A 286,969-nucleotide genomic window follows, 5' to 3' on the forward strand; every position below is an offset into this window, starting at 1 on the left:
CTGAAACTTTGCTGAATTCATTTACCAGTTCTTGGAGCTTTTTAGATAAGTTTTTAGGGTTTTCTAGGTAGGTGATCATATCATCAGCAAAGAGTGACAGTTTGACTTATCAATTTGGATGCCCTTTATTTCTTTCTCCTGTCTGATTGCTCTGGAGAGGACTTCTGGTACTATTTTGAATAGAAGTGGCAAAAGTGGGCATCCTTGTCTTGTTCCAGTTCTCAAGGGAAATGCTTTCAACTTTTCCCCATTCAGTATAAAGTTGGCTCTGGGTTTGTCATAACTGACTTTTATTATTTTAAGATATGTCCCTTCTATGCTGATTTTGCTGAGGGTTTTATTCATAAAAGGATGTTGGATTTTGTTAAATACTTTTTCTGTGTCTATTGAGATAATCATATTAGTTTTGTTTTTATTTTTCCTTATGTGGTGTATCACATTTATTGACTTGTGATATTAACTTGCATATGTTAAACAAACCCTGCATTCCTAATATGAAACCCACTTGATCACAGTGGATTATCTTTTTGCTATGCTGTTGCATTTGGTTAGCTAGTTGAGGATTTTTGCATCTATGTTCATCAGGGATACTGGTCTGTAGTTTTCTGTATTTTGTTATGTCCCTGCCTAGTTTTGTTATTAGGGTGATATTGGCTTCATAAAATGGTTGAGGGAGGATTCCCTCCTTCTCTATCTTTTGGAATAGCTTCAGTAGGACTGGTACCAATTCTTCTTTGAATATCTGATAAAATTTAGCTGCGAATCCATCTGGTCCTGGACTTTTTTTGTTGGCAATATTTTTAATACTGTTTCAATCTTGCTACTTGTTATTGGTCTGTTCAGTTTCTATTTCTTTCTGGTTTAATATAGGAGGGTTGTATATTTCCAGGAATTTATCCATCTCTTCTAGGTTTTCTAGCTTGTGTGTGTAAAGCTGTTCATAGTAACCTTGAATAATCTTTTGTATCTCTGTGGTATCTGTTGTTATACTTTCCATTTCATTTCTAGTTAAGTTTATTTGGGTCTTCTCTCTTCTTCATTCATCTCACTAATGGTTTATCAATATTGCTTATATTTTCCAAGAACCAGCTTTCTGTTTCATTTCTCTTTTGTATTGTTTTTCTTGTTTCAATTTCACTTAGTGCTGCTCTGATCTTTTTTATTTCTTTTTCTCTGCTGGGTTTGGGTTTTATTTGTTCTTGATTCTCTAGTTCCTTGAGGTGTGACCTTAGATTGTCCATTTGTACTCTTTCAGACTTTCAATGCAGGCATTTAATGCTATAAACTTTCCTCTTAGCACCACTTTTGCTGTATTCCAGAGGTTCTGATAGGTTTTGTCACTATTATCTTTCAGTTCAATTGTTTAATTTTCATCTTGATTTCATTGTTAACCTAGAGATCTTTCAGCAGCAGATTACTTAATTTCATGTATTTGCATAGTTTTTAAGGTTCTTTTTGGAATTGATTTCCAATTTTATTCCACTGTGGTCTGAGAGAGTACTTGATAGAATTTCAATTTTCTTAAATTTATTTAGACTTGTTTTGTGACCTATTATATGGTCTATCTTGAAGAATGTTCCATATGCTGATGAAAAGAATGTGTGTTCTGCAGTTGCTGGGTAGAATGTTCTGTAAATATCTGTTAAGTCTATTTTTTCTAGAATATAGTTTAAGTCCATTGTTTCTTTGTTGACTTTCTTTCTTGATGGCCTGTCTAGTGCTATCAGTAGAGTATTGAATCCCGCACTACTATTGCATTGCCGTCTATCTCATTTCTTAGATCTAGTAAAAATGTTTTATAAATTTGGGAGCTCCAGTGTTAGGCACATGTATATTTAGAATTGTGATAATTTACTGTTGGACTAATCCTTTTATTGTTATATAATGCCCCTCTTTGTCTTTTTCAACTGTTCCTTTAAGGTCTGTTTTGTTTGATCTAAGAATAACTACTCTGGCTCACTTTTGTTTTCCATTTGCAAGGAATAGCTTTTCCACGCCTTTACCTTAAGTTTATGTGAGCCCTTATGTGTTAGGTGAGTCTCTTGAAGACAGCAGATACTTCGGTCATGGATTTTTATCCATTCTGCCATTCTGTATCTTTTAAGTGGAGCATTTAGGCCATTTACATTCAACATAAGTATTGAGATGTTAGGTACTATTCTATTCATCATACTAGTTGTTGCCTGAATACCTTGGGTTTTTTTCATTGTGTTATTGTTTTATAGATCCTGTGAGATTTATGCTTTAAGGAGCTTCTATTCAGGTGTATTTCAAGGTTTTATTTCAAGACTGAGGACCCCTTTTAGCATTTCTTGTAGTGCTGGCTTGGTGGTGGCAAATCTCTCAGCATTTGCTTGTCTGAAAAATACTATCTCTCCTTCATTATGAAGCTTAATTTTGCTATATACAAAATTTTTAGCTGATAATTATTTTGTTTAAGGAGGCTAAAGATAGGGCCCCATTCCCTTCTGGCTTGCAGGGTTTCTGCTGAGAAATCCACTGTTCATCTGATAAGTTTTCCTTCATAGGTTACCGGATGCTTTTACCTCACAGCTCTTAATATTCTTTTTTTCATCTTGACTTTAGATAATTGGATGGCTATGTGCCTAGGTGATGATCTTTATGTAATGAATTTCCTGGTGCTCTTTGAGCTTTGTGTATTTGGATGTCTAGACCTCTAGCAAGGCTGGGGAAGTTTTCCTTGATTATTCCCTCAAGCAAGTTTTCCAAATGTTTAGATTTCTCCTTTATCTCAGAAACACTAATTATTCTTATGTTTGGTCATTTAACATGATCCCAAATTTCTTGGAGGCATTGTTCACTTTTTAAATATTTTTTCTTTGTCAGATTGGGTTAAGTCAAAAGATTTAACCTCAAGCTCTTTCTTTCTTCTACTTGTTCAATTCTATTGAAGCTTTCCAGTGTATTTTGCATTTCTCTAAGTGTGTCTTTCATTTCTAGAACTTGTGATTGTCTTTTCTTTATATCTACTTCTCTGGAGACTTTTTCATCCATATCCTGTAGTGTTTTTTAAATTATTTAAGTTGGTTATCACCTTTCTCTGGTGCCTTCTTAAGTAGCTTAATAATCAACCTTCTGAATTCTTTTTCTGGCAATTCAGAGATTTCTTTTTGGTTTGGATTCATTGCTGGAGAGTTAGTGTGATCTTGCAGGTATAGAACATTGTTTTGTCATATTACCAAAATTACTTTTCTGTTTCCTTCTCATTTGAGTAGACTGCATCACTGGAAAGATCTGAAACTCAAGGGCTGCTGTTCAGATTCTTTTGTCTCACAGACTGATCATTGGATGTGTTGCTCTCCCTCTTCCTCTAAGGATAGGGCTTCCTGAGAGGCAGACTGCAGTGATTGTTACCATTCTTCTTGGTCTAGCCACCTAGCAGGGATACCAAGCTCCAGGCTGGTGCTGGGGAACATCGGCAAAAAGTCCTGTGATGTGATTCATCTTCAGGTCTCCCAGCCATGGTTATCAGTACCTGCTCCATTTGAGGTGGCAGGGGAGTGAAGTGGACTCTGTGGGAGTCTTTGGTTATACTTTTGTTTAGTACACTGTTTTTCTGAAATGCTGGTTTTGCTAACAGTTAAGCTGTCATGTAGACAAACTGAAGACCTCTGATTAGCTAGGGTGTTGCAGGTAGCAGAATTAGCTATTGTTTTCTCCTTTATTGGAGCAGTGTTGTTCTGTTCTAAGTTGCTGTAATGGCTTGAATTGGTTGACCTCCAGCCAGGAGGTGGCACTTTCAAGAGAGTTGCAGCTGCAGTAGTAGTGAGACGTGACAGCATGCTGGCAGCATGCTGGCAGCCCTCGCTCATTCTCGGCACCTCATCAGCCTTGGCGCCCACTCTGGCTGCACTTGAGGAGCCCTTCAGCCTGCCGCTGCACTGTGGGAGCCTCTCTCTGGGCTGGCTGAGGCCAGAGCCGGCTCCCTCCGCTTGTGGGGAGGTGTGGAGGCAGAGGCACAGACGGGAACCGGGGCTGCTCATGGCACTCACGGGTCAAGGCAAGCTCCAGGTGGGCGTGGGCTCAGTGGGCCCTGCACTTGGAGTGTCTCGCCAACCCAGGCAGTGAGGGGCTTAGCACTTGGGCAAGCAGCTGAAGAGGGTGCACCGGGCCCCCCAGCACTGCCAGCCTGCCCACGCCATGCTCGAATTCTCATGGGTCCTCAGCCGCCTCCCCGCTGGGAAGGGCTTGAGACCTGCAGCCTGCCATGACTGAGGCCCCCGCCTTGGGCTCCCACATGGCCCGAGGGTCCCCGACAGGCACCACCCCCTGTTCCACAGCACCCAATCCCATCAACCGCCCAAAGGCTGAGGAGTACAGGTACCATGCATGGGACTAGTGGGCAGCTTGGCTGCGGCCCCCAGTGCAGGATCCGCTAGGTGAAACCAGCTGGGCTCCTGAGTCAGTTGGAGACTTGGAGAACTTTTATGTCTAGCTAGAGGGTTGTAAATGCACCAATCAGCACTCTGTGTCTAGCTCAATGTTTGTAAATGCACCAATCAGCACCCTGTCAAAACGGACCAATCACCTCTCTGTAAAATGGGCCAATCAGTTCTCTGTAAAATGGACCAATCAGCAGGATGTGGGTGGGGTCAGATAAGGGAATAAAACCAGGCTGCCTGAAGCAGCAGTGGTAACCCACGCAGGTCCCCTTCCATGCTGTGGAAGCCTTGTTCTTTTGCTCCTGGCAATGAATTTTGCTGCTGCTTACTCTTTGGTTCCACACTGCCTTTATGAGTTGTAGCACTCACCATGAAGGCATGCAGCTTCACTCTTGAAGCCAGCAAGACTAAGAACCCACCAGGAGGAATGATCAACTCTGGACACACCACCTTTACAAACTGTAACACTCATGACTGAAGGTCTACAGCTTCACTCCTGAGGTCAGTGAGACCATGAACCCACTGGAAGGAATGAACAACTCCAGACATGCTGCCTTTACGAGCTGTAACACTCACCGTGAAGGTCTGCAGCATCACTCCTGAAGCCAGCAAGACCATGAACCCACCAGAAGTAACAAACTCCAGACACACCATCTTTAAGAACTGTAACACTCACCATGAGGGTCTGCAGCTTCATTCTTGAAGTTAGAGAGACCAAGAACCCACCAATTCCAGACACAGTAGAAGGGGGATATGATCTTGTCCTACATTGGCCAGGATGAGTACTCTAGTTTCTCAGGTGATGGGCAGGGCCACAGACTTCCCAAGACATTATGCCTTTTGTCTTCAGCTACCAGGTGGTAGAAAAAAACCATCAGGTGGGGGCAGGATTAGGTGGGCCCCAGCGCAGACTCTCCTGGGTGGGACAAACTGTGACCACTGTAGGGGGTGGGGGTTGGTTCTCAGGCTAATGGAGTTGTGTTCCCAGGGGAGTTATGGCTGCCTCTACTGTGTCATAGGGAAGTGAAGGAAAGCTAGCAGTGACACACGCAACCAGCAAGGCCAGTCTCACTCCTGCCATGCCTCCCTAATCATTCTGAGTTTATATCCAGGCAGCTTTCAAGCAAGGCTGAGACCTTGCCCCAGGCTATAAGCCTCCCTGCTGAGAAAGCAAGCAGGGCTCTCAGACTTTGCCCCTCCATCCCTGCCCACACGTTTGGCTGTGGCTTCTGCACTCATATCTGTACTTCCTGTCCACCCCTCCTCCCTACCAATACTGGATACTGCTCAGGAAAGTTCATGCTCAGTTGAAATTATTACAAACTTTAGCTAGGCGCTTCCTTTACCCTGTGGACCCTCCCAAATTCCTCTGACTGCCTTCTCTTCCCCAAGGACTTCTGTGAGATAAGGCCAATAATGACTTCCCTGGGCTTGAGCTGAGAACTGGGAGTGCCTACAGGGCCCTTTCTATTGCTTCCTGTACTTTTACATGTTGTTCAGCCCCCTAAATCCATTCCAGCTATAGGTAAGGTTAAATCCTTCTCCAGTGACCTGGATTTTCAGGTTCTCCAGTGCGAATGTGTGTTTGGAGGCTTTTTCCCCTCACACATTGGGAACTCACAGGTTTTTGGCTGTCTCACAGTGTTCACAGCAGCAAGCTGCTGCTTTCAGAGGATCTGTGAATTCTTTCTATTTTCTTGGTATGTTCTTGCAGTTGTTCTTGAAGTAAATGTTCACAAGGTGAGTCTTTAGATTTTGTTCTTTCCATCAAAGTGGGAGCTGCATGTTAGTCCTGTCTCCTATCTGCTTTTTGTTTCTCCTATCCTATATTTAATATATGATTTAAAGCTATGAATTTGCTTTTATGTACAGAGATGGCTATATCTGTGAAATTTTAATGAATAGCCTTTTCACATTTAATATTGTCTATAAAATCAATTTAGAATTACAAATTGCAAGTCTTTATTTAGTAAGAAAATTGTAGAGTAAAATTCATAAATCTTGAGTTTTAAAAAAAGTAATCTTTTGGAATAGGTGGGAATTAGGACAAGAACGTAAGTGGTCTCTAGGGCTTAATGATACTTTTTTAATTAAAAGGAACGTTGGAGGGAGCCTTACTTTAAGATGATTTAAAAAACTGAATTTTTCTAGTCTAATTATCTAAACAGACTTGATTTGCTGACTAGTGAAGGTTAGATTTTGGTATGCTCTGCTATTTATTGTAAAAGATTTTCTCTCGTGTTTTGTTTTCTCAAATGTAAGATATAAGATGTTCTTCATGCATCTGAAATGTAATCTTTAGTTTGTAGGCTGGTGGCCTTAAAAATTCTTTTGTATAATCCCCAGAAAGAAATGCATTTTACCTCACAACTCTGTGAACACATACACACACACAAATTAAATAACAGTTTTACAACAAAACACTTACCTTTACAAAATGCACTGATATTCAGTGGAGCCTTGAACAACAAGTGTTGTTGTTCTCTTCCTTATCATTTTCTAAATAACATTTCTCTTCTCTAGCTTACTTTATTCTAAGAATACAGTGTATAATATATATAACATACAAAATATACATTAATCACCTTTCTGTGTTACCAGTAAGGCTTCTGGTCAACAGTAGGCTATTTGTGGGTAAGCTTTTGGTGAGTCAGAAGTTACACAGGGATTTTCAATTTCTCAGGGAGGTCAGCATTCCTAACACACAAGTTGTTTAAGGGTAAACTATATTTTTATTCTGTTCCATTTTATTTTATAATTTTTAAAAATAATAATTTTGAGTCACTAAGATCAAATAATTATTTAATTGTATAAGACCCTTGATTTATAAAACACTACTCTAGGCCTTGTTAACACTTAAATTTTTAAGCCTTATTCATTGGAAAAGTACATGGTATCACAAAATTTTTTTTAACGTATTTGTTTGTTTTACAATGTTGTTAATGTGTTTGATAATAGGTCTATGATCATCATTTAAATGGAGAATGGCATTACCATGATTTGTTTCTTCTACTTTTTTGTGTTTTCAGAAATATACAGTCTGTGATGCTTTCTGAGCAATAACAAAAATTGTTCAACGTGCTCTATTGTCTTACAATTCTAAGTTCCTAGAAGATGATATTTTATTAGCACTGCTAAACCTTAAACACATGAAAGCATTGATTTTTTTTTCATTATTGCCAAATGTGGCAGTATTAGCTGAGGATTTTTCCTTTGGCTTCACACAGGATCTTTCATTCTCTTCCCCAGTAGCTTGAGAGCAGGGCAGTAGAGGGAGGAAAGAGACTTCAGTTACAATGTTGAGTAATCTTTGTTAAAAGGATCTGGGCTTTGAAGTTCTTGCATCAAGTTTCACTCCACATGGCAAAGTATTATTCTCTGAGATATGCTTTCATATTTTGGATCAGGCCCCAAATTCATTGTTAGTTCTGAAATTTTTACTTCTCTCAGGGAGGGGCAGCCCTTGTTCATTGTACCTGAATCATTAATTTCAAACATGGCGACTTCCCCTAACTCCAGTCAGGGCAAATATAAGGTCACGACTCAGGTCGCTTCTCTCCAGCTGGGGGAATGTAAGACAAAATTCTCAGGAATTTTCCTACTTGTCACTAGGGCTCCTGAGGAGTGGGTTGGGTTTAAGAGATTCACCATTCCACAGTCATGTTTCTTTCCTTAGCTATAATTCTTTAAAGCACTGGGTTTTGTCCCATTCTGGTTTTAATTGCTGCTGTGGACTTTTTTATTTGTTGGAGGGGAAAGACGTGGGGGTGCTGATTTGTACTTTCTTATTGCCTTTCAGTTCATTATGAATTGGAGTAGGGATATTCTTCAGGGCAGCTTCATTTCACTCTTATCCAGGAAATTTCTATTAAATTTTGTAACCAGCTTTATGAAGTTATTTATATCTAACTTTATATTAACTAGTTTTTTCTAATTCAGTTACTCTGCTGAAATCTAGTTATACAATGTCTTACACACATCTAAATTAAAGGATATAGCATTCTCATCTTGAGAGAGAGAAAAAATCTGTAACCACAAATGTGATTCTCCTTTAAAAAAAAAAAAGTCAGTTTTGATTAAAAGAAAATTATGAACCCACTCATCTATTTATAAAGCATGTTCTCACTCATAGGTGGGAACTGAACAATGAGATCACTTGGACTCGGGAAGGGGAACATCACACACCGGGGCCTATCATGGGGAGGGGGGAGGGGGGGAGGGATTGCATTGGGAGTTATACCTGATATAAATGACGAATTGATGGGTGCTGACGACTTGATGGGTGCAGCACACCAACATGGCACAAGTATACATATGTAACAAACCTGCACGTTATGCACATGTACCCTAGAACTTAAAGTATAATAAAAAAAAAAAAGAAAGAAATTTTTATTTGTTTATTCCAATACTGTGTTCTACATATATTCTCTTTGCTGGTCAGAGAGGTTAGAGGATACACAGTACTTGTGACCTGATGAGCTAAACTAAGATCTATTTTATAACTGTTTTCTGATATAATGAAATTATTTTTGTTGTTTTTCCACGATTCAGTGCATAGAAATAACGACTATACTACTATTAAATTCATTTACTATAAGGGCCTGTTTTTAGCCATATGCACTGTAGACTTCTAAATGTTTTCCAAAAGTTAAGAATTATGAAGTATGATTTTAATGTGATTGTGGTAATTCATAAACCAAACAAATGTAATTTTTGAATTTTTTATTTTCCTCCCCAAAGCTGTATTCTTGTTTCCACCAGAACCAAAAACTGTTACCAAAAAACTGTTAGTTCCAGTGTTTGAACAGCAGTTCTTTGTCTCTGCTGTAGCATGTTTAAAAGAAAAATTGCTTCTAAAGTCACAAATCCTGCAACACAATTCAAAACTGTTTATTCTTCAACAAGGAACCTGTAGAAAGAATGTGCTATTAAACTGTTAATCTTAATTATTTTCTTCTTGCTCCCCTGTATCTTATCTTCTCATCTCTTTATTTTATGCCTTTTTCATTTTATCTGAGTTCTTCAATGCCTATAATTTTCTGCTCCTTTTTCATGGCGGTCAGGTCATTGTGCACCCTACCAAGAACACCAAATAGCTTATAAACTTTTCTGTGATTTCCAAGATAAATCATTTTGAGCAACATGCCCTTCCATGAGCCTACACATGATTTTTTTTTTCCATTCTCCAATTGTATTTCTATTGGCTCTGTGTAAGTTTTGTTCTGTTTACTTATCTTCAAATAAGAGGATCCCTATAAAGATGTGGTATTTCCAAAAGACTAGGGAAATAGCAGGTCATTGGCCCTGCTCATTCTTCGGCTGGATGACAGTCAAAATTCCATTTGAGGCTTACTGCAGGTTAACATGTGCAGTTTCTAATTTAATTCCCAGTGTCTTCCAGGCTTTCATGTGGTTCAGCTAAATTTAGGTGAGATTGTCTTCAAATTCCACCTCTTAGGTGTCTGATAATCCTAAGAGATTGTGCACAATTTACAATCCATGGCATTTCCTGAAACCAGGACTCTTCCTATTTTTAGACTACTTACCTCTGCTTTAAATGTTCTAGGATGCAATGATCACCTCAGTTTCTCCCTACTTCCTAGCTGGTGAGAGTTGAAAACACTTGCATCCACAGAGCTTCACTATCCAAACAGAGAAGTCAGGACACCTGTGTCAACATGACTTAACTATTTATACTAGGACATTATTAAAGGAAGATAAGGATGTCAACAAATACATAATTTCATTTATTGCTTTACAAAATTCCTGAAAACAAGTTCATAAAAAAAAAAAATCTAAGCAGCTTGCCCAGGAAATATTTTACTTATTAGGAATCATTCAAGATCCTCACACCATTGTAATTGTCAATCTTAAACTATTATGTTACGAACTTTGCTCAATTCTAACATGTTTCCACCTTGAAATACCAACCTTAAGCCACTTAAGTCTGGATAACCTTTATGAAAATCCTCCTGTGATCTGCCTCTTCTATGACACTTCTAAGATGATCAAGGTGGGCTTCTGCTTTATGGCATTAGGTCTAATAAATTTAGTTCTGATTGGTCAACAGGTTTTCTGATAGTCTTCTGAAGAGTTGACATCTCCTAGATATATATATCATCTTGATGAGCTCACTTTATTTTAATATAGAGGAAAAAATGGGAGCATTTTGACATCCTCCATGAGTATGAGTAGAAGACTCACTTTTCTAGTTGGAGGAATTGCAAATCAGCTGATTTGCCCCAGGTCTAAATCAGAGATTAGTAATTGAGGTAGATATCTTCCATTATTTCATGTAGGTAAGATTTGATGTGGCAAAACACAGTTAGGCTAGGATAATAGTTGTATTGTTTCAATCCAGACATTGGTAATATTGGTCTTTGGAGTTTCTCCAAGACTGTACCGTAGGTTGTCTCCAAGAATTACATTTAGACTGTTTTCATTTTCACTACATTTTTATTTTTTTAACTATTTTAGAAGATGTTAGAAGATAGTCCATGGAGGACTTTTAGGCAGATGTCATTTTAAACCACAAATATGTGATGCTTTTCAAAGGAAAATATTTGAGTCTATCATTCAAATTGGTCATTCTTTTTTTTTTTTTCACTTCTGTTTATTAAACTGATATTTACTGAGTATCTACCCTGGGCCAACGATTGTGAAAGGCATGGAAGATTTGTATTCCTTACCTTCCAGGATAACATACTAAAGTAGTCTATTCAATGATAGCTTTTATATATCTATTCCTTATGTGAACATAGATTTTTCTCCCCCTCAAAAAAAAAAAAACAACTATTCCCATAATTTAAAGTGGGATTAAATGTTAGTGAGGAACAAAAGGTATGAAAAATATATACAAATTATTTAAATTAGGATCAAGAGTTCTTGCCTCAAATTTAGAATTTTGAAAATGCTGCATTTCAAACAGGCTTATTTTATCATGTATTTTTCTAGAATAGTCTGGTAAAGGGTCATTTATATAAATACTTGAGAAAACTTGCAATTTGCTCCAGGCTAGAAGTGAATACTAACCTAACTCCTCCATGTTGGAAGGCAGCATGTGAACATAGATTTTATATATCTATTCCTTATGTGAACATAGATTTTTCTCCCCCTCAAAAAAAAAAAAAACTATTCCCATAATTTAAAGTGGGATTAAATGTTAGTGAGGAACAAAAGGTATGAAAAATATATACAAATTATTTAAATTAGGATCAAGAGTTCTTGCCTCAAATTTAGAATTTTGAAAATGCTGCATTTCAAACAGGCTTATTTTATCATGTATTTTTCTAGAATAGTCTGGTAAAGGGTCATTTATATAAATACTTGAGAAAACTTGCAATTTGCTCCAGGCTAGAAGTGAATACTAACCTAACTCCTCCATGTTGGAAGGCAGCCCCATTAAAAAATTATAGAGAACTGGTGGGTTTTATATTTGTTGGAAATGATTTCCAAATAAATTCAATAATCATATCCTGAAATCCAGTTATACAAGGTCTATATTATGTGTACTACTGAAGTGAAAGTGACTTCTAAGAATTTTTAATATGTGCTAGTTTTCCCATCAACATAACTTATGGTCGACCGAGTTTATATTAATAGTCTACATTAGTCTACTGTTAACTAATGGCTAACAAAAAAATGAAAAGGTCATGTTACGCCAGATTTAGTCCTAAAATTACTACAGCAAAACAGAATTTATGAAGATATGATGGGTGATCTCACTAGTGTGCAATGATCTTGTGTCTTAATTTTTCCAGGACAACCTCTACACCAAATGTTTTGTCTTGTCATTCCATAAGAACTATTCAAAATAATTAGGTTGACTTCAGGTCAAATATCATGGTCCAATTTTCTCTGTGGTATAGTTTCCATGGAGTAAAATCTACCATACAGAACTATATCTCTCACACTATAAATTCATTAATATTCCACAGAGAGTTTTATAATTGATTGCATTCAGCTATGCTTGGTGTGAATAGTGCTGGTAGTGCTGAATAGTGTGAATGCATTTTTACCTTTTCTTGAGTGAAAGTTTTTAAAAGAGAAAGTAGGAAGGACACATAAGAGTGTTGGGTGCATGTGGGGTATATGAATTAGTATTAGAGAATATTAATGAAGATAGGAGAGGTCCCAGATAAAGAGATTTAAAAAATAAAACTTTATATTTTGTTATCTCTGAATTTGCCTGGATTTGGCCCTACATACAATGGCTTTTCCGCTCGTGCACAGTAAGAGTTACATGTCACTTATATACACAGTTTGATTCCGTTAATTATGCTTATCAATAACTATTAAATGGAGAATAGCTCTCCATTTAATTTAGTTAGTTGCTCTCCTTTCCCTGATTATAGGGAGAAAATGTATGTTCATGATGATCTAATACCAAAGTGATTTTGGGGAAAGGAAGGTATTGTTTCCACCCCCAGAAATTATGCAAATTCTATCCTGGCCTTGGGGATATTCACTGAAGCCAAGTTCCACAAGGAAAATTCCGGTCTTTGCACACCCAGCATAAAAAGCCTCTGTAAGCTGGCAAGTTCTTTTTTTTTTTTTTTTTTTTTTTTATTATACTTTAGGTTCTAGGGTACATGTGCATAACGTGCAGGTTTGTTACATATGTATACTTATGCCATGTTGGTGTGCTGCACCCATCAACTCGTCAGCACCCATCAATTCATCATTTATATCATGTATAACTCCCCAATGCAATCCCTCCCTCCTCCCCCCTCCCCCCTCCCCATGATAGGCCCCAGTGTGTGATGTTCCCCTTCCCGAGTCCAAGTGATCTCATTGTTCAGTTCCCACCTATGAGTGAGAACATGCGGTGTTTGGTTTTCTCTTCTTGTGATAGTTTGCTAAGAATGATGGTTTCCAGCTGCATCCATGTCCCTACAAAGGACGCAAACTCATCCTTTTTTATGGCTGCATAGTATTCCATGGTGTATATGTGCCACATTTTCTTAATCCAGTCTGTCACAGATGGACATTTGGGTTGATTCCAAGTCTTTGCTATTGTGAATAGTGCCGCAGCAAAAGCAAAAATTGACAAATGGGATCTAATTAAACTAAAGAGCTTTTGCACAGCAAAAAAAACTACCATCAGAGTGAACAGGCAACCTACAGAATGGGAGAAAATTTTTGCAACCTACTCATCTGACAAAGGGCTAATATCCAGAATCTACAAAGAACTCAAACTAATATATGAGAAAAAAACAAACAACCCCATCAAAAAGTGGGGAAAGGATATGAACAGACATTTCTCAAAAGAAGATAGTCATACAGCCAACAGACACATGAAAAAATGCTCATCGTCACTCACCATCAGAGAAATGCAAATCAAAACCACAATGAGATACCATCTCACACCAGTTAGAATGGCAATCATTAAGAAGTCAGGAAACAACAGGTGTTGGAGAGGATGTGGAGAAATAGGAACACTTTTACACTGTTGGTGGGATTGTAAACTAGTTCAACCATTATGGAAAACAGTATGGCAATTCCTCAAGGATCTAGAACTAGATGTACCATATGACCCAGCCATCCCACTACTGGGTATATACCCAAAGGATTATAAATTATTCTACTACAAAGACACATGTACATGTATGTTTAAAGCTGGCAAGTTCTAAGGCCATCTTGACAATATTAAAGTTCAGAACAATTTACTCAAAGTAAGCCTGAGGATTTCTTAACAACCCAACCTCTGCAATCTGACCTGGAGCTTAATCTGAAATTCCCAGTCTATCTCAGCATCAAACTATCCTTTGAAATGGAGAGATAACAGGAGCTGACACCATTTCAGTTTATACCGTCTACATACACGTCTGAACAGAAGGCAGAAATTCATGAGACATCATTAGACACTAGAAGAGGTTATAAAATTCCCATTGGCAAAGAATCTATGTGGGATGAAGTAGGTTAAAGTCTTCCTTGAGACAGGGAATGCCCCTCAAAAAGTCCCCTCTACCCTGAGAAACGTCATGACCAAGCAGTGAACTCCCATCACATGCAAGTAGACAAGACAGAATTGTGCTGCCCATGGCGCTGAACACTTCTATGAAGGATCTTATCTTGTATTTGTGCTTGTATTTAGTAGAACTGTGAAAATCATAATCAAAAAAGAGGACAACATGAATACATTTCCTTCCTACTACCTTAAAGAATGGCAATGATGCAGAGGGCAAAAAAACAATGGAAAAAAAGCTGGAAACAAAGGAAGTAAATGGTCAGGAAAGGAATAGTGACCAAACAGATAAGGAAGAGATTTATATGAAACACAAAAATTAACCCACAAAAGGTCATATGATAAGCAAATTTTATCAGTGTCTCTATTCTACAGAAATGTGTCTGTGGACCAACTAAGGACAGTGAGGCCCCAGAATCTGAGATAAGGCACAGATTTAATATGGAAGTAGCAAAAGAGGATATATGTTATCTACCTCTGAAATCTTCAAAAGTACAGAATTAAGCTTTTAGTATGCAGATGTTGGTGTGATCCAGTTTGAGACCTCTCAAAATAAAATATTCCTGGAAGCAGAGGGAAGAGATTGGTAATGAAAGAGGTTGAGGAATTTTGTTAGCCAAAGGAAAGGCTTTCTGCAACTTGGAACTCCCTTCAGGTTAAACTTCCATGCCAAATACTTATTCATGCCAAGAGCTTTTCAAAGAAGTCTGCAAGTGAAATAAAAACACCTGTCATGACTTTGGGTGAACCCTTCTGGACATTTGGCAAAAAGAGATCTTCTTGCTCTGTGATATAGAATGCAACCAGTTACACACTGTAATTATCAAGCAATCTGTAGTGTAGAAGACCTAGTCCATGTATACTCTCCTTCCAAAAGCTGTGACTGGCCTGGCACCTAAATTGTCTCATTAAATTCTGCAGCCTGAAGCCATTCTCTCTCTTTAAGAGCATGAGAGCATGTTTTCTATTTGTATGACCTAGTTGGGAAGGCTGACTAAACCAAACTGTGCGGCATCAACTCCCAACCACACCTCACCACTTCCACCCCCTGTGCTTTTCACAAAGGGGTGGTCCCATATGGGAAGCCTACAGAGTACCCTAGTGAAAAGTCCACATAGCAGACTACCAGGCCCTCGCTAGGAAAACTCAAGAAGTAATAAGAAAGAAGTTTATTTCTTCAACTTCCATGAGAAAACAGCTGCCTCAGTCACTCATGGCCAAAGTGATATGACCCAATGAACCTGGGCAGCTTCCGTTACTCCAGACCATCAAATCTTCTTCCCCCCAAATCACCATAAAAGTCACTCCTACTGGTTGCAATTCCGTAAGTAAGTTAATCAGCTTGCCTGTTCTTGGATTTCCTCATTTTTAAAAATGCTTATTTGTTTTACACATTCCATATTCTAGGTAAGCTTTCATTTGACGAAAGTTTTCTACAGCTTTATCAGTCAGGGCTATTAATTGCAAACAATACAAACTGTCGTCCATTTTGTGTTGCTAAACAGAATACCTGAGACTGGGTAATGTACCAAGAAAAGTGGTTTATTTAATTCACAATTCTGTAGGCTGGAGAGTTCAAGGGCATGGCACTTGGCTTCTAGTGAGGGCTTGTGTTCTATGTCATCACATGGTGGAAGGTCAAAGGGGAAGCAACTACCTGCAAGGGGGCAAAACTCAGGGGCATCCTCACTTTATAACAACCCACTCTCATGGTAACTAATTCATTCCTGTGAGAACTAATCCAGATGCTCAAGAGTGAGAACTCACTATTACAAGAATGGCATGAAGCCTCCCATGAAAGAAAATCTCCTTTGATTCAAACACCTCCCACTAGGCCCCACCTCTCAACATTGGAAATCAAATTTGGCCATATTGGAAATCAAATTTCAACATCAGTTTCAGAGGGGACACATTCAGACCATAGAAGAAACCTACTGAAAAAACTTTTCAGGAATTTATTAAAAGAATCTGGTTCATAGAACCTTGTAGGAAAATCAGAAATGAAAGGTGCACAGCCAGGAGCAACAGCTAATATTACAGCTCAGAGATACTCTGATGAAGATACCTGCAACGGAATGAATATGTTTGTGCCTCCCCAAATTTATGTTGCGATCCTAACCCCTAATGTGATGGTATTAGAAAATGGGGCCTTAGAGAAGTAATTAGGTGGGTGGGGTTCTGATGAATGAAATTAGCACCCTTATAAAAGAGACCCCAAGCTCTCTTATTCTCTTGGCACCATGTAAGAAGACAATGAGAAGATAATAATCTGCAACTCAGAAGAGGGTCCTTATCAGAACCTGACCATGATGGTACCCTAATCTTGGACTTCTTGCCTACAAAACTATTGGAAATAAATTTCAGCTATTTATAAACTATCAAATCTGTGATACTTTTAAAATTATCTCAATATTTACCACAAACCAATGAAATGGATACTATTATGATCTTCATTTTATAGAAAATTAAGCTAAGGCTTAAAGAGGCTAAATTACTGTACAACATCATAAAACTAACACATAGTGGAGCTATGACTTGAAATTCAACAGAACACAATTTTAGGGAGAACATAATGACTTCAATTTTTCACTCTTTGAGGGAGAGGTGTCTGTAAATCATCCTAATGTACACTTGTACTTGGAATCAGATAAACAAGTCTGACTGTGAGAGAAGAGTTCAAGAGAGGTAATAGGTAACTAGAATAAAATCTTTGAACAATATCATAAAAACCACTTAGGAATTTTAAACCTACACTAGCCTCTGATCCTATTTTTATCATTAATAAGCTGTGACACTCATAGATACATGAGAATAATGAACAATACATATGATTTGCAAGGATCTTCTTTTTGACAATTTGTAAGATTCACCAGAAATAGTTTACATGTCAAAAATGAGAGAGAATTAGTCTTCTAGAAGGAAAAATCAGAGAGAAACACATCCAAACTTCAAGAATTCTTAAAATTTCCCAATCAGCCAACAATATTGTAATTTACACAAGGGAAGGAATTCAGAAAATCAACAAGCAACATAAACTTTATCACAACTGACAAGTTTTATCCCAACCTTCAACAACTGATTTTGGTAATTTTTAAATATCTTGTAGTTAGTATTGGATACGAAATTCAGCCAAATCCATTTAGTCATTTGGAAAAATAACTACAAAGGTTTCAGTTACTAAAGTATACAGGTTTAGTCATTTAGGAAGGTAACTACAAAGTTTCAACATGTCTATAAGGGTCTATGATCCACTCTGTCTCCTAGCCAGGTTAAATAAATGTCATCATGTGTAGAAGCTTGTCAATGAGTAAGAGGAATAACTTGAAATAGGTGGGAAAAAAACTGGAAGAACCTGAGACAAAGAGTTGGATAGATGATCTCTTTCAGCCATAAGATATGAATCTATGATTTTTATGGTACATAAAGCTTTATTGTGGTATAATTTACGTATCGTCAAATGTGCCCATTGTAACTGTATACATTATTTTTTAGTAAATTTATGGTTTTAGAGCATTTTCATCATCTCAAAAACTTCCCTAAGCCCATATGCAGTAAATTCCTGCTACCACCCCTAAATCCAAGCAACTATTGCTTTCATTTCAGTCTTTCTTTTAACATAACTTTTTAAGAGTCAGTCATGTACAGCATATATCAAACAGTTTGTTCTTATTTATTGCTGAGAAGTGTTCCATTGTATGGCTATATCACATTTTGTTTATCCATTCACTAGTTGATAGACAGCTAGATTGTTTCCAGTTTTGGCTATTGGGAATAACATTGCTGTGAACATTCATTTTCTGAGCTTTCGTATAGACGTATATTTATTTTCATTTCTCTTGGGTAGAATTGGGTGGAATTTCTGTGTCATATGATTCTATTATTCTAAAAGCAAAATCTAAATTGAAAAGTGATCAAAGAAAAGCTATTTTGGAAATATTAAATCAAAAAATAAAAAGTAGCCAAATTCCTGTCCTAAGCTGTCATATCATTTCATAATGAGAGACTATTATTTATTTTTATGTTTTTGGTTCTTCTCGCACAGATGGTCAGCCCAGCAGAACGATTGCACACCTCATTGTAGATCCTTCTGTTTATCCTTTGAGAACAGCCTATTCTTTGCCACTTAGAAACAAAAGAAAGCAAGAAGGCCAAACTCCTCACCAATGCCTCTTCTTTTCCTGACCTGCTTTCTCACCAGGGCTTCCTGGAATTTAGACTTATATTCTAAGTAAACAGGACATTGGTCAGCCCTTTATGAATTTGGAAAGATTTAACAAAACTGTACAAAAACTTCCCTGGCAGTTCTTTCTGACTCCCTTGCTGCTTTCTCTGCTTACTTTTGTCCCTTAAATATCCATATTTTCTGGGGAATCTATTGCCTGACTCCTCTTCTTATTCCCACCAAATGGTCTTACTTACCATTCTTTCACATATCCAGGATCCCCAAATCCACTCATCCTACTCCAAGACTTACATTTGCAGCTTCCTTTTTAATCTGCTACTCAGTCACCTACTGTAACTCAGCATTTCAAGAACTGAATTCCTCATCTTCATCCACAGACCTGCTTCCCCTACTTGATTCCTCATTTTAGGAATTGAGATCATTTTCCACCCCAGTCTGCAGCATAAAAGTCATCCTTAGCTTCTACTCCTCCCTTTAATCTTTCCCCACATATAATCAAACACTACTTCTGTGAATTGCACGCTCTAAGGTTGTGTCTGGCCCTCGTCTCCCTTGCAAATGCGCATGTCTCAGTTGTGGCCCTCTCATCTCTTCCCTGGATCACCCATTTGCCCTGCCTGCAACTTGTTTTCTCCATCCTTGGTATTGGCTCCAGGGTCATTTTCATAGAATGAAAGTCTGGTCATGTCTCTACCCAGTTTAGAATCCATCGGGGCACCCAATCACATTCAGAAAAACAGTCAGCATTTTAAACATGATTTCTTTCTTTTTTTTTTTTTTTTGAGACAGAGTCTCACTCTGTCGCCCACGCTGGAGTGCAGTGGCGCGATCTGGGCTCACTGTAAGCTCCGCCTCCCGGGTTCACGCCACTCTCCTGCCTCAGCCTCCCGAGTACCTGGGACTACAGGTGCCCGCCACCACAGCCGGCTAATTTTTTTGTGTTTTTAGTAGAGACGGGGTTTCACCGCGTTAGCCAAGAGGGTCTCGATCTCCTGACCTCGTGATCTGCCCGCCTTGGCCTCCCAAAGTGCTGGGATTACAGGCGTGGATCTGGGCAAGTTTTTTAAACTCTGTGTGTCAATTTCCTCGTTAGAAAAATATGGAAAACAGTAGTATCTACCTCATTGCATTATTGGGAAATTGAAATTAGTTAATTCATCTAAGACACTTTGAAGGTTGATATTCTTCTTCATCATTATCATCATCATCATGATAATGGAAGAAATGAATAAACTATTAATAGCAATCTCAAGACAGTAATAATTAAAATACGAGAATGTAATTTTGTTCTTCCCCTTCCCCAAGACTACAAAGACAGAAATACATAGAGCCAATGAAATCTTGAAGAGTACCTCCTTTAACACGGGTGATACAGTGTCCAGGGGCAAGGAAAGAGACTGTTTCAAAATAAAAGGGACTGGTGATTAGCTTTATATGTTTTAGAGAGGTCAAGAAGATAGAAAATTGAGGCAAGGTCATTTGGATCTGGGTACTGGGCAGTCTCTCAAAGAAGAGTACACTTCTAGAGGAATGGAAAGGACAGAAGTTACACTGCTGGGGGTGGAAAGGTGGAGGAAGTGCTGAGGAAACCAGGATACGGATGCAGACCAGCTCTTCAAGAGACTTGACAGCAAAGGGGACGGTTAAAGTACAGCAGAGGTGAAGGGGAGCAATAGAATGCTTATGGGTTCAATTTCCTAATCACACTGCTTTGCCAGTTTGTCCATTTGAGGGGGTAAATGTTGCCTGTACCAGAGGAAATAAATGCCTGTCACCTTAGGGACAACTCTATTTGCTAACCATCAGTGTCTTGCCAAGAGTAAAATGGATGACAACATCCTATGGGGAAATGTCTGAATTTTTTTTTTTTTTTTTTTTTTTTTTTTTTTGCATTGCACCATTTACCTGAAGAAGTTCATTGCTTCACTATTCTTGCCACATCTTATGGTGAAGAGACAGACCTGGAGGGAGAAGAACAAGGATGCCCCTCCCTTGCTAAAATATGTAAGGAATGTGTTAAATGTTTGAGTCACAGATATCCATCAAGACATTAGTCACTTTTATGTAGCTCATCATGATATGTTGTAAGTTAAAAAATTTCAAGTAAATTGATTTATTTACTAAGTACTAAATATTAAATTTTAAAATGTACTATTTTTTCTCATTAAAATCAAATCAAATTTCATGTACAAATAGTAACAACAATAAAGTATAAAAAGCAAAAATTAAAACATGTAATCCTACCACCCACAAGAAAGTGTTAACAGTTTAATATATTTTCAACCAGTTTCTTCTATATATTTACATATGTACATACATGCATAAAATTTTCCTAAATTAATAGAGTATTTATTATAAACTTTCTACCCTGCCTTGTATCACTTGATATCAAACCATAGGTGTTTTTGCATGTTCTTAAGCATTTATTGAAAACATAACTTACAATAATTATATAATATTTCCTTTATTTTATTGGATAATTTTATTTTTGTTGAATGCATAGCAAGTTTTTTTTTTCATTTTCATCTTATTTTTCACTATAAATAATGTGGCAAAAAAAAAAAACCTTGTCCAGTAGCATTTGACTCTAAGTGTGATAATTTCTTAAGAATCATTCCTAGCCAGGCATGGCGGTACATGCCTTTAGTCCCAGCTACTCAGGAGGCTGAGGCAGGAGAATCACTGAGGCCAGGAGTTTGAGGCTGCAGTATACTATAATTGCACCTATAAATAGCCACTGCACTCCAGCTTGGGAAACATAGTGATGCCCCAAAATCTATAAGAAAAGTAAACAAATAACCAAGAAAAAAACAAATAACCCTATTAAAAAGTGACCAAAGGACATGAACAGACACTTCTCAAAAGAGATATAGAAGTGGCCAACAAACATTATGAAAAAATCCTCAACATAACAAATTATCAGAGAGATGCAAGTCCAAACCCACAATCAGATACCATCTTACACCAATCAGAATGACTATCAATAAAAAGTCAAAAAATAACAGACAGTGAGGTTGTGGAGAAAAGGGAATACTTACACACTGTTGGTGGAAATGCAAATTAGTTCAACCCCCATGGAAAGCAGTTTGGAGATTTCTCAAATAACTTAAAACTGGACTACTATTTGACCCAACAATCCCAGTACTGGGTATATATCCAAAGGAATTTAAATCAATCATTCTACTAAAAAGACACACACATGTATTTGTTGATTGCAGCACTATTCACAATAGCAGAGACATGGAATCAACCCAGGATCCATCAGTGGTGGATGGATAAAGAAAATGTGGTACATATACATTATGGAATACAATGAAGCTATAAAAAAAGAATGAAATCATGTGCTTTGCAGCAACATGGATGCAGCTGGAGGCCATTATCCTAAGCACGTTAACACAGGAAAAGAAAACCAAATACCGTGTGTTCTCACTTATAAGTGAGAGCTAAACATAGGTACACATGGACATGAAGATGGGAACAGTAGACATTGGGGATTCCAAGAAGGGGAGACAGATAGAAGAGGAAGGGCTGAAAAACTACCTATCAGGCATTATGCTTGTTTCTTGGGTGACAGGATCATTAGAAGCCCAAACCCCAGTATCACACAATATATCCTTTTAACAAACCTGCATATGTACCCCCGAATCAAAAATAAAAATAATTTTTTATAAAATAATTGATTTCTATAATAATTATAATAATAAAGTACTCCTCATTAGAGAGCACACATTGCTGTATTATTTTCCAGACATTAATAACAATTGATAATCCTACCATCAATGTGGGATGGGACTAAGCTCCCTACACTCATCCTTGCCAGCAATCCTAGTATCATTTTCCATATGATCTGTGAAATATTATCCCATTTTTGTTTGCATTTTCACTTACTGATGAATTTTAATTTTTTTAGTATCCATTATAGTCCATTTATATTTCTTCTTTTTATGTTGTTTGAGCATTACTTTATTGGAGCCTTGTTTTGCTTAATGATTTTTACAGCTCTCTTTGTAAGAAAAATATTAACCCTCTGCCACATTTATCTTTTCATTTTGATGCTTTTGTGCTTTCTTACATAGCTAAAATATGATACTGTTAAACTTTGTATGCCAGAATGTTAATGTAGTTTAAATATTTGGCACTTCCTCGTGGCTTTTATTCTTAGAAGGATTTTTAGTCTAAATTAGATGAATTTTATTCATATTTTTCTTTCAAAACATGGTTTTATATGTAACTCTTTAACCCATCTGTAGTTTACTTTGGCTTATAAAATAAGGTGATGTTTTAACTTTATATGTTCCAAATATCAGTCAATCATCACAGCACAATTTTGTTAAATTATGACCCAATAATCCTCTCTACTACTAATTTGTAGGACCACCTTTATGGATAATACACTAAGTCTTCTAACTACTAAGGTGTACTTCTGTATTTTCTGTTCTGTTCCATTGATTTGGATACTAATAATGTAACATTTTGATGACCAACTTTAGAGTATGCTTTGGCACCTAGTAGGATACTAATAGCATTTTGTTATTTTATGTCTGGCTTCCTGTGCTTTTATTTCCCCAGAGAAATAATTTGTGTCCACACTGAATTCCCAAGACATATGTAGGAAATACCATTTTTTAAAAATCTCAAATGGTCCCATCCAACTTTTCCAAGTTACCCCTTGACTCCTGGAAAACAATCTTTCTCTGGTGATGAAGGGGTGATGGGCCCAAGTATCTTCCTTGTAGAGGCAACTGAAGAACAGATCTCCCTGAAGTAGGCACATATCCTGTTGAACACACTGATTCCCAACCTATGCATTGGAAAGATGAGAATGACTAATTTTCAAAAGCAAGGTCTCTGAGTTTTCAATAAAATAAACCAAAGGAGTTTCTTCTTAGGTTTTCAGCCCTTCAGTTATAAACCTTAATTGAATAAGAAAACCATTTTTCTTCATCAAAGTGTCTAATGAAACATATTCAGTGTGCTAATAGGTCCTATAAAATAAGTTAGCTGTTTGCACTATTATTACTTTTTCTTTCCAAATTTTGTTTTAGGTTCAGGTGGTATATGTGCAGGTATGTTACATGGGTCAATTGTGTGTCATGGAGGTTTGGTATATATATTATTTCATCATTCAAGTAATCACCAAATGTACTCAATGTTTAGCGCCCACTTATAAGTGAGAACACATGGTATTTGGTTTTCTGTTCCTGTGTTAACTTGCTTAGGATAATGGCCTCCAGCTGCATCCACATTGCTGCAAAAGGACATGATTTCATTCTTCTTTATGACTGCTTAGTATTCCATGATGTATATGTACCGAATTTTCCTTATCCAATCCACCATTGATAGGCACCTGGGGTAATTCCATGTCTCTGCTACTGTGAATAGTGCTGCAATCAACAAGTGTGTGTGTTTGCCATTTTCATAGGATGATTTAAATTCCTTTGGGTATATATACAGTAATGGGATTGCTGGGTCAAATAGTAGTCCAGTTTTAAGTTATCTGAGAAATCTCCAAACTGCTTTCCACAGGGGCTGAACTAATTCACAATCCCACCAGCAGTGTGTAAGCATTCCCTTTTCTCCACAACATTGCCAGCATCTGTTATTTTTTGACTTTTTTATTAATAGTCATTCTGATTGGTGTGAGATGGTATCTCATTGTGGTTTTGATTCGCATTTCTCTAATGATTAGTGATGGTATGCCTTTTTTCATGTTTGTTGGTCATGTGTATTGTATGTCTTCTTCTGAGAAATGTCTGTTTATTGTCCTATACCAAAAGTCCTAGTCAGAGCAATCAGGCAAGAGGAGGAGGCCGGGCGCGGTGGCTCAAGCCTGTAATCCCAGCACTTTGGGAGGCCGAGACGGGCGGATCACGAGGTCAGGAGATCGAGACCATCCTGGCTAATACGGTGAAACCCCGTCTCTACTAAAAAAATACAAAAAACTAGCCGGGCGCGGTGGCGGGCGCCTGTAGTCCCAGCTACTCGGGAGGCTGAGGCAGGAGAATGGCGGGAACCCGGGAGGTGGAGCTTGCAGTGAGCTGAGATCCGGCCACTGCACTCCAGACTCCAGCCTGGGCGACAGAGCGAGACTCCGTCTCAAAAAAAAAAAAAAAAAAAAAAAAAAAAGAGGAGGAAATAGAAGTCATCCAAATGAGAAGAGAAGAAGTCAAACTATCTCTCTTCACAGATGATATAATTATATATCTAGAAAACCCCATAGTCTCTGTCCAGAGAGACTCCTAGATCTGGTAAACAACTTCAGCAAAGTTTCAGGATACAAAATCAATGTACAAAAATTAGTGGTATTTCTATACACCAACTGTTACCAAACTGAGAGCCAATGCAAGAACACAATCTAATTTACGATGGCCAAAAAAGAATAAAATACCTAGGAACAAAGCTAACAAGGGAGGTGAAAGATCTCTACAATGAAAACCATAAAACTGCTGAAAGAAATCAGAGATGACACAAACAAATGGAAAAATATTCCATGCTCATGGAGAGAAAGAATCAGTATTGTTAAAATGGCCATACCGTCCAAAGCAATGTACAGATTCTATGCTATTCCTATGAAATTACCAATGGCATCTTTCACAGAACTAGAAGAAACTGTTCTAAAATTGATAAGGAACTAAACAAGAGCCAAAAATAGCCAAAACAATCCTAAGCAAAACGAACAAAGCTGGAGGCATCACACTACACTATTATTTTTTAACTTATTAAGTCTCTTTCTGTAGTATAAAGAGTACAAAATACCAATTCCTACTCAATTTTCAAATTGATTCTCACAAGTAAAATCTTTCTTTGGCAGGGGAAATTGTAGTTGAGAAGCTGTTTCTTCCTGTAAAGAGGTAGGAACACAATGGCTATTTACTAAAAATGCATAGATCTCTGTTTTGTGATGATCCAAAGGACAGGCCGCATCAACTTCTTACAGGGAGGAAAACAACTACATTTGTAGCCAGTTTGTTAAAGATTCCTTTCATTGGGACTTAGCACTAACAAATGCTTTTCTGGATATCAGAAAGCTGCATGCTTAAACATTGCCAAGTCACTTCCTCAACTTCATTGGCTCATGCACGACCTTTAAAATTTCTCTCCCGCTAAATCAATCCAGTCTAAACATATCACCAACTAACCATGCCTGTGCATTTCAAATGTCAGCATTCTCAACAGCTCAGTAAAAAGTGCTTTCTTATAAGGAAAACTTGGGATTCCATATTCCATTGAGGTTGTTTCCATCTAAAAACATTAACACCACTTTACTCTGAAAATAACTCTATTGGATAGGAGAATGCCAAGATTTTGGCTTATTTGAGAGGTTTGGAGCCTTTCTGTTTGAAGTTGCTCCAATAAACAATCTTAATCCTATAAATTAAAAAATAAAAACATGATAGTACTTAATTGAACTAAATGAGGTTCTCTTTATTTTATTTGCAAAAGAATTGGAGGGAAATTTGTTTACTTTATTCTAAAATAATAAGCTATGGAAAATAAAGTTCCCTCTGTCTTCAAATTTTCAATTTTTACATTTATAACACGAGAGACCTTGAAGCCATATTCGACATTTCTTTGTCTCCATGTTTAATGCCTTAGGTTAATCAGTCCACAATTTTAAAGCTCATGTCATCTATCCAAATCTTCTGGGAAGTCAACAGTGATTTGGAATTTGTTTGAATTGACTTTGACTTTACTTGATAATAAACTTTACTATAGTTTCTTCTCAAGTAACACTGAGGCAAGAGGTTTACATAAGCATTTATAGGGTATGGTAACCTAAAAAATATAAGCATTACAGAAGATAGGCCAGCTAAATGTTGAATAATCAGTTATTAGAATGAGTAGTATAGAGACGCTAGCTAAAGGGAGATCTGATGCCCAGGGTAACATGCAAACAGGCAATAACAGATGTGTATAGTGATGGGGAGAGGAGAGCAAGGAGGGAAGAGTATGTTAAAAAATCATTTTTACAAATGATTGACAGATATACATAAATACATATTAAATGTAAATTTTATAGTGTATTCAGTGCTTCTTTGGTCCCACAATTAGTCCTTAAAACAATCCTAGAATTTAGACACTACTGTCCTCAAAATAATCAGCTCTGCTGTTCAATTTAATGACTAAGTATTATTCAGCACCTATGGGAATAGGGTCTAAGTTCCTGCCAGTTACCACCTCTCTGAGGGACAGTGAGCAAAACACTCTGCAGTATCCCAGTATTAAGCACCCCATGGCTTAAAATGAGCACAGTAACCTTTTCCATCAATGCTTTCTAATCAAACATTATGGTGACTTTTGTGGAGCCACCAATATTGAAGTAAAACCTTCAAAGATTAATTTCCTAGATTTTATCTTAAAATTTTTAAAAAGCCTACTGTCTTTAAAATAAAGTTGTTCTGTTTCCTAAATGTGTTATGTTATGCTTAATGACCCAATATCAAGAGAGAACACTCGTGGAATGAGGTGGTCTGTCCTTACTCTGACTTCCTGTCAGAGGATAGAATAAGTCTTCTCATGAGTTGTAAGGCAGTATCACCCAAAACTTCTATGATATTTACAGTGGCTGGTATGCACTCAGAAATTTCCAAATGATGTGGTTCGGGCTTGTGTCCCTGACCAAAACTCTTGTCAAATTGTAATCTCCAGTGTTGTAGGTAGGGCCTGGTGGAAGATGATTGAATCATGAGGGCAGACTTTCCCCTTGGTACTGTGTTACAATAGTGAATGAGTTTTCATAAGATCTGGTTGTTTAAAAGTGTGTGGCACTTACTCTTACCTCTCTCTTCATCCTGCTCTAGCCATGTGAAGTGCTCACTCCCCCTTTGCCTTCTGTTATGTTTGTTAGTTTCTTGAGGCCTCCACACAAGCAAAGCAGATGCCAGCATCATGCTTCCTGTATAGCCTGTGGGACCATGAGCCAATTAAACCTCTTTTCTTTATGAATTACCTAGTCTCAGGTCTTTCTTTGTAGCAGTTCTCTTTACAAAGAAAGAGAACACTAATATAAGATTGGTACCAGGAGTAGGGTATTGAAATAAAGATACCTGAAAATGTTGAAGTGGCTTTGGAACAGGGTAACAAGCAGAGGTTGGAAGAGTTTGAAGGGCCTGGAAGAAGATAGGAAGGCAAGGAAAAATTTGGGACTCCCTCAATGTTGGTCAAATCGTTGTGCCTGAACTGCTGATAGTAATATGGACAATAAAGTCCAGGCTGAGGAGGTCTCAGATGGAAACGAGAAACTCATTGGGAACTAGAGCAAAGGTCATTTCTGTAATGCCCTAGCAAAGAGGTTGACTGCATTGTGCCCCTGCTCTAGGAATCTGTGGAACTTTGAACTTGAGAGTGATGATTTAGGGTATCTGGAAAAAGAAATTTCTAAGCAGCAAAGCATTCAAGATATAGCCTGGCTGCTTCTAATATCCTATGCTCATATGAGTGAGCAAAGAAATGACTTAAAACTGGAACTTCTATTTAAAGAGGAAGCAAAGTATAAAAGTTTAAAAAATTTGCAGCCTGGCCATGTGGTAAAAAAGAAAAGCCCATTTGCAGGATTTGCAGGGGAACAATTCAAGCAGGTTGCAGAAATTTGAACAACTAAAAGGAAGGCAAATGCTAATAGCAAAGGCAATAGGGAAGGGACCTCAAAAGCATTTCAGAGACATTCACAGTAGGTCTCCCATTACAGGCCCAGAGGCCTAGGAGAGAAGAATGGTTTTGTGGGGTAGGTCCAGGGCCCTGCTTCCCTGTGCAGGCTTAGGACATTACTCTCTGCATCCCAACTGCTCCAGCTCCTGCAGTTGCTAAAGGGGCCCCAGATACAGCTCAGGCCACCACATCAGAGGGTGGAGCCATAAGTCTTGGCAGTTTCCACATAATATTAAGCCAGTGGATGTAGAGAGTGTAAGAGCTGAAAATTGGGAGCCTCTGCCTAAATTTCAGAGGATGTATAGAAAAGCCTGGATGACAGGGAGAAGTCTGCTGCAGGGGCAGAGCCCTCATGGACAACCTCTACTAGGGCAGTGCAGGGGGGAAATGGGAGGTTGAAGACCCCACACAGAGTCCCCACTGGGGCACTGCCTGGTGGAGCCATGAGACTCTGCCTACAAGCCTATAAAATAAAAAAACAAGTTAGTTACTTCCAAGACACAATGAGGATATAGACATTGGGTATATACTCCCATTCCAAAAAATAGAAATAGGCCAAGAGAGGGGCTACAGGCCCCATTCAGGTCTGACACTCAGCAGGGCAGTCATTAAATCTTAAAGCTCCAAAATCATCTCCTTTGACATCACGTCTCACATCCAGGGCACACTGGTGCAGGTAGTGGGCTCCCAAGGCCTTGGGCAGCTCCACCTCTGAGGGTTTGCAGGGTACAGACCCCAGTGGCTGCTTTCATGGGCTGGCGCTGAGTGTGTGTTGGATATGGGGACTGGTGGAAGGTGACTGGAACATGGGGGCAGATTTTCCCACTTGCTACTGTGTCACAACAGTGAGTGAGTTCTCATGAACTGGTTGTTTAAGAGTGTGTAGAAACTGGATCCTTTCCTTACCCCTTATACGAAGATTAATTCAAGATGGATTAGAGACTTAAATGTTAGACCTAATACCATAAAAACCCTAGAAGAAAATCTAGGTAGTACCATTCAGGACATAGGCATGGGCAAGGACTTCATGTCTAAAACACCAAAAGCAACGGCAGCAAAAGCCAAAATTGACAAATGGGATCTAATTAAACATAAGAGCTTTTGCACAGCAAAAGAAACTACCATCAGAGTGAACAGGCAACCTACAGAATGGGAGAAAATTTTTGCAACCTACTCATCTGACAAAGGGCTAATATCCAGAATCTACAAAGAACTCAAACAAATATACGAGAAAAAAACAAACAACCCCATCAAAAAGTGGGGAAAGGATATGAACAGACATTTCTCAAAAGAAGATATTCATACAGCCAACAGACACATGAAAAAATGCTCATCATCACTGGCCATCAGAGAAATGCAAATCAAAACCACAATGAGATACCATCTCACACCAGTTAGAATGGCAATCATTAAGAAGTCAGGAAACAACAGGTGTTGGAGAGGATGTGGAGAAATAGGAACACTTTTACACTGTTGGTGGGATTGTAAACTAGTTCAACCATTATGGAAAACAGTATGGCAATTCCTCAAGGATCTAGAACTAGATGTACCATATGACCCAGCCATCCCACTACTGGGTATATACCCAAAGGATTATAAATTAGTCTACTACAAAGACACATGTACACGTATGTTTATTGCGGCACTATTCACAATAGCAAAGACTTGGAATCAACCCAAATGTCCATCTGTGACAGACTGGATTAAGAAAATGTGGCACATATACACCATGGAATACTATGCAGCCATAAAAAAGGATGAGTTTGCGTCCTTTGTAGGGACATGGATGCAGCTGGAAACCATCATTCTTAGCAAACTATCACAAGAAGAGAAAACCAAACACCGCATGTTCTCACTCATAGGTGGGAACTGAACAATGAGATCACTTGGACTCGGGAAGGGGAACATCACACACTGGGGTCTATCATGGGGAGGGGGGAGGGGGGAGGAGGGAGGGATTGCATTGGGGAGTTATACATGATATAAATGATGAATTGATGGGTGCTGACGAGTTGATGGGTGCAGCACACCAACATGGCATAAGTATACATATGTAACAAACCTGCACGTTATGCACATGTACCCTAGAACTTAAAGTATAATAAAACAAATAAAAATAAAAAAAATAAAAAATAAAAAAAAATAAAAAATAAAAAAAAGAGTGTGTAGAACCTTTCTTCTCTGTCTCTTTTTCCTGCTCCAGCCACGTGAAGTGCTCACTACCCCTTTGCCTTTTGCCATGTTTGTAAGGTTCCTGAGATCTCCCCAGAAGCCAAGCAGATGCTAGCATCTGCAGAATTGTGAGCCTAAACCTTTTTTCTTTATAAATTTCCCAGTCTCCAGTATTTCTTTATAGCACTGCGAGAATGGAATAATACACCAAGTCTCCCAAGAAACAAAATCCAGAAATAAATAGACTAAAAACAGACTGAGAGGTGATCCAGATTTTAGAGTTCTCATAGGTGGACTTTAAAATAAGTGTGATTAATATCTTCAAAAAAATGGATGACAAATTGAAACTTTAATCAGAAAACTGCACTATAAGAAAAATATAAAATAGAAATTATCAAACATAAAAATAACTAGATTAGCAATATAGTAAAGGAGTTTAATTTATAGAATGGCTGTCACTGGTGCAAGAATTAGAGAGCTAGAAGACAGATCAGTAAAAAATTTCTAAACTAAAACATAAAGTATATGTAGAACATGCAGAATAGAATGTGAAATGTATAGGTTATAGTGAATATGTCTACGTATGTGTCATTTAGTCCTTGAGGGAAACAAGAGATAAAATTGAGCATAAATAATATTTAACGAGTAATAATCTATCAATACTTCTTGGCCTTTTGGCTAAAATCAAGTAAAGAGTAATTATTCTTATCTAGATTAACGAAGATAAAGAGAGAGAAGATTCAAATTACAAAAATCAGGAATGAAAGACGATATTACTATAGAACTTCAGGGAAAAAAAGGGTTATATGGGAATGTTATAAAGAACCATATGCTGACAAATTAGATAGATGAAATGGATGAATTCCTAGAAAGACATAAATTTCCAAAACTAACAGAAGAAGTAGAAAATCTGAGTAGATCTGTAACAAGTAGAGAAATTTAATTATTAATTTTAAAACTTCTCAGAAAGAAAATCTCAGATCCTAAATAGCTTCCTTGGTAAATTCAATCAAACATTTTAAAAAGAATCAATAACAATTTTTCACAAACACTTCCATAAAATAGAAAGGGAAGGAACAATTTCAAACTGATTATATGAGACCAGTATATCACCCTGATGCCAAAAAGACAAAAATATAACAAGGAAAAAAAAGCTGCAGACCATTCACCCTTATGAATATGTATGGAAAAAATCTGGCAAACTGAATCTAGCTAACTATAAGATTATTTATACACCATGATCAAGTAAGATTTATTCCAGGAGTGCAAAGTTGATTTAATATTCAAAATTAAATTAATATAATTCACCATATAAATAAAATAAGATACAAAAACTATGTGATCAGGCACATAAAAGGAATTAAACAAAATCCAACACAGTTTTCTTATTTAAAAAAATTCAACAAACTAAGAATAGAAGGACACTTCTTCAATCTGATAAAGGGCATCTGCAAAAACCTACAGCTAACACAATCTTAACAGTAAAAGACTGAGTGCTTTCCCTCTAAAATAAAAACTAAAACAGGGATATTTGTTCTCACCACTCCTATTCCATGTTATAGTAGAGATTATAACCAGGACAATTTGACAAGATAGAAAAATAAAAGGTGGATTTTATTTCCAGATTTCCAAATTGGAATACAATAAAACTATTTTTATTCACAGAAAACAAAGCTATATAAATAAAATCCCAAGTAATTCATTAAGTGATGAAAATTGAGAATTTTCCAAAGCTAATGACAGACATAAGTCATAGATTCAAGAAGTGCAAGAAACCCAAAGCAAGATAAATGTAAAATAAACTATACCTAGGCAATGGTTTTTCAGTATAAATAGCTAAAAGCCAAAGACAGAAAAATATATTTAATAAATCATATTAAAAAGACACTTTATATTTAAGGAGTGACATTAAGAATGACATTGCACTTCTGAGCAGAAAGGATGAAAACCATAATAAAATGCAATAATAGCCTTAAAATGCAAAAGAAAAAAACTGTCTGGAACTCTATACCCTGCAAAGATAGCTTTTTAAAAGAATGTGAAATAAAGATATTTCCAGACAAACAGAAACTGAACGGTCTAAAGAAAAAAATCATGATAAATGAAATTCTCAAGCAAAAGGAAAATTCTATGATGTGGAACACATAAATGTAGTAAGGAATGAAAAACAATGGAAAGATTTTCTTACCCTTTGGTAAAGATGTGCTTACCAAAAAGGTAATTCTATGAACCAGTAATTCCATTCTTCAGTATAGTAACCCTCAAAATGCATTCTAATATGCACCAAAAATCACCTATAAAAGTTTAAAGAATAACACAAACAAAAACAGACAAATACTGAAAAAATCAAATGTCTATCAACAGAAGAACAAATAAATACATTGTAAATAGTCATACAATGGAATACTGTTCAGCAATGACAAAAATAAGCAACTCTTACCCACAACAATATGGATAAATCCTTCAAATATAAAAAAGTACATACTCTATGTCTCCATTTGTATACATCTCCAAAACATGTGAAACGAATCAATGATGTTAGAGACCAGAATAGTCGTTACCTTATCAGGAGGGGGCAAGATGGGATTCCAATGATCAGCTTCTTGATACAAGGAGTGATTATGTAGGTATATGCCCTTTGTGGAAACTCATCCAGCCATACATTTTAAAGCTGTGCATTTTATTTGTTATACATCAACAGAAAGTTTACTTTGAAAGCACCAGCATGGTGGTCATTTGCAATGATATATTATTCACTCCACGAATTTACAAATAGGTTTCCAGTGGTTCTTGCAAGCCCTTAAGTAGTGGTTTTATGTTATCCCCTTGGTAGATCTCCTGCAAGTGACCCTTAAATGGTCTGAGACTATTAGATCTTGACCACTACTTCAAATGCCTGTTTGAGAGTAAAGGGCTCAGTAACATCTTCAGGAATAGCATTCGGCCTTGCTCAAGGTATTCACATTTCAGAAATACCTAAAGAGTAATTTTTCTCAAATATTTAATGTAAAAATCTTGATTGCACTGTATTGCCAGAGACAAGAAATAATTATCTTTCTTATTAAAATTGTGAAATAGGGACCAGGCCCAGTGGCTCATGCCTATAATTCCAGCACTCTGGGAGGTCAAGGAAGGAAGATTACTTGAGGCCAGGAGTTTGAGACCAGCCTGGACAACATAGGAAGACCCTGTCTCTACAAAAAAAAAAAAAAAAAAATTACCTGGGCCTGATCGTGTGCACCTGTAATCCCAGCTACTCAGGAGGCTGAGATGGGAGGATTGCTTGAGCCCAGGAGTTTGAGGCTATAATGAACTATGTCCACACTACTGTACTTCATCTTAAACAAAAGAGCAGAAACTCTGTCTCAAAACAACAAAAAATGTGAAATATGGTTATATGTTTATGTGTATTGTCTTTAGAAGGAAACCGGGTGTCATTGAGAATGACTAACATTGATTGCACATGGATGTGGCTAATATTCACGCCAAAATAAGTTATTGCTCACTGTCTTCAGGATTTGTGTTTTGTCTGCCATAGACAGGGTGGTTCCTCACACCCCAGGGTTTTGCATGTAACTGCAGGCCCCTGTAATCTTCCATCATAGAGACCCATTATTGGACCCTCCATTTGGAATTACTTTGTCCACACCCAAATTCATACTAAAGGGAAGAAAAGCAGGGAGGAAAGGAGGAGAAAGAGAATTCCATTGCTTATAGGACTATTTTTGTAGTTAATCAGGTGTGTTGCACAGGCAGAAACCAGGAAACATGCCAAAGCCATTTGCTATGCCTCAGATAATCCCCTTGCTTTTGTGGTTGGGTATGATACCTATCATCATCTTCAAGCTTGTTTGTTTTGGCTGCAGAAAACAAGATCACACTCTTGCAGGAAAGTCAGTAAGTGAAAGAAAAAAAAATCATCCTTTTTCCAATTTCAGAAGAGAGCCAAACACTTGGCTGCAACTATTTGAAATTTTCTGGCTAGGGCTCCATCTTATGGCCTAAATTGTGTAGGCAGAATCAGAGGCTGATAAACCTGCCACACAGTGGGGGGATCCAAACCCCGAGTATCTTCTGTTTCTGTGGGCCAATCCCAGGCCCTCCTTTCTGCATGCAAGAAAACTTTTGGGAGTGATAGATATGTTCATTATCTTGATTGTAGTGATGGTTTCACAAATATGCATATATGTCAAAGCTTTTCAAATTGTACACTTTGAATATATACAGCTTACTGTATGTCAATTATACCTCAACAGACTTGTTTAAACAAAGTGTATAGACCTACATCACTAAAAACCCTCCCTGCCTAGTCCTGTAGCCATATGAATTTGCAAGAGAAGAGCATTAGTATTGTATCTAATAGAGTACGGAATATATGAGGAAAATAGCAGAGGACAAACAGAAAGGATATGTAGATATCCTTCAATGCCCAGTTTAGGAATTCATACTTAATTGTGGAGACAATGAGTAACCTATAAAAGGGCTTTTTTTTTTTTTGCAAAAGAGAATATGGTCAGAATTAAACTTGATGAAGCTAAATTTGGTAAATTTGGCAAAAGTGTTTCAAGATGTGTTGGAGAAGACTAACAGTGTGAAGATTATTTCAGAGGTTAATTCATTCAATAAAAGTTGAACCAAAGTCCTGCTTGTAAGATTTGCAAAGAGAAAATAGGGATAAGTACTGTTGCAAAAGTAGAAGAGGTGAGAAAGAAGGCAGGTTTTGAAGCTGCTTGGTCACAATGGAAGTGCTTTTAAAAGAAAGGCTCATAAGAAGTTGCTTTAGAAACAGGCAGTATTAATTGGTTTAACTTCACAGAAACACTTCATTTATTTAGTAGAGATTTGGATTTACATCATTATGGTTTATATTAAGATAGCTTAGATGATAATTCACTAGTAGATCTGTGAAAGAAAGGCGTGTTTCCCACTTCTCAGAAATATGATTTATACCCATTGTCTTAAATATGTTCTCTATGTGCATTATTTTAGGATTACCCAGGACTTCTGTTACTCCAAATTCCTATTTTTGCTATCCATTCCACTTTTTAAAATCAGAGCTGCCAACTATGCATGAAGTGTCTATTGAAAAGTTTATAGCTTCAATGGGAGATTTAAAAGACTGGAGTACTTTCCGAGCAGAAAGACTTCATATCCCGCCAGAAAAGATCATATCCAAATCCAACATATGTCATGGTAAAATGGATTTAAAAAATAAAACTGTATCATCCACCCTCAGGGATGAGAAAGTGTATTCTATTTATGAAATAAAGAACAATGTGTTATCTTTAAGGGAGATTAGGAAATGTAAAAAGAGCTTTTAGAAATTACAAATATGACAGCAAAAATAAAAATGTAAACATAAAATGAAAGATAAAAATATTTTAAAAAATAAAACAAAAGGATAGACAAAGAGAAAGAAGAAATAACATTGAAGGACTTAGGATGTCAGAATCTATTAGGATGTCGGAACTGATGGAAAAAATAATAAAAGAGAATTTTGCAAAACTATAAAGCACAAGGTTCCCAACTGCAAATACTCAGGACAATGAAGATTTTTAAATATCCATTCTAAAATCTCTCACCATAAATTTTTACAGGAAAAGAGATGAGTTTAAAAGTTGTCAGAAAACAAAAGTAGGTCACAAACAAGGAATTGAGAATAAGAGTGTCACTGGAGCCCTTAACAGCAATGTTAATTAGAAAACAATAGAGTGACACCTTCAAAATTCTTAGGAAAAATATTTTCAACTTAGAAGTGTATGTCTCATCAAGCTATCAATATAGTGTGTGGATAGAATGGAAACAATTTCAGACATTCATGGTTTCTAATTATTTATTTCCTGTGCACTTATTGCACTATTTTTCAGGAATCTATTGGAGAATGTTCTTCACCACAATGCGGGCGAGGAGGGGAGAGAAAAACAAAACAAACTAACAAAAAAAAAAGAAAAAATGAAAAAGACATGGAATAATGGAAAAGGAAATGAGAACCTAACACAGGAGCAAGGCAAAGAGAATTCCTGGAACTTCTACAAAGGAGAGTCCCAAGATGACAGCTATTATCATGCATAGCAAATCTAGATTGGAGAAGGGATATAAAGGGCAGCAGAAGGAATGTCTTCAGGGGAAAAAAAAAAAAAGAAAGAAAAAAACACAGGAATTAAAGATTACTTGAGCAGTTTTACCAAACGGGAAATTTTAAAAATAAGTAATCTGCAGAATAATTGAATGATGTGATGAGACTTAGTCATAGATTCAAGGAAAACTAAGCAAATGAAAGAACTGAGACAATTAATTCCAGGAAATACAAACAACAGTGAAAGAAAGAGAACATAAATGTGTATTACTTGGCTGATTAGTGAACAATATTTACCATTATAATAATAATGAAAATAATTAAAATTTGTGATATAACTATTCTGGAAAAAGTGAGGTGCAACAGAGTAAAAACTCCTTATATGCCATGTAAGAAGTCAATAGTCAATGTCTAAAAGTGCTGAATCAGTAAAAAACACTATACATACACAGTCACGCACTGTGAAACCATGTTTCAGTCAACAATGGACCACATATACACCACTAGTCCCATAAGATAATGCCATACTTTTACTGTACCTTTTTTATGTTTAAATATGTTTAAACACACAAATACTTACCATTGTATTACAACTGCCTACAGTAATCAGTACAGTAACACTCTGCACAGGTTTGTAGCCTGGGAGCAATAGCCTTATGCCACATAGCTTAGGTGTGTAGTAGGCTATACCATCTAGGTTTGTGTAAATACACTCTATAATGTTTCCACAAAGAAGAAATCACCTAACAATGCATTTCTCAGGATATATCCCCATTGTTAAGCAATGCATGACTACATGTTATTTTATTTATAATTATGGAGGTAATTTCTTGAAGAAGCGAATGAAAGAATTAATAGCTGTTTCTTGAAAGTGGAATAGGATGAAAAAATAATTTAATAGTTACATACTTTTTTCATTATAAGTTTCCTAGCACCATTTAAATGTTTAAATTATCTTTATCTGATGCCTTCATTGTTTCTGAACTCTTCTGCAAATGGCAGCATGACAAGTCATTCTCCCTTCAAACTGTAGGAACCATATTGGTTAATAATGTCTTAATTTTCTTTCCAACTTTTATCAAATGAAAACTGAAGGGTCTTGCCTTTCTCACTGGCCACAAAATTCCAGTTTGCAAATTCAGAATTTTTTTTAAGTGCTTTTCAGAGTTTTTGCCCAATATATGTTCTGGTCTTTTATCACTTTATCTTGAAATAATAAAGACTGTAAAAATTATGTTCAAACTTTTACTGTGTGATAATTATCATATTTGAAGCATACAAGGAATGCTCCACTGAAGAAGTGATATAATTATATTGAGCACTAATGCATCAAAAGCAAGATTTATTTGAGGTGTAGGCAACCTTCACTAACTATGAAAATATTACATTTAGGGACTTGGGATTTTGTTTTGCTTTTGTTTGGTTTGGTTTTCCAGTTTTAACCAACTAAAATTTCTAGAATTGTCTCAGCTTGAGGCCATCTTCTCCACACAATTACTAGTTCACACAACATCAGATAACTCAAATTATCTCTTACTAAAAATGTTTAAGTATAGAGTTACCTTTAAAAAAACTCGCCTAGGTATCACTTGAAACTTTTTATAATTCTTTGATGGTTCACATCTTGCCTAAACCCATATTAACCAATACTGTTCACCAGGAGTATTTCTACAATGAAAGACATAACACAATTCATATTCAACTCTAACAAAGTGCTCAATTGGAAGTTTCAACTGAGCCATGGGCAATAAATAACAGATACCAAAATGAGTTATGAAATAAGTTAATCTGGAGAAATTAAAAGTAGAATTGTGTCTCCCCTGACAAAAAAAAAAGTGTGTGTGTGTGTGTGTGTGTGTGTGTGTGTGTGTGTGTGTGTGTAAAAGTTCTAACCCCCAGTACTTGAGAATATGACCTTGTTTGGGCATAGGGCCATTGCAAATATAGTTAAGGTGAGGTTATACAGAAGCAGGAGGAGCCACTAATTCAATCTGATTGGTGTTTTTATAAGATGTCCATCTGAAGACAAAGGCATACAGGGAGAATGCCGTGTGATGGCAGAGGACTGGAAGGATACCTCCACTGACCAAGAAATGACAAAGATTGCCAGCAAACAACCAGGAGCTGGGAAACAGCTACTCCTCTACAGGTTTCTGAGGGAGCGGGGCCTTGCCAACACCTTGATTTTGGGCTTTTAGCCACCATAACTGTGAGACAATAAATGTCCATTGTTTTAAGTCACCCACTTTGTGGTAATCCATTATGGCAGCTCTAGAAAACGAATGTAAGGGTAAAAAGGTAAAGAGATGGAGTTTAAGAGAGTTTTTTTATTTTTATTTTTTTTATCTTTTGAGATAGAGATTTCTTTTAAAAGGGCTGCTAGTGTACCGTAAGTCAGTGAGAAATGTGAGATGTGCTTTTCCCCACTGGTAGAGAGACTTCAAAGAGACCAATCAAAGGGCTTGGTATGTGTTTCCTGGGATCTGGGGGAGTTGCAATGGATTGCTGTATGATACATAAAAACACGTACAGAATCTGAAAGCAAATGACCATTACCAGCCAAGGAAGTAAGTCAAAAAGAGTGGAATGTATTTAAAAGCAGTTAAATTTTCACTGACAGCAGATGCAACGATTCTGAGTATCTCATGAACAAAATATGGGATATGAAAGAGAAAGAACCAATATGGAGCCATTTTGAGTTCTGCCAAAGACGAATGCCTGGAAAGGTAATGGAATCCAAATAGAAGGAGACCATCCCAGAGACCACCAGAAAACCAAAAGATGAGAATAGAGTGGCCCACTGAAGCAAAATGCACTGGCTAAGACCCAAGAAGAGCAGATAAAACATTTTTAATGGACCCTCAGAAGAACTTGCCAAAGGTCCCCCAAGAAAAAGAGTCCATTTTAAACTCCTACTAGACTCAGAATAAAAGCATCTCATTATACTGACAGTCAAGGAAGGACTAACATATGTCCTCTGCCTCCTTCCCCCTATCCTTTTGATGGTCATTAACAAATTACGAGAGGAGAAGTAAGGGTAGGAGAAGCACCATGAAGGAAGGACTCCCACAGCCTGTGGGGAGCAAGAGGGACTGTCAAGAGAAGATTTAACTGAAAATCAGTTTTAGAGAGGACCTCTGTCTATGATACAATAGCTCGTGGCAGACTAAGCAATTCACATTAAAATAACTGAGAAAATGCCAAAGTATAAAATATATATGTTTGGAGGCATCACAGAGATACCAAGGGCATTAGGACATGAGGGGTCAAGATCCTACAGAAATGGGCAACACACTGAAGTGACTAAAATTCTAAACTGTTTTTCCCATATTTTCTGCTAAGTAAAATGACCAAAATACTGAAATGGGAAATAGAGCTTCCCACAGTATATAATGCTGAGGACACAAAAATTGGAGCTCGAGGCTGCCAAAGCAGGAGAATTTGAAATAAAAGTTCCAGCAAGATAGGAATAACAGTGCCTGATATTTTGTGCCTCTTCTGCAGCATTTGTCAATTCCTAAGTGATGTGTAAGATCCTGTCAATTTCTCAGTGATCTCCAGAATTTTTGTTAAAATCTGTGAAGGACTACATTTTAAGACTACATCCTAACTGTAAATGCATGAGGCTATATAAGAGCTTAAACCCAGACTTGAATTAGCTCCACCTTTGTGCAAAGATGACCTTTCATTATTCTATCTGGTTCTATAGAGCCAGCTCTATAGAGCTGAAATTAATCCTCTCAGGAATGAGATAATGGCCTCCAGAACTTCTTAATTTTTTCATACACAAACACACAAAATTAGGTGTTCAATAAATAATTACCAGAAATACCTAAAATTGGGGCCAAGTAAGAAAATGAACAATAGAAGTAGGGCCAAAAATGAATTATATATTAGATTATCAGACACAGATTTGAAAATTACTCTGATTAATTCATTGGAAAATAAATGACAAGACAGAGAATTTTGCCATAAAATTGGAACTATTAAAAAAATCCAGGCCGGGCGCGGTGGCTCACACCTGTAATCCCAGCACTTTGGGAGGCTGAGGCGGGCGGATCACGAGGTCAGGAAATCGAGATCACAGTGAAACCCCGTCTCTACTAAAAATACAAAATATTAGCCGGGCACGGTGGCGGGCGCCTGTAGTCCCAGCTACTCGGGAGGCTGAGACAGGAGAATGGCATGAAACTGGGCGGCGGAGCTTGCAGCGAGCCGAGATCACGCCACTGTACTCCAGCCTGGGCAACAGAGCTAGACTCCGTCTCAAAAAAAAAAAAAAAAAAAAAATCCTTTGGAAATCCTCCACTTCAATCACAAATTAATAACAAAATTAACTGATGGGTTTAAACGCAGACTGGATTAAGCTGTGAGAAAACAGGAAACAGAACAATTCCATAGAAATTATGCAAATTGGCATATGGAGAGGAAAAGAGAAGAGAAAATACAGATATATTTGGACATGGTGAAAGGCCTAACATATGTGTAAATGGAATTTTAGGAGAAGAAAAAGAAAAAGAAAATAGGGCAGAAGTAATATTTGAAGAAACGATAGCTAATTTTCCAAAACCTGGTGAAAGTCACTAAGTAACAGTATGCATGAAATGCTTCAAAAACTCAAAACAGAACACAAAGGAAACAATATTCAGGCGCCTCATAGCAAAACTGCCAAAAAAGAAATCTTAGAAGTAGCATACATTTTTTGCAAAACAAATAAAAAACGATTGCCTCCAAAACACAGCAAGACTTAAAATTGACTCCTAAACAAAATAATGAAAGCCATAAAATAATGGAATCATAACTTCCAAGGGCTGAAAGAAAATAGTTATCAGTTTTAAATTCTACACATTTGAAAATATGCCCTTCAAATATGATAACAAAACAAAACAAAGCAAAAAAGGGCTCCTCAGGCAAAAGGAAAATAATTTGCACCAGACGTATGGTTATTAAGGAAGAAATAAATTAGTATGTCAGTAGAAAACAATCATAATAATAATGTCATATGGGATTTAAACTGTATGTAGAATTTAAATAACAACAAAAGAGCAGCAATAACTTAAAAGGCAGTGAGTGGTACATGAATTTCTAAGATTTAACATTATAAATCTGGTAAAAGTGCTCACTGGTATTAGATTCTAGAAATCAATTGAAAATATGTTTTAAATCAGGGTTAAAAACTAAAAGAATATATTACTAAATACACATAACTAAAAAGGAGAAGTATGAAATTATAAATAAACTTTGATTCATTAAGCACTAAATAAAACATTGGTCAATGAAGAAATCACAGTGGAAATTACAAAACACTTAGAACTAAATGGTACTGGAAATGCATCATAGTAAAACTTGTGATCTGTACCTAAAGCCTTAATTAGTAGGAAATTAATATATTTGAAAAGGGGAAAAGGCAAAAAGAAAAAAGAAACAAACCAACAAACAAACAAAAAACAGGTATCTACTACTTATTTCAAAAAGTTAAAGGAAAAAAATAAACCCAAAGAAAGTAAAAGGGAGAAAATAAAAAGAGCAGAAATTAATAAAATGGTAAACAAAATACAACAGAGAAAAAATCAACAAAAACAAAGATTGGTTTTTCTACAGACTCCTAAAATCAATAAACCACTAACAAGGCTGTTCAGAAAAAAAGAAGAGAAGACACAATTGTCAATATCATGAATAAGAAGGGCAACCATCACTACATATCTTACAAACATTAAGAAGATAATAAGGGATACTACAAATGACTTCATGCCAATAAATTTGACCATTTAGATGAAATTGAGAAATAGGGAAATAGCTATCAAAATTTATACAGGAAGTATAAAATCTGAATAATCATGTATCTATCACAGAAATTAAATATGTGATTAAAAACTTTTCCACAAGGAAGACTCCCAGCTCTCCCGAAACACTCAGTGACAGGCAGAAATCAATTAGATCTCTTAAGCAAATATTCACCAAAGAGCCCAGAAAGACACAGGAAATAAATTTGATAATAATATGTACATAAAAAGAAAAAGGAAACAGACAAAAATAAAACTGCATTTTGAATATGATTATCAATGTACTCATGAAACATTTTTCCTTTAGACTCAGAACAGAAAAACAAGAAAAAAAAAACTTTTAAAATCCCTCAGTGCTTTCAGAGGCCAATATGGGAGAATTGCTTGAGGTAAGGAGTTCAAGGCCAGCCTGGGCGACATAGTCTCTACAAAAATTTAAAAATTGGCCAGGTGTATAAAAACCCTAGAAGAAAACCTAGGTGATACCATTCAGGACATAGGTTTGGGCAAAGACTTCATGACTAAAACACCAAAAGCAATGGCAACAAAAGCTAAAATCGACAAATGGGAGCTAATTAAACTAAAGAGCTTCTGCACAGCAAAAGAAACTATCAGTAGAGTGAACAGGGAACCTACAGAATGGGAGAAAAATTTTGCAATCTATCCATCTAACAAAAGGCTAATATCCAGAATCTACAAAGAACTTAAACAAATTTACAAGAAAAAAAACAACCCAGTCAAAAAGTAGGTGAGGGATATGAACAGGCACTTCTCGAAAGAAAACATTTATGCAGCCAACAAACATATGAAAAAAAGCTCATCATCACTGGTCACTAGAGAAATACAAATCAAAACCACAATGAGATACCATCTCAACCCAGTTAGAATGGCGATCATTAAAGTCAGGAAACAACAGATGCTCTAGAGGATGTGGAGAAATAGGAATACTTTTACACTGTTGGTGGGAATGTAAATTAGTTCAACCATTGTGGAAGACAGTGTGGCGATTCCTCAAGGATCTAGAACCAGAAATACTATTTGACCCAGCAATTCCATTACTGGGTATATACCCAAAGGATTATAAATCTTTCTACTATAAAGACACAGGCACACATACGTTTATTGTGGCACTGTTCACAATAGCAAAGACTTGGAACCAACTTAAATGCCCATCAGTGATAGACTGGCTAAAGAAAATGCGGAACATATACACCATGAAATAATATGCAGCCATAAAAAAAAGGATGAGCTCATGTCCTTTGCAGGGGCATGGAAGCAGCTGGAAACCATCATTCTCAGCAAACTAACACAACAACAGAAAACCAAACACTGCATGTTCTCATTCATAAGTGGGAGTTAAACAATGAGAACACATGAACACAGGGAGGGGAACCTCAAACACCGGGGCTTGTCAGAAGGTTGGGGGTTAGGGGAGGGACAGCACTAGGAGAAATACCTAATGTAGATGATGGGTTGATGGGTGCAGCAAACCACCATGGCACATGTATACCTGTGTAACAAAGCTGCACATTCTGCACATGTACCCCAGAATTTAAAGTATAATAAAATAAAATAATGTATTACCACAAAATTACCTTGTAATGTATTAATACAAAGTTGATTTTAATAAAAAATGTGTGATCTGGCAAAAAAAAAAAATCAGCCAGGTGTAGTCTTAGCTACTTGGGAGGCTGTGATGGGAGGATCATTTGAGCCCAGGAGCTCAAGGCTGCACTGAGCTATAATAATGTCATTGCATTTCAGTCTGGATGACAGAGTAGGTTCTATCTCTAAATAATCATAAAATATTTTCTACTTCCCATTTAGCACATAAATAACTTTTTTCTTTGCTAGCAAATATATTGTGTTAGCTGATTTCTTTTTTTTATCTTTTGTGAGCTTTTAAAAAACACTATAATAGGACATCAATTGCAGAAGGACAGAAGTTGATGGCAATGAGTACCAGCAACCATGCATAAAAGTTTATATTTCCAAGGAGGCAGGAGAACAAGAAAAAATGTTCATGTTAAAAAATCAGTAAGTTATATTTAACAGTCTCCAGATGGATTTGCAAGAAGTAGTTCCATTTTTACCTTCAAATTTCCAGCTACCATTTTGTGAAAATACGGTATAAATATATGGGTTAATTAAGCCTCAGATTTAGCTGGCTATTAGTCTAAGTTGCAGAAGTTCACACTTTTTCTCAATTCTTTCATCCTGCCTGGCTCCTGGCTGAACAGTGGGCATTGGTTTACATTGGCAATTACACGCTCCCCACTAGAACTGCTGGAAACCTCACTTATATTAAAAATAGGAATTCTGAATTAAATAAGAACCACTAACTCTGACATGCTGAGAATTTGTATCTGGATAAATCAGATTCTCTTGTCCTTTAATTCTTGAAATTTTTAATATGTCCAATCCTCCAGCTAAAATACCATTCACTATACTTCTATAAACCCACTTACTTAAATCCTTCTATTAGAGTTGGCATATTTAGGTCTTTTTTGAATTGCAATTCTTTTTTAAAAAATCAATAAAACTGCACCTGAGCAATAATTTCCACTACATGCATTTAAATAATGTGAAATTAATTTACATTTCATTGACAGCCTTAGTTTAAAAATACTTTTATTATTTTCTAAAAGTTATAGAATAATGTACATTTGGTCAGGAGAAATCTTTTGAATTCTTTTTAAAGATGATATGCACCATCCATCAAGTGTAATCGATACATAAAATATCTGAATTTACCCAAAAAAGCCAAGTGAAGAGAAGTACTCCCATTACAAAAGCAGTCAAACTAGGGACCTGTTAAATATCTTGTTCCTATTATGCGATTTATCAAAATGTGATTTACCTACTACATTTTCCTGCAAAATATATTTCTATATGAATACATATATTATGCTATGTCTCTTTATGTCATCATAATTAAATTGCCAAAGAAAAGCATTTATTTCTTGAGTCTATACTGTGATAAATTTTATAACAGGTATTGTAATGATGGAGTTGGGTAACAAAATATATTCTAAAATTATAAATATTCTGTGCCCTGAAAAATCAAGAGGCTTCAAAATTTAGAATTACAAAAATAAACACTTACATGTTATTATGCTATGAGCAAAATATTTTTAATTACTTTTATTTAAAAATATTTACAGATATAGAGAACAAAACAAACAAGGTTGGTGGAGGAAGTGTGAAGATGTAGATCAGAGGATACAAAGTAGATGACATAGGATGAAGAAGTCTAGTGAACCAATGTGCAACATGAAAACTATAATAAAATCTTACTGTAGCCGGGCGCGGTGGCTCAAGCCTGTAATCCCAGCACTTTGGGAGGCCGAGACGGGCGGATCACGAGGTCAGGAGATCGAGACCATCCTGGCTAACACTGTGAAACCCCGTCTCTACTAAAAATACAAAAAACTAGCCGGGCGAGGTGGCGGGCGCCTGTAGTCCCAGCTACTCCGGAGGCTGAGGCAGGAGAATGGCGTAAATCCGGTAGGCGGAGCTTGCAGTGAGCTGAGATCCGGCCACTGCACTCCAGCCCCGGCGACAGAGCAAGACTCCGTCTCAAAAAAAAAAAAAAAAAAAAAATCTTACTGTATTTGGGATTCATACCAAATCAGTAGATTTTGTGGCTCTTGTAGCACATGCAAAAAATGGGAAGCTATGTGAGGCCATGGATATGTTAATTTGCTTCACTTCAGTAGTCTTACTACTATCTGTCCCAGAACATTGTGTTGTATACCTTAAACATACACAATAACACTTATTTTTTTAAAAAAGAATAAATTGTTTAAATAGTAATGGGATCTTCATATCTTGAAATTCATTATTGTGAACAAAGACTTGCACAGAGGTTTACTTACACACTGTGTAGAACTTATCAAATTATTTCAAGTTTAACATGATTCTGTGCAGATAGCATCTAGCAAATATTTGTCTGATGACTGATATGAAAAAATAAAGGAAGTAGAAATCTATCTCTCTTCTAGGCACTGCATTAATTGATGGAAGACACAGAGCAAATACTAATGAAAACACAAAGGAAGACAAATGATAAAACAAATTAGGGCCTGACCTACATTTGCAACTCTATATTCTGATGAACACTGCCAGACATCTGCCCTCTCATTTTTACCTTGCTCTTTCCTCAAGCTCACACTTCATGTTCTGGTGCCTTAGCAAGGGCTGTTTCCACTCCCCAGGATGTCCTGCCCATCTCTACCTCTTCTTCTCCACCTCAAATGCTAACTCTTTTTGCTGTATTTTCTGACTTTTCCCCTACATCTCTTATAGCACCTGAGTGGGCTGTCCCAGCACTCACCATATTGCCACCTTTATGTATTTTACAACTCTCTGCTGACTAACTGTGTGGCTCAGTAGGCACTAACCTCAGTCTACCTTGACTTCTATAGCATCTGGCCCTGGGGATATACATGCAAACCCTGCACACATCACAGTTAAACTCAGAGCAATGGGAAAAAGTTTGTTTGGACTGCACCTAAGTTAAATACTGCAGCCAGTTCTACCAAATGGAAGTTGAAGCTGAGCAGGTGATATGATAACTGGGAAGTACAGAGAACACTTTGCTGGAGTATGAGACAAGAGACATGCATGGCCTTCTGCTCCACACACAAGCATATGCTTCTCAAAACCAATGAGGGGTTTTTGCCTTGGAAGTATATTGAAGCTTCGATATGAATCAGATCATGGCAAATTGACTCCATGAGTGAATTTTTATGATGTCTTAGTTCAGGCTGCTATAACAAATAATCATAAACTGGATAGCTTAAATAACAAACATTTATTTCATATAGTTCTGAGGGTTGGGAAGTCCAAGATCAAGATGCTAGCAAATCTGATGTCTGGTGAGTGCACCTTCCTGGTTTGCAGATGGCACCTTCTTGAAGTATCCTGACATTGTAGAGAGCAAGCTGTTGTGTTTCTTCTTACAAGAGCAAATTTCATTCATCAGGCCCCACCCTCATGATCGAACTATCCACCCCCAAGCCCTCATACCCTAATATCATCACCTCAAGGGTTAGAATTTCAATATGAATCTGGGGGACACAAACATTCATTCCACAGTACATGGTAAACCCCATTTTCAAGATCAGAACAATTCACTAGTTGGATTTCCCAGTTTGTCCTAGTTCCACTAATTTGTAGAATGACTTTTACTAAACTTTTCTATATTCTGTATTTTAGAATTGTTTTCATTGCTTTAAAATTTTGATTTTGCAGTCATTTTTATTTCATAGCTTGTTTTGGATTATGTTTTTAACAAATTCCACCGCCATATACTAACACTTCCCAGAAAATGTCCAAACAACAGTAAACCACTATCTTTAAATTGAATTAAGACATACAGAAAGACTTGAGTATTTTTACTTTTTATTTTTAAATTTTTTTACTTTTTAATTTTTGTGGGTACATAGTAAGTGTAGATATGCATGGGTTACATGAGGTGTTTTAATACAGTCACACACTGCATAATAATCACATCATGGAGAATGGGGCATCAATCCCTGCAAGCATTTATCCTAGTGCTACAAACTATTCAGTTATACTTTTTCAGTTACTTTAAAATGTAAAATTAAATTATTATTGACTCTAGTCACCCTGTCGTGCTATCAAATACTAGGTCTTCTTTATTCTATTATTTTTGGTACCCATTAACCATACCTGCTTCCCTGACTCTCACTTCCACACTACCCTTCCCAGCCTCTGGTAACCCTCTATCTACATTCTATAGGTCCATGAGTTCAATTGTTTTAATTTTTAGATCCCACAAATAGGTGAGAATATGTGATGTTTCTTTTTCTGTGCCTGGCTTATTTCACTAAACATAATGATCTCTAGTTCTATCCATGTTTTTGCAAATGACAGGATCTCATTCTTTTTTATGGCTGTATAGTACTCCATTGTGTATCTGTACCATACATTCTTTATCCATTCATCTGTTGATGGACACCTAGGTTGCTTTCAAACCTTGGCTATAGTGAACAGTGCTACGACAATCATGAGAGGACTTAGATTTAAGTTAATCCATTTTGATTTGACTTTTACATATGGTGAGAGATAGGGGTCCAGTTTCATTCTTGTGCACATAGATATCCAGTTTTGCCAGCACCATTTATTGAAGAGACTGTCTTTATCCAGTGTATGTTCTTGGCACCTTTGTCGAAAATGAGTTCACTGTAGGTGTATGAATTTGTTTCTAGGTTCTCTATTCTGTCTCATTGGTTTATGTGTCTGTTTTTATGCCAGTACCATGGTGTTTTGATTACTATATCTCTGTAGTATAATTTGACCCCAGGTATTGTGATTCCTCCAGTTTTGTTCTTTTTGCTTAGAATAGCTTTGGCTATTCTAGGTCTTTCATGGTTCCATATAAATTTTAGCATTGTTTTTTTCTATTTCTGTGAGGAATGTCATAGTATTGATAAGAATTGCATTGAATATTTAGATTGTTTTGGGTAGTATAAACATTTTAACAATACAGATTCTTCCAATCCAGGAACCTGGAAAATCTTTCCATTTGTTGACAACCTTTTCAATTTCTTTCATCAATGTGCTATAGTTTTCATTATAGAGATCTTTCACTTATTTGGTTAATTCCTAGGTACTTAATTTTATTTGTGGCTACTGTAAATGGGATTAATTTATTTCTTTTTCAGATTATCACTGTTGGCACATAAAAATGTTACTGATTTTTGTATGTTAAGCTCCAAATATAAGATCCTATAATCTGCAAACAAGGATAATTTGACTTCTTCCTTTCCAATTTGGATGCTTTATTTCTTTCTCTTGTCTGATTGCTCCAGCTAGGACTTCCAGTACTATGTTGAATAACAGTGGTGAAAGTGGGCATACTTGTTGTGTTCCAATTCTTAGAGGAAAGGTTTTCAGTTTCCCCCCATTTAATATGGTACTAGCTGTGGGTCTGTCATATATGGCTTTTATTATGTTGATTTATGTTACTTCTGTATCTTTTTTAGAGTTTAGTAGGGATATTGAACTTTATCAAATGTTTTTTCAGCATTAATTGAAATGGTTATATAGTTTTTATCCTTCATTCTGTTTATATGATGTATCACATTAATTGATTTGCATATATTAAACTATCTTTGCATCCCAGGGATAAACCCCACTTAGTCATGATAAATGATCTTTTCAATGTATTGTTGAATTTGATTTGCTAATATTTGTGGAAAATTTTGCATTGGTATTCATCAGAGATATTGGCATACAGTTTCCTTTTTTTGATGTGTCTTTGTCTGATTTTGGTATCAGGGTAATACTGGCCTCATAGAATGAGTTTGGAAGAATTCCTTCCTCCTCAATGTTTTGAATGTTTTCTATTTTAAAAAGTTACACATCTTTGGGTCATGTCCAATTCTACACAAGCATAAAATCTAATCTCTCTGCAGTTTATAAGTGGCATACATCTCAGTGGAAGGAGAAGAGAATAAAATGACTTTTTAAGGATTTTCCAATGATTCAGTTTTGAAATAGTTTTGTCACCAGATCTTTCCTACTTCACCTGGGAAATAGGTCACTCTAGTAACCAAATTAAGAAGTAAATAAAATATGACCTTAACAGGTAAGTTCTATTCCCTATGAATATATTTAATAATATTTATTGTCAATTTCAAGACCATAGGCTTAGTCATTTGCTATAATTTACAACTACAAAAAATGTGATTTTTAATTGAACTTATGAATCATTCACTTACATGAAAGAACAAAGGTGATTATTTCCACTTTGCATGGTCATTGTTAGGACCACTGATAGAAATGTTTTTTCCTTCCTGCTAGCAACTTGGGACACATACCAAATAAACTTGAAACAGCTCCAGATATTAAGTAAAAAAAATTCAAATAAACATGCATTTATTATATTCTTAGAATTTTCAGTATAAAATGGTTCCCATTTTCAAAGATCTACATGGTAGTTAAGAAGACAAGATTCACATTAATGGCATATCCAGAGTTCAATAGAACATCTGTCCAATAATGACGTGTGAATTTGGTGAAACAGATGCTAAGTGTCTAAGAATTCAGAGAAAGTGAGACCACCATGGCTAGAACTACAAGGAAGACTACATGGAAAAGATTTAACCAGGGTCGACAATAAAGTGTAGAATTTTGAGAGGGGGAAAAAAGAGACAAATGAATAGCATAGTGTAAGGGGGAAAAAATAGGTGTGCAAACAATGTGTTGTGTACAAATCACCTGAGTACACCAGCCTGAACAAAAAATTATTCAAAATCAGGATTTCCTAAAGTATCTTCTGTATAATGCTAGATCCCAGGAAGAGAATAAATGCATGATCTGCAACCACAAGTAAAATGGTTAAGTATGAGGTCACCAGAGATTAAATGTTTGGTTCTGAATTACCTCCGAATTGTGTGAACTTGAAACACGTTACGTGGTCTCTCTTGTAAAATGGGGATACCAAGGGTACCTATTCCACAGTGAACATTAAATAAGCAAACTATTCTATTAGGACCTGACACACAATAAGCATGTATTGTATGTTAATTCTTTTTAGCTGCTATGTTTTTCTTTTTAAAAAATGTGTGATCAAATAGTTTTACGAATAGTTGTATTCAGTAAAAGCGCACAGGATTATTTGAACATGATTTCCCAGAAACCTTGATATAATAATGTGTCTTATAATATATCTCAAAACATTCAGAGTATCTCAAATTTAATTGACCTTTTTGTTTGGAACACAGTGGGTTTTCTGTGTAAGATTTTGGGAAATGCTGTCATATGTAACACAAGGCAAGTATGTTTAAAAGTACATCTGCCCCACAACCTAGAGTTTGTAGAGATACTGTTGACATATGAAATAATTTATTATTATCAATAATAACTAACACATACTGAGTACCGTATTTTAGTCCTCCTAGCAGCAACCCTTTAAGGTAGACACCAATATTATCTCCCCTTTTTCTATATACAGAAAGCAGTTCTTAGAGAAGTTATATTTGAAGGCTCAGAGATCTAGTAAGTGGCAGAGCTTGGATTCATACTCAAGGTTTACAGACTTAACTGATGATTATATGAATACTACACAGAACAATCTGTCCTTGTTTGGTGTCTTATGGCCTTACCTTCTACCTCAAATTGGTTTGTCAGAAACTTTCTTCTGAAAAATACAGAAAGTATTTTGGGGTCTATAATTTTATTCATCTCCTTACAGAAATAGGCACTTTTTAAATCACATTCCAAAGCACATATTGTAGTTTTGTTGAGTTTGCAGGGGGCTTTTGTTCAGCCTTCACACACCACATGAGTCATGTTATCACAGGGCTCAGTTACTAAATCAATCTTGGTGCTTTGAGAGTTGTGTACATTTCAGAGCCTAATGTATGCCATTTGCTTTGACTTGATGTGTGCTCCAAATTTTATGTGCTGGAAACTTAATCCCCAATGTGACAGTATTGAAAGGCGGGGCCTTTAAGAGGTCACTGAACCATGAGGGCTATCATGAGTTATCATGGGAGTGGAACTGGTGGCTTTTATAAGAGGAAGAAAAACCTGAGCAAACATGTTAGCACACTTAGCCCCCTCACCAGGTGATGCTCTGTGCCACTTCCAACCTGCCGAGTTTCCACCAGGAAGTTTTCACCAGATGTTGAGCCATGCCCTTGGATTTCCCAGCCTCCAGAATTATTAAAAAATAAATATTTTCTTTATAAATTACCCAGGTTCAGGTATTCTGTTATAAACAACAAAAAACAGACTAAGGCACCATTTCTTTATTTTTCATTAATTTTGTTCTTTGATCATGTTCTGTTGCACAACCTGGAAGATCTCTATCCTGGGAAATTGAAAATACTGACTGGAAATAAGGTCGATGACAGTCTTCCTCAAAGCGTGACCCACCACTGTCTGGTGCTAGTTCCCAAACTCTTTGCTGCTATGTAAGATTAAGTACACCACTTGATATGAGCATTTCCAAAGTTTACAGGAACTTAACAAAGTAATTTTATGTTTATTAAATCAATCATTAAATTGGGGTTGTTGTAATTTGTATGTTTTTGTTTTCATTTTTGTTATTAGTTTTCATTATACTTTACAAAGATATCAGTCTGCAGATGTAAGGGGGATGAGTTAGAGAAGCACCAAACTAGGAGGTAGGAAGTTGCCTTAGAAGGGAAATTTTTGTCCATCCCAGTCATCTCACCACAGTATTCTCTTAAAATGCCTAACTTCCTATCTGAAAATAACTATACAAAAAAACATATGCACTTTAACTCTGGAAAGGTGAACAGAAAATGGGATGTGAAAGGAATTAAATTCCTCTCTCACCTGTTTTTTTTTTTCTTTTTGCAGTTTCCAGTAGTTTACCAATATAATTTATATAAAGCAATGAATATTTATAGGGACTAATGTTTAAAACTAAGATATTTGGGAAAAATTGCTCTAGAAGATAAATTTCTAATCTTTTGATGTTGGTGCCATGAGGAAACCATGACTTTCCACAGAATGCCCTTTGATGCTGCTGTCAGAAATAGGCTTACGAGTTTATTGGATGACAGAACTGCACTGGTATAACATTTAAGTCTTTTATAGTTTACATGCAAAAAGAAGGACTAGGGCACAAGTGTGAAGGCTACATGTTGAGGGAGGATATGACTTAAAGTTTGTGGGGTCAGAGGGAAAAAAATGATAAATCATGACATTACATACACATAGCTGATATCCAATAGCCTGCATAAAAGGAACCATAAGTAAAGGCAGGTAGACAAAACCAGTCTTGAGAAAGGAAAACCAGAAGTAGTTATCACAAATACTACATTACCCTTTCCTAGAAAAAAATACAATAAAATACTGAAAGAAATCACTTTGGAATTACCTATTAAAATTGCTGTGCATTCTGAGACATTTTAATTGAGAATTCAGTGTCATGTAAGAATGAAAAAATTGAGGGCCAAAATTGTTCCTTCTATACTGTTGCAGAAAGAGATGCAGAAAACTGATAAGAAATTCCAGAAAGTCATCAGACACATTTTAGTATCAAAAAAAATGAAACCTGAAAATGATAAAAATTGAAATTTAATGTTTTACATTAAAAAAAAAAAAAAAAAAGACGGCTGGGCACAGTGGCTCACACCTGTAATCTCAGCACTTTAGGAGGCCAAGTCAGGTGGATTACCTGAGGTCGGGTAATCCTGACCAGCCTGATCAACATGGAGAAACCCCATCTCTACTAAAAATACAAAATTAGCTGGGCATGGTGGCATATGCCTGTAATCCCAGCTACTTAGGAGCTAAGGCAGGAGAATTGCTTGAACCCAGGAAGCAGAGGTTGCGGTGAGCCAAGATCGCACCACTGCACTCCAGCCTGGGCAACAAGAGCAAAAGTCCATCAAAAAAAAAAAAAAAGACTTTTTTTTGGTTTGGTTTTAGAATTTGCTCAACTTTTATTGGCCTGTAAGTGACTTGACTATTTTATTGGCATTGAAAGGGTTTGTATCTATTCACATGTAATACTCATCTCTAAAAATTCTGTGTATCATCTGCTTTTCTATATTCTCCCATTAGCCTATACGATTATCATGTACTATTTTTTCTTGCTTGACTCCACATTCTAAAATTAGCACTTCTGTTTTCCTCACAGTCTAAAACAAAGGCCTCAAAGATATAACATTTTTGAAATGGAAAAAAAAAATTATGAACAAATTATGTAGCACTGAATTCATGGGTCAAAAATATACCAAAAGTTTAACCTACATTAAGATTTCCTTCATGTAGTAGCTGTACAATATATTACTCATCTTAAGAAGTAGCTTTACTTTGAGTTCCCCATTTGCTGACAGCTGTGTTTATACAGAGAATGGCCTTGCCAAATTATTTGTTGCCTTTTGCTGTAAAAAGTGGCTTTCTCCTTAATTCAGAATGTTTTAATTTAATGTTATTCATTCCTTTACTTTTACTTACAGCTTTTATTTTCCTAAATTATCTGTTCTTTTGTTTTCTGCCATTCTGATAAGTGTTCAAGGATTTTTAAACGAACAAAAATACAGTTTAACCCTATGTTACTGTATCCTTTCTTTTAGTAAAATCGTATTTGTTAAATGCAAGGATATGTTGACTAGACATGTAAAACCCCCTTCATGCCTGTATTATTGTAATACAACATTTTAGCTCTTCTCCACTCAATTTTACTGTAAACTTCTGCCAAAATGCTCTTCTTTTAAGTACTTCTTCCTATTAAGTCTCTTTTCTGTGGAGAAATCTATACCAGCTGACAATTGCCTCCCATTTTAGGTCTAAATTTCTCTCCTCTATCATAATACTCAGTACAATTCTCTCCCAGCCCACCAGTCCAAAACTATCACTTCCCCATGGTCCTGCATGTGTTTTCCACTTTAAGTAAGCACATCTTGCTGTTCAACAAACTTGGCAGCAGCATCCCTGCCTCTGGGAGGTTGTTTGTGCTGGTCTCCACCTCTGGAATGTTCTTTGACTTACTTATAGTTTGAGAGCTGCCTCTCTCTTGAAAATTTCTCTTATTGCCTTAGCACTTAATTTTTCTCTTGTTTACATATGCTGTTAATTACCAGTCTTTTCAAGGACATTTGTCATATTTCCATATTTAAATTGATAACCCATCAATTTAGCAAAAGCAACATAAAAGATTACACGGATTCCCAAAGTCTATGAATCATCATAACAGAATAAAGTTCTAATATGGAAAGATGTAAGTATAAGACTGTTCACTGTCATTCTATTTGCTGTGACAAAAGTCCAGAAATATTCTAAATGTCCATCCATAAGAGATTGAGTAAATAAATTGCAGCACATTTGTGCCGTATTATATAGCAATTAGTTAGATCAAAATATTTTGACCTTAGAGAATACTCACACTATATTGCTAAGTAGGGATAGCAAGGTGCAGAGCAACATATGTATACAATGGCTGCATTTTTATAAAAACACAAAGAATAGAAAGACAGTCACTGGATTAACACCAATTACTAGGGTTGGGGAGTAGAAAATTGAAAGGAGAGTGATGGGGGAAAAAGACCGAAGTGAAATGGAAAAACACATGTGATAGTCCTTCTGCTTCCTAATATTTGGTTCTCCTTACCTTTTGTGTAGATGGAACTGTGAACTTTTCTGGCATTCTTGTGGTGGGATGGTGTCTTGTGACTAGTTCTCACCAATGAGTTGCGAGCAGAAGTGAAGTGTGGCCAGAGCACTTGATTGTCAACTAGAAACTTTCAGAGTTTCTTTCCCACTGCTTCAATGATTGTGAAAGTGATGTGCCCACACAGCTTTCATCCCTGAGTTCCTGAGAGACTACAGAAGGAAGGAAATCAGAGACCTCTGCTGACTCACCTGAAGACATGGGCAAGAAATAAACTTTTCTTGCATTATGCTACTGAAAGTCTGGAGTTGTTTGTTACTGTGGCATAACAAGTCTATTGTAACAGATACAATACAAATAGCCTAAAATAGTTTTATACACATTTTTTATTTTATCCAGGCACAAGATTAAAAATTTTTAATAGAACTAAAAAGCTATAAAAAAATCAATATTGCCTCACTGTTACTAAAAAGAGTTCTATTTCCCAGAAGCAATTAATTTCATGATTTTAGCAAATTTTATGGCACTCAACTATATGACACCAAATGATGTGCTTATACTGTTATTCATTAATTTATCAGTTTAAATACTACTTCCTATTATTGTATATCAGGATTCTACTCTTTTTTTTATATGTATATACTTTATTTTCTAGGGTACATGTGCACAACGTGCAGGTTTGTTACACATGTATACATGTGCCATGTTGGTGTGCTGCACCCATTAACTCGTTATTTACATTAGGTATATCTCCTAATGCTATCCCTCCCCCCTCCCCACACCCCACAACAGGCCCCGGTGTGTGATGTTCCCCTTCCTGTGTCCAAGTGATCTCACTGATCAATTCCCACCTATGAGTGAGAACAAGGATCCTACCCTTTCATAGCAAAAATCACCATTCCCAATATCGCCAGCAATAGTTACCTGACTTTACTTCCCCCATTCTCCTAATATATCAAATTTTTAGTTAAAATAACCAACTAATATTACATAATCATGAATATGTAATTAATCATTCACAGAAATAGCTGTCACCCTCAAACTTTTCTTGGTCAATATGTTGAGAATCCTTTTACTTCTTATGTTTCCTGGATTCGGTATTTCTGTTTCTTACATTCTCCTGTGGTTCTTTCAGAAAAAAATACAGGACAGATAATTTTTAAAGAACTATAAATTTTAGGGAGGAAATAATTTTTCATCCTAATTTTGAAAGTACTTCATTGTTTTCTAGCTCACAAACTTTCTTGGATCGATCTATGCCATTCTTAGCTCTAGATTGAAAATATGATGTATTTTATCAATCTGGATCCTTTCAGGATTTTCTATCTCCTAATAAATCTTGATGTGGGTCTTTTTTTATTCTGGACATTTGACAGGCCCTTTAATATGGAAATGCATGCCCTTATACGGATTATTTGAAATTTCTGTTAATTTTTTTGGTCCTCTATAATTTCTCTTAAGTGAATGTTGCCTCCACAAGCCTGTTGGAACCTAGACTGAACCTCAACTTTCTGTTTCTTTTTATCTTATCTTTTTATACACCATTCTGCTTTCTTAGATATTTCTTCAATATCGCCATTCAGCACTTGTATTTAATTTTAATTTGGGGTATCATATTTTTAATACCTATGAGTCTTTTCTACTTCTCAATATTACTCTTTATAGTATCCTATTCCAACGCTATGGATCAGTGTTTTCTCATTTCTCTGAGGATATTAACTCAAGGCTTTGCAAAAAGTTTCCTTCTATCCCTTCATTGTATTTATTTCCTTTTTTCTGTTTAATTTTTATAGCCTGTATTCAGTGAAGGATTTTACTGAATATTTTTTGGTCATCCTTAGATATCAGTTCATGTTTAAGAATAAGGCTTGAAAGGATAATTGGAACACTCCGTGCAGGAAGAGGTGACGAGAAGGAAAGCTTAGGAGTGGAGGGGACAGGGAATTGTCAATTGGTAGGGTTCACCAGATGCATAGATAACAAGATGGATTTCTTACTGAGGCTCCTCCTATATCAGAATACCTTCATCCTTTCAGTTTCTCCAGAGAAGGACTCTCCAATCTCCTGCCTGAGAAATGCTTGCCTGAGAACCAGCATTCTGGTAGACAGCAGTGAGTTGGGAGCAGTGTGGCTCACCATTGAATATGAACACCACGGGCCGGGCGCGGTGGCTCAAGCCTGTAATCCCAGCACTTTGGGAGGCCGAGACGGGTGGATCACGAGGTCAGGAGGTCGAGACCATCCTGGTCTACACGGTGAAACCCCGTCTCTACTAAAAAATACAAAAAACTAGCCGGGCGAGATGGCGGGCGCCTGTAGTCCCAGCTACTCGGGAGGCTGAGGCAGGAGAATGGCATAAACCCGGGAGGTGGAGCTTGCAGTGCGCCGAGATCGCGCCACTGCACTCCAGCCTGGGCGACAGAGCGGGACTCCGTCTCAAAAAAAAAAAAAAAAAAAAAAAAATGAATATGAACACCACTTGATTCCCTTTTTCAGTGAAACAGTTCACTCCTTCACTCCTTCCTCCCTAAATGAAGAGCCAATCTGGTTTTAGCGTCTCGAAAGAAATAGTGCAGGTTTCTACACTCCTAGAGGAGTACTCACGGTGTTCCAGGAGAAAATAAACACCTGAGGAGGGGGGCGGAGCAAGATGGCCGAATAGGAACAACTCCAGTCTCCAACTCCCAGCGCGAGCGACACAGAAGACCGGTGATTTCTGCATTTTCAACTGAGGTACTGGGGTCATCTCACTAGGGAGTGCCGGACAATCGGTGCTGGTCAGCTGCTGCAGCCTGACCAGCGAGAGCTGAAGCAGGGCGAGGCATCGCCTCACCTGGAAGCGCAAGGGGGAAGGGGATCCGTTTTCCTAGCCAGGGGAACTGAGACACACAACACCTGGAAAATCGGGTAACTCCCACCCCAATACTGCGCTGTAAGCATACAGGCATTCCAGGAGAATATATCCCACACCTGGCCGGGAGGGTCCCACGCCCACGAAGCCTCCCTCACTGCTAACACAGCAGTCTGCCGCGATCTATCCGCAAGGCAGCAGCGAGGCTGGGGGAGGGGCGCCCGCCATTGCTGAGGCTTAAGTAGGTAAACAAAGCCGCTGGGAAGCTCGAACTGGGTGGAGCTCACAGCAGCTCAAGGAAGCCTGCCTGTCTCTGTAGTCTCCACCTCTGGGGACAGCGCACAGCTGAAGACCAACAGGGGAAGTAGCGGGAGCCGGTGCAGACGCGAACGACTCTGTCTGACAGCTTTGGGGAGAGCCGCGGATCTCCCAACGCGGAGGTTGAGATCTGAGAACGGACAGACTGCCTGCTCAGGTGTGTCCCTGACCCCTGAGTAGCCTAGCTGGGAGAAATCCCCCACTAGGGGCAGTCTGACACCCCACACCTCACAGGGTGGAGTACACCCCTGAGAGGACACTTCCAAAGGAAGAATCAGACAGGTACACTCGCTGTTCAGCAATATTCTATCTTCGGCAACCTCTGCTGCTGATACCCAGGCAAACAGGGTCTGGAGTGGACCTCAAGCAATCTCCAACAGACCAACAGAGAGTCCTTCTGACTGTCAGAAGGAAAACTATCAAACAGGAAGGACACCTACACCAAAACCCCATCAGTTCGTCACCACCATCAAAGACCAGAGACAGATAAAACCACAAAGATGGGGAAGAAGCAGGGCAGAAAAGCTGGAAATTCAAAAAATAAGAGCGCATCTCCCCCTGCAAAGGAGCGCAGCCCATCACCAGCAACGGATCAAAGCTGGTCGGAGAATGACTTGGACGAGAGGAGAGAAGAAGGCTTCAGTCCATCAAACTTATCAGAGCTAAAGGAGGAATTACGTACCCAGCGCAAAGAAACTAAAAATCTTGAAAAAAGAGTGGAAGAATTGACAGCTAGACTCATTAATGCAGAGAAGATCATAAACGAAATGACAGAGATGAAAACCATGACACGAGAAATACGTGACAAATGCACAAGCTTCAGTAACCGACTCGATCAACTGGAAGAAAGAGTATCAGCGATTGAAGATCAAATGAATGAAATGAAGCGAGAAGAGAAACCAAAAGAAAAAAGAAGAAAAAGAAATGAGCAAAGCCTGCAAGAAGTATGGGATTACGTAAAAAGACCAAATCTACGTCTGATTGGGGTGCCTGAAAGTGAGGGGGAAAATGGAAACAAGTTGGAAAACACTCTTCAGGATATCATCCAGGAGAACTTCCCCAACCTAGTAGGGCAGGCCAACATTCAAATTCAGGAAATACAGAGAACGCCACAAAGATACTCCTCCAGAAGAGCAACTCCAAGACACATCATTGCCAGATTCACCAAAGTTGAAATGAAGGAAAAAATCTTAAGGGCAGCCAGAGAGAAAGGTCGGGTCACCCACAAAGGGAAGCCCATCAGACTAACAGCAGATCTCTCGGCAGAAACTCTACAAGCCAGAAGAGAGTGGGGGCCAATATTCAACGTTCTTAAAGAAAAGAATTTTCAACCCAGAATTTCATATCCAGCCAAACTAAGTTTCATAAGTGAAGGAGAAATAAAATCCTTTACAGATAAGCAAATGCTTAGAGATTTTGTCACCACCAGGCCTGCCTTACAAGAGACCCTGAAGGAAGCCCTAAACATGGAAAGGAACAACCGGTACCAGCCATCGCAAAAACTTGGCAAAATGTAAAGACCATCGAGGCTAGGAAGAAACTGCATCAACTAACGAGCAAAATAACCAGTTAATATCATAATGGCAGGATCAAGTTCACACATAACAATATTAACCTTAAATGTTAATGGACTAAATGCTCCAATTAAAAGACACAGACTGGCAAACTGGATAAAGAGTCAAGACCCATCAGTCTGCTGTATTCAGGAGACCCATCTCACATGCAGAGACATACATAGGCTCAAAATAAAGGGATGGAGGAAGATCTACCAAGCAAATGGAGAACAAAAAAAAGCAGGGGTTGCAATCCTAGTCTCTGATAAAACAGACTTTAAACCATCAAAGATCAAAAGAGACAAAGAAGGCCATTACATAATGGTAAAGGGATCAATTCAACAGGAAGAGCTAACTCTCCTAAATATATATGCACCCAATACAGGAGCACCCAGATTCATAAAGCAAGTCCTTAGAGACTTACAAAGAGACTTAGACTCCCATACAATAATAATGGGAGACTTCAACACTCCGCTGTCAACATTAGACAGATCAACGAGACAGAAAGTTAACAAGGATATCCAGGAATTGAACTCATCTCTGCACCAAGCGGACCTAATAGACATCTATAGAACTCTCCACCCCAAATCAACAGAATATACATTCTTCTCAGCACCACATCGCACTTATTCCAAAATTGACCACATAATTGGAAGTAAAGTACTCCTCAGCAAATGTAAAAGAACAGAAATTATAACAAACTGTCTCTCAGACCACAGTGCAATCAAACTAGAACTCAGGACTAAGAAACTCAATCAAAACCGCTCAACTACATGGAAACTGAACAACCTGCTCCTGAATGACTACTGGGTACATAACGAAATGAAAGCGGAAATAAAGATGTTCTTTGAAACCAATGAGAACAAAGATACAACATACCAGAATCTCTGGGACACATTTAAAGCAGTGTGTAGAGGGAAATTTATAGCACTAAATGCCCACAAGAGAAAGCAGGAAAGATCTAAAATTGACACTCTAACATCACAATTAAAAGAACTAGAGAGGCAAGAGCAATCACATTCAAAAGCTAGCAGAAGGCAAGAAATAACTAAGATCAGAGCAGAACTGAAGGAGATAGAGACACAAAAAACCCTCCAAAAAATCAATGAATCCAGGAGTTGGTTTTTTGAAAAGATCAACAAAATTGACAGACCGCTAGCAAGGCTAATAAAGAAAAAAAGAGAGAGGAATCAAATAGATGCAATAAAAAATGATAAAGGGGATATCACCACTGACCCCACAGAAATACAAACTACCATCAGAGAATACTATAAACGCCTCTACGCAAATCAACTAGAAAATCTAGAAGAAATGGATAATTTCCTGGACACTTACACTCTCCCAAGGCTAAACCAGGAAGAAGTTGAATCCCTGAATAGACCAATAGCAGGCTCTGAAATTGAGGCAACAATTAATAGCCTACCCACCAAAAAAAGTCCAGGACCAGATGGATTCACAGCTGAATTCTACCAGAGGTACAAGGAGGAGCTGGTACCATTCCTTCTGAAACTATTCCAATCCATAGAAAAAGAGGGAATCCTCCCTAACTCATTTTATGAGGCCAACATCATCCTGATACCAAAGCCTGGCAGAGACACAACAAAAAAAGAGAATTTTAGACCAATATCCCTGATGAACATTGATGCAAAAATCCTCAATAAAATACTGGCAAACCGGATTCAGCAGCACATCAAAAAGCTTATCCACCATGATCAAGTGGGCTTCATCCCTGGGATGCAAGGCTGGTTCAACATTCGCAAATCAATAAACGTAATCCAGCATATAAACAGAACCAAAGACAAGAACCACATGATTGTCTCAATAGATGCAGAAAAGGCTTTTGACAAAATTCAACAGCCCTTCATGCTAAAAACGCTCAATAAATTCGGTATTGATGGAACGTACCTCAAAATAATAAGAGCTATTTATGACAAACCCACAGCTAATATCATACTGAAGGGGCAAAAACTGGAAAAATTCCCTTTGAAAACTGGCACAAGACAGGGATGCCCTCTCTCACCACTCCTATTCAACATAGTGTTGGAAGTTCTGGCTAGGGCAATCAGGCAAGAGAAAGAAATCAAGGGTATCCAGTTAGGAAAAGAAGAAGTCAAATTGTCCCTGTTTGCAGATGACATGATTGTATATTTAGAAAACCCCATCGTCTCAGCCCAAAATCTCCTTAAGCTGATAAGCAACTTCAGCAAAGTCTCAGGATACAAAATTAATGTGCAAAAATCACAAGCATTCTTATACACCAGCAACAGACAAGCAGAGAGCCAAATCAGGAATGAACTTCCATTCACAATTGCTTCAAAGAGAATAAAATACCTAGGAATCCAGCTTACAAGGGATGTAAAGGACCTCTTCAAGGAGAACTACAAACCACTGCTCAGTGAAATCAAAGAGGACACAAACAAATGGAAGAACATACCATGCTCATGGATAGGAAGAATCAATATCGTGAAAATGGCCATACTCCCCAAGGTTATTTATAGATTCAATGCCATCCCCATCAAGCTACCAATGACTTTCTTCACAGAATTGGAAAAAACTGCTTTAAAGTTCATATGGAACCAAAAAAGAGCCCGCATTGCCAAGACAATCCTAAGTCAAAAGGACAAAGCTGGAGGCGTCACGCTACCTGACTTCAAACTATACTACAAGGCTACAGTAACCAAAACAGCATGGTACTGGTACCAAAACAGAGATATAGATCAATGGAACAGAACAGAGTCCTCAGAAATAATACTGCACATCTACAGCCATCTGATCTTTGACAAACCTGAGAGAAACAAGAAATGGGGAAATGATTCCCTATTTAATAAATGGTGCTGGGAAAATTGGCTAGCCATAAGTAGAAAGCTGAAACTGGATCCTTTCCTTACCCCTTATACGAAGATTAATTCAAGATGGATTAGAGACTTAAATGTTAGACCTAATACCATAAAAACCCTAGAAGAAAATCTAGGTAGTACCATTCAGGACATAGGCATGGGCAAGGACTTCATGTCTAAAACACCAAAAGCAACGGCAGCAAAAGCCAAAATTGACAAATGGGATCTAATTAAACTAAAGAGCTTTTGCACAGCAAAAGAAACTACCATCAGAGTGAACAGGCAACCTACAGAATGGGAGAAAATTTTTGCAACCTACTCATCTGACAAAGGGCTAATATCCAGAATCTACAAAGAACTCAAACAAATATACGAGAAAAAAACAAACAACCCCATCAAAAAGTGGGCAAAGGATATGAACAGACATTTCTCAAAAGAAGATATTCATACAGCCAACAGACACATGAAAAAATGCTCATCATCACTGGCCATCAGAGAAATGCAAATCAAAACCACAATGAGATACCATCTCACACCAGTTAGAATGGCAATCATTAAGAAGTCAGGAAACAACAGGTGTTGGAGAGGATGTGGAGAAATAGGAACACTTTTACACTGTTGGTGGGATTGTAAACTAGTTCAACCATTATGGAAAACAGTATGGCAATTCCTCAAGGATCTAGAACTAGATGTACCATATGACCCAGCCATCCCACTACTGGGTATATACCCAAAGGATTATAAATTAGTCTACTACAAAGACACATGTACACGTATGTTTATTGCGGCACTATTCACAATAGCAAAGACTTGGAATCAACCCAAATGTCCATCTGTGACAGACTGGATTAAGAAAATGTGGCACATATACACCATGGAATACTATGCAGCCATAAAAAAGGATGAGTTTGCGTCCTTTGTAGGGACATGGATGCAGCTGGAAACCATCATTCTTAGCAAACTATCACAAGAAGAGAAAACCAAACACCGCATGTTCTCACTCATAGGTGGGAACTGAACAATGAGATCACTTGGACTCGGGAAGGGGAACATCACACACTGGGGTCTATCATGGGGAGGGGGGAGGGGGGAGGAGGGAGGGATTGCATTGGGGAGTTATACAAGATATAAATGATGAATTGATGGGTGCTGACGAGTTGATGGGTGCAGCACACCAACATGGCATAAGTATACATATGTAACAAACCTGCACGTTATGCACATGTACCCTAGAACTCAAAGTATAATAAAAAAATAAATAAATAAATAAATAAATAAATAAATAAATAAACACCTGAGAGTTTGCTTCCTATGTAAATTGTCAATTAACCTCTTTTGTTTTTAACCCCTTGATCTTTGCTGCACTTGGAACCTCTGTCTTTGGAGCCTTTGCTATGTTCTGCAGAGAAAACTCAGCTTGCTTTCCTAGGGTATCCCTTCTGGGGACACTTTCAGCTGTACCTTTCTTTTAAATCAGTTGCTACTTCTCTCTTTAATTTCTAGCTTCCAAAAACTTGTTGCCCTCTCTTGCCTATTATCTCTTCATTCTGTCTCTTTATCCTTTCAAATTTATACTTGTTTTATTCTCTTATCATTATTTTAGTAGATTTTTGAAAGAGAGCAGATATGAACACTTGTGTTTATCGAGTGTTCTTCTGCTATGTTTATCCAGAAGACAAATATAAAATAACAAAAAAGAAAATTGCAAGCTCTTTGAGGACAGGCTTTACACCCAGTTGACCTACAGCACCTATTGCAATAAGGGGCAGATAGGAGTTACTAAGTAAGAACTTTATTTGTATTAAGAAGACTTTATGGGTTAAACATTCACTGAAAGTGTACTGACACTTCAAACATTGGAACAAAGAATTTCTCACTTACTGTGCTAGGGCCTCTTTCTGGAGGCATTTAAAGTAAATTTGACCAGATCTTCCTCCCACTCATCCTTCTATTTGTTTTGATTTTGGATTTAAAAAGAATATTTTGTTTAGTCTTTTTTCTTCTGCAGACATGTGTATGGGTTGGAAATGGAAAAGGGGTTTGGTTACCCTTCCTCACGTGGGTTTACGTGGCCTGGGAACCCATCCATGTGTCCTGCCAAACCCACAGCCTGTGACACACAGAGCACAATGCTGACTTTTTTCCATGTATCTAATACCAGATAAATGTATGATATGTTAAAGATTTTCAAGCTAAGCTGTTATAAAGGACAGTGGTGGAAGAAGAAGGGCACATTTCTCAGCCATCTGTTACTGCCCCATTCCCACAGCACCGGTTCCTCACAGCCTGACACAGAGGGACTCAACAGATGGAAGAATGTGGTTTAAGTTCGCTGAGTTAATTGTACTTTTCTCTATTCGCAGCCCTCAGATTTAGACATCAGAAATGCCTGAACCCTTCATCTCAATAAACAACCCAGTTATTGCTGGTGGAGCATATCTGAGTGATGTCTAAGAAATGGATCCCTCCATTGTATGCCAGTCTCACCACAAAATTCTTTATATATGGTTCTCTTATTAGAGCAATTTTCACTGAGAGTTCAGCTTATTACAAGATATGGGATCTGTGTTGTATAATTCTTCATTCAAAACTCAGCAAACAAAGTTCTTTTCAAGAAAATTTATAACAATATTTAATCAAAGGAACATTCTTGGACTTAAAATTCCAAAAGGAGCCACAAATCCATCTCTTTCATTCTCAGCTCTACCATCCTATTATTTAAAAAAAAAAAAAAAAAAAAAAAAAAAAAAAAAAAAAAAAAACACCATTAAGCAGTGGCAAGCAAAGCACAAGTGAAGGAAAGGAGAGAATGATTAATTTTCTATGCTTACAGGTACTAATTTCATTTTTCTTTGCAATAATCTTAAAGGATGCAAAAAATGAGTACGACATCCTTTCCCAAATATTTTAACTAGGTTTCAAAAAGGCCACATTTGAGGAAAATAAGTTTTTTTCCATTAAAATTTTTTAACACTAATGTAACAGGGGAAGAAGGCTCTGGCATTTGTTTACTATCCACTTGGTACCAGAACTTTGATACGTCCCTTTATATAAACTATCTCATTCAATCTTCACAGCAATCCAGTAAAATAGGTATTATTGTCCCTATTTCACAGATGACAAAACTGAGACCTAGTTTCCAGGGTTGCTCAGTGAATATACAACATAGTCAAAATTTGAACCCAAGTCTTGTTTAGTTTGAATTATGTGGGAGTTAGCATAGCATAGTGGTAAAAAAGCATAGAGTTTAGAACAAGATTACCTATGTTTGAATCTTGATTGTATCCTTTCTAAATGACCTTAGGTAACTTGTTTTGTTTCTCTGCTTTAGTTTTCTAATCAACAAAACGGAGATAATCAAATTAATAACCTCACATAGACACTGTAGAAATTAAGTGAAGATCTATAAAGTCTTTAAGAACAATGCTTCGGTGGGTGTTCCAAAGTGGCCGAATAGGAACAGCTCTGTTCTGTAGCTCCCAGCGTGACCGACGCAGAAGATGGGTGGTTTCCGCCTTTCCAACTGAGGTACCTGGTTCATTTCACTGGGACTGGTTGGACAGTGGGTGCAGCCCATGGAGGGCGAGATGAAGCAGGGTGGGATGTCGGCTCACCCAGGAAGGATAAGGGGTCAGGGGATTTCCCTTTCCTACCCAAGGGAAGCCGTGACACACTGTACCTGGAAAAGCGGGACAGTCCCGCCCAAATTCTGTGCTCTTCCTACAGTCATAGCAACTGGCAGACAAGGAGATTTTCTCGTGTGCCTGGCTCAGTAGGTCCCATGCCCACAGGGCCTTGCTCATTGCTAGTGCAACAGTCTGAGATCGAACTGCAGGATGGCAGCCTCGCTGGGGGAGGGGCGTCCACCATTGCTGAGGCTTGAGTAGGTAAACCAAGCCGCCGGGAAGCTCAAACTGGGCAGAGCCCACACAGCTCAACAAGGCCCACTGCCTCTAGACTCCACCTCTGTGGGCAGAGCATAGCTGAACAAAAGACAGCAGACAACTTCTGCAGACTTAAATGGCCCTGTCTGACAACTCTGAAAAGAGCAATGGTTCTCCCAGCATGGGTGTTGAGCTCTGAGAACAGACAGACTGCCTCCTCAAGTGGGTCCCTGACCTCTGTGTGGCCTAACTGGGAGACACCTCCCAGTAGCGGCCAACAGATACCTCATATAGGCAGCTGCCCCTCTGGGACAAAGCTTCCAGAGGAAGGATCAGGCAGCAATATTTACTCTTCTCCAATATTTGCTATTCTGCAGCCTCTGCTGGTGATACCCAGGTAAACAGGGTCTGGAGTGGACCTCCAGCAAACTCCAACAGACCTGCAGCTGAGGGACCTGACTGTTAGAAGGAAAAATAACAAACAGAAAGGAATAGCAACAACATCAACAAAAGGGATATTCACACCAAAACCCCATCTGTAGATCACCAACATCAAAGACCAAAGCTAGATAAAAACCACAAAGATGAGGAGAAACCAGAGCAGAAAAGCTGAAAATTCTAAAAATCAGAGCTCCTCTTCTCCTCCAAAGGATCACAGCTCCTCACCAGCAATGGAACAAAGCTGGATGGAGAGTGACTTTGACGAGTTGGCAGAAGTAGGCTTCAGAAGGTTGGTAATAACAAAATTCTCCGAGCTAAAAGAGGATGTTCGAACCTATTGCAAGGAAGCTAAAAATCTTGAAAAAAAAATTAGACAAATGGCTAACTAGAATAAACAGTGTAGCGAAAACCTTAAATGACCTGATGGGAACTGAAAACCACAGCACAAGAACTTCATGATGCATGCACAAGCTTCAACAGCTGATTTGATCAAGTAGAAAAAAAAGGTATCAGTGATTGAAGATCAGATTAATGAAATAATGTGAGAAGACAAGGTTAGAGAAAAAAGAGTAAAAAGAAATGAACAAAACCTCCAAGAAACATGGGACTATGTGAAAAGACCAAATGTACATTTGATTGGTGTACTGAAAGTGATGGGGAGAATGGAACCAAGATGGAAAACACTCTTCAGGATATTATGCAGGAGAACTTCCCCAATCTATCAAGAGAGGCCAACATTCAAATTCAGGAAATACAGAGAACACAACAAAGATATTCCTTGAGAAGAGCAACCCCAAGACACATAATTGTCAGATTTATCAAGGTCGAAATGAAGGAAAAAGTGTTAAGGGCGGCCAGACAGAAAGGTTGAGTTACCCACAAAGGGAAGCCCATCAGACTAACAGTGGATTTCTCAGCAGAAACCCTACAAGCCACAAGAGAGTGGGGGCCAATATTCAACATTCTTAAAAGAAAGAATTTTCAACCCAGAATTTCATATCCAGCCAAACTAAGTTTCATAAGTGAATGAGAAATAAAATCCTTGACAGACAAGCAAATGCTGAGAGATTTTGTCATCACTAGGCCTGCTGTACAAGAGGTCCTGAAGGAAGCACTAAACATGGAAAGAAATAACCGGTACCAGCCACTGCAAAAACAGGCCAAATTGTAAAGACCATTGACACTATAAAGAAACTGTATCAATTAATGGGCAAAATAATCAGCAAACATCATAATGACAGGATCAAATTCATACATAACAATATTAACCTTAAATGTAAATGGGCTAAATGCTCCAATTAAAAGACACAGACTGGCAAATTGGACAAAGAGTCAAGACACATCAGAGTGCTGTATTCAGGAGACCAATCTCATGTGCAGAGACACACATAGGCTCAAAATAAAGGGATGGAAGAAGATCTACCAAGCAAATGGAAAACAACAACAACAAAATTAAAAAAGCAGGTGTTGCAATCCTAGTCTCTGATAAAACAAACTTTAAACCAACAAAGATCAAAAGAGACAAAAAGGCCATTACATAATGATAAAGGGATCAATTCAACAAGAAGAGATAACTGTCCTAAATATATATGCACGCAATACAGGAGCACCCAGACTCCTAAAGCAAATCCTTAGGGACCTACAAAGAGACTTAAGACTCCCATACAATAATAATGGGAGACTTTAACACCCCACTGTCAATATTAGACAGGTCAATGAGACAGAAAGTTAACATGGATATCAAGAACTTGAGGTCAGCTCTGCAACAAGCAGACCTAATAGACATCTACAGAACTCTCCATCCCAAATTAACAGAATATATATGCTTTTCAGCACCACATCACACTTATGCTAAAATTGACCACATAATTGGAAGTAAAGCATTCCTCAGCAAATGTAAAAGAACAAAAATAACAACAAACTGTCTCTCAGACCACAGAGTAATCGAATTAGAACTCAGGATTAAGACACTCACTCAAAACCACACAACTACGTGGAAACTGAACAACTTGCTCCTGAATGACTACTGGGTAAATAATGCAAAGAAGACAGAAATAAACAATTTGAAACCAATGAGAACAAAGACACAATGTACCAGAACCTCTGGGACACATTTAAAGCAGTGTGTAGAGGGAAATTTATATCATTAAATGCCCACAAGAGAAAGCAGGAAAGATCAAAAATCGACACCCTAACATCACAATTAAAAGAACTAGAGAAGCAAGAGCAAACAAATTCAAAAGCTAGCAGAAGGCAAGAAATAACTAACATCAGAGCAGAACTGAAAGAGATAGAGATACAAAAATCTCTTCAAAAAATCAATGAACCAGGAGCTGTTTTTTTTAAAAGATCAACAAAACTGATAGACCGCTAGCAAGACTAATAAAGAAGAAGAGAGAAAAAAATCAAAAGGACACAATAAAAAATGATAAAGGGGACATCACCACCGATCCCACAGAAATACAAACTACCATCAGAGAATACTACAAACACATTATGTAAATAAACTAGAAAATCTAGAAGAAATTGACAAATTCCGGGACACATATACCCTCTCAAGCCTAAACCAGGAAGAAGTTGAATATCTGAATAGACCAATAACATACTCTGAAATTGAGGCAATAATTAACAGCCTACCAACCAAAAAAAGTCTAAGACCATACAGATTCACAGCCAAATTCTACCAGAGATACAAAGAGGAGCTGGTACCATTCCTTCTGAAACTATTCCAATCAATAGAAAAAGAGTGAATCCTCCCTAACTCATTTTATGAGGCCAATATCATCCTGATACCAAAGCCTGGCAGAGACACAGCAAGAAAAGGGAATTTCAGACGAATATCCCTGATAAGCATCAATGCGAAAATCCTCAATAAAATACTGGCAAACCAATCCAGCAGTACATCAAAAAGCTTATCCACCATGAACAAGTTGGCTTCATCCCTGGGATGCAAGGCTGGTTCAACATATGCAAATCAATAAATGTAATCCATCACATAAACAGAACCAATGACAAAAACCACATGATTATCTCAAAAGACGCAGAAATGGCCTTTGACAAAATTCAACAGCCCTTCATGCTAAAAACTCTCAATAAACTAGGTATTGATGGAACGTGTCCCAAAATAATAAGAGCTACATAAAAAACTGGAAGCATTCCCTTTGAAAACCAGCACAAGACAAGGATGCCCTCTCTCACCATTCCTGTTCAACACAGTGCTGGATGTTCTGGCCAGGACAATCAGGCAAGAGAAAGAAATAAAGGGTATTCAATTAGAAAGTGAGGAGTCAATTTGTCGCTGTTTGCAGATGACATGATTGTATATTTAGAAAACTCCATCATCTCAGCCCAAAATCTCCTTAAGCTGATAAGCAACTTCAGCAAAATCTCAGGATACAAAATCAATGTGCAAAAATCACAAGCATTCATATATACCACTAACAGACAGAGAGCCAAATCATGAGTGAACTCCCATTCACAATTGCTACAAAAAGAATAAAATACCTGGGAATCCAGCTTACAAGGGATGTGAAGGACCTCTTCAAGGAGAACTACAAACAACTGCTCAACGAAATAAAAGAGGAAACAAACAAATGGAAGAATATTCCATGTTAATGGATAGGAAGAATCAATATCGTGAAAATACCTATACTGCCCAAAGTAATTTATAGATTCAATGCCATCCCCATCAAGCTACCATCACAGAACTGGAAAGATTTCTTCACAGAATTGGAAAAAATCTACTTTAAAGTTCATATGGTACCAAATAAGAGCCCGCATTGCCAAGAAAATCCTAAGCCAAAAGAACAAAGCTGGAGGCATCACGCTACCTGACTTCAAACTACTGGTACCAAAACAGATATATAGACCAATGGAACAGAACAGAGACTTCAGAAATAACACCACACATCTACAACCATCTGATCTTTGACAAACCTGACAAAAACAAGAAATGGGGAAAGGATTCCCTATTTAATAAATGGTGCTAGGAAAACTGGCTAGTCATATGTAGAAAGCTGAAACTGGATCCTTTCCTTTCACCTTATATAAAAATTAATTCAAGATGGATTAAAGACTTAAATGTTAGACCTAAAACCATAAAAACCCTAGAAGGAAACCTAGGCAATACCATTCAGGACATAGGCATGAACAAGGACTTTATGTCTAAAACACCAAAACAATGGCAACAAAATCGACAAATGGGATCTAATTAAACTAAAGAGCTTCTGCAAAAGAAATTACCATCAGAGTGAACAGGCAACCTACAGAATGGGAGAAAATTTTGCAATCTACTCATCTGACAAAGGCCTAATATACAGAAACTACAAAGAACTCAAACAAATTTACAAGAAAAAAACAAACAACCCCATCAAAAAGTGGGCAAAGGATATAAACAGACACTTCTCAAAAGAAGACATTTATGCAGCCAACAGACACATGAAAAAATTCTCATCATCACTCGCCTTCAGAGAACTGCAAATCAAAACCACAATGAGATACCATCTCACACCAGTTACAATGGCAATCATTAAAAAGTCAGGAAACAACAGGTCCTGGAGAGGATGTGGAGAAATACAAACACTTTTACACCGTTGGTGGGACTGTAAACTAGTTCAACCATTGTGGAAAACAGTGTGGCGATTCCTCAGGGATCTAGAACTAGAAATACCATTTGACCCAGCCATTCCACTACTGGGGACATACCCAAAGGATTATAAATCATGCTGCTATCAAGACGCATGCACACGTATGTTTATTGCAGCACTATTCACAATAGCAAAGACTTGGAATCAACCCAAATGTCCATCAGTGACAGACTGGATTAAGAAAATGTGGCACATATACACCATGGAATACTATGCAGCCATAAAAAAGGAGGAATTTGTGTCCTTTGTAGAGACATGGATGCAGCTGGAAACCATCATTCTCAGCAAACTATCGCAAGAACAGAAAACCAAATACCACATGTTCTCACTCGAATTGAACAATGAGATCACTTGGACACAGAAAGGGGAACATCACACACTGGAGCCTATTGTGGGGAGGGAGGAGGGATAGCATTAGGAGATACACCTAATGTAAATGACGAGTTAATGGGTGCAGCACACCAACATGGCACATAACAAACCTGCACGTTGTGCACATGTATGCTAGAACTTAAAGTATAATAATAATTTTTAAAAAACTAACTCAAGAAATAATAATAATAACTTACACTGTATGTATCCTTACTTAAATAGTGTTTGTGTGTGTGTGTGTGTGTGTGTGTGTGTGTGTGTGTGTGTCCGGAAATTGATGCCCCTGCTGGATGGAGATGGAGGCGAGCTCAGGGAAGGATTTGTTGCAGTGAAAGGGGTGGCTGAGGAAAGTGAAGAACTTCACACAACAATGAAAAAGAGTAAGGGATGGGAGATGGTAAATTCTCTGAGCTGCTCTTTGAATCTCTTCTTCTAACATTCCCACAAATGCTTCTATAATTCCCACAATAGCTTCTACAATTCCCACAATACTGCTCCCACAAATGCTATTCCCCGATAGCCAATGCGGCTCATGGAAACTGCCCAAGATTCTGTGTGACACAATGAATCTGGATGGTTCTTCAAATACAGCATAAGGGAATCTTGCTAAATACTTTTGGGCCCAAAGATAAACCATGATTCCTTATGTGTGCCCCCTTTTTATCAACACAAGATGTGGAAACACAAGGAAGTTGAAACACTTGTCTATTTCCTGATAGTCACTGGCAGAAAGGAAAATAGTAGCTCTCAGTTATTTAGTACACACTATTAATCTCTGTATTTCATTTATATTACTATCAATCCTCACAACAATTTGGCAGGGAAGTACTTTTATTCCTCTTAGAAGATAAAGCAATTATGCTCAAAAGAAACAAAACCAATGAAAAGCCAATAAGCAACAAAACAAGAATTCAACTTCATGGGTTTCTGAGCCCAAAGTCCATGTATTTTCTTTATACCTGATTGTGATTAATGCTTTTATAAACCTCTAAACAGAGATGTGCTTGTTTCAGGGGCAGATTAATTGAGAATATATGTAAGGATTTATTTTCATTTAGCTGGTTTACTCTATATTCAGAAAAAAAAATGAAGTGACTTGAAACAAGGACTAATAAAGTCAAGAACTTTTGGCCACTCTAGTAGAGTAGGAAGATGCCAAAAGTCCATTCCTCCACTGGAAACTTAGATAAATTACTGGGGGAAAAATGTTCAAAAGCAAAAAAGGAAAACCTACAGATGCCAGAAATGAAAAGAAAACTCAAAACTAGAGTCACCTATAGAAACTCCTAGAAGTCTCAGAAGTATATAAGCCTGAGAGAGGTGATGACACCATAGGCACAGGGCAACACAGAAATTGGAATTAAACTTGGAATGCAGGAAATGTTTATCTGTCCATAAAATAAGTACTAGAAAATTTCTGCCAGCTAGCCTGGAAAAGCAGGAGAATGCTGGTTGAGAATTTTCCACCATTAAAAAAGACATGATTTCTCAGATTGAAGAAGCTAACCAAGAATAAAAAGATACACATTCATACATAATGTAGAGAACATTAACTACAAAAAGAAAATACTGAAAGCTACCCAGAGAAAAAGACAGACTACCCACAAAGAAATACATTACTATCAAAAACTATTAAGCAAGACTAAAGCAATATGCAGAAGAAATGTTGTAGCCCCGTGTCCTTTATTATTTAAAAAAAAAAAAAAGACTAAAAATGAAAAAAAGAAAAGTAGGCAATAAAAAAATTTTAAGAAATTAAAAGAAAAAGAAAAAACACATTGCCCTTAAAATCAAAAGCTTTTAGAAGATGAATAGACAAAAATCTGCAGGGCCATGAGACAAAGGAGAGAGCGGGAGAAAGAGAGAGAAAGAAAAAAAAGTATATTCAATATAGTTATAGAAACAGATTTTTTAATTTGTGAGAAAATGCAAATGTACCAATCTATTTATATCAATGCATTGAACATGTTAATGTAATGACTGATTCGTTTTGAAAGTAAAAAAATTAGCAAAGTTGGCCCAAGTAGGTAGAAAACCTATCGTATAAGAAATAAATAGTCAAGGATCTGTCCTTTATAAAAAACACAATAGTCCTAGGTCATCTTATAGGAAATTTTTAATAGATCTTTATAAAATCAGTTATTGATATATATTTAAAACAACTTATCATATTAAAAAAGGTAAAGTAGCCCAAATCATTATACAATGTAGCATAACTATTCCACCAAAATTAGAGGAAGAAAAGTGTCCCACTGAAAAAGACAACCATTGCGCATGCTTGCTGTAAACATACTGCAAAAATTACTATGTAGAATACTTGAAGATTAAATCCAGCAATTGTATATATACAATTTTATAGAGTATGCCAATAAAAGGAATTGAAGGAGAAAATATCTAAATACCTGATCATTTTAACAAATGTTAAAAATACATAAAGTGATGAGCCATATTAACCAATCCTGATTTCTCAATTTTAAAAAACTGAGGTCAATACTAAAAGAAATATCTTTAACATCAAAAATTAGCTACAAGAAACTCATAGTAAATATTATCCTCTATGATGAAAGATAAAAAGCAATTCCAAAAAGCTTAGGAAAATGCAGACTGTTCACTCTCACCTCTTTTATTCAAGAGTGTAAAGATGGTCCTAGCCCTTATAAAAATACACTATTGGAAAGGAAAAGACAAGATGTCCTTATTTTTAAATAATTTCATTACCTATTTTGAAAATGCAACAAATGAAAACTTGTATCTAGCATAATAGCTGGAGACAGAGCACAGCACTTCAACATTTTCTTAAACTTGGACAATAACTTACTAGAAAATTTAATAAATAAAGTGCATTTAGCCAGTAATTGCAAGAAATACGTGGAACAACGTGTAAAATCTGACTAAAAGTCACTTTAAAAAATACATGGGTAAATGCAAAGGCAGTAATTTTTGATAGAAAGAATTAATTTTATAAAATGTTAATTCTCAAATTATACAACTATATATAAAAATATACTATCAAGTTATAAGTTTTAAAATATATGATCTCTGCCAAAATTTTTAACAAGAAAAAATAAATCAATGCAACATAATAGAGAGTCTACAAACAAATCTGTATCATGGGTTGGACTTTGGAGGCAGAGTTGTTGCTCAAGAATCCCTGAGCCCTGATTCTGCTTTTCCCCATGATACCCATTCCAAGGAATACTAGACAGCTATTGAAAGGAATCAGATATATCTGTTTACATGTATTCACAACAGACATTCCACAAAAGACATATTGCTAAGTAAAAACTCAAGTTACATAACAATGGATTCTAACATGTTGTCATTTGGATGTTAAGTGCGTATGATGTATGTACACTTTCAAATACAAATGCATGCACTCATATGCATGCAAGTGTACAGGCAAAAGACAGATATCACAAGGCAAACCAGTAGAAGTGTTCACCATTGGGAAGGGCAGGAAAATGAAAGATAACTCTTACCTTATCTCTAATACAATTTTTACAGTGTTAAAATAGTGTAGAATTAAATGGACTGATTTTAAAAATAATATTTCTTAAAATAAATTTTTCATTTTTGAGGCCTCCTTTACAGAAATTCAAGAAAATCTAATGTAAAGCTCTATCAGCAAAAAGCACTAAATCACCAATGCTTCTGTCCTCATTGTCTGTTCCCTCAAGATTTGGCAAGTCTGACCTGGTTGGAAAAGTTATACCACTTCTGATTATAAATGATTAAAATTCACTCTCCATCCTTTACCTGGCTTTGTTTTGGGATAATTTCTGAGATTTGCAGCCCTTCAGACTTCCCATTTCTGTTACTTCTTGAACATTTGATACTTTCTTCCATAGACAAGATCTTGGAGTATGATCATCATTAAGAAATGACTTGTTCTTTTGACCTACTTAAAGTGATTAAAGTGTGTCCCTTAATGAGTGTCATTATTTTGGAGTATTTTTCTTGGACATTTAGCCACAGATTTTGCTCTTCTAGGAGCTAAATTTCAAATGTGGTGTGTGTTCCAAGGAGCCCAATCAAATGACTTTGGATGAAATTCAAGAGTAGAAATTAACAACAGCACATAATTCTACAACAGCTCTTAATTTTTATATAGTCACATGTCTCTATATTTTGTATTTTCTTTGTTCTGGTTTTGGTAGAGAAGGTTTCCCCTGTCTCTAGATAATACGTAAACTCTCACAGATTTTCCTCCACATTTTTATTCTGCTTTTCATTTTTTACTTGCTAATCTATCTGGAGTTTATATTTGTGTGTATCATAAAATGAGGATTTAATTTAATTTTTTTCCACATGGCTAGCCAGTTATGAAATGACATCATTTAGTAGATAAGTACTTATTTCCTACTGAACTGAAATATCAGCTTATATAATACAATAACTTTCTATACCCAATGGAAAATACTTTTGCTGCATGTACTTTACTCCTATTTATTTTTCTCTCTCTCAAAATATTAATATTTTATTGATCATAGAGCTTTTTTAGCATGTTAGGGATATCTAGAAAAACAAGCAAATATTTAACTTTAAGCAAATATTTTTTCTATATTTTCTCTACCAGATATTGCTTGATTTGGTTTATATTCTTCAGTGATTAAAACCCAAAGCATTTCACATATGGAAAAGTCAATAACTAAACTGATTTTTTACAAACCAATGACAACTATGAGATTAATTTCAAAAAAACTAGAATCCCCAAACCTGGCATCTGACAATACCTGATATGCAAGGACCTGTCACTGTCCTTACACCCCGGACTCTGTTCTGTGTTTATTCAATGATCCTTCCATTTATAAGAACGAAGATTGTAGTATAGTACGAGTCCTAAAGTTCTTAATCAACAGTTCTGATTTAGGTAAACAATCTCTGCAAGCATCATGCTGTCACAAACTGAGTACATACAGGAAAGATGGTCAGAAAAAGAAAAGCCACTCAGAATGAGACCTTGGGTCTAATACACATAAAAAGTATTACTGAGACTAAATCCATAAATGAGTCCATGTAAAACTGAAACTGAAATATTGTTTGCCCAAGCATCGTATTTCCTAAAACAGTTCCCCTGAAGAAACCCAGGACACAGAAAGACCCCCATGCTCTCCTGTAGCAATGTATTCCAGATGCAAATGAGTAACAAACTCGAGAAGTAGGCCTTGCCTGGGAAAGCTAGAAAGATTGCCGGTAAGACTGTTGGGACAAGTTCCCACAATTTTGTCATTCAGAAAATTGAGAATCATCATTGAGATAATTAAATGCTACTTTGTTTAATCTGTAGAACAGTGTGTATCACACATTTTGTCATAAATGGCCATAAACCAATTTGGTAATGTTGGCTCAATCTTTCATAAATTAGGCATGCAATGTTTCTAAGGAAAAAATTTTTTAGTATGATGCCCAAATTTAATTCTTCCTCATCTTGAAACTTACACCCAACTGTTCAGGACAATATGAGGTACACCACGTAGAAATAAGAAAGGATTCAAAAGCTTACCTACTTCTTCCTGAGTGGTGTATAATTTTTTAAACTAGAAGTATCTAATATGTGTGCATATATGCTCACATATGTACATACACATTAGCAACCTACTTTGTTCTGGAATGGAGTGATGGCATTACACAAAGTTATGTAAAACACAGCAAGATAGCATAAATTGAAAATAAGTGAGAAAGAAAAAAGAAAAAAATGGAAATGGAGCAAATGTAAAAATTGGTGTCACAAATTCCAATGCACTTAGTACAGGTGGACGACAAATATAGATCTAATATTTCTAGTAAACAATGCAGTGGCCTCATATCTGTAGTACTTTTATATAGATTATCTCCCTATTACACTGCTTGCAATGCAGGTGAGATAGTCTACTACTCAAATATATATTCTAACTTACAGGTCATCTTGCAGTATGAAGTGTTAAGCCTCACAGATTATAATGTGTATACACAAAAGCATAAGAATTTATTGAATGCCTGCTATATTCCAGGCACTTTTTATCTAAATCATTTATTACTAACAAGCCATTAAGCTGCTTATCGATAGCCTTATTTGGTGTACAAGAAAACTAAAGATCAGAGAAATAAAAGAACTGACACAAGATTGCACAGCTAGGAAGAGCCAGCACTGGGGCACATATCCCAACCTTTTAGCCTAATGTCAGTATTGCTATTGCTATTTGTCAGTCCCTAAATAGCCAATGGCTTGTTTCAGACTTGATATCACCATGAGGTACTAGCAATCCAAAATTTAAGCTCCAAAAGAACTATAAAATAAATATAAACTTCCTTATGGTTGTTTTTATTACTTATATACACTGGATTATCCATTCTAAGTTTATTTTACACTTGAGATTTAACTTTTTAATAATTTTAGGTTTGGTAAACATTTCCGTAATAGTAATGATAGAGTGACACCAGCAAGACGGCAAAATAGGAAGCTCTAGACCCTTCTTTCCCCAACAAACACACCAATTTGACAACAGTTGATGGGGAATTCCCATTTGGGTACCCCTCTCTCTCACAAGAGAGACAGCTGTTCTCCTTTCACTTTCTTTTGCTTATTAAACCTCCACTCCTAAACTCAAAATAAAAAAAAAAAGTTGATGGACAAATTCTAAAACCTAGAAACCAGTTGAGAGGTTCCTGTGCCACAGGTGTGCGTGAAATTACTCACACCAAAGCTGGGAGAAAAATTTGAGACCTCCAGGACGGTGCCATATGATCAGATAAAACTCAGCTCCCCACTTCTTCCCAGGGAGGGAAAGAGGTGAACATGTTCAATGCCCCACCTTTTCTAGAGGTTAGCCTAAGGAGTAGTTTCTGTCTAGCATGTCTTGGAATGCTGACAATACCTGTCTTCTTATAGCCACGTAGGCCCAGTGAAAACCGAAGGACCGAAATACCGATTTGGGCTGGCAGTTGCCATAGTCCATAGCCCCCTCCACTGGATCAGCACAGGGTGAGATAACAAAAGTCTTCAGATCCCAGTTCCTCCCTCGGGACTACTCAGAGGACTGTTTTCTGTCTAGTCTGTCATGGAGGTGAGATCTGACTTAATCGGGCCTTGTATAGGTAGTGAGAACAAAGACAACAGTGTGGGCTGGCATCGCCACAGACCCATACCTTTTCTTCTGGTTCAACACCATGAGCAGATGAAAAACCTCAGCCCTCAACTTTACGTTTGCGGGGGAAAGAGGTAGATTACATATCCAATGCCCCAACTTTTCTGGGGATGACCCAGAGGACAGTTATCTGTCTAGCCTGTCTTGGAATACTGACAAGACCCAGAAAAATCTAGCCACCTGGAGTCACTGAAAACAGAGATGGCAGTGCAGGCTGATATGTCACCATAGCCAGCCATAGCCTGGCTCAGCACAGAAGGAATGGACAAAAAGCCCCATCTCTCAGTCTCTCCCTGGGGAAGAAGAAGAAAAAAGGTGGATTATGCATCAAATGCCCCAACTTTTCGGTGTTATCCAGAGGACTGGCTTCTGTTTATGACCCAGGTTATGCTGAGTCTTAGAGCATTCATAAGACCCAGCATAATCTAGCCACCTGGAGGTCAGTAAGAGCAGAGACATTGGTTTCATTTAGCACACAACTAATCACCACCTTCCTTCACCCCCTGCCCCGCCCCGCACCCAGATCCACACTGTATGAATAGGTGGAAAACCCAGGTCTCAGCTTCTCCTTGTGGAAGGGAGGGGTTGCGTGACAGAGCATCCATGAGCCAACTTTTGGGGAAGCTCCCTAAGGAATGGGTTTCAGTCTTGTTTGTCTTGGAGCACTGACAGGACACAGTGTATTATAACTGCCTAGGGGGTCTCTAAGAACAAAGAAAGCATGTTGAACCAGCACAAAGGTTGGAGAGTTCTCCAGGATCTCTGGCTGGGCTGATCTTCCACTACATGAGGCCAGTCTGTGAAGACTGGAAGAGATGACTGTTTTGCCTAATGCACAGACAACAATGCAGAGAGTCAAGGAAAATGAAAAAGAAAAATTGGGAAATACATTCTAAACAACAACAACAAAAAAAAAAAAAAAAACAAGATAAATCTCCAGAAACCAACTCTAATGAAACAAAGTTATTTTATTTGCCTGATAGAGAATTTAAAACAGCCATCATTTGCTATGCTCACTGAGATCAGAAGAACAAAGCGAGAATTTCAACAAAGATATTGGAAATATTTTAAAGTACCAAATACAAATCAAGGAAATGAAGAATACAATAATTGAATTAAAAAATGTGCTACAGGGATTCAACAGCAGGCAAACAAGCAGAAGAAATGATTACCAAACTCAAAGAAAGTTCCTTGGAAATTATTCAGGCTGAGGAAAAATAAAAATTAAAAATGATGAAGAAAGCTTAAGGGATGTGTGGGACACCATACAAAAGACTAACATATGCATTAGGGGAGTTCAAGGATGAGAGAAGAAAAAGACCAGAAAGCATAATCAAAGAACTAATGGTCAAAAACTTCCCAAAGCTGGGGAAGGACATGAACATCAGATCCAGTAAGCTTAAAGAGCCCCAAAAAGATAAACCCCTAAAAATCTACAAAAAGATACATTATTGTTCAATTGTCAAAAGTCAAATACAAAGAGAATTTTGAGGGTCAGGCACAGTGGCTCATATTTGTAATCCCAGCACTTTGGGAGGCCAAGACGGGTGGATCACCTAAGGTCAGAAGTTCAAGACCAATATGGTGAAACCCCGTCTCTACTAAAAATACAAAATTAGCCAGGTATGGTGCTGTGTGCCTCTAATCCCAGCTACTCTGGAGGCTGAGGCAGAAGAATCACTTGAATCCAGGATGTAGAGATTGCAGTGAGCCAAGATCACACCACTGCACTACAGGCTAGGAGACAGAGCAAGACTCCATCTCAAAAAAAATAAAAGAGAGAATTTTGAAAGCAGCAAGAGGAAAACCACCTGTCACATATAGGGAGCCTCCTAAGACTATGAGTTGATTTTTCAGAAGAAATCTTTCAGGTCAGAAGGGAGTGGAACGATATATTGAAAGTGTTGAAAGCAAAAAACAAACAAACATGAATACTATATGCAGCAAAACTATCCTTCAAAAACAAAACAGAGATAAAGTTATTTCACACAAAAGCTGAGGGAGTCCATCACCACTAGATCTGCCTTACAAGTAATACTATAAGAAGTTATTCAAGTTGAAATGAAAGAATGCTGAACAGCAACACAGTCATGTTTAAAAAGTATAAAAACCACTGGTTAAGGCAAATACAGAGACAAATACAGAACACTGTATTATTGTAGTAGTGGGGACACAATCATTTTAAATTCCAGTTTAAAAGTCAAAAGCAATGACAATTAAAATTATCAAAAGCAACTACAACTAAAAATATGTACTAACAGATGCATAATATTACTGGATATAAGTTAGGACATCAATAACATCAAGCGGGAGGGGAATATTAAAAGTGTAGAGTTTTTGTATGTGTTTGAAATTATTATCAGCTTAAAGTAGACTATTATAACTATAAAATATTTCTCGTGAGTCCCATGGTACCATAAAGAAAATACCTATAAAAGTTACATTGAAGAGAAAAAGGAATCAAAGCATATCTATACAAAAAAAACAAGATACAAAGGAAGCTTGCAAGAGGAAAACAAAGGACCAAAGAACTACAAGACAAATAGAACATAGTTAACAAAATGGCAACTGTAAATACTTCTCTAACAATAATTACTTTAAATGTAAATAAATTGAAATACCCAATCAGAAAACATAAACCACCTGAATGGATTTTTTACAAAAGATCTATTATAACTATATGTCCTCTACAAGAAACTCACTTTAGATTTAAGAGTAAACACAGGCTGAAAGTGAAAGGATGGAAAAAGTATTCCATGCTAATGGCAACAAAAAGAGAGCAGAGCAAAACAGACTCTGAGTTAAAAGAAAAAAAAAAGTCACAAGACACCAAAAAAAGACACTGTATAATGATAAAAAGTTAAATTCACCAGGAAGATTTAACCATTATAAATATATATGCACCCAACACAAGAACACTTAAATATGTAAAACAAACATTAACAGATCTGAAGTGAGAAACAGACATGAATAAAATAATAATAGAAGACTTTAATACCCCCACTTTCAATAAAAGACAGAACATCCAGGCAGAAAATTAACAAGGAAATATTAAACTTAACAATGTCGTACACCAAATTGATGTAACAGACACATACAGAACATTCCACCCAATGGCAGCGGAATACAGATTCTTCTCAAGCACACAAGAAATCTTGAGGAGAGATCACATGCTAGGGCCCAAAACAAGTCTTTAAAAATTTAAGATTGTAATCATACCAAGCATCTTTTCCAACCACAATGGAATGAAACCAGAAACCAATAACAGAAGGAAAACTGGAAAATTCACAAATGTGTGGAAATTAAACAACATATTCTTAAACAACCATTGGGTCAAATAAAAAATCAAAAGAGAAATTAGAAAATATTTTGAGAAAATGAAAATGAAAACACAACATACCAATATTTATGGAATTCAGCAAAAGTAGTACCAAAAGGGAAATGTATAGTGATAAACGTCTATACTAAAAACAAAGAAAGATCTCAAATAAACAACCTAACTTTACACCTTAAGGAACTAGAAAAAGAACAAACTAAGTCCAAAGTAACCAGTAGTAAGGACATATTAAAGATTCGAGCAGAAATAGATAAAATAGAAAACTAATAGCAAAAAAATTAACACAACTGAGAGTTGGGTTTTTTTAAAAGACCAAAAAAAAAAATCAACAAACCTTTAGTTAGACTAAGAAAAAAAAAAAGAGAGAAGACTCGAATTTTTAAAAATCACAATTAAAGAAAATATATTACAACTGACGCAACAGAAATAAAAAAAAGATCACAAGAGACTACTATAAATAATTTTACACCAACAAAATGAGTAACCTAGAAGAAATGCATACGTTTTTAGAAATATACAACCTACTAAGATTCAATCATGAAGAAATAGAAAGTCTGAATAGACCTTAAATTCGTAAGGAGATTGAATCAGTAATTAAAAACCTCCCAACAAAGAACAGCCCAGGACCAGATGGCTTTATGAATTCTACCAAACATTTAAGGAAGAATTAACATCAATCCTCAAATTCTTCAAAAAAATTGAAGACGAGGAAACACTTCCAAATTCATTTCATAAGATCAGCATTACCCTGATACCAGACAAAGATATCATGAGAAAAGAAAACTAAAGGCCAATATTCTTGATGAATAGCAGACAAATATTAGTCTTGGCAATGACTTTATGAAAGTAACAATGAAAGCACAGACAACAAAGCAAAAATAGACAAGTGGGACTACATCAAACTAAAAGCTTCTGCACAGCAAAGGGAACAATCAACAGAGTGAAAAGATAGACTTAGGAATGAAAAAATTGCAAGCCCTATATCAAATGAATTAATTTCTAAAATATATATAGAACTCAATAGCCAAAAAAATGAATAATCTGATTTTAAAATGAGCTAAAGTCTTGAATAGACATTTCTCTAAATAAGCTATACAAATGGCCAACAGTTGTATAGAAAGATGCTCAGCATCACTAACCAGAAAAATACAAAGCAAAACCACAATAAGATATCACCTCACACCTGGCAAGAATGGCTATTATTTAAAAAACAAAAGACAAGTGCTGGTGAGAATGTGAAGAAATTGCAACCCTAATACCCTATTGCTGAGAATGCAAAATAGTACAGCCACTATGAAAAAAGTATGAATATTTCTCAAAAAATTAAAAATAGAACTACCATATGATCCAGCAATCCCACTTTTGGGTATTTATCCAAAAAATTGAAATTAGAATCTCAAATACATATATTAGTACTGCAATGTGCATTACTATTTACAATTGCCAAGATATGGAAATAACCTAAATGTCCATCAACAGATGAATGAAGAAAGAAAATGTAGTATAAACATATAATGGAATATTACTCAGCCTTAAAAAAAAGAAGGAAATCATGCAATATGTGAAAACATCGATGAACCTCGAGGACATTACAAGTCTAAGTGAAATAAGCCAATTACAGAAAGCCAAATACTGCATGATTTCACTTATATAAGGTATCTAAAATATTTATTCATAATCAGAGGATAAAATGGTGGTTTTCAAGGGAGGAGGAAATGAGGAGTTGCTAATGAAAGAATATAAAGTATCAATTATGCAAGATAAACATGTTTTGATGGTCTGCTGTACAACATTGTCCCTATAATTAACAATACTGTATTTTACACTTAAAAATTTGTCAAGAGGGTCCCATGTTAAGCATTCTTACCACAGTAAAAGAATATTGAAAAAATAATACTAATGATAATAACAGTTTAGTCCCTTCAACTCTGATATTCTATGATTTTATGCTCCTAAATATTACATATCAGTTTACATGAATCACACTATTACTTTAAGGTATGTTTTGTGTATTTCATATAAATATCTAATTTTCAGATGGAAAAAATTTAAAAGGGAGGTTCTTCTGTAATGTGTCTAGTCTCCTGATGTTCAGTTCCCTGACAATAAAGACGAATAAAAATTTCCAAAGTAAAGGTTTTATAATTGACATGCACAATTACTGCAAAATGAAAACAAATGTTTTCTCCACCTCAGTAGCCAAAGCTATCCAACATATAACAAATAAACTATTTAACAAAATATTTTGCCAATATTTTGGCAAAATAACAAAAAAGAACTTAAGGAAAGTTTCGGTTTTGTTAATAGGTTTTTAAAAATCCATGGATAAAAAAGTTATTGAAATTAATCAAATGAGTAAAAAATTTAAATAAATATATTGAGGCAGAATAAATATCATATCGAAAATATAGTAGAGAATACTCTAAGCGAAAAGACAACCTAATACTATGCATACTAGAAAGGCAGAACTCCTGATCGAGGTAAAAATAAGAAAAAAAAATAATATCAAGGAATCTGTATTTCATATTGAAAAAAAGATTGTGGATCGATAAATTGTATCCTCCAATAATGTAAAATATGTAATTAATATTCTGCTGAAAATTAAACTAGAAGTTTCTGGTCCCAGATTTAATCTAAATCCTCTCACATCCTAAGTAGTCCTCAAATCTCATTCCTTGTTGAGAAAAAAAGAAAAATTAAGATAACACATTTCTTTTTGACGAATACATTTAAACACCCATTCTTTACCAAATAAGCACGACTATGTTTAGTCTGCCATTAACATTGACTCTGAGTGACTGAGTGAGGCAGTCACTCAGAAAAATCACCAAGGGCCCACACTAAAAGGAATTACAGATTATCTTAATCTAAACTTCTTATTGTTGCATTGAGAAAAACTGGAGCCAGAGGGTTTTTGTGCCATGTTACACAATTACCAAGTGGCAGAGCCCAGACCCTAAACTTAAACCCATGTATCTCAACTTTTGGTCTTCTTTCCACTATGACCTTCTGAGTTCCTGTTCAGTGGAAAGAGTTCCAGGAAGGCTACAAATCATGAATGGTTGCCAACCTTGCATTGATCATCAGGAATGAAGACCATGATTCTAAAGAGAAGGTAGACATAGCACTACTCATAATTGTGCATGCTATGTTAGTTTTCTATTGCTGCTGCAAGACATTACCACAAGCTCAGGGGCTTAAACCCATACACACACACACACACACACACACACACACACACACACACACACAAAATTTGTTATCTTATACTTCTGCATGTTAGAAGCCCAGCACGGGTCTCATTGACTAAAAAAAGGTGTTGTAGGATTTCATTACATTCTGGAGGCTGTAGGGGGATGTCTGTTTCCTTGCCTTCTCTAGCTCCTAGACACTACCTGCATTCCTTGGCTGATGGTCCCCTTCCTCCATTTTAAATGCTCTCAATGTTTCATCTCTCTGACAATTCTTTGCCCACAGTCAGATCTCCTCTTATTTTGGCTACAGCATAGAACGGTTCTCTGCTTTTAAGGATTCCTGTGATTACATTGAGCCCATGTGGATAATTCAAAATAATCTTTTCAATCTTAAGGTCCATGCCCTTAATCACATCTTCGAGATCTTTTTTGCAATGTAAGGTAACATACTGGGCATAAACATCTTTGGGAATCATCGCTCTGCCTACCACGCGGGCCCTTGGAACAATTATGCAGACAGGAACTTTTTTTTTTTCAGCCTTCCTTACTTTCTTTCCTTCACCCATCCCCTTGCCTATTTCCCTATCCTCTAACTGTTTCCCTAGCCCCTAATCCCTGGGATCCTGGTAATTATTTTGGTAAAATTAGTTGGAAGGAAAGGAAAAATGAAAGGAAAGCAAAGGAAAGATGAAAGTAAAGGAGAGGAAAGGAGAGAGGAGAGGAGAGGAGAGGAGAGGAGAGGAGAGGAGAGGAGAGGAGAGGAGAGGAGAGGAAAGCAAAGGGGAAAGGAAGGGAAGGGGAGGGGAGTGGAGGGGGAGTGGGGGAAGATGGACAAACTTGCTAATACTCTAAAAAAGAAACAATTTTAACTTTAAGTTGAAATCTTGAGACTCTAGCATCTAGAGGTCAGTGTTTCCTATCACTGATGAAATTTTAGGTATAAAAGCTGGCATTTCCTTCTATTTTAGGATTAAATAGCATATTCTCCTGTGTATATACATCATATTTTCTTTATTTACAATGTATACATATTTCAAAACATGTTTTTGCCACAAATATATATAATTTTATTCGTCAATTTTTAATGAATTTTTTTAAACCTGGGGATGGTTTGAGTGGATGGTGGGAAGAAGCACATGAGAACCCTCCAGCTTCCCTATAAGTATTCTTACATCCCATTCTATCTCCATAAGTCCCTTTAGCCAGAGATGATCAAAGAAGGTCTACATTCCCTTCCAGCTTCTTGACCGGCAGGAAAATAATTTACTGTCTATTAGCCATTGAAGTCAGAATGGAAATTTTCAAATCCCAGAGAAAAAGTTCCCACTGTGGGTAGTTAAAGCAGATAGGAACTTTCATTTTCTATTCAACCTGTCCTTCTTTTGACATGTCAGGGGAAAAGGGACACTCCTAAGCTCTGTCACGGAATCATGTCTTTCAGATGCCATATTCAATATTGACTGAGGCCCTTAGATCTTCAATCCAGAAGGCCCTACTCCTGGGTTTCCATCATTCTCTCATCTTTGCCTTCCTCTTTCTACTCTCTAAAACTCCCCAAAATCAAAGAATTAAATCCTGCCAAAATGAACAGTTGAAATTTAACAAAATTAGTAAATTTCAAGATGTTAAAATTAAGGGGAATTTACAGATGATGCAAATCAAACCTCTTCCCACAGCCACATCCCATTTTACAGATAAACAAATTGTGACCCAGAAGTCTAAACTTCTCTGAGGAAGCCACTTTGTTGGTGAGAGTACCAGACCTTGAACCCAGGTATGGGACCAGGGTTCTTTGGAAAGCATGATGCTTTTATTCACCCTTCATTCCAATTCATTTGGATTTTATAATAATGTCTTTATATTTGTTTCATTCACAGCTCTTTTGGCTACAAGAGACAGAGATTGCCCAAAGTCAAGTGGAAAGGATATGGGGGTCTCACAGATCCAAGGAACAGCAGGCACTGCCAGACATCATGGAAACTGGGAGTGTAGACCTGAAAGCTCTCCTGCCCCTCACAGGGCTAGTGGTCCTTCACCTCTGATTCCCTCTAAAGTGTCCCCATATCTGCTTAACTTAGTCATACTTTAGTGAAGTATATAGTACAATAGGGTCACCAGCTCCAACACTCTATTGTGATTTCCTCAACCCCAACCATCTTCTTCTCTGTGTCTGTGTCTCTTATTATAAATTTTGGCAAAATGAAATCTGAGCAGATAATAAGCTATGTGTGGGCACATTTCTTTGCTCTAGGAACACAAATGAGTCAGATGTTCAGTTTTGGTTCAATCTGTGGCCACATCTGAATAAAATCTTCCCCTGCTTGGTGAGTGATGGGTTGAGGTAATGGGGGAAAGATGGATGTTATATAATGTGGATATATGATGGATATTGACTTTTAGGCCTGGGATAATTTTTACTTAACTCATTTTTTCCTTTTAGATATGAAGAGTAAGTCTTCCTTAAAGATTAGTTTCATGTTTAACCAAAAATCAAATAATTACATCCTACCAAAATAAACAATTGAAATAAACAAAATTAGTAAATTTCAAGAAGGTTAAAACTCAGGGGAATTCCCAGACAATGCAAATCAATCCTCTTCCCACAGCCTCATCCCATTTTTCAAATAAACAAACTGTGACCCAAAAGTTTAACGTTATCTCAGGAAGCCACTCTGTTAGCAAGAGTACCAGACCTTGAACTCAGGTATGGAACCCAGCACTTGGATGCTAAAAGACTGGGTAGGGTTGATTCACCACAGCCTTGTAAGACCAGCCTGGGTCAGAAACTGGAAATTAGTGGATGGTCTGAACCTCAGGGCCAGCCAGAGACCTGAGGCTGCCCAGAGAAGATTAAACACTGAGTACCCCATCAAGCCACAAATAAGTAAATCTCTTTTGAACCTTTGTTTGGTCAAAGAGAATCATGTTTTTCTACTAATAAAAATGGTATGTTCTCTCCTCATGTTCAAAATAACGGATTTGTTGTATGTATTTATTTCATGTGCTTCTGAGCCAGTCGGCATCTCAGGGGGCATATGGAGGAGTTTAACTTTAGATAATAAAACAAGCCAATCATCTTGGGAAATAATCTTATGTCGTATATTATTTGGCTTCAGAGTAGCCACTGACTATGCCTGACAACTTCAAAAAGGAGAAATTCTTTTGTCTCTTGGTGAAGTGGCTTGGAATCGTCCCACGAAGCTTACATAAATTCCTAACAGAGATGGATAGGCATTGGTGAAAAGTGTTTAAACTTCTAACGGCACCATCACTATCTGCTGGATCAGGACCACTGATATTTCATCAATTTTATGTCACAACAGAAGCCTGAACTAACTGGTACCATGTTTTTAACTTATTTTAGTGGTTTTTAACACTTCTTAATCTCATTCTTGTTTAGATTTTTGATGACTTGAACCTATGAAATCTCTGCATGTCCTGGCTATAATCAGACCCTAATGCTTTCTTAAATATTATTTGATAAATAATACACATATTTTAAAAACACTTTTCATAAAGATATTTTCTATGAAAAAGAGGCTTGGAGTATCAATTCAAGGATATTATTAATTTTAAGAAGACAAAATGAATACTCTCCCCAAGAAATGCCTTGAGCTGTTTTTTTTGCCTTGCACAAATCTAAAAAGAATTCCTTAAGGATTCCAGACAACAGCCTAACTTTAAGTTCTCAGTCTCATAAAACAACTATTTTAATTAAATACAGAGAATCTCCACCAACTTCAACCCTCAATTATTTAAAACTTTAAGAAAAAGGCATTAAAATTGCATTGATAAAGATGCTGAGAAACTCATGACCACGAATAGCAGAAAATGAGTTTTCAGTGAAAGTGATGGTTGCTGTTGCTATTATAATAAATGAGGTCCTATAACTAGGAGGGCCTGGGCACTTTCCTCATGATGTTTAAATTAATCCATAAAACTCTACACGTACAGTTTGTTCCACACACACCCTGAAAAATGTGACTGCAAAGGCAATGTAAGCCCATATGTCTCTAATAGTAAAGAAGGCTCACTCCAGAATCTTTTGCAATAGCTGGGAAATGTGCAGTTCAAGATTCATAATTTGAGATAAACGGAAATGTCATGTATGCCTCTCCACAAACCTCATTGCTCAAAAACCTCTCCCCATCTTACATCTTTTGAAAAGAAAAGAAAAAAGAAAGGAAAAGAAAGAACTAATCTATGCACAGTAATGGCTCTCACAGGAGAATTTCCTCTCCTGGTTATAAGAACTCCTGTCACCTTTGTATATCACAACCACTGTTGCCTGTTAGGAATCTGATGAAGAAATAAATGTAATCATAAGTATAAAAGTTACATGAAGTAATTTATGTCACTTTTGATTTTTAAATCCAAACTTCAAAAAAATTACTATAAATAGTTGCAGAGAAAATTATTTATATCTAAAGTAATATTAAGTAATAAATGGAATATGCTGTTTTTTAATCGATGCATCCAAAAATTATTTCAACTAGACAGAAAGAAACTCTTATTGAAAGGGAATTAATGTGGAATAAATTCAGCCTTCTTCCAACAAACACACATCAAAAGGTAGCACTCTACATCCTTCAGCAAAGCTATCATTCATCAAGAATCAGAGATGCAAGCATTTTTCCAGATAAATGAATTCCATTTCTGGTCCCTTATTTTGAAAAGGGTCACAACTTAGATAATATATGACAATGCAGGTACACCATTATCTGACAATCTACAAGCCACAACATCCTGGAAGAATAGTATCAGCCCTTCTGACATTTTTTACTTAACAAAAAAACTATGTATATTTCCAAGTCATAACAATATACAGCAATAACTTCATAGGGATTATTTGAAGGTTTTAAAAGAATATCTGAATGATTAAGAGAGAAAGACATCCTATAGCCCAAAATGGAAAGATTTATATTATGAAAGTGACAATTTCAGTTTGACTTATTTTTCCCTGTGAGTATTTAACAAACTGGGGGAGAAAATATAATCCAGATCACTAATATCTTAGCTCTCACAAACTGAAAAAAGAATCTGTGATCTGATCTGTTTCCTACTCATTGCAAAATTTAGAGTCAAGGGGGAGGGTATCTCAAACGAGTACAGTTATTTACTGAGTTATTTTCTGAAAGTACATCCATTGACATATTTTTTAAAAGAAATATTCATAAAGTTTTACTTTCTAACATATGAGCACAGTTTTCAAAATTGTAAGCACCTTTATAATTATAAAGGAAAAAACACAAACAGTTTTTGAAGGTTTGTGTCAGGTACTGTGCAAAATGCTTCATAGGCATATTTCACTTCATTATCACAACAATTTCATTAGGCAGATATTATTTATTTTCCATTTATGACTGACACATAATAATTGCACATATTTATGGGGTACAATGTGATGTTATGATACAGATAAAAATTGATCAAACAGGGTAATTAGCATATCTGTCACCTTAAACATTTGTCATTTCTTTGTGATGAGAGCATTCAAAAAGTTCCAGCTTTTTTGAAATATACATTATCATTACTTCTAGTCATTTTATATGCAATAGAGTGCCGTAACTTATTCCTCCTATTTAACTGTGGCTTTGTACTCATTGAGCAATCGCTCATCATCCCCCCATCTTTCCTACCCTCTCTATCTTCTGGTAACCACTATTCTACTTTCTACCTCTATGAGAACAATCTTTTACATCCCACATATGAGTGAGATTATCTAGTATTTGTCTGTCTGTGTCTGGCTTATTTCACTTAACATAATGTCCTCCAGTTTCACCCATGTTATTGCAAATGAAAGGATTTCATTCATTTTCATGGCCAAACAGGATTGCATTATATATATGTACCACATTTTCTTTATCCATTCATCCATGATGGGACATTTAGGTTAATTCCATATCTTGATTATTATTAATAGTGCAATAAACATGAGTCTGTTTTTAAATGTAAATTTTTAAAATAAGCATCACCCTTTCTGACATTTCCCTAGACCTCACCCAGATTATCCCACACAAAGGACTCCGTTGGACCCTTCCTCATCTCTTAATTCTTCTTTGGGGAGGTATTTAAGAATGTGAGGGTCAAACATGGCACTAAGGTGCTTTAGATTAATACATAGCCACAGATAAAGTGCATGCCAAAAACTTATGGAGCAGAATCTTGGGTGAAATGCTTTAACTAGCTTATATTCAATTAACTTTGCAGATACACAAAACTAAGTACCTAATAGAAATACAAGTTTGACTTTTCAGCTTTTTTGTTGCCCTCAGGGCTTTTCTGATAAATTGATTTCAATCCAGGGAAGCTAAGCTAAAAAGTATTATGGCGTGGCATCAGAGAGACAAAAAAGATTGAAAAGAGATTTGTTGTAATGATCCTTCTGTATCAATCTAGGTCCTGGCAGGAAACAGATGGCACAGTCAAATAAAGAAAGTATGAGGAGAGTTTAATAAAATTACTTAACAGAAGTGAGGGTAGGGCATAGGGGAACTACAAGAGCTTCCAGGCTAGTATTTCTAGTTACCACTCCTAAGCCAGAAGAGGAAAAGGAAGGCAGTGGTTACTGAGAGAGCTGTGTGGAGAAAGCCGTCTTATAAGAATTGTGACCCTCAGTTGAGGGACATAATCAATCAGTTAAGAACCCACAAGGAGGGGACTGGGGGATCCTTCCCAACTTGGATCATCTATTAATGCCTCCCCATTGGCCAAACCCAAGCAAAGGACGCTATTGATGTAATCCCAAAAGGTCACCCTGCTTGGTACAGAGTAGGGTTGAGAGTGAGAGAAAGTGACTCTGAAGAAACAAAGGTAAGAAACCCAGTACAGCATTTGTGTTACGATGCAATGGCTGGAGCAGGCCGGGCTGAGGATGGCTTAAAACTAACAAAGTATGCAGTATCTTTTGGCATAGTCCTTGGGACAGAAATATATCATTCAGATCACAAACTGGGCTGCACAAACATACCCTTGGCAGTGAAGTCAAAGGACAGGGATTCATTCACTGCTAGGGAATGTATTATTTCCAAGAACAAAAAGATCATTAGTTTTGGATTTTGTTCTCCTAATCTGTTTGTAGCAACAAAATAACTTCAAGCAGACACATCTGCAGGGTGAGCATAAATTTGTAACTCCATTTCCTCAGCTGTTTTTATTACAGCACCTGACAAAGAGAAGTTTAACTGGGAAGTGACAGAAAGCAGGGAAGATGAATGTCCTTCAGATTATTACAGGTCACACGCATATATTTTAAACATTACTTCTTTCCAGAAGGTCAAGGATGTTGCTGATTACATGTAAGTGACAGTATTTTGATATTCTTTACTTGGGCCAATAATCATTTTATGCATCCAGGAAGGAGCATTTCTCTGTGTATATCCCATTGATGATAAACTATCAGCTTTGTTTGAAGGGCCTGGAATTCCTTTCCTCTCACTAGAATATCTTGAGTAATCTCAACTGAAATCCAGGATTTGTGACTGAGAAATGATGTGTCACTGTAAGATTTTAACATATGGCAAGTCCAGAATATTAACCTAAGACCAGGAGTGTCTTACAGGGTAATGAAAGGTATGTCGGAATATCTTTTATATTATCTGCTTGCTAGGGTTTGCAACATCTCTTTATCTCTCTCCCCAAATCGCTCTCTCTCTTTCCTCCCTCTTCCTCTGTCTCTCACTCTCTTTCTCTCACATATATGAGAGATATATAAATCTATATCTATTTATATAGTATTAGTAACATTATATTAGTATTATATATATAAATACTACATATATTTTTTCTCATATATGAGAGATTTTATATATAGAGAGAGAGAGAAATATGTGTGTATATATATAATCTTAACTCCTTTCTCACCATTTTTTAAATTAAAAAAATAAAATTTGGCCCTTTTTTTATAATAAAGAAACTAAATTCCCATCTAGGAATTTCAGAGAAAAGTTCACATTGTACCAAAGAAAAAAAAAAAAGAAAGAAAAAGAAAAAAACTCTTCTTTCAAGAATCAGTTGCTTGATTTTACAAGAAAAAAAAAAAAAAGGTGGTCAGAGAAAATGAGAAAGCTACACTATTGCAGTCTTATCAAGCACCCCTCCCGATTGCTATGAGATTAGCTCCTGGTCTCTAGAACCCAGTTTGTGACAGAGATGTCAAAGGTAATGGAGAGCTTTAGGCCCAGGTTTTTACACTGGCAAATTCTAACAAATATTTAGGGAAAAAATATTACTAATTCTGCACGATCTCTTCCAGGAAATAAAAGAAGAGAGAACACTTCCCAACTCATTTTATCAAGCCAGCAATGCCCTGATACTGAAATAGACAAAGGCATTTAAGAAAAATAAAACTACAGACCAAAACTGCAGACCTTCTAAACAGAAACCAAGTGTCAGCAAGCTACAGTTTGTGGGCTGACCACCTATAAATAAAGTTTTACTGGAACACAGCCGTATCCTTTTGCTTGCTATAACAGAGTCAAGCAGTTACAGATGAGATAGAAAACATGTGTTCTGAAAGCCCACAATGTTTACTATATGATCCTCTAAGGAGTTTGCCAACTCCAGACCATCAGTGCAAAATTCCTCAACAAAATAGTAACAAGTTGAGTCTAAAATATATGAAAGCATAAAATACAAACTGACCAAGTCCACACAGGGGGATGTGAGGCAGGGGTGTGTGTCAGAGCCGAAGGAAAGCAAGGAGGGCATCTACGCATGGGGACAAGGTCAGCAAAATCCCACACAGTGTTCAGGGCCCAAACAGACAAACTGAATGTCTGTTTAGGGCTGCAGTGGCCTCCAGGGAGGCCTGGAGTGGGCTGCAGGTAAAACAACAAGGGTGATCATGTTCCAGGAGGCAACAGCAATGAGATAATGGTTACATACATGGGGGATTAAGAAAACAGGTAAATATGTAGAGAATAATCTTCTTGCACCAGAAAGTAACAAAAAATAATTTTTAAAAATCCTAAAATCCTGAAAGAAAAGTCCTAAAAGAATTATTAGGATAGGTGAAAACGTAACAGGCACCAGCTTGAAGGGCCTACCACTTACCAAATTGTGGACAATTTGATCATCAAAAGAAATAATGATATTAATGGAGTATAATATATTAAATAAAAATAAGTCTCGATGAGTCCAGACTAATATAAATAAACACATACATAAATAAGTAAGAAAAAGAGAAAGCTGGTATTTAAAGTCGAATACTAATGAGTGAGAAGCAACACTGAATTATAAAAATTATCATTTGGTAGCTGGATTCATTCATTTTCACACTGCTATAAAGATATTAAGACTGGCTAATTTATAAACAAAAGAGGTTCCATTGACTTACCATTCCTTATGGCTAGAGAGGCTTCAAGAAACTTACAATCATGATGGAAGGCAAAGAGGAAGCAGAGCACATCTTACATGGTGGCAGGAGAGAGAGCGAGGAAATGCCACATTTTAAAACTATCAGCTCTTATGAGAACTCACTATCATAAAGAACAGCATGAGGGAAACCAACCCCATGATCCAATCAGGGTCCCTCCCTCAACATGTGGGGATTACAATTTGAGATTAGATTTGGGTGGGGACACAGAGTCAAACCATATCATTCTTCACCTGGTCTCCCCCAAATTTCATGTCCTTTTCACATTTCAAAACCAATCATGCCTTCCCAACAGTCCCCCAGTCTTAACTCATTTCATCATTCACTCAAAAGTCCAAGTCCAAACTTTCATCTGAGACAATGCAAGTCTCTTCCACCTATGAGCCTGGAAAATCAAAGACAAGTTAGTTACTTCCAAGATACAATGGCGGTACAGGGATTGGGTAAATGTTCTCATTCCAAATGGGAGACATTGACCAAAACAAAGGGGTCACAGGCCCCGTGCAAGTCCAAAACCTGGCTGGGCAGTCATTAAATGTTAAAGCTGCAAAATCTCCTTTGACTCCATGTCTCACATCCAGGTCATACTGATGAAAGAAGTGGGCTCCCTTGGCCATCTCTGCCTCTGTGGCACTGCAGGGTACAGCACCCCCATGACTGCTTTCATGGGCTGACATTAAGTGTCTGTGGCTTCTCCAGGTGCACAGTGCAAGCTGTTGATGGATTTACCTTTCTAGGGTCTGGAGGACAGTGACCCTCTTCTTACATATCCATTAGGCAGTGCCCCAGTGAGAACTCTGTGTGGGGGCTGCAACCCCACATTTTCCTTCTGCATTCCCCTAGCAGAAGTTCTCCATGAGGGTCTCCCCCAGCAGCAGACTTCTCTGGACATCCAGGAATTTCCATACATCCTCAGAAATCTAGGCTGAGGTTTCCAAACCTCATCTCTTGTCTTCTGTGTACCTGCAGGCCCAACACCATGTGGAAGTGACCAAGGCTCAAGGCTTGCACCCTCTGAAGCAATGGTCAGAGCTGTACATGGTCCCTTTTAGCCGCAGCCAGAGCTGCAGCAGGTGGAACACGGGGCACCAAGTCCTGAGACTGCACAGAGCAGCAGGGTCCTGGGCCCACCCCACAAAACCATTTTTCCCTCCTAGGTCTCCAAGCCTGTGATGGGAGGGGCTGCTGCCAAGATTTCTGACATGTCCTGGAGACATTTTCTCCATTGTCTTGGCTATTAACATTCAACTCCTCTTTACATATGCAAATTTCTGGAGCCAGCTTGAATTTCTCCCCAGAAAATTGTTTGAAAATTTCCAAATGTTTATGTTCTGCTTCCCTTTTAAACATAAGTTCTAATTTCAAACCATCCCTTTGTGAACACATATGACTGAACACTTTCAGAAAAAGCCAGGTCACATCGTGAACACTTTGCTGCTTAGTATTTCTTCCACCAGATATCCTAAATCATCTCTCTCAAGTTCAAAGTTTCACAGATCTCTAGGGCAGAGGCAAAATGCCACCTTTCTCTTTGCTAAAGCATAGCAAGAATGAACTTTGCTCCAGTTTCCAAGAAGTTCTTCATCTCCATTTGATACCTCAGCCTGGACTTCATTGTCCATATCACTATCAACATTTTGGTCAAAACCATTCAATAAGTCTCTAGGAAGTTCCATGCTCTCCCATATCTTCCTATCTTCTTCTGAGCCCTCCAAACTGTTCCAACCTCTGCCTGTTACCCAGTTCCAAAGTTACTTTCACATTTTCAGGTTATCTTTATGGCAGTATCCCACTCTGCCAGTATCAATTTTCTGTATTAGTCTGTTATCACATTGCTATAAAGATACTATCTGAGACTACATAATTTATGTATTTTTTTTTAGAAAAAGGGGGTTTCCCTGACTCACAGTTCTGCATGGCTGGGAAGGCCTCAAGCAAATTATAATCATGGCAGAAGGCAAAGGGGAAGCAAGGCACATCTTATATGGCAGCAAGAGAGAGAGAGAGAGACAGCAAGGAAGTACTACACTTTAAAACCATCAGTTCTCATGAGAACTCACTCACTATCACAAGAACAGCATGAGGGAAACCACCCCCATGATCCAATCACCTCCCACTAGGTCCCTCCCTCAGCACGTGGGGATTACCATTTGAGATGAGATTTGGGAGAGGACACAGAGCCAAACCATATCAGTAGCCATGGTAGTAATAATTTATTCAGCCAAGAAACATCAACAGATATTCATACTAGAGGCACAAGTGGGCTGCAATCCACTGTTAAATCTTCAGGAATTTTGTGAATCAATTGTTAAAATTATTAAAATTTAAATTATATGAATGTGTAATTAAATAAATTATATTTGAAATAAAGGTAATCAAAGCCCATCATTTGGGTTCAAACACCCTACTTCAGGCTATTGCAGCCCTGAGGAGATATTCATTTGCTTTGGCCTTGTCACTCTGCAGAGATGCCCTCTTTACCCTGTACCCCCTTTATCCTTCCTTCCCCCTAGGTAGATGCCTACCTGACTTCTTCTGCATAGGTAAAACTGTATTGTGCAGCTTTAGACTTACATTGTAAAAAGTCAACACTGCCAGAAACAAAAAGTTTTCTTTCCCAATAGTTCTAGCAAATGTTCCAGGGCTGACAATGATTGGCTCAATTCAGGTCACACAACAATGTCCCAGTGAATCACTGAGGGGGATTTCCGATGGAATATGCTGATTGCACAGGCCAGGGCCAGGTGCTGAGCCCCAGAATCAGGGAGCTACATTAACACCTCCAGGACTACATGGCTGAGGATGAGATGGAAGTTGCTTCTCTGAAGGAAAACCACCGAGATGCTAGAACCAGGAGAAAGAAGAATGGAAGCAGAACAAGCAAGACAACCCTGCAGCTATCTACATATTTAAGATACAAAGGAGAGTACCTCCATCAAAAGAGACAAGCAACAGCAGCCATTCAGGTAGCAGAATTGCCACATGCTAATGTCATGGGAAATAAGGAAAGAGAGTTTCAAGAAAGAGGAGGAGGCTAATAGTGTTTTATGTAACAAACATCAAGAGAATATACAGAAAGAAAAGCCTTTGTATATTGCAATCCCTAGTGATCTTGCAGGGCCACTAGAGCAGAGTCATGGGGATGCAGGTCATAATCCATAGACTCATGACTTAAGTTGGCAGAGAAGAGACGGAAACAACAGGAAAAGACTTTTCATTTTCAAAAAAGTATGGCAGTGATGGGAAGGAATGAGACAACGTGTGAAAAAGGCATGATTTTTTAAAAGGGGAAGTGTGATAGGTTTACAGGCAGACAGGAGAAAACTAGTAAATTGTGCCACATTTTGAGAATTCTCCGAAAATTTATTCAGATAAAGGTGTTAGATAGCTAATAGACTACTGTTTGAGCTGTGTTCCAAATGATGTTACTTTTGTATTTCCTAAGTAATTATCCTCTGCTGTAAGCTGAGAGCTTATCCTATACTGTAAACTGAGAGCTTGGAGGGAGTCTCTCACTCATCAGTTTCCCAAAAGAGGCTGACCCAGTACCTCTAAATAAATTAATTAGTAATAAAAAAAATTAGGTGTGCTCTGTTGAAATAGAGGGCTCAGGATTGACAAATTGCACTTGAAAATACTTAGATTTCAAATCTTCGCTCTCAGGCAGAGAGGAGCTAATGAAAACAATCTAACCAAAATAGTGAAAATCCCACAAAGAGACATGTCCAAGCAATTTAGTCTTTATACTGAAACATCATATGTCTACAGGGTAAGTCATTCAATCCCAGGAGGACATTTGTTCATTCATTTATCCATTAAATATCCGAGTGCCTACTATGTGTTTTAATAATAACCCATCTATAACGTGGGTTTCCTTTAGTGTAGATTGAGAAGCTTTTTTGATAGTTTTTTCAGTAATATCTAAAAAATTAATCACCAGGGAACAGTCTCAGTTGGAATCTTGATATAGTTTTAAATGGGACCACTCTGTGCCTAGGGCAGGAACTGTCTGCTTTTTTCTGTTGTCCTTCCTTGAGGGTAAGACTGGTTTAGAAAAATGATTATCCATTTGAAGAGTAAGCATAGCTCCTTGCTCAAGAGAGCCCTTCAAAGTCTCCATCTACAAAATTCTAATGAAAAATAAAAGTGAGAAACAGGTGAAGAAAAGTTCCTTAATAATAATATAACACCTCCATCAAAATTTGTGGGGTTTGAGTTTTCATTTAGTCAGTGTTGGCTAGAAAATGTAAATGTGTCTTAAATGCTTCCAAGGGGCACAAAAACAGATGCATAATGAGAAAGAGCTGCTGTTCTTCTGGTCTAGTGATTCCATAAAAACAAATACATTCACAGGTCACCTAACAGACATTTTATACACAAGTTTAGCTTCCCCTTTGAACTGAGGAGAGCAGTCATCATCCTCCAGTAAGAAAGACACTTTAACCTGGTGCCCCCAGTCTCATTCTCTCCCCTCTGGATTATTGCTGCTTCTCTGTTACCCAGTTAGTGGCTGGAGGGGAAAATTCCAGAGCAGCTATGAGACCCAGGTGTGCCAGGGGAAAGCCTAAACTAAATAAATGGACATATCCGACCTGATCACACTTGGGGCAAATTTAGCTCCCATCTTGTCCCCATCACCTCCACTCAAGAGACCCTTTCTCTGCCATCTGGTTTCTGTTTTCCTCTCACAACTCTCCCTATGCCTGTCCAGTCTCCCCTTCCACCACTCTATGTTCCTTCAAACATTTTACAAATAGTTTCTTCTGCCAGTCATACCTTTCCTCTAGGAAACTAAAATCTCCTAGTTATGATGCAATGTGCTTATCTGCGAATATAGTAAAATCCCAAATGTATTGCTTCATTGGTATGTTTTGCAAACTGCAAAATGAGACTAAGCTTCAGTCTAAAGTTTTTGATCTTTTTTTAGAGAAACCTAATCTTTATCTTTGGTAATCTACCTAATCTCTATCTTTGGTGGATCCTGATGAATTCTTAGAATCCTAATGGAAACAACACCAATGAAACATCAAGAGAAATACCCAACATCATATATATGATGGGCACACTTTGACTTTCAGTTTAACTATATGTTGGATTATATTACATATTATTTTGAAGCCACTATTGCTAACTTACTTTGCTTACTTACAGTTGAAATATTGAAGGGTTTATCGATACCTCTGGGTATCATCACACTTTTTAAGTAAAAACCCACTCAAACATTATAATTTAAGCCCATCATTTAAAAGGTCTTTAGAAACTGTAAGTAAAGTTTCTGAGGCACTTGGGAACTCAAGAAATTCATTTCAGATCAGCTCTCATGTCTCTCACATATTACTCCTATAAAGACAACTAAAGCACCAGAATAATCAGATGTTATTTATATTCTATAATTTCAGAGAGCTAATTATTCTGGTTTTAGAGAAATAGAAGTTCCTTATAATCTATGATAACTATCAGGAAATAATATCTTAATTATATTCATCAGAAGTTAGATAATTGGTCCACCAATCCCTCTTTTGTGTTTCTCTGACATAATTTCTTCCCTACATCTCCAGGTTTTGCTGGCTTCTATACTAAAAATCAGGCCTTCTATTGATTTTCCTAAGATAATTTCTTGGTGGTTTTGCAGAGGGAAAACATGAGCTATGGATAAGACAACAAGGGAAATGAATATGACAACAGAACAAAGTGCGGTGAATAACAACGGCATGCATACCAAAAGATAGCACACTAATAGGATGAGACATTTGGGTCTTGTTATGATATGCCAAAGCTTATCAGAATTGAATTTTTTCACAGCTAAATTGACTCAAGCTGCCCTTGAAATGAGAATCTCTTGGAACCCTAATGTGCAGATGATGGTAGTTGGAAAAAAAAACAATGCTCTGAATGAAACCAAACATAACTGATAAAAGCTGGAAGAGCTTCAAAATGCATTCTGAATATCACTGGTGATACAGAGAGCTCCTCAGCTTTGGAAGCTGAAGGATTCTTACACCTGGAGAAGCTATTCCAAGCACAGATGTCAATTAAATGATTGTTGTCACGTTGAGTGAGAATGCCCATGCTGATCTCAGTTAACCTTCTTTTCTTTCTCATGATGAATGAGAAATAATGAAGAAAATCAAATGGTGGGTATTAATTCATTTGTTCATATTTTCAAAAATTTATTAAATTGTATTAGATAACTACCCTTGAATCTTCTCATAGTTTAATCCAATATTTATTAAAATATCATATTTTGGTGAATCAACATCTTCAGCATTTCTTCAGGAACTTTTACTTCCAAATAAATACTCAATGAAAAGTTCTCAAAATATCACTGAGATAGTTTTTCTTTCTTCCAGATTTAGTCAACAAACTACCATATTGTGGCCATCATTCCTTTTCCCACTCTTGAGCAGAATCAATCTCTCTCTCTCTGTCTCTCTTTCTTCTCTCCACTAATTCCAGCATTGGTTTTCTCTGCTTACTTTCCCTCCACACTCTCTCATTCATCCCCACACTTGACATTTTAGTAGCTAGCCTTTTCAGAAACTTTTAATAGCAAATTAGAGCTCTCCATAATGAATAAATCTGGTTTAATTGAAAATTTATCTGATTTTTAAAATAAAACACAAAGGAATGGTAATTTTTAAACAATCCATTTTTATGCTTTCTGAAAACTGAGGTCAAAAACATAAGATTTCAAAAAGTTCATTAGGAGTGGAACCTGTCAGAGCTTCAGGACTAAATGAACCAAGACACCAGGGCTTGAAGTGGAGCCTCAGGACTAAATGAACCAAGACACTGGGGCTTGAAGTGGACTTAGAACTCTAAGGTGAGAGTCCACAAGGACTCTAGATCTTCAAGGCTACAAGTGTCAGCACATGTAGTTTAGCAATGAAGGCAACCCACTATCTAGTCAGTGACTTACTTCTCTTTGATTATAGCATTTGAGAATCAAGGAAAAGACTGCCTTCTCCCACATAAATACCTTACAATTCCAGTTCTCCCCAACCTCCCTGGGCCATTGCATCAGTTTTCCTTATCAAGAGGAAATCTAGTCTTAGGTTATATCTGGCTTGAAACAAAGTTGTCTCTTGGTTCTTCTCTTGCAAAGATAAAATCGCCCTGAAGCACCTGAGATGGTTTCCAATTTGGCCTGCTTGTATCTGTCTCCACTATCTAAAAATGGCAAGGCTTGTCATCCAGTCCAACCTGCCACTTTCTCTTTCAGCTATTTATGCCATATTTGATTTGAGATCGGAAGATAATTTCCTGCCCTTTTTACATGAGGTGAAATAAAGCCTCAGAAAAGCCAAAGCATTTTCACAAAGATCACTGAACTAGTTTGTGGGCAATCCACTTCTAAGTCTAATCCTGTGTAGTTTTCTTAAATCGTGGCTCCTTGTGTATTATTCAGAGTCCCAGAAGAAATTTCTCCTGGAGAGAGTAAATGTTAACACTTGAATAGATGATTTACAGCAGTGTGAGCAAGTTAAGGAAATCTTATCAAACAATAGTGAAGCATCCAGAAACTAGAAACAGGAACTTGCTAGTGAGAAGGCACTACCACCCCCAGTGCCGAAGAGACGCAATGAGAAAACATCCTTGTGGGAACCCAGTGAGAGCTGGAGCTGAGGAGAGGAAGATGCCCAGCAGGAGGTGCAGTGCAGTAGGACACAGCTAGCCAGAGAGGGGACATCAAAGAATAGCTGTCTCCTCCTCCCTCTGATCTCCTGCTGGTGCTTCCCACTGCCTGAACCCAATCCAAAGCCAACCAGTGAAAGATCCCAAATGACTTATTCCTAGGAAGTCAGTTTCCAGAGTCCAAGAATGGATAACAGATCTGAAGGGAGTAGGGCTGAAAGGTAGGGAAAAAGAGAATAACCAACACGCTTTGTTTCGGCACATTTGTGAATTAATGATTATATTCTTGAAGGTATACTTCATGACAATAAAGGTCTGAATCATTCCAATTTAAAAGAGTCAGCTTAATACTTTACTTGAAATTCTAGCCTTGTGTAATCTTACTAATAATAATAATATAAAAAAAAAAGCACATGACCTCCAATATTCCTAAAACTATATGACATTTTTACCTGGCCAACCAATCATCTAGCATCAGAAAATGCATGTTACTAAGCCATGTACTTTCTGACATGTAGTATGAGTTTCCCAAAGAGACCACAGACCAAGTGAGAATTTTCAATGGTCCTCTTGAGAAGCTCCATGGGAAAAGCTGGAAAGAGGCCTAAACATGGAATCAACACAAGGCATTTCAATTGCCAAACTCACACTTTTCCTCAGCACTCACAGTCACTGAGTCCTATGGTGTCTCAGCTCCACTACTCCACAGACTCAAAGGACCCTTGTGACTCACCAAAGAGGAGCATCCTTTGTTCTCAGATCTCTTTGTATCTCCTACTGGTCTACAGCACTATTTATCGACACTTTCTGTCCTATGTCTCTAACACTCTAACAGTGCTTTCTCATTCTATCTCCTGCATATTTCCACTAACCACTTATTGTTTGTAATTTGTGTTACTAATGGAGTAAGTATATTGAACTTGCATCGTCAAATATCCACTCACTGCCATCCCTCAAATTCTAATACGATCTTCACCCCTTTCCAGGGAAAAATGCTCCAATAATTGAGAATCACTCACCTAGAGTCTTTGAACCACATAAGTGGAAACTATTCAGACTGAAAATACCTAGGCTATATTTTGATAGCCCCATATTCTCCAGCAAGTATTGCCAACATCCCAGACAAAGGACTTTGCCCTGGCCTTTCATGATTTGACTTAGACTGGGCCTGTCACACATGTAAAATTGATACAGCTATTGGCCCCAAGAGTCCCCATTAAAAGAAGAATCAAGACTTTCTTGGCCAGCCTGCCCATATGATAGTGAAACCTTTATCTATAGAATTCATGTCTACAAAAATGTGGCAACTCAAGGAGAGCACTAGGCTGAGTCATGATCTTAGCTGGGAAGGCTCCTGCTTCCTCTAACTCCTTTTCTTAGCCCCTTACAATTTCATTCATCTTCTACTTTCTACAATATCTGATGCCTTACAGATTCTTCCCCATTTTTTTAATCAAACTGTTTTTCAAAATTCATTTGCCCTGGAGTATAGATCAGTAATAACAACTTAAAGTGTAATCCAGCCCACCCCACCTACAATAGCATTTAAATGTAAGCATTAATAAGGTCAGATAGGCAAGGAGCAAGATAAGTACCTGCAGAGGTTGAGATTGAACTTCAAAAGCAAAAGTCTTTGACACCAAATTTCCTGAGCTTCTGGCCTCTGCTCAGCCCTGTTTCTACTTTTGCTTTTCTATTCTAGACTGGTTTCTACTGTAGTCAGTATATTTGGTAATACTTACTATATTCATGCATTGTGTGTTATATTACTGATATGGCTTGGCTGTGTCCCAATCCAAATCTCACCTTGAATTATAGTAAGTTCCATGCGTCAAGGGTGGGGCCAGATGGAGATAATTGAACCATGGGGGCAGTTCCCCCATACTGTTCTCGTGTAGTGAATAAGTCTCATCAGATCTGACAGTTTTATAAATTGGAGTTGCGCTGCACAAGCTCTCTTGCCTGCCACCATATAAGATGTGGCTTTGCTCCTCCTTCACCTTCCACCACGATTATGGGACCTCCCCAGCCATGTAGAACTCTGAGTCCATTAAACTTCCTTCCCTTTATCAATTACCCAGTCTCAGCATGAGAACAGACTAATACAATTACTCAGTGTATTTCCAAAGCAATTGCACCATTTTACATTCTCATCATTGTATGATGGTTCTAATTTCTCCAGATCTCTGCCAACAACTTATTCTCCTTGATTATAGCCATCTACTGGGTGTGAAATGGTATTTCATTGTGGTTTTGACTTGCATATCCCCGATGGGTAATGAACATCATTACATGTGGTTATTGGTCATTTTTATATCTTTTTTGAAAAATGTTTATTGAGATGTGATGTTCATTTTAAATAGGTTATGTCTTTTTATTATTGAATTGTACATCTTTACATATTTTAGATATAAGACTTTTAGATATATGATTTGCAAATATTTTCTCTAATATTGTGGGTTGTCTCTTCTCCTTTGAAGCACAAAAATCTTTAATTTTGACAAATTTCAAGTTGTCTAATTTCTATGTTGCTGCTTGTGCTCAAATCTAAGAAGACTTTACTTAAAGCAAAGTCACAGAGATCCATACCTATATTTACTTCTAAGAGGTTTATAAACTTACCTGTTACATTTAGCTATAGGATTAATTTGACTTACTTTTTGTGAATAGTATAAGGAAGGAATCCAATATCATTCTTTTGCATGTAGATGTCCAGGAATCTCAGCATCATTCATTGAAGACTCTTTCTTTCCTCATTGAATTGTCAGGGCACTATTGTTCCAAATTAATTCAACATCAATGTACAGGTTTACCTGTGGACTCTCAACTCTATTTCATTGTTCTATATGGCTATCCTTTGTTAACACCACACTTTTTTGATTACTGTAGCTCTATAGTAAGTTTTGAAATTGGAACATGTGGGTCCTTCAGCTTTGTTATTTTTCAGGGTTGTTTTGACTATTCTAGGTTCCTTGAACTTCCATATAAATTTTAGGAGAAACTTGTCAATATTTGTAAAGAAACCAGCTGGGATTTTAATAAATCTTGTGTTTAATTTGTAGATCAGTCTGAAGAGTACTGCTACCTTAACAATGTTAAGTCTTCAGATCCATGAATATGGGATGTCTTTCTATTTAATTAGGGCATCTTTAAATTCTCTCAACTTTTTCTTAACTTTCAGAATATAAATTTTGTACTTCTTTTGTAAAATTTATTCATAAGTGTTTTATTCTTTTTGATGCTGTTGCAAATGGAATTGCTTTCTCAATTTAACTTTGATTGCTTATTGCTAGTGTAAAGAAAGTCAATTGATTTTTGTATATTAACCTCAAATATTGCATCTTTGTTCAAGTCATTTATTCTCATGATCTTTTTAAAGGTCTGAATCATTCCAATTTAAAAGAGTCAGCTTTTAAATAGAAATTTACTTTACTTGAAATTCTAGCCTTGTGGAATCTTACTAATAATAATAAAAAAAAAAAGCACATGATCTCCAATATTCCTAAAACTATATGACATTTTTACCTGGCCAACCAATCATCTAGCATCAGGAAATGCATATTACTAAGCCATGTACTCACAAGTTCCAGGAAGAGACTTTGGATTTCACATGGAAAGTACTCAGTGGGCTGCCTGCCCACAAGAATTAAAACCTCAAACAAGATCCATTTGAAATTCATGTGTCCCAGGATGGCTAAGGAGAGTGTTTTCAGTGACTACAGACTTAGCCAAGAGGCGTTCACTTTGTTTATAAGTAGGTTATTAAGCTCTAAATGTGTTGAAGTGACTTCCTAGATACATATTTTATTGACCTGTAGAACAAAATATTTGCACATGGAAATCTAAGGAATAATACAGTCAATAACCACTTAATAGCAAGTCCAATTTGAGACAGCATTCAAAATACCCAAGATAAAGCTACAGTAAACAACTGAATTGCGTCCAGTTTGGATAGTAAATAATTAATACCTTGGTGCCATTATCTGAATTGATAGTCTTATAAGACATTTCCTCTAGTAACAATAATAACCATTTATTGAACATATGCCTTTACTAACATGATGGCACCTAATTCTTATATGAGTTCTACAGATCAGCTTCACTAGAAGTCCTCTAGACTTGAGATATATCTCTACTACAAAATATGTCATGACAAAGATAAATCTGCTAAATAGCTGAATAACGTGAGGACTGAGGAGCGATTTCTAATGAGCCATAATTTAGACATAGTAAATAGAACGTTTGTGAGAAAAGAAACATTTCTCAGAAACATTTGAGATGTACATTTGTTTCTGGGACATTTTCTCTCTCATAACAGTTTCCTGATATACTACTCATTGTAATCAATAACAAAACATCTACATGGAAATAGTCCGTGTGCCAAATATAGGGAAAAAAAATTCTACTTATTTAGGAATTTCTATTAAATTAAAAATTACATCAACTACTATATATGATTATATAGGCATACATGTTTATAAATGTATTATCTCAAATACAATATTGCAAGGGAGTGATTTCTTACACCAACACAATTTTATTTTGTGTTAGTGGGTATAATAAATGGGTATTATACTCATCTTATGGATTAGGAAAGTAAAGAGAGTTGAGTTACTCTCCCAAAGCAGCTAAAAAGTAAAAGAGTCCAGACTCATATCCAGGTCTTCCTAGCTCCAGAGCCTTACTATTGCACTGTTAATCCTCAGGTGGGCCGCTCTCTTAGTATTTTATTCTTAAAATATAACCTTTGGCTTTACAACCTAAGAATACAATGTTATTTAAGAAATACATAATTTCGGAGAATGGACAGACTGCCTGCTCAAGTGGGTCCCTGATCCCTGAGTAGCCTACCTGGGAGACATCCCCCACTAGGTGCAGACCGACACCCCACACCTCACGGCGGGGTACACCCCTGAGAGGAAGCTTCCAGAGCAAGAATCAGACAGGAACACTCGCTGTTCAGCAATATTCTATCTTCTGCAGCCTCCGCTGTTGATACTCAGGCAAACAGGGTCTGGAGTGGACCTCAAGCAATCTCCAACAGACCTACAGCTGAGGGTCCTGACTGTTAGAAGGAAAACTAACAAACAGAAAGGACACCCACACCAAAACCCATCAGTACGTCACCATCATCAAAGACCAAAGGCAGATAAAACCACAAAGATGGGGAAAAAGCAGTGCAGAAAAGCTGGAAATTCTAAAAATCAGAGCACCTCTCCCCCTCCAGAGGAAAGCAGCTCATCACCAGCAACGGAACAAAGCTGGATGGAGAATGACTTTGACAAGTTGAGAGAAGAAGGCTTCAGTCCATCAAACTTCTCAGAGCTAAAGGAGGAACTACGTATACAGTGCAAAGAAACTAAAAACTAAAAACAAAGATACAACATACCAGAATGTCTGGGACACATTTAAAGTAGTGTGTAGAGGGAAATTTATAGCACTAAATGCCCACAAGACAAAGCTGGAAAGATCTAAAATTGACACTCTAACATCACAATTAAAAGAACTAGAGAAGCAAGAGCAAACATTCAAAAGCTAGCAGAAGGCAAGAAATAACTAAAATCAGAGTAGAACTGAAGGAGATGGAGACACAAAAAAACCCTCCAAAAAATCAATGAATCCAGGAGCTGGTTTTTTGAAAAGATCAACAAAATTGATAGACCACTAGCAAGACTAATAAAGAAGAAAAGAGAGGAGAATCAAATAGACGCAATAAAAAATGATAAAGGAGATATCGCCACCGACCCCACAGAAATACAAACTACCATCAGAGAATACTATAAACACCTCTACGCAAATAACCTAGAAAACCTAGAAGAAATGGATAATTTCCTGAACACTTACACTCTCCCAAGACTAAACCAGGAAGAAGTTGAATCCCTGAATAAACCAATAGCAGGCTCTGAAATTGAGACAATAATTAATAGCCTATCAACCAAAAAAAGTCCAAGACCTGACAGATTCACAGCTGAATTCTACCAGAGGTACAAGGAGGAGCTGGTACCATTCCTTCTGAAACTATTCCAATCAATAGAAAAAGAGGGAATCCTCCCTAACTCATTTTATGAGGCCAACATCATCCTGATACCAAAGCCGGGCAGAGACACAACAAAAAAAGAGAATTTTACACCAACATCCCTGATGAACATCGATGCAGAAATCCTCAATAAAATACTGGCAAACTGAATCCAGCAGCACATCAAAAAGCTTATCCACCATGATCAAGTGGGCTTCATCCCTGGGATGCAAGGCTGGTTCAACATACACAAATCAATAAACGTAATCCAGCATATAAACAGAACCAAAGACAAAAACCACATGATTATCTCAATAGATGCAGAAAAGGCTTTTGACAAAATTCAACAGCCCTTCGTGCTAAAAACTCTCAATAAATTTGGTATTGATGGAACGTATCTCAAAATAATAAGAGCTATTTATGACAAACCCACAGCCAATATCATACTGAATGGGCAAAAACTGGAAGCATTCCCTTTGAAAACTGGCACAAAACAGGGATGCCCTCTCTCACCACTCCTATTCAAAATAGTGTTGGAAGTTCTGGCTAGGGCAATCAGGCAAGAGAAAGAAATAAAGGGTATACAGTTAGGAAAAGAAGAAGTCAAATTGTCCCTGTTCGCAGATGACATGATTGTATATTTAGAAAACCCCATCGTCTCAGCCCAAATCTCCTTAAGCTGATAAGCAACTTCAGCAAAGTCTCAGGATACAATATCGATGTGCAAATATCACAAGCATTCTTAAACACCAGTAACAGACAAACAGAGAGCCAAATCAGGAATGAACTTCCATTCACATTGCTTCAAAGAGAATAAAATACCTAGGAATCCAACTTACAAGGGATGTAAAGGACCTCTTCAAGGAGAACTACAAACCACTGCTCAGTGAAATAAAAGAGGACACAAACAAATGGAAGAGCATACCATGCTCATGGATAGGAAGAATCAATATCGTGAAAATGGCCATACTGCCCAAGGTAATTTATAGATTCAATGCCATCCCCATCAAGCTACCAATGACTTTCTTCACAGAACTGGAAAAAACTGCTTTCAAGTTCATACGGAACCAAAAAAGAGCCTACATTGCCAAGACAATCCTAAGCCAAAAGAACAAAGCTGGAGGCATCATGCTACCTGACTTCAAACTATACTACAAGGCTATAGTAACCAAAACAGCATGGTACTGGTACCAAAACAGAGATATAGACCAATGGAACAGAACAAAGTCCTCAGAAATAATACCACACATCTACAGCCATCTGATCTTTGACAAACCTGACAAAAACAAGAAATGGGGAAAGGATTCCCTATTTAATAAATGGTGCTGGGAAAATTGTCTAGCCATAAGTAGAAAGCTGAAACTGGATCCTTTCCTTACTCCTTATATGAACATTAATTCAAGATGGATTAGAGACTTAAATGTTAGACCTAATACCATAAAAACTCTAGAAGAAAACCTAGGTAATACCATTCAGGACATAGGCATGGGCAAGGACTTCATGTCTAAAACACCAAAAGCAATGGCAACAGAAGCCAAAATTGATAAATGGGATCTAATTAAACTAAAGAGTTTCTGCACAGCAAAAGAAACTACCACCAGAGTGAACAGGCAACCTACAGAATGGGAGAAAATTTTTGCAATCTACCCACCTGACAAAGGGCTAATATCCAGAACCTGCAAAGAACTCAAACAAATTTACAAGAAAAAAACAAACAACCCCATCAAGAAGTGGGCAAAGGATATGAACAGGCATTTCTCAAAAGAAGACATTTATGCAGCCAATAGACACATGAAAAAATGCTCATCATCACTCACCATCAGAGAAATGCAAATCAAAACCACAATGAGATACCATCTCACACCAGTTAGAATGGCAATCATTAAAAAGTCAAGAAACAACAGGTGCTGGAGAGGATGTGGAGAAATAGGGACACTTTTACACTGTTGGTGGGACTGTAAACTAGTTTAACCATTGTGGAAAACAGTATGGCGATTCCTCAAGGATCTAGAACTAGAAATACCATATGATCCAGCCATCCCATTACTGGGTATATGCCCAAAGGATTATAAATCATGCTGCTATAAAGACACATGCACACATATGTTTATTGTGGCACTATTCACAATAACAAAGACTTGGAATCAACCCAAATGTCCATCTGTGACAGACTGGATTAAGAAAATGTGGCACATATACACCATGGAATACTATGCAGCCATAAAAAGGAATGAGTTTGTGCCCTTTGTAGGGACATGGATGCAGCTGGAAACCATCATTCTCAGCAAACTATCACAAGAACAGAAAATCAAACACCGCATGTTCTCACTCATAGGTGGGAACTGAACAATGAGATCACTTGGACTCGGGAAGGGGAACATCACACACCGGTGCCTATCATGGGGAGGGTGGAGGGGGGAGGGATGTCACTGGGAGTTATACCTGATGTAAATGACGAGTTGATGGGTGCTGACAAGTTGATGGGTGCAGCACACCAACATGGCACAAGTATACATATGTAACAAACCTGCATGTTGTGCACATGTACCCTAGAACTTAAAGTATAATAATAATAAATAAAAAAGAATGACAATGCACTGTAAAAAAAATAAAAAGAAAGAAAGAAAGAAAGAAATACATAATTTCAATTAATTTAAAAATTGTGAAGCTATCCTCATTAACGACTTCTGACAGAGGTTAAGAAAATAAAACTATTCCCAGAGTTTTCCTGTTTCTATATCCCTTCATTTTCCTCCTCCACATTCTTCCATCTGACTAAATCAAGACAAACAACATTAGATGCTTCTAGCGTCAGATCCTATACAAAGGTCTTCACCATGATCCCCAAGAAGCATTTAGAAACCCAATTGCTATATTGAAACCAATTTATGGAACTATTGGATAGCAACAGTGGGGAGAGAAGACAGCATTTATTTAGTGACCAGTATGCTAGACATGTTCAAATATTATATTCTCTAACTCTGTTGATAAGAGTGAAAAGACTACAATCTACTACTAAAGGAGAAACAGGTGCTAACATTTAAAATAATGGAATGAAAACTGAAGAGAAATTAAGCAAACTTCCTCTCAGCAAGTGAACTAGAACAACCCTTATGAACTAGAATAACAACTACAGCAGAGTCTCTAATGCCTTTTCACAAGATTTGTATCTAAATTAATTTTTTAATATTAGTAATATTTAATATTTAATATTAGTAAAAAAAAATATTGCTAATATTGGCGTTAATCTCTCCATAATTCTAGAAGCATGAGGCCCAAGTTTTCAGGACTCAGGAATTGAAATGTTAAGAACTTCTTAAGATCACAGTTAGAAAGCATCGGCACCAAGGTTCCAATCCAGGTGTGAGAGCAAAGTTTGCACTCCTAACTACATTATTATTTGCATTAGTAACAGGATTATGCCTACATCACCACAGATCAACAGTAAGGACAGTGCAGTGTAGTAAGAAAGTACAGATTGGAAACCTCCTCACTTTTCTAACTGTATGACCTTGGGTAACAGTTTAATTTTCTTTGTTTTTTTCTCTCATCTGTACAACGAGGACAATAATACTCACAAGAATGTCTACATGAAGGTGCTGCAGGACTCTCTCCATAGCTCAGCTCAAGACGGGGTCCTTGTCACACAATCACGAAAAATTAGGCTCACATATAATTTAAAAGAGGATAAAAATGGAATTTATTGGGCGAAAAGGGAAAAGGAAAGGAAACAGGGACTCTCCACAAAGGAAGCGTGAGAGTCTTGCAATATATGCTTCCCACTTGGCAGATTGAATTCCAGGTAACACCCGGGAAAAGGAAGGGCCAGGATCCTCCCGACTGCAAAAGGCACGAACTTCTGTGGTTCCACCCCAGTGCGCACTCCTCCCAGTGCAAAGGCCGGCTGGAGTTTCTCTGAGAACCCCTTCCCACCTGGCTATCTTAAAGGCACTTAGCACCATGCCAGGCACAAAATAGTTCAGAAGTCTATTTTATTTCCTGTCTTGAAAATATAAATGGAAAATATTTTATAACTCCATTAGAAGTTCTTTTAATATTTATATGTTCTTGCAACAATTACAATTTGCATTCTTTCTAAATACAATAACCAAGAAACTAAGAAGGTTGAAAATAAACAAAATACATTTTCTTTTATTAGAAAAATCTAAAGCTAGAAGGTATATGTAGAAGAAAAAATGTGTAAATTATGTTAGTTGGGCTCCACTTTAATAAATTGACCTTAATCAGCATGTCCCAGTGGCATTTGCTTTGAGTAATCTAAACACCAGAAATTTAAGCTGATAAATATCTCACATCTGCTTTAATTTAGCAACCCTAGAAAATGTTCTGATTAAAGGTACTTTCCATTTAGCATGCTTGTTTTATGCTATTGGAGTAACTTTAACTACAATCAAAAGCTTCAATGAGTGACAACAGTTCCCAACAGTACCTCTCTTAACAAAACACCAATTTTATAACAATTGTATTGTCGAACCATCCTGCCAGGTGTTGACTATTTGAGAAGTGGCTTGGGGAAAAAAAAAAAAAAAAAAAAAAACTCTCTTTTATAAAAGAAGATAAAACATCCATTCTTCTTTGTGGTATTTCCTGAATACCTGAGGCTTTTTTTTATTAATAGCTCAATGAGGCTTTGGAGCAATCTTTATACTTTATTTTCCAGTTATGCACCGAAAAGAACAGAAGGTAAAATTTTTCTATAGTCTATCCAATTACCCCTACTCAGGTTACCTTGAATTTACAAATATAGAACAATATCATTAAAACAAGCCCAATTATATAATAGTCCAAAGTAAGGGATAATTAAGGCTTCTGTCATTAATGGCTCCAAAGTAAGGGATAATTAAGCCTTCTGTCATTAATGGCTCCAAAGTAAGGGATAATTAAGGCTTCTGTCATTAATGGCTCCCATACAGGGTAAAACAATCCCAGAGGCATCCTCCTCTGCACTGCAATAAAGCAGACATAAAGTCCGATGACACTTGAATTATCCAACTTACATACAGCATTCCGGTGAGTTTTAAATCGAGCATTGTATAGCAGGAGAAAAGAGTTTGTTTCACCTGAAATCATTCTACAAATATTTATTGCACACTACCTACATAACAGCATTGTGGGGGCTGCCGGACACACAAAGCCTGCCCTCGTCAAAACCTGCCATCCAGCAGGAAAGGCAAACACTGAATAAAGTACTAGTATGATAAAAGGTATCAAAGGGAAAGTATATAGTATTAATATACATTGTAGGAATCTTGAACTTTGGAAGCAATAGAAAAGGTGTCCCAAAGAAAGTAGTATTACAGGAGCAATGTAAAGAATGTAACAGTAGGGCTTGACCAAGTGAAGATACAGAATGTTCCAGGTAAAAGAAATAGTGAAGGCTCAACAGTAAGGAAGGATTGGGCAGGAAGTTAAATACAGTTGAAGAAAATCAACTGAAGAGATAAGTGAGGTATGATAATGTCAAAAAATAGGAAGAGCCCAAATCCCCGCTGGTATTTGAGTCTTGATAAAGTTTCTGGACTAGACACCACTAGAAGAGTTTAGGGAATGCAATGATATGACCAGAACTGCATTCCTAATAATCATTTTGGCTGCTATGCTGTTAGAAAAATGGATTGGCAGGAGGTAAAAGTGGATGGAAGAGATCAAATACAGACTCTTCCATAATCCAGACAAGACAATGGAGCCAAGGGAGAGAATGGCAGCAGGGAGGATACAGGGAAGTAAACTGTCCAGATAGGAGATAGGATTAAAAGGAGTTAGTGACTGGAGGATGGGGGAGGTGAGGGATAGGGAGAAGTCATATTAATTCTTAGGTCTCTGGGTTAAACAATTGAGAAAATAGATATACCACTCACAAAGACAAAACAAAACAAAAAAAAAGTCTTGCAGAAATGCTAGTCTGGGGAGAGTGCGGGATTTTTCCTTGTTCAGATCAAATTTGAAATACCTGTAAAGCATCCAACTGGAGATGTCCCAAGGCAGTTGGTATACATGCCTCAGAAGAGAGGACTGAACTAAAGATATAGTAGTCAGCTTAAAGATGATACCCAAAGTTACAGAAAGAAGTAGAAAGTTTCCTGTCCTGGCTGGAGGCAAGGTTGAGAACTATCACTCTAAGGCTGTTGTTGGTAATCTATCTACATAATTGTGAAAGCATCCAGTTTACACGATAATCAGACAGAACTGAGTCTCATGCTTTCAGCCACTCCTCAGGTCGCTGCTCAAAGAAGCATTTCCTGATCAGTCTACCTGAACTAGCAAACATACCATGTACACCCATCATTCTCCATTCTCCCGCCTATTTTAATTTCCTTCATAGCACTTATTACCCTCTGACTATATGCTTTGCCTATTTATGTATTGTCTTTTTCCGACTATAAAAATGAGATCCCCGCAAGAAAAGAGACTGTCTTGGTTTTTCTGTATTCACTATAGAACCCCAGCACCATTTGAAATACATCTATCACTTAGTAAATTCTTAATTCAGTATTTGTGGAAGGAAGAACAAAAAAGGGACCCAGAGTTCAAAGAATAGGGATGCTGTTTTGATGAAGCAGAAGGAAAGGATATGTGCAGATGCAGGTGTTTTTGTAGCCTGCCATAGAAAGGGAATGCTCCAGTTTAGCTTCATATTCCTATATGAAATAATCACTTCTATAGAAGTAGCATGAACTTTCCTGATCAGAATGGGATACAGAGTTCTAGTTTAAAATTTTTTGAAAATAGTTGAGAACAAGACTGGTCAAATTACTAAGCAGTGTTGGCAGGCAAGTTGAGGTTGGTCATCATGGATTTTTTCATAGACATAACAATCCGACCCAACAGGTGATTTTCCTCAACTGTGCTCAGCATCTGGGTATAGTCATGGAGATTACAACCAGCTGAGATCATCTAGAATTAGGGTTTTAATAAACATTTTTGACAGGATAAAAGAGCAAGGGAATTTGGCTTATTTGGGTACCAAGATGCTAAACAGTATTTTTCCTTTTGACTCAGAATTGGCCAAATAGCTATAAAGATTCTAGCTATTCTGAAGAAAATTCTTTAGAATTTTCCACCCACATTCTAAAGAAAACCATAAAGCATATTCCCACAGGATTTCTGAGAATTAGCAGAACTGGCTCTTCCATCTAAACTTTCACTCCACCACACCCAAGTAGTCTATATTTGCAAAAGATTGAGAGTCAAGAAGAATCCACTGAAGCAGGTAATCATTGTTATATGACAGAGTTGTGGCCTTTACCCTCCATTGTAGAAAGAGTGTTTCAAACCCTCACCCAAGTGAACTGTGTGAAGAAGGTTCTAAGGGAATCAGTCACAGAGATTGAGGAGTGCCTATAAGGGCATGTTATTCTGTAAGTGGATATCTATTACACAGTAGACTTGATTACCTAGCCTACAGGCTTATGTTCTTGAAGGGAGAAACATGAATGGCACAAGGCAAGCAAAGAGAAGCAGCATTTGTGGTGGAAGACTCCTTTTATTTGGCTTAACAAGGATGCTTTAGTCTGCTGTGGTCAAATGAACATTTGGAAGGTAGCCAGACATGAGCCATCCTGCTGGAATACTTCCTAAAATAACTTTAGGCAAGAGGAATGGACCTTAGCAGTAAGTAGCTGTGAGGCATTTCATGGAAACAAAAGCTGAGTGTACATCAGGAGAGGTCATCTTGAAAATAAATGGGCAGTAGGTGGGGCTCCTGCAGGCTCCCTGAGACATCCCATGAGAGCGGCATGACATCCCATGAGACATCCCATGGATGTGGCACCTGCCACATCCAAAAGAGGATTCTAGTGGCACAGGTTACGTGGAAGAAATCTTAACTCCTCTTCGTTTAATATGCTTCCCCTACCTAAACCTGGAGAAGCTGCAGTGAAAGAGCTGACATATCCAACTCTGCAGTCCAAGTCCTAAGTCTAAGATCTGGCTTTAAGGTAGAAAGGAAAATAAATATACTAAGCCAGGTTTGAGATTAAAAGTTTCAATTGGATTAAGTTGGACTAGACTAAATTGCAGTACTCATGCTTAAAATCATCCAAAAGAAATGGATCTCAGGTATGATAAAAGATAGAAAAATAATATTCATAGAACCTAACTGAAGGCAGCGGCTAAAGACAAACAAAGCTGGTTTTGTACCCCCTTAGAGTTAAGGCTGTTCAATAAACAGTGTTTTATGAGGACATGGATTCCAAGCTGGATAAGAAAGGAAGTGAAGACAAGGAGGGACTGATGGATGGAAGAACATAGAAGATTCACTGCATTGGAAGTCATGATGAAGCTGAGGAACAGCTGCAGTAGGGTACTTGAGCAGATGAGCTGGAAGCCCGAGAAGAGCTCAGCGTCTAAATTAGTGATTTCAAAGTTGTGGCAGTTTGTAATGAATTCAAGTCCAAGTTAAGATCTTGGAGATACTGAGTAACTGAGGCTGAGTTATAAAAAAACAATAAGTTCTTGAAAATAAGAAGGTCAAATATTGAGGACGTTGAATTTGTCATCCAATATGGATGCTGAAGTGTCCCCAAGACGGCAGATATGAGGATGGAGAAAAGCACTGAGAGCCACGTACTAAAGCCACTACTGGAGGCTTTACTCTGGATGGCCATGTACCCCATGAAAATCAGCTACTACGTTGCAAAGTAATAGGTTACAATGATGTGAAGTTAGCTGTGAGCCTCCAATGATAAAGGCTTTTTGTAGGAGGAGGAAGATTTATTGGTCTGGAAACAGCACTGAGAAGTGAAGAGGACATGTCCCCACCTACCAACTTTGGGAGGCATAAAAAGTCTCTACAGTATTTTCAGAGTCAATCCAAGAGGTGCTGAGATTGTTCACTGTAGAGGCTGAGGATTTGGAGATGTTTGATAATAATGGAATATGAATTCTAGGTGGTCCAGTGGGAAAGTTGGTGAGAGAGGAGGAATAGGAAATTGGCAGAGTCAAGATTTGCAGGGAAATCTGTATGCCACCTGAAGAATGTTGAGCAGGAGACATTGTTGAGTCAGGCTTGCATTTTAGATAAGTCACCCTGACAGCTGTGTAGAAGACATTTTTTAAGGGGATTCAAGGCTATGGGAAGGGAGACCATTCAAGAAACTATGAATTATAGTCATGACATGAAATCTCAAGGGTTTGAAACTGAGTAGTAATGAGATGATTAAGATATGTAGGAGCTCAATCAGCTAGACTTAATTGGATGTGAGAAGTGAAAGAAGGAAGTTTCCAAGGGCTCTCAAATTTCTAGCCTGAGTAACTTGGTGGTTGGTGGGGACAATGGAGGAAAATTATATTTATGGAGACAAATCTTCACATCTGGACATTGCATGAAAGACTAAAGCCTTGAGTTTACCTCCACTTGTCATTTCCCCTCTTACATAGCAACAGAGTAGCTGATTTTCAGGGAGCACATGGCCATCCAGAATAAAGATAACATTTCCCATTTCCCTTATGGCTAAATGTAGCCAAATGATTAAGTTGAGGCGAATGGTATGTAATATAAATTGTGTTTGCAACTTCCAGGAGGTGTCTTTAAAAGATAAAGCATTTTCTTCACCTCTTTCTCCTTCCTGCCGGGGAATATGGATATAACAGCTACAGCTCTATTAACCACCTTGGACCATAAGCCTAACCTGGCCATGGAAATCACAGAAAGCAGAGCAGCAAGATAGAAAGAGCCTGGTTCCTTGACTTCTCAAACATGAGAAATAAAGACATTTCTACTTCTTTAAGCCACTATAATTTTGTAGCTTTCTGTTACTCACAGCTGAACTTAATCCTAATAAATACCAGATGTGTTAAGTTTGAGGCGTCTGTGGAACTCAATGAGGGGTAGGCAGTACAGCTGAATATACTGAGATAGAACTAGGCAAGAGATCAGGGTTAGAGACAGGAAACACAGGTTATTCTCTAAAAGCTAGTCCATATGATTTTTTTTCCCAATAGCCTTCAGCAGCCTGATCTAAGAGTGGAAAAGCTAATAAATGTTTATATAAATAGATATTCAGAGCTAAATCCATTTTCTGACTACAGGTGTAAGATAACTTAAGGATCAATATTACTTTGTATTTAAAATATTGCCTTGGAAAATAAAAGTCACTGCAGCAATTTTGTATATAACTAGCTAGTGTTTACGAGGCAGACCACATGAGGACAGTATAATCACAAATGCCTTTTTGTTACGGAGAAATGATGATTAAAACCAAATGAGGAAGAATTGTACGTGCCAAATGCAGTGCAATAGATATAATGAATAACAAATATTTAGGGGCAATTATATTGACCTTTTTTGCACAAAAAATAAAATGTAAGCTTGAGCAACTGCCCAGGCAGCAAAATTCTGTATAGACTCAAAAATGGGTGCTCATGTACTTAAGAAAATATACGTGCAAATTTCTGTTACACTTGCTAAGTCATTGTACAAATAGTCTATAAAATACTCAGAAATTAGGATCCATATAAATGCTATTTGTAAATTTTGAAATCATTCCCACTGTAGACTTCATTAGAAGCTACAACTTCTCCCCACATTTATTTCAGGCTGACATAAATTTCTGAAAAATGAAAGCCCTAGTTCCAAATATACATTACACACAAGGAATTTCTTATAATGCTTCCAAATGGAAAAGCCTAGAAAAAGTGTTTCAAGTTGTTCTGTATTCTCAAAAAAAGCTTGGATAAATAAACCAGCACCTATGTGTTAGATTTCTTGTAGTTTTTCCGTGAGTTTTTAAAGACAGACTATCTGTCCTCTTTTCCCCATTGTTTAGTCTGTATGTGCTCAATCAAGGATTATAAAAATAATTTTAACACAGAATCCAGCAACACAATTAAGAAGTAAATATACTATGAAAATAAACATCACAACAAGCATCTCACCTAGTTATTAATTTTGTGCTTAGTCCCTGGTTTGGATTGCCTCGGCCCCGAGTTCTCAGAACAGAATAGAAAATGGTTAATCAGTGCATTGCCAATATCAAGAATCAAACCCACATCTAGCCAATGAGAGAAAGTACAATTTCTTTATGCCTTGAATCCACGTGGCCCTGGGACTCCATGGGGTCAGCGGCTGAGGACCCACCCATCTTCAGGCTCTTGATACACATGTTCTTCCTCAAGGAGCATCAGAAGCCCCAGTGAATCAGAAACTAATCAAAATAAATTGATAGAACTTGGAAGTTTGAAAACTCCAGCCCAGAGAGTAAGAAGATGGGAGTAGGGGAGGCCATCTAGTGATAAACTAGATTAAGAATCACAAGGCCCAGAGTCTTAATCTTGTTCTGATATTAATTAGCAGTCTGTTTCTTCCCAGCAAAGCAAAAGAACTGGGTTGGACTGGGATAGTCTTGGTAGTATCTTCTAGCTTTAAAAGTGCACGTGTTGGGAATTACAAGTGAATGATATTGAGTTTAGCAACCTGCTTGATGCCTCCTAAATGTAATGCATTCATGTATCATCTGTTTGTTTTGATCCTCATCTCCAGGAGGTATTTAATTCAGATGTTTTGCTCTGTGGAAAACTTCCTATCACTACTCCTCTCTCTTCAATTGATATTGGTTCTTTCAAACCGACATTTACGTTGTTTTTCTTGATATTTAGAATGGTTTTATTGCATTTGTATGTGGAAAAGGAAGGCATCGCCAAATGTAAAATTTTCCGTTAAGGAATTTTCCTTCTAGCAATTAAACATGCTTTTGGGTTAAGTATGGTATAGAAAAGTGATTAAATGCATATGAAATCATGTGGGTTATTAGAGATTATTTGGTTGTTTGGCATCTCCTAGGATACGTAGTTGTTTTTCCACCAACCCACACATCCTCTATATTCCTAATAAAGCCTTTGGAATCTGTTGGGCTTTTTAAGGCTCTCACCACTCTCTTTCTATGACTTCACCGTATCATTAAAAATCTAAAGTTATTTAGCATAATTTAATAGTATTAGCAAGATTTGTAACTGTATCCAAGGATATGAACTTGTTTGTTGTAACAACCACTTGAGGCAGTCCAAAAGGCCCTTCAAAGAAAGAAACATGCCATGTCAAATTTTCAGTAGTTTTATTGAAAAATGCCTCTTTTGTTTCAGAAATAAATAATATAAGGCAGTGAAATTCACAATCTGCAGTTAAAATATAAAAGCAGCAATTCTATGTTCATAGTCTTGCAAACGTTTTCCAACTGCTTTTGATAACTAAGAAATATTATATTCTGAAAAAAGTTCATACTAAATATACAACACAAACATGCAATTCCATCTCTGCAGAATAATCTGCAATTGGGCATAAATGTTAGTGTGTTTAAAACAAGGAGGTTTAAGGCAATATGGAACTGTATCCCATTGATGCACTAACTTCATCTACATGGCTTAAGGTTTGTGGTTGTTAAAGAGATGTATACGAGCATTCTATGCCCCGGTGTATAACAGAGATAGAAGAGGAAGATAAATAATTGCAATGGAGTTGACGTTTCCCTCCTTTTTGGTTTTAGGAGGGGAATTATTTGAATAGTGGTGTAATTGAATTGCAAATAAGTATAGCAAAAGATAAACTGCCCGCTCGAAATACTCAGTAGCTCTGGGTTCCAGAACTTACTGCTTAACCTAAGAGTTTCACTGAGGCTGCCCGCTGTGCTAACTAAAGGCACACAGCATGTTCTGTCTTTGCAGCTTTTGTGACAAAGTATTTTGCAAGCATTTCAAGGGCAAAGGCAAAAATGTCTACAGACTGCGTGCTTGGAGTTAGGCTTCCTGCAGAAACAAGGTTCTCTACAATCAGAAAGAGTACTCCAGGATGTGCAACGCTGGAAGAAACACCGCAGAAAAGACATACACTGCTCTATCTGACCTGTAAATGAGAATTTCAACACCTCCCCCCAGCCTCGTGGCGCGGCGCGTGGTCTCTGGTTCACTGCCCGGGTCCGTGGGACAGGGCGCGCCGCCAGCGCCCGCGGGGCTCAGGGGTCTCTTCTGCAGGCTGGTCTGCGCCGTAGTCCTCATATTCCGCCGTCCGCTCGGGCTCCACAGGCACGATGAAGGGCTCGCGCTCAGGCAGGTAGGCCCCGCCCTCGGGCACATAAGGCTCTGTCCGATTCAACATTACAGTTATGGCATGATTTGGAAGGCACACACACACAGCAAAAGCTAAATCATCACCCGCGGTGATGGCACTCCAGTCTTAATCTCATAACTATAAATAAGTTACAATGTTCCAATTACTTCCAGAGAATTTGGTGATAATCAAATAATGAAATGGCACTATCTTAAAAAAAAAAAAAAAAAAAAAAAAAAAAAAAAAAAAAAAAAACCTTCAAAAATCCAGCAGTAAATACAATCATTGCACAAATACCTGGGAAGGGTCAGAGACTGGACCAAAGAACTGTAAACGCAGTACCTAAGTAGGATTTTCACAAATCCCCAAGTAACTGTTCATGCCTTCAAACTCCTCAATTTAAAGAACAACTTGGAAAGATGAGGAGGTGAGGGGAAGTTTTATTGGCTCCTACAAACTGAACTCGGGGGTGAAAAGCAACTATCACCAGGTAATATACAGTACATGACATCTTCTGTGGCTGTACCTCACACAAACTGAGTTACAGCTGGTGGGTGAGGAACACCAGTGACTACAGCAAAACAGGAAGAAAAGGTGATTTTAAACCTTGGTTTGAAAACTGCAGTTACAAAACCCAAATGAGAGGACACGGACAAAAAAGTAACAGAGACAGATGCCCTGAATCAGACACATCGCTAACAAGCAAGAGATGAGGAGATTCCATTTGGTGTTATTCCGGCATAGAGCAAGCGGCAGGCTTTGATGCAGAAGCTTATTGTAGAATTGTTAAGTGATTTTAGTCAACAGGATCACGTACAAATCATTTACAAGCCACAATTAGTTTATTATTTACATAAGACATTTCTCTTTAACCAGGTTAATTGTTTTTCTTAAAATGGCATAGTCTCCTCTGGTTAGTAGTTTTATTATGCACCTCTTTCACAACTGAGGCTCCTCATGGCTGTGTGTTGGAACTTTTTTAAAATAATGTTTTTCTACATTATTACTGAAATGCATCAGGCTTATAAACTGACACCACTGCTTTTGTCTCATTCAAGTTAGTAAAAAGAGTCTCCACCCTCCTTTGTGATGTCGACCCAGTTCGTTAACCATTATCTGTGGTGAGATTTCCATACAGACTCATTTCCTAATAAGCACGTGCGCAAACATCTCAGAAACAGGATTTTCATGTATTCAAACTGTAAGCAGCACTGGCGACTTAGAAAATGTGTTAGCCGGAACCTGAAACAGGTCAAAGATGATAGTTTTTAAAAGTTGAATGACTAAGTAAAAAATATAAATACATATCCATCTACGTATGTAATGGTTAAAGTATATATATATATATATCCATATATTTTTAGTTATTCTCACATCCCATAAGGAGGTGATAATTTAAATTTATTTTATAAAGAATTAAATTGCAATTTTGTGAATGGGTTGCATGAAATATACATTAACATTTGTTATTACTTTTGGTCCTATGTAATTATGCATTTAAATATATAGATATATAGATATTTAGATATTCAACTACTCATGCACTATTTGAAAGTAGCAAATCATATCAAACAGCGGTATCATTTTTAAAATTTGCAAGATGCTTGAGGATGCACTAATGAAATGGTAGCCATCGACCACAGCATGACTATCTTATTTCCAGATTGGCGTATCTCCCCAGTCCTCACATCCCACAAAATCAGGTATAGGAGACTTCTGCCCTCTACAATTGTCAAACACTAGAATTTCATTAACAATCTTTTAAAACAATTTTTAAGTCCCATATTTTATAAGTATTAATTCTATGGCTAGTATGGGACAGTTAACTATGTTCAGTCGTCTACACCATATTATCACATAGTTTGCCTATGAATTAGATTTCCAAAACAATTTTTCAATACATATTCTTGGCATTTTACAGTTGTGTTTAACAAATCCCTGTTCCCAATCTTTGGGAAAAGAAAAAAAAAAAAAAAAAAACTCAATTGCTAGCAGGCTTTGAAGTCCCAAGAGAAATAAGGGGAAATTTATGATGTGATTTGGTAAATGCAGAAACATGGGGGAAAAAAAGAAAATAATTCAATCCTAACAGTGAAATTATGTTGTATGCTATGGTAGCGAACACTCTTACTATATACAGTCAGAACTGAAAGAGTTGTTATCTTCAAGACATCTTCAAATCAACCTTCCTTCAAGCCTAAGGAACTTCATTTCCATAAAGTTCTTTACTTCAGGTGAATTGGAGTTCCTACGATAGCAACAACATACCTGGATAGCCTTGCCCATTGTATGGGATGCTGGCGCACTGAGACGAATCACAGTATCCAGGAGGACCCGGGGGTCCTCGGATACCTGAGTTTCCAGGACGGCCAGGGGGGCCAGGGGGACCTCTTGAACCTGTGGACCCTGGTGGACCTGTTCTGGATTCTCCTTGTGGACCTAGTGTGGAGTTAAAACAAATATATTTCCCCTCTTGTCAAATACAACTCCTGAGGTAGCAACCAGTACTTTAAGTGGCACCTCTACTACCTCAAGATTAGACAATTTACTATTGTATGGTAAGAAAATGTTTCCTTAAGAAATACACAATATGAACCAAGGTGTGATGGAACTTTCTTACCAATGACTCATCAGAGTTAATGCCAAAAATCTACTACTTTAAATATTTTATCACAGAAAACCTGTTTTAATAAGAATTCAGCCAAACCAGAGATATCAGTGAGTTCTTTGGTTTGCTCCCACCCTCACAGAGAAAAGAGCACCTGAAGGAAACAGCTCTGTTAGGCAGCCACATTGAGCTGCCATCAAAAGAGGGCAGTGTCTGCTCCACACCTCCAGACTATGCGAAGCAATGTGGCTTCTGGATCAATATAGTTAACATAAATGGAATGATTTAGCCATAGGGCTGTCCTTGGTTGCAAGGGTATCATGTGCCTTACAATGAAAAAAGAAATCATTTACAACCTAGTAAACAAATGCATCAGACAACTAGTATTCCTTTCCAAAATATAAAAATGCTTTGGGAGAACAGTGAATGAAATTTACCAATATCTCAGGCCTTTTAGTGAGGCTAAGTTTTCTCAGTCTAATAGCCCCATATTGAAGACTACTGGAAAAAACAGGAAATATAACCATCTTTAAAGGCTATAAGGTCAAACAAAATAGGAAAGGAGAAGGAAGGAAGGAAGGAAGGAAGGAAGGAAGGAAGGAAGGAAGGAAGGAAGGAAGGAAGGAAGGAAGGAAGGAAGGAGGGAAGGAGGGAAGGAGGGAAGGAGGGAAGGAGGGAAGGAGGGAAGGAGGGAAGGAGGGAAGGAGGGAAGGAGGGAAGGAGGGAAGGAGGGAAGGAGGGAGGGAGGGAGGGAGGGAAGGAGGGAGGGAGGGAAGGAGAGAAGGAGAGAGAGGAAATAGCAACCCTTTGTGTCACTAAAATTCATTTCATCATATATTAATGTTATAGTTAATGCCTAATATAACCTTTTCATTTCTTTAACAAAAGGAACATGAAAATGAAGTTATAGAGGTTGAACTTCTTACTAAAACATATGCCATGGTAATAAGAATGCTTGAAGCTCTAGTAACAGGATGAAGTTGGCCAGGAGTGGTGGTTCATGCCTGTAATCCCAGCACTTTGGGAGGCTGAGGCAGGCAGATCACGAGGTCAGGAGATCGAGACCATCCTGGCTAACACTCTACTAAAAATACAAAAAATTTAGCGGGCTTGGTGGTGGGCGCCTGTAGTACCAGCTACTTGGGAGGCTGAGGCAGGAGAATAGTGTGAACCCAGGAGGCGGAGCTTGCAGTAAGCCAAGATCACCTCACTGCACTCCAGCCTGGGCGACAGAGCGAGACTCTGTTTCAAAAAAAAAAAAAAAGAATAACAGGATGAAGTTGTGAATCTCTTCGGGATGGTGTGCCCTCTCAGTATTGATACTCTTTGCCTGTTTAACATACTAGCAAACCTACCTGGGGGTCCAGGCAGCCCCCGAGGTCCTGGAGATCCAGTACCCCTTTCCCCTTTCTCTCCTGGCAAACCTAAGGAAGGAGAAAAAGACACACAGGGGAAAAATTATCTGGAAACATGTAATTTTCATCTTAACTGATAATATTTGATTCAAGTAATTCATTTCCTTAGTGAAAGCAGAACCTAATTTTTCACAGAAGTTCACTCTTTAAGCCAAGTTCTTTCTAGACATTTGTGTAATTCTAGATCCATGGCCGAGAAAAAATTTGGCTACAAGGCAGGGGAAAAATTATTTGAAGCAAACAAACATGTCTAATATATTTTTAAATAGTAACTAGGAACAATAATCCGGAAGAAATAGTTATAATATCTCATTGAAAAACATATTAAAGGTATTTTGTCTTTAGTAGCCCTATTAGTACAGCAGCCAAACCAGCAGAATTATAGAAACATGTAAGTTTTCTCTAGAATATTAAGTACTCCTTTGACAAAAGTGGGTACCCAGAGTCCTGAAATATTTGGAATCAAATAGTCCTATTTTTCTGCTTTTCCTTCAACTGCACTTATCTACACCATGAAATTAGAGTCAAACAAACATACAAGATCAGTGCCAGACCCTGAATAAAGGAACCAAAATAAGTTAGATCTAAAACTCTAGGGCTGCCTAAGAACATTCAGTTGCTGCTCGACTCTTGCCACGGTCACAGAGAGTAATAAGATTTGGGTAGCTGATTTAGTTTGCGAGATAGAGGTTTTCCATTAACAACAACAAAAGTCAGAAAATAGCATTATCTGAGATCTGATAGCATTAACTGAGATCTGATAAAGACATGCCATTTTTCTAAGACATGGATCCCTATGGCCTGTGAGTTGCCTGACAGCTCTTCTGAGGCTGTCCAAACAAGACTAGTGAAAGCGGTTTGCCTAGGTCACCTTCCAGATGCCTTCAACCTGTCCCAGCTCCTACGTTTGCAAATTCCTTCCTTTATTGCAATACAGAAGCCAGAAATGCCTACCTCGTTCCCCAGGGGGTCCCTGCATCCCTGGTGTGCCCGGGAAGCCTGGCCGCCCCCCTGGTCCAGGTTCTCCTCTGGCTCCTGCGCTGCCAGGAGGTCCTGGTGGACCCGGCGGACCTGGCTGGTTGCGACTGGAGTGGTAATCATTTGGAATCTGATTCAGCATCTGATTGAATCTGTTCATCTGACCTACAAGTAGAAATAAGGCTTGTTAGTAAGAAATGCAATAAAGGAGGGATGAGAGAGTGAAACTGTTTTAGTGTCTAATGAAATCCGTCTCCATTCTGCACCCCTTCCAGAAAACAATCTAATTAGAATCCTAAAAATAAAATTAAGACAGTCTAATCATCCAGGACAAAATAGTCCCTGATAAATAACTGTTTCCACAAAATGCTGACCTATAAGCCACAAACACTACTACAAATATAAAAAGTTGTTAAAGTTTAATATGGCTCTGAAATAAAGTCTTGAGGTTTGCCAGGTGACATCACTCAAAAGAAAACCTTTTTTATAATTAGATAATTCTACAATTGTCTGTATATCTAAGGCAATGATAATCAGGTTTCACTGCAAACTGGAATTGCCTGTGGGGCAACTTGAAAAATCCAGATTTCTGGGCCTTATCTCCAAAGACAATGATTCACTAAGCTTAGGACGTGGTGCAGGAACTCCCACTTCTAACAAGCAACATAGGTGATTCCAAGGCAGGTGTTCCTCAGTACCACACTATGAAAAACATTGATTAAGCCTTCTCAAAGAGCGAGTTCTGGGTTTAAGGCCCACACCAGTCTGCAGGTACTGACCTTCATTACTTAACAGGCCTTATAGAATAAGAAGAGCCTGTGAAAAACAGAGAGGCCAGAGTTTCCTACCAAAAACAACCTTTACTGATCAAATTAATCTTGGTGAGCCCCCTTCCTTAAGGTCATAAAATGACTTAAAGGTCATAACTTAAAATATCCAATGTCTTAGAACTTAAGTTTGCTGCTATTATTTTACCTTGGGTTATTATTTTATCTTAGTGACAATCTTTAAAATATCATCTTTAAGCAGATGCAAAACTGACAATGTATAAAAACAAGAGCTTATCAAAATGAAAGAGAAATCTATCTCTTTAGAAACTTTATGACCCAAACTCTGCATTTTCCTGCAATTAATTTTCAAACCATTCACACAGTAAAAAGAAAAGAAACTTTACCACTTATCAATTGTTCACAGACTTGTCTTGCAACTGCTCGCATCATGTTCTGGGAAGCAATGTCTCCCTTGTTAAATTAATGAGAATGATTAGCATATTAGTTCTATAGTTTTAGACTTCAATGTTTAACACACAAACATAAGATTTTTTTAAAAATACATACCCTATCACCTTTTTCGCCTTTCAACCCAGATGGACCCTGAAAAATATGAATTGCATACATTAGAAACTGACAAACATACTCTAAAATGATGCATGAATGAACATAATGATGAAAGAAAACAAGTTCTGTTTTCTAAAGCATTAGCAAAATGACACATCACATTTATATCCATGTTACTCACATTCTGCTTTTCTATAAAAAGGAATCTAATCTCTCTCTCTCTCTCTCTCTCTCTCTCTCTCTCTCTCTGTCTGTCTCTGTCTCTGAAGCACATGTCCTCCAAAACAGTGGACAGATGTGAATTTTGTGGTCACAACTGTAAAAGTTATGGATCATGCACACTTTTTACAATGAAATTCATGATACATATGGAACTAAAATACATAAGAAGATTGCCCTTTTGTCCCCATACTTTGCTTGTATCATCGTGGTTGGTTATCTCAGCTGGTTATTGTGGAACATCCATGACATTAGTCTCCATTCAGTCTCACTAAGAACCAGCAGGCTTTTGTGAGCTACTTAGCTCAATATATGTCCCTTAACTTCATCCAGTGATTCTTTGTACATTTGAGATAAAAGAAACTGGATTGAAGCTGGAAACCATCATTCTCAGCAAACTATCACAAGAACAGAAATTCAAATACTGCATGTTCTCACTCATAAGTGGGAGCTGAACAATCAGAACACATGCACACAGGGAGGGGAACATCACACACCAGAGCCTGTCAGGGAATCAGGGGCTAGGGGAGGGATAACATTAGGAGACATACCTATTGTAGGTGATGGATTGATGGCTGCAGCAAACCACCATGGCACATGTATACCTATGTAACAAACCTGCACATTCTGCACGTGTACCCCAGAACTTAAAGTATAATAATAAAAAATTCTACAATAAAAAAAGAAAAGAAACTGTGTTTCTCTCTTAATGAATAACTCAATCTAAATGATCCCACATCTAAATACAAGCATATAATATTTGCCCCTACACTGTCATAAGCCTCTCACCATAAGAGATATTAGAAAAGTTTTCCTTAGAATATGGCAAGTTTTTGTCTTTCAGTAATATATTTCCAGGCTGCCAACTGCTATCACCGAAGGAACATCTAAATCATTGACAAATCAGGTAATATCCCATACCAAACCACTTCTCACCATCTCCATGGAAACCACAGCAGTCCAAACCAAAACTCTTACCTGAAACTACTCTAATAGCCTCCTAACTGCTCTCCCTGCTCCCCATTTTGCTACTTTATAGTCCATTCTCCACACAAAAACCAGAATGATATTTTTTAAAGAAAAATTAGATCATATCACTCCTTTGACTCCAAGTGCCTCCCATCCCGTTCCCATCACACTTAGAGGAAAATAATAATTCCTTATCATAGGCTACATGGTCCACATGATCATCTATGCCTAGCTATCTGACCTCATATTTTATCCCTCTCCATTTAACCCCCTTCACTTTGGTACCCAGACCTGTTAGATGTTCCTTTCATATGTCAGACTCATTCCTCAGCCAGGGCTTTCATTCATGCTGTTTCCTCTGGCTGAAACCCTCTTTCCATAGATCAAATAGCTTTCTCCCTCATTTCATCCCAATGTCACCTCATCAGAGAGGTTCCTGGATGACTGTATCCAAAATAGCTGCCTTCCCACCAGCACAATCATTCTCTAACCCTTTACTCTGTTTCTTGATTCTTCATGATATTTATTATCATGGGAACCTGTATTTACATGGTTTTGTCTATATCTGCCCCCCCTCAGAATGTCTATGAAGGCAAGAACTTTGTCTTGTTTGCTGTTATATCACCTGACCCTAGAACACTGGCTAGCATATTATAGGCACTAAACAAATATGTGTTATTAATGAAGTATTCTATGAACATCTCATGGAAACATCTCCTATAGAATATCAAGTATTACAAGTTAGCAAGAAGATATCAACTGATTATAATAGCTAATGACATAAGCTAACAATGATTAAGCCAAGCTCTCTGCTAAGACCTATATATACCTATCTGCTATGTTTGGTTTCATAAATAAGAGGAAGGTAAGATAAAATAGAGAAGAAAAAGAGAGGAAATTTGCTACTTTTGAAGGACGAGGAAAATGAAGGAGAAAAGGAAAAGTGCTGGGATCTAAATAAATGTATACCAAATTATAATTATCATAAGAAAAACCGGAGTTGTCTACTTCCTTGCCAAAAGTATTAGATTTTTGTGGAAACACTAATATTATTGTATTTGGAGCATTTTGCAAGTGCAGGATTTTTTACATTTACTGCTATTTTGAGATTGTTCTGATGCAATTTTTAATTTATTGGCACTCTGAGATTGTCCTGTTGTTCATGATTTGCAGAAATCATCTTTATTTCCAATATTTAGAGATCATATTTCAAGTAATAGCTGTAGACATTTCTTTTAGGTGTCTAGCTACAGCCATCAATTATATGAGTAATATTCTTATATAAGACACCATTGAGGTCATAGTAAAACAAAATGAAATGCTGAATGGGTAGAAAAGTTTCATATACTTATAATTGCTCTTGCAAAGTTTCTACCATGATCCATTGAGGAAAAGAGAGTAATAAAGTCACATGCTAGAGTACACACAGATTTTAAAGTATTTAGGTTGGTGCAAACGTAATTGCGGTTTTTGTCATTCTTTTTAACCTAATATACCAGGAGTCCTTCTAGCTTTATATTGCTTGCTTAATTTTATGAACCATACAAGGCAAGCCCTATCACATAAATGTCCCATCCTAAGTCTGTCTGAAATTACTTTTTTTAAACTTGGGTTTGTGTAATTTGAACAATACTTTAAAAAGGAGAAATTCTGTCCATAGAAAAGCCCTGATACATTTTTGTCACTGCTAATAGTTGGACTTAATTGTCTTTAAGATAAATTTTTATATTTCAGGATGCTATTCAGACAAAAAAAATGCTTAAATAAATTCACACTTCCTAAACACAAAAAAGGAAAAGTTCGTAAAAAATATGCAGCCCAACAGTCATTACAAATAATTGTGGATATTTTAGACACTTCAAAGTCAGTTTTGGAGATACTAATTTGGAAACACCAAATATGTGTACTACTATCTCAACTACTATTTTAACCAAAATATCTGCATAAGAGAAAGTTAAATGGGGTATAAATTGGGGCAGGACAGTATTAAAAAAGTAAAATGATCAATTAAAGTTAATAAATAACTTTAATTCTGGTTCTGATGTTCTAGCCTCCTTAACTAGATAGAAAAGAACAAATGGAAAGCTGGATAATGCCACAAAAGGGTTAATATTAGCAAGCTAGGGATGGAGGCACTGTACACCATCATCATGTATTTTTCCATCTTAAGCAGCATACCACTCCTAAGTAAAAAGAATCATTTTGCTGACCCAGCTCTGAGTGTTTATACAGTGCAGAAATATGTGTCTTGGCTCATAATCCCATTCTCCTCTTAAAGAAACCCAGTAACCACAATTTTCATCCCAGAATATTACAACAACCCAGAGAGAAAAATTTAGAACTGGTACCAAGTCAAATCCATGAGTTTAGCATGGTTTCAACAAATGCTTCAAACACATTACAGCAGAGATAACCTAAATATGACAAAGGTTTGCAGTTCTCATTATTTATTTCCACAGTGAAATGACTGTCAGTAGACATGCAAGCTGTCCACTTACTGGTCTGCCATGATCTCCAGGTTTTCCTGGCTTCCCACTTGGTCCTGTGACTCCCGGGGAGCCTGGGCTTCCCTACAACACATGGAGAGGGAAGGGAACTGTTATGACAAAGAGAAAATCCCATCGAAAGTAAATGAATACAGCTTGTTTTAAAAGCATTTAAATGAAACAACTCATAATTACACATTCAGGAAGAATAAAACCAAATTTTAAGATAACATGAAATAAAAAACTCTTGACAATTACAGTGCAATCCTTATGGACTATATAGTTTTAAAATATATTTTGAGACCAGCTGAAAAATACATGCATACGTATACAATCAGTTTCACAATTTAAGACTGTGATCCTAGTAAATTGGTTACAAAGCGGATGTGCAGAAAGCAATTCCCTTTTTTTTAAAGTTTCCTACTACAAGACCAGACAATCCTTCAAAACACAGAGGTTGAAAATTTGGGCTGGAGAAGAATTAAGAAGGTGGCCAGTTTTGTGCTAAGTTGGGCACCACGGCGGCAGAGTCTTCCCTTGTCTGCTGAGAATTGCACTCTCAGCTTAGAAATTCATTTTTCCCTTTGGAGCATTCTCCACACTTTCATTCCCTTCCATCATGTCAGCACCCTTAACCCCACCAAAATCATAAGATTTTCTCCCTGTTGCTTTTACCACAGCTTCCAGACATTTTGGTCCTATATTTAATAGAATATTTATAATATGTACTGGCCAATACGTCATGTTCTAAAGCCTAAAATTTTCTTAACATGGAATGTTCAGATTTTGTCAAGCAATCCTTTACTCCATTGATTACGCAAGTGTTAATCTCTACAGTAAATACTTAACATGAAAGTTTGCTGTGCATTTAAATCCCCATTACCTAAAGATCTATATTTGAAACATAAATAATAAAATTATTTTAACATATGCTCTTTAGTCTTCATATCCTGCCACACAGACATGGAGGCTATCCATCACCTCAAACAATTTTACTGGGATCTCACCTGGATGCAAGTATACAGATGCCAGTTTCAAAATCCTTAATTTAAGTATTTTTCCCAATATCTTAAGTTGAAGACCTTTTTAGTTGTAGATAAAACTGACTTCCTCAGAACAACTGATGGCTGTTCAATAATAAATGTTCTTGAAATTTAAATGTTATAGCCACAGATTCTTAAAATTCTGTAACAGGAAATAACTGAACCACTGAGGTTATAAAACCCAACCACTCAATGTAGGGATGAAGAAACTGAGGCACCAACCAGCTAGTAGCCAGTTAGTTAGGGATTTTTTTTTCTTTTTCTCGAGTGTAACTTGATTAAACAGAAAGATTCCGTATTTTAACACATCTGTTTTCTCTAGCACATTTTGATGTAGGTAAATAAAAACACATTTCCCTCAATGATATACTCCACAGCACAGATTGAATGTGCTTCAAAAGCAGGTTACCTGGCTCTTCTCTAGCAAAATGGGGTGAGAGGGTTGGGGGTGAAGGGCACAAAAATGAAACACATTTAGTTCTTACCGGTGGCCCTGGTGGGCCCCTGGGTCCCATTGCACCGTCTTTTCCAGTGAAGCCCTATTGTAAAAATGAAAGTAATTACAGTTAGGGAGGTCATGAGCAAGTGAAAAGAAAAGATGCTAAACAAGTTGCTAAAGCTGAAGGCTGAAGAGAAGGATTTATCCCAACATGCTGTTTGGCAGGTAAGCTTTCAATATGAAGGCAAACAGCAAAAGAAAAACAAAAAAAGAAAGAAAAAAAATCTTTTCAATTTAACTTATGCCTTTTACTGAATAATTAATTTCTATGCTTATTCACTTGTATAGTTATAAATAAAACAATTTTAAGAGCCAAACTAATCTGCTCCCAGGAAGGCAGATTCCCTTCATGAAGATTTTTTGTTTTTGTTTTTGCTTTTGTAATAGCATAAAGAAGTCTAAAGGAAGATTTACCCATTCTATGGAAAAGTCAATGTCCACAGGTTGGCCCAGGAAGAATGCAGGTAAGAGGAAAGGAAAGTTGCTGAGAAAAGCAAGTGGTATCATAAAAGATGATATTATGGTGGCAGAGTCTTCCTTTGTCTGCTGGGAATTGGACTCTCAACTTAGAAATTCATTTTTCCCTTTGGTGAATTCTCCACGCCTTCATTCTCTTCCATCATATCAGCACCCTTCACCCCCAACAAAACAGTAAGAATTCCTCCCTATTGCTTTTATCACAGCTTCCAGATATTTTAGCCATATATTTAATAGAATATTTATAATATATACTGGTCAATACATTATGTTCTAAAGCCTAAAATTTTCTTAAGATGGAATCATCAAATTTTATAAGACATTCCTTTACCAAATATGCAAATATTAAGCTCTGCAGTAAATATTTAACATGAATGTTTACTACACATTTAAACTCCCCCTTATCTAAGAATATATATTAAACATAAATAATAAAATTATTTTAACATATGCTCTCAAGTCTTCATACCCTGCCATACATACAGACATACAGAAGTCTGTATGGAAAATCCTGACCACCCAATTAGAAAACTCCCTTCCTCATTCCCTGAGCAATTGTTAGACAGCTAGACAGGACTATTTATGTCTCCACTTCTGGTGAATTTCTTTCTTCCTCTCCCAAAAGAGGCAAAGCTGGACTGGGTACAATGGCTCATGCCTGCAATTGCAGCACTCTGGGAGGCCAAGGCAGGAGGATTACTTAAGCCCAGGAGTTCAAGACCAGCCTGTACAACACAAGGAGACCCTGTCACTAAAAAACAGTGAAAGAAAAAAAAAATAGCCAAGCATGGTGGCACACACCTGTGGTCCCAGCTACTTGGGAGGCTGAGGTGGAAGGATCACTTGAGCCCGAGAGGTCAGGGCTGCAGTGAGCCATGATCACCAGTGCACTCCAGCCTGGGTGACAGAGTGGGACGCTGTTTCAAAAAAAAAACAAAAAACAGAGGCAAAGCTGTCTTAACTGCCCTCCACTCAAAAGAGAGGAAATCCTCAATCCTGATAATAAGCAGTTAATTTTTGTAGTGGTCTGTCTCTCTTCATCACACACAAAGGCCAGAACTGCCTCAGCGTCAGTTCACTAGGCAGGAATAGAGCACATCTCCCCACAGGCTTGATCTCTGGCTCGTGCGCCCGCATTTATATGTTATTTTTTTCTCTCTCTGTACAGTGCCAAATGGCCTTTGCCTGGAATGAGTCATCCTGCTACCCAGTTAGCATTCACTCTCAACAGCAGATCTCTGAAATCCAGCCGAGGATTTCTGAGTCAGGTCATTTTTTAGAGATGTTGCATTCCTCTGTCAGAGATTTTTGTCTCATTTTCTGCAGAGTGTGAAAGTAATCATTTCATCCATATTCTTGGATTTTCACAAAAGTCGACCATTTGGATCTCTTCCCGAATTAAGTATCCACACTTTTTATTAGTGCATTAACTTCACAATAGAAGTTTAAATTATTCTTTCTACTTTTGTTGGAAATATTCCACCTCCCCCCCAAAAAAGACTTTTTTCAGAAACTTTTAGAGATAAGATTTCAGCTGTTTGCTGGAAGATCTAGGCCTAACAAAAAACAGATCCTAAGCCTATCTGATGTAACATTCATATCATTTCTAAGGGCCACTTAAGAAAAAAATTCCCTATAATATTACTTGGACAATTTGAATAAAATTTCTTCCACTCAAGTTTCTCCAACTATATAGGATGCTCTTTTTTATTTTTTATGGTATCATATTTCTAAATAATTAATCCCCCTTTAGTCAGTCTAAGAACTTTCTGATCAACCACTTCCTTTTAAAGGAAACATATTTCTAAATTGGAGTGAAGAAGATTTATTGTGAAGTGCTCAAAAAGGCTACCCATTATGCCATCTGCAGAACTTCTTACCACAATTTTATTTTATTCTTCAATTTTGGTGCAAGCCGCAGCAGTTATTTCCACTTCTACCCATGTGAGGGTGGCTGAGAAGACCGATGACCATTTTCATAGGTACACATGTACAGATACCTGTATATGTGGTTCTTTTGTTACTTTCTAATAGCCCCCAGTACTGTGCCTCATTTCAGAAATCGTCTGTGCTGAAGATGATCTCTGTATCTTGTCTCTCCCTACTTGACCCTGCTAACAAATTCTTCATTCCTCACCACAACTCTTGGCCTTGATCTCTCGTGCTTCCCTCTCTTCACTTCCACTACTGAGTTCAAGTTTTGTTTTGTTTTGTTTTGTTTTGTTTCAGCTGAGATTCCCATACTCAGAGTCTCTCTAACTTTCTAAAATTGTTGATGCCCCACCAGCTATGCATCCTCCTTTTTGCATTAGTGGTCATTTACTAAGCAGTAGGTAGGTACACAGGCTGTGAAGGAAAAGGGAGAACAGTATCCTGAAAAGTTCTCTTGCCCTCATCCCAGGGTGGCCTCACCACAAAGCTGGACACAGACTAGAATTTGAGAATGGAAGAGCACAGTCCCTTCCAGTCCCTTACTTTTCAGGGATGCATTGACGCTGCCTGATGGTGACGTCTGTCTGAGCGCCAGTCCAGAAAGGCAGTGCTGCTGGGAAGTGCACTAGGGACCCCGCAGTGTGTCTGCATGAAGCCCACATTGGGGTGGATGTGATAGGCACAAGGTTTCAGTCGTAGCAGCAGCAAGCAAGTCAGCCCATCGCCACTTTTCAACTGCAATATTCTGGGGTTTATTTTCTAATAAAGAAGACTGACTTGTCACCCTTGTACTCTCACTGTTGTCCTTTATTATAAAATAAGAATTAAAAAAAACCTAACATGCCAGTCTCAAAAGAGTCAGAAGATGTATATATCAGAACTACCTCCACATCCCATATCCCAGAAAATACAGTTTTATCTTTGACCTCTGTCTTATCTCTCCCCTAAACTCAAAAGGAGGCATGGGAACAAATAAAGTTCACTGGCATATCATCTACCATTTTGTATTATCTTAGGGCAAAACTTTGCTCCCTCTGAATGGCCTGCCTCTGCCCAGTGGTGTCTTGGAGGTGTTAAGGCTAATAGATCTATGGTTAGTGATAGCTGTTACAGTACTGGCTTCCTCAGATCCTGCTGCTAGTCATATATTTTAACTTGATTGATTAATCAAAATACAAACTACTCTCAGACTATTTTTGGAACCATAAGATGCTGAAAAGTCATTAGTTCCTTTGTTTTGAGAAACTTAAAATTTTTGTGTTCTTTTTATTAAAGCATTTGTGGTCTCCTGTGGAACCAAATGTTTCACATCATTGATGAATAGAGCATAGAGGTCATGTTCACCATGCTTCTCATTAACTTATCCTAGAGAAGACTGGGCTTCCTGTACTGCTTTCATGCTAAGTCAAAACCATGAAAGCTGCTACCAATAGGAAAAGTCTCTACTAAATACCAGCTGTCTACCCCAACATCAAGGCCTAGAAGTGGTATCTGAGTTATAAAGGTGTAGACAGGATGTCTTGAGTTTGTAGAAAGTGCTATGGGAGTCAAGGCTACCCTCATGGTTACAGAAAAGCTGCCTCATAACTAAGATTTTAATTTTAAGATTTAAAACAATTTGCTGAGATTCTTAAATCTCTTTTTAATCAGTTAAAACTCCTTTTCTGGACTTCTTTTTATGAATATGATACAGTAAGAAATTTTCTGAAAATTAAAATTTCAAAGACTCCCCTAAAGTCCCACCATTTTATTTCAAAGACCTTGAGATTGATCTGATGTTGGGTGGTCCATTGACATTAGCTTTGCAGCTTTCCACAAGATACATGATTTATTACCAGCCTTGCAAACTGGATTTTGAAGGGTTCTTAATTAATAGGCAACCATGTGACATCATTTCCAACATCATTATAGCCTGCCCAAGAAAACTTACTCTATCTCCTGGAGGTCCCATTGGTCCTGGTGGGCCAGGTAACCCTGGGGTTCCCTGCACAGAAGGAAACAAACAAGTGAAACATTATAATATACTTCCTGTGTAGGAGAGAATCCTTGCTCTTTTCCAAAATGTTTTTTTAATTCCGGAGACTCTGAAAAGAAAGTGGAGAACAGAGTCAAGCACATTCCCAAGCATACAGGAGATGCTCAGTCAACGAGCAGATACCTGAATTGAACAGCACCAACTTGAAGGCTAAGACCAGGGTATGAAATGGAAATGAGGTGAAACACATATCCAGGCTTCTGCTTTGCTGCTTAACCTGGGTTCACCTTTTGAGGCACTACAAAGGGAAATTTTCAAGTAACACATGACAGGGGGAAGAAAAGGCAACTTAGAGACCAACTCACTGTTCGGCCTGGAAGTCCCGGCTCTCCAGCATCACCTTTCATCCCTTGGCGACCCTAGAGTGAGCAATGGGAAAACAGTTCTCAGGCATTTCACAGAGATTAAGTTAAAAAGGAAGACATGAGTCACTTACGAAATCTTCATCACTTCATAAATCCAGTGTAAGGGTTCAGAATGAGCACAGAAGGATATTTTTGAAAGGAGATGAATAAACCTTTTTTGAATTAGTGCTCATTTTTTAAACTACAAATGCTGTGTTATAATTTCTACTTATAATGTTATGGGATAATTTTATATAATTATGGGATATTATACTTACCTTAAAAGAATACAGTTTAACATAGGGGATATCTACATTACTTATAAGAAAATGTTTAATGAAGTCAAATAAGTAGCAGTAATTTTTTCTACACAGTTTTATATTATTACATAGTCTATTTACATATCTAAAATAACAGTCACCATAGTGACTGCTATCTTGGTGGCTAACCTTGTTGAATTATCTGAGAAAACATTTGATTTGGCAAAATGTAGAAAAGATTCATTTAACTAAATGTTTATCCACCATTTTCATTTAATACAGAAAGGCTTTGTGCTTACTTGCTCTCCCGGAATAGAGAGTCCATTGGGTCCCTGAGGGCCTGGAGGACCCTGGGGGCCTGGAGGACCTATGTCTCCACGAGGACCAGGGGGTCCCTAAAATATGCAAGAGAGAGACAACCACAAATAATGTAATACTTTTTCAGTGCTGACATTTAGTCAGACACTTGTCATCATAACTCTAAGACATCAATCATATAATCTTTGTAAACATTTCAGAAATCTACATCTATGAATGTATTTATTAATGTAATTTCCTTCTTCCCTTTACTATTGAAAAGTGCAATAAATTCACAAAAGCACTTCCATTTCCATAAAAGTCCTATTAGAAATAGATTTTTTAAATAAAATACATTGCATATAAAACATTCACATATTAATTTTCATAGATTTATATGAGATTAAAAGCTCAAGTTTCACTGGATTTGATTTATTTTAAGCTAGTCCTCATTTCTCTGAGGCTTCAGCTTATTTCTGGGACTAAAGAATATATAAATCAAGCAAGGAAAGAAAAGATGCCCATGGATGAGGTGCCCTGTGCTGAAGCTCTTTTGCGATCTGTCTAGATGGAAAAGGCGCAACCTTGGCCTCAGGCCTGGGTTGGCATTCTAATCTTGCCCTTTCCTAATGGGGTTATTTTATCATTAATTACATTATGACCAAAAACTACATATTGTCTTCATAAAATATTCCCCTGAGAAGCTTGAGTTGTCTTACAAAAAACCAGTGTGGAGCTGGCAGAAGGGGCGGGTGACCCCTTGTGAGCACTCAGCATTTTTTTTTTTCTGAGACTGGTGAAAAAAGAAGCAGCAGAACTGCTCCCAACAGGCTCCAGCTCTCTAGTGGGTCTCTGCTCCCTGTGGGGTGTGGTTACCCCATCTGCTTCCCCATGTTCCGGCCAAGCCCTTAAAGATCTTCTGCAGCTTCCCCATGTGTAATTGTTACAGCTATGACATGCATCCTATGCATTTCTTTCTCTGGCTTGTCTAATCCATCATTGTGACATCCAGAGATAAGACAGAGGTAATTACATTACCTGAGGCACACTAAACCTGAGCTGACTTGCTCAAGATCACATACCCACTTTGTGAAAATTTGAACAATCAGATTTCAGCATATAGATGAAAATTTAAATGCACTCTAAAATATACTTACAATTGCCCCACTGATACCTCTTTCACCTCTGGGACCTTTAGCACCAGGCCCTCCCTAAAATACATAGAGCACATATTAGTGTGAACATAGGAAAGTAGGAAGAAGTTGATATAAAAAAGTGCTTCAAGAAAAAGTGCAATCTCCAGACAATTAATATTCTACAGTTGCTTGCAAAATATTGAAGCAAATATTTCATGTCATACTAATACATAAAGCAAGAGAATTTCAAAACTTTGTACATTCTGAGTGTCTTATTTTTAAAATTATATTTCAAATTTCAAATTTTCATTTCAAAATCTGAGGTTTATTGGGAAAAGCAAACATACTACTTGTATACAATAAAGAGAAAAATGAGCTTTGGATTTATGTGAATTACATTCCTCAGGGAAAATGATGGGCAAAAAGAAGAATATCTTCAATCTCTCAGAATATTAGAACATGTACTTAACAGGAATTCAGAAACAACTGAACAAAGAGGAAATAAATATCACAGTGACATCCAAGCATGTTACTTCACAACGACAGGGGAAAAAATCCCAACATCTCAAAAACATCTAAGTCACATCCAGAATATAATTTCATGATTATAAATATAAATCACTGTTAATAGAAAAAAAGAATGGTAATTCCAGTGACATTTTGATTCTATATATGAGGAGTTGCTTTGTAATTAACCTAAAATCAGTCTACATTATTTGCTGGGACCCAAGGATAGTAAGTTTTGGTGTTCTGTGAATCCCCGAGCTCTTCCTATGTTAATTACATATTTTCTTAAAAGAAGCCAATGGAGATTAGAGCTATCCTCAAAACTGGCCCAGATCAGATAGTGGATTGACTAAATCAAGGGGTTTCACATTGATCAATGAACTCTATCACTGCAGTCTTCAATGTTTTGCCTTGCACTTTCTTGGCCGTCCCTCCCAACCAATGAATAAATCTGGTCACAGTCTTCTCACTCAAGTTATTCCAAACCCAGAGTTTATGCTATCACATGTGTTAATTATCCTCTCTCTATGTGATTCTCATGATACGTCTGCTACATAAGGTGCACATGTTCTAGGTTCTCAACAAGTTGTTCTTGAGTCAGCCTCTCAACTATGGCTTTGTACCAAACACTTAAGAAGCTTTCAGGAGACGTAAGGAATTTTCAGTCATGTAATTACAGATGGAAATCCAGCTTCACATCTTTAAGAAAAAGCTCCTGAAGACTAGCCAATATTATCGTTCTTGCATGGCTGAAGAAATATGTCAAATGCCAGAATCAGATATTCTTCCTGATCTACTCCATTTCAGATGTCTAAATATACTAAAAAGATGGTCTGCGATTTAGCTTGCTCTAGAAAACCTGGATGGATTGAAGCATTTTATTGACTCTATACTGGCAAATAGATAATCACTCTAAAGATTTCAAAGGAAAAACCAGAGGAACTATTTCAATTTCCTTACTGCAGGGCCTGGAGGTCCTGGAGGTCCAACGCTGTCCTGTGTACACGTGCAAGAATTTGGAAAAGCAGGGCATTTTGCCTCATCTCTCTGCAATTTTGAAAAGAATATTTACCTTTAAATTTAGAGGAAAAAATGACTTCCCATCCCCACCCCCACTTACATGCACAAGGAAGTCTGTTTCCCAACTTAAAGAAATAATTTTACTTATCATTATAAATAGTCTTATGTTGAAACTTGCTGTGCTCTTTTATGTCTTTATTTTAGGCATTACATTAGGAAACCTCACTGACAAAGAAATGTTTACGCGACCACTGAGACCTCTGGTAATTTAATCCAATTTCCTCTAATCCGGTGTTAGAGACTTGTTGTGTATCTCAAATATCAATTCCCATTTGGAAAAAAAAATAATCCAAAATTCTGTCCTCTTTCTTCATTAGCCACATTGTTTTGTCCCTCACTTCATTCAGGTCTCTGCTTAAATCTCCCCTTATCACTGAAGGCTACCATCACTGTCTATCCCTTTGACCTGATTTGTTATGCATCCTAGGATTTTCACTCAATAATATAGTATATATGTCATTGTTAATTCGTTCTCTCCCAGTGCCTTTCACTGGAATACTCACTTTTTACTGGCTTAAAACAAGCACACAGATTGGTGCCCGGCTTATAATAGGTGCTCAATCAATATTTGCTGAATAAACAATGCACACCCTTCCTGTGGATGTATGTAGGTCTTTGCTGGTCAAAAGTTTCAAATCCATCACCAACATTCAACATTGTAACTATTACCACCTATACAGATACTACTAAAGAAAGGCCATCATCTCAAAAAGAAATACTATCGTTATTTCTACCATCTAAAAAACCTTAGTTATCCAGAAAGGTGCTGGCTTGTTCTGCAAAATGCTGATATTTTACAAGCAATAAGAGGGCTTTACAGTAAGTGGGCTTATCAAACACATTAACTCAGCAGGACTTTTCTATTAGGGAGAATTTCCAGATACAGTCTGTGCATTCCCAGTTTGTGAGGGAGGGATCGCACAGGCGCTGGCTTTTCTGTAGTAGCTGGTGAGCACCCACACGTTGCGTGTCTTTTAGCTCCATTCTGAAGATGCAACTGCGGAGTGCTACTTCCTCTCTCAGGCACAAGGGTTCATTCCTGGGAAACTGTTAAAGCCATGACAGAATTCAATTCTGTTTTACTTACCCTAGAGGGAATATCACAGCATCTGTCTCTACTGGTCCACACTGGGCTGCAGACAATGTCAAAACTCTGGATTTGGAACTGCAAACAACCAACAGCAACATCAGCTAAAAATGCATGAAAAACATTTTATATTGGCATTTCCACATTGTAACCATTGCCAACTTCTCACACAGACTCTGTCAAGGGTGCGAGCCATTGAGAGCAATGTGATCCTTACTTCATGAGGAAAGAACATAAAAACATATCCCTATGAGAAAGAGATAGAAAAGTGAAACATGTATGTAGATTCCCACTCCTGATTCACTACTTTAGCCAAAATGCAATGTTTGAACATACGCCTATGAGAAAGAGATAGAAAAGTGAAATGTGTATGTGAGATTCCCACTCTTGATTCACTTCTTTGGCTGAAATGCAGTATTTGAGTTTTGTTTCATTTGTTTGTTGTGTGCTTTCTTTTTTTTTTTTTTTTTTTTTTTTTTGAGACAGAGTCCCACTCTGTTGCCCAGGCTGGAGTACAGTGGTGGGATCCTGGCTTACTGCAACATCTGCCTCCCAAGTTCAAAAGCTTTTCATGCCTCAGCCTCCTGAGTAGCTGGGATTACAGGTGTGCACCACCATGCCCGGGTAATTTTTTTGTATTTTTTAATAGAGGCGAGATTTTACCATGTTGGCCAGGCTTGTCTTGAATTCCCAGACTCAAGTGATCCACCCAAAGTGCTAGGACTACAGGCGTGAGCCACACGGTGCCCAGCCTTGTGTTATTTTTTAAGAGAATATTAATTTCTATAATTAAATGAATTTGAAGCCTACACACATTTAAATCAAAGTTGTGTTTTGTTTTTTGTTTTGTTTTGTTTTGAGGTGGAGTCTCACTGTTGCCCAGGCTGGAGTACAGTGGTGTGATCTTGGCTCACTGCAACCTCTGCCTCCTGGGTTCAAGAGATTCTCCTGCCTCAGCCTCCCAATTAGCTGGCATTACAGGCGCCCACCACCACACCTGGCTAATTTTTGTTTTTTTAGTAGAGACGGGGTCTTACCATGTTGGCCAAGCTGGTCTCAAACTCCTGACCTCAAATGATCCACCTGCCTCGGCCTCCCAAAGTGCTGGGATTACAGGCATGAGCCACCATGCCCAGCCTAAATCAAGCTTTACGAGCCCACCCTTATAGAAAAGTAACATTAAAGTAAATTAAAGAAACAATTCTTCACTTATTCTACAGCTGATGCTCTTCTTTTTAGAAACTATTACCAAGGGGTTGACCAATAACTTTTCTGATATCCTCAACTATTTCAAGATAGCATATATCTTATATCTTTCTATAGTTGAAAAATAAACTACTTTTGATAAAAAGTAAAAAGTTGTTTACACAATGTTATTCTTTTAAAAATGTGATGTAATTGTTATACTTAAATGTCAGATTCAATATACAACAGAAGGTTTGGATTTTAATCAAAATTATATTACATTTGAACCAATTGTTTCTATATTGTGGAGTAAAAATTTTCCTTTTGAATCTAGAAGAAAATCCTGTCCATGAAAGAAAGCTAAATTAAATAAATAAAGCAATTTTTAAAATAATAATTACAGAAGCAAAACAGGTTAGCTTTGCTTTTAGGACAATAGGTCTATTGACTGACATTGACTGATTGATTGATTGAGACAGGGTCTCAGTCTGTCACCCAGGCTGGAGTGTAGTGATGCCATCATAGTTCTCTGCAGCTGCAAATTCCTGGGCTCTAGCAATCTTCCCACCTCAGCCTCCCAAGTTGCTAGGAATACAGGCACACGCCACCACATTCAGCTGATTTTTTTTTTTTTCCTTTTTATAGAGACAGGGTCTCACTATGTTGCCTAGGCTAATCTTGAACTCCTGGCCTTAAGTGATTCTCCTTCCTTGGCCTCTGAAAATGCTGGGATTATAGGCACGAGCAATGGTGCCTGGCTTTGAATGACATTTAATATGAATTTAATTAGCTTGGTATGATGACAACTTTAGATTTAAATTTTCCCTGCTAGATAGCATTGCAAATGGGGTTATCACTCTCTGCCTCAAACCTGAGATGGTGAAAGTTGTGAGTAATGGGGTCAGCTGGCTGCCCTATTCCACTGATCCTTTTGAGACAGACAGCCGAATGGCTCCTCTGTGAGCAAATGCGGGCTCTGGTGAAAGTTGCAACTAGTGTCCCCAAATGCTTGATATCCTGATTGCACAAATCTGTATTAACAATTATTGCTGAAGAACAAAATAGGAACGATTTTCTGTTTCACTGGGTATGCTGGCAACTCTTTGTGTGGTATTCTCCAATTTGATCCTGTTTCAAGATGACCGCATGGTGTTCCCTGGTGCCTTGACATCTTATTTTGTTTCTAGTAAGTAGTTAAAGCACATTATTATGTTCTGTGGACATATTTTCTCAATGTACTTCTTCCAATGTTTTGATCTGACCAAGAAATTTGACAACTTAAAACTCACTGAGAAAAACAGAATAAAATAAAACTCACGGAGTTGTTTAGAAAATGCCATTTCAATCTCAACACAAGGTACCAAGAAAAATAAAAATGTGTTACTCACTGCGGCTGATTTCCTTTCCCCTTTAAGGAGTTTTCCAAGAATTTCATAACCATCAGTTGTTATATTTCCAGCTTCCTTGATGTCTTTTTCTATAATTTCATAGCAGTCAACGTAAATCTTAACACTTTTTGGAGTCACCACAATATGAACCTAAAAAGATAATTTGTTTCCATTATAAAATTTCTACACTAAAATATTAGCTGACTCTGCATAGTTCCGGTCAGATGTTTTTTTACTTTTTTAAGCTATTTTCATTCTAAATCAAAAGTCTTACTCTAAAAATCCAAGAACAGTTGGCAATGTCGATGAAATCATTCACTGATAATATGAAATTAGACAAGCCACTTAACCTCTGGTCTCAGTTTCCTACATGCACATACACATGCATAATTCCTTGTTTTCCCATTATCTACTCTTACTGAGATGACCAGAGAGGATGTAGTAGATGAAATGACTTTGTAAGCTATAAGGAGCTATCCAAATAGAGGTTAATAAATCATGTATATATTATTATATTCACTACAAAGAAATTTCAGATGTCTTCCACTAATTTTGCTAAATTCATCTTTCAGTTTGTTGTTCCCCAATCTCAGGCAGAAATAATCTGCATACCATATAGATATCTCATACAGTAAAGAAGTAGCACATGTCTTCTATAGGGATTCAACTCTGGACATCAACACAATTCAGGATTCAATTTCCTTTTAAGGAAAGAAGTTTATATTGATTTATTTTTCATTTGCTACTGAAGACACACAGAATGTTAGCAACTCCATTAGTATAGATAATTAATAAAATGTTTGTATTTCAACAATGTAAAGAATGGTCCTGGGTAATCCCTGTCTGTATAGTTATGCTCAGAGTTTCTACTTATCACAGCACAAATACTCAAGTAAGCCCTTGATGATGACTTTGAAAAGTTTGGCAGCAAATTAAAAGGAACAGAAATTCCCTTAAATGTTCTCAGTCAATAAGCATAAGAATAACTTCTAAAGTATTTTTTAAACTAAATATTTTTCCCACATGGAATCAGCACCAAAACATAAGTTTACTGCATCTGTGATAAATATAAATTACATATTGCTTTTATATAAAAGTAATACATAGGTTATTAAAAATAAAGTTTAAATGCCCCCAGGACAATCAACTAATACTGAACTCAAGAAGAACACCATACTAGGATTTTTTTAATCTAATAAGAACTAAAACTTTTTGGCTCATATATGAACAACCACAGATGCAAACTTTGACAAGGCATGTGAAAAACTGCAATATCCAGAAAAATTATTTCAACATTTTTAATTCGTGACAAAATTATTTCAGTAACACTCATTGAATGCTAACCATAGAGAAACACATTCTAGAAGTACATTTTGCTATAATTTATTCAATGTGTTTTACTGCAGTTTAAACGCATTTCAGATTTGGCCCTTTACCTGTAGATCATTGTGCCAAGTATGTAGAGTAACCAACCTATTTCCCAAATGATGTGTTGTTGATCCCAGACCAGCAGAAAAAAATAGGGACCCTCTTGTCACTCGTCTCCCTTCCCAGACTCTGCCATTCTAGTTCTCTTTCTTATTATAAATGTCTCAGGTAAATCCATGTCATCTTTTAACCATAGTAGGGAGACACAACAAAAGCTTTTCAAGAGAATCCCCAAGAACGGATAACTGTCTGTCATTCCTTAATTAAACTATTTTAGTTGATCCCTCTCCTCAAAGGTCCCTCTCCCCGTCACTGTCACTAATTTCCTGTTCTTGAAATATTGTTCATTCTCATCCCAGGTTTGAAAAACTTCAATTCAGGAATTAGATGGAAAGTGAAAGAAGAGTGCTTGAATCCTTGGCTCAGTAAAAAAATGTGAACAGCTGAGAGTGACTGAAGGTGGTACTTGAATTGATGGGATAAATGAGAGTGGGCCAATGGGGTGGGGGTATTTTATACTTGCAATTTGCAAGATGCTAGATCTTAGATTAAATTGGTTCAGCACATACACACACACACAATGGTAACTGTAGAGGTAATAGATATGTTAATTAGCTTGACTGTGGAGATCATTTCACAATGTATGTGTATATCAGAACACCTCATTGTACACCTTAAGTATATGCAATTTTTCTATATGACATCTCAATAAAGCTGTTTAAAAAGAAAGGATGGGTTTAAGGAATGGAGGACAAAAAAGAGCACAGTGGGAAAAAAGGAGAAACTAAAAGAAAGATTATTAAAATAAAAAACAAAGAAGAAGGTAGGCAGTTTGGAAAGAAAAGGCAGAGCTTGTGAGGAGAAAAAAATAGGCATTATATAAAACCCAAGAATGCAAATATCTTTCTGGGGAGGCAAATGGTATAAAGAAGAGAATGTCAAAAAAAAATTGTCTTGATTTGCAATCATTAATGACTATCACTACAGACCTCTAAAAAATACTGCCTTTTAAAAAATTCAGATAAAATGAAGCATTCCATGACAGTTGGAAATTTTAAAATAACAGTTACCAAATGGTTATCAGTGGTTTAGCAGATGATCAGATTCTCAATATCTTCGGTGGTTATGAAAGAAAAAATAAAAATAGTCCTTTTTAGCAAGTTACTCAAATGTAAGTTTCACTGAGCCAAAAAAGTTCATAAGAACTTTGCCAGATTCAACATCTAAGATCAGATAAGGATCAGTTGAAGCCAATAACACTTGCCAAACTAGAATTTGCTTTTCCGATGAGGCATTTATTTTACTTCACTTCACTATGGAAGTCTGTAAACCTTTAAGTAGATATACCACTGTACTCAGAGATTTTTGGTTTTCCCTTTTTTTTTTTTTTTTTTTTTGGTATCACTAATATGTACATTGAAGCTTCCTTGGGCTTGATGAGGAGAGTCCTTTACCATCCTTGTCAAAAATCTGATTAATGAATAAGAACAACAATCTGGAAAGAAAGCAAGATTCCTCAGGAGTAGAAACAGTAAGAAATACTGCTAAATCTACTCAGAAGAAATTTATTCAATTTTCACTTGAGAATCAGCTTGAACTGGAAACATCTGTCTTTTATGTATAAGGGCTAATCTTTCTACATGCCACACTGGAGAAATTTTAAAGCATTTGTGCAACAACTGGTATTCCTGTTAACATAATCCAGTGGATGAAGAAATACCATTAAAAAGTCAATTCCTACACATAAAGGGGATAAACACATACTGCGGCCTATCAGAGGGTGTCAGGTGAAAGGAAGAAGAGGATCAGAAAAAATAACTAATGGATACTGTGCTTAATACCTGGGTACAAAATAATCTGTATGATAAACCCCCATGACTCATGTTTACCCATGTAACAAACCTGCACAGCTTGCACACATACCCCTGAACTTAAAACAGAATTTTTTTTAAAAGTCCATTCCTAACCTCCATTACTAACCTAGATTGTTCTTTTTATTTCTAACGCTTCCAACTTCAGTATTTTCTAAGTAAGAAGTGCTTATTTGTCAATGAATTGTCCTTTAGAAACCTGAAAAAAAAGTTTCTACTATCTGCTGGATGTTGACATACAGAAAATTGATTAAGATAATCAAGAATAGACAATCCCTAGAATGCATCTTAGAACTTTTAATAAGATTTTCTAGAGAATTATGTTTTTAAAGAATGTGTGTTCACATAAAAATTAATCTCATAAACATTTATCTTAATTATTTTGGTAGATATTGATAGCTTTTGGATTGATAAAAATTATTCTGCATTTCACTGGCATGTTTGTACTTTTCAATAAAATACAAGCAGAAGATATATTATCAATTTTTGCATTTCACTGGCATGTTTGTACTTTTCAATAAAAAGCAAGCAGAAGAAATATTATCAAAAAAGATCCACTAAAATTAAGCTTTTCAGACTAAATGACACAAAGATTCATAACAAAATGGTAACTAGAAAAGTAGGTGAATAATATTATATATACTATATGATTCAAATTTTAAAAAGAAATAAGCATTAAAAAATATCAAAATGTTAGTAGTTATCTCTTGGTTAGTATATTGTTTTATTTTAAATATTATTTGAATTAACCAAATTCTCTAAAATAAGATTTTTTTTTAGATTTTATTTTTAAAAGACATAGTTACAATTCTACCAATTTAACATGACATTTTAATAAATAATAAATTTGTTTTATATTTTTTCTAGAAATAAGACTCAAATAATCTTATGTTTTTACCTTATGAAAACTTCCATAAAATAATGTCTTTACTTCATCTGTGTCAAATGTAACAGTTTGTACCTCGCCTCTTATATCCTTGTTAAAGAATGATAACGTCTTGCTAGAAGCTGTAATCAACATAAAGTGTTATTAAATCACATGCATTGAATACCTTTTATTTAAAGTATTAGCAAATGATTCTTCGAGAGATTTCTTTAAAAATAAAATAATTTCTGTTGTGATAAAATGTAATTAGGATATTTACTGATGTGTTATACTTGGAAAAGTTCAAACATAAAAGTATATACCAAATAAATATATATATAATGTATATTCAGAAAGTTTTTTAAAAAAGAAAAGAAAAACATATTCAAAACTAAGTATGCATGTGCCTTAAGATAAAAATTCTTACAATCTGCAATCACTCCAACTTGTGGTTTGTAGTCTCTGTCTGTGATTTGCCAAATTGCAAAAGGGTCACTGGGAGTTTCTGGGAGAAGTCTGAATAATAATATAATCGTGTATGAAGGAGGGAGTCCATTTGGGTGTAGGTCTCTGTTGGATAAAATGAAAGAAAAAGGAGAAGAAAGAAAAAAACAAAAGGAAGAAAGAAAGATTGATTGATTTCACATCAAGAACAGATACTCTTTTAAATCTCTGCACCAGAATCCCATATGGGTAGTATTAGAGGCTATTTATAATAATCTGGCTCCTTCTGACTTCTCCTTAGAAGGAGAAAAATTTAGGAAGCACATCAAAAGAACAAGCACTAAAGATCCATTATGTAAATTGTAAGCGATTATTTCTAAATTGATAAAGTCACGAAAGTCTGGGAAATTACGAAATAGTCTTTTATCCTACTAGTAATAACTAATTTTTTGAGACACAGAGTATTATAAAATTATATGATAATTTTAGAATGATAAACAGTATGACTATGGATATAATTTTTTTTTTTCTTTTTTTCTTTTGAGAACGGGTCTCGCTGTATTACCCAGGCAGGTCTCGAACTCCTGGGCTCAAGCTATCCTCCCGCCTCTGCCTCCCCGAGAGCTGGGATTACAGGCGTGAGCCACCGCGCCCGGCTATGGATATAATTTAAAGAGAATGAATCTTACTAAACATATTTAATTTCAAATGTCAGCTGTATGAGATCATAAAATGGCTTAAGGTTTTAATTTCTCTCTCCCTCCCTGTCAGTAATAGTTTTTACACTTCCAAATTTCTCCCCTGAAATCAAATAAATCACCCCCAGAGCTCATATATTCCCAAAAACAAAATCCATTTTAAATGTGAAGGCCATATACATGTGCAAACATTTAGTGATGATAAAAGGATGTGAATTAATTGAAAGGAAATGTTTCTTGGCTCTAAGCTGTAAGACAAAACAAAAAACAAAAAATTGGTCCCATGTGTCCCTCCAGACTTTAGTCAATCATTGTTCTGGGGGAATCTTTGAAGCAGAATTAATGGTTTTCTATCTGAGACCATTTAACAACATTTTCTCCCTGAAGGTAAGAAAAAGAACCAGATAATAAACTCATAGAAAAGAAGCTATTCCTCCATGAATTTTGATAGAGGACACAGAGCTTTCATGTCCTAATACCACACCACTAATGCCATCTTGCTTTTAAAACATGCTCTAGGTAAGCCGACATGATGTCTTTTATATGTTCAGGAACTGTCTTTATAATATTCTATGTTACAAATAATATTTTCTCCACATCAACTCATCTCTCACCTAGCCCATTTTTCTCCTACCTTAGTTAATTAGTGCTTGTGAAAAAATTATGTAATTGTATTTATGTTTCTTTCCTTTCAGTCAAAAGTTCTGATGCTTGAGAAAACAATAGGTGTCATAAGTTAAAATGTAGAAATCATATGTTGAGCTGACTGGAAGAGTTAAACACCGGGTATTACAGTTCACTGAAAAACCTAGAACTCCGAGCCAACATGGTTAACCATTAAGGAGTTAGAGACTTACAGTGTGGTCAAACTACAACAATATGATCTGTGCCTCTTAAAGTAAATTAGCTTTGGTTTTAGTCTGAATTTTCCATCAGCTTTCTCAGAGCATTTCATATTTCAGACATCATTTCTGACCCTGTTCTGAGCTTACAATACCTTTATTTCTCATTGTTCTTTTCTCTCCATAAACTGGCAAACATATTTTTCAACATAAAAAGTTTTCATTTTAATGAATAAGAAATACAGATTTCAGTTATCATACTCAGGTGGAAACATTCATGAAGTAAAATAACATCTACAGCTACACAACAGATTGCTAGAGCATCAGCCAATAAAAACTAAATGCCAACTGTCTGATCATGGATGAGAAAAACTACCTTTCATTTTCTAGAGGTCTGAAACACTATAAAGAATGTTTGCTCTCATTCTGCACTTATTCCATCCAGTCTTCTGCACCACAGGGAGAGATGTTCAAAATATTAAGTTGCCTTCCTGTTTTAACAGCTTTTCTAGCCTTAAATTCAAAAGGGTCAGTAATATGTTACCCGCATGAGCTTCTTGGATCTGGGAATAACGAGGCCTGAGTCTTAGTCTCCTGTGTGCAAACAACTATGTAACCTGGAAACAATTAACCCAACTGTATTTAAGAAAACCCATCAGGGTCATCCATAAGCAGTCTTCCGACAATTCTAAAGTTCCAGGATTCTGGGAAGTCAGCAAATATTCCAAGAACTTTCTGCAGGTCTTAAGAAAAGGAGAACCTCCTGTTGTCACACTTACGCTGTAGGCTGATTCACAAATGCATTCTTCTGAATCCTGTAAGCTGAGTAGCTGGGGAAAGACCCTGACTCCAAAGATACTCCTTGTACAGAAGCAAAATTCTTTTCTGTCAGGTTGTACGCTTCAAGCATCTTAAAACCTTTACGTCAGAAAAGAAAATATTAAACAAAGTACATTTTAATTATTTTATTGCTTAAATCTGGAAATTAATTAGCCCAAAATTATAAATGCTTACCTGGTGAGGTGTAGCCATCCAAATAAATGAGAGGACAACCTGCAATGTACAGTGTTCTTTAAGTATGATTCACCAACACGATGTACAAATCATATATGCACAGAAAGTAGCAACGAACATATTTCAAGTAATAAATGACATTGTTCATTTATTAAAATAACTTCTCTATTTACTCTTTTATATATTATTTCTTGTACATTTCCTATGTGTAGGAGAAATTATACTATTAACCAGTGTTACACATATTTCCCTAACATTCTCTAATCCAGCTGGAATTTTACAGTACTCTTAAAAATAATAAAATAGAATTAAAGGAGGAATTTTTCACATTTTCAATAGATTTAAAGAACTTCCCTCCCAGGGAATTGTAGATTTCTGCAAAGGTAGGAGGAGCTTGTCCATCCCCAACCCTCTTCTCTGCCAAGTCTCCAAGCCTCACCCTGGCTACCAAACACCAGGTAACAGTAACAAGTGTGCAGTAGTTTTTGCTCTGGACCCCTCAGAGCTGAGGGTACCAGATGGCTGCATCCAGGACCACTTGGAAGAGAAAAGAAACCACTCCAGCCCCCTACTCACTTTCACCAGTGCAGCTATGCTCCAAACTTCAGCATAAATTTTCATAGTAAACCAAGAAAGTTTGTTTAACCAGTTCTGTTTTTAATAGAATGTTTAATGGAGAGGATTATTATATTTGTAAAGCATAGCCCTGTCTAGGATCAGGGGTCTGGACTAGCCACAGACCCCTGATCAATTATGTAGGATAAATTGCCTCCTGGTAATTATGGAGGATTAATTGCCTCCATAACCTATACCCCAAGAATTGGTGTTAATGGATGATGATAATAAATTGACTTAAATAATCAATCTTTGGTTCTTCACTATAGTTCAAAAGCTGAATTGAAAATACAAACCCAAACAAACAAATGGGAATCAACTAAATTTCTGAGGAACCATTTTTTTTCATTGCTCTCTTGAAGCACGGATGTTGACAAAACAAATACCAATTGATTACTAATGGGGAAAACCTTCATCTCACAGAAATCCCCTATGTATGCAATTTGAGGCTGAGATTAATTTAACCAAATGTCACAGGCATTAGGTTGGTGGGAAAAGGATATATTAAAACACTTTATTTCCATACAAGGAAATTACATATTCAAGGCTAAAAATGAACTTCTGACAAGCACACATTTAGCATGATCGCAATAGGAACAGTGATTCATCAGGTTCTCAAGTGATTTCCCAGGATCTATTTATGCACAGACTTGATCCTACAAAGGATATAGAATTGTCTACTGAGTAATTATTTTTCAGAATAAGTGAGGTTATAGATCCATGTTGTCTGTGACTTACTTGAAGTGGCAGTTTCACAAACAAATGTAATAAGATTGTCTTCGATCTTCTCAAAAGATTCAAAGTCGTCCACAATGAACACGTGCCGTTCACTTGGTTTGCTGGCAATGTTGGCAAGCTCGTTGTAGTCGACATCAGCCACACCAACTACAAAGACACTGAACCCTGCAAAGTAGAATTTATAGAATGAATCACATATCTCTTTTTCTGTCCTTGTTGTTAGAACAATGCAAAAAGATTCTTATCAGAAATGATGCTGTATTTTCTTACTATACGCAAGTCCTTTTATTTGACACGAACTCTCTTTAATAAATACATACTTTTTCCAGGTCTTTCTATTTTCTGGTTTAAATAATTCATTTAATTTGATTTCCTAAGATAAAATCCCAACAATTTAAATATGAAGATTTTAATAGCAGAAAGACTTTATGTGGTGCACACTGCCTTCCACAGATCCACAGTCCTGATACACACATGAGTTCTGCAGCCATTAATATTTTAAGCTTATGTGACTCAGAAGTTAAGAATGGGCTCATTTTAAAATCTGGGTTCTTGAAACTGATTTTCTCAGGAAACTCAGGCTCAAAGGCAGAACTTTGGCCATCTTGAAAATGGAATCTACAACTCTCACTGGCAACAGACAGGCTATGACAAATAAGCAAATTTAGGCTGTGACAAATAAGCACATTTTTCACTCCGAAAGCTAAATTTGACATCAGGGGGAAAAAGCTATATAAGGAATTAGAAATATATTTAGATAAAAATAAGGTAACATAAGAAGCAAATATTTATAAGCCCAAAATTAAATCTACCAGGAGTCACAAACATGCAGAAATCTGGGTAAAGTGTACAACACAATGGCAATACATTTTATAAAAGATCAGCAGGAACAACCTCTATTGAAAAAAGACAATATGACTTAGCACTAATCATAACTTACAATTTTAGCCAAAGAATCTTGCATGTACAGATGACAAGTTCCATGTAATTAAGTACTTTATAATTTACTACAACAAATTATGCATAAGATTCTCTCTAAAAATATATCCACCTTAGACGTTGCTTGGGACAGCAGTGGGTAGGGGGACTGTTAATGCAAGTACTGGAAATATCTACTTTCGCCTCTAATGATCTTAAATAACTAATTCAAAGGACAGTGTTACCAGGAGGCTCTCAGTATATTTGACTTCCAAGGTCTATCCCAGAGATGACTCCCTAAGACCTCCATTCCTTGCAACATATCTTTTAGCAATCATTAAGTCTACATCTGCAAAGATGTGCTAAAGCTAAAGGCTTCCTTTTTCCTCTCCTTGCACAGGAAGCAGTATCAAGATTCATTTCTGCTATGGCAGGAAGCCTGCTCTAGCATCATCTCATTATCATTGCTTTCTGTAGCCTTCCAGCCACTATGGGAAAATGTGGTTTGCCCCTTGTCAATCCTGAACCACATCTTACACAAAGAATACACCATGTCATTTTGAGCAGTTGCAAACCATTCCATAATTAAATATAAATCAGCATTACAAAGGTATACAGTGCAGAGTGAAACAGAAACAATAAAGTAACATCAGCAAATTTAGTCTTTTGTAATCATTTGTGAACATTTAAAAATGTTAAAATTGCAAGTGCAAATTCATGTATGTGCTTGCCTGACTGCTGGATGACCAAAGCCGCCTTCTTGACCTCATCCTGGGACCGACCATCTGTGACCACAACCAACACTTTAGGGACATTCTTCCTCATGCCACTCTCCCAAGTCAAGACTTTCTCCTTGATAAATGTGAGGGCCTTGCCTACAGAATGAGGCATGGAACATTTTAGTGTCACCTCAGTGAAAACTACCCCAATGCCATTAGTCACGCCCAACTGATAAGAATCTGGACATTAGCGTGAGATAATACACTCAGTTCTGCCACTACAAATGCTTGGAGAGTAAAGGTCTACATATACACGTACCTGTTCTTGTGTTTCCTCCTCTGTACCTAATATTCTGGAGGGCCCCAAGGGCTAGGGCCTTGTCATTATATGTGTTCAGCTTGAACTCAGACTTGACCTCATCACTGTATTGCACAAATGAAACCTGAAGGAAAATGTGGTTTAGCAGTGAGCATAAGTCATCTCATTTTATATTTCAATCTTCAAGTGATTCTCTAGCTGCAGAATAAAGTGGGGGATGGGGGGTTGTAAAAAGTATCTCAGACCTGATAGAATATTGTAAGCTCTTTATAGCTAATATTATAACACCTACTGCACTTGTCTCATTAAATTCTTTAATTTTCAATCTTCAATGAAATTATCATAACTGACGTTAATAATGAAAATATACTATATTCATGTTGTGCCTTTCTCTAGGACATAGAAAGGGATGAATAAAGCTGGGGAGTGGTGAGATCCCAGGATTAGACATGAGAACATACCATCTCGAATCCAAATGTTGGTTAAACAGTTGACTCAGCCCACTGCTGCTTCTCACTGACTCTATCAGTTCTTTATGGCAATATAAAAATGTCACGTGTGTGATTATAATCATCCCTCATCACAAACTCATTGAAAATGGGATTTAGAGGAAAAAGTACAGGCTTTGTACTCAGGATTCACTGGGTTCAAATTCTAGCTCTGGCATTTAATAGCTATGTGACAATGGATTTTTTTATCAGTAAAATGAGGATAACTATACTTACCTTCTAGGATTGTTTTAAAGACTAATAATCCTGTATACAAAGTAACTGGTACATAGGAGTTAATAAAATATGGTAGCTATTTTTTGTTAGAAATACAAATTCCTAAAAGGATGAAAAAAAGCTTGCTTGTTGAATTAATGTGGTTAAATTAAGAATATAACCACATTAAATTTAGAATATAACTAGGGTGAATTTTTACTCTTCTTGGGTTGGATTAAGGTCTAGAGGATTATTTGAGGATTTGAAATTTACTATTCCATAAAAGAAGACATGTTTTGTTGATGAAATTGTTTGTGGTTTATTTCAAAATATCTTATTTTCATGATGCCACAATGATGATCAAACTGCCAAAATAAAGAAAATTCAGCAAAGAAATGGGAAAGAAAAGGAGGAATTGTTTTTTAAAAAGATAGTCTCTTGCTTTAAGGAGTCAATCATTTAGATAGAAGAGTAGATAGAAGACAGTCACACAATTAATGACAATATGAAGTGATATTTGTTGTAATGCAGCAATATAGACAAAATACTTCAAAAGCATGGAATGTGTAAAGCCATCATGGTGCCTTACCAGAGGGGGTGGAATTTTAATTGGGTCTTTTAATTGGGTTAGGGTTACATGATGATTTATTCTTTGAGGCCTCTCATGGAAATATAAACTTCTCTAAGTACTTCAGTATAACAAATATATTCGGAGTGATTTCAGAGCAAGATAATTGGTAGTTATCATTTTAAAAAAGCAAATGAAATATGCTTTAGCTCAACAATGGACATTCTTCTGGTCAAGGTAATTTTCTGCAAAGTAATGAGAGAGGCAGCAAGTTCCGCACACTCACTCCAGTCACTGTTTATCACTGATTCTTCTAACTTCACAGGGCATGAAAATCACAAAGAATTTAATATCCAGAACTTTGGATGAACTTCTATAGAAATGTGTCATGGTTGGAAGCAGGAAGTTAAGAGTCAGCATCCCCTAAGTTCTCCAACAGGAATATTATCTAGTCAAAGATAAAAACTAATAAACTAATAGAAAAAACATTTATTTTTCTATTTATTTATCATGTACACCCAATTCCCTCCCAAAAATACATGAATAAAGGAAATAGTAAATAAGAGAAGGTCAAAATTGAGTTTATATTGAAAAGACTTTTTACTTAAAAAGAGTAAAAAGAGAAGTTCAAAGGAAAGGCAAGACATCACAAATGAGTGGCCACTGGTGGAATGACACTCACCTGAATCCCAGCAGGACTGATTTCATCAAAGCCTCCCACAGTATTGAAGATGAATTTTACAACTTTGTTAAAATTATCATCCCCGATGCTCCAAGAGGCATCAGTCAAGAACACAATATCTGCCTTGGCCCCTTTGCATACTACAAAAAAAAGAAAGCAGAAGAAGCCCCAAATCTCATGAATTCTTTCATTTAAATGAAATCACATAATTGAAAATGTAGTATAACACCTTGCTACGCAAAGTGTGGTTCTGTAGCAACAGCACTGCCTGGGAGCTTGTTAGAAATGCAGAATGTTGGGTCCTACCCCAAACTTCCTGAATCAGTACCAGCAGTAATAAGATGACTCATATGCACAATAAATTTAAGAAGCATTGGACTAACAGATCCACAATACCTACTCTGGAATTACTCCATTTGTTTAGATCCATTATACAGAGATATAATCTTACCTCATGGAACTCTTCAAGTAGTTTTGAACAATAAATGAGAGGAGAAATCAAATAAAAAGTTTGGAGATTTGGAATATAATTAGTAAAGATTGATTTTATGTAAATAAGTCCTTTTTTTTTTTTTTTTTTTTTGAGACAGCGTCTCACTCTGCCTTCAGGCTGGAGTGCACTGGCGATCTCAGCTCACTGCAACCTCCGCCTCCCAGGTTCAAGCGATTCTCCTGCCTGAGCCTCCTGAGTAGCTGGGACAACAGGCACGTGCCACCACACCCAGCTAATTTTTGTATTTTTAGTAGAGACGGGGTTTTACCGTATTGGCCAGGATGGTCTTGATCCACTTGTCTCGGCCTCCCAAAGTGCTGGGATTACAGGAGTGAGCCACTGCACCTGGCCAAGTCCTTTGTAAAATTTAAATTAAGCCACTAGAATCATACGTAGGAAAGAAGATTTTTATTTGAATATCTAGACTTGGAGGCTAAGAAAAAAATCTAAAAACAATTAACAAAATTTTAATTTATAAAAACTTAACATAGAGAAGTTTAACACTGAGAGTGAACCCTAATGTAAACTATGGACTTTGGGTGGTGATGATGTGTCAATGTAGGTTCATCGTTTGTAACAAATGTACCACTCAGATGTGGGATGTTAATAGGGGAGGAGGCTGGGCATGTGGTGGGGAAGGGCAGTCTGTCTGGGAGATGAAAAATCTCTGCAACATGCCTGCAATGTTGCTGTGAACCTAAAACTACTCTAGAAAATAAAGTCTATTTAAAAAGAAAAAACTTGTTTTTAAACCAAGATTATTTACTGAATTTCTTTCTATATCTAATTTAAAGGAACCCATTATTATTTTACCCTACAATATTACACTACTAATTTTTAATTTTACTTATATAATAGGTTTAATAAAGTTGTAACATTCTACATCCTTCTAAGATAAAATAAAAATATATTTAAAATCTGAAATATTTTCTATTAAATGCTAGAGACAGCATATGAGAAAAGAATAATCCAGTAGTTATTTAACTTAACTTTAGCTTGATAAAGTGCTAAAGAATTGCCCTTAAGTGCTGAGAGACCAACCTTAATAAATCAGTATGTCGTTTTACCAGTTCACTGCAAGTTACAATTATCTTCACATTTTGGTGAATGGAAAATTTTTTAGCTTTGTGTAATCCAGGGAACTTCTCAGGTTGGATGCCAGGAATTTTAAAGCCAACAGCCTCAAGGCTTACGTTGCAAATAGAGCCAAAAGGGTTCACAGTGCTTACTGATGCCAGCAGTTAGCAGAAAGAAATGTCCACCATGTAGGATCATGGAAGACCTAAATCTGTAAAACTGAGGAAACAGACTTCCAACTGAAGAGCTGGAATAATTTATGACTGATTTTATTCACACCAAAATGTGCCCAGAGATGGAGAGAAACAAATTACTGATAATCTTCTCTTTCAATCTAAAAACTCTTCAGCAGCAATAATAAATCAGAAATGTTCTATATTAATTGTAAATGATGCACATGCAGCATAAATAAGAAGTCTGTAGCTCCCTATCAGCTGAATGTATTGCCTATTTAGCTGTACTTACCATCCCGGGCTGGTGGAATGGTGGGAGGGGGAGGAGGGGTGGGTGGCTCTGTAGGGGCTTCTGTTGGTTTCACAGCTAGAATTTAAAAATAATAATTTTAAAAACACACCATGTGCACATTTTATATCCCAGAAAGTAAATTTTAAGAGCAATTTAAATCCTGGATACCAAATCAAGTCATACAAAATGAGACACCACTGTCATCAGTACTAACATACTGGGGATTTTATTCCATCCAAATTTGGTGTCACTGGTAGTCATTCAACATCCACTACAGCTACAGAAAATAAAGATCTAAAGGGAAAATGTAAGGCCTTCAGATAGGGTCAAATGAGCAAAAGTCACTAATATGAATTCACCTTCTCACTGTCAGCAAGAGCCACCTCTCCCTCCTTTGGCCCTTCCTCAAAGTAGCCCCAACTCGATAACAGGGACAACTTGCAATTGCTACAGAAAAAGGTCCTGAACCAGCTTTAGACTCCACATTCAGGAACTCACCATCATCCTATCATTATTGCTACCCCTGGGGAGAGGTACCTGCACAAGATTCACTTAAGTCTTCCTTACCTAGAGCATTCTATTCTAAAGCCTTATGAAGGCTTTCCAGATTTCTCAAAAACTTACTGGTATGTTCTTTAACAGAGACTCCTGGTCCCTCGAGATTTGGTGTCTGCACAAAAACAGTGACACCATAATCAGTGTCTGGTGAAAGGCCAGTGAAGCAGTGACTGGTTTCTGATCCACGCACTGTAATTTCTTGTCCCCTGGTTCCTGATTATGACAACAAAGGAAAATGCCAGTGTCATCATCAATTATATTTCAAGACAATTTTATATATCATTGCTATAAACAAAATGGTATCTTCTTTACTGAAATTTAAAATGTTTCCACTACATGCTCCAGATCATTTTTTTCTTTTTTACACACATACCATCTGTAGGGCTTAGTTTTAGCCTGTAGGAGGTGGCTGCCCGGTGAGCTGACCATTTGACACAGAATGTATCCCACCCAATCTGGTGAGTTTTCAGATCTGTTACATTTAAATATACTATAAAATAAAGAAAGAAAGAGATTTACTTTGTAAATTAAAGCAAAAAAATACACTTTTAATCATAACACAATTTTCAAACTTTCACTGTGGGTGAAAAAAAGTTCAAAAGTGTAACATGTTTCCTTAGAAGAAACATACATGAATCATATTTGAAAATGTGGTACTGCCAAAATAGAACCCCCTTTCTATCACTGATTTTCAAGGAAAGGAAATTCCGTATAGTCCCTCTCACAACTAAGAATTTCAAAAACATCTCATGGAAAATAATGAAAACAGTTTCTAAAAGGCTATCTGCTAAGTCATTAAATAGTTATCAAAGCAATGGTGTCATTAAAATATATCTGTGGACTGAATCACTAATCATGATTCAATAATTAAGTCAAATTAAATCAATGGATTTAGGTAATATATATCTTAATATCAAATGTAAAGAAGAACTAAGTAGCATCACAGATCTAATTTTACAGGTCATTCATGGATAAAATGATAATTTCTATAATTTTTATCTTTTAAAATTCAAAATATAATATTTTATGTGAAATACACAAATTTCTCATCATATACATTTTTATATACTCAATTATAATATTTATGTATTTGGATAGGTATTTTGTCTAACCAGACACAAAATAGCCTGCCTACATAATGCTGAGGAAACATGTATATGTTCAGAAGCAGTAAAATTAGAATAGGCTGACCTGGTAATTTCTACTATACTTTTTCTTACAACCAAGAAAATATCCATGACTCACATGTAGTGCCTTGATCTGTCAAGGGGACACTGAGTCCAGAATCATATTGAGCATAAACATTCACATCGTAGGTGGTGCTGGGATTGAGATTGTGTAAGGTATATGATGTCATCTCTCCAACAAAGGCTTCCATGGGCTCATTGGAACCTTTATTAACAACCACAAAAATATACAGAAACATGCCATTACTAGCATGAAATTCTGCGTAAAATTAAAGATCCTACAGCCAAAGGGAATCACGAACACCATTAATTCCATAGTCCTCATGCACTTACTCACTAGAGCACAAGCTACATTATATGGCAAATATGAAACTATAAGCAGACACTGATTTCTTCACCCTCCTATTTTCAAAGCACAGCACAGCATTTGGAATATAGTAGGTATATAATCAATGTTTCTTTAGTGAATGAATTCTCAAGCTTCTTTCTCAAGCCCTATTTTGCCAACATAGTGTTTTGCATATAGTAGGTGTTCAATGGACACTTTTTCATTTATTGTAGAGACGATCTAAGAACTTCTATCTTGGACCTCATTCCACATACTTTGGCTGCTAAAGTCCTTAGTTACCAACCCCACTTTCTTTTTAAAGTTCTTTTTCTATTTCTTACATAGGTTCAAATTTTATTTCCTTTCTCTTGCCTTCTCTCCTTCATGTTTTTTCTAATTCATACTCTTCCTGGATATATAGAAGATGCCCTCACAAATTTGGTACGAAGAGCATTTTTCTTCCAGTTTCGCTAAGCATATAGACAGAATATTAAAACAAAAATAACAAATAGTTTAATCAAGGTGATATTAATTTAGGTGAAAATTTCAGAGGGGATTTGAAAGCAAGGCTGTCATGAATAAGCTGCATGGAATCTATGTCCAAAATAAAATAATACCTGGGCATAGTGGGAAAAATGCAGAGGTATAATGATGGAATATTCATTATTTCATGATCATATAGGATGTCTGAAGACAGGCATCTTTGATTAGTGCAACTTTATGAACCAAGTCAAACTTTTTAATCATGACATTTAATTAGAATCTCATCTATACCTATAATAACAATGGTACTTAAGATGATTGGCCTTAAAATGTTATTGCCAAAAACATTGCCTTTGGTGACAGGAAACTTGGTGTGATACCTGAACTCTCAGGAGAACCTAATAGTGGGAGATGAAAGAGAAAATACCCTGATATGCAAATAACCCTCCAAAGCATTTCTATGGTGACAAAGGCACTTCCTTACCCACTGGCTTATATACAATTTTATATCCAAGAACTGGAGAGGGTGAAGGGTCCCAGGACACCCTGAATCTTGTATACCATTCATCAGAGATGTGTATGTTCTGAGGAGGAAGGAGTCCCACTGGAAACAAACATTGACATACATTACAGACCTTTTATTGGCATACAAGGAGAGCACAGAACTTTAAAAGTATTGGTAGGGAAGCCCAGTGGGAGCAATTTCATAATATCCCATAATGTCTTTATCCAGAAAACAATTAAAAGGCATTGAAGTATTCAAAAACTGCTGAATAGTTTTCCAAATTTAAACAGCAACTCAAATAGACTCAAGAACTAGTGATTTCCAGAACCACCTTCTCAGCAGGAAGCAGTATCCAGAGCTGAAACATTCTATGACTCAGAATTATAGAAAATAAAAAAGATCTCAAACCATTTTTACAATGTCATATAATACAGATTGTTACAAACAGAAAGCAATTTAGAGACTATCTAGTCCAACCACTTCATCAAATACGTAAGATATTATTTGCCCAAAACCACACAGCTACCTAAAAGTGCTTTTTCCCTATACCTTTCTATCCTCCACCAGCATTACCTAGAATAAATCCTTAAGCTTCCAGAGATACTGCCCCCAAGTTCACAACTTATAAAATCAATGCTGTTCAGGTAACATGTTAAGTAGTTGCTGTAGTTACTATTCACAGCATTACGCAAATAACGCATCCAACTTGAAAAACGTTTTTTTCATAAGAGAAACAAAATATGACTTTGGCTCTTCCTGGAAAATATAAGATCTAGTTTTTAAAAATCCATTTTGATAAGCATGAAATTCTGAAATATGCCATTTTCCCCAGGAAAGTCCCAAAATACAGTCTAAAATCTGAAAAAAAATTAAAAAGTGAAGTTGTTAAAATCATCTTGAGTCATGTGAGTCTCCATTGACTCAGTCCTGTAGACAACAATATCAGTAAATACAGATTCTTGACCTTGAGAGACTAAGCTGAATCAACTCTAGTCCTGCTTTTCCCTTAGGAGCTTTCAAATGTCACTTCTTTAAATTCTGTAATATTGTCAAGATCATTTAAGCTCAAAAAGACTTTTGGCAAGTGACTGCAGAAAGAAACCTGAAGTCATGTTACTTAAGTAGATTTTTGGTGAATGAAGTATAAAAGAGAAATGCCAATATCTACCAGTAACAAAACTCAGATCTAGAGTTCATCCTACCTTTATGCTAAACTAATGGCTCTCAGCCATTGCTGCACATTAATGAGAACATCAGCATGTCCAGCCCAAACCTCACACAGTTACATCAGTATCTCTGGGAGTGGAACCCAGGCATAAGTATTTTTAAAGCTCCTCAGGTGACTGTAGCAAGCAACCACATTAGAGAATTTTTAAACCCTAAGAAATTACCAACAGTATAGTGTAAAAATGGGTCTGAACATCGATAATTCTATGTAAACGGCTTAGTACAATAAAAAATACATTTTTCTTTTTTAGAAAAAGCTAAATTTGTAGACAGAAAATGATTGCTGATCATCTCACTTCTGTATTTACGACTTAAGATTCAATCACAATGGGATATTTCTTACTGATACTATATTGACTTAACAATTATAGCCTTAACTGACACCATATCAATTGAAACATTATTCAGAGAATATGCAGTGGTTTTCCAAAGAAGAACTAAAACTATCTTAAGCAAATAAAAATATGTAGATTGTCTTTTTCTTCTCTTAGTGAACCATTAAAAAGTTAAAAACAAATTCCTTTCACATGTCATCATTTTGACAAAATTTAATATCTAATACAAATAATACAATATTAGTGTGGTATTTGAGATATACTGATAAAGATAAAATTTTAAGATTTTAAAAGGTAAAAAAGCAACATTAAGATCTTAACAATTTCAAAGCAGATACAAAAAGGCGGAGTACAAAACACTTACCAGTTCTTCCATTTCCTGTTAGATGGCCACCATCTCCGTCTTCATAAACAGCAATAACAGTAATTTTATATGGAGTGTCAGGTTGCAGGGGCTGCAGTATTACATTGTTTCTTCTGCCTGGGACTGTGGTCTATAGAGGAAGTTAAATTATAAATGTACTACCATCTAGAAGACTTCCAGATCAAAAGACAATATTGTTTTATGTATTCCCATAAACAGTAAGAGTAGTTTTTTTCACATTTTATTTTTGCTGCACAATGCTCATGACAAGAAAAACTATCTTCACTTCTTCTCTGCAGCTTAGGAGAGTGGTTTTAGAGTCAGACAGATCTGGGTTCAAATCCCAGATCAGCCACTTAACAGCCATGTGACCTAACATCTCTGAAGAAAACTGTATTAAAAGCAATGCCGACCAGGCGCGGTGGCTCAAGCCTGTAATCCCAGCACTTTGGGAGGCCGAGACGGGCGGATCACGAGGTCAGGAGATCGAGACCATCCTGGCTAACACGGTGAAACCCCGTCTCTACTAAAAAATACAAAAAAAAAGAAAAACTAGCCGGGCGTGGTGGCGGGCGCCTGTAGTCCCAGTTACTCCGGAGGCTGAGGCAGGAGAATAGCGTGAACCCGGGAGGCGGAGCTTGCAGTGAGCTGAGATCCGGCCACTGCACTCCAGCCTGGGCGAGAGAGCAAGACTCCATCTCAAAAAAAAAAAAAAAAAAAAAAAAGTAATGCCGTGTACAGTGCTTCAGAACACCTTACTGAGTACTCCAGCACTCAGTAGTAAGTTTGTTTCCTTCAGATCTCATCATCACATGTTCTGCTTTCATGTACAAATATGTACCCAGTACCCACTGCGGGCCAGGCACAGTGGGACAGGTATTAGCTACTGAGAATCCACTGGTGAGCAAAAATTGACGAAGTTTCTGGCCTCAAAAATATCAGTTTGGCTGATACTAGTTAGCTGAAAAAGATTCAACTACCTCTTCAAAGAAGAAATGAACCAGACATCTCAATCTCTCTTCTAAACCTATGTTTTGTTTCTACAAACAACATGGATAAGGTATGCCAGTGAATCCTGGCCTGGAGTCCATTAACTACAAATGATAAATTGTATTTTCAATGTTTTCAGAAAGTAAAGGGAAATTACTTATTTGCCCATGGCAAGGTTGCACAAACACTAACCATGAGTTTCTCTGCTTTGGCAAACTAACTATAGTAGTACTGTTTATCTCATTTTGATCAGAAACTATAAATGGTAGTTACATGTGTTTCTTATTAATAAAAGTAGGGACTTGAATTAAAGGTTACTATATCAAGTTCCAGTAGATGAAATATTTCATCACATGGGGCTCAGGGAGGGAAAATTATCTAAGACGATCTATGTGGTAAAAAGATGGCAAACCACAGACCTAATTTACAATCAACATCTTGTGCAATATTCTGCAAGCGTATCACAGCAATTAATCACTAAATTTCAAATAGAGTAGTTTTTCCATTTTTCCACTCATAACAAATGGATGCGCATAGTGAGGGCTATGAGGAAGCTACCAGAAACTTGAATCTGGTTCTGGAAAGACAAACTATGACACTCAAAAAGTTTGAAGCTAATAGGAGAGTATGTATATTCCAAAACTAATGTGCACCACAAAATGTTAAGCTTAAATAAAAGAGAGATCAATTAACACTGGAATATTTAAGGGAGACCTTGTAGAGGAATTAGATTTGAGGAAAGGGTAAGATTTGGATAAATACACTATTTGAATATTAACTTAGACATTCCAGAATGATAGGTATCATATTTCACTAAATTTGGTTCCTGTGGTGTCATTAGGTGGTTAGAAATGTTCAGTTAATCATGCAATAAGATAATTTTCCTATCTGCCTTTAGAATAAAAATGAACCCAAAGACCTGCTTCTCTATGGTATGGGAGGCCAGAAAGACTAAGCACCTTTGGGTGATCCCAAAGTCATGTCAGAGAAAAATCATAAAGTGTGACTATCAAGGACTCAACTGTACTCACAGCATACCTCTAAAGAAGTTTAACTTCACCGTCCATTCAGCTAAGATGATAAAATGTGCCAATAAATGAGTATTAGACTTACATATTCATCAATTGGATCACCAACAGTGGGAGAATAGATGATCCTGTACTGCTGAACTGGCCCATCAGCATGATCCCAGGCTACCGAAAGGCTATTGGTTGTTTCACCAAAGACTCTCAGGTTCCTTGGTCCACTCCGTGGTACTAAATAAATGAAATACAATAGAGTTTGTTGTCTGCCTGTGAGCATTACCTAGGCCAGATTAAGGAGGTTGCTTGCATGTGTTTCATTCACCATTCACTTGGATGTTTCCTCCCATATAATAAAATACACATTTATGGTTTTAATGTGAAATCATAAACAGTGTATTTCAGAGCTATGGTTACATGTTGAACTTTCAGTGACCTAGAGCTAGCTTTGAAAGGTAGACTAGGAAAAAGGAGAATTATTTTAACCATTATAACCATATCTATTCGATAAAACATAAAGACTAAACCCTCACATTTCCAAAGTCCCCATTTGGTAAGAAGACTCACTGCAGACTAGAAAGAGGGGAAAAAGGAAGATGCAGGGTAGAAGAGGAGAAAAAGGGGAAAAACCCCTCCTTAACTCATGTCCCAAATGAGAACACAAACAGATGAAGTTCACGTCACACAAACAACAGTCACAGACCCAGAGTTTTCGCCTGGAATGTGAAGGTAGGGGATCCCAGGCAGAAAGCACCCATCTCTCACCACCCCCCTCCCACCTGTCACTCAATCAGAGAAGCCCTGCCTATCTAGCTACCAGGGAATGGAATGGAGAAAGGATTTCTGCCTCACGCGTTCGGCCCTGGGCAGGGCTGGGATTTCCCTCTCCATCCGAATATAGAGCCACAAGGTTCACGGAATAGAGTGTGTCCGGAATCAGCCGCTCCAGATGCACCATGCGTGTGTTTCCTGGCACCACTATCTGCAGGGGAGGAAATGCCAAATTCTGCCTGACAACAACTCAAATGCTTACCAAGTCTTCAGTTAGTCATCACAATAGTATTTATAATAAAATGTTGAGCCCAGCCACATCAGAAGCCAACTGTGCTTCTCCATGAGATCCACCCAGACCATATCACTAAACAAAATTTGTCCTCAGAAATTCCCTTTCCAAAAAAAGTGACCTCATCCTTGACCCTTAGTAGCTTCAGTTATCTCCATTTATATTTATTATAAACATTCTCAAATATAACATGCAAGGCTCATGATATTTCCTCAAAAAACATCCTGCATGTTAAATACACACAAGAATAGGGACTCTTACTTGTGGTGGGGGAGATTTTGTGTTGAAATAGAGACTCCATGCAATGCATACAGGTAAAGTTGTCTTAATATGTCCTACCATACATGGACATGAAAATCAATGTTCTTATCAAATGCATATATTGTTTATCATTTGTTTATCTTCGTCAACATTGTTTATTTTTGCAAAGATTTATAAGTTAAATTAGTTTGTAAATTTACTTTCCCATAGGTATTCTGATACTATGCTTATTGAAATTAGGAATTTCTGATTTCTAAATTGTTAGTCTACTCACAAAACTGAATAATGTTATGAATGAAAGACAGATTGGGCAATTTGTGAGAACCAGTGAAGGTATATTTTAAAATATTTTCATAACAAAAACATACTGACAAGGTCTAACAATTATTTACATTTATTACTGGGTTTTTAACCCATCCAACTAATTCACGTTTTCCCAAAATTCTTTTTATTCTTACTAACCCTATAATTAATACATCTACCTCAAATCATCAAAAACAATCATTTAAGTATTATACACTGGCATGTTTGTGGTTTGTGTTCTCCCAGGTTATCAAACATGACACAAACATGTGACTACATTCATCAGAAAATGCAGTTTCCATGACAAAATTACTTACAGATTCTGAGGGTCTTGTGCCATCCACAGGAGAATACACAACGCGATATTGCAGCACAGGTCCTGGTGCAGGGTCCCAGCGAACATCGAGGGTGTTAGGTGTAGGATTATATACTTGGACATTTCTTGCCAGTCCTCTCATCACTGAGGAAATGAAGGCCAACATCTATTTCTTAAGTCTGTTTATATATCTCAAGCTTTCATATCACTTTTCCAGAACCTATGTTCTGTAACAGGACAAAATGCTATCTTCTTTATATTTCTAATTACCTACACACAAAGGCAGATTAAAACTCTCCAAATCCAAATTTAATTAAAGTTAGCAAGCATGGCCTTTGTCTATAAGGAAGCAATATTGTATTCAATTAAAAACAAGTTAATGAAAGTGGTGGAACTGGATTGTCCATAAAGGGTCATGGGATAGAGAAAAGAAATAGGAAAAGTAGTTTCAGTTTTCCAATATAGGTAATGGAGAGAGGAAGAAGAGACATTTTTTAAGAGTCTGCCTTCTAAGTAAAATCTGACAACAGCCATTAAGCTCATCTGATTCGGTCAGCTAGTTACAACCATTCATTACTTCTTCATTTAACAATTGCTACTCAGTATCTTTGTGATTAACAGAAAAGGTAAAAGGAGAGAAAAATAAGATATACCCAGTTCTCAAGTGACCCAATAGGAATTTAGAAAAACTTACCAATTAAATTGATGTACTAATTCCAAACTCTAATTTAACCAATAACATCATCTTCCTAGACCACTAATCTCTTACCAAAAGAAGACATCCATGCTTGATTCCTTTTAACCATCAGCAAGTATATTTTTAAAGCCAAAGAAATATTTCTAAATCTGCACAAAAGCCTTTAAGCAATACTACAAAAAACAGTAAAACCACTATAAACGGCTTTCTAAATGAAAGCATACAGATTTTAAGATCAAAAAAGCACTTCAACAAACAAACCAAAGACATATGAAATTAAGTAATGTGCCGAACAGATTTCAACAATTCACACTATGAAAGCCAATTATAAACAGTCCTTCACAACAATTTATAAAGCATAAAGCAAAGCTCAATGAATTTTTGTCAATGAAAGAGATTAAGCAAAGTAGTATACTGATGATTATATGCACTTTTACAAATCCTAAAATTATCATTTCAAAAGAAGATGCCATTATAAATTTGTTATTTCACAAAACATTAACATTTGGTGTTAGGAAGGTGAACTATGGCTAATTTTTATGTTTTTAATTCTATTACACCAAACTTTCCTAATTCTCTTTAATGGGCCTTTATGGCCTTTATAACGAAAAGCAACATTTATGATGCAAAATTAATTTTTTGGCCATATTACTTACATGTCCTTCCAGTATCTGATGTGCGTCCCCCATCACCTTCAGTATAAACGGGAACTATCGTCACAGTGTACGAGGTGTCTGGCTGGAGATTCCTAAGAATGGCATAATTGGTATTCCCGGGGATTGGAACCTAAATATTTTAATAAAACATACAGCACTGACTTGAAAAATCTGTGGAAGAAATAATAATTCAAATAATACAATAACAACTCAAGACCAAGTCAAGAAGCAGGTTCTGTAATATTAGGAGGTAATAATGTGCCCCCACGTGACCTGCTACAAGAGGTTACATATTTCCCTATGCCCCTCCAACCATCCAATACTCCCCGTTTAGAACTTCCCAGAATAGCTACTTCTTCCCCTGACCAGGGGGAAGAATCCTGGCCCCAATCCCTGTTACCCAGGCTCTGAGGTATCAACTATTTACCCTCTATCAAGTCTTATTAAATGAATATGAAATTCTTCAGCTCTAAAGTAAACTGGTTAACTCCTTCAGTTCCACTTTTAAATCACTCAGCTACCATTTAAACAAATTAGCATTTTTTACTATAATAAATAATTACCAGTTCCTCTGGACCATCTGCTGCTGGTGCATAGAAGAGCTTGTACTGACGAGGATTTCCCTCTGCATGGTCCCAGCGGACATTCAAGGTGCTGGTAGAAGGGTCATACACTCTTAGGTTCCTTACAGTGTTTAGAGGTTCTGAAACGCACAGAAATCCCATCACAGTATAGTGCTAACAATCAAGCACACATGAAACACAGATTCACTGATATCTCCCAGGCACCCTAGAACATAGCAGGTACCACACAAACATTTGTTGAAGTAGTGAATAAACGACACATACTGTGTCTGCGTCAGTCTGATGCATATGTCTCATCTATCCACATGACATTTTTGTCTTAGAGCACCTTTCTATCCTAGAAAGTAACATCTTTCTCCACAAATAGAGACAAATAATTCCAAGCAAGGATGTTAAAAACTATTAATATGGCCAGGCACAGTGGCTCATGCTTGTAATCCCAGCACTTTGGGAGGCCGAGGCAGGCAGATTACTTGAGGTCAGGAGTTCGAGATCAGCTTGATTGACATGGTGAAACCCCATCTCTACCAAAAATATAAAAAATTAGCCAGGTGTGGTAGTGGGCGCCTATAATCCCAGCTATTCAGGAGCCTGAGACAGGAGAATCGCTTGAATCCGGGAGGCAGAGTTTGCAGTGAGCCAAGATCATGCCACTGCACTCCAGCCTGGGCAACACAGCGAGACTCCGTCTCAAAAAATAAATAAATAAATAAACTATTAATATTATTTGTAAATGAATTTTTAAATATTAGTAAAACTTTGTGTCACCCCAGTGTTTCCAGATAAAGAGATGATTCCATTCTAATAGTAGCTATTAAAGAAGCTATAGGAACTCAGGTTTCACTTACTGGTCTTGCCTCTTCCCGTCATCCGACCTCCTTCACCATCAGGATACAGAGAGGATACGGTGATAGTGTAAGGAGTGTCTGGCTTCAGTTTCTGCAGGACCACACTGTTCTGCCGTCCTCCTATTGTGGTCTTGAGTAAAAAGGGTCTTGGTAAGTGTTAGCCTTGCTCTCTCCATCTCACTAATCTGTTAGAAAAATCTCTTTCTACAGGGAAGCTGTTTGAGACCCTTGTCCAGTTCTAGAACTACGAACCACAGCAAAGGTTTAAAATACATCTTATGGTATAATTTTAAATGCAAAATATGCACCTCAAATCATAAAAAGAATTCCAAGCTTTAAACTGGTGACCCCAAAAAGATATTTCAACTTGCTAGCCACCAGCACTGCAAAATTTCATCCAAAACACATTTCACAGAACTCTTCAAAAAAAAAAAAGGCATTAATCATAAGTGAGCTACAAAGAGACTTTAAGATACCAAAGAATTGCATAATTTTAGAGGCTCCACACCACTTAATATTATTCTTACTTTTTTAACAGATGTTTTTATTTGCTTTAGAAACACATTAAAATGATTCAGCATACAGTATAAAGCTCTTGGTGTTTCCCCCAAGAACACTGTCACCCTAACAGTCTTAGTTGTGTTAACAACATGACCAGACCTTTTGCCAGGCCACACTCGATCAGGGGTTTCCAGTTGTCTCCATCATACCAGCCCTGTGGTATGAAGCTTTTCAATTTACTCTAATTATGGAGCTTAAAGTTTTTATTCGTTACTTAAGGCCATCTAGCTATCTTGTTGAAAGAAAATTTGTACAATTTATTAACAGTCTACCGAATTCAGATGTTTATGTCATACTAATTAAAATCTCATGAAAATGGGACACTGCCCAAAATGAGTGCACATGTAGATGGCTGGATGTGCTAGAACAAACCAGATGTTTCCAACTTAGCACCCATCCACTCAAGTAGTCCGAATTCCAGAGAAAAACCCAGTGAATCACGGTCGTCATCCTCAATATGGACAAACTGAACTACCATGGCTAATTTTAACAAATTTCATATTTGAGGTTATGAGAGAAAAGTATCAATAACAGTATAAGCCATTTTGATAAAAACCTGATGCATAACAAATCTGAAAGCCTGCTTAGGAGAACTGCCCTTATGAGTAAGCAGAGAGGCATGTACCTACCTCTCCCATCCAGCTCCCCAAAATAATTCTAGCATCAGTTATTCATCATTGTCATGATTTCACGGACTAGCGTTAAAATCCAAGTACCCCAAAGACTAACAAAGCTTAGGGGCTTCATACTTTCCAGAGGATAAGTTTATGAGACTCTTTATGATAACAAACAGTTGGAAGACAGTAAAAGAGACTCAGCAGAAGCAGTTGGAACATCAATGTCCCCAAGATGGGAAACGCTAAGAACAAACTTCTCCTGACTTGTAGTTTTACCAAAATCTAGCATGCCATAGAAAAAAAAGAAGTTCTGTTTCTGAAATTAATATATCAGTCCATCTAATTTGTCTTATCTTATTTTCATATAAAAGTCTATTGATTACAGTTGATACTGTTTATTAATGATAATCTATTTACCTAAAACAAACAAATAGTCAGTCCAAATGCATCATACTACCTAAGACTGGAGCTATAAAAGCCTCAAAAGACCAACTCAAAGTCACACTAGAGATGGGAAGGTTTCTGATTCAGCTAAGCTTACTAACTGGGTAGTATCAGAGATCTTTAACCACACACCTTAGATTAATGCCAACCTCTACCTTGGCTAATACCTCTAAACTGATAAGAGATATGACCCATTTGCTTGAGCTTGGCAAGTCAGATGATTAAAGGTTAATAATACATGTGTCTCTAAGGCTATATATAAAAATATTATAGCCAAAACAGTCAATAAAACTCTGTACCTCATCAAAACCGGAGATTTATTTTGAAATGAATCAGAAAACATAATCATACCTACATAAAAATCATGGGGCTTCCTGACCTAGGATAATACATGCAGTTCTAATTATATAGTTTACAAAAGGCAAAGTTGTAGAAAGCCCAAAACCAGAGAACTAAAGTAAGAGAGGTAAAATGGAAAAAGGCTCTATTAAATAAGGAAAGACTAGGAAGAGAAAAAGGATGAAGACTGAGTTTACAGTCCTACCATCTTTCTTGGGGACCTCCATTTGGATAATAGAAAAATGAAAAACAGTGTAAATTAGGTTAACAGCCTCCCATATCTAGAAACACCAGATCTAGAAGATAGCCTATGACATGCAAAAAAAAAAAAACAGGGAAAAAATTACAAAAACTATCTGGATATCTTCATGGATAATCCAGCACTAATAGTTTTTAAAGGAACTATGGATGCATTGAGGCACATGCCTCGTGCTTTGGGGCTATGAGGAAGAGCAACTATTATCTCTCATGAGAACATCTACTGAGTCTCCATGATGGCACTCCACGTGGAGTGCCAGCTAAAGAGTCAGATGATTCCATCCAATGCAATAAATCTTAATATCCCTTAAAAAGTAAGTATGACTAACTAAACACTGAGGGGGAAAAAGAGTTTGAAAAGAAATGGGTAGAATTTATGCAAATTATAATTTTTATTTAAAAATTACCGTTTGCTCATTTCCTTCCCCTGTGGAAGGCTGATAAGTGATCCTATATTTCTGCACACGACCACTAGCAGGATCCCACTTAACAGTCAAGCTGTTAGATGTTGCATTGTACACTTGAAGGTTTCGTGGGCCACTTTTGGGAGCTGAAAGAAGATTGTTGAAAAACAAAGTAAGCGGACAGAACAATGCCTCCCCCTAAAATATATACAGCTCCCAAGGCAACCAGAGAATTCTATGCCTCTGGGTTTATAATGAAATTTGACCCCCTAATAAAAATGGTTATTGATTCTTAAATGACTCCTTAGTATGGACTTTCATTTTGTTTCTGTCCCCACAAACGTGACATGTAGAAGTTCCAACTTCCAATATGATGGTATTTAAAGATGGGGCCCTTGGGTGGTAATTAGGGTTAGATTAGGTCATGAGGGTGGGGCTGCCATAATAGGATTAGTCTGTGTAAGAAGAGACATAAGAGAGCTTATTCTCTCTCTCTCCACCATGTGAGAGAGTGAGAAAGTGAGAGAGACTGAGAAAAAGCTGGCTAGCTATAAGCTGGGAGGAAAGCCATCACCCAGAAATGAATTGAATAGCACCTTGGTCTTGGACTTCTCAGCCTCCAGAATTGTGAGAATATAAATTTCTGTTATTTATGCCATCCAGTCTAGTCTTTTGTGATGGCACCCCAAGCTGATCAATACACTCCAAAACAAGTAGTAGCAAAGCAAAGTTTTTCAAGAAAAGCCTACTTAAAAGAGTTATCAATGAACATCTTAGGATTTAAAAGCAGATAACCTATTTATAATGTATTTTATGGTACTTTTCATTCATATATTCATTCATTATTTGTTCATTTAAACAGTTCAGCAAATTAAATTCTTACCTTGTGTTGTTAAGATAGGCACTAAAAGAAAACAGAATTTAGGGACACATTACTAATATAGCTATAGCCCTATTTTTTAAAAATTAACTTTAAAACATCAATGTCCTATTTGAAAGCTAAACACCTACATGTGCGCTCACTGCCAATCAGGTCATCACTTTCTGACTCATCAGGATAGATGGCAGTAATGGAAACTTCATAGACGGTGTTGGGATTCAGGTTTTCGAACATCAAAGTATTTTCATCTCCATTTAAGATGGTCTTGGAGAAAGAGGACAAAAACATACCCACGCAAAAATAAGTCTCCACTGACATCATACACACTCAATGTCAGTTTGTTTACATTATTTAGCCAGATATTCCTCCTGCTCTGATGCATGTCATGAGCTCAAATGTCAATAAATGCTTATTGACAACAAAAGTAATACTTCTTTAAAGTAAGCTTCCTTACAAATTAAATGGGACATGAAAGACAAAGAGAAAGATAAAGAGAGTTAACTACCTCCATCTTATCTGAGCTTCCAAAAGGTGCCCAAGTTATTCTGTAGAGAGACACATCTGAAGCTCCATGATCCCAGGTCCCTCTGAAACCCTCTGGTGTTACTTCAGTAATCCTTAGGTTTGTTGGGGCTGGCACAGGTCCTATCATGAGAAAAGGCAAGCAAAGTTTTTGAATGTGAGCTACAAATGCAATTTAATATAATAAAACTTCCTTGTTTTATATTAATGGACATCTGAAAACTGATTGAATACATTGCTTAGAACCACATATTTTACCAATTCCTAGAGCTCTAAAAACTGCAAGCATTCTGTGGATATAATAGGTTATTAAGGATATTCTATTTAAATGATGTTTTTTAAGATACCATTTAGTACCTTTCTCCAACTTTTTAAGAATCAAATCAACACAAGGGACTCTTACACACAGTAATACACAATACACAAAGCACAAACTCAGCCTACATATCAGAGTTAATGGACCTTCTCCAGTCTATCAATAACCCCAGAGACATACATAGACTCTGGGTTAAGAAGTCCTTCTTAACTAAGAATGTCATAAACTAGGTAGGCTAACATATTATACATTAAAGATGATTCTCAAGGAAATATTCATTTATTGTTCATAATTTGTTGTTCTGATACCCAAAGGAAACAGTTTCATTTTTATTTTTAAAAAACACACATATCACTGCAGTTTAAAAATGAGAATGTCTGCCTAGCTGTAAACAACACTGAAGTATTGCACTCTGACAATTGATTAGAACACACATAAATACTGCTACACATACAGTGAATTCCAATCTAGGAGTATTGCCACAGGAAAGGAACTCTGAGCATGTTGCGATCCAGGTAACACACACACATAGCTTCTTCCTATAGATCACCAACCTTAAACATGATATGAAGCAGAACATGCTGACCCTGTTCAGAGAACTGAACACCTGGAGACCCAAAAGACTGCTGGAATCCCCTTTCACAGCCCCTCCGTTGACCAGGTCCTCTGGCTGTTTTGCAGCACAAGCATTTTTTATGTCTGCCACCATTCCTGAGCCTTCATTGTCACTTATTTCTCTCTTTTTTTGGTAATCAAAGCTAATTACACAAAACCCAGAGCCATTAAAAATTTGTTCTAATAATTACAATGGAAAGGCCCATTCAGATAAAGAGTGGTACTATTTCCACCAGCACAACTGCAAAACAAAGTAGCTATTAAGAATGTACTTTAAACGTATCTGAAAATTATTTGGAAATCTTAAGGTTTGAAAATATATATAAAAAATATTAATCTACTGTACTAAATTACCTGTCTCACTAGCCTTTCTTCCTGACTTCCTTTTCTGTTCACTACACCTGTTATGTTATTTTTATGCAAAGCTGTCAGTCTACCGATTCATATGCATCAATTCTCAGCTCCAGCCATGACCCTTGCCAGGTAAGAACTTAAGCCAAGAAAACAAATGAAATTGCTAAGAGATCTAAAATGGTAAGAAAATAGCAGAGTCAAAAAGGGAGAAGTAGTTATGCCTGGAGTTAAGAAGCAGGTTATGGTCGGGTGCAGTGGCTCAAGCCAGTAATCCCAGCACTTTGGGAGGCTGAGGCGGGCAGATCACAAGGTCAGGAGATTGAGACCATCCTGGATAACACGGTGAAACCCCATCTCTACTAAAAATATAAAAAATTAGCCGGGCGGGTGCGGTGGCAGGCACCTGTAGTCCCAGCTACTCCGGAGGCTGAGGCAGGAGAATGGCGTGAACCTGGGAGATGGAGCTCGCAGTGAGCCGAAATCAGGTCACTGCACTTCAGCCTGGGCAACAGAGTAAGATTCAGTCTCAAAAAAAAAAAAAAAAAAAACAAGATGCCCTACTTAGGTATAGGCAGCTGAGCACTAAAAAACATGCTATTGAACCTTTAGTGAGGAATTTTCTGGAAAGGAGGAAAAGGTTCCAGACTATAGTATCAGTCCCATCAATAGATCACAGGATGTGGCTGGGCAAGTTGCTTAAATTCTCTAGACCTGTGCTGTCCACTATGGAAACCACTAGCCACATGTAGTTGGCTATTGAGCACTTAAAATGTGGCTAGTCTGAATTGAGATGTGCTCTAAGTGTAAAATACACACTGGATTTTGAAGACCTGTTACAGAAAAAAGGTAAAATGTCTCGTTAATAATTATTGTACTGATAGCTAATGAAATTATAATGGATATATTTGGATCTACCGGGTTAAATAAAACATTATCAAAATTAATTTCATCCATCTATTTTTGCCTTGTTTAATGTGGACACCAGAAAATTTACAACTACATATACAACTCCCATTATTTTTGTTTGGAACACTGCTGGCTCTAGGCCTTAATGTTTCTTTACTGCTATTTGCATTATGTAATGGGCTGAGCACTGGATTAAGTTATTATGTGCCAAGCACTGGAGATACAAAGTTGAGCAAAATGTCTCTTCCTTCATTAGGAGAGAGCAAAGGGGAAGTAGAATCCATAGCAAAAGACCAACAGGCGATAATGATTGCATTAAATACTATGGAGACACCACAAGAGGGAGAGGAACTGACATCTCCAGGAGCTGCAACAGATGGAGCAGGAAGCAGGGTCCGGGCAGGCTGCCCTGTCTCCCCCAGCACTCCACTCACAATGCAGTCACCCCTTCCTCTGAAATCTGGCAGCACACAATCTCAGTGCCACCTGATCTTCCTTACATGATCTCATGTATTCTTGATTAATTTTTTTCTTATCTCCACAACTAAATCATGAATCAGTGAGGGCAAAGACGCTTATATTTTGTTAACCTTGATAACACTTCACATATAGTAAGATACTCCAAAAAATTTTATAAATAATGCATCTTTTCCAAAGCAAATGTGCAACATATGTCAAGAAAACTTGCCCACCCCACTACACATATATGCACACACATACACAGGTGCACATCAAGCAGTTGTAGTTCGAAGATAAATTAATGACAGTGGCTGATGGAAAGTATCATAAAAGGAATGGATGCAAAGATAGAAGATGGGACACCTTGTTCCAAAGAAAATAAGTGAAAAACAATCTATGAATCCAAGCATTATTAAATGCCGGCAAAGGTAGCATTAAGAAACAAAATGACCCAGTAAATTGAGTTACACGTGCATGTAAAGTGTTATTTCCCATTATCAATGGAGCAGGAGCACAACTCACGGGTAGTTTCTTGAGCAGTCACTGGAGGAGACTCCCCCTCATCATGTACTGCAGAAACGCTGACTGTGTACAGGGTCTGTGAGAAGAGGTCTTTGAGGGAAGTGCTGGTCTCTGATCTGTCCACCTCTACCTATAACAGTAACAGAGCAGTGGGACTACTTTTACAAAGGGTTTACTTTTGATCTCTCTGTTGTTTATGTACCTGTCAGCATAAGAATATAAAATCTGTGATCAGAAAAGAGTAGTGTTTTCCAATTTACATGAGAATCCAGAAACTGGACACAGTTTAAATATTTCCAAACTGGAAAAAAAAAAATGTATGTACTAGACCATATGGCACATGATTGTCTGAAAATAATGACTGCCTATGTATTCAAACAACCCAACCATTTTTCCACCTGTTTCCCTTTATATCACTGCATTATTTGTTTCAGCAATGGTCTCTTATGCACAGCATTATTTCATTTGCTATGCACAAGAACCTTGTGAGATCCACTGGCCATTGTACCCCTTTTAAATGAAAATGCAGAATGAAATAAATGTGTGCACCTGTATAAAGTAGCTTTTGTATAATCCACAAATGACCAGAAGAACCAGTAACTGAGTGCTTAGAGAAATGACTCCTATGTTCCAAAAATGCCTCTGAGATTCTGACATTAATACTCCCTCAAGCACACGCAAGTTTTGCTGGTTCGTGAAGTCCTTCTAATTTGCTGTAACTTTGAATCCAGTCATCATGGAACTCCCAAAAGAAACACTCACAAAAGGACACCCCTCTAACAATATACTCCTCCTTTCTCTGTGTCTCTGTGTATACTCCTCCCTTCTCTAGTGTCCTATCTTCCTGTTATCTGACAAACTCCTCCTCTTCATTGCTGCATCCTCTTGCTACCTCTTATTTTTAGAAACATTATGACATTTTCTAGTAATTCTTAGAATAGGGAGCCATATAAGGAATCTGGATGAGAAGGAAATACCATTTAGATTTGATAACTTTTTATCTACCAAGGGATGATGTTTTTGAGATTAATATCACGCAGCAAAACATTTCTGTTTTGACAAGACAGTCCAATATATTATTGATTTTCAAAAACTGCTTTATTAATATCACAAGTTTTCAACACTGTGCTAACAAAGTGACAAGTATTCAAAACATGCTATCATCCATACTTGATAAAGTTCTTTTTTAAAACCTACTAGGAAAACAGATATTGTCATATCTACTATCATCTTCAACCTACCTCTTTGACATCCTCTTCCGGTGTTTTGTATCGAACAATATATTTACGCACTTTTCCAGGCACAGGTTCCCAAAAGACATTCATAGTGCTGTGAGTCACATCTCTGAGTTTCAGATCCTGAGGTCTGGGTAAAGGCACTAGAGAGGCACAAGATATTAAATCCAGATGTGCTTCTCAACCACAAAGCTCTAAAGCATCCACGCAAGCTTTCAAGAAGTTGTTTGGAGAAAATTTAAAGGTGTTTGGCAAAATAACTGAAACAAATAGCTATGATGATAAAAGTACCATGATTCTATCAGATAGACTGAATTCTTCTTAAGAAGGTTTTTCAAAAATAGAATATATTTAATTTTCTGTTATCACAAGGCTAATTTCTCATTTATATATTACTTTTCTTCCACACTATTTAAACAATCTCTTGCTGCTCAACCCCATAATAAATCATAATTCATCATAAATGTACAGCTCATGTTTCTTTATCAGATATTTAACTCAATTAAGACAGAAAACAAAATTAATAGAGTTATGCACCCTTAAGAACGTGACAGAAAAAAAAGTTACAGAGTGAAAATGAAGATGAGCCAACATTAAGCATCCAATAAGCTTATATGAAAACCTAGACACCTAAATTGTTAGAAGAACATCCAAATGATAAATGCTTACCAAATCTAACATAACTTTCCATTAAAAAGGGTGGAAGGAGAATAAGGAATGAGGAGATTTTCTCTGGTAATATGAGATGTATTTTGCTCTTTCCAGCTGCCCATTTGACTAGTTGAACTTGTAGAGACTCTTTCTGACTCTCATTCTGACTCTTTACGTCTGTCTTCCTAACTCTCTAGCTCCACTTCCACATTTCTGCGCCTCCATCTCTTCAACATTTTTGTCTTGTGCATCTCTCTCTGCCCTCCCTTCCTCTACTGTTCCAATCCAGCACCATACCCAAGTTTGTGACCATATTTGTTTTTAATCTCACTGTGACTTTGGGTCTCCTCTCTCAGCACTTTCAGAACATGCATCTATCCCTGGCTGACTCCCCATTCCTTCCATCTGCTACTATCCCATTTTCACAAAACCACCAGCCCCATACAGGATCTAACATATAACGGAGGATCAATAAATATTTGTTTGTTGTCAATTAATTTACAATGACCCATCCTGTAGGGGATCTTTCTTTTCTCTGCCCCATCATGCTCTGTTTCCTTAATCCCTTTTTCCTCCTTGAAGTTCCTTCAAAACTCTTCATTTTCTCAGAAGTGTGGGCCAAGACTCATTAAATTAAATGCTTAGTGAAACAAGACAGAAGTACACAAAAGGCTGACCAACACACACAAGAGAAATGCAAACCAGGAAGGAGTCCATATGGTCTATGCTGCTTTGTATTATTTCATAATGGCATTCCCAACATCCAGCCCAGTGACTGGCATATAATAGGGGATCAGTATGTCTTTGCATTGGGTAAATTGATTAATTCACTTAACGGAAACAGACTTATTCATATGTACCATAGAGTTTCTACATCAACAAGAACTTGGAGCACCTTGATATTAAACTCAATGTCTTCCTCCAAAATTACACTCACTCAACATTCCCATTCTCATCAATGCTATATGTCATATTTCATGGATCTAGGACAACATCATTCATAAGATGCACCATTGTCTTACGTTGTACATCCTGACTGGCACCTAGCCAAGAGCAATAATAGTAAGACACCATTGATTGCAAAACACCTTAATTTTAGGCATGTTAAATGTGAAAAAAATACACATCCTAGAGTCAATTTGAGATACCTCTATAAATCTAGAATTGAGATATTTATTCTCAAATTTGATTGTCAAAAGTAATAACTCTGTAACTTTATATATAAAGTATCAAATTATTGTTAGCATCACATGAAATAAATTCTAATGAACATTAGGTTCACAGCAATAAGAAGGAAAATAAAACTAGCAATAGCTTACAGGTGACTTCTCGAACAGTGACGGGTTCACTAGTGAGGTCGTGCAGGACAGCCTGGACTGTGACTGCATACTCCGTGTTGGGAACAAGGTCAGTCAGCTGCATGTCGTTCACTGTTGGCCCCAAACGCATCTGCACATGGATATGCAGAGCAGAAATAAGATGTTCAAATCAAACTTTTCCATTTATCTTTGGGATAGTCAGTTGAAGTCTATTTGTACTAGATTATAATACAGCTTGTATTTTTCATTTATAAGATTACATTTTCTTTTCCACGATAATTTTTTCCTTTTTTTTTTTTTTTTTTTTTTTTTTTTTTGAGACAGAGTCTCGCTCTGTCACCCAGGCTGGAGTGCAATGGCTCACTCTCAGCTCACTGCAACCTCCACCTCCCGGGTTCAAGCAATTCTCCTGTCTCAGCCTCCTGAGTAGCTGGGACTACAGGTGCATGCCACCACACCCGACTAATTTTTGTATTTTTAGTAGAGATGCTGTTCAACATATTAGTCAGGCTAGTCTCAAATTCCTGACCTCAGGTGATCTGCCCGCCTCAGCCTCCCAAAGTGCTGAGATTATAGGCATCAGTCACTGTGGTCAGTCCACACCAATGTTTTCTAAAATGTGTTGCAGACCACAAACCTACTTTTCTATTTTTCCATTTTGTATGTAAAGTTATAAATGAGTTCATAAGTAACTGCAGTATAATAGGCACTATAAAGCTATAAAGTCTTGGGAAGACCCAATGTTAAAGAAATAAACATCTTTCACCTCTTTGGGTGTTGTTGGCTCTGTGTCCTTAACAGGTTTGTATGACAAGATGTAGCCAGTAGCTCCTCCCACAGGCTGCCACTGCACATGCATGGTGGTAGGGCCAACGTCATAAATATTCAGGCTGACTACAGGCACTGGCACTTCCAAAACAGAAAAGCAGAGCATCAGTCTAGTTCCTTTCATTCCACTCATTTTTAACCATTGTTTCCTACACACTTATTGATATTTGTATATACTAGACAGTGGGTTACTGTGACAAATCAACAAGAGTTAATATAATCCTTCCCATTGCCCAAAAATATCGAACTTGCACTGCTCATTGCACTTCATATTCAAGACTACATGTTACCACTATTTTATAGAGGAAAAATGTTAAAGTTCAGGTTTCAAAAAACATTCCAGTGAGTCTATACAATGGATACCAACTTCCCGATACATTACTCTCCTTTTCTGGAACATCACTAAGTTGACTATTTCTATTCTTCAATCACAGAACTTTATATATATGTAATCAACACTATTTTTTATATTTCTTCAAAAAATAAGTTTCAAATAAGAACACTATACATTAATAACTGGAACACCGGGGATTTATAGGCTTCTTGAAGATAAACCCATGAAGCAGAGAAAAAAGTTTACAGTCTCCCTGTAACACCCATATTGCTTCCAATTATTTTTATTCAAAGATTGAGTTCAAAGTTTTAAGAAATTATCATATTAATCCTGCCAGTTATACATTATTTCTCACCCCCTATAGTCTAATATAAAGGGATATAAGAGAAGAGATAAGGATCTAAAACTTGAGCAGTACATAAAGTCACTTCTTGCTCTAGAGAGTGATGCTTACTCCTTCTTCTTAAAAATGGCTTTCCTTCTTCCCGCTAGAGCCCAACCAAGAAGCAAGAAGAAGGAAAGAATATTTTCATACGCCTCTGGAAGCATTACCAGGAATAGGAGCAAGGAACATCTACCCCAAAAGTGCTACTCAAAGCCAAAGCCCTTAGAGTTTCTCTAGCAAAGACCAGATGCCAGAAAGAAAAGAGATCTCACTGACAGCAGGGAGCTCTGGCCATTAGCAAAAGTGAAATCGGTATCGCTGTACAGCTCTTCTTCCTGATCTTAGGCCCACTCCCCACATGGTATCCTTCCTCATATCTTACTCCTGATGTGCTTTATTCCTCAATAAAATGTCATCACATAACAACTGAGTAAAATGTAAAATTATCCCCCTGAAAGGTATATTTGCATTTTAGGAGATTTTCTTGAAAGCAAAAGTCTAAAGACTCTGAAAAGTGAATAACTCCATTAAAGGTTGTTTTCCCTCTAGATTATTATGGCAGTGACCCCCTATTCCACAGTGGGGCTCCACAATGGCAGGACCAGCCAGTAGGAGTAGAAAACCACTGAGCATTTTCTGGGCACCTGCACAAAGATGGCACTCAGTAAATATTTATAGAATGAATGTTGAATAACATTCATTATAATAGGACATAATAGGAAGGTAGGCAAAAACGGGCCATCATGCTTTATCTTGGGAAAGAAAGTAATGAGAAACAATGTTCTAATGTGACTTACAGGTTTTTTCTGTCCCCTTCAGAGGCTCACTATATTCATCTTCTACCACAGAATACACATTGACAACATACTCAGTTTCAGGCTTCAGATCTTTCAGCACTGTGCTAGTTTCCATTCGACTCACATAAAACTAGGGGGAAAAATTAAACAGAGCAAAAACGTATGTATAATCAGTTCCCTTTTTCCTACAATACTTACAAAGTAGTTAACTGCAATGAGCTTAGAAACTATATTTTAATTAGGCCATTGTCTTTTGTATTTGGAAACTATCAGATTACAATGAGATTTTGGACAAGTCATATAATTTTTCTCCCAGCTGTTCTTTATTTGTAAAATGAATGGGTAAAAATAGATCATCTTTAATGTTCCTTGCCAACTCTCTGATTCTACTACAAATTCATAAATAAATCAAGCATCTTCTAATTAAATTTTAATGAAAAAAACATAGTGATATTCTACAGTTCTTAAAAACCATAAGAATTTAAGCAAAGCTCTTTCCCTTTAATTAAAGCCAGATGGAAGTGCCTGTCTAGCAAAGTCAAGAATAGAAAGCACTATTCTTGAATCATTTCTGGCCCCTCTTCATCCCTCTTGCCCCTCACCTAACATTATTCTCAGAGCCCTAATGAGGAGGACCCAATCTCAACATAAGGAAGAAGCTGTAGGTGTTCCTACTCACTTCTTGACGTTTCCCTCCAGAAACTGGATAGTATTCCACCTTGTATCGATCCACACTGTCAGAAGGTGGTGTCCAGTTCACTCTAAAAGAACGATGGGTTCGCTCAGAAATAACTAAGTTAGAAGGTGCTTCCAAATCACCTACACATGGAAATAAAGGGTATACACTTTTCTCATTATTATAAAAGGTGACAACATTTGAAATTACACTGAAACAATATTACGCTCCATATTCTAAGCTTTCACACACTTCTTTTCACATACTAAGTAGCTACAATAAATCCGTATTAGAGGCTCATCACCTGTAAGACCTCTATGAATACGTAACTAAAAGGTTTTTTAGCCTTAGAAGATTAAAACATGAGCTCGTTGTCTTTCCTTAAAACCTGATCTCCTCTTTCTTACAAACTTTACCAATTTACAGGTCACTGAGACTGAAGACCCAATATGGTTTGGCTGTGTCCCCACTTGAATCTCATCTTGAATTGTAGCTCCCATAAGTCCCAAGTGTTGTGGGAGGGACCCAGAGGGAGATAATTGGATCATGGGGGTGGTTTCCCCATACTGCTCTAGTGGTAGTGAATGTCTCACGAGGTTGAATGCTTTTATAAGGGATTTCCTCTTTCCCTTAGCTCTCATTCTCTCTCTTGCCTGCCACCATGTAAGACCTCCCATGTTCTTCTTCCATGACTGTGAGGCCTCCCCAGCCACATGGAACTGTGAGTCAATCAAACCTCTTTCCTTTATAAATTACCCAGTCTTGGGTACGTCTTTATTAGCAGCATGAGAACAGACTAATACAAGACCTCTGAATCACCTTTTGATAGTTTCTCCTCTCTCTATCCTTGTATATATAATCAGTAAATAAGAATTTAGGTCCTGACAATTTAGCTTCTCCATTGTCCCTATCACTATTGGCACCACACAACTTCCCTGCCCTCATTATCATTTTGTTTCTATATACTCATGTCTTCTCTCCTTAACTAAAGGTTATGCTCTGTGAGGACAGAATTGATTTTTCATTCATTCTATTCTCTAACAGGATCTAGTCGTATAATAAAGGAAACTGACAACTGTATCACTAGAGAGAATGCAAACAAACGCGTGTCTTTCAATCTGGGAATATCCTACCACCTGTGATTGTACTCCCTGTGGGTGGACATAGGTGAAATGACTAATACATAACAGTATCTTGAATAAATGCTGATGAAAATAGAAATATTAAGCTCAATATGTCTAACAGGAAAATGGCCCAAATAAAAGTTAAAAGAGAAAGGGATTAATTCAATAACTCCATAAACATGGCAAATCATTCTCATATAAACTCTTTCTACTTTTTGTGCAAGCCAAAATTGGGGAAAGCCTTTCCATTCTTAGTATCTTAACTTTTATTGTACTTGGGTAAGAGTCAAACCTACAAAATTATCAAGCAATTTTACTGTCTGGGAAACTAGAATGAATGCAACTATTACATAGTTCATTTAAAAAAAAAAAAAGCAAAACAGATAAAGGATGTTTTCATCCCCACTCAAAGTTCTGTCCAATGGAATAAAACTACAACTCTCTCAGCCAGTCAAGACCCAGAAGCCTACAAATTCTGGCTGCCAGGCTGGTCTATTTCTCCAGGGAAAAGGTCAATCTGTTGTTCAAAATTCAAAAAAGAAAATCTGCAAAAGTTAAGAGAAAGAAACCCAAGAGGGAACATTCAAATAAACATACCCCTAGCACCCAGAGCAAGTGAACCATTTCTATCATGTTATTTCTTAAACTTATTCCAACTTTTCCAAAACCAAATTAAATTAATGAAGGACAATTTTACCATAATCTACATGTACTTAAATAAAATTTTTATTACATAAGAGCCATAATTTTTATCAGTAATTTTCAAAAAACCTTTAAATTTGGTGATTACCACATTTTGTCCCATGATTTACACAGAGAGTAATCATTATGCATCATCCTTTGTCAGTATAAATCCAGCTCTATAATTTTATCTCAATATCCTAATTCCTTGGCTATATCTACTTTTTTAAATACCTCTAAAAACATCTTTAAACATTTGACCCAGACTAAGTAATTTTTCTCCAGATCTCAGTTTCTTCACTGGTAAAAAGAGGTTACATAATTTCTAAATGTCTAAACTGTAAAATTGTAGCTTCTCTTTATATTTAGGGATTATAAGTGTAAAGTTTCAAATCTGATCATTTATAATTGAGGCAAAGCAAATCAGATATAAAGACTGCTCTTTTATTTCTGCTCACATTAGGAAATCAAAAAAAGGTACCAAAACTGAGGAAAACAAGAGTCTGGGAACAACCATCTAATAGCAACGTAGCAACTAAATGGAGTGAAGATGCTTTACAAGACAACAGGTATATACCAGAAAAGAAAGCATCTCTCTTACCGTCTCTTCCTACCCCCTTCTAATTTATATATATATATATATATATATATGTTGTGTGGGGGAGGGTACAGGTATGCAGGATATAAACTAAATATATCCTCAAATAAACTAGAAGTCATTGAGGTGCCATTATGAGAAACAAATCAGGGAAAAAAATCTGGGACTAAAGCGGTGATTATCAACTGGGAACAGTTTTTTCTGCAGCAGACATTTGGCAACAACTGAAGATCTTTATAGTTGCCACAATTTAGAGGATGCTACTGACATCCAGCCGACAGAGGCCCTTCATACTGCTAAACATTTTATAATGCACAAAATAGTTCCCTCCTCTTCATCCAAAAGAATAATTATCTGGCCCAAAATATCAGCAGTGCTGAGGGCGAGAAACTCTGGGCTAAACTTACCTGGACCTTTGACACTGTTACACAAATTGATGGTGAGATCATCCACTATCCTGGAGAGTGACTCAAAATCTGCCACATTGTATGCATGGGTATCATCAGGATCAGTTGCAATCATCTTTAATTCGACTTCATCAGCATTTTTAATACCTTCAAAAATGGATATATACAAATTAAAAACACTTCTCAGAAAAAAATTAACGGAACAAAGCAAATGATTTATGGCTTTCTTAATTCATGGCTTCTTTCGGTCAACTATGAAGGTTTAATAATTAGTTAACTAAAACATACATATTACTTTTCTCAGTAATAAAACAGAAACAAAGGATAATACAAACTGAAAGCTCTTTTAAATTGGCTTCTTCCAGATGCATCTAACACCAATTTCCCACCAAAAAGTGTCTCTTCAGTGTTTTTTCTGGAATGTAAAATAATGGATATCAAAAATAAACATGGTTCTGTGGAAAATCAAGTAGGAGTTTTTCTGAATCCTATTACTAGCACATTTTTCTTCCTGATCTATTAATTTTCTTTTAAGAAACCATGTGGTTTTGGCCCAATATAAGGAGAAAAAACATGAATTAACTTCCTGGAACATTATTTTGATAAATTATGTGATAGAAAAAAATGTTTTTCTTTTCATGCTTCAGATAAAACTTTTAACTACGAAAAATACCCTCAGCACATTTGTAACCCCAGGGGCATCACTGTCCTTTCCAGTGCATACCAATAGCAAACAGCTCCACTCCCTCATCCTTGAGTTTCTTTGAAGGTGCCTCAACATCATCTTGTGATTTTCCATCAGTAATGAGCACACCAATTTTTCGAGCTCGTGGTCTCATGCCAGCTTGGGTCCTGAAGCTCTGTTGGCGAATGAAATTCAAAGCCATGCCTAGTGGGAATTTTAAAAGAGAATCAGTCACATCACCATTCAGCCACAAACCTTGACCAGAAGCATGAGCTGAAAGAGTGTCAGACAGGCCTGACTCACCTGTGAGAGTATTGCCTCCTTTGTATGGTAAGTTTGCCACAGCTTGCAACAAGCTCTTCTTGTCTCTGTGAGCATTTAACTGCCACTCTGTTCTGGGATCCCCACTATACTGAGCAAGAGCTAAAATGACACCACTGGCATTAGTGCATATGAAAGAGCAAGATAAAAATGTCTAAATGGCTCCAATGTTGTCAGAACCTACCAATTTGTACTCTTTTGGGGCCAATGTCAAAGACTTCCACAATACGAGAAATGAAGCTCCTCACGGTTCTAAAATTTGCCCGGCCGATGCTCCATGATCCATCCACCAGCAACACAATGTCTGCCTCAGCTCTGGTGAGACACTCCATCCCTGACATGGCAATCATGAGACAAGACAGTAAGAAGCAAATTGTTGGCGAGGGTACTTCCTTGTCACACCTCTGCCACTCTCTGGATCCTCAGTGTTGCCTGTCTCAGTACTATAGTCTAGCTCAGTGATGTGGAGTACGAGAGTCTGAAAATATGTCCATCTGATTTATTAACCTCAATTAACAGTCTTAAGAATCAGCAGTTCCTCCAAAGATTATTTCAGTGGCCAATCTTTCCTTTACCTTTGACTTGATTTCCTGCCCTCTTTCGTAGAACCTGGAGATTTGAATTAAGCCATTGTTGAAAATTTGATGGGCTCACAAACTCAAAGGCTGAAATAAATAAATGGGAATGCATAGCTGTCTAACTATGAAGTACTAATAACTTTAATAAAATTTTAATGTGGTCAAACCATTAGATGTTGCATTCTTCTGCAATATTTAATGGTCATAGCAGACAAGAATGAGATGGACTGATAAAACATGTAAACTAAAAAAAGGTTTTTGTGAGCCAAAAATTAGTTTTCCAAATAGGTAAGCTGTTAGGTAACTACCACATGTATATGAAGGATTAGACACATAACTTTTAAAATTATACCTTTTTGAAGTAGAGATATATTTTTTAAACCCTGATATATTATTATTCAGCTATTAATCATTTAAATTTATGATCTACTATGAATAAAAATCAGGTAAATATAGATGGTGAAGTTTGCACATTTAAAGAATCAAGAAAGAAGGAAGACAATTTAGAAAAGTATGCAAACAAATATACAAATTGAGAGCTATAGAGACAAGCACAAACACTGATACAAAGGAAAAGCTTGGGAAAGAGAAAATAATCCCAACATCCTCAGTGCACAAGCTACAAAATAAAAATATAAGTCAGTTAATATCATCATAAGAGAAACAATAAAACATTAATGCAAAATAGCAAGAATTGACACTTGATTTTATCCACATCCATTTTTTTAATGTTCTTCTTTCTAAAAGCTTATATTACCACTATAAATTTTCCAATTTATTACAAGGTTAGCATTTGGTCTTTATATTACAAAAGAAATCATTGGAAAAAAATTAAATAATGCTCATCACACTATAAAATACAAATGTGTCACTCATATATTATATACTGTATCAGGATTAAGGATTCCCAAATACTATCCCAAGGAAATAAGCCCTTACAAGCCTGCTCCTGCTCTGCCCAGATCTACTCTTTTTTAGCAATAATGAAAAATATCAGAAGTAAACTCTGTCCAACACCTCCCTCTCTAAGAATGTTAAAAACTAGCTTTATGTTCATAAAGGCTGTAATTGTGGCAGGGACAGAAAATCTAAGGGGCTTATGTTACCATTTTGCTTCCCAAGTCATAGTTGCCCACCTACTTATGTAACCTAACACTGCTTACCTAGCCCAAATAAGTCATTTCTGCAATGACTTTTACAAAAGAAAACTGCATCTTAGTCACTAAAAATAGAAAAAGGTACAATATCTACATTTAGTAAAAACTTGTCTTTAAATAATAGAGCTTAATTATGCAATAATGCATAATTTTAAATTTGATATTTAAATGCATTAATAAATTTAATGTGTAATTTTAAATTATGCATTATTACATAATATAAAATTACTACATTAATAATTACATTACTAATATAATTAATACATTAATAATTACATATATTACTCTTAAAAATAGATTTATATAATAATTTAAGTATGAAATAATGCAATGCTGATAAAAAAGTATAAAAAAATACTGTCAAAAAGCATGCTTGACTGGATGTTTGAAGAAGTTTTTTTGCTAAGTATGTAAATTATTGAAATAAATTTTAGTGTAAAATTTGTATTGCTGTTTTCCATTGTATGATACACTAACACTCCACATTTGAAATAGTTTCCTAATGTTGCTTTCCTGGAGGAATGTAACTCAATTTCTTACCAGAAGACAAAATTGGCATTACAGTTGTGTCGGAAAGGGTTGTCATTTCTTGTCCAACAAGTGGTGAGCTTTCTCCTCCATCAAACATTCCAAAAACATTTACTTTATAGGTGGTACCAGCCCTAAAATGTTAAAGTATATAGCCTGTGAGAACCATAGGCTCAAGTGGTAGCACTTTTGTTTTGCTTTGTTAAAGACATTCATCTTGATTTATAAGCTTTCACTATGAAGAGTTTATAGTGTACAACATTATAAGAGAAGAAAAATAATTTCCGCCACTTTCTCACTTAGCTTATCCTGTGAGGCAGGTGTCAAGAGAAACTAGACAGCAAGCATTCCAGAGAACACTAGGAATTCACAGCACTGGTTTCTGTCTTGCCTTTCTAGCAGATGCAGAGTCTCTACCCTGCCTTTCAGCATGTCAGAAAAGGGTCAGACTCTTCATTCTTACTGTTTCTAAGCAATGGGCTTTAAGAAAATAATTGAAGTGCTGTACCTTGCAAGGTAACATAAGACAACGCCTCACACAATGCCTGACACATAGGAAGCTCAATACATTTTATCCTCCCTACTCCAGTAAAAGTAAATTGCGAGCATTTTATACAGATTTCAATAGTCTTGAATGAATGATTGAAGAACAAACTTTCCAAAAGACTACACACAGTAGTTCATCCTTTTTACTGTAATGAATGTAGGGTGCTGTTCAAACTGAAACTTTCTTGTTTTTCACTGCACAGCCTGGAGCTGGACCTTTCACGAGCCCAGCCTTGCCCTCTCCTGCCAGCTAGAACCCACGAGGTCCTGCCTTCTTTCTCCTGTATGGCATACTGGAGGAGGATTCACACTCAAAATTTCAGCATGAGTCCCTCAAACCTTGCCAAAAGGTACAGCAACCCCCACACTTCCACATGGCTACAATTTTGGTGACATTGTGTAATAAGAATGTTAATTTTTTAAAAGCAGGGTCTTATTGAAAACACCAATTCTGACCACTTAATAACAAACAAAAATTATTAAACATTACAAAAAAATCCTGCTCAGGCCTAAATTCTGTTGCTGACCCCTGGATCCTAACTTCAACTCCAGCAGCACCAAGCATAAGAAAACAGCTTTAGCTGATTTTAAATACTTTGCTGGCAAACAGACATATAAGTGATATTTGTGTAAAGCCTACTAATTTACATAAGCTATTCAACCTTTTAAACAAATTAATTTCATCCTTTGAGACAAACGTAGTTAATTCCTACCTAAGTTCCTCCAAAACAACTGTGTTGTCATAGGGTCCAACCACTAACTCCCCCAGTCTTCGGTCATCCCCCGTAGGGTGGAATGTGACCTTATAGCCCTTCACTTCCCCAGGGGCAGGCTCCCAAGTCACTCGGAAGCTTGACATGGTTGGGTCAGATGTTTTGAGGTTTCTGGGAGACTTAAATCGAGAAGCTGTAAAGACAAAAATATTTTTAAAATAATATCTATAAGACTAGGCTTTGGGGTTTCTTTTTTATTAGCCCCACAAAAATGCATATCCATAAAAAGGGTTTAAGTCTGGTAGCACAAAATAGCACGTTCCATAGAAGTCCTGATAACAGAATGCTAGCTAAGTAGAAGTGTAAATAATTCTCACAATTCAGATTAGATTTGCATGAGAACATTAATATGTAGAATCATTTTACCAGGAACTAGGTTGGTAAAAATAATATGTTAATTAGACATTGTCTAATAATTATAATTTAACTTATTACAGAATCAGTTTTAAACATTTACAAATGAAGTGGACACACCAAAGTCATCTTTTAAAACATTACCTTCTCTCCCCCTCAAAACATAACTATTATTTCGTACCTGTTGTTCCTGATCCTTGCCTAAGCTTTCCTTCTCCCGTCTTGTAAATCGGAAGAACTGTGATGTCATATGTGGTCTGTGGCTGAAGTCGCTTTAACACTGTTGAAGTGACTGTGGGGGGCACCTTAGCAACCATTTGCCTCCCTCCCCCATGGGGGCGATAGACAACACGGTAGTTGACGACTTTCCCTGGAGCTGGTTTCCACGTAACTTTCATTGTGCTTTCTGTTTCTTCATCTACTTTCAGGGTTTTGGAATCTTGAGATACTGTGAGATAAAAGGAAGATTAAACTGTATACCATGTTGAAAAAAAATGTATGTTCACCTCTTCATTTATGTGAAAAGAAACTCTCTGTGGCTTCTTAAATATGTACACTGTTCCATTGCTTAGCACTGTAATCTCTCATAAATTCATGATGGCGTGTGAGCCTAATCTCATTGAGAGCTCAGCAAGATGTTTCCGTTTTATCTAGCTAATACTAAAAAATGGAAGTTCATATTGCAGAGATTTCCTATTTGCCTTCTAGAGACTTTAGTAAAGAAAACATCCATTTCCGGAGATAAGGTTTTAGAATTTTTATTATATTTCCATCTGTAAAGAATTTATCCAGTAATAATGCTGAGAGAATACTAAAAATTATGAATTCAGGGTTGGACATTTTACTTGGACCTTTTCAGAAAAAGTTGCAATCCATAAATGACTAGCCAGAGTGACTGTAGTTAACACCATTCTTATGATTGCCATGCACATCTCAGACTATGAGCACAAAAGAATAGGAAACTAACACTTCAAAATATCTCAGGGGCTCTAAAGATAAACTGGTATATGCTGAGTATTTCAGAAAGCACTATCTGTAAATAGTGTTTGCCTAATATATAATAATATGTAATTATTTATTAAATTCTCTTTCACTAATGTTTCACAATTATTAATAACTCTATATGAAACAAGTAACCAACATCCACAAATAACCTACAACATCCTATTTTTATACATAATTAGAGTTCATAAGCAGGACCATTTTATTCAGTTCAATAAACAATGTTCAAAAGAACATAAACATGTTCTACAGAAAAAGATTAAGCTAAACAAAATTCAAAATCAGCAAAGAATCTTCCTGATTGTAAGAAAAAATTTCACGTTCAAGCAGTCAAGAGCCATTTGAAACAACTAAGAAGCCTGAAAAAAAAAAAAACTAAGAAAAATAAAACACAATAATTTTCAGACACAATATCAGTTGGCACAGGACACTCATCCCTAAGAGAGATAAGGAACAAAGGGTAAGAGGTTCTGTGATTGCCCAGCTATTGCCTGGAATTTCCAGTCCCCAGTAAAAGAAAGGGGAATCCAGATGGAGCCCGGTGGCCTCCCTTAATTGTCAAGATGTTGTTGCAAGTATGGAGAGCCCAAAGCAACCAGAACTTGAAGAATAGAGTACTGTGAATGAGAGAGTGCCACAGAGAAAATACTTGAGTCTTCAACCTAGGAGAATCAGTGCATATGAGTGAGAAAACCACCCACAACTAGGGAAAAAACCACCCCAAAGGAGCCCAGGGAACAATTTCTTGAGCTCACACAGGGTTAGAAATGTTTCCCCTACCCAGAAGAGAAAGCTTCACAACTCTAGGGACAACATGTAGGTATTTAATAGGTGGTTGTCTCAATAATGGGGCAAAATTAGTCCTAAACTAAAACAGTTTAAAAGCAAGTGTCAGATCAAACTATTTCCAAGTAACTTAACTGTATTCCAGAATAAAACTTAAGAATATTTATAAGAACATAAAAATATCTAGCACCCAAGCAAATAAAATTCACAAAATCTGACATCTAATAAAAGTTACAAAGCACGCCAAAAAGGAAAAACTTATGACCTGTATCATGGATTGAAGGTCTCCCACCACTAAATTCACATGTTGAAGTCTTAACCTTCAATGTGATGACATTTCAACATGAGGCCTTTGTGGAGGCAATTTGGGTTTAATAAGGCCATCAGAGTGAGGCCTTAATCTGATCGGCTTGGTGACTTTAAAAGAAAAAAAATGAGACACCAAAGAGTTCTGTCTCTCTCTTTCCACATTCACAGCCTGAGAAAAGGCCATATGAGGACATAAAGAAAGGTAACCACCCACCAGGAAGAGAGCCCTCACCAGAAATCAAACCCTGCCAGACCTTAATCTTGAACTTTCCAGCCTCCAAAACTCTGAGAAAATAACTTTCTGTTGTTAAAGTCACTCAGTCAATAGTAATACCTTTTGTTATCGCAGTCCAAACTAAGATAACACATAAGAAGAAGAAAAATCAATCAATAGAAGCAGAACTAGAAATGACATATATTACAGAATTTAAAAGGACGTTAAAACAGTTATTATAACTATATTTCATATATAATAATGGTAGAAGAAAGATTAAGCATTTTAACTAGAGATATAGAACATATAAAAAAGACTCAAACATTTCTAGAGATAAAAATAATATCTGCCGGGCACAGTGGCTCAAGCCTGTAATCCCAGCACTTTGGGAGGCCGAGACGGGCAGATCACGAGGTCAGGAGATCGAGACCATCCTGGCTAACATGGTGAAACCCCGTCTCTACTAAAAAATACAAAAAACTAGCCAGGCGAGGTGGCGGGCGCCTGTAGTCCCAGCTACCCGGAAGGCTGAGGCAGGAGAATGGCGTAAACCCGGGAGGTGGAGCTTGCAGTGAGCTGAGATCCAGCCACTGCACTCCAGCCTGGGCGACAGAGCCGGACTCCGTCTCAAAAAAAAAAAAGAAAAAAAAATAATAATAATAATATCTAAAATGAAAAACACACAAGATAATATTTACAGCAGATTAGAAAATATAAAAAATGAATAGTGAACTTGATGGCATGATAATAGACCATGAAACACAAGGAAAGAAAAACAATTTTTTAATGAACAGAGCATCAGTGAACTGTGTGATAACTTCAAGCAGACTAATATATGTGTAGTTAATTGGAGTTCCCGAATAAAGTGGGGATGTAATAAATAAAATATTTGAAAAACTAATGGGATGGACTTGTTCAAATTTTATAAAAACCATAAACTCACATATCCTAGAAGTTTAGTGAACCCCAAACACAAGAAACATAAAGAAACTATACCAAGACACATCATAATTAAATTGCTTAAAAATCAGTAATAAAAATAAAATCTTTAAAGAAGCCATATTTTTTTAAAAACACATAACATGTACAGAGGACAAAGATAAAAATGATAAAGTAGGTAAATTCAGTATATGGTTATGATGGTTATGAATTATGCTTCTGAGAGATGAAAAAATATAATTTCAATCAAAATTATATTGGCTGCAATTTTTATTTTTGGATTTAAAGAAACTAAGAGAACTCTCAGTGAAGTCGATTATTTTCTGGAAATATTAAAATTTATTTAGATTAATTATCAATTTGCTGTTATTATTCTCCAGGTAAGTGAAATATTAAAAGGAAAAAAGTTTATATATATATTAAATATATATTATTATATAAAAAAAGATATAAACATATATTTATGTATTTCCAAACAAAAAAATCTAAAGACTTTACCTGGAGTTCTGAAAATGGTACAAGAAAGAATAGTACATAGAAAAATAATCTATTTGGATTATTATCATCACTAGTTGTCACAAATATCAAATAAATTGATGGGTGTCTAACAGTTTTCTAGAAGGGGTTGTGCTACAGTACATTTTCTCATCTTTTGTTTCACCTCTTAAATTTTTACTCAGTGGAACAAGACATTGTCTCTCTTACAAAATTTTTAAACCAATTTCACACAACTCAGAATTTAGAAAAATAAAAAGTTAAATTTTATGAATGCTGATTTAAAAAGAAACAAGTTTCAAAAAAATGGGATACCAAGCTTTAACATGTTTCAAAATTTAAACATGTTAATAACAGCCAAAGTGATATGTCATACCTTGATATGCCTTAATGACCTCACTTATATTCCTGCCTTTTAATTAACTCTTTAAAATGAAGAAACTGAAATGAAATACAATACAGCATATCTCATCCTAGTTTTAATGGTAAACTGGATTTTAGGGAGAAAAAAAAAAACAAACCCTTGTTGGTTTCCCATAACCAAAGAGTAAGAATTTTTACATCATTGATTGGATACCACACGCCATTAAATGCTGTTACACCCTCTCACATTTTTTTTCATGTGTTAGTAAGTTTTTTTCATGTGTAAGTAACTATCATGAGAAACTTTCAAACACCCACTGTACCACTGCCAGCTGCCATAAATTAGAAGGGCAACAGAAAGTGTCCCTTCTGCTGGCTTTCTAACCCCAATTCATGGTTTTCATTTATCAATGTATTCATTTCATTGTACCAACAGTTTGCATACCATGTCCCTGAGTTTTAGGTGAAAGCAATCTTAAAGACGTTCCCAGAATGCCATCTTGGAAGCATATGTGAAACTCTAGGAGCGTAGGCTAGGAGTTCTGCTGAGTTATCCACACCTTAGGATTCCTCTACCACCTAAACAGCAGATCTCATTCAGATTTCTGAAAATACTTTCTAACAACAACGAAATGATGGTAGAACAAAGAAAAGTCCATGACTTCTTTCTTATTTACTTAGACATTTCAGCAGTTTTCACATACAGTTGCCCTTTGGTATCCATGGCAGATTGGTTTCAGGATCTCCCATAGAAACCAAAATCCTCACATGCTCAAGTTCCTGATGTGAAATGGTGTAGTATTCACACAAACCTATGCACATCCTCCCTAATACAGTAAGTCCTCACCTAATGTTGTTAAATAATTTCTTGGAAACTGCAACTTTGAACAACTGACATAGGAAACCAATTTTCCAGAGGTTAATTGATATAAACAAGAGTTAAGTTCCTACATCATATTTCTGATCACAAAAAATCACCAAACTTCTCTATAAAAAACAAAACACTTCTCATATGAAACACTGATGTATGTGTGAGCTCTATATACATTTCAGAAAGACAAATGAAAACCAGTAACATAATTATTCACCCATTTATTCCAGTTAAGGATCAGAGTGGACACAGCCTGTCCAAGTAGCTCAGGGCGAAAGGGACAACCCCCATCCTAGGCACCTAGACACACACCCACACTTACTCAGACTGGGACCATGTGGACGTGCCAGTTCACCTAACGTGATGTGGCAGGTAACTAGAGTACCTGGAGGAAACCCACATAGACATGGAGAAGATGTGCAAACTCCACACAGATAGTGACCCACACCATGAATCAATTCTTTTTTCTCATCAATGTTATATTATTCAAGAACTTGCTGAACTTTAAATCATCTCTAGATTACTTATAATACAATGTAAATGTCATATAATGATTATACTATATATTTATTAGCATTATTATTTATTGTTGTGTTGTTATTTCTTAATGCTTTTTAAAAAATATAGTCTATCAGCAGTTGGTCACTTTTGCACATGTGGAACCTAAGAATATGGAGGGACAACCGAGACCTAAAAATGAACATTTCATTCCTGCCAAGCCTGCTCCTTCTTCAAAAGAGGCTTCCCACAGCCAGTATCATACTGAATAGGCAAAAACTGGAAGCATTCCCTTTGAAAACCGGCACAAGACAAGGATGTCCTCTCTCACTACTCCTATTCAACACAGTATTGGAAGTTCTGGCCAGGGTAATAAGGAAAGAGAAAGAAATAAAGGGTATTCAATTAGGAAAAGAGGAAGTCAAATTGTCTCTGTCTGCAGATGACAAGATTGTATATTTAGAAAAACCCATCGTCTCAGCCCAAAATCTCTTTAAGCCGATAAGCAACTTCAGCAGTCTCAGGATACAAAATCAATATGCAAAAATCACAAGCATACCTCTATACCAATAACAGACAAACAGCCAAATCATGAGTGAACGCCCATTCATAATTGCTACAAAGAGAATAAAACACCTAGGAATACAACTTACAAGGGATGTGAAGGACCTCTTCAAGAAGAACTACAAACCACTGCTCAAGGAAATAAGAGAGAACACAAACAAATGGAAAAACATTCCATGCTTGTAGATAGGAAGAATAAATATTGTCAAAATGGCCATACTGCCCAAAGTAATTTATAGATTTAATGCTATCCTGATCAAGCTATCATTGACTTTCTTCACAGAATTAGAAAAAAACTTTAGATTTCATATGGAACCAAAAAAGAGCCTGTATAGCCAAGACAATCCTACCCACAAAGAACAAAGCCGGAGGCATCACACTACCTGAATTCAAACCATACTACAAGGCTACAGTAACAAAAACAGCATAGTACTGGTACCACAAACTTAAAGTATAATAAATAGACCAATGGAACAGAACAGAGGCCTCAGAAATAACACCATACATCTATAACCATCTGATCTTTGACAAAATTGACAAAAACCAGAAATGGGGAAAGGATTCCCTATTTAATATATGGTGTTGGGAAAACTGGCTACCCATATGCAGAAAGCTGAGACTGGATCCCTTCCTTACACCTTATGCAAAAATTAACTCAAGATAGATTAAAGACTTAAATGTAAGACCTAAAACCATAAAAACCCTAGAAGAAAACCTATGCAATATCATTTAGGACATAGGAATGGGCAAAGGCTTCATGACTAAAACACCAAAAGCAATGGCAACAAAAGCCAAAATTGACAAATGGGATCTGATTAAACTAAAGAGCTTCTGCACAGCAAAAGAAACTATCATCAGAGTGAACAGGCAACCTACAGAATGGGAAAAAATTTTTGCAATCTATCCATCTGACAAAGGGCTAATATCCAGAATCTACAAAGAACTTAAACAGATTTACAAGAAAAAACCAAACAACCCCATCAAAAATTTGGCGACGGATGTGAATTGACACTTCTTAAAAGAAGACGTTTATGCAGCCGACAAACATATGAAAAAAAGCTCATCATGACTGGTCATTAGAGAAATGCAAATCAAAACCACAATGAGATACCAGGTCACACCAGTTAGAATGGCAATCATTATAAAGCCAGGAAACAACAGATGCTGGAGAGGATGTGAAGAAATAGGAATGCTTTTACACTGCTGGTAGGAGTGTAAATTAGTTCAACCAGTGTGGAAGACAGTGTGGTGATTCCTCAAGGATCTAGAACTAGAAATACCATTTGACCCAGCAATTCCATTACTGGATATATACCCAAAGGATTATAAATCATTCTACTATAAATCCACATGCACACCTATGTTTATTGTGGCACTGTTCACAATAGCAAAGACTTAGAACCAACCCAAATGCCCATCAATGACAGACTGGATAAAGAAAATGTGGCACATATACACCATGGAATACTACATAGCCATAAAAAAGGATGCCCTTTGCAAGAACACGGATCATGCTGAAAACCATCATTCTCAGCAAACTAACGCAAGAACAGAAAATCAAACACCGCATGTTCTCACTCATAAGTAGGACTTGAACAATGAGAACACATGGACACAGGGAAGGGAACATTACACACTGTGGCCTGTAGTGGAGTAGGGAGCTAGGGGAGGGATAGCATTAGGAGAAATATCTAATGTAGATGATGGGTTGATGGGTGCAACAAACCACCATGGCACATGTATACCTATGTAACAAACCTGCACGATCTGCGCGTGTACCCCAGAACTTAAAGTATAATTTTAAAAAAGTTAACTTGGGAAAAAAATAGGCCTTTCTGTTCATCAATGTTTAAATCAACCAATTAGCCAAGAAATATAGAAAATTTCTTAGATGCTCATCTTCTGAGATACAGAGATTTATTTAGTTTCTGCCACCATATTTGCTTTCGGCAACAACACATCTCTTGTAGATATTTTAAATTCCAAATAATTATTTGAAGCCTCCAACTTTTTGGAAAAAGACAAAATGGAGGATAATTTTTGGAGAAAAAATCCCTCTAAATACATACACTTTTATAATTTCTCAGCCACATGAACTGTATCTTTACTCCTACAAATAAATTCAGCTCTATGTGTCGTATGTGACCTAAGTTTACAATACAGCTTCTCTTTACAAGTGAATTTCCTCAAAAATAGAGAATGAATTTCTACCACGTTCTTAAACTACATGAGCCAATATATTCCAGACACAAGATTTTATTTACTACCAATCATGTGAATATCTGAAAACTATGTCTTCTCACATATTTAAATTTCCTGTAAAGAAGTTGATTTTTTAAAATCTGGTGAATTAAGATACAAACTTAAACTTGAACATCCAACTGAGCTTGCAAATGATAAAAAGAAAATGAACTTAGACACAAAGAGTTTAGTTTAAGGACAACTTAAAATCAGGATATAGGACTTAACTGAAATTGCTCATGGCACTTCTCCCTCTCTCTTCCTTTGCCAGAAAAATCACCAAATTCCTCTACTTCTTTTTTATAGAAGGAAATGCATGAATGCCCATTCTTTCTCCTTTTCCTAAAATCTTCCCAAAACAAAAGGTTTAAAGTTTTCTCCTACAAATGCTTAGAAATGCCCATGCTTAACAAATGACATTTGGTTTGGTTTCGTTTGGTTTCAATTGTTTGTTTTTAATAGATTTTATATTGTTTTAGAGCAGTTTTGGCACAGAGATTGAGCAGAAGGTACAGAGATTTCTCATGTACCCTTTCCCACCTCCACACATGCACAGCCTCCCCCATTATCAACATCCTTCACCAAAGTGGTACATTTGTTACAACTGTTGAACCTACACTGACACATCATTATGGCTCAAACAAATAAGCTTTCAGGAAAGTGAATTGAGATATCCTGACACATCCTTCACCAGCCAGGTGATTATGATAGGTCATTCATAATTATTTACCAAAAAAAAGAATATTAGTGAGATTGAGGTAAATCTCAGCCACCAGAAAATTGAATGGACTTTTGATTTGACCTTACCAAATATAATAGGAATAAAGTAAAAAAAAAAAAAAAAAAAGAGAGAGAGAAAAAAGAAAGAAAAAAAAAAAAAAACTAAGTTAAGTCTTGGTTGTATGATAATCATAGTTTCAATAGCCACCTATCATTTATCAATCATCTCTAAGTGGCTAGGTACTATGCTGACCGCTTTGTATATTGTTATTTTATACAATCCTCACAACTCTAAGAGACAAGATTTATTATCTGCATTCTACAGATTAGGAAACTGAGGCTCAAAGAAGGTTAAGTAACTTGACAAAAATCATGCAGCTTTACAAATGTGGCTGAATTCTCTTCACTTCATAGCTTCTGGTCTTTTTAGTAGTTGGATATTCTACTAAGTCAATCACTGCACCAGAAAAAAAAAGACAAATATAGGTAGTGGAAAGAGATTTGATATTTCCAAATTTGACATATTTTTAGATACCTACTCGGAATTAAAGCCAAATTCTTTAAAGATCCTAATTCCTCAGACTTCATTTATTATGTAAAGAAAAAAAATTCAAGTGATTAAACTGCATTGTCACTTGAACTGATAACTATTGGGTAGCACCAACACACACCCAAACACACCCATAATGTTACCTACATTCAGTTGTGGCATCTCCAGTCAAAGGTTCTCCTTCTCCACTGCTGTAAGTAGCAAATATTGAAATTCTGTATTTGGTCTCTGGCTGCAGATTTTCTATCATAGTATGGATTGCATCTTCAGGAAGATTTTTCTCTCCAGTGTCAACATCATCATAAAGTGATTTCCATGAGACCCTGTAACCGCGAACCATTCCTGGAGCAGATGTCCAATAAGCCCCAATTGATGTGTCAGTGATGTCTTTAGTAACTAAATCTCGAGGAGAACCGCGTTCTAGAACAGAAATTAAAAGGGAATCTTTTTTAAAAACGTCTAGTAGGTATTTACGTATTAATATTCATTGATCCTGGTAGAGATTCTGACTTGCTGGACTCAAATTCAATTTGTCTAAAATTGCCCATTTCTTCTTTCTGAGTTGTCCATCCTATTCTGTCAGTGGAATAGATTGATGCAATAAAACTTTAGAATTATATTTGATTCCTACCTCTTAGCCTTGCCACCATATGCCTAGTTAGATAATCTTATCCTTCAGGACAAGTTTGACATCCAAATTTGAGGGAGTATTTGTCGTTAAAAAAAAAAGTTCCAAAGGAAAAAAACTGTATCTAAGTCCCATAATTTTATCACATTTTAGTTGGCCTTGTGGTATGGCCCATTGTTCACAAAGATCTTTATTTCGTTATCATGATCTTTTCCTCTCTGATCTAATTTAAATAAACTCATTTTCAATGCATGATTTACAACAACTGCAACAATCTCATATCACTTACAAAACTTAATTTCAACAACTGTTTCTTGGTGAAACTTGTATTTGCTCATGAAGTTTAAAAAGTAGCAGTGCAAACTTTCAATATAGCTTAACCCTAACAAAACTAAAAACAACCAATTCTTCTGGAAAACTTAAAAGTGATTAGTCACCAAAATAAAACATACCACTTGTTCTAGCTGATCAAAAATGTCTGCTACTAAATTTTGGTTCTTTCATTCAAAAAACATACAACCCAAGTGGAAAAATATGGAAACCTCAACTTAATAGGAGGCACAGATATCTTTCAATAAAACCCTCACTCTCCATATTTTAGATGTAAGATAAATATACAGGTCGCTTTATATTGGCTACCTTTACTAGGCTTTATGCCACAGTATGACATAAATACAAAACTCTCTGCTTCCCAGCATACGCCTTACCAGTAATTGTTGCATGTTCATGCAAATGATATATATTGCTCTTAAAAGAATTTTAAAAACTATTATTTTACTTAACTCGAAGAGTAAAAATGAATATCTTAAAAGCAGTCATAATTTAACAATTAAATTTCAACGCAAAAAGTAAAGGTAACAATGAACGAAAAAGAAATCTAGGTGGACAAAAACATATCATATATGCTTGGATTTAGAGGGGAAAAAATAAATGAAACAAAAGCTGGGCAGCCTACCAGACCCCAAGCCCAAATGGAAAATTCTAACTCCATTAAAAATAACTTTAACTGCTGACAGCACATCTCATCCCTGGAAGGAAATTAGTTACATATTTCACTGCAACAAAGAATACTTATTTTTAAGAGCACATTGAATTTTTTCCCTCAGCTCTTGAGGCCAATTCCCATTTGAAAGTCTTCTTTAGGTGTCTTTACTATGTAAACGGTCATATACCTTTATATTTTCTCTACTTGGAATATAAAAGTACAATTTTAAACTGTTTTATTTGGTTTGGTTGTGGGTTTCTTTGTTTTGTTTTTTATCTGTTTTGATAATCAATATCCCAACAACTAGTCTGTAAGTTTTAAACGTACAGCACGTTTTTCGTTTGCTTGATATACACCATTTTCAATATGTGCCTTTTCTTCTAAATTTCCTCAATTGTAGTCAGGAACAGCTGTTGTGAAATGACCTTGCTTGAAAGCAATTTTGCATTTAAATGAGCTGCATTAATGACGTTTCAAAAAAGTATCAGACAAATAAGGTTAACTAGAATGTGGGAATTATCTTTCCAATTAACACTGGGGTAATTTTAAAACAATTTCAACTTTTATTTTTCCCAAAGATTTTGCTTCTCAACCTATTTTTCTTTCTACAGCACTAAATTTGTGACATTGTTTATTTCCATGACAACAGACATCAATCTCATAAACACAGGCTAATGATTTCACTGTGAGAAAAATAATAGGAAGAGAATTGTGGTTGAAGCAAAAATACATTCACAAAGATATTTCTGGGCTTAAAACAAAAGGATCTAAGATCACAAGACTTGTCTCCCTATAGATTTTATTCAACTATTTTAACACTCTCAAGACTTGTAAAGCTAGAACAAAATACTAGTAAAATGCAACGAAGACTTTTCCCAAGGTTTATCAATATTCTGAAAATAATCTACAACAGCAATTTTTAAGATGCAAATTAAAAATCAACTAAAGAATATTTATAAGCTCTAATTAATGGCATGACAACACTATTTTGAGTGAACACTGAATAAGTTCTCAGTCTCAGAAAAAACTCACTAAAAATTGTAGTTTCTGTCTGTGGTATATAAAGGCAGGCACTGTCACTACAACATTCCATGTTAGTGACACAGCAACATACACTCCAAAGAAAGGAGAAAGATAGTTCAATCCAGACACCACAATTGAGAAGATAAGCTGCTTCATATGGGTTTCTTACATGTCAATCAGTCAGTTTGATAAGAATATTCCTAAATATTAAATCCATACTGCTCCCCAAACACACTGATAATTTTTTTTAGGGAGGAGGGATGACTATTCTATCTGTTACGTTACAACCAGGAATTTTGAGAACAAGTTGTACTCATGACAAGTAAATGTATAGCCCTTGAATTTTTAAAACATGAGACCTTGGTTTGGCCAAACATTATATTACCAAAAAATGAAGCAAGTGGATTGCGCCCTGTGGTACAGCTGGCAGGATGGAAACTGGCAAGTGGCCGAACTTGTCTTGGGGCCAGGTGTGCAACCATCTGAGCAGGTCATCAACAGGCTATGTCACCTCCTGGGGCCTTGGGGCCCACAGCAGCAAAATAACTGGACTGGACTTGAATCGATAAACAGAATTGCCTGAAAAACCAAAGGCTGGACCCTACCCAAATCAATTAGATTGGAATACTTGGGGATGCACGTAAGTACTGGTGCTTTCGGAAACATCTTTTAAATCTGCCCTGTGATTCCAAAACCTCTACAATTCTTTATTCTTTCCCCCTTTTTCTCTTCTTTCTACTTCTCCTCTCTGAGGTCTAGAGAAGCATTTATTAGGGAGGTGTGCTAGGTCAGTGTGGGAAGGAACCTCAAATCTGCTTTCACATAGAAACGGTGCTCCTTCAAAATAAAGACAGGTATGGTGAAAGTAAACTGGTCAAAATCATTACACACATGATGCTCTATAAGACTACTGGGTGGTTTGTATTTTGTGTGGTTATATTGCCACGTACAGAAAATCACTGCTTTAGGTGGAAAAATAATCTCAAGGCTGACCCTCAGAGAACAGAGGAGATGATTTAAGCTTTTCATCACATCTCCATGGACACATGTGGGATGTTCACTGCTCTCTTCTCCCCTTCATCTTGTCTCAACAGGAAATGGCTCTGAACACACACATGCCTCTTATTGAAGAGCTGAGCACATTTTCACAAGTGTTACCTAGCAAGGCATTTACCTGGTTCAATACATTGTGTTACCTAGCAAAGCATTTACTTGGTTCAATACATTGTCATTTTTGTCCTGAATCTAAGGAGCTCCAGACATCAGTAACTACAGGAAGAAATTATCTGACTTGTTTTGGTTTAGTTTGGTTATATTGGGTTTAGGCAAGAGTCTCGTTTTAGAGTACCTAAGAGGGAATAGGAAAGAGAGAGTGAGAAGTAAAGATGTGAGAAGACCAGTCCGTAGGCCATCTCCAGGAGAGGTTACTGCTCCTCAAAAGGAGAAAGCATAGAAACAGTGGCAGTGAACAGAAAGCAACCCTAGTAGACGTTTTGCCATGTAGTCACTACCTTTCCCTGAACCTAGATCTACTTTTGCTCTAGCAGAGGCTCCCTCCCTTCTGAGGTCCTCCTCTTTCTTCTGTGCCCCAAGGTTTACAAATATGTGTGTTATGGTGCTGGGATTTGTTTAGGGTTTTTTTTAATAATATTTAGTCTCATACTACTTGCTCTCTTCTGTTCTGGATATATGCCTGTGCTCTCTCTATTAATTTTATCTCTGGTAATAGAAATTCTGGCAATCATTTCAAACAAGTCATCATCTATAATGATGATATTCCTTTATTTCCATTCCTTTGATTCTATCTTGACAGTTTCCCTTACACCTTATTCTTCCTAGCATAGTACCAGTATAGGTATAAATGTCATAAGTTTAAAGGTATAAAACTCTATCAGGTTTTGAAATTTGGCTACTCAGCATTTCTGTCCTTATTATAAAGCTTAGTTACATCTATTCAAAAGTCATTTTTCTAGTGTGTGCTTGCATGTGTCTCTGTGCTGCTGCTGTGGGAAGTCATTCAGACAGGTCTACTTCTCATGATCTGAACATCCTGAAGGAGTTGATTCCTACACTGCTTTTTTCCACATACCAAGCCAAAGAAATAATGCCTCATTTAAGTAACTTTCCTATGTTTCCTTATCCCTTTTCCATTTTCTTTCTGAAAAGCAAATTATCATCCAATTCAAATATAATTATAACACAAATTAGCCAATGATACATGAAAAATTAATCATCATGAAATAAAACTGTATTTCATCTTATAGATTGTTCCAGCCAGCTTTCATTGAGTTTCATATACCACTTTCAAAAATAGAAGTCAAATTGAAAATGTAATGTAAACTCTCTTCTAAATCAATTTGTCTTTTCCGTTAGAGCTCAGCTCAAAAGTCATCCAACTTTCCACAGCAATACAGAAGATCTGCTTCTGGATAATGTTCGTGTGGAAATACATTTGATTTACAACCAATGAATCAGAGCCACCATTCCAAAGGACAAAGTTCACTATTGATAAGTTAACTCAGCTACTTTAAGCTATACACAGTTTTTAAAAACATCTTAGCAATTAAATCACCATTCAACTTCAAAGTCGGCTTGAGCAAAAAACTGTTTCTTCCATAATTATTACCTCTCCACATTGACTTCAATTTTTATCTGACAAGCAATTAATTCACAGGAAAAGGAAATAGAAATTACTGTTTGGTGACTGTGCTAAAGTTCCCTGGCAACGTCAGCGTTATTTTACCCAGAATGTATGATTTTTCAAATTATGAGACAGCAGTAAATCAGTGAAAACACAGAGGCCTTGTTTAGTCCATCTTTAAGGGCCTCATGTTACTCAACATCATGCAGAATTCCTGAGATGTGCTAAAAACCTCATTGTAACAAAATGTCAACTGAATACACTTGGTTTGATCTGTAGGAAGCCATTCATATCTAGGACGTTGGCAGGTTGCTACAGCAACTGAAACAAAGGAAATTCTAAAAAGTCATATTTTCTGTAGCCAAAAAACAACGCTCAAAAATTTAACAAGAAAACATATTATCAAACTGAAATTCTCATTCATTTGTGGTAAATCTCTGAATTCAAATGGGCATTATTTATTGAGAGATTTATAAAAACAGATTTTCCTCCAAGTACTAACAGTGGCAATTAAAGGTTCTTTCAAGACTTAAAGTGCGATTATATATACAGTAGTGTTTTTGTAATTATACTGTCTAACTGCTCTAACAACAACAACAATAGGGGGGAAAAAACAATGTAAATCAAACCTAATGATGTGTGCTCACATTCCTCTGAAGTTTGGATCTGAAATAGTAATAAACTCTGCCTTTGTGACTCTATTGCCTATAGTACTACAGCCAACCATGAACTTCCCCAATGCCAATGCTAATAAATCTCTCTTCCAGCAACAGGGGAATTTTCTGATCATTGGCTGCATTTCAAAAAAAGTACTAGGAAACAGATTCAAGTTAGGGATGGTTGTAGACCACACTACATATTTTTTTAAATACAAAACAACAACAACTTTCTTTCCTTTTGAATTGAGAGTCATAATGCTTTTGAGGTAATCTATAAGATGTCCAACCTACAGAATGCTCTTGCCGGCTGACACCATGCCTCTGGATAAAGGAAACATTCCTTCAAGTTCTGCTCTTACCACCTCCTCTCCCAAGAGAAAAACAGATTACAAAAACAGCAGCCCTCAAAAGCAGTTGCCTGGCTCTGTTTCTGGGCTTTCCACTCCCTGCATTTACCATCATATCCTATTCCTGTAGATGGTATGTGGATTTGGCTGAGTTAATACAATAAAATGAAATGGAATAACCAGGGGCAAAAATCTTCTATTATTTTCATTTAGTCACAACTATGCTTTCACATATTTGTCAAGTTTACCACACATAATGCAATGGGATAAATATGTTAACAAAATCAGGCTGGAGGCCCTTTCGTTAATCCTTCACTGCAGTAAAGCACTTTAGCGTAAATGAACAAAATGTCTGTTGTAAATTATAATTTAGTTAGGAATTAACTGTATTTTTTAAGCAAACTTGCAAATTATCTAGCTTTCCTTCTTCTCAGGAAATAGAAAACAATAGCTTTTAAAATTTATTTTACTATCTACGTATTTCCCTTAGAGATTGTTTCTGATCAAAGACACGTGCGTGTGTGTACATTCACACATGCGTACAAGTTGATAGATTTTCGATACCACTTGCGAAGAGCTATAATATTATAAACAATTTATACACCTGGCTTACAAAAATCACAGCCTAGTAGAATGTGCTTCCTGTAAAATTAAAAAGTACATTTTGTTAAATGCAATTTTTAATATATTATTCTTGGCAAAAAATGCCTTAATTTTTAGAATTGAGAAGATTTTTACTGAGTATAAATATATTTTTAAAAGCAAGAAAGCACAAATGAATACGAGAAGGTTAAAAGGCACAACCAGAAGAAAAACTATTACATTATTTCCAAGATACTCCTTATAAAGAAGAAATGTTCATAAATACAATCTATATCTATCCTGTAAAAAATAAAGAGTGAAAGTTTGTCCTCCAGAAATATCTTATGAACAACCTATGCTAAAAGCTCGTGGAAAGCATATGGAGAAACAGAACTTCAAAAGGTCCAAAGAAAAGGACAAATTTCTCCAAAATTCTGGATGTTGCCCCAGATTGTAAAGATCACCTGCTTTTTTTGTTTGGATTATGTCTGTGTACTTAAGGCAATTTCTGTTTCTACTATTTTTTCCAAAACTTTTGTGTCACCAATTATATTTGAAATACTAAAGCTATACAGTTGACAACATGGGTTTACACTGTGAGGGTCCACTTACATGCAGATATAGTTCAAGCAAATGCAGACAAAAAATACAATATTCACAGGATGCAAAACCCATCTACATGCAGAGGCCGACTTTTCATATGTACAGGTTCCCTAGGCCCGACTGTGGGACTTGAGTATGAGAGGACTTTGGTATATGCAGGGGATTTTGGTATATGCAGGGGTCTTGGAACCAATCCACCCCACCCCCCCCAATCCTGAATATACCAAGAGGCTTTTAGATATCAGATCTAAAGTTAATAAGCTATGTCCTCTTGATGAATTTTGTAGACACATAGTATTTCACAGTTTCCAATGAGTTTCACTTACATTCTCCCATTTGATCTCAACAATAACTCTGGGAGGAAAGAGGGAGGATAATCATCCCTTCTTTATAGATGAATAAACTAAGGCCCAGAGGGGTTAAGGTTTACTCCAGGTCACACAGCTAAGTAGTACAACCAGGTCTCTTCTAGTTGTAAGTACTTTACACACTGGTACCTAATCTTTCATTTAAATCTTTTTCTAGAAACAGATTTCATGGACTATGGAAATTTAACTCTTGATCACTATCATTATTATTATTATTATTATTTGAGATGGAGTTTCATTCTTGTTGCCCAGCCTGGAGTGCAATGGTACAATCTCAGCTCACTGCAACCTCCTCCTCTCGAGTTCAAGCGATTCTCCTGCCTCAGCTTCCGAAGTGGCTGGGATTACAGGCATGTGCCACCATGCACAGCTGATTTTTGTATTTAGTAGAGACAGGGTTTTACTATGTTGGCCAGGCTGGTCTCGAACTCCTGACCTCAGGTGATCCACCCGCCTCGGTCTCCCAAAGTCCTGGGATTACAGGCATGAGTCACCGTGCCTGGCCGATCACTACTATTTTGATTAGTATTTTTAAATTTTTTGTTTTTCTTTCTTAAGTCTTGAAGTTTCTAAGAACTGCCTATTGTATGTCCTATCTCACTAATTACAATATCTACAACCTTCCAAGCTCCTGGATCCAACAGCTTTGATGGATATTTTGCTTAGTCACTGTGATTTCATATTAGAAGATACTTCAGATTCATTTTCTTCCTATAATCATTTAAAATAAGTCATATAAAATATAATGATAAAGAGAAGGAAAGCTATTGCTGATAGTCCATGTAGGCCCCCAGCTATAGGACTGAGTCAACATCATGGGATTTTTAGCATTACAATCCATTCTTATTGCGGTTCAATTAGATGTGTATTTTCTCTCCCTTACATTATTCATGTAGTAGCTGTGTTAAGTTAAACCTAAGCTGTGATTATATCTCAAAAGATCCTAAAAAATGTAAAGCTCTCTGACAATTAACTCTAAAGAGCCAAGGAATCCGCTCCAGTATTGCTGATGTTTCTTACTAAGTACTTTATCGCAATCACTTTGAACATTTAATACAGAACAGAATTTCAGAAATTACGTAGAAAACAAATAGAAATTTGGGTTCTTATATTTCTTGAGTTTTTATGCATGGGGAATGAAAAGAGCACTTGAATGGAAGTCAGAAAATGGTTCCTATCTGGACCAGAAAGATAGAACTAGCTGCATAAACTTGGGCAATCCAAATCTTTTTACATAGATGTTTCCCAAGGTCCCTTCCCACTCTGAATGTCATACACCTATTCTCCTTTTAACCAACCCATGGAATTATAAACACATTTATTTGGCCTTATTATGCATCCAGCTCCCCAAGGCACTTCTTAATCAAGTTTAATTTTTTCAGCTGCTTACATTCTACATCTCTGAATAAAGACAGCTTTATGGTTATTTATTTTTCAATATACATTCTTTTTAAGAGAAAGGATTGCACACTTCTGGATTCATTCTCTGAAAACATTTTAAGCTTCCTAGAGGCAGCACCACAAACAAGTTCCTAGATTTTCAGAAAATATGATGGTAATTACCTTCAAGTGTTGTTCCTTCACCAAAGAGGGCATCTCCAGCCCCAGACGCATATAAGGCTGTCACAGATAAGGCGTATTGTGTCCCTTCCTTCAATCCCCGCAGCACCGTATTGGTTGTATCTCCCCTCACAGTGACCTCTTGAGTTTCACCCCCTGCCGCTGGGGTATATGTGACGAGATACTGTTTCACTTTTCCTGGTGCCCCACTCCAAGATAATTTCATAGTAGACGTCGTAGGGTCAGAAACTCTTAAGTCTCTTGGATTCCCTCTAACTTCATTAAAAAATGACAACATCATCAAAACCCATTATTTAATAAAATGACTTGAAAAACATTTTGTTACTTTACATACGCATGTGCACTACAACAAATTTATATCCTGGGTGAGACTATGACAATTTTAACTGATTACTAGCCAACAAAGCTTAAGCATCTCTAAATCAGACCCTATATGTTAGTAGAAACAAGAGGAAAGATATCCAGTCCCTTTTCTGTGTTTACAAAGGTTAAAATCTTCCAAGTAAAATCTTTCATGTTAGAATATTTCCTATGATAGTTTCCTTGTATTTCCTTAAAAGTGGAAGAAAATACTATAAAATGTATACACGTTGATTAGTATTACAATGCAGACTTTAATTCCTTTAACTTCAGCAAAAACAGTTAATCAGTGTAATGCTGTGAACATCGAAAGGTAACACCCAGGAACTAATTCTGATATAATAAAAATGATAAATTATAAACATAATGCTGTCCCTAGAGGGAAAAAAAGTAAGAGAAAAAAACAGCTCAGTGAGACCCAGCCTTGGGTACAAATCCCCAGGGACCACCCATCTTTTTGTAGCTGTGATGTCTGCTATTTCATGACTTTCCTTGTAGATTGGTCATGTCCTCTTCGAAGGTTCCTAAGGAACCCAGTCCTACGTCACTCTCCACTGAGCATATAAAAGCCAGCCAGTTTTACTCCAGAAAATAGAAAGATGAAGAGGTATTGGGTCACATTATGGTGCCCAGCACAAAGAGCCCTAGACTCTCAGCAAGAGAGAAAAACAATGAAGTAGTCACACTTCACCAATGGAAGACAGGAGGAAGAAAGCAGGTAAAAGAGAAAGCCTCTGTAGCAGAACAGACTATTGAGCTAGGTTGCAGGGGGAAGAGAGGAGAGTGAAGCAGTGAAAGGAGGGAAAGAGATGCAGTGGGAGGAGGGAGAGAGATGCAGTGGGAGGGAGGGAGAGAGATGCAAAGGGAGGAGGGAGAGGGATGCAGTGGGAGGAGGAAAAGGGATGCTGTGGGAGGAGGGAGAGGGATGAAGTGGGAGGGAGGGAGAGAGATGCAGTGGGAGGGAGGGAGAGAGATGCAGTGGGAGGAGGGAGAGGGATACAGTGGGAGGAGGGAGAGGGATGCAGTGGGAGGGAGGGAGAGGGCTACAGTGGGAGGAGGGAGAGGGATGCAGTGGGAGGAGGGAGAGGGATGCAGTGGGAGGGAGGGTGAGAGATGCAGTGGGAGGAGGGAGAGTGATGCCATGGTAGGAGGGAGAGAGATGCAGTGGGAGGGAGGGAGAGGGATGCAGTGGGAGGAGGGAGAGGGATGCAATGGGAGGAGGGAAAGGGATGCAGTGGGAGGGAGGGAGAGAGATGCAGTGGGAGGAGGGAGAGGGATGCAGTGGGAGGGAGGGTGAAAGATGCAATGGGAGGAGGGAGAGGGATGCCATGGGAGGAGGGAGAGAGATGCAGTGGGAGGGAGGGAGAGAGATACAGTGCCAGGAGAGAGAGAGATGCAGTGGGAGGAGGGGGAGAGATGCAGTGAGAGGAGGGAGAGAGATACAGTAGGAGTAGAAGAGATGCAGAGGGATGAAGGGAGAGAGATGCAGTGAGAGGGAGGAAGAGGGATGCAGTGGGAGGAGGGAGAGAGATGCAGTGGGAGGGAGAGCAGTGGGTGGTGGGAGCGTGATGCATTAGGGGAGGAGGGGGAGTGATGCAGTTGGGGGAGAGAAATGCAGTGGGAGGAGGGAGAGTGATTCAGTGGGAGGTGGGAGAGTGTTGCAGTGGGAAGAGGGAGAGTGATACAGTGGGAGGGAAGTCAGTGGGCGGTGGGAGCGTGATGCAGTGGGGGAAGAGGGAGAGTGATACAGTGCGAGGAGGGAGAGTGATGCAGTTGGAGAAGGGAGAGTGATGCAGTGGGAGGAGGGAAAAGGATGCTGTGAGGTGGAAGAGTGAAGCAGTGGCAGATGGGAGAGTGATGCAGTGGAAGGAGGGAGAGTGATGCAGTGGGAGGGAGTGTAGTGGGCGGTGGGAGTGTGATGCAGTGGGGGAGGAGGGAGAAGAATGCAGTAGGAGTGCCTAGAGTGATGCAGTGGGAGGGAAGGCAGTGAGACAGAGAAGGGTGATGCAGACCAAGCTATAATGGATACTCCTTGTAAATGTCTGCAGTAGGGCAGTAAAATCCATAAACTCAGATTCACCATTTATTAGCTGCATAGTCTTGATTTATTATTTAATTTCCTCAGCCTCAATTCTCTTATAAAGCTGAGATGATAATAATAACATAAACACTATGCAGGGATTAAACAAAATATATGAAAAGCCCTTTGTACAGAACCTGACACCAGACAGGTACTCAGTAACTTTTCATTATTGCTAATGTGTTCTTGGCATTATTATTGCTATTTTAAAAACATTAGAGCTAGGAAATAAAATGAAAAAGTATGAATGCCTTATTTTGCCCCCAATGAAATCACATATTAAACATTAATAATTTCAACAAACATCAGAATGTATCCTGGGATCCTAATCATCCCATCTAAAGAAAAACAAGCCAATTTTTAAAAATCTTTCTTAAAAAGTAAAATACAATCTATTTCAATGGTGCATAGCAGTTTGATTTTTAATTCTTAGCCATCCTTCAATTCACATTAAAACATTTAATAATATTATTTTTAAAAGAATATTGAGACTATATCCTAGCATTTATTTTTATTATTTTTTGTTTTTGTTTTTGTTTTGAGACGGAGTCTGGCTCTGTCACCCAGGCTGGAGCGCAGTGGCCGGATCTCGGCTCACTGCAAGCTCCGCCTCCCCAGGTTCACGCCATTCTCCTGCCTCAGCCTCCCAAGTAGCTGGGACCACAGGCGCCTGCCACCTCGCCCGGCTAGTTTTTTCTATTTTTTAGTAGAGACGGGGTTTCTCCGTGTTAGCCAGGATGGTCTCGATCTCCTGACCTCGTGATCCACCCGTCTCGGCCTCCCAAAGTGCTGGGATTACAGGCTTGAGCCACCGCGCCCGGCCTTAGCATTTAAATTCTATTGACACAAGGCCGGGCGCGGTGGCTCATGCCTGTAATCCCAGCATACCGGGCGGCCAAGGCGGGCAGATCCCCTGAGGTCAGGAGTCTCAGACCAGCCTGGTCAACATGGTGAAACCCTGTTTCTACTAAAAAATACAAAAATTAACTGAGTGTAGTTGCACGTGCCTGTAATCACAGCTACTTGGGAGACTGAGTCAGGAGAATCACTTGAACCCGGGAGGTGGAGGTTGCAGTGAGCCGTGCCACTGCACTCCAGCTTGGATGACAGAGGGAGACTCTGTCTCAAAAAATTTAATAAATTAATTAATTAAATCTATCGACACAAATAAATAATGTCATGATTAAGTAAAAAAAAAAAATTAAACTTAAGTCTAAAAGGACTATGGTCTAACATACTCAAATAATTGAAACAAAGTGTCTCATGAGTTTTTTATCTGGATAGTTGTCCCAATTTTCCCTTCTAGTCTAAGAGTTTGGTTGTCACCATATGATAAGCATATTTCCTCTACCTTCTTCAGTGGCTGCGTTTCCAGTTAATGGAGAACCAGGTCCCGAGAAATATTCAGGAATTACAGTTACTTCATATTTTGTGTCTGGAATCAAGTTCTCCAGCGTTCTTCTCCTCTGATTGGGTGGGGTGGTAACTTCTCTGCTTTCTCCACCAGCAACTGGTCTATATATAATTCGATATCTTAAAACTCTCCCTGGAGCTTGAGTCCAAGTAATTTTAAAACTATCTGTAGTCTCATCTGTCACCTTTAGGTTTCGAGGTGCTCCTTTTACTGAAATACAAAAAGAAAAACAGATGTTAAAACATAAATTGACTGACTTTGTATGAAAAATACAAAAATTACTTTTTTATTACTAAATTATACCATTTCTCTAAAGAAATCCATGAGCAATTTATTTGCAAACATCCTGGTTTCTGCATTCATTTAGCCAGAGATTAACTAAATTCTGAAATAGCAAATATGAATTCTACAATATCCAGAAACAAACTAAGTACTGTTAATTTTTAATTACATAAAGATGTATATAATAGTAAACTTTTAAAATAATAAATATTCTATCAAATGCTAAATTTATACCACTATAAACTTCAAGAATAAAAACAATTCATTTCTTTGAATATAAGCAGCCAAGACTTTCACTCTTACTACATTTTCTCACGAAACTAGGAAAATAACACCTAACACCCGGCTCTACCATATCTACCCACCCAACCAAACTGTCTTATCCAGTCAGTCCCACACTAACTTTTTATCTGTATAGTCACTTGACTTGGAGAATAATTGGACCATACACAGGATGGAACAAGCAGAGAATTGGTACTTAATGAATGCTCATTAGATCTACATCTTGAAGCTAAGGTGCACTATGGGTAACCTCCACAGACTCATAATTTTAAAAGCATTTTTCATTAAGCCCAAATGAGAACATCATTTGGTTTTGTGTTCAGTAAACATGTTTAAATGACCCTCTTGCTCAATGGGGCCAACTGTCTCTATAGACAATATATTCAGGAAAGATGAACTAAAGGTCTTTGTCTTCTCAGTCCACTGGGGTGAAAGCCTCATACAACATGCCTGGCATGTATCACACAGACATTTAGAAGTTTACTTAAATATTCAACACATCAATAGATCACTCCAGGGAGAAAGAAAGGAAGGAAGTATATCTCTCCAGGAAGGAAAGAAATGGTACTTGGCCAACTTACACCCATGATTCATTTTGTATTGGAAGGAAAAAGATTAAACAAGTCAGAACAAATCAGCAGATAGACTGATGGGTTGGAATCCTAGCTCTGAAGCTTAATAGATATGTAATTCTGAGCCGTAGATTACTCTAGCAGCAAAACATGACTATTTATAGGATTATTTAAGTGGTTAAATGAGATAATCTACGGAAAACATTTAGCAGAGCATCTGACACATAGCAGAAGCTCTATAATTGTTAGCTTAATGAAAGTATTACATTGGAAACTTTCTTATCAACTAAAGAAAATTTAAATCCCAGATTCCATTACAGACAATATAACTGAAAAGATATTACCCAACTCCATTGTAGTAGCCCAATGACCAAAAACTAGAGTGTGTATGAATGGAGTGACTTCTACTCAAAAACCCTGAGACAAGTCCTCTCTTGAGACAGATTTCCCATTCCCCTCCCAAAATGCTGAAGAGAAAGGGTCAGGGTCATTGAGTAGCAGTGTGGGCATTACAGGAAAAGCATCAGAAAGTCAAAAATATCTGAGTATGGCCTTCTTGCTTATATGACCACAAAAGTCATAAGATGAAAGGACTTCTTAGGCCATTTAGATTATGTAGTGGCCTTCAGGAAGAAATATACCTAAACCATGAAAAAAAAAAGAAAAATAGCAATCTTATCTGAAAAAACGTTTCAGAGAAAAAAGATTCTCTAGCTTTTATCAGTATAGTATGCCAATGTGTACCATCCCTGTCAGCAAATACTTCTGTATAACCATCTTAAATTCCTCACACTATTCTTTCAGGATCTTTACCTCCTATTCCCAGTCAAAAGAGGAAACAACAATTGACATCTATTGTGATACTTTGCTATGCTAATGTTAAAGAATAATTGCCTTGCCTTAGTCTTCCGCTAACCAACTTAAATTGGTGCCCTTAAATGTCAAACATAACAAAGTGTGTCCAAATATATTCAACTCTATCCAGTAAGGAGTACATATGTAAACAAATACTGCTTAAAACATTTGGCAAAATTTGCACACCATGTTCATAGCAGCAATATTCACAAAAGGTACATGCAGCCCAAATATCCACTGATGAATGGAGATAAACAAAATGTGAAGCAGGGCGCCATGGTACATGCCCGTAGCCCCAGCTACTCAGGAGGCTGAGGCAAGAGGATCATTTGAGCCTAGGATTATGAGGCCAACCTGGGTAACACAGTAAGAACCCCATCTTAAAAGATATGTGGTGCATACATACAGTGGAATATTATTCAACCATAAGTAGAAAGGGCATTCTGACACACGCTACAACATGGATCAACCTTGAAGACATTTACTGTGTGAAATAATCCAGGCACAACAAGACAAGTACTGAAAGAGCCCTCTCAAGTAAGGTAGTTAATCAGAAGGAATTCTGTCTCTAATTCCTAGAGACAGAAAATAGAATGGTGGTTTCCAGGAGTAGAGGGAAGGAGGGAATGGGGAGTTATTGCTTAATGAGTACAGAACTTCAGTTTCACAAGTTCTAAAGATGGATGGTGGTGATGGTAGCACAACAAGGTGAATGTACTTAATGCCACTAAAATGTGCACTCAAAAAATGGTTAAAATGGTAAATATGTATACTTTAGTACAACTTTTTAAAAGAAAATAAATAATTGATAATATACTTATTACCAATATATATACGTGTGTGTGTATATATATATATATATATACATATTTGCCATAACTCGGTAAGTACAGTAAAAATTTTCAGAAAGATTTAAGACATGACATTCCTGAAATGTGGGACCAAAAATGATGGATAAGCAGTATTTCAAAAGTTAATTCCATAATTATCAATAGTTCTCTAGGTCTCTTAACTTCAAATTCATCAAAAGAATTCTAAGGTTTTTTACTTAAAAGTTATTTTTCTCTTTCTAAAAAGATTTATGAAAAGCTGTCTTTAAAAGATGCCAAATCTTACGAAGGCATTGGCAATTCTGAACTATAAAGCAGATGGTTATTAACTTTGTACTGCAATAAATTATTCATTTTTGAAAACCAGTGGCAGAAATCCCCATCACACCTTCTTCGGTGGTCTCCTCTCCAGCTAAGGGAATGCTGAAGCCATCCTCATACTCCGCAGTCACATTGACCAAATATAGGGTCTCTGGCTTCAGGTTGCTGAGAACAACACTGGTGCTCGATGCTGGCTCCACCACAGTGACCTCATCATCCCCAGTTGCTTCCTTGTAGGTGATGTGATATGAAAAAACATTTTCTCCAGCTGGAGACCAGTTGATTTTGAAACCATAAGAAGTCACTTCTGAAAAACTAAGATCCTTTGGAGGGACGTAAGCTATTTAAAAAAAAAAAAAAAAAAGTTAAAAATGTTTGAATCTGTAAAACAAAACCATAACCAATATTTAAATGTTTATAAAATGGGTTATATTAATTTGGGAGAATGGTGCTCATTGAGACCACTGTACTGAGTACCTCATCTACATTTGACCATTGAGAGAAAGCCCACCCCGCAACTTACAACCCAACAAGAGATCTTGATTATTCACCTTGAGTATCCATAATACTAACTTCTGCTATGTAAATGAGTGATTAAATTTGAATGTGAATTTTGAGATTCTTAAAGCAGTAGCAATAGAATGGCCTTGCCCACAACTGGAATATTTAAACCATAGCAGACCTAAAATGAACCATCCACATTTTCCCATTCATCCCTGGTACTTGGATATTAACCTTTGGTGGTTTGCAGACAAATATTTCAAAGTAAAAATTAAGGAATTTTTCCCAACAACAAAATGTTTATTAAACGAAGCAGTTATTAAACTAAATCACAGAAAGAGACAATGTTTAACACATACAGTATATCCTTAGGGGGCACACAATCAAAATGGAGAAACGAGACAATGCAACATTATTAACAACCATAAAAAAAAAAAAGCTGGAAGGTCGTGGGGGCTAATGCCTATAATCTCAGCACTTTGGGAGAATGAGGTGGGTGGATCACCTGAGGTCAGGAGTTCAAGACCAGATTGGCCAACATGATGAAACCCCGTTTTTACCAAAAAAAAAAAAAAAAATAGAAAAATTAGCTAGGCAAGGTGGCAGGCACACTCCTGTAGTTCCAGCTACTGGGGAGGCTGAGGTGCAAGAATTGCTTGAACTGGGGAGGCAGATATCGCAATGAGCATAGATTGCACCACCGCACTCCAGCCTGGGTGACAGAGTGAGACCCTGTCTCAAAAAAAAAAAAAAAAAAGCAGTACATAGGAAAGCCAACTGATGAACGTGATAGCATGCTAGTGCTAAGACAGTTACAGTTGAGGAAGGCTTCATAAAAAGGATGGGACTTTTTTATTATTATTATACTTTGAGTTCTGGGGTACATGTGCAGAACGTGCAGGTTTGTTACATAGGTATAAACGTGCCATGGTGGTTTGCTGCATCCATCAACTGGTCATCTACATTAGGTATTCTAGTAATGCCATCCCTCCCCTAGCCCTCCCGACAGGTCCTGGTGTGTGATGCCCCCACCCCCGTGTCCATGTGTTCTTATTGTTCAACTCTCACATATGAGTGAGAACATGCAGTGTTCGGTTTTCTGTTCCTGTATTAGTTTGCTGAGAATGATGGTTTCTAGCTTCATCCATGTCCCTGAAAAGGACTTTAAACTCAAGGGATGGGACTTTTAATTAAACATTGAAAAGTAGATCAGGCAAACGAAGAAAATTCCAGATGTGACAAACGATGCCCAAAATGATCCAGGAAATGCATAAAAAGAATCCAAAGGTGCAGGACTATATTCTCATCACCTTTGAGTTGAAGGACCCAGCTCAGTATCCAGCACATAGTGAACACCCCATACTTGGGACTTAGATTCTAAATGACACATACATATGACAAAACTTGTTCCTAAACCTGCTTTGAGGATCTAGGAACAGAAATATCTCATGACTCTTATGAGTAAACGGCTTTTTCACCAACTAAAATATGATCCATACCCAGGAGAAAGTCATATCTCAGAGCTAAGTAAACTAAGTTCAATAGTTTTCAATAACGTAGAAAAGTTACCTTTTCTTGTCTATAAAAAGAATTGAAGAAGCACATAATCCACAATTTTAGAAACCAAAATGCTTTGTTCATGAATAACTTTTACTCTCAAAGTCTACTAACCTTTCTTCTTTATAGCTGCCAATTCTTGCTCAATTCTAAGGCAGATAGACTGTGTGAGTTCAAAAGATATCCTCTGAAAAGCATCAAAATCTTCCACTGTGAACACATGGGTCTCTGCGGGAGGAGAGGCAATAGCTTCTAATTCGGAGCGAACAGCATCCTTCACACCAACTGCGAAGATTTCAACATCTGAATTCCTTAGTTTTATCGCAGGATCTCTGAAAGCATCTGATGATTTCCCATCCGTGATAAGAATCATGACCTTTGGCACATTGCTTCTTGATCCCTTGCTAGGCACAAATATTTTCTCTCTGACATAAGTCATTGCTTTGCCAGTATTTGTAGATCCTCCTCTGTAAGGGAAGGTGTTTATTGCTTCAATTATATCTTCCACTTTGGTGAATTTTTTCAAACTGAACTCAGTATGAGGATCCCGGCTGTACTGGACAAGACTAATCTGGACCCTATTTGGTGAAATTTCAAAACTTTTTACGAGAACTTCCAAAAAGGCTCTAACTTTAACAAAGTTTGCAATCCCAATGCTATAGGAGCCATCAACCAAAAACACAATATCGGCTTTTATATCCACACCACGTGAGCATTCTGTAAAGAGAAAAAAAGTACATTAAACTTCAATACATATTCATCATTAAAATATACATATCTAGCTTTCTTAGTATGCATGCTTCTTAAAAAAAAAAAACTACTGCAAATATTTCATTCAAAACTAAGTCCTAACAAGTAAGGCATTCTGTCAAACAGACCTTCACATATTCCAAACACATGATGCACACATTAACTCACCCACTTGTACTTTCATTGGCTGAGTCTTCTCCATTATTGAGATGGGTTCACTGGATGTCATTCCCTTCATGGCAGAAACACTGATCTGGTATTCTGTGTCTGCTGAGAGGTCACGAACACTGAGTGTGGTTGTCTGAGGCCCCACACTCAGAGCGTGCTGTCGGCTTCCTGCTGTCATTGGTGTGAGGATGACTTTGTAGCCAGTCACTGGACTAGGAGATGGATTCCAACTTAGCTTAACGTATTTTGAAGAGACTTCCATGGCAATCAAATTTGAAGGAGGCTCAACAACTAAAAAGTTACAAGCAGACAGTGATTAATAACAGTGAGATGTAACCTTATTAATTTGGTCTTTAGGTTTGGACCTTCAAATCTCCTTATTCAAATTAATCCGGAATACATTGAAAAGAGTTGCCCAATACCCTCCTCAGTCTCCAATTTCACATGTCCCTATCAAACCAAAAGTGGCTTGACACTTGGCTTTTAGTCAAATTGCTGAGAAGTTAATGGAATAACAAAGTATTTGGAAGAAATTAATGTTGGGACACCTCAGGCCTAATTCTTCTCTGAAACCAAGATTTCCATTCTGGTTTTGGTATTCACTCTCAAGTGTCTTCATTCTCAAGTACCAAAGTAGGCACTTGATAAATATTTGTTAAATCAATGCTTCATTCAATTCTTTATGGAATTTTTCTCTCTTAATGACATCACAAAAGTGGAATCTTTAAAAGATGCTTTATAATATGCCAAGAAAGATAAAAATTTTGCAAACTATGCATCCAACAAAGGTCTAATATTCAGCATCTATAAGGAACATAAATTTACAAGAAAACAACACACAGCCCCATTAAAAAGTGGGCAAAGGACATAAACAGACACTTTTCAAAAGAAGACATCCATGTGGTCATTTAAGAATTTAGTAGTTCTTAAATGACAAGTTCTTATAATTTTAAACAATTTTATTTTCACTAGTTTCAGGGTAAGAAAAAAAGTTCAACTATGTTCACAGTGCCACCAAACAGAGGGGAAACAATGACTTATAACATGCATATTCACACACACATATCAATCCTCTAAAAAATGGTGATGCTTACTCAACATAGAACATAGTCATGCATTTGACTGTTAATATAAAGTATTTTAATATATTTCAGACGATATCAAAATTCTGGATTTGTCAATGGAATCAACTTCCCAGAAGATATAGTTCTAATTTTTTACAAATCAACCTGCAAGAAGTGTGTGTAAAAAGGCCCAAATTTACACATCACCTCCTCAAAAAAAAAAATCAGATGTAGCACACAAAAATGATGTTTATACTGAATAGGCAAAAGCTGGAAGCGTTTCTCTTGAAAACCAGCACAAGATGAGGTTGCCCTCTCTCACCACTCCTGTTCAATATAGAATTGGAAGTTCTGGCCAGAGCAATCAAGCAAGAAAAAGAAATAAAAAGCAACCGAATATAAAGAAAGGAAGTCAAACTACCCCTGTTTGCAGATGACATAATCCCTCTAGAAAACTGCATAGTTTCAGCCCAAAAGCTTATTAAGCTGATAAACAACTTTAGCAGAGTCTCAGGATATAAAATCAATGTGCAAAAATTGCTAGCATTCCTATACACAACAACAGTCAAGTTGAGAGCCAAATCAGGAACGAACTCCCATTCACAATGGGAGTTGTGAATAATAGAATAAAATACCTAGGAATACAGCCAACTAGTTAGGTGAAAGATCTCTACAAGAGGAACTACAAACCACTGCTCAAAGAAATCAGAGATGACAATGGAAAACATTCCATGCTCATAAACAGAAAGAACCAATATCATTAAAATGGCCATACTGCCAAAAGCAATCTAGAGATTGACCGCTATTCCTAATAAACTACCATTGAGATTCTTCACAGAACTGGAAACAAGTATTTTAAATTCATATGGAACAAAAAAGAATCCGAATATCTGAGGCAATCCTAAGCAGAAAGAACAAAGCTGGAGGTGTGATGCTATCTGACTTCAAACTATATTACAGGGCTGTGGTAACCAAAACAGCGTAGTACTGGTACAGAAACAGACACCTAGACCAATGGTACAGAATAGAGAATCCAGAAGTAAGACTGAACACCTACAACCATCTGATCTTCAACAACCCTGACAAAAATAAGCAATGGGGAAAGGACTCCCTATTCAATAAATTGTGCCCAGATAACTGGTTAGCCATATGCAGAAGATTGAATCTGGACCCCTTCCTTACACCATATAAAAAAATTAACTCAAGATGGACTAAAGACTTAAATGTAAGACCCAAAACTGTAAAAATCCTGGAAAACAACTAGGCAATACCATTCAGGACATAGATTTCATGACAAAGATGCCAAAAGCAATTGCAACGAAAACAAAAATTGACAAATGGGATCTAATTAAACTAAAGAGTTTCTGCACAGCAAAAGAAACTCAAAAGAAACTACCAACAGAGTAAACAGACAGCATACAAAATGGGAAAAAATTTTTGCAAACTATGCATCCAACAAAGGTCTAATATCCAGCATCTATAAGGAACATAAATTTACAAGAAAACAACACACAGCCCCATTAAAAAGTGGGCAAAGGACGTAAACAGACACTTTTCAAAAGAAGACATCCATGTGATCAACAATAATACAAAAAAAAGTTCAACATCACTGATTATTAGAGAAACGCAAATCAAAACCACAATGAGACACCATCTCACACCAGTCAGAATGGCTACTATTAAAAAGTCAAAAAATAACAAATGCTGGTGAGGTACTGGAGAAAAAGGAATGCCTATATACTGTTGGTAGGAGTGTAAATTAGTTCAACCATTGTGGAAGACAGTGCAGCAATTCCTCAAAGAACTAAGAACAGAAACACCATTTGACCCAGCAATCCCATTACTGGGTATATACCCAAGGAATATAAATCATCCTATTATAAAGATACATGCACACGTATATCCACTGCAGCACTATTCACAATATCAAAGACTTGGAATTAACATAAAACCCCATCAATGATAAGACTGGATAAGGAAAATGTGGGACATGTATACCATGGAATACTATACAGCCATGAAAAAGAATAAGACCATGTCCTCTGCAGGGACATGGATAGAACTAGAGGCCATTATCCTTAGCAAACTAACACAGGAACAGAAAACCAAATATCACATGTTCTTGCTTATAACTGGGGGCTAAATGATGAGAACACATGGATACATAGAGAGAAACAACACACACATTGGGGCCTATTGGAGGGTTGAAGGTAGGAGGAGGGAGAGTATCAGGAAAAATAACTAATAGGTACTAGGCTTAATACCTGGGTGACAAAATGATCTGTACAACAAACCCCCCTGAAACAAGTTTATCTATGTAACAAACCTGTACATGTACACCTGAACTTAAAAGTTTAAAAAATGAAAATAATTTTGGCCCGGCGTGGTGGCTGTAATCCCAGCACTTTTGGGAGGCTGAGACAGGGGGATCACGAGGTCAAGAGATCGAGACCATCCTGGCTAACACAGTGAAACCCCGTCTCTACTAAAAAATACAAAAAACTAGCCGGGCGTGGTGGCGGGCGCCTGTAGTCCCAGCTACTCGGGAGGCTGAGGCAGGAGAATGGCATAAACCCGGGAGGCGGAGCTTGCAGTGAGCTGAGATCCAGCCGCTGCACTCCAGCCTGGGTGACAGAGCGAGACTCCGTCTCAAAAAAAAAAAAGAAAATAATTTAAAAAATATATATTTAAAAATTATGTTTCAGTAAAAAGTAGTAGGAGGGAAGCCACAGAGATGCCACATGGAAATTTGGCCAAACCTGAGGGATACAGAGGCAGTACAGGCTAGTCCAGCAGAAGAGAGAAGCCTCAGGTTAGTCCAGCAGAAGAGAAAAGACACTAAAGAGAAATGTGAACACCTGTGATGCAGCCCCAGCTCCCCCCTACACAGGGAAAGTTCCAACAGTGGCAGAGAAAAAGTTTGGCCTACACTTGCATACATGCAACTGCACCCCAGGAAGAATTAAACTGTTAAAAGATTGAGTAAAGAGAAGTAATCAGAGAAAAGTGGAGGTGAATGAGATGGATTTTATAATAATACAAAGCAAAAAGGTTAGACATTAGACAGTAAAACAAAGGAACAGATTGAGAGTCCATGAAGTAATGAGAAGTTTTGAGACAGAATTAGGACCAATGAACATTTTGACAAAATGTTCAGAGATTGGAGATTAAGGAGTTTGTACGATCGAAGATGTCACTATTTAGAATTTATGTTTAATCACTTAAAGATTCTCAGGCTGAGAGGAAAACAATGATGGAAAAATATAAAGGCTTTAGGTTGTTATTTTTAATGTTCAAAAGAATGCTTTTGAAATGTCTCTTCTTTCTCCCATGTATTTAGAAGTAATAACTAATAGAAATGGGAGAATTTTCTAATGGAAGGATCACATTGACTGACCTTTGAAATATTCTTAAAAGCTTTCAAAACATTACACAGAGCATAATGATAGAAAACCCTTGTTCTTAGCCAGTTAATAGAAACATTTTTACTATTTTAAGTTGCAAATGTCTTTCCAGCCCATCAACGTTTAAATCAGAGTGCAAGATAATTAAAGCAAGTACCATAATCGCATAATTAGACAGACATTCAATGTACACAAAAGAGTCTTAAACAAAAGAGTAAATCATAACTTGTCACTCCCAAAAAAAATTTTAAGAACTTTGCAATGATACATTTTATTGAATGTTCTACTGGAAGGAAAAACAATGCAAATGGTATCAACAAATTGAGTTGCTAAAAAACAATGCAAATGGAGTATACAATTGGAGAATCACTGGAAGAAACATTTAAGTATGTCTACTTCTAAGATAACTATAAAACTGTAAATACTCAAACAATGGAAAAGACTAACACATGGGGAATACTACACAGTCTACTCACCTTCTTCTCCACTAACCAATTCACCAAGTTGTTCATCAACACCTGAGCACACCTGGGAGATGATCTCATTCTGAATATCCACAATTGCATCAAAGTTGGCCACATTGAAAACATGGTTCAGTGAAGGTGTGGAGGCAATTTGTTTGAGTTCTTTTGCATCTGCAGCTTTAATGCCTTTGAAACAAAAGGATAAGGACATATTGAAATGGGAAATGTGCCAACTGACTTGGAGGAGTTCTTCATTTTCTCTGTCTTTCACAACTGAAGACATGTTCAAATCGTTATTAAGTCATAAGCCAGATTGCTTTGCTTCATAACGAATGTGCAACTGTGCAGATGACAAAAACATTTTGTAATTTGGCATAGAGTGGCCAGCCAAAGAGGAAAACAAATGGTTAGTTAAACAGAGTGGGCTTTCATCCCAACCATACCATCACATGTCTTTGCCATCTGTAAAGATAATACTTTTTTCTTCCAGAGTCCTGAATAAGCTGGAGCCCTCTGAATTCTTCAAGTATTACATAATATAGGAAACACATAAAAAACACTTAATGATAATACAAGGAGGATCTTTATTAGAATCATTGGCCCAGCATTCTTTGAAAAGTAGAGAGCTGGCAAAGAATGTGAATACCACCTTCCTAAATACATATGCTAAGGGAGTTATATAAGGAAAATAGATAAGCAGAATTTTTACTTAAAGAGAATTTAAGTCTTTAATATTACACTATAAAAATGCAGTAAACACTTCTAATAGCATCCTTCCTTAAGGAATCAATATTTCATCTTCCTAAACATTAAGTATACTACAGGAGTTGTAAAATGGAAATAATTAACTGAACTTAACCTACCCAAGGAGAAAACTTCAACTCCAACATTACGAAGCTCTCTTGCTGGAATTTCCACTTCATCCTGGGATTTTCCATCCGTAATAATAATTGCCACTTTAGGAAAGCCAACTCTTGCCCCAGCAGATTCCGTGAAAGTATTTTTAACTAAATAATCAATGGCATCCCCTAAAGGGAAAAGAAACATGTTCATTTACTCTGTACTACACAATTTTTCCAAAGTCAAAAACTATGCGAATAATGTCAAAAATATTTAATATGTAATAGGCAATGCGTCATTTCTTTCTGAAACAGACATTTCATTTATTTTTGACTTTAAAGAAATCTGTAGAACATACCTGTCATTGTGTTGCCACCTTTATATGGAATTTTTTTTATTGCAGCAAGAAGCTCATCCCTTTGGTAGTACTGATTTAAGTTAAATTCAGTCCTGGTATCAGAGCTGTACTGAACAACTCCAACTCTTGTCTTCTCTTCCCCAATGTCAAAAGCAGACACAAGAGCAGCAATAAAGTCTAAAATGTACTTGAAATTATTTCTTCCCACACTCCAAGAGCCATCCACAAGGAAAACCAGATCAGTCCAGGCACTGACAGAGCATTCTGTAATACATTTGATATCTTTTTAAATGATGTTTTATTAAATCAGCTCATCAATACATGCTAACATTGCAAGAATGTCGGCTCCTTAAATCATTCTGTTCATTAGAACATATTCACCGATTGTTCTTTACCCACATGCACAAACGAATACACAGTTTTACTAACAACACATAGAAGCATTTTCGATGCCTTTATCAAGATGAATTCATGGAACTAGATGTCTTTAAATTGCTATATAAGACATTATACAAAAAGAGATAAATAGATCTATAACCTGCTCTCCGGGGCATAAAGTACAAGTATTCGTGCTATCAACCTATCCATTTTTATAAACTATACCCTCACTCTTCTTTACAAGTACAAATTTTATAAAACATTTAGGAGTCACACAAAAGAAATACAAGCAAAGGGTTTTTATTCCTTGGTATTTATCAACAAATAAATACAAAATAATTTCTGTACCATTCAAGGAAGTGCAGTTGAGTTGAAGACCTAATTTGTTAAGATTCTATTGCACTTTTCAATATAATTATCTAAAGTTTGTATTAGGGTTAGTCTAGAGGGCTAAGGGAGCCTAACAGAAGTAAAAACAAGCATAAAGTTATGCAAAATAGTCAAAATATCTAGTCCTAATTATCAATATGTTTAAATTTGACAATTAAAACCTACTTTCAGTGAACAAAGAGGGTAAACAATTATTTTTATTCAAAAGTTAAAAATTCATGTGGTATTCTGAAATTATCAGAATACAATGATCAGCTTTTATAACTGAATATGTTATCTTTCCTTTTCTCTATGGTAGAGGTCAGGTTGGTTTTATGAAAATCTGTATTTGTAATGCAATACCAAGTGAATTTTCTGAAGATGATTTTGTCCTTGCAGTCAGTTGGTAGGTAATAAAAGAAGTATTTGGCTAGGAAGAGAAGGAGAGGGTGCTGGAAAATTTTGCAAGCCAAATACAAGTTGTATTCTTAAATAAGTTTTGCACACTATTTAATAGGTCAGTTCAAGCCTATTAAAAAGTCAATACTTGGCATAATACTTCAATTTAAAATCAATACTAATTGTTGAAAATATTAGCATCTGAAATAACGATAAACAGTGGTCTGGAGGGAATATTTCCAGATAAAGAGACTTTCGTGTTTATAATCTTTTTATTGTCATTCTAGGTCATAAATCCAAGTTTTAGAAGGTGACAAAATTAGAAGTCCAAGAAATCCCTTAAGGATCTATCCCCATAAGTCAGACAAAGCAATGTAAGACAAAAGGAGGCTAATAACTGCAAGATCTAGACTGAACAAAATTGCTTTCATCTGATTACAAATGCACCAATTTATAAGAGGTGTGTTACAGAGACTGAAAAAGGTTACAACTTTTTCAACTAAGGCCATGTAAATAACCTAGAGAGGAGCATAACATACACATGGACTTAGAAAAGTATTTTCATGACAATTGTATTGCTTTGAACACTAGCTGAGGGCATCTCTCTCATGTTCCAGCCTTGTATTTCTCATATATTCCTAAGTACCACCTACTGCTATCAGTTTGTCTTTGAGAAACGAGCTGAGTCCTGAAATATGCTTTGTTTTCACCTATTGCCAAAATCCTGCAGGAAAGGTTGAACACACACAATTTCAAACTCTCCCATTGAAAAGAATATCTAGTAAATAGAATGAAAAACTGGCTAGAATGTCAGAACTTAAGTTATAATGGCTTAGTTATACATTATTCTTACATTGTCTGTGCTCCTTCTAGATAAAGCTTATAGAAATTAATATAGGAGTAAGATCAATCTATGTATATAACTGGAACATTTGTTCTATCCTATATTTATCACTTCCATGAATCTAAGCAAAAATAGTATGAGAAACACTCACTTTGTATCTCAGTTTTTCCAGGTTTCTTCTCCACTGGCTTTGTCGAACTACCTGTTTGAACTAAGTTAAAACTTTATTATTACAAAAGGAAATGAACCCAAGCAGACATTCTCTTTAAAATAGAATAAATATATTATATTAGTTTTTGCTATTGTCTCTTAAAAGTATGGTCCTGCCCAGCTGGTCAGAGAATACTGCCAGATAATCATTCCCTTGCAAGTAAGTTATTTTAGTGATATTTTTGAGATATTTCAAAAAGATATTCACTTTGTTGTCCAGCAAAGTTCAACATTTTTAATGGTCTTCATTTATAACATTCCTGCTGTTTCCAGAGACCAGAATTATAAACCAGGAATGAATTATTCATGTCCACTAATAACTAGGATAACAGAAAAAATAGTTAGTACTGGTATAAATTAACTCTGTATCACAAGAGATTAAATCTGAAGTAGGAAAACCTTTCTGCAAAATAAAAAGGATATAAGTATTTTAATTTATATATATGCTTACTTGTTAGTTGTCCTATAACTGGTACACTTTCTTCTACTTCATCATATGAAGTTATTGTCACCACATACTCTGTTTCAGGTACAAGTTCTGACAATAAAGTTTCAGTGGTACTAGCTGCAAGGGTAAATTCTTTAGTAGGCCCATCTGGAAATATAAAAAGGAAAATATCATTATTTTTTTTACTGCCTTCCAAAACTAAAATTTTGAATTTTAGAAATTTAATAAATGGACTGGTATTTCTTTTGTTACAATTATATTTAATACTTGTTTGAGAATTCAAGACTTTTCTAGTTTAAAGGTATACCAGAATATAGAACTAAAAATCTTTCATTGATTTTGGAGACTAATGGGGGATAACAGTTTTATAAATACAAAGAAAAAGAATTTAATTTTAAGTTATGCATTGGAGGACAGCAGAGAGAGAGAAATAAGAGATGAAAATAAACTCAAGGAAAACAAACCCCAGAGGTTAAGACCAACCCCTAGTGGGAAATCTGTGTAGAAGCAGTGCATATTCCATACTCAAATGACTACATGCCTTAATTGGTAACATTGACCTCTGCATTGACTTAAGCAGGTATCAAATATTTCAAGGTCCAGTATATTAGGTGTTTACTTATATTTTGGCAATTATGTACTCCCTTCTAGATTCTGTTAATTCTCAATTCAATCAGGAAATATGGTGGTTCCTGGGAATTACGTGCCTGATGATATTTTTAATTATATTGTTTTCGTCAAAATATAAATAATTAGGAAAGATAATAGGTGCAACAGACCGCTGAAAAATGCTCTTGGTTTGCAGGTGGAATATGCAAAACCAACCAAGATCCCCAGAGGACATCAAGACACTCAGACTCTGCCAGGTTGGGTAGTCCCAGTGTCAGTTTTGGAATTGCTGGGTGTCAGTTATTCCCAATATCTGGAAACTGTATGGACCCTATTAGAACTGATTTTCTGCTTTGGAATGAATAAGTTAACTGCAAATATATTTGGGGAGAAAGATTCAAAGAGAAAAAAGTAAATTTTTGACTCCTTTTTAAGTTTTTAAATCATCTTTTTTAATTCCTGGTAAATATTTCCTGGTAAATATTTCCTGGCTATATTTCCTGGTAAATCGGTATGTAAAATCATTAGTATTTTTAAAGGCTAAAAGATAAATAAACACAGTTCTAGTAATAAGCTGTGTTGACATCTTCCATCTCTACTGTCAGCCAGTCAAGACTTCTTCTTACCATTTAGCCAGTGTTAGTGGAAATGGTCATTTTCTCATTCCATTTTAGAACTAAAAATTAATCAATAGAGTTTGGTTCTCCACATTTTGGCAACATTATTAACACTAAAGACAATGTCTGAGAACAAGCAAAACAAGTTTTGTTTTCCAAGGATTCAGCCTAGTGTCTACAGAATCCACCTAGCCAAAGTAAATTCTTATCTGTCATCATGGTTGTTTACCATTATCACAGAATGATGTTTCCTGGATACTGAAATGTGTAGGATGCTGGGTAAGGTGTAACAACTTACTTCATCAGCTGATACTTTAAATGCTGAAAAGATTAAGTAATTCAAGAAGAATGCCAAGGAATGAGGATTTGATTTTATAAGATCAAAGATTACTAACAATATTTTGATCAGGTAAAAATAGAGTGAGATTTTAATAAGAACAGCCTACCACAGCAAAACATGTTATACTCAATAACATTAAAATATAACAGTGGATACTAGGCTGGAAATCTGAAACCTGAGTTCAGTAAATGTCTGGTGACATGGATCAAATCCCTCAGGCTTCCTAAAGCTCAGCTTCTTCATGATGAAATGGGAGAAGAGGTGGAGATTGAATTATATCATCTTGATGCTGCTGTCCTAAAACCCCAGTCTCAAAACTTACCTGTTGTAGGGTCCACCGTTATTCTGTAACCCACAATTGGATCAACTGGTTTTGCCCATGACATATGAACAGTATTTTCATCTATAATTTTAAAATTCAAGTCTGAAGGTGGGTCAACTGCAAAAGAGAGAGTTTATATTATTAAGGTTTTCAATGTCACAAAATGGTCAATTTAATTAATAAAGAATTGTGTTAAGCAAAGCTTTCTAAAATTGTCTTTGCATAAATTTGTTTCCAACAAATATAAAAGATATGTTGTTGGATAATAAAACTAAAAGCTGACAAAACATCAGAGAGTATACATATTACAGAAGACAGCACAAAACACTTTTGATTCTTGAGTTGCTAGGTCATTCAAGAATGGCCAGCAAAATCAAGCATAATAGAAACATATTTGGATACAAGTACATACAAGTACAATGAAATCACATATAATAACCACATATGCAAACAATTCACATAACAATTAAAGGAATTTCGATACATGCTGAGTGCATTTTGAACAAGCATGCTAAATCACAACCTGCTTACAACCAGAGAAGTTAATTCAAAACATTGACATAATACGTTTTTTCCCATAATATGGACAAGAATCAATGATGGTTTTGGTTCATTCTCTGCATTATTTGGCTTGTAATTATTCATTGTTATTTGATGAATCTCAATATGTAGCAGAGATGAAAAATATATTTTAATGAAAATGAGGAATCATGGGAAACAGTTATATCTGACAAGGAAATATACATTTAAATGTATATTCATATTCATAGGCAAGTATTCAAAAATAAGTGATGTTAATAATTTGTAGGCATATAAATAGTGATATTCAAAAGTTTATAAAACTAATATTCTGCCTGTTTACACCAGCTTGCTGAATGTTCCAGGGTGTAAACCAACACTATTAGTTCCTTTGCAGCAGGTATACTCCATACTAGAAAGGGCATTTTAGATTAAAATGCCAGTATGGTCCTTTACAAAACAATGGTTAATTATGGAAAGACAACATCAATGTATATTTATGGACATTTATTTACAGAACTTAAAGAAAACAGTGAAGAAGGATCAGTGATCTGAAGACATGACTGCGCATAAAAACTTGGAAAAGTCAATGACAGGAATAACTGAAAAGTATAGAAAGAAATAGTTTACATACAAAACTGTACAGCATCATGCATGTGTCAATGAAATGTTGACTTGTTTTTAGTTTCCCACAATGAACAAAAGCCTCCATGTACAATAGTCATTACACAAAGACGTTTCCTAAATATTTTATAATGATATTCTCTCTACAATGTTCATGCCTCATCATGCAGCATTGTACTGACTCACTGTCAGTGCATGGTTGATGAATTAAAAAGTATTACTCTTGAAACAGGTCAACGAATTAAGATGACTTTCAGCCACACTCTTCTTAAATGTTTTAGTCTGAAAGTATTCCTTGTGAGTCAGAATTTTTGCATCTGTTTTGAGAGATTACAATTTCCTTTTAGGTTTTTCCAAAGGTCAATTAAAATACACTAGTAGCTTTGAGACATGAGTCACAGAATTTAACTGGGGTTAAAGATTTATGTAATATTAATAACATGTTTTAATGGAAATAATTAAGCAAACATTTGCTTTAGTGGACTGCTGCCTCCAACTATAGGAGATGGCTTTTTATTTTTATTGGATACACTAGTATTGGAATGAATGTTATATTCTTACTATCCATACACAGGCAGTGAGATTAGACTATTAATCTACATGCATGGTTTAATTACTCAACATTCTTCGGTCTTTAATCATATTTTGAGGTTTAGCTGTACTCATCACTTAGTATAGCATGCATGCAACAGATGTTAATAGGACAACGGGCATTAAGAATATCATTATAAAATATTGTTCCAATAGCAATGGCTCAGGACAAATTTAATGCAAAGGCAGACACAACTGGCCTGAGCATGCTTTTAAAAAAAATCAGTACATGGAAAAACAGTACCACCAACCTTGGAAGGAAAATGACCTGAAGCAGCGGACATTAGGTTAAAACTGCTGAAGGGCAGCAGCGGCCCCCCTTGTTGATATCCAAATGACCAGGATTCCAGATAAACTGAAAAATTGACTGTGGGGAAAAGTCTTTAACATTTCAGAGGATCTTGAGGTGTTCACAGAAACTGTGGTATGTGGGAATCAAAGTAGGAAAGAATGGCCAACCCGCATGGGTACAACAGACAGCCTGCTTCACTTTTCTTCTGGCCAATTTTATTGCATGTACAGCTTTTCAGGCTTGCCGTTCTATTTGTACATTTGTTTGTTTTGTTTCATGAAAAAATAATAATAAAGCAGATGTGAGTGTATGACCCATGTTAACATAAATCAATGCTAAAAAACGTACGTTATTAATTTGGAAATATTTTCTTTTACATAAAAATAATTCATAAACACCATCACATCATCACAGAGTCTAAGTGTTCCCTAAGACAATGCTGATAATGCTGATGCTAGAAATTTTCTTTTTTTTTTGTTTTTGTTTGTTTGTTTGTTTTGAGATGGGGTTTTGCTCTTGTTGCCCAGGCTGGAGGAGTGCAGTGGTACAACCTTGGCTCACCACACCCTCAGCCTCCCGGGTTCAAGAGATTCTCCTGCCTCAGCCCCCTGAGTAGCTGGGATTACAGGCGAGCTCTACCATGCCTGGCTAATTTTGTATTTTTACTAGAGATGGGGTTTCTCCACGTTGGTCAGGCTGCTCTTGAAGTCCCGACCTCAGGTAATCCGCCCGCCTCAGCCTCCCACAGTGCTGGGATTATAGGCATGAGCCACCATTCCTAGCCCAGAAATTTTCAATTATGTACCAGCTGCATGTGGATTATAATTACAAAGAGCCATAGGTGCATAGGATGAGAATCCAAACCAAGAGAAACAGAATGAAAATTATAAATAAATAACAATCTTACATATATTCATAAAACCTGAATACTGATAGTGAAGAGACTAAAATTTAAGTATTTTTACTCATAGTTTAATTTCATATTTACAAAATAATGTTTTTTGTTATCAAAATACTATGCTAAGAAAGGCTCATTCTGATGAGATTTTTGTTACATAAACTTTTGCTACATAAATCCTGTTACATAAACAGGATTTAGAACGTTTTGGGAATGTTAATAATAGCTGACACTTACTGAGTGTCCTCTACAACAGGCAGAGAGCTGGTTACTGTGTTGCCACTTTTTTCCTTGTAAGAACCCAGTGATGGACCTTATTATCCCTGCTTTACAGATAAATCAGTGAAATTCAGAGAGATTAACACAGCCAATAGGCAACAACACTTGGATTCCACGGTCTGACTACAAAAACATACAGTTTTCTACTGTACTAGATTAGATGCAAAGTAGAAGAAATCGTTCCATCAAAAATTAACTTTAGAAAACAATATTTATAAGTAGTTGCTTTTAAACCATTTATGCCTGAGGTTGCAATTTTTTGAATTTTTGTAATCAGACCTTGGCAATGACCTTGAGCAGTAGGATATAAATAACTGCCACATGCTTAGCATTCCAGTAATGGAACACTAGACATAAATGGGTTTAATATATACATATTTTTAATATGTACATATATTTGTAAATATAAACAATATTTATATGGAACTGATTTATATGTATACATGAATAATCATATGTGTATATATTATACATATTACATATTATTATACGTATATACATAAATATGTGGTATTCAGTTATCTCCAATTCAGATATAGATGGAATTTGGTATATTAACTTTATACACTTGTTCAAGTATTTAAAACTAAAGTGTCCATTTTGATATATAACTTTTTGAAACATTTTTAATAGGGCACCCAAAAAGGGGCTATGTCCAAGAAATTACCAGCCACTGTAGAGATGAATGAAGACAAGGATGGATAGACAGGTGGGAAAATGGATGAGCGGGAGTGGAGGAGTGTAATAAGTATTGGTAAGTATATACAATGTGCTATAGATAAATCAAAGCTAAGAATACACTACTAAAATATCTTGATGAACTAGTAAGATCTTTAGTTTGATATATGTGATAACAACACTGGAAAGGATACTACCTTAATAGTAGAAACCTTGACAAGTGTGCAATATGCGATGAGTTAACTATATTCTATAGGCATTAATTTATGTTTGCCAAGCAAAATTAGTATAAATGTAATGATCTTTGCCATGATATAGAAATTCATTTCATTTGAGTTTTCAAGGTACCATAAATAACCAGTTGAAAAGATAATATTTTAGAATAAGCTACAGATTATTTTGTACACATTATAAAATGTGTCCTCTCATTAAACTTTCTGGAACAACCAGTTGTTAAGCACAAAGAAAGCACAGTGTGACCAAACCAGCACTAACCTAGGACTAGAAGACTGGGGTCTTGTCTGTTTTTCATATCTAAGTAGGTGCATTAGTTGACCAAGTGATTCAGCCTCTCTGGGCCTCATTTTCTCATTTGGAAAATGAGAGTAGAATAGATGATCTCTATGTTAGCCTCTAGTTTGAAATTTCTGTTATAACACAAATTAGACATAGGATTATAGAAATATATACAAAGTAGTCTCTTAACCTAGACACAAGAAAAAGCCATAGCCACAACTCACAGATGAATTGATAATATTCATTTGTTTATTATATATTATAAACTATAAACCAGACTAACCAAAATTAACACTCTGTTTTTCACAAAACCTGTGTTCATCTCTAATCCTAGATTAATTAGAAAAGTGTCCAATTCTCAGGGAATACTGGCCATTAACCTTTAAACACAAAGTGTTAAATTTTCTACAGGATAATCAACACACTGTATGATACATGAGCCAAAAATAATTCATACATTCTAGGCCACTCAGATATGGCTGATAAAGTCTATGCAGTGATACAGTTGATAAAGTCTATACAGTGGCTAAAAATTATAAATACTGAAGTGAAAAAAATCATTTCCACTCTTATTTCTATAGGACAAGATAACATAGTATGAAAAATATAGCTCCTAATACAAATAAGCAGAAGAAAAACAAGACAAAAATATTACCACTATAAAAAGGAAGAAATGCAAAAAGTGAATGCCAAAACATTTTAATTAATGTTTTCAAAAAGGTATTGGTTTTTAATATACAAAACATTAAGGTCATAGAAAATGGTGATAAAATAGTATCAATGTAAGAGTGCAAGTGTGAGTCATGAAAGGAAAAGAAACGTAACTGTGGCTACTTTAGGACTCAGATTGAAATGGCATGGTACCAAATAGAGTCCCAAGTTGAAATTTTGAAATGCCCCCAACAGAAATATTTCAAAGAAATTCTGGTCCCAGTCCAGTGTCCCCAGAAAGGCTTTGGACATAAATTTTGTTAGTCCTTCAAAGGCTCCTAGCACCACTTAGGAGTCAACACCAGAGCTGTGCTGTCCAGCACGGGAGCAACCAGACATGTGTGGCTATCAAGCTCTTGAAATGTGGCCAGAACAAAATAAACAGTGTTGCTTGTAATCCCAGACTTTGGGAGGCTGAGGCAGGTGGATCGATTGAGGCCAGAGGTTCAAGACCAGCCTGGCCAACATGGTGAAACCCCATCTCTACTAAAAATACAAAAATTAGCCAAGCATGGTGGCAAACCCCTATAGTACCAGCTACTCAGGAGGTTAAGGCATGGGAATCACTTGAACCCAGGAGGCAAAGTCTGCAGTGAGCCGAGATCAAGCCACTACACTCCAGCCTGGACAACAGAGCAAGACTCTGTTTCAGGAAAAATAAAAATAATTTAAAGAATAAACTGCACTGCAAGTATAAAATACACACCCAATTGTCAAAGACATAGTACAAAAAAAGTCAAATATCTCACTAATAATTTTCATATGGGCTCCATGATGAAATAATTTAGGTTAAATAAAATACATTATAAAATTTAATTTATCCTGTTTCTTTTTCCATTTGGAATGTGGCTACCAGAAAAAAAAAATGTAGGTTACATATGTGGCTTATATTTGTGGCTCATACCATATTTCTATTTGACCATGCCAAACTAGAGAATAAGGCCAAAAAATGAATCCTATTAAAATATAATTATTAAATACTAACTTAAGGAGATGGGATACAAGAAAAGACACAGTTTAAGAAAGCAAAAAAAGAGCTGTACCATATGGAAATAAATACAAATTTAAAAGATAAAATATAATATGGGAATAATCAGAAATGTAGATAGTAAGCTGTTCTTTTTAACTGCACTTTGCTAACCAGCCAATATCTAATTCCGAATCAATTTTTTCCACTTACATCATTTCCAGCCTAATTCTTTTTCTAAGAATTCTCAACTCTTTCTGATTTTCAAATAACTATTTTCTTAATGAGCAATAAATGGGCCACTTCAGTGAATTATCTAAAAATATCTGTAGTAAGGCCTCTAGAAGTTCCTCAAATAAAATTCCTTCCTAACAACGACATAGAAAGGAACATTAAAAGCAACCTCATCTTAATATTACTTCACAGAGGTCACTCTGAAAAGACTCTACATTCATAAAATATTTATCAGCTAAGAAAAGTCAGCACGTTCCTGTCACTTTTCTAAACATGCCATACATTTTGGAAACACTCTGCTTCCCCTAATCTTTTTTTTTTTTTAACCTGTAGTCTCGAAGTAGAAAATCAAACACTATAGAAACCTTGAAAACCTCGGCATAATCATTCCAACAACTATACTTTCTCACAGCCTCTAAAAAAGCACAATTCAACCCAGAACTTCCACAGCTGTCACTTGCAGAAGTGTTTTTTTTTTTTTTTTTCCTCCCTTAACTTCATCAAGGGTATTTCTTTATTGGAAAAAAAAAAAAAAAATCTCTTTCATGACATTACTCCATTTACCTTGCAGAATACGAAAACTAATTTTTCAGGTCTCCAATGACAACTGAGGGACCACAGAAGTCGCCATGGGGTTGACATATAGAACTGGCTTGTTTAATGAACACTGAGAAATTAAGACATCAAGTGCACACAACAAATAAAATTGGGTGGGACATCTAACAAAAGCCCTCCATTTTCTAGAGGAGGAACCACACGGTGCCGTTTTGGAAACCCATCTCAGAGCGCCCCACCGCCTCCGCGGGGAGGTCAGATGCACCGGGCTCTCCCAGAGGGAGGCAGAAGGGAGCAAAGGCAGGACACTGGAGGTGGTGCCCAGCAACTCCGGTGCGCGCTCGCTTCCCAGGCTGGAAACCTTGGCCCAGGCTCAACCTGTCTGAGCTGGGGCAGTCCAGGCCACGCGCCTTGGAGCCCTGCGAACCAAACAGAGACAGCCGCGACCCTAGGTCAGGCGAACACCCCGGGTCCCGGATCTCCGCTTGCCAGCCATCATCCCCCAGGGCGCTTGGCTGCTGGCTCATCTGCCCGCACCATCCGCCCCGCTGACTGAGCTCCCCACAAAGCACACAGAGGCGCAGAGCCAGCGCTGTTGGAGTCTTTTATTGTGTTCTGTCACCGAGGTCGCAGCCCCGAGACAGGTGGTTGGTTACTAGCCAAGCGAGCGAGTGCGCCCGCTCTTCGGGGCTCCTGGGTGCCACCCGGAGGTGTCCTGTTGGTTGAGATGATTAGAGCCGTCGCCCCGTCTCGGGCGGCTGGTCCTCTCATTAGGCGGCAATGCAGGTGGCAGTGTGGACAGCACACCGCAGAGACAAGCTCAAGAAGACCACACAGCACTGTATGGAATGCATTAAGCAGAATACAAAAGAGCTGGACCTGAGAGCTGGGAAATGGACAAACCTCAGGAGAAAGGGGCGTTTCTCTGGAGGAGAGAAATCACCGGAGAGAGCACGAAGCGCAGGGAAAACAGAGCAAGCAATAGAAGCAAGAAAGATGTGTTTTTTCCTTTCTCGAATTTTGCATTGTCACTCGGAGAAGGGGAAGGGAGACTTTTACCTTCTGCCTCAATGGAAGACAGGAGCAGGGCCGCGCCCAGGGCGGCAAGCACTGGGGGAAGCCTGGTCCGCATCCTCGGCCTCCGAGCTTACAGCGGCATGAAGAGCTCTGCGGGAGGAAGCAGTAACCGCATCAGAACTGGGTCTGGGCAGGCCTTGAACCAGGTTAGAACTGGAGCCTGGACCTAGTCCAGAACCCGACCAGATCTGCCTTAATAACCACAAGGCCCACTCCAGCACATAATGAGCCTATTGTGAAGCAGTGGAAGTCAAGTTCGTCTACAGAAGTTTAATCATGGCCCTAGGAGGAAGTTCAAGTTTAAAAAGGGTCCTGTTCTCCTGGAGACTGGTCCTGCTTAGCATCCCGGGTGAAGGCCTTACCAGCCCCCACATGACTTCATCCTGCCTGGGTAATGGCTAATTCAGAGGTCATTTTATCCTTCACTCAACTAAATATCTCTTCCAGCTGGGGATTTTATTTGGCTGCTTTTTCCTAGCTGCTGAACTTTTTAGGTAACTGTACTTTAGTGGTCTCAGGGTAATTTGGAAAAGTAAAATAAACCTTTTTAATTCTCTTTTTTCTTCATGTTGTTCTGCTTTCAAATATGCAGCTCTTTAAGATCTGAAATGGATTATACAGAAAAATGTAAGGCCCAGCTGAAACCTGACCCTCCTGCTAACTGTGTTGTTTTCACATCTGATAAATCTTTTACCTGAGATGAGGGAAAAACAACTCCAAAATACATAATAACAAAAAAAGGCAGCAAGATGGAAGAAGCAAGACACCTTTGTCTGTTTTTCCAAGGTGTTTTTAAATAAAAATTATCAACAATAATCTTTGTATTTAACTGTTTATTTAAGCTGGAATATTATAAGTATATATGCCCCAGAGGAGAATATGTTCTGTTCTGATTTTTTCTAATTTTGTAATTACATTATTAATTCCTTAAAGACAAAGAATCTTATTCATCTTTGTGGTTTCCCAGCACACAGTAGGTACTTAACCCATGTCTACAGAATGGAATCTCCTAAAACAGTCTAAGGTTCAACCCAAAGACAAAAGCTACTAGCAAGGAACTGAACTGGGAAGCTGCCAGTGGCAAAACATAAAAAGAGTTGAGTCTGAGGTACATAAATTATTGTAAGCCAACAGCCTAGGCCTCAGGAAAAATGGAGGAGGATAGGAAACTGTCCTGCAATGGGAATACAAAAATGAGCCAAAGGTCGAGGCCTCTTTGAGAAAAGAAACTGACAATCTCCAACGATGACTTTCCAAATTACTGGCACAAAGCATGAGGGCAGCTTTCCTCAGCCTGTGTGTAAATTGTATTTTAAATGTCTGATGAGCAGGCGTGCCAAATTGCCTAGAGCTCCTTTTTATGAAGCCAAGATTAAAATTTTGGCACTGCCCTAGGTATCTAAGGGGTCTAGCAATTTCTTTCTTCCTAATTAACAACTGTTTGACATTTCTAACCCTCTTCGACATCAGTGAAAAGCAAGAGGTGAGACTGGCCCATTGTTCCAATCTTCTGGCCTTAACTTTGGTATAATAATTTCCAACTCAGTTGGCAGTCGTGCTTGCGAAAAGTTAAAGGCGAACAATCGACCCACCGAAAAGCTGTGAGCAGATTTTTTTCTTTTTTTTAATAGCCGAACTCAACAAAAACCTGAGTGGAAACACTTTTGCTGGGTCTCGATCGCCACCTATCGGTTTCCCGACTTAGCGGCAAGAATGAATCATCTCGCGCCGGGATACCGAAACGCAGTTAGAGCTCAGCCAGCCAGCCAAGCATCCCGTCCATATGTTTTAAAAAAGAAAACGCTTTCTCTCCTTTTTAGCCAAAACATTCATTTCAATGCTTAGCAACACTTCATTGAGCATTCTCAGACATAAATATCTGAAAGCGGCCGCCCCTACGTGGCAGCGAGGATTCCCTCACTTCACCCTCATGAATAAAAATGAGTCCACTAGGGTGGGAGTTGGGGCTAAGTGGACTCGTCCCTTCTGCCAACTCGTCCCCTCCCAATTCCCCGCTGGAAGAACCCAACTCCTTAACTCCCGCGTCAAGTTAAAAAGAAAATCTCTCACACACACACACCGCGTGCGCGTCGCCTACCTCCTCTCCCACCCACCACGACCTTGGCATTAGCCAAAGGAGAGATTAGAGTTTATTTCCTTTCCTGTCCCATCCTTCCCCAGCATTCATTAGAAGACTACCGAGTCCGGGTCGAGAGTCTCCCTGGCTCAGAGTCCCAGGGAGCCCTGAACTGGTCACTGGAGGGCTCCCGAGGACGCCCTCTTGGAGGTACCTGTTTCGCTCGGTGAACCAGTCGGGCGCCCCACGCTTTCTGATCCCCACAAGTTTAATATTTAAGTGGGAAAACGCCGCAGAGATCTCACAGACCCCGAATAGGGCCTCCACCAGTGCACCGGGAGGGAGTCGGAAAGGGGCTTTCTCCCGGAGCTGGGTAAGTCCGCCAAGAATGAGTACCCTAGTGAGGGCCTAACCCTCCATCTCGGATGCGCTGAAAGGTAGGGGAGGAAAGGAGCCAGAACACTCCACTAGGAATCTGTCTCGAGATGCCACACACACCCGTGCAGCCTCGACGAGCTGCAGAGCACTCAGCGGGCCCTCCAAAGAATTCCGCACCGTGCGTCATCAAAATACCTTCCCAGCGCCCCCGCCGCAAGCCTGCACTCCCCGACAAAGCCACAGCCGCGAGATAACCAGGGCCCTGCCGCCCCAGAACCCGGTGCGCCCTCCATTGAAATCGACAGCCTCCACAGATGAAACTCCTCTAGAAACGGAAACACTGAACGGGATGCTTCGCGCGCACAAAACCTTGCTCAGCTCTTAAGAAAAGCAACATTCCCCTCTCCCTCAAAAACCCCCCAAAAATCACAAAATCCCAGGATACAAGGCAAAGCTCAAGCCCATGTACACTATTACAAGTCCAAACTGTCCTCGCCCAGGATTGTTCACCGCTCCAGGCAAGGTGCAAGCTAGACGCCGTTTTCCGAGTTGTCTGTAGGAATGATGGGGTAGGGGAAAGGGGACAGAAACCGGGCTGACCTGAGGCGGCGGCGACAGGGTGAGGTAGAGGCAGCGACAGAGGCTTCCTGGCGTCGGAGAAGCTAGTGCTCGGTGTGGCCCCCACACGCCCCGGCGATAGGCGCTGCGCTCCAGGAGCACCTAGCGGCCGCCGAGGCGTGGGCAGCGGCGGGGAAGTCCAGGAGGAGGAGGAGAATCCCAGGAGGAGAGGCGGGCGCGGCAGGACGAGTGGAGACGGCCTGAGCCTGCAGCTGCCGGCGCGCGGACGCGTCTGGGGCGGTTCGCCTTCGCCAAGTGGGAAGAGACTCCGCGCCGCGGGCTACTTAATAGAGGGCTGTTCCCAGCTCTCAGTTTACTCGGTTACGAAACGCCTGAGAAGGTGGACGGCTGCCACGGGGTGATGTATGCTCCTCCGGCGGTGAAGGAGGTCTACTTTTGGGAACGTGTGCATACTTTGAGCATTCCTTCGGCATGAGGTGGCGATCGCCGTAGTAGCAGTGCCCCGCCGGGGGGCGGGGAGGAGGAGGGAGCAGAGAGGGGGACAGCCGCAGCCGGGTTCCCTGCCAAGGGAAGCCGCGTACTCCGCCACTTGGGGCGGACTGGGAAGCTCGGGTTTCCCTATCCCTGCGATTTCTTTAATGAATTTTTCTAAATTAAGAACAATGGGAAGGGGAGCGACTCCCATATTCAGAAATGCAAGGATGCGTAACCCATTCACCCCCGCTCCTGCCAATCTCCATCCTTCATCATCACCACCTCCACCTTCCTCCCCCTCTGTCCTGGGTGCACTTAAAACCGATTTACAGGATTTCCATTAACTAACTGTCTGTACACGCGGCGCGCCTTCTGTCTTTCTCAATCTCCAAGCGCGATTGGAAACCCTGACAGCCGCCCGCGCGGGGCTCAGTGATGGGATGGCTTTCCCAGTCCTCTTTCACTCGCCTGGTGCTTCAGGACGGAACTGGGAGGCTTACGTTGAGCCAAAAGAGAGGGAGAGGAAAGCTATGAAACCCAGGGGTCCTCAGAATAGGAAGCCGCTCAGTAACAAGTTCCATCCGCTGCAGAAACTTCTCACCCGGACCAGAGCGAAACCTGGCCCCGAGAGGAGGCTTCGGACTGAAAGCTCTGCCCTTAAAACCTGTCGGGGTCAAAGGGGAGAAGAGGAGTAAGTTTGAAACCCCAAAGCACCCCTCCACACACAATACTGGAGAAGCCAAATGGGGACTGATATTCTGCCAACACCGTCGCCTCTTCTTAACAGCCTCCTCCATCCTGGCATCCTACCCCTTGTTCCTGGGCAGGAGTCTGGTACTCAGGGTTGCCAGTTTGTACAAGGCGCAAGGGAGGAAGCTTCAAGCACTCACACCAAGAAATCAGAAAAATGCTACTGGAGAGATTCTGATTATAACGTCTGACCTCAGTATAGGCCCTGCACCGTTTTGGCCTCTTGAAGCCCAAGGGTTACTCCCGTGGCTGGCGGGGAGAGGGGGCTGGGGGAGCGTTGAACAACAAAGGAACAGGGTGGAGCGCAAGGGAACAGAGGAGCTGCTTCTCCGGAACTGACCGCCCGCCATAGTAGAATCGGAGGGCATGGCCCCAATGTAAACCTCTCTTCCCTATTGGCTCTGACGTCTGCAAATTTGGCCTTCCCTCTCCACTAGGCGCGATAGCCTCCAAACTTGCCTTTCGAATGATAAGAACTTGTAGGGAGCTCCCCTTTCTGCACATCTCCCCACACACAGGCTGCCCTCAGCAGGAGCCGGCGAAAGCAACAGAGAAGACAAGAGGGAGACAATGAAGACAAATAGGAATCGCCGCCTCTGCACATTCCCCAAGCACACAGCCCACTCGAAGTCCAGCTGGGCAGCTCGCACAAAGCGCCTACACAGTGCACAAGCTTTTCCCCCTTCAAAGCCTCACAACCAGGGTGTCTGACAAACCCCTAGTGAGTGAGCGCGTCCCAGGGATGGAACACCCGACCTTCTCAACGCTGCGCCCAGTCAGGCTTGCAGCCACATTGCCCTGGTATCACTGAGCCCCGAATTTGTCGACAGCTGGCGTCTGCACCCAAGCTAGACCTTCACTCGCCTCCCCACCCAACGCGCAAAGGGCAGGGAGCCCAGTCCAACCAGGCTTACAGACCGCGCGTGGACTAGTGGCAGCCGCAAAGACGGAGCCCGAGAGCAGAGAAGTCCCTCAGGCCGCCAAGCGGGCACCCAGTAGGAATGCGCCCTTGGCCTGCTCCGCGGCCTGAAACCGCCAGGGAAGCCCCCGGACGACGACACCCCGTCCAGAAAGGAAAAAGGAAAACTACTACTTTGCACGCCAGCCCAAGCTGGCTGGTGTTTGCATTTCGGCCCAGATGTTTGTTCTCTCTCTCTCTCTCTCTCTCTCTCTCTCTCTCTCTCTCTCTCTCGCTCTCGCTCTCGCTCTCGCTCTCGCTGTGTGTGTGTGTGTGTGTGTCTGTGTGTGTGAGAGAGAGAGAAAGAGAGAGAGAGAGACGGCAGTGTTGTTGACTGAGGAGCGTGTAACTCTGAATGTTGATTTTTTGTTGTTGTTTGAAAGAGAACTTTTGTTGATTTGGCTCCGAGCTGCCAATGCATCTCTCAACCCCGGAGTTGCGCAGTCAGCCTCCGGGGATCCAAATACAGTCACGGGCTTCCCTTTCCTGTAGCTGGAGGCCGCAGACTGGGTGGAAAAGGCATCTGTCCCCGAGGGCGCGCACACTGCCCTCTCCAGCCAAGAGCAGCTTACTGGGGACCCGCGTGGGCATCTTCCCTTGCCCGAGGCATTCTTGTTCACATACTTGGATTTAACGTATCTGAAAATAGTTGCTGCAAAGGAGTGTAGGTAACACAAACCACCACCTGCAGACGTCCTCTCTAGCTCAACAAAAAGGATCCTTACGCAAAACTTTCAGAGTAGGATGAGAGGAACAGGAAGGAGAGGACTCCTGGGTTGGGGACCACACAGACTCCTCCAGAAACTAATTCAAATACACTCATTCCCCAGGGACACGAGTGCAATTCAAATGTGTACAAAGAGGCACTCCGGGGGCCTCCCAGCGTGACGTTGGCTGTTGGTCCCCTGGGGCCTTTACGCTAGCCTCCCAGTATAATAAACGGTAAAGAACGGGTAACCCTCTTCCATCCTTCCCCTTTCAATGGTGCATCCAGATCCTAATACTCTTTGGAATCCGTTGGTGATATTTATTGACTGGGGAATAGCTGGTTGGATTTATTTCGTTTGGTTGCTCTCTGTGGCTTTTATTCCTCTAGCGATATCACGGGATCTGCCTCCTTCGCGCTTCCTCTGTTCAGCTCCCACCTCTTCACCCTCTGAGTCCTGGGCTCCCGGCGGTTCCGACACTCAGATTTCTTGTCCGACAGCGCGATCTAGTGGTCAGCACTAACCCTGGCGTGGGAGGTTCAAGTTACAGAGAACGTGGAGCTGGAAGTTGTTGACAGGTTTACAAGTCTTGGGGTGAGTTTTTATAAAAAGTCTCATTCATGTATTTGATTCTCAGGGCTGAGAGGCGGCAGGTTGGGAGAACGAGTGGGAAGAAGGGCATCAACTTTCTTCATGCCGTTTAATTAACTGCCTACAGAAATTCTTGCCCCAAGGCTTCTAAGCTCTGCTCAAGTTTCTTCAAAGAAAGGATGAGTTTACAAGGGAAGAGATACTGATTTCAGGAAGAAGTTAATATTATAGAGCGCCCTTAACTTCTGTAATCTTAACTTCTTCAAAGGCATTGGGGGCCTCTTCGCTGATTTGTTTGAGGTCAACCTAGCCGGCATTCCTGGCAACAGGTGAGATAGTTTCTAGAACACTTCCGTTGCAGGTTCTGGCTGATTTGTGCAGAAGGAAGGGGAAACCTCGTCTGAACGTGAACTATTTGCCTATCTCTTAAGGCTGGCCCCAGTGTGAGTTGTGACGGTCTTGAGTGAAGAAAGCTCTCACAAGCCCCTTGGAATAAAAGGGTGAGCACTACCTGCTCTGATTCTCAGAAACAGAGAGACAGCCTGACCAGCAAGAGTCAAAAACTGTGTGTCTGAATTCTCTTCTTTCCATCCCTGTGTGCAAGTCAAATCAACATACATTTAATGAGTACCGTCTATTTACAGTGCCAAGCTCAGAGCAGCTGACATAAAGACAAGTAAGACAAGGCCTTGCTGTCAAAACTCTGTCAAGTAACAGCTGGGACACCTGAAGCAACTTCACGTATGTGGCCTATTTACATCTCCCAAGATCGTGTGCTCAGAATGTTGTAACATTAAAAATGAGAAGCCATAGACAACCACCCTCTCTGCACTAGCAAAGCTTAGGAATCCTGAGACCAAACCATCCTGAAAGGAAGGAAGGGGACGTGCTGCATTCTTGCCTCTTTGACAAGTTCTGCTGCTTTACAAAGGACTTTGCAAGTACTTCACCCAGACCATCTCACCTGTACTGAAATAACCACCCCTACTAGCGAATGAGCAACTTTGGAGCAGAAAGCAGAAACTGCATCATATTTCGCTTACTATGGAAAGTGGTAGCTCAAACCTCATATGACCTCAAAAAAGTATAATTGCTTCAACCTGAAAAAGCTGACTGTAAACAAAAAATAAAGCTGTGGTTGCACAGGAAACTATGACATTTCAAAAAACACTGTATCCACATAAAATAACGTCTCAGGATAAATCATTTAGATTTAACAAGAGTCAAGTACTACTGGGAGTTGATTTTCCAGTTAGCTCTGACCTCCTTGAGCAAAAAGTAGAAGATAAAAGGAAATTAATTTAAGAGCTAAGAAAACAAACTACTGCCACTTCTTCCTTTGTTTCCGTAAAATTCAGTACTGTTTAAATCACACCACTACAGGCATCTTGCAATCTATTTGCTTTGGAACTATCAAAGTAGCATAAGGTGGAGAATTTCTAGTCAGGCCACTGTTCTGTGTGTCAGCAGTCAGTATGTGTATACTTAAATACACTTTCAGACTGATGGAAAATGTGAAGAATCACAGGAATCCATTTTTCAAGATTTGGTCTTGGCTTTTAAACTAATTACCTAGTAGACTGAAATGCAGTAATAATGAAATCATAGTCAAAAGATGTTTCTTTACTCTCAGTAGGAGCCCCTGTGTAGGGTGACATGTAACCTGACCAGGTCTCCATTTGATAACTCGTTTTTGTTTTGTTTTGTTTTGTTTTGTTTTGTTTTTCTGAGACGGAGTCTGGCTCTGTTGCTCAGACTGGAATGCAGTGTCGCGATTTCAGCGCACTGCAACCTCTGCCTCCCAGGTTCAAGCGATGCTCATGCCTCATCCTCCTGAGTATCTGGGATTACAGGTGCGTGCCATCATGCCTGGCTAATTTTTGTGTTTTTAGTAGAGAGGGGGTTTCACCATGTTTGCCACCATGTTTGGTCTGGAACTCCTGACCTCCAGTGATTCGCCTGCCTCGGCCTCTCAAAGTGCTGGGATTAAAAGCGTGAGCCACGGCACCCGGCCTGATAACTCATTTATATATATTTACTAATTCATTCAGCTACATGTATACAATGCTGACATCGATATATTTAAAGCAGACAAGAACCCAGATTTTGAAATGCTCCTAAATCTAATGTAGTTGCGCCCTCTGGTGGAGAAGGGCAAAAGGATGTTATCTGATCAGACTCGTTGAATCGTTTTTATTCTGAACACTCATTCTGCAAATGCTGTTACTCTAGTCATAATATTCATTAGGAATAGTGGGAGATTTTTTTTGTAAAGGCAAACCAAAAGAAGTCCTGCCCATAAGAAACTTAAATATAGTAATGAAGACCAGAAATAAACGTATGTAAAAGTCAGATATGACTCAAGAGAAGTTTGGAGATAGAGGGTAATTGAAAGTTGAAAGATCAATGTGAAAAATGATTTGGGGAAAAATAGATGGATATAGGAACAATCCATCTATTGGAACAAGATAGGAACAAGATAAATGACATCAAAGGAAGCAATCAGTTCAACACAGAACGTGCAAACTTCAGAGGGATAATCTACAAGATTTATCCTGAACCAGTTCCTCCACAAATCAATGACAAGAAAAAGGAGGAGAAAAAAATAGTTGCTATAAAAAAATAGGAGCTATAACAACCAAATAATAATAATAGTTATCAATAAATATGAAGGATCTGAAATTTTATCCTACGTGAAAGCTAACAAGTTAACCTGTTGTAGTTTCATGGGTACTGACAGAACACACAAGGAATCAAAAACAAAGGACTGTATGGCTCACAGTAATAGCAGCCAGTAGCCAAGGTCGTCATTCACAACAGTTTCTGAAGCCCCAGTTCCAACAGGGCGATACAAGAAGAGCTAGGTGACCCTTGCACATGCAGTGGGTTGCATTATAGGAAAGGAATCTGAGCTTGAGATCTTTTATGAGGGCAAAAAGGCTGCCTGGCTTTTGCCCTGGAGAGACGTATTATTTTTGTTACACTGGACAGTAAACAAACTTGCCCTTTGCTCTGGAGACAGAAATGATCAATGTCTTCCAAAGCCGTTAAGTATGCAAACACCCTTGAAGAGATCATCTAAAGTGCTGGCAGTCAGAGCCTCTGCCAGCAGACATGCAGAAACATGAGAGACTTGTGGAGAAATATCTCCCAACAATAAGAATTGTTAAAAGTTCATGGGAGGGAGAAAGCATTATATGTTGAAGTGGTCCCTGAAGAATTTCTAGGGAAGGAAGACTTTAAAGGACTAGAAGTGAGCATTCTAAGCACAAAATTCAAAATGAGAACTTGAAAACATAGCAAAGAGCAGGAAATGTGTTGGGCAATAAATAAAGTTGAGTGGTTTTAGCAGAATGTTTTTCAATAAAACTGGAATAGTAATGGGGCTTAAAAGTGGCTGAGAGCCTGGACTTTATTCCTCTGAATATAGAAATAACTATAATTTACAGAGCACCCACTGTATTTCAGATACACACAAAGCATTTTATATATGCCAGTCCATGAAATTTATTTTTTATCTCTGTACTATAGATAAAGAATATCATGAGGCAAGTCCAATCTGGCAACAGGGCTCAGGGTAACTTGCTAGGAAGACAACCTGCAAGCAAGGAGACTGGGGCAGGGGGTACCAGAATCCAAGGAAGAGACACTGAGAGTCTCTGTATGATGCTCACAGCAGCAGCATGCAAAGAGAAAAATGACTGGCTTTAGGAAGTAAAGACGAGACAGTATCTAAAGATGATGGAGCAAAGCCGGGTGACTGAAAGAATGGTGATGGCACCAAGGGAAAAATTAGAGAAGTGAGGCAGGTGAGTCAGTTGTAGGGGAACATGAAAAATGGCTTTAGACGTGCCTTATATGTGATCAAAATCCTTGGATATTTTTCCTTGTAAAATTTATTGGACACTCTCTGTTATATTAATACAATTTGAATAGTGTCTCAGGTTTAAATACAGATTTTTTTAGAGTGATATACTCTTTTTTTCAGGAAATTGCAAACCACAAAATCTACTAAAAAGACATATTTACACTCTGTGCAACAGGCAGAGTTATTCAAAGGGAAAACAATGGCATTGTTATTTCTTGGCTCTCCAGCAAGCTTGTTCTTGGGTGGCTGAATGCATAACACTGCATGTAATACAAAAAGCATCTGGGAAATGCTTTAAAAATTTTCTCCAACCTCTGTCTATCTGCTGCTCAAGCATTAGACTCATCAAGACTATGGTACATAGAGTCCTCACTCATCGTTTAAACTGAGAAAATTATTTCAAACTCTCACACAAGGTCTACTTTTAAAAAAAAAAAAAAGTAGTTTGTAGTTTTACTTATTGAAGCTTATTTTCTTGTATTTTTGTTTCTTTCTTGATAGCAATAGCTTTAAAACAAAACCACTAATTGCCCTCAAAATACAAGTTCCTGATCTCTGATGTTAGGAACACATAAGTCCATGTTCACATCAGGGAAGCAGAGTTAGAAAACCAAGTATTGAGGATTGAGTTGGTTTTAATTAACACTTTTTTGAAATGAAGTCTTGTGCCTTTGTGATTTTTATTACTATTGATGAAAATGAAGTTGAAATGACTCATCTTGTACTTTCAGCAGTGGCGAATACTCATTCAGATTTTTACCCTGGAACTAAAGTGAGGGTCTTGACAGACAAATAATGGGTTTTTCCCCATATGGCTATCGTGTGGGCCTTGCGATGCCTCAGTAATACTCCTTCCACCTCTGCCCCACCCACTGTGAGGCCACCATGTGGCCTGGGGTGGTGCTGACAGGACTCAAGCCAGACTGCACGAACAAAAATCACTAGGGGAGACTGAGAACATCTGAACTAATAATATCTGAGGGCCAGCCTCAGACAATTAAATCTAACTCTCAGGGTGGGGACTGGGCATCTGTATATTTTTTAAGCTGGCTGGGTAATTCTGATGCTCAGTGAGGGTTGACAAACATTAGTCTAAGCCTTGTCACCCAGAAGAGCCAGAGGAGTCATCTATTAATAGAACTGGCAGATAAGAAGGACTAATCAATCACTTGTAGGACACACAGGTATCCAAATCAGTGGTTCAAGTGGGTGTTTATCGGTTCAGCCTAACTTCTAGCCAATAGTAGTTAGGAAAATTATTTTGAGGAAACTTGCAAACTGAGAGGAAAAGTTGATGGGCCAGGTAATAGAGCCAAGGTGAAACTCAGGCCTGTCTGCTTCCCAAACCTCCACCCTCCCCACTTCCATGTTACACCTGGGAGGAATCTAGTTCATTGTTGTCATTGACTTTAAGGTTTATTTATTTATCTGAGATGGAGTCTGGCTCTGTCGCCCAAGCTGGAGTACAGTAGTACGATCTCGGTTCACTGCAACCTCTGCCTCCCGGGTTCAAGCGATTCTCCTGCCTCAGCCTCCCAAGTAGCTGGGACTACAGGTGTGCACTACCGTCCCTGGCTAATTTTTGTATTTTTAGTAGAGATGGGCTTTCACCAAGTTGACCAGACTGGTCTCGAACACCTGACCTCAAGTGATTCTCCCGCCTCAGCCTCCCAAAGTGCTGGGATGACAGGCGTGAGCCACCACACCTGACCTGACTTTAAAGTTTAAATCAGACAGAAACATGGTACAGTTTCATTTCCCAAAGGACACTCAATATGTTATTTATTTCTTGTTCTTACTAACATCGATGCTAAAATATATATCCAAATATGAGAACGTTTTGCTTTATTTCTTCTCAGGAAATACAGGTAATATTTTCTTACTGTCTTTATACTCAACAGATTAGTTGCATACTTATAAAGAAAGCAATGAAATTGTGATACGCCTGATCTAATGATTATAGAAATTATCACAGTGACAGAACTTAAAAGGATCTTAGACTTCCTACAACCCACTCCCATGTTTCACATTTGCAAAACCTGAATAGTGACAGGAGTACAATCTAGATGCCAGCTGCCTGGCTCATCTTCCTTCCACTATTCCAGACACCCTATTCCTGGGCATGTCATGAATTTTGTAAAACATGTTAGAACTCACTGCCTCCCTGTCTCAAGACTGAGGTTAGAATACAGCCATGGAAGGCTGCCGCCTATCACAACATAACTGCATCTGCAGTCTTTCAAAGTCAAAGCAAAACAAAACTTGCCACAATACGTGATGACATATGCCACTACATGTGCCTGGCCCACCCAGCACTCCCAGTACAACTGACAGAGCTGCTAAGACCTGATGCCTCAACATCATTAGCTCCTGCTTCAGAGGGAGGAAGAGGGGAAGGTTGCAACCGTGCCTAGTACTTAGTAGCATCAGACCTGTGTCCACAGGACAGTGAGTGCAAGTGAAAGGGCAGACCCAGCACAGTGGACTTGTGTCGTGTGACAGGAAGTGTCTGCTCACTTCCCAAGCCCACCTTTGCATCTAAGAGAACATTCCTTCACTCGCTTTTTGTTTTGTTTTGTTTGTTTGTTTGTTTGTTTGTTTGAGACGGAGTCTCGCTCTGTCGCCCAGGCTGGAGTGCAGTGGCCGGATCTCGGCTCACTGCAAGCTCCGCCTCCCGGGTTTACGCCATTCTCCTGCCTCAGCCTCCGGAGTAGCTGGGACTACAGGCGCCCGCCACCTCGCCCGGCTAGTTTTTTCTATTTTTTAGTAGAGACGGGGTTTCACCGTGTTAGCCAGGATGGTCTCGATCTCCTGACCTCGTGATCCGCCCGTCTCGGCCTCCCAAAGTGCTGGGATTACAGGCTTGAGCCACTGAGCCCGGCCCCCTCACTCACTTTTAATTGCCCCTCTCCTAAGAGTGTCCACAACTGGCACTCTTCTTCATCAGAGGTTTCTGCTACTAGTAATGGAAAACAGAAATAACAGGGACTAAAATTCTCATGAGAATCAAGAGGTAGGTAGTCCAAAGCTGATCCAGTTTTCTGAAGTCCTCAGACACCCAGGTTCCTTCTATCCTATTATTCCACACATGAAGCCTCATTTCAGGGTACCGCATGGTCCAAAATGGCTGCACCCACTTCAGAGATGATGTATGAATTTCAGCCAGAAGAAACAAAGGACAAAAAAAGACAGGGGGAGAGTTTCAAATGGTGGTCTTTGCTGTCTTTTGAGGAAGGTTCTCACAAGCTGCTCTTTGACAATTGCAATTATATCTCTTTGTCCAGAACTGAGTCACATGGACACATCTAACTGCTAGGGAGAAGTGTGGAAATTTCTGGCCACCCATGTGTCCATCTAAAAATCTGAGGTTCTATTACTACGGAATAAGGAGAAAAGAATAATGACTCTACTACTAATAGATAGAAATCCAATGGTAAACATCTGTATTCTCCTACACAAAGCGAAACATTCGAAGTGCTGGGGCAGGGGACAGATAAAATGATACTAATTCATAGTGATTGATGAAAAGATATTCCGACAGATTAAATGTAAATTATACAATATAATGAGAGGAATGCCACTTTATTTATTTTAAATGCATACCAGAATTCAAAATGATGCTAACAAACGTTGTGTAGTAGAGGCACCAATGTAAAGAATTACTCCCGATATGTATATAGAATACAAGCTCAGCTTACATTGCTGATACCTCAATAAATCCCTATAAAGCACTTAGAAACTGTCTAGTCAGTTCAGGCTTCTATAACAAAAATACCACAGACTGGTGGCATCCAAGATCATGGTGCTGGCAGGTTCAGGTGAGGGGATGCAAATGGCCATCTTCTTACATCCTCACATGGCAGAGACAGAGAGAGAGAAAGGAAGCAAGCTCTCCCATATCTTTTACTTTTATTTTTTCATCTTTTTATTTTTTAGATATAGGATCTTGCTATGTTGCCCAGGCTGAAGTACAGTGGCTGTTCAGAGTCACGATCATAGTGCACAACAGCCATCATGTCTCTTAAATGCACTAATCCCATTCATGAGGGCTCTGCCCTCATAACCTAATTATCTCCTAAAGACCCGTCTCCAAATACCATCACATTGGGAATTTCAACATACGAATTTGGAAGATGAAGACACAAACATTCAACACATCGCAGGAACATGTTTCCTTTAAGAAAGTAAATCTTTTATGTTTATACTACCAGTTTGATTGATTGGGACTTTTTTCGTGGATCCCTTTCTTCAGCAGATAGTGATTGGTCACCTTTTGTGGACTGCTGTACTGGGTACTTGGTAGCTAAAAAGCAAGCTAAGCCATGTCCTATTCAAGGTGATGAATACTCCTGCTCTCTGACATCAGTTTTAACAAGATTTTAATTGGAATTTGGACTCATTCCACTTAGTCTGAAAAACAAGCTGCCAAGCACAAGGCAATCTCCTTTGCACTATGGTCTTCAGAAATTCTTTAACTCCTGGTCCTCATGCTTAGCATAATTTGGGGATAGCCTTTACTTAAAAGAAAAACCATCCTGTGAGCTGGGTGGCCTATGAAAAGAGAAGGTCCCCAGAGGACAATGGGGCCATGGAATCATCATTGATGACATCACTGCATGGACGTGTGTTTTCTCCTAGCGAATCATTTACTCCATTAAAAAATTCATAACAAACTTCATTTCCTCTTTCCTATCATACAGGGTGTTGCAAGGATTACATGGTATCTTTTTTATAAACAAGTACTATGCTGGAAAGCAAAGAAGGCAAAACAAATACAGCAATAAATAGAAAGGGAATATAGGCTTCCAGGAAAATGTAGGCGTCTTATAAATGACTATGACTGAAATGCTCTCATGAAAACATGCCTGTGCTTATCTTGTAGACAACAAATAAACCACAGAAGGGCTCCCATATCATCTCAAAAATTAAGAAGGCTCCTTCTGGAACTTCAAGTTCATTGAAATGTATTGTAAGGATTCTTTGACATATCCCAGAATCTGAAACTGAAGGACACATCCTAGTCACATCTCAAGCTTCACAGTTTTGTCCTGTGGGTCTGAGATGGATGGCCATAGAAAGGAATTTATGAAGGTGCCACAGATTACCTACTCCAAAGTGTGTAGGATGGTTTAAGGGGGCAGAAAAGGAGATTAGAATCTGAGAGAAGCATGCCATTGATGTGTTATATACAGAGTAACAGTCAGAAGAGGGTTAAACAGAAGAGAATTAAAGGGAGGGAAAGCATTTTTTTAATTGACCAAATGAAAGAAGACACTCGTGAAATACATGTATTGCACTTGAGTACTTCTCGAGGCAATGCCCACAATAGTCCTTTAATGCAGATGGAACTCATGTTATTTCCTAAGCATTCCAGATTTTTTTAATCTGATGTTTCAAGTGGAGGTTACATGATTTTCTTAAAGCCATGTAACTAGAAAGTGGCACAGCTAGCTCTCAAACCCAAATCTACTGTCACAGCTGGCAGAAGACCAAAGCAGACTTCTGGTTCTGGTGTCCTCCCAGATTGGTTGTTCATCATTTGCTGTTTCCCTCCCTCACCATGTCACTCTGCTCTTCCCATCTTTGGCTCCCACTCAGGAACCCCTCCAGCCTGCTGCCCCTGAACTCAGACTCCCCATACTCTGAATGGCTGTTTTCACACGACTCTTAGCAAGGCCATTGAAAAATCGTCCTGATAAACTCTGATGAAGTAATCCTGCCAGAGCATCTTGGTAGGGACTTTGAATTCTAACAAGCATCTTGAGAAAACATTACCTGAAAAAAGAAAAATACTGTAATGAAGGAATTCGAAGTATCACTAACTAAAAAGCAGAGGAGTTGCTTGAAAAGGAATAAATCCTATTCAACATCTTTCTACTGTGGCAACCAGAAAAAGCTAGGCCTTAGCACATCTATCCATTTATTTTTATATATTTAAAAAATAATTACATCTGACAAATATAAAACCAAAAATCAAGTATGATTATATTCATTTTAGAAATACTTATGAACTGGAAACTACAGATACTATGTACAGTCTGTAAATTACAATCACTTTGGAAAAGTTTAGCATCTTACTATCAAGTTAAATACATACTATATAACCCAGAAATTCCAACCTTATATATTTACCCAAGATAAATGAAAATACATGCATATATAAAGACCTATATGTGGAGTCAGGTGTGTTGGTTCACGCCTATAATCCCAGAACTTTGGGAGGCCAAGGCATGAAGATCGCTTGAGGCCAGGAGTCAGAGACTCCTGGGCAATGTAGCAAAACCCTGTCTTAAAAAAAAAAAAAAAAAAAAAAAAAAAAAGTAGATGGGCATGGTGGTATGAGCCTGTAATCTAAGCTCTTCAGGAGGCTGAGGTGGAAGGATCACTTGGGGCCAGGAGTTAGAGGCTGCAGAGAGCTATGATCACGCCACTGCACTCCAGCCTGGAGGAGAGAACAAGATCCTGTCTCTAAAAACATAAATAAATAATAAAGACCTGTATGTGAATGTTTATAGCAGCATTATCCATAGTAGCCACAAACTAAAAACAACTCTAATGTCCACCAAATGGATGAACACATTGAGACCATGCAAATGCTGGGTACTACCTAGACATGAACAGGAATATGAAAAGGAATAAGCTACTGATACGTGCAACATGGATGGGTTTCAAACACATTATGCCATGTGAAAAAGTCAGACACAAAGGAATGCATGCTACAGACGATTTCATTTATGACAGCATAGTACTGGCAAAACTATAAAGAAAGAAATCAGAGCAGTGATTTTTAGGGGCTGGAGATGGGGTAGGAGATTGACTGCAAAGGAGCAAATGCAACTGTTGGCACTGATGAACATGTTCCATATGATAAACGTGGCATAGTTACAGGACTATATACATTTGTCAAGTCATTAAATTGTACAATTTAAAAGGGCTAGTTTTATTGTATATGAATTGTCCCTCAAAAATGTAACTTTAAAAGTGTATTAAGGAAAAAATGTTTGAGATTTTTTGAATCTCAGTTCTGAGAAAAAATGTTTAAAAAAGAAAAAGAGTAATTTATTGCATATTTGCTGTAAAACAGACACTCTAGGAATATAAAAATGAGGGACATAATTCATGACTTCAGAGAGTTTATAATCCAGGGGAGAAGAGAGCGGAGCAAACAAAGCCACAATCTTGAGTAATAAGTGCATGTAGAGGTATACCCAGTAGGCTGTGGGCACACAGTGGGATATCTAAGTCAGATTTCTGAAACTGACAGACTCCCGAAATGAAGGTGCTTCAGCTGAGTCATGGTTCCGTAGGAGTCAGTTAGCCAGATAAGAGAAGGACATCCTTAGCTAAGGAAGTAAAAATTACAACAACAGATATAGAGATAGAATTCATGGATCAGCTCTAGTTTTGAAATTTGCCAAAATGAATAATGCAATGAATTTAAATGAGAAAATATACACATGACAGAAATTACATTCTATGGCAGTGAGACATATTAAAGTGTGAGTTCTTCTTTCCACAGAAGTGGCTGATGAGCTTGAGAATCCTGAAAACCAAGTTTATAAATGAACAGGACTATTACATATTAAGAATAAGCATTTCTTGCTTTAGCATGATGACCTATTCTTCAATGACTCAAGGATGAATGCAGACTTCACTGATCTGTTCCATTTCTAATATCTACTACTTTGCTACTTCATGTCCCGTTTACTTCAATTTGTTGATTACATGGCTTAACTCAAACTTTCTTCTCTCTATTGTTTTCCATGTTTCAAAAAAAAAAGCACACAAAAACCTAAAAATTTGGTTGTCTGCCATGTTGTATGTATCATCCTGGCACATACAGAAATCATTGAGCAGGATATGTTACTTCCTGGTACAAAAGTCCGTTCCCAAAGAGACAACAAAAGCAGTAGGTCTCTTATTGCTCAGAATACTGGGTAAAGGAGATAATGCATTTTCTAGTAAAACAAGAACTTAGAATTTAATTGTCAAAATTTCCCCCTGATTTGAAGCTGATTCTTTTAAAAAAAAAAAAAAAAAAAATTAACTTTTGTTTATTTAAAGACAGGATCTCACTCTGTTGCCCAGACTGGAGTGCAGTGGCAGGCTGATAGCTCACTGCAGCCTCAAACTCTTCAGCTCAAAGGATCTTCCCACCTCAGCCTGAAGAGTAGCTGGGGCTATAGACATAAGCACCATAGCTAGTTTTTTTTTTTTTTTTTACTTTTTTAAAACAGGGTCTCACTGTGTCACCCAGGCTGGTCTTGAACTTCTGGCCTCAAGCAATCCTCCCAGCTAGGCCTCCCAAATTGCTGGGATTACAAGTATGTGCCCCCGCCACCGACTATTTTTTTACTCAGTACTCCGAGTCAACAAAATTTACAAAGCACTAAGGACAGCACCTGACACTGAGTGTTAGATAAAAAATTTGCTGTAAATGTCGGGATCTGTTTGTAATGAATGCATAGAATCTTATATCTGCAAAGGATATAATTTAATCTAATCTTCTCCCCCATCCTCCACCTCCCCCACACAGATAATCATTTATAGTACTGGTAACGTAGTGGGGAAAAAAGGTGAATTTTATAGAACAGTGCTATACAAAAGCAAATAGCATTTAATAAAATGTTTACAAAATAAGAAAATATTTTTGTGGGTGTGTGTTTTCTTTTAAAAATAGTATTTATTCCACTAAATTCTATTTTTTTAGGCCTTAAAGTTTCTATGGCAAATAGCTTGTCAATATGCTTAGTTAGTTCTGCCTCTAAATACTGCAACATTTTATGTACATTTTTTTCTCATTTGCCGAGATAAAAATTGGTGTTCATATAAATGATAGTTCCCAAGCTTTCCAAAGAGGAAGTTCTATTTTATATGCTTATTTGTCTAATCTTTAATCAATTTATTTTAATCAGGCAAGTTTTCTAACAAATTGCCTGCATTCTTAGTAACAAAATTACACGGGCCTTTTCCAGTTTTCAATGGCAGCCATTTCAAATTCACACATCAGTATGTCAAAGGCAACTGGCTTTCTTTTATAAAATCAATCTTATTTCCAAGAATGTCACTGAAAACTGAGCAAGAAAACACTAAAAATAATCTGCTTTCTGTATAGCTTTTAATGTGAAATACAGTTTAAGAAATACCATTGTGTTGTAGATACTAGTGTTCTATTTTGGTAGATATTTCCTGATAGCTAATATTGTAAGGCAGACCTGAGAAAACCTAGATAAGATTGTTGATCTATTCTTTTTATTTTATTAGAAAGTATTCTGGGTAATTTCCATAGTATCAAAATGATTCCCAGTAAAAGATGAATAACTACATATTTCCATTAACTGAAACGTAATAATAAATAAACACTAACAAGGATATTTCCAGTGGGTTTTCTTTTTTTAGGAAATTAAATAGAAAACAGCATTGCAGTTTACTTAGGGACAAACTGTTTTGAGAACTGAATTTAGAATGAGGCCAAAAGACGTATCAACTCATGAATTATTACACAAAGGGAACAAATTTGCCTCCAAACAACCTTAAAAATAGTTGATCCAACAGATTGTGAATAATACTCTTTAGGAAACTAGTTACTGTTTAGGGAACTCTGGGCAAAACTAAAATCTTTCAGGTGTTCCCTTATCCACTAATAAGGTTCAAGTGTTAACAGTGTTTCCAACGTCTTTGTCTCACAGTTATGAACATTCAAAAATCAATGACTCTCAAATTGTATTCTATCTCCTTCATGCAGATCCCATTATCACACAAGAAGGGCCCCAAGATCTCCTTCTGTGAAAAATCCTTCTCTCGCCACAATCTCCACTTTTCCAAAGCCCTTATTCTTTCCAAGATTACATTGAGAACTGTGGGCAAGTTTGGCAGCACAATAATGTAATGCCACTATAATCTTCAAACATTTATCCAGCACATAACGCTGATGGAGTGCAATTAATTATCCACCAGCATTGTATGCTGAATAAATGTTTTAAAACGGTATACTCTTTCAAAAAAAAAATGGCACTGGATATAACAGCATTTTAACTTATCTGGAAATGTCTCAAGTTACAGTTTTCTCATCCCCTCATGGGATGTAGCTTAAAATGTCATATACCTCATGTGTTAGTTTTCAAGGGCTGCCATAACAAAACCGCCAGAAACAACAGAAATTTACTTTCTCATAATTCTGGAGACTCGAAGCCCAACGGCGAGGTGTCAGTATGTTTGGTTTCTTCTGGTGCCTCTCTCCTTGGCTTGCAGATGGCTCCTTTCTCACTCGCCCTCATATGGCCATCCCTCTGCAAGTGCACATGTCTGCTGTCTCTGTGTCCTAATTTTCTCTTGTTAATAAAACACCAGTCATATTGGAGTAGGGCCTAATGACCTAATGATTACATTTTAACATAATTACTTCTTTAAGGTCCTGTCTCAAAATAGTCACATTCTGAGGTACTGGGAGTTAGGATTTTCTACATATGAATTTTGGAGGGATACAATTCAGCCCCTAACAGCTGGCCACCACAGAATATTAAACTTAGACAAGGGAAGACCTTGTTTCAACCTCTGATAGCTTTTATAATCAAAACATAACTGTCCACTATGGCGTTTCATACTTCGCTTTTGGACGCTGAATCATTTTCTGCACAAGAAAATTTGCAACAACAGAAGAAACCAAAGCCAATTCATTTACTAATTAACATCTCCTTGCTAAAGTAGAGTCAGTGTCCTGAGAGGGCAAAACAAACAAAAAACCCAGCAAATTTGTCCCTGCTTTGAATTAAGGGCTACTTCTCTCTTGAGCTGTTTTTTGTGAATCAGATAAATTCATGGAAAATGCACTGACAGATTTAAAATTAAGAAAATTAAATTTTAAAAATCACTCGTTCCTTAGAAACAGCATTATATCGAGTGTATCCACTGCATTTTGGACTACAAATCATAGAAGATTTTACTAACAGGGATTTAAACAATAAGGACGTTTATTAGATAACAACAGGCCCAGTGGCAGCAGATCCAAACTGGTTAATTCTGAAGGACAATGAAGATGGATCCAGTGGTTTCCCATTTCTCCCCTCTGTCATGTCAGGCATTGGTTTCTGTCACCTTCTGGTTAAAAGGTGGATGTCAGGCGTCCCCCTCTCACACAGGTGCACCCAGAGACTGGAAAGGAAGCCTTTATCTTCTCAAATCTTTTGTTGTGTTTTGTTTTTTAATATCAAGAAGGAAAACTTCCCAAAGACCGCCCCTTACATTTCATGGCACCGTTCTCTCCTACGCCACTTCTGGTCAAGACAAATGAAATTTATTCCGTTGCTTTTCACGCACGTAGACAAGATCAACACATGCTGTAGAGAAGTGCTTTTTAACTAATTTCCTCACAAGGGCACCATCCACTTCCGCTGGAATGCACTCAATTTACATTTCACCAGAACTTTCATGAGAGAACCTCAGATTATCAGCATCATGCTTTCAGTGTATTCTGCAGTGTTTTCATGCCTTGTTCCAGTGATCTTTTGCTCCATAAAAAGTCAGTCCCAAACATAGCTTAAAGCAGTTAATCATTTATCTTTCTCATTGATCTTGGCTGAATGGACTCTGCTAGCCAGTTCTCACATGGGGTCTCTATGCAGTTGCAGTCAGGCAGTGACTGGGGCTGGGGTCATCTTGAAGGCTTCTTCACTCACACACCTGGCACTTCACCCAGGCTGGAAAGAGCCCAATAGCTGCAGGCTAGAACAGCTAGGGCTCCTTGAACTTGCCTCTTTCTGTCTAGGAGGTCTTTCCACATGCTGACTTCAGGGCAGGTGGACTTTTCACATGTTGACTGAGGATCCCTTAACAGGTGTCCCATGAAAAACTGTCAGAAGCTGCCTGCCCTTGTCTGACCTAGCCTCGGAAGTCACACAGCATCACTTTTGCTACATTTGTTCATCATGACAGCTACAAAACCACCCAGGTTCAAGAGAAGGGAACATAAACTCCACCTCTTGATAAGAGAAGTTTCAAAGAATTAGTCGACATTTTAATACCGCCACATACTCCTTAGAGATTGCCCCCACTGTTAACTATTTAGCTGAATCACCTCTTAATTCACCTGTGACTCCACTGAACTTGCTTTCTATGGCCACCTGGACTTCCAGTCCCTCATCTCTCAGCGTTCTCCCTGTGGATAATTTTCACGTTCACTTCACAGATCTCCAGCGATGGACTGTTTGCAGACAGAGATCATGGTCTTCGTGAAAAGAGACCAGGACGTCTAGTTCATCCCTAGTTATTTCAATAAAGCCAAAATCAACGCTACTAAGACAAAGACTTTCAAAACCAGTGTTTCCAACTAGTAAAGTTATAGGTCTTATTTTCTCTCATACTTTTTGGTCTCCAAAGGAGAAGTAAAGCACAAAAATATCCAAATAGCAATGTGGAAGGTTGTCCTACACCAATAAGGCCCAAGACTATCTGGCTACAGGTTTATCCATCCCTTGAAAGGACATGAGCAGAAAAGCAAAAAGCAGGAAGGCCAGTGCAGGAGGAATTTTTTTCCTTGGCAGGCCATCCTGAGCCCACCTATACTCCTGCCCCTCTGAAGGTGAAGGATTGGTTTTATACTGCTTTGTCTACCTAGTAAAAACAATGACCAGCTTGGGCAACACAGAAAGACCTCATCTCAGCCGGGCACAGTGGCTTACACCTATAATCCCAGCACTTTGGGAGGCCAAGGCAGGCAGATCACGAGGTCAAGAGTGTGAACCCAGCCTGGCCAACATAGTGAAGTCCCGTCTCTACTAAAAATACAAAAAAAAAAAAAAAAATTAGCTGGACATGGTGGCAGGTGCTGGTAACCCCAGCTACTTGGGAGATTAAGGCAAGGAGAATCGTTTGAACCCAGGAGGCAGAGGTTGCAGCAGGCGACAGTGTGAGACTCTGTCTCAAAAACAAAAACAAAAAAAAAAAAAAGAAAGATCTCGTCTCTACATAAAATAAAATTTAAAATTACTTAAATATAAATACGAATTAAATATAAATAGTAGTTCCAGCTACTTAGGAGGCTAAAGTGGGAGGAATGCTTGACCTGGGAGGTTGGGGCTACCGTGAGCCGTGATTGCACCACTACACTCCAACGTGGGTAACAGAGCGAGAACCTATCTCAAAACAAAACAAAAGACAAAAAACAGCAAACAAAACACAGTGAGCATCTGCAATCTTATCTCATTTGTTCGTGAATGTCTCTCTGCTTAGTATCAGTTAAGCACACTGATTTTTTTCTTGAATGAAAGATTGGACTGAGAGCCTAGAGATACGAGTATTCCTCAAGACAATTTCACAGAGAAAAATTAAAGAAAAATTCTTAGGGATGGCTTAACCATTTAGAAAGAAAATGAAACATATTGTACACATATCAGAAGAAGGAAAGAAAAGGACTTCAATGTAGTTTAATCAAAGACATATAATACACTATGTGTAAACAAATCATTCAAATCCTGAGTATCTTTGATTTAGCCTTAAGTTCTGTTAACATTATTTTGTTTGTCCATTTGGTTTGTTTTGTTTTAAGCAGGAATGTTGAGAGAAACAGGAAGTTGTACTTTTGAGAATGCAAAGCACAAAATTTATAGCTACCTTGTTTCAATACAATAGACCTGAGAAGTTATACTTACTAGCTACAAAATATAAGTAAAATCTATACTTATTCTGCATTTTGTCATCACAACATTGAGTTTCTGTCTAATTCTGTGACTAAGTTTAGATTTTTCCTCTAAAGTTTATAAGTCTGTCTTACTAGCTTTAGGATTTTTTTTTTTTTTTTTTTTTTTTTGAGACGGAGTCTCGCTCTGTCACCCAGGCTGGAGTGCAGTGGCCGGATCTCAGCTCACTGCAAGCTCCGCCTCCCGGGTTCACGCCATTCTCCTGCCTCAGCTTCCCAGGTAGCTGGGACTACAGGCGCCGCTACCTCGCCCGGCTAGTTTTTTGTAGTTTTTAGTAGAGACGGGGTTTCACCGTGTTAGCCAGGATGGTCTCGATCTCCTGACCTCGTGATCCGCCCGTCTCGGCCTCCCAAAGTGCTGGGATTACAGGCTTGAGCCACCGCGCCCGGCCGTTGGGATTTCTATTTTTAATCTTGATGTTACAAATATTTGTTTTGGAAACCACATAGCTAACGTACTTAATGGTGAAAAGTTGAAATCGTTTTTTATAAGATCAGGAACAAGACAAGGATACCAACTCTCACCACTTTTATTCAACATAGTACTGGTTACATGATTCTTTCTTTTTTTTTTTTTTTTTTTTTTTTGAGATGGAGTTTCGCTCTTTTCCTAGGCTAAATTGGCACGATCTTGGCTCACTGCAACCTGCACCCCCCGGGTTCAAGTGATTCTCATGCCTCAGCAGCTGGGATTATAGGCACCTGCCACCACGCCCGGCTAACTTTTATATTTTTAGTAGAGAAGGGGTTTCACCATGTTGGCCAGGCTGGTCTCAAACTCCTGACCTCAGGTAATTCACCCACCTCAGCTTCCCAAAGTGCTGAGCTTACAGGCGTGAGTCACCATGCCCAGCCATACATGATCTTATACTTAGAAAACCCTAAAGATTTCACGAAAAAAAGACTATTAGAACTAATAAACTAATTCAGGAAAGTTGCAGGCAACTAAATCAACATATAAAAATGAATCGCATTTCTGTACACTCACAATGAACTATGCAAAAAAGAAATCAGTAAAACAAACCCAGTTAGAATAGCTAAAAATAATAGTAATAAAATAATTCAGAATAAATTAAACCAAGAAGGTGAAAGATCTGTACACTGAAGACTATAAAACATTGATGAAAGAAATTGAAGAAGATACAAAGTAATGGAAAGATAGCTCATGCTCATGGATTAGAAGAATTAGTATTTTAAACATGTTTATACTACCAAAAGCAATCTATACATTCAATGTAATCCCTATCAGAATTCCAATGACATTTTCTGCAGAGATATAAAAAATAATCCTAAAATTCATATGGAACCACAAAAGATCGCCAACAGCCAAAGCAATCTTGAGCAAAAAGAACAAAGCTGGAGGCATCAACACTACCTGATTTTAAAATCTACTACAAAGCTAATATAATCAAAACAGCATGGTGCTAGCATAAAAACAGCCACATAGATCAACAGAACAGAATAGAGAGCCCAGAAGTAAATCCATGCATTTACAATCAGTTGATCTTCAACAAAGATGCCACGAACACATATTGTGGAAAGGACAACTGTTTATCCACCTGCACAAGAATAAAATTAAACCTTCATCTCATACCACATACGAAAATCAACTCAAAATGTATTAAAAACTTACACATTAAGAGCTGAAACTATAAAACTACTAGAAGAAAGCATAAGGGGTTCCATGATAATTGGTCTGGGTAAAGATTTTTTGAATATGACCCCAAAAGCACAGGCAATAAAAAAAAAACTAGACAAATGGGATTACATCAAACTAAGAAGCATCTGCCCAGAAAGGGAAACAAACAATCAATAGAGTGAAGAGAAAACACATGTTATGGGAGAATATATTTGCAAGCCATACATCTGACAAGTTAATATCCAAAATATAATAAGGAATTCAAACAACTCAATTAAAGAAAAATAACACAATTTAAAAATGGGCCAACGACACATTAGTGAAATATTTCACTTAGATAATTTCTATCCTACAACAGCAAATCCTGGAATTTTTTATTAATTTCAGACACCACCACCTCCTCCAATATAATATATGGTACAATTATTTTCAGAATGTAATCATTCTATTAATAAGGGAAAGCATTTTTACATTTTGAACACATTTCTGAAATATTAACTTCCACTTTGGTGAATAGCAGTGGAAAAGGCCAGAATTTATGTTTTTCTGTAACACTCTTAAACTTACTAGTACTGGTAGAGGTAGTTAGATGAATTCAAGTCCTTTGATTCCAGTCACAAGAATTCTCCTTAAATACTTCCTTGATTTTGTACAATATTCTTAGTTTGAACTTGTTAATTCATCCAATATTTATATTGATCTTAAATAAAATTTGTATGTGGCAAAATATTACTTGTTGATTTCACTTTCATTGATATTTCTATGGTCATTTCACAGTGTTTTTAAAATGTGACCTGTTGGCTTTCTACTTTCACGAAGTTAATGTCATTTTCAACCTAAAAGTTGTCCTTCTATACACTTTTCTCCGGTATTTGAAAATAATGTGTATGTTTTGTTTATGTGCCATGAATGCTATCAATTTGTTTATCTGATTAACTTGTCAAACTTTCTAATAGTTATGTAACACTCAAAAAATAAAATGGGCAAAGGACCTGAATAAATATTTCTCAAAAGAAGACTTGGCTGGGCACAGTGGCTCACACCTATAATCCCAGCATTTTGAGAGGCCGAAGCAGGTGGATCACTTGAGCCCAGGAGTACAAGACTAGCCTAGACAACATGGTGAAATCCCATCTCTACAAAACATACAAAAATTAGCCAGACATGGTGGCATGTGCCTATATTCCCAGTTACTAGGGAGGCCAAGATGGGAGGATGGCTTGAGCCCAGGAGGCAGAGGTTGCAGTGAGCCAAGATCATGCCATTGCACTCTAGCCTGAGCAACAGAGTGAGAGCCTGTCTCAAAAACGAAAACAAAAAGTTCAAATCACTAATCATTAGGGAAACGCAAATTAAGACCACAGTGAGATATCATCTCATACCTGCTAGAATGACTATTGTAAAAAAGATGAAAAATAACTACTCTAGATGAGAATATGGAGAAAAAGAAAACCCCTACACGTTATTGATGGGAATGTAAATTAGTACAGCCATCATGGAAATCAACAGGAAGTTTCCTCAAAAAATTAAAAATAGAACTACTGTATGATCCAGCAATCCCACTATTAGGTATATATCCAGAGGAAACAAAGTCAATCAGCCAAAGAGATATCTACATGTGCATTGTAGCATTATTCACAATTGCCAAGATATGGAATCAACCTAAGTGTCCATCAACAGATGAATGGAAAAAGAAAATGTGACACGTACACATAATGGAACACTAATTAGCCTTTGAAAAGAAGGAAATTCTGTCATTTGCGACAACATGGGTGAATCTGGAGGACATTATATTAAGTGAAATAAGATGGGCACAGAAAGAAAAATACCACACGATCTCACTTTTATGTGGAGTGTTAAAAAGTCACTCATAGGAGCAGAGAGTAAAATGGTGGCTAACAAAAGCTGGGGTTTAGGAGAGCAGGTCGATGTTGGTCAAAGGACACAAAATTTCAATTAGACAGCAATAAGTTCAAGGTATCTATTGTACATCATAGTGACTATAGTTAACAATAATATATTGTATACTTGAAAATTACTAAGAGAGCAGATTTTAAGTGTTCTCACTTAGGACCAATTGAAAAATAAGTATATGAGGCAACACATGTTATGTAGTTTTATTTAGCCCTTCCACAAGGGGTGTGTGTGTGTGTGTTTGAGTGTGTATATATATAATATATATTTATATATACTTTGTGGTATATAAATATATATAAATAAATAAATTTACATATTTATATTTATATATACCTTGTGGTATATAAATACAAATAAATATATTTATATTTATATATACCTTGTGGTACATAAATATAAATATATATATTTTATATAAATGTATATTATTTTATATAAAAATATATAAATATGTATTTATTTATCTATAAATATATTTTATTTATAGATAACTTTACGTATTTATCTATAAATATATAAATATATATAAAAAATAAAATATATATTTATAGATAATACATATTTATATATAATATATAAATATTTGTATATTATACTTAAATTTAAATTTATATATAAATACTTATATATATTTAAATTTAAATTTCTACATAAATAAAATATATATTTATTTATATTTATACATCACAAGGTATATATAAATATAAATAGACATATTTATATATATTTATATATATATACACTTAGTGGGAGTTATATAATAAAACATCATGTTGTACACCATAAATAGATGCAGTTTTTACTTGTCAATTTAAAAATATTCAAAAATTGCATTATTATAAAAGTATTTCCAAACATTAAGAACTCAGTATGTATTCAGAGGATTCTCATAAAATATTCATGTCTTCAACAGATATTATGTAGTAGACTAAGGAATTATAAGACAGCCCTTATACTTCAAGGAACTTAAAATTGAATGGGAGAAATAATGAATGCAAAGCATGTTTACTATTACTTGTATGTGTAAGCAGTGTTATCGGAGTTCAGAGAAGCAAATGACTTCTGACTGGCAAGAGCTTGATATTTTAAATTTAGATTTACTGAAATACTATGTAATTCACGGTAACAGAAGGAATGTTAAGTTTTCTTTTCCTCCCTATCCAATACTTCCCCCTAGTGGCGCCGTGGCTCCTTTACAATACAGCCCAACTCCCCAGCCGGTAAGAGAAAGTGGGGTGGGAACTTTCACTCCATCAACAAATCACTATCAAATCTGAATTGATTTGTGAACATTAGTTTTGAGTTGAGCCATTTCAAATGAAACTCTTGTTTCTCTTAGAACTGTTGTCCTCAGTCAGAAAATTGTCCTACCATAAAAGTATCATGTTACAGGGCGCAGCCTTTTATCATAAGATGCACTAGAAAACAAGCAGTAATCCCTGAAAAACAAGATATAAAAAGAAAAAATAGACCTTTCGTTACTTTCATGAAAAAGCCAGTTTCCCTGTTCCCAGGCAAAAGCTGAGGCTCTAGAATCCCGTGAAAGTTTGTCAATGCGACAGGCATATCTTTGAATACTTTTGTTCGACTAACAAAAGAAAAATGTGGATTGTTCTCTAAGTATGTGTTGAGGCATTGTGTGCCTAAAAATGCTTTCTTCTTTCTGTGGCACATGCGAGTTTTATTAGAGAGGGGCTAATAAAAGCCCAAAGCTGAAACAGTCATCTTTACCGGAAACTTTGCAATACAGCTGTCTTTCAGTATCTGCAGAGGATTGGTTCCAGGACCCTCAGGGATACCAAAATCTGCAGATGCTCAAGTCCTGTAGTTGGCCCTGTGGAACCCACGGCTACGAAAAGCAGGCGTCATATCCTCGGGTTCCTCATTCCTCAAATACTGCATTTTAAAACAGGGATTGTTTGAATCCGTGGATGCTGAACCTGCAGATAGGGAGAACTGGCTGTACTGTGGTCTCCAGAATTGCTGCTTCAGGGCCTTGCTGAGGAAGCCTGGCTCAGTATGTAACTCCTGAAGAGCAGGGACACTTTCTGTCTAGTTCATGGGTGTACATTCCAGGGCCTAGAACCTTGCCAGGTTCAGAGTAGACTTTTCAATATTTGTTGACTGAATATATGAAGGAAAACTACACATTTCTCCATACAAACCAGCTCTGGCCCAGGATCCAAGGAAGGGTAGCTTTGGGAGCATGTGAAGACAGCTTTGGGCAGAGCAGCAGCACCTGGATGGGTTGACTTTTTCTCCTGGAGTGGACAAGAAGAGGTGGGCAGGGATATTGAAAATCATGTTCCTGGGCATGTGATGTGTCAATGACTCAAAAAAAAATTAACCTTAAAGGGTAGCAGTGTTCCTGAATGGACAGGTGGGGGCTCAGAATAATGGTTATTTAGGAACTAGTGTAGATGTAACCTCGGCTGACTCCCAAGCTGGTGTGGCTTCAGCATCACACAGAATTAACTGCCTCATGTCTCCTGAACAGTGCCTTTTCAGTTCTACCATTCCCATATTCTTACATTCAAGTGTCTTGGAGGTTGTGTTCCTTTATAAGGAAAATGCTGCAACTGTAAATTATAACTGCAATCCCTGGATCATCTCTACTATCTTCTTTCCTGTTTTCCTCTGGTTATAGAAGGCAGAAATCTAAGAATAATGTAGCCTATCCTCTTTACAAATTAACCTATTTTCCTATTAATTTTCTATTCATTTTGCTTTCTTTGTGGCAGTTATTCTGCGTCTCACACAAAACATAACTTATAAGACATTAGGTTACCTTTAATACCCTTACTAGCACATCCTGCCACCCTTACTTTCATCCAAGCTGACAACTCACTTTGCTCAATAGTCTGAAATCTTGCTTAGTTTATTGTAATAGCCTCCTCATTATCCATTTTATCTCCACTCTGGTCCATCTTATATATTACTGCCTAAATCTTCTGAATTTCTATAATCATATTTTCTCCTACCCTCAATAGTGCCCCAGCAAAAAATCAAGAAATGGGCTGGGCATGGTGGCTCATGCCTGTAATTTCAGCACTTTGGGAGGCCGAGGAGGGTGGATTGCCTGAGGTCAGGAATTCGAGACCAGCCTGGCCAAAATGGTGAAACCCCCATCTCTACTAAAAATACAAAAATTAGCCAGGTGTGGTGGCCTGTAATCTCAGCTACTTGGGAGGCTGAGGCAGAATTGCTTGAACTTGGGAGGCAAAGGTTGCCATGAGTCGAGATTGTGCCACTGTACTCCAGCCTGTACAACAGAACAAGACTCTGTCTCAAGAAAATTAAAAAATAAATAAAAAATAAAAAGAGGTTTAATCTGTAAGAAAATCTTCAGAGCATTAGCTCCTTAAATAAAAGCCACCAATTGACAAGAAGTGAGCCCTAAACAAACCACCAACAATGTTACCCTTCATTTGGTAGATCCCAGACAGTCAGAGCCCTTCCTTGAAATTTTTGAACTTGGAATAAAAAACCGCCCTTATTTTCTGTCAGGTGTGTCCCACTGAAATTCACATGTTGAATCCCTAACTCCCAATGTGACCATATTTGGAGATAGCACGTATAGGGAGGTAATAAATGTTAAATGAGGTCATAAGCATGATAGTATTGGTGTCCTTACAAAGAAAGGAAGATACCCCACAGCTTGTTCACTCTCCACACATCACAAGGAAAGGCCATGTGAGAAGGTCACCCTATCTGCAAGCCAGAAAGAGAGCCCTCACTAGGAACCAAATGAGCCGGCACCTTGACTCCTAAGGGTCAAGAACTGTGAGAAACTAAATTTCTACTGTTAGCACCATCTGGTCTGTGGTATACTGTTATAGCAGCCCAAACCATCTAATATAGGTGGTTAAGCAGGGAAGCATGTCATCATTGGATACATTTCTGCCATGCTCAACAAGGGAATTTCAAAGGATGAGCCACGACAAGAGATTGAGAGAGTCCTAAAATACTCCTGTGCTCCAGTTGTTTATATACAGGACAAAGAGCTGAACACTATCAGAAGTATTCTTCTTTCTTTTGTATCTACTATATGTATGAATGAGTTTTATAATCAGAAAGTTTTTAAAATAACAATATATGCATGGTGTTCTTTATTAAATGTTCTATATAACTCCACTTCTTTTTCTCAGCCTACTTTACAATCACCTAAAACAAAAAAAAATAAATTCTACCAACTAAAAGGCTTGATTTGGAAACCAATTATCAAAACTTTATGATTTAAGTTAGGCTGCTAAAGCTTTGGGAAATGAACATAGGGACTCTTTCAAGTCTTGAGAAATAAACTCATGTTTGAAATTACTTCTTGAGAAATGCATCTCTTTGTTTTGTTTGCTTTTGTCTTTCAATTCTGTAAAGGGATTCTGTCTGTTGCTTTTCGTCCAGACTTTTTCTGATAAATATGGACAGAGGTGAACAAAAAAGAGACTCCAGGCTCCATCCTTGACTGGGACTTCCTGGTCAGTTCCTTTGTTGTATGGTCCAACTAAAGTGGAAAGAAAACTTTTTGAAATCATTTTAACGATCATTAGGATAGAATTAAGATGGGGAAATGATCAACTGTAAAGATACGTCTTTGTGACCAAAACAGTCAAGATGGTTCACTGCATACTGACTTCCCAAAGCAGGTAATATTTTAGGAAAAAGCACTGTAGGGAGAGCATCCAAATGTTAATGGTCATAGGCTGTTCTAGTTAAGTGCAATCACTGGGGTAAAATGGACTGGAAAGAGAAAAAACAAGGCCAAACAAGGATACCAGCTTTTAGCCACCAAAACAATGCTAGAGAATATTTTTAGCAGCTCCCAGAGGGAAAATGATGGCCTCCTCCAAGAGCTCAATAAACATCTGGCATAATTTCAGAATTCAAGAAATAGCCCATCTTACATTATACTAATGGAACATTGATAATTAGAAATCAACACTCAAATCCAAATTTACATACATACATACATGCATATATTCTGGCACTAAGTCTGCAATATCTAATGTTATGAATTTCCCTTCCTTTAACTGACTTCCTGTATGCCTTAAAATTAACGTTTCTTTCTTTTCTTGAGAGACAGAGTCTCATTATGTTGCCCAGGCTGGATTCCAACTACTGGGCTCGAGCCATTCTCCCTTCTCAGCTTCCAAGTAGCTGGGATTACAGGCACGTGCCACTGTGCCTGGCTTACAATTACTATTTCAGTAGGCAGTTTTCTAGTTTCCAAGCAATGTAATTGTGAACATTTAATCCTTTTTTCCCTCCAGTATATTATACTGAGATAAAAATGTAGAAAATGTCTTAGGTTTTTATTGGTTTTCCTCATTAATAAGATGAGTCTTTCAATGTATCCTTGACTTGTAGAAGCTGGTGGGGTTTTTTTTTTGCTTTTTGTTTTCTTTTCAGATAGTAAATAGCAGCTGTAAAACTATAATTTCAATAGAAATAGGCAACTGGAGTAGATACAAAGCCAGACTCACAGGAGTCTGAGAGAAGAGCAAAATTTAAAAATTGCCAATTCTTATGATGCTAACTCATCAAACATAACCACGAATATAACAATATTCAAAAGGAATAAAGTTTGTGGGGAAAGCAACAAGTAAAATTATCCTAAGTATTTTTTTTCTTTTTTCTGCATTTAGGAAGTAACATGGTACAAAACAGATAAACAACAGGCTTCAGAATAAGACATATCTAGGTCTGAGTTCTAGTTCTAGTTGAGTTGAGTTCTAGTAATTGTGTATTTGATCTCTGTATGTTCTCAGCTTCCAGTTCTTACTAATAATAGTAACGATAACTGCCTGAGATAGATTGTCTACATTAATTTATATTTGGGATTCTTGCTAAATCAATATTATGGTTATGAGATCGTGTTGCATATTATGAAACCAGAAAACAAATCTATCTAGACCCTGTGTGTAGTGGCATGACCATTTGTTGTGTTAGTCACTGTGGAAGAGAGAACAACTGCTGCTTTCTCCAGCTCTCTATGCTCCACAACACTTGTCCTCTTTCTGCAATTCGTCCCTGCAAAGCAATTTCCTTTTCCCATTCCTTGGAATGCTTTTCTTCTCACTATTAGCTGGCTCCTTCTTTTCATCTGGCCTCAGTTCAAATGTAACTTTACTCAGCCCTTTTCTAGCTTCCACTGCTCTATTCCTCCTAATAGACTACCCTGTTGATCTGCAGTTCCCACTATAGGACAGTATCAGGCTTATGAATTATTTGTTTTCTATCTCCAGCGACTAGAATGTAAGCCCCATGAAGGAGCTTGCTCATCTATTTCACAGCTGTATTCTCTGAGCCTACAACAGTGCTTTATACAAAGTAGACTCTCATACTCAGTAAGAAATTGTGGGATGGATGGATGAGGAAAGGTAAGGTTTAAGTGAATGATAAAGATCCTCCTCTGCTCATAATTTGAACACTTTCCATCATTTTCATGGCTAACAGCTGCTCTTAGCCTTCATCACCTCTCATCTAAGTTGATGCAGTAAGCATCTTAAAGGATCTGCCTGTTTCTACTACTGCCCCCTATGGTCTGTTTTATCACAACAACCAGGCTAGTCCTCTTTAAAACATGTAAGTCTACTCTTCATTGAGAAATCCTATGAGGGCTCTCCATGTCACTCAAAAGCCAAAGTCCTTAAAATAACCTACAAGGCCCTACTTGATGTGGCCCACACCCTACTAACTTCCTCTCCCTCTCCCACTGAGGGGTATCTACTCTTGCCTTTCTGTTCTTTGAACATGCCAGGCACCTTAGGACATTTGCTCTAAGCTGTTTCCTTTTCCTAGAGAGCCTTTTGTCCATATACAGTTGGCCCACCATATCCATGGGTTCCCCATCTGTGGATTCAACCAACAGCTTGAAAATATTTGGCAAAAAATAAATGGCTGAATCTGTATTGAACACATACACACTTTCTTATTGGTCCTTCTCCCCAAAACAATACAGTATATTTACATAGCATTTATCCTGCATCAGGTATTATAACAAACCTAGGATATTTAAAATATACAGGAGGATGTGCATAGGTTATATGCAAACACTACACTATTTTATATAAAAGGCTTGGGCATTCACAAATTTTCATATCCGTGGGAGGTCCCAGAACCAATTTCTAACACAGAGGGATGACTATTTCTGACCAGTTCACTTTCGGATGTCTCAAAATAATCTGACCTTCCTGTTGAAGCCTACCCTAACTTTAATACTGCAACCAACCATTCACACCCACGTCAGTTCTCCCCTTTGGTCTTTTTCCATAGAATTTATCTTTTAACCAACAGTGCAATTTATTTTTAAACTGTCTTTCCTACCACCCCTTTCTACAACATAAACTCCATGAAAGGAGGAATCTGCCTTTGTTCACCAATGATTCCTAGGCACCTAAAACCGTAAACGGTAGTACACAGTAGGCACTCTGTATCTTTTTTTTTGAAACGCGGTCTCAGTGTATCATCCAGGTTGGAGTGCAGGGGCGCAATCTCGGCTCACTGCAAGCTCCGCTTCCCGGGTTCACGCCATTCTCCTGCCTCAGCCTCCTAACTAGCTGGGACTGCAGGTGCCCGCCACTGTGCCTGGCTAATTTTTAGTAGAGACGGGGTTTCACCGTGTTAGCCAGGATGGTCTGATCTCCTGACCTCGTGATCCACCCGCCTCGACCTCCCAGAGTTCTGGGATTACAGGCGTGAGCCACCAATCTCCATATATATAGAAGAAAAGTCCTGAAGTGGTTCACAAGATGCTACTCTCCACATGGATGCACACCAGGATCCAGGAAAAGGGAGTCCCAAACTTGAAGTCTATGAAATTTCCAACTTCATGCATAGTTCTCTCAAAGCAGGAAGGGTTCTGCAAACCCTGAAGCAAACTGCCTAGAGCAGCATTGTAATTCTTTTTATGATTCTTACATTCTCTGTATCTATCTGCATTTTGTGTTCCCTAAGTAGACCTTTTTGAACCATTCCTATTATGAGAAGCCAATAATGGCTACCATTTATTAAGCACTTAACTACTGTTTAGGGTAAATAAGAGTTTTGGGTCCATTAGATGGTATGATAGCTGGGGAGCCCAGTAACTATCCTGCTTTGGTTGGTTCCTGATGACAGAAACCTACCTGAACCCACTCTGAGTGTAGAAAAAAACAAATACTGAAATATTTTACAAAATCATTCTACTAAAGCCTAATTCTAAGCTGTGGGATATATCCAGTATTTAAGCATACACTCACATAGCTGAGAGAAAAAAGAAAGAAAGAAAGAAATGTAGACCCCAGGAGCCAAAGATAACCTGCTTCCACTACTCCCAGGTTCTAGCATATTCCAAGATATACTGGAGTGGGTAGGGGGAAAAAGCAATATGCATTCAAATGTTAAGTTGAGGCAGAAATTGAGACTCTAATTTTGAGCTGTTAAAAGTAAAATTTCACTAAAATAATATCACAATAATGTTGCTTTATACATTTTTGTATATGTTTTGTGGCAAAAGAATCATTTCTTTGATCCTTACCTAAGATTTACAAGGCTGACCAAAAGTTGAAATTATTGGCATAAAAATGATAAAATCAGACAAAGCATGGTAAAGACTGCTTTATTGGCAGCACTTACTACAAGTCAATAAATATTGATCCCCAGAGAAGAGCTCGGTTATCAGATTACTGGTCCATAGAGAGCGGAATGAAACTGAACCAAGTGATTGCTGGGATGATTGAAGTCACTCCTGCTTCTTGGGAAATGCAGCCACGGCCAGCTGATACATGGCATATGCTGTTCCTAAAAATAAAAAACAAAAAAGAACCTAACCAGAAATTCTGAGATCTAAGTGTATAAATTTAATATTCCAGTTTAAAAGTTGTAAGTTTGCATTAAGACTACCTTAATTAGAACACAAAAAAGTATTTTGATAGGTGTTGGCAAAATTTTAAATAAATATATGTAAAATATATTTAATGTAGTTTTAACAAAGTATGGCACAATAATATATTTGCCAACATAAAATGCAAAAATTTTTAAAAATAAGATTAAGAACATAAACAAACGTTATTTCCATATTAACCCAAGATTGCCTGAGAAATGCTAAGGATGATTAAGGATGATTCAAATTCCAAAGAAAAAAATGACTTCAAAATATGCAAGCCTTCCCTAAAGTGAATGTAAAAAAAGGAAGAGTGATATAATTTTAAAGTAATCAAATGTAATGTAAAAATAGCTGATAACTGGAATTTCATTTTAAAAACTATTTACCAGAATGTCTAAGAAATGGTCACATTGGCCAAAAGGAATTTAGGACTTTATCTTTTTTTTTTTTTTTTTTTGAGACAGTCTCCCTCTGTTGCCCAGGCTAGAGTGCAGTGGCACAATCTCAGCTCACTGCAACCTCCGCCTACCGGTTAAAGCAATCTTCCTGACTCAGCTTCACGAGTAGCTGGGATTACAAGTGTGTGCCACCACACCCGGCTCATTTTTGTGTTTTTAGTAGAGACAGGGCTTCACCATGTGGGCCTGGCTAGTCTTGAACTCCTGACCTCAGGTGATCTGCCAGCCTCAGCCTCCCAAAGTGCTGGGATTACAGGCGTGAGCCACCACACCCGGCCTATAATACCTTTTATAATAAATTGGTAAATGTGTTCCCCCAGTGAGGGGATTGTGGGAACCCCAACTTAAAGTCAGTCAGTCAGAAGTTCCAGAGACCCAAACTTGTAACTGGTGGGAAGGAGGAGACAGTCTTCTGCCATCAACCTGTGGAATCTGATGCTATCTCACAGTAGAGAGTGTGGAAACTGAATTGGAGGACACCTAGCTGGTGTCCATTACATGGCGTGTAGGGAAAAACCCCCACACATTTGGCAACAGAGGTCTTCCATGTTGATTGTTGTGATGTGAGAGCAGAGTTTCCCAAACAGGTAATTAACATAGTTTCCTCATCTTTAAAATGAAGACATATTATAGACTTCATGCAAGATTTACAGAAATCCAAGTATGTGGCATTCCTATGAATATGATGGGTACAAAATAATCACTCAAATATAGATTCCCTTCTCTTTACCTTCCAGTAAAGTATTGTTCCATACAAATTTTGTCATAAATATATCTGTACAGAGTTTAGATGTAAAGTGTGCTTTTATTTTGCATCACAGTCAAAATGTTTTAAGGCCCTTGCTATAAGAGGTGGGATATAATGGATGTTTTTGACTGAACTATAGCCTTCACTACCATCAATGGTACTCAGAAAGCCAACTCTATCACAAGATAATCATCAAATCTTATTGGTGTTATTTTTTTATTAAGGCCAGGTGCAGTGGCTCATGCCTGTAATCCCAGCACTTTGGGAGGCCATAGCGGGCAGATCACCTAAGGTCGCGAGTTCCAGACCAACCTGACCAACATGGAGAAACTCCATCTCTACTAAAACTACAAAATTAGCCAGGCGGGGTGGTGCATGCCTGTAATCCCAGCTACTTGGGAGGCTGAGGCAGGAGAATCGCTTGAACTTGGGAAGCAGAGGTCGCAGTGAGCTGAGATCACACCATTGCAATCCAGCCTGGGTAACAAGAGCAAAACTCCGTTTCCAAAAAAAGACATCAAAATGCTCTTATACAGTATGTATCAGTCATCCTCTTGAATCATTATGAGACATAGTAAGATATCAAATTCTGGAGACAGACTGCCTGCATTAAAATACTGGCATAGCAAAAGCAATAAAGTTATCAGTTATCATTACTATTACTTTTCTATAAACCTTCAAACATTCCAAAGGCCTTACCACCAATTGTAAGAACCATGGTGGCTCTATACAGGAGGACATCAGCTATCCCACCCTTTAGATACAGTGGAATTTCATCATCCTCCTAGATTAAAAAAAGAAAAAAAAGACAATAATAGATGCCTCACTCATTTCCAACTAAGTTTCAAAAGAACAGGCATATAAAATGATATAGCTCCTTAAATCCCTATAATTAAAGCATTTTAAGTATTAAAATTTAAAAGACCTACAATTTTCTTTAATCTGTCTCTACTCGTACTACTTTTAAAATAAGAACTCTTACTAAAAGTCAGCATTTTTCTTTTACTGTTAATTTGAGATCCATTAATGATGGTCTTTCCAAAGAATACATAAACATTAAAGCTATAAAACATACACACTGATCTCAACAACTTTAATATAACTGAAATATAAAAGAATCAATAATTGCCACACATTAGATTTAGTCATAGGAACCTTTTTTTCCCTAAAAAGTGGGGAAGGGATTTTGGTTTATAACCCTAAATTATATCCCTAGCATCTAATCCAGCATAAAGTAGCTATTTAGTACATCTGTCCAGTAAAGTATTTATTTTTATGTATATATGATACAAGTATTTTTAATCACTTGAAGTTTTATTTGGGAAAAGCTAGAAACCATAATAAAACAAAAATCACTCATAATCAAACTACTTATAAAGGTAAATTGCTCTGCTCCACCAGGTCTTTCCCCAAGAGACAACCACTATTAGGAGTATGGCACATGTCCTTGACTTATTTTGTAATGTTTATATTGTCATATGATCTAATTTATACACATACTTGTTTATCCTCACTCTACCTTTTGGTAATCTAATTATTACAAGTAACAAGCTCCTATAAAATACTTCAGTACCTGGAACAGTTTTTGTTTCTCTGGAACTTTATTTTTAAAATGCCTGCGGGAAGTAGTGCTTATGGTTCTCTGTCCAATCTGACGGAGAGCCTAAAATGAAAATATTATTAAACAGACTTAGAGCCTAAAGAAACCTTCAAAACCATTTTCAGTCCTTCATATTACAGAAAAAGTAAATTGAGACTTGAAGCATATCTGATTTGTCAGTAGCAAAGTCATGGAAGAGCATCCAGGCTTTTCAATTTGTCATCCATCCTCTGGCCTTCGAATTACATTCTGCAGTCTCCAAACAACATACTCAAGAAGCAATTCATACAGATTCTAACCAAAAAATAAAATCATGATCTTTACCTGAACAGAACCAGTAACATTTTATAATCTTTGATGCAAACATATTGACATACACATATTACAAAAATAGTGCTTAAACAAAATACACTAAGCTGAAATATTTTCATAATATACTACCATATTATCAAACATCTGTTGGGCGTGGTGGCTCACGCCTGTAATCCCAGCACTTTGGGAGGCAGGGGCGGGCGGATCACCTGAGATCAGGAGTTCAAGACCAGCCTGATCAACATTAGAAACCCTGTCTCTACTAAAAATACAAAATTAGCCGGGCGTGGTGGCACATGCCTGTAATCCCAGGTACTTGGGAGGCTGAGGCAGGAGAATCTCTTGAACCTGAGAGGCGGAGGTTGTGGTGAGCCGAGATCAGGCCATTGCACTCCAGCTTGGGCAACAAGACCGAAACTCCGTTTCAAAAAACAAAAAAAATCTATTACTAGGCGGGCGGATCACCTGAGATCTGGAGTCCAAGAGCAGCCTGAGCAACATGGAGAAACCCTGTCTCTACCAAAAATACAAAATTAGCCGGGCACGGTGACAAATGCCTGTAATCCCAGCTACTCGGGAGGCTGAGGCAGGAGAATCGCTTCAACCCAGGAGGCAGAGGTTGCGGTGAGCCAAGATCGTCCCACTGCACTACAGCCTGGGCAAAAGGAGTGAAACTCCATCTCAAAAAAAAAAAAAGAAAAGAAAAAATCTATTACTTGGCCAGGCGCGGTGGCTCACGCCTGTAATCCCAGCACTTTGGGAGTCCGAGGTGGGTAGATCACCTGAGGTAAGGAGTTTGAGACCCGGCTGGCCAACATGGTGAAACCTCATCTCTATTAAAAATACAAAAATGAGCCAGGCGTGGGGGCGTGCGTCTGTAATTCCAGCTACTAAGGAGGCTGAGGCAGGAGAATGGCTTGAACCCAGGAGGCGCAAGTTGCAGTGAGCCCAAACTACGCCACTGCACTCCAGCCTGGGCCACAAGAACAAACTCCGCTCAAAAAAAAAAAAAAAAAAAGGGGGGGCCGGGCGCGGTGGCTCATGCCTGAAATACCAGCGCTTTGGGAGGCTGAGGTGGGCGGATCACTTGAGGTCAAGGATTCGAGACCAGCCTGGCCAATTTGGTGAAACCCTGTCTCTATTAATAATACAAAAATTAGTCGGGCTTGGTGGCAAGCGCCTGTAATCCCAGTTAGTTGGGAGGCTGAGGCAGGAGAATCGCTCGAACCTGGGAGATGGAAATTGCAGTGAGCCAAGATCGTGCCACCGCACTCCAGCCTGGGCAATAGAGTGAGACTATGCCTCAAAAAAAAAAAAAAAAAAAAAACCTATTACTTGACAGCAAATAGACTGGCATGATTCCTTCTCAATTAAAATGCTTCTTTCATTACGTTTTTCCTAAAAAATTTTAAATAGGGTACACATCTTTTAAAGAGACTTGCATTAAATATCCAGTTGAATTAAATAATGAAACAAATGTGCTCTCGATTTTTTAAAAAAATTACATTGAGGATTTTAATGAAGCAAAACTTCATTAAATAATTTAAAAGATAAAATAATCATTGTCGCATTTTTTTCTTTTTCAAAATTTGGGGAAATATTTCACATGCTCAAAGTCGGTGGAGGGGTGAAGGACAATGCACAATAGCCTGACGGAAGTAACGCTGCACTTCAGCCATGACTATTCCTAAAGTTCCACCCAAAATGAATGGCTTGGTTTTTAAGCTGCTTCTCAAGCTGGCAAAGCTCAAAACCATTGAAATTTAAAGCCTTTCAGTACCAGAAGAACACCTTTCTGCTTAGTGTCAGACATTCCCCACCTGGTCCTTGCTTTTACTCAGATCGGAGCTACTAACCTCATCAGTGACAGACAGGGTTAGGGGTGGTGCCTAAGAACCCAAGACGGGTCTAACCCACAAGTCTCTGGTCACTTCTCCAGCCTCTACACTCCTTACATCTACCCAGAAACGGCCTGGGGCGAGAGGAATAGACTGAAGAGAAGAAAGTAAGGTCAGGGGAAAAGGACACAAATCAAGGTGACTTCATTAGCCGCCTTCTGCACCCCTCCCAGGTGAGGGTTTTCTGTCATGGTGCCTCAGCCTTCTCTCCACTCCCTCGCCCCCATCATGAATGCAAGACGAGAAGCTCCTCACCAGCAGATTCCGCAGCATCTTGGCTGTTACTGACCAGCAACCACCACAACTTAACACCAGCAACGAAAATGGCCACGCCGGAACCGGAACTACCTCCGAGACTTGCGTAAGCATTCGGGAACGTAAATCTTTCCGGGCCGAAGAGACCCTTGCGCTCCTAACCATAGAGAGCAAAAGATAAACTAGAGCGGCAGTGCGGCCCTATCCGCTCTAGCCGGCTGGCCGTCTCAGTCCCGTGATCTCGTTCCTGAGGTTTTCGAGGAAGTTCAGTCGGCTGGTCCCTGGAGCTAAGGCTGGGGAAAAAGCAAACGATTTGTGAGACGAATGTAATAAGCTTAGATGAAGTCAGTGTGGGACCAGGCTATCAAAGAAAGCTAGTGTCTGTTTTGAGCGAGAAGGCGTAAAACTGGGCAACCTTTAAGCCGCTAGAAAGTGAACAAAGACTGGATTGGCCGAAATACAGCTGTGAGGCCTCATAAAATACAAAACACGGATAGTTTTTTCCACCGAAGGAATTGCTGCGGGACATTACTGTTCCTTGTGTTGAGAATATGCTGTAAGAGCTAGGTCGAGGTAACAATTTTTATCTTGTACCTGCAGAACTCCCCAAGCAAGAAGCTCTTCCACGGTGTCCCCATATTGTGGAAGCGGCTCGCTCGCTTCTGAGGAAACGTTGGGGGACAAGAAATGAGATGGCGCATCTGGACTCAAAAGTCTTGCTGTCCCAGATCCAGCAGGGCACTACATTCATTACTGGAGTTAAGCACAGCAATTATTTGTTGTACAGAAAGGCTGTCGGTGTCATCCATTTCGCTTAAGTAATCCCCATTATAAGTGTTTATTTCTTGTGCTTACCCTCAAGTGTGTACAAACGCAAATATCTACCCTGTATTACAATAATCTTTCCACCTTTCTACAAACTCTTACAAATTATTTGATTGCCATTTCAAATAAGAAACCCATAGGCTCAGCAAATGATAAAAATTAGTAATATTAAAACTATTCTTTGTAATCCTTGGGGTTTTCTTCTTCACACTCTACTGTATGTCAGTGGGCCCACCAAGTTACCAGTCCCAGTTAAAATTCTCTTCCTCACCAAGGCTTATAAACACCCCAATTCATGTCTTCCTTAGATTGCGACTGAAAGGACCTGATTTTCTACACCCCTCTGGATTATGCATGTAACCAAAACTCTGGACAAAATTACCACGTGCCAATAGCTAGGGCGTGGGGGTTTAAATACATTGTCCATAACCTGAATTTGTTAGTTGTATGCACTCTCTTATGTTTTCTCCAGTTAGCCAACTCTAGATTGTAAATTTCTCAAGCTCAGAGATTATGTGGATTTCTTACCAATCCGCTAGCACTGCTAAAGGGAGTATTCACTAACTAATACATGAATTAATTACATTGGGTGACAGATCTAAGCAGCTTATGACTCTGTCCAAAAAGCCATGAATTCACATTAAATAGATCCTGAAGTAGACACAGATTCTTATATTCATGTTATTCAGTACAATTTCCCCCTTTACTGGATCATTGCATCTATTAACACGTTCCCATATTAAAAGCAAACAAAAAAACTCCTTTGATTTCCATTACCATCCTATAGACTTCTTTACACTTGTCTCTCCTTCTCCTCCTCCTTTTTTTGGTCCCATTTTGGGCAGGCTTTTACTGCTTTTGTTTAGAATCACCAATAGCTTCCAGGTTGCTAAATACATTGTGAGGCTCAATTTTCACCTTCTCCGTCTATTAGCAGCATTTAACATAGCTAATCCGTCCCTCACCATATACTTTTACTTTTTAATTTGGAGGTAAAGCATACATGTAAGAAAGAATATGACAGTTTGAAGCATGGTCTTAAAGTGGCTTCCATAGTACTCCTTCAGTGGTTCTCCTGTTTTAGCGGCTGCTCCTTTTAGTTTCCTTTCCTGGATCCTTGTCCTCTTAACCTCTAAAATTTCAGTTTCTCACCTTTTTTTCTACATTCATCCCTTTTGTGATTTCATCTAACATTGAACTACTACTCCCACTTCCTGTAGATTGTATGAAGAAAAAGAATTTTTTTAGGAAAGAAAAACTATTCATGTGCTGACAACTCTCACCTATCTCCTGCTTGGCCTTTCCCATTAACTTAAGACATCTCCACCTAGATGGCTAACGTGCATCTCAAACTTACAAACAAAACTGAATTCTACTTTCCACTCCTTATTCCCAAACTTTGTCCTCTGCAATTTTCCTTATTTCAAGCCTTAAACTTTGTTTTCTGTCATACTCTATAAATCAATTTATTTAAAATTTCCATTGGCTGCACCTTCAAAATATAATCTGAATTGAACCACCTCTCATTATCTCCAACACTACTACTACTACTGGCCAAGCCATCATCATCTCTTGTTCCGATTATGTCAAAAGCCTTTTTAACGGGTTTCCCTGTTTCCACTCTTCCACTATCTTCCACACAGCAATGATTCTTTTAAGAACTTAAGTGGGATCATATGACTCTGCTCTAAACTCGGTTGTGTTTACTCTTGTATCCCTGGCATCTAGAATAGTAATTGGCACACAGAAAATGCTCAATATACATTGGTTAAATGAATGAACTGTATCCTGCACAAAAGAATGGATTATTGAGTATAAAAATTCAAAACATGTCTTAGTACTTGTACTCCCTCCAAATGTTTTCAGTCCCAGGGTTCCTCATTAATTATCGCCTTGCTCCTTTTCTGTAAGTTGTGATTATCCTGACATACAAATGACTGAAATTTGCCTGGGTACCTAACAAACTTTACTGGATCTTCCTAGGCACACTAGAAACATTACCACTTTTTAAAATTCATCCTCTGAACCAGAAGTTACTTTCAAAATAGATTGCTTCCAAAACATCAGTTTGGGGTTCTTTTATCCTTGCTCTTTTGTAATGTTAGAAAATTAGAAAATGGTTCCTTTGGAAAATACTTACTCCAGAGGGTTTTGTAACAGTATGACAGAACTGGCAGGGGGAATATGTGGGAAATATGTGGGAAACCTGACGTAGGTCATGGTTTAAGTCTTGTCAGTAAGATGGACATCAGATGCGAAAGTACTAAGTGAAAATATCTCATAATTACTGATGCAAAATTACCAAAGCACAGTTACCCAATCATTTTTTTTTCCTTTAAAAAGCAGACAAGATAACCCTGACTATGATCCTGCCTATAGAATCTATAAATAACAAAAACAGAGGGAAGCCAGAATAGTTTTCTGTGATTTGGATGTGTGTGCGTACACACATCTGTTAATTCTAGAACCATGCTTAATCCACTTCCAATTTAATAAAAAAAAGAACAGTTTCATGTGAACTTTAATGTTACAAACTACTGGTTAGGTAAAAGATAAATTTCAATATAATTCCATACTTTATCACATTCTGAGTCACCTTTGGAAATCAGGAAACAGTTGCTGTCTTAGTCGCTGTATTAGTTAATTATTAAATACTTCATCTAATTGCAAGCCTCAGTCTTTTCATCATTAAACTTAAGTAGTTGGACTAACTCCTGATGATCTTTTTCTCTAACTCTAAAGTCCTTATGATAAACAATTTCATAAATGAGGACTAAGCTCTGATTTTTTTTTTTTTTTTTTTTTTTTTTTTTATCTTGCCCAAATTCCTATCTAAGGGGTCTGGGGAGTCCTGCCCTACAAACCACAAATTCTCATCAGATGGGTTTTATTTAACCCTGTATATTATGACTTACTTTCCCATCTGACTGGCATTAACGAGGAAGAAAATCAAAATGTTTTACCCCAAAAACATGTTTCACTGCCAAATCTTGAAATTGCCCTGCAAAGTTTCTTGTGGGAAAAATCCACATTCTATAGAGAATCCCCTTTCCCCTGTGTTTTCTTTCCTTCCTTTCCAGATCCAGGAGATAATCAACTAAGAGCCAGGCATTCTTTTAAGTCTGGTAAGACACATTTTATAACCTGCTCTCTCTGCAGTCTGCTATCTGAGAGTTTCATCTGCACAATAAAACTTAATCCTTTATCTTAACCTAAACACTTCTTTTCTGTTGATTCTAGATAAACTCAACCAGTTGCCAACCAGAAAATGTTTAAATCTACCTATAGCCTGGAAGTCCCCCCTCCCCCCCCGTTTTGAGTTGCCCTGCCTTTCTGAACCAAACCAATGTATTTCCTAAATGTATTTGATTGATGTCTCATGCCTCCCAAAAATATATAAAACCAAGCTGTATCCCAACCACCCTGGGCACATGTTCCCAGGATCTCCTGAGGGCTGTGTCACAGGCCATGGTCACTCATATTTGGCTCAGAATAAATCTCTTAAAATATTTTATAGAGTTTGACTATTTTCATCAACATGAACATGAGTCACTCTCCATTGAACAATAATCTACCAGCTACCTACTATGAATGTAACGCTTTGTAATACACTCAAGGGAATATTGTTTTAAAGTCTCTGACCTTCTGGAGAATATAATCTAATTAGGAATATCATACATAACAGTAAATTTGATGCAGACATAAATGATTCTCCAAGTAACTGGTACAACAAAAGCTGTATGGGAAATTCAAAGAAAGTAGTGGGCTATGGTTGTAAAAAGACAGAATTTGGGGCTGGGCGTGGATTACAGCCTCACCCCCGTAATCCCAGCACTTTGGGAGGCCGAGGTGGGCGGATCACAAGTCAAGAGATCGAGACCATCCTGGCCAACATGGTGAAACCCCATCTCTACTAAAAATACAAAAATTAGCCTGTAGTCCCAGATACTCGGGAGGCTGAGGCAGGAGAATCGCTTGAACTCGGGAGGTAGAGGTTGTAGTGAGCCGAGATCGCGCCACTGCACTCTGGCCTGGTGACAGAGCAAGGTCTGGTAGAATAAATGGAGCAGAAATTAAAAGTCATTCCAGACTTAGGACAAGAACATGATTAACAATCTGAATTTGGAATCAAGCATTGATGTGCTGCAGGAACTGTAAAAACAGAGGCCTAGATGGAGTGAAAAGAGAA

The 286,969-nt window shown here is 37.6% G+C and overlaps 2 protein-coding genes across 6 annotated transcripts; both read right to left on the bottom strand.

The window, feature by feature from the left end:
- Positions 1–120,993: 120,993 nt before the first annotated feature.
- On the bottom strand, positions 120,994–243,516 carry COL12A1 (collagen type XII alpha 1 chain). 4 transcript variants are annotated; one of them, XM_030929307.1, is made up of 66 exons: positions 243,246–243,323; positions 240,173–240,280; positions 232,250–232,366; positions 230,365–230,508; positions 229,855–229,914; positions 227,714–227,977; positions 227,379–227,543; positions 226,528–226,701; positions 221,584–221,874; positions 220,780–221,382; positions 218,675–218,947; positions 215,403–215,675; positions 211,594–211,866; positions 202,342–202,614; positions 192,824–193,090; positions 192,229–192,421; positions 190,982–191,103; positions 188,891–189,040; positions 188,689–188,808; positions 188,425–188,589; positions 187,701–187,847; positions 184,894–185,033; positions 184,215–184,344; positions 182,637–182,779; positions 181,871–182,000; positions 179,907–180,043; positions 178,666–178,795; positions 175,477–175,616; positions 175,103–175,235; positions 174,975–174,995; positions 174,095–174,237; positions 171,469–171,598; positions 170,600–170,739; positions 170,037–170,166; positions 168,685–168,827; positions 167,593–167,722; positions 166,832–166,974; positions 164,729–164,858; positions 162,782–162,901; positions 161,545–161,691; positions 160,673–160,789; positions 160,366–160,512; positions 159,742–159,816; positions 157,707–157,846; positions 155,753–155,876; positions 155,446–155,589; positions 153,797–153,961; positions 152,444–152,482; positions 152,209–152,347; positions 149,873–150,015; positions 149,479–149,588; positions 145,282–145,431; positions 142,709–142,786; positions 141,502–141,588; positions 140,056–140,109; positions 138,901–138,996; positions 138,303–138,356; positions 137,893–137,946; positions 133,540–133,593; positions 132,024–132,095; positions 128,338–128,373; positions 128,175–128,241; positions 126,977–127,165; positions 125,963–126,031; positions 124,268–124,438; positions 120,994–123,241 (listed from the first exon to the last, which is right to left on the bottom strand). In XM_030929307.1, the coding sequence occupies exons 2-66, from the start codon at positions 240,243–240,245 to the stop codon at positions 123,231–123,233; spliced, it is 9,192 nt and encodes a 3,063-aa protein (XP_030785167.1). In that variant the 5' UTR covers positions 240,246–240,280; positions 243,246–243,323; the 3' UTR covers positions 120,994–123,230. The 4 variants fall into 4 exon arrangements, with proteins under 4 accessions (XP_030785167.1, XP_030785165.1, XP_030785169.1 ...); XM_030929305.1 differs by lacking the exon at positions 243,246–243,323 and having other exon boundaries at positions 120,994–122,031; positions 240,173–240,245; XM_030929309.1 differs by lacking the exons at positions 190,982–191,103; positions 192,229–192,421; positions 192,824–193,090; ... (10 more) ...; positions 230,365–230,508; positions 232,250–232,366 and having other exon boundaries at positions 243,246–243,320.
- A 32,885-nt stretch (positions 243,517–276,401) lies between these two features.
- Positions 276,402–283,357, bottom strand: LOC104669287 (cytochrome c oxidase subunit 7A2, mitochondrial). Of its 2 annotated transcripts, none has more exons than XM_030929072.1 (4): positions 282,550–283,357; positions 281,956–282,248; positions 279,464–279,553; positions 276,402–276,599 (listed from the first exon to the last, which is right to left on the bottom strand). In XM_030929072.1, exons 2-4 carry the CDS (start codon positions 282,118–282,120, stop codon positions 276,477–276,479), a joined length of 378 nt encoding a protein of 125 aa, XP_030784932.1. In that variant the 5' UTR covers positions 282,121–282,248; positions 282,550–283,357; the 3' UTR covers positions 276,402–276,476. The 2 variants fall into 2 exon arrangements, with proteins under 2 accessions (XP_030784932.1, XP_010370528.1); XM_010372226.1 differs by lacking the exon at positions 282,550–283,357 and adding an exon at positions 278,590–278,674 and having other exon boundaries at positions 281,956–282,246.
- Between the last annotated feature and the right edge of the window lie 3,612 nt (positions 283,358–286,969).

The sequence above is a fragment of the Rhinopithecus roxellana genome, chromosome 4 (assembly GCF_007565055.1).
Source record: "Rhinopithecus roxellana isolate Shanxi Qingling chromosome 4, ASM756505v1, whole genome shotgun sequence".
In the NCBI taxonomy this organism is placed as follows: Eukaryota; Metazoa; Chordata; class Mammalia; order Primates; family Cercopithecidae; genus Rhinopithecus; species Rhinopithecus roxellana.

What these genes read in the sequence shown, in the direction of transcription:
- COL12A1 (XM_030929305.1), bottom strand. Translation starts at nt 240,245, where the DNA reads ATGCGGACCAGGCTTCCCCCAGTGCTTGCCGCCCTGGGCGCGGCCCTG. An exon ending in AGGAGGAAACACAAGAACAG is followed by an intron (nt 155,590 to 155,752) that starts GTACGTGTATAT and finishes CTCATTCTGTAG; the next exon opens with GCAAGGCCCTCACATTTATC. An exon ending in TCTCTATTCCGGGAGAGCAA is followed by an intron (nt 138,357 to 138,900) that starts GTAAGCACAAAG and finishes TGCTCACTCTAG; the next exon opens with GGTCGCCAAGGGATGAAAGG.
- LOC104669287 (XM_010372226.1), bottom strand. Translation starts at nt 282,120, where the DNA reads ATGGTTAGGAGCGCAAGGGTCTCTTCGGCCCGGAAAGATTTACGTTCC. An exon ending in AGATGCTGCGGAATCTGCTG is followed by an intron (nt 279,554 to 281,955) that starts GTGAGGAGCTTC and finishes TTTTCATTTTAG; the next exon opens with GCTCTCCGTCAGATTGGACA. An exon ending in CATGGTTCTTACAATTGGTG is followed by an intron (nt 276,600 to 278,589) that starts GTAAGGCCTTTG and finishes TTTTATTTTTAG; the next exon opens with GAACAGCATATGCCATGTAT.